This window comes from Prionailurus bengalensis, chromosome D3 (assembly GCF_016509475.1).
Source record: "Prionailurus bengalensis isolate Pbe53 chromosome D3, Fcat_Pben_1.1_paternal_pri, whole genome shotgun sequence".
Taxonomy (NCBI): Eukaryota; Metazoa; Chordata; class Mammalia; order Carnivora; family Felidae; genus Prionailurus; species Prionailurus bengalensis.
Genome location: NC_057356.1, coordinates 16,447,220 through 16,701,335, shown reverse-complemented (window position 1 = coordinate 16,701,335; position 254,116 = coordinate 16,447,220). Strand labels below are relative to the sequence as shown.

The following is a 254,116-nucleotide window of genomic DNA, read 5'->3' as shown; positions in this document are numbered from 1 at the left end:
TCCAGAACCATTCTCCATCCTTTCCCAGCCTGCTCTGTGCCCACGGAGACTGACCTGTTCAGAGTCAACAGACTCCTATATCTTTTGGCCAGTGGGGAGCCCCGAGGAAGAGATGGAAGGGAGAGGGAAGAGAGAGGTCAGGCTATTTCTTCCTCTGCTCCCTCCCTGCAGGGCACCTCAGGCTGGCCCTGTCCCTCAACAGAAGGTCACAGCTTCTCCCTCAAGGTGGTTCACTCCATACGAGTCCTTCTGAGCCCTGGAAGGCTCCCTTGACTGAGTCCTTCTGAGCCCTGGAAGGCTCCCTTGACCGCCAGGCCTAGGGAGGTAAGAGCTCTCACACTGCAACTGGTCCAGGAACGAACTACCCCTTTGCGATTCCCTGACACCCCGCTGACATCTAAATAGTCCCTTTATTCAGCCTTCCTCAAATTATCCAATTTGAGTATGCCATCTGTTTCCTTCTAGGACTGACTGGCCACCCTAATTAAAATCCCCCTACTTTACACAGGAAGTAGAAATCCAAAGAGGACCAAGGAGATAACTCAGAAACAAATGGAAAGGCAACAGAGGCCACCCAAGAGGGGCACTCTGAAGGCAAAGGGCACTGATACATACTTGCTGACTGACTGACGGACTGACTGACTGAATGAATGAATGAGTGAATGAATGACTCGGTAGGCACCAGGAAGGACTCATTTGCCCTACTTCCTGGAAGGCTATGGATACTAAAACAGGATGTCAGCAACTGAACTACTTCAGCCAGACAACTGATAACCAGCTCCCCAGCCCAGCCCAGAGCTGGCTTCAGGAAGTCCTGCGTTGGAAGGATTAACACACAGCCTGGGACACCAAGGAAGCAGCCCCCCACCTCAGTGAGACTCAAGAGTTATTTTTGAAAAGCAAGCAAGGCCTGCGGGCGGCCCTGGCAGAGCGCAGAGCTGGAAGAGAGAGCCAGAAGCAGAGAGAACAGATACAGCAGAGCCCACGCCCCGTCCCTGTGACGTCAGCCCCACGCACTGTGACATAACACCTTGGGGGGGGGGAGGGGGTCTTGCATCCCCCCCCTTGGGAATTTTTTATTAATTGCGGCAAGATATGCATCCTATAAAATTTACCCTCGGGAATTTCTGAGCCCCTCCCACCCAGGCTGACTGACATCGGGGAATGAATTCCAGCAGGAACAGGGAGTCAGATCACCAGCCAAAAAAATTTGTGTCCAAATGGTGTGTGAGATTTTGCTCAAGTCTGGAAAAATCCTCAAACCGAAGAGAGGGTCACTGCTATACGGCAAAGTCAGGGGCCAAGGATTAGGAAGGGGTTGGCATCCTTCACCTGGAAAAAAGAGTGGGAAGGCAGGAATGGCTGTGGGGCAGGGGAGGAGAGGAGCAGAGAGCAGGTGTTGAGGCTGGAGTCTGAGCTGAGAGCTGCAGGGGGCAGAGAGGGAGCAGCCGGAACAGTAGCTAATGAACCCTGTAGATGACAGGAGAGGTGTTTGCAACTGGGGGTGGGGGGTCAGAGGCAGCCAGAGGGAGCCATCAAGGCCCCAAAATAACTCTCGCTTCTGCCAGGAGGCTTTGGAACTAATCAAGGTAGGGATAATCCAAAAATCCATCAGAGAGAGGTTGCTGAGAGGGCTTGCGTCTCTAAGCAGGGATTGGAGAGGAGGGAAATTAACAAAAGATGTGGTTTGCAGTGAAGAGCTGTCATCCTAGAAGATGGTGCCAACAAGAAGGCAAGGTCTTTCTAGGGTTCCCCTCTCACTCAACAGTAGTTGAGTGCCTACTGTGTGCCCCGGGCTATAGCATACAGCTAAAAATGTGAGCTCTGCAGTCAGCCTGCCTGGGTTTGAATCGATCCCTGCTCTGTTTCTTGCTGGCTGTGTGATCTTGAGCAAGTCACTTTTTCTCTGCTCTGAGCCTGTTTCCTTACCTGGAAAATAGGGATAAAATTCATCCTTGCCCCATAGGATAGGTGAGAATAAGAGGTCAATGCATGAGAACTTTTTTTTCTAAATGTTTATTTTTGAGAGAGAGAGAGCATGCATAAGAGTGGGGGAGGGGTGGGGGAGGGGCAGAAAGAGAGGGAGACAGAAGACCCAAAGAGGGCTCTGAGCTGTCAGCACAGAGCCCGAGGCAGGGCTCAAACTCACGAGCCATGAGATCATGACCTGAGCCAAAGTCGGACGCTTAACAGACATAGGGACCCAGGCGCCCTTCAGTGCATGAGATCTTTTAATAGGAATCCTCCCAGCAACCTTGGGGAGCGGGGTGGTAGCCTTCCATCTCCTCACCTTACAAAGGGGTAAACTGAGGCTCAGAGAGCCCAAAGCTACACGGTTAATAAGTGTCAGGAGCCTGATTTAGGTCAGTCTACACCAGAAACCTGTGCATTCACTAGGCCCAGCTGCCCTGGCCCCGCCTAGTTGGCAGCTTGGAGGACAGTAGTCTACAGGCAGGGCCCAGCCCCTCACCCACCACCTCTCTTCCAGGCCCCGTGTAGGGAAGCAGATCCAGCGTGGACATTGGAAACAGCCTCTGGGTAAGACATGTGGGGTCCAGTAGGGAGAATGTTGCCTTCAACTCACTGTATGACCTTGGCTGAGTCCTTTCCCCTCTCTGGACCTCTGATTCCCCAGTTGCAAGACAAAGGGGTGGTAATAGGTGATTGTAGTCCTGGAGGGTCTAGGTTCTGTCTCGCTGTTCTCTCCCAGAGCCTGGTGCAAGAGGCAGTGAGGAAGGGGCTGAGAAAGAGACCTGGGCAGCTACAAGGCAGTCTTCCCTGCATGTTCCCTTTGCTTCCTCTGGGGAGTGGGTCTAGGCAGAGGGAACAGCAAATGCAAAAGTCGGAAAATGAGAGCAGGCATGGCATGTCTGGGGAGCTGCAAGCAGGATAATCTAGGAGCCTGGTTTATTCGTCCATACGATTATTCAACCATTGTTTATTACTTTGAGCCAGACATTGTTTTAGGCACTGGGGACACAGCAGAGATCAACATAGATGAAACCACATCTTTTGGGAGCTCACATTGGGGGAAATGGAAAAACCAAGTAAACACCACTAACCAGGATAGTTTCAGGATGGGACCAGTGCTCTATGAATAATAGCAAATATCTATAAAGCATCTACTAGGGGCCAAGCATGGTTAGCAGATGCTAAATAATGTTATTTTTACTACGATCCTACGAGGTACACACTATTATCATCATCCCGATTTTACAGCTGAGGAAACTGGCACCTAACTTGCCCAATGCCACACAGCCAGGAAGCAACAGAACTAAGATTCAAACCCAGGCCATCTGGCTCCCTTGTGCTGGCTGGTGGGGAGAGCATTAAGTAGGGCAATTCATTCAGAGAAAAGCACTCTACAGAGGTAAAATTTGAGCCAAGACACATAATAAGACACCGGCCATGGGAAGCCCAGGAGACAGAAGGTTCCAGATGGAGCACTGAGTGCACTGAGTACAAAGAGTACTTTGTACTCAGTGCAAAGGCCCTGAGGCAGCTAGGAGCTTAACAGGTTGGAGGAAGAGCAAGGAGGCCAGTTTCAGCTGGAGCAGAGGACAGAAGAGGTCAGAGGGGTACAGTGCAGACACATGGAGGGAGAGGGGAGGCACAGGGGTTGCTCCCAGGATCTTCTCAGCTGGGATGCTGAGAAGCATGGTCTAAAGTGGCACCGACAGGCATGACACCCTCCTCTCCCTGCTTCAGACCAATTTGGTCCAGGCAGAGCTGAGCTTCCCCCAGGGTCTATTGCTGGGAAAGAGCCCCAGCTGGGCTGCCTGCCTGCCTGCTGTTTATCTGCTGTCGCACCTCCCCTAGGCAGCCACCTCCATGACTGATGGAGACCGGAAGGACTCCCCCCACCATTCCTCACTCTCATTCCTAAATCCACATCCTCCCTGGCCTTGGCCTTCCCGCAGACACACGAATGAGGGCCTCTTGTTCCCCAGCAGAGGCCAGACTGCCTCGCTCCTGCCCTCAGGGATCACCTAGGCCTGAGTCTAGTCCAAGCCAAGCAAGAGGGTGGAGTGTTCCTCAGCCTGGCCTAGTCCTATAGGCCGGAGTTAGAATCCAAATTCTACCTCATGTGCTCTTGGTCAAGTAGCTTCACCTCTGGAAGCCTCAGTGTCTACATCCAAAAACTGGGAATAATGCCCCATAAGTTCACTTTGAGAATTAAATATAATGGGCCTGAGAGGGAGCTTCTGAGGGCTGGAAATGTTCTGTATAGCTCTACCTAGGAGGTAGTGTGTATAACAGTTAATGAAGTGTGCACTGTAGGTTTGTCCATTTTATACTATGACCATTATAGCTCAGTTTTTTAAAAAGGGCTAAGTGCCTGGCCCACGATTAGCACCACGTAAATGTCACCTAGTATTAGTGTCAGGTGTTCTGTAACTATTCCTTGAATGAAAACTTTAGTATCCTTCCCTATTTCATTTATCACGTATGTGATTCCCAGTGCTCTCAGTGACTGGATGCTAGGGGAGCCCAAACTTAACACATCCAGGACTGAGCTCTTCCCTTCACTTGAGTCTTGCTCTTCCCCAAGGCTTCCCCATCCGCCCAGATCGGAAATGTGGATGTCACTCGGCCCGCCTGTTCTTCTGCCCTCCTTCCCCAAGCCCTCACAGCCAACCCACCACCAAAACTCTCTCCAAAGAGAGACCCCAACAATTCCTTCCCTTCACTGAAAGGGCATGCTGACCGGCAGTCACGAGATAGAGCTTAACCACATGCAAAAGAATGAAGCTGGACCCCTGTCTCACTCCATGGACAAAAATGAACTCATTGGATCAATGTCCTAAATGTTAGGAGCTAAAACTACAAAACAATTAGAAGGAAAGATAAGGGTAAATATTCATGACCTCAGACTTGGCAGTGGATTCTTAGATTTGACACCAAAAGCACAAGCAATAAAAGAAAAATAGATAAATGGGATTTTATGAAAAGTAAAAATCTGTGTGCAAAGGACATTATCAAGAAAGTTAAAGGGGGCACCTGGCTGGCTGTATCAGTACAGCATGTGACTCTCCATCTAGGGGTGTGAGTCCAAGCCCCACATTGGACATGGAGCTTACTTAAAATAAAAAAATGTTTAAGTGAAAAGATGGAGGCGCCTGGGTGGCTCAATCAGTTAAGCGTCTGACTTCGGCTCAGGTCACGATCTCCCAGTTCATGAGTTCAAGCCCTGTGTCGGGCTCTATGCTCACAGCTCAGAGCCTGGAGCCTGCTTCAGATTCTGTGTCTCCCTCTCTCTCTGCCCCTCCCCCACTCATGCTCACTCGCTCTCTCTCTCTCAAAAATAAACATTTTTTAAAAATAAAAAATAAAATTAAATAAAAAGTGAAAAGACAGCCTACAGAATGGGAAGAAATGTTCACAAAACATTTCTGATACTAAACCCCTGATAAGGGTTTAGGTTCCCGAATATATAAAAAACTCTTAGCAACTCAACAACAAAAAGACAAACGACCCAACTAAACAATAGACAAAGAAGAGATACAACAAGCCAAAAAGCACATGAAAAGATGTTCAACACCCCTGGTAATTAAGCAAAGGCAAATCAAAACCATAATGAGATACTGCCTCACATCTATTAGGATGGCTTCATTTTTTAAAAATTTAATGTTTATTTATTTTTTGAGAGAGAGAGAGAGAGAGGAGAAGAGGCAGTGAGAGAGAAGGAGACACAGAATCCAAGGCAGGCTCCAGGCTCTGAGCTGTCAGCACAGAGCCCGATGCAGGGCTCGAACTTGTGAACCGTGAGATCATGACCTAAGCCGAAGTCGGACACTTAACCAACTAAGCCACCCAGGTGCCCCATATTAGGTTGGCTTCAATAAAAATAAAAATAAACAGTAAACAGTAGGTGTCAGCAAGGATGTAGAGAAATAGGAACCCTCGTACATACTGGTGGGAATGTAAAATGTTCAGCCACTGCAGAAAACAGCTTGGTGGTTCCTCAAAAAGTTAAACATAGAGTCACCATATGACCCAACAGTTCCATTGCTAGGTATATACCCAAAAGAATGAAAAACAGGCAGTTGGGGTACCTGGTGGCTCAGTCAGTTAAGCATCTGACTCTTGATTTGGGCTCAGGTCATGATCTCACGGTTCATGAGATCGAGCACCTTGTCGGGCTCTGCACTGATAGCGTGGAGCCTACTGGGGCTTCTCTATTTCTCTTCCCCTCTCTCTCCCCCTCCCCCATGCTCTCTCTGTGTCTCAAAATAAATAAATAAACTTAAAAAAGCAAACAAACAAACAAGGGGCGCCTGGGTGGCTCAGTCGGTTGAGCATCCAACCTTGGCTCAGGTCAGTCTCACGGTTTGTGAGTTCGAGCCCCACATCAGGTTCGCTGCTGTCAGTTCAGACCCTGCTTCAGATCCTCTGTCCCCCCCCCACCTCTGCCCCTTCCCCGCTCATGCTCTCTCTCTCAAAAATAAATAAACATTAAAAAAGAACCTTAAAATATTTTTTAAAAATAAAAAATAAATTAAAAAAAACCCCAGAGACTCAAACAGATAATTATTTACTGATGTTCATAGCAACATTATTCACAATATGGTAGAAACAACCCAAATGCCTTTCAACAGATGAATGAACAAGTTATGGTCTATCCATACAATGGAATATTATTCAGCCATAAAAAGGAATGAAGCACCCATGCATGCAATTTGGATGAACCTTGAAGACATTACGCTAAGTGAAAGAAGCTAGACACAAAAAGTCACATTTATAGGATTCCTTTTATATGAAATACCCAGAACAGGCAAATCCACAGGGACAGAAAGCAGGTTCCCAGAGACTGGGGAGGGAGGCAGGGAGTAATGGCATAATGAGTATGGAGTGTTCTTATGAGGTGATTAAAAAGTTGAAATTAAGGAGGAGAGCCTGGGTGGTTCAGTCAGTTAAGCGTCAGACTCTTAACTTCGGCTTATTGGTTAATGAGTTTGAGCCCCACATCAGGCTTTGCACTGACAATGCGGATCCTCTGTCTCCCTCTCTCTCTGCCCTGCCCCCACTTGTTTTCTCTCTCTCTCTCAGAAATAAATAAGCTTTTTTTTAGAAGTTGAAATTAAGGAGAGATGTTGGTTGCAAAACATCGTGAATGCATCAAATGCCACTAAATTGTGCAGGAGGAGAAGGAGGAGGAAAGGAAGAAGTGTTGTTTCCCCTCTCCTTGAATCAGGCTAGTCTTGGGACTGGTTTTCACCATTAGGATGCAGCAAAAGTAATGTTCTGAGACTTTGAGCCCAGGCCTTAAAAATCATGGCAGCGTCTTCTTGGAAGCCACCTGCTACTCTGTGAGAAGCCCGAGCCCCATGGAGAGGCCCACATGGAGGTGAACTGAGGCCCCGCAGCCAACAGTATGCCCAGCCAGCAGCCAACGCCAACCGCCAGCCATGTGGATGAGGCCATTTTGGAGTCCTTGGGGCACCCCTGTGCCCCCAGCCAACACCACATGAGACAGAACTGCCCTGTCACCCCCACAGAATCATTTAAAAAGTTGTTTTAAGCCACAGAGTTTTGGGGTGATTTAGTACACAACAACACATAACCGATTCCACTTCTGCAAACACCACGAGGCCACCCATTGCTCTCCACCCCCACCCCCAGCACCCCTAGGCCAAGTCTCTCTTCTCCCTCCAGGCAGCCACCTCCTCACTGTCTCCCCACCTTCAGTTCAGCCTCTTGGGGTTCCCCCTCCTCCAAAGCCAGAGGGACTTCTAGCCCCCAAGCACATTCTCTCAGCCTTCCAGATAGCAGCCAAGCCCCTTAGTGTGGGCAGCAAAGCCCTGAATGACCTGACCCCATCCATCTCTGTAGCTCTGGCCCCCCTCACCCACACCTCCAGCCCCTGCTACTCACACTTCCTATGACTCAGCACCACCACAAGCTGTCGCTCTGTCTACAACCCTCTTCCCTGCCACCCTTCTCTCCTGGTTCTTTTTGTCCTTGGGCCTCAGCTCGGACATCACCACTTCCAGGAAGCCCTCCCTGACCTCCCAGACTGAGTTAGGTACCTCCTCATGATACCTTGTCTCCTTTCTTGGCCTCATCACAGCAGCTGCCTCTGAATTGCTCTTGACATTTTAGCAACCTGTCTCTCACCACACCGTGAGCAATTTCAGGGTAGGAACAAAGTCTTCTTTGTGTTCTCAGAGCCTAGCACAGGTCCGGCACATAGTAGGTCCCCAGAGAAACCCAAAGGAATTAGGTAGTGTGGGCTGGGGGCCACGTCACATCTCATATGGGACTGTGTTGGGGGGTGATCAATATCAAGGCTGGGAGAGTGGAGCCCTCCCCCATGTGCCCAGCTCCTTACTGCACCAAATGAACAACTTGCCTGTCTCCCCAGTAAAGAGACAATGACATGCAGTGGTTACTTGTAATGAGTTACACAGGTGGGCAGCTCGGGTTTCACATCCTGGCTCTGCTACCTCCCAGCTGTGTGACCCTGAAGAAGTGACTTCACCTCTCTGAGCACACTCCCGTCATCTGTAAGACAGCATGATAATGGCTCCTCATAGGGAGAGATCAATGAGATGATATAGGTTAAAATGCTTAGCACAGTGACTGGCACATGGCAGGCTCCCTGAAATGTCAATTGGTCTGTTCTTGCCACGCTGTGAAGCTAGAGGATCGAGGCCCAGCACTGTGCCTGGCACATGGCAGGCGTTCAGCCAGAGCCTGAAATGAGTAAGGAATCTGGTGAGAAAACATGACAATCATAACAGCACACAAGTTCTAACTCATCCAATCTTCGCTACCACTAAAGGAGGTAGGACTATTATTCTGCACATTATACAGGTAAGGAGATTGAGGCCCAAGAACATGCAGTGTTGGTAAGTAGTGGAGGTTGGATCGAACCTAGACGGTCTGAGTCCTTTCCCCCTTCAACCGCCACCCTAGACTACCTCTCAACACCCAAGGTCTGCTTCTCCTGTCAGCTTGGGCTTCTACCCAGCTTTGTGATTTCAAACACATGAATCTCTCTCTGGGCCTCAGTTTCCCCGCCTGCCAAGAGAGAATCGTAGGAGACAATGTTGAAGGGCACTTTCTATCGGTCTAAGAATCCAGACCCTGGCCAGCGTCTGGCCGGTGCTGGTGACCTGCTGTCCAGCCAGCCCCAGCTAGGGCAACATTTTCCATGGGCTAGACTGTCACAGGTGGTCACTGCGTACTGGTGGCTACACTATATCCCCACATTGGGAGGAGCCTGGCCTCTGCTTATTCCTGCCACCCCCCCCCCAGGGCCCCTGAGGGAAGCTGAGGCGGCCACCCCCAGATGTCTATTCCTGTCCCTGGCCTAGCGCCGTGCTGGGGAAGCAACAGCTATTTTGAGGCCCTTCTCCCTCCAAGTATAAGCGGTGGGAAGGCGCTGGGAACATCCCGAACTAGGAGGCCGCCCGGCGCAGCCTCACCCTGGATCTGGGCCACACCAGCCCTGTGGCTCTGCCCCTTTTTCCAGCTCTGGCGATGTGATCGCTTCTGATCACAGCCACCAGAGTGGGATAACCCAGGAGAGCCGATCCCAAAGGACTTCTGCTAGAGACTGGAGCACAGGGTGGCTGGGCCTTGCCCTTCGAGGAGAGGACTGGAGCAGCCACAGCTGGACACACCAGCTGGGAGAAGGGACTGCTCTGAGCTTGAAGTTGAGGAAGACAGTGTTCGGGGCAATAATATAAAACTACCCAGCATTACTTGAGCGCTTGTGATGAGACAGGCCCTGTTCTAAGCACTCGTCATGGAAGGAAGTCACTTAATCCTCATAAAGAGGAAAACATCTCTGAGGTTCAAAGTGATTTGCCCAAGGTTGTACAGATGGTGAGTGGCTGAGTCAGGACTCGAACACAGGCAAGCTGGCCCCAGAGTTCATGCTTTTAACCACTTTTCTTCCCTCTGAACCTTGCAAGCCCAGGGGGCCAAATATAAATTAGGGGAAAGAGCACTGGTTTGAGAGCCAACCCCCCTGCCCCCGCCATGTCATTCCCAGTCATGTAGCCTGGCCAGACCATGCGGTGAGTTCAACATCCTCACCTGCAAAATGAGGGTGATATCGTCCACTTCCAGGGTTGAGGTAAGGATTAGTAATAACATGCTTTAAGGCTTGCGGCTCAGAAACTCCTCTGAATTATGAAACTAACATATGCACATGGTAACATAGTCTGGTACAAAAGGGGTCCCAGTAAAAAGGGAGTTCCCCTCCTACTCCACATGGTCAATTCCTCCCCCCCCAGAGGCCACCATCATCAATTGCTTTTGTATCACTTTTTGGAAATTCTCCATGCACAGAAAGACAGAAGTTCTATCGGATAGTGATTTAGAACATGGACTGTGGTACTGCCGCTTACTAAGCACATGAAGCATGGGCAAGCTATGTGTTCTCTCTGGGCCTCAGTTTCCTCACCTGGAAATTAGTTAATAAAATTAAGTTCCTAGTTTAAAGGGCAGTTGTGGGGGTTAAATGAGTCAATCTATGTAAAGTGTTTAGAACACTCTCTGGCACATGTCCAATACATATACACGTACAGCGGATCCTTTCTGATAGACACTGAGATAGGCTTTTGCTACCACAAACAACGCCGCAAGATGCATCCTCATTCACCTGTCATTTGGCACAAGTGCGAGGATCTCTGTGAGATAAATTCCTGGCGGAGAAACTGCTGGGTCAAACAGTAGTGCCCTTGTAGTTTCAATTAATTGTTGGATGAGTGAGCCCCCGCAGCAGGCAGGGGAGAGGGGGAAAGGGTCCACAAGGCAGGGAGGACGAGCGAGGAGTGAGATGCAGTGCTCTGTCTCTGAGGTCCAGAGAGGGCCATGTCTGAGGGATGCAGCCTCAAGGATGCAGTAGTTCCCTAGGCCCCTGGTCAGGCAGATGGAGGGTTTAATTTCATCCAGATTGTTCCCATAAAGGTTTTACAGGGAATTGGTTGATTGGATTAGAGGAGCAGGAGCCCCTAATGAGCAGCAGCTGCTTAACAAAATGTCAAAGCAGATACAATTTTCCTTTGCCACTATCCACCATGGCAGCATCCAGGCTCTTGATAGGGACCCCTGGATGCCAAAGTCCCTTCAGAACGACGCCCTGATTGAGTTCACCTTCTCTGAACATCCTTCTAGGTCACAGACATCCCAGAAGAGGTAGAGAACAGGGGGTTAAGAGCACAGGTGTGGGGGGTAAGACAAAAGGTCTTTAGTCTGCTGAAATTACGGCATGACCTTGGGCAAGTCATTTGCTCCCTGAACGCAGAGAAGAACGTGACCCACCCTCGCAGGGTTGTCTGGAGGACTAAATGAAGTCAAACACGACGTGCTTACACGGTGCCTGGCACACAGTGAGAGCCTAAGACATGCAAGGGCAGAAGATCCCCAGGAAGACTGAAAGCAGCTACTCTGGATCCCACCCCATAAGCCCCTGGGACACCGTGCACAGTGGTAGCTTCCCATCCCCTATGTAAAGAGAGCGTTTTAGCAGTTGCCTCACCCACGTCCTAGGGAACTTCCAGATGCTCTAGTCTGTGAAATGGGACTTGTGACTTATGTTTCCAAGTAAGTTTTAAAGTTCTTGCCAAAGCTAATATTCCATCTTGTGTCTGATCCAAAAGGGCAAAATGAGGGTGGGAACTCTCAAATGAGAAGGAAAAAAAAAGACACTTGGAGAAAGTTTCCCAAGCACCCCCATCTTCCCCTCATTTGTCTGGTCCGGGACCTACTCTTCAGAGAAGTCCCCGGGGAAACAACAGCACGTACCCCCACTGCTCCAGGAAGAACCTGAATCAGGTAAGCGCACAGGTTCGGGGTCCAATCACGATTAGCCTACTTGGGCCTGAGCTTTGTGCCCAGGAGTTCGAGCCTCAGCGCCCTTCCTCACCTGTAAAGTGTGGAGAATACTGGCTCTGTGGGAGAGATTTGAGGCGAGACCGCGGGTGAGCGCCCCGCCCCTGCCGGGCTGGCCTTCCGCACCCCGCACCCCCGGGGCACATATGCGTCGCGCCCCGCGCATCCGCCGCCCGGGAGGAGGCAGCCGCCCTCCACGCCTCCGGGGGCGGATTCCCTAGCGGCCTCCCGCGCCTCGCGGCGGGGACCCGGGTGATTGCAAACAGCCGCCGGCCTCATTAGGAGACGTGTAATTAGCGGCTGGCGGAGCCGGAGCCGGCACGGGCTAATTACCGCGGGGAGCAGGCTGCACCGCCCCCGCCGCCCGCCCCCGCCGCCGGGCCACCGTCGGTGTCTGGACCCTCGTGGGGCGGACAGAGGAAACGGACCTGGTCCGGAGGAGGGGAGGCCCAGGACGGCCCCAGTGTGCCGGCTCCGGGGGTTACGCCTGGGCGGAAGGCTAGATCATTTTCACTCAAAATTGCGTGTACTGTGTGCACCCCCCGTGCCAGGCGTTTTACCCACGTTATCTCGTTTATCTCATATCCACCCTACAGCGAGGAACCATCGTCATCCTGTGGCATAGATGAGGAAACTGAGGTCTAGGGACATGAATTAAACTCCCGGGCAGCACGTGGCTGGAAAATGGAGAGGGAACAGACAAAACCGTGCACCGGACAGCGGACAGCAGCCGGATGGACGAGGGCAAGGACTCGAGTCGGATGGCCTTGGGTTCTAATTCTAATCTAGCTCCTTCCTGGATGTAACTTTGGTCTGAGCCCCACCTGCATCAATAAAATGGGCGTGATGTTGGGATTAAGTGAATTGAAAGCTAGGAAGTATTGGGGGAATTATTTTAGGGACGCTAAAGGAGTGGGCGGGAGGGGGGCGGTGCTCTGAGGCTCTTTTTCTATTCAGCGCACAACAGGCCTCTGACGCCCCCTGCTGGCCAAACGGGGACGCTGGCGAGACCGTTTGGGGATAAACAGGTTGTTCTTGGAGGAGGAAAGGTAGCAGTAGACACAGGTCCCCCAGCAGAGCCACTGCCCTCTCGCCTCCCCTCCACCCCTTCCTTCCTCAACATGCCTCCTTTAAGGTGGCAAGGAGTTGAGAGATGGGGAAAACTGAGGATTCCTTCCAGATTTTGCAAATAAATGGCCTCCATCCACAGACCTCACAGGGCCAGCCAGTTCCACAATTCTACAAACAGGAATGAGTATTAAGACCAAGGTACAAAGCTGTGCACCAGAGTACTGGGTCTGACAAAAAAAGTCTGGAACTAATTTGAATGTCTGTCATTGGAATAGTGACCATTTTAGCACTGTTACATCCAAACAATGCAATACTGTGCAGCTGAAAAATAACATTGCATAATGGCTGACATGAAAATATAGTCAAACAGACTGAAACTTAAAGACATTAGGTTTAGCAAAAGAAGACACACACACGTGCTGTTGGATATCCATATAAAGTTCAAGTATGGGCAAAGCTTATCTTATGAGAGAAGTCAGAACAGAGGTTACTTCTGGGAAGGTTTTAGAAAGCAAGGAAATTTCTTAGGTATGGAAATGCTCCCTCTTAATCGGGGTGGTAGTTACAAAAGTCAGTCTAGACATATGTAAAAATTCATTGAGCTTTACACTTAATATGTACATTATACATGGTATACCTCAATAATACAGTTGTAAAAAAAAGTCATAAAAAGTGCTAAACACTTCGACCCCTTTTTTTTTTTTTGCATAGATTTTTAAATGTTTGTTTATATATTTTGAGGGAGAGAGGGAGTACAAGCAGGGGAAGGGTGGGGAGAGAGGGAGAGAGAGAGAATCCTAAGCAGGTTTTGTGCTGTCAGAGAAGAGCCCACCTCGGGACTCAATCTCACAACTGTGAGATCGTGACTTGAGTCAAAATCAAGAGTCAGATGCTTAACTGAGCCACGCAGGCTGCCCCTTGATCCTATTCTTAGTAAGAAAATAAAAGGAAAAATATAATTTAACATAGGGCAGCAGTTCTGTTTTTTGTGTCAGGACCCCTTTACATTCTTAAATTTATTGAGGATCCCAAAGAGTTTTTGCTTTTGTAGGATATATTGATACTTACCATTGATACTAAAACTGAGAAATGTGAAGATTTCAAGTACATATTAACAAAATAAAACTGAGAAATGTTTAAAACAATACAAAATCCCATTAGCCATCAGAATGATGTCAGCACATGTCACATAGTCTCTGGAAAACCTTACTGTCCACTCTGAGACAGTGAAAAAGGCAAATAACATCTTAGTATTATTATTAAAGTAATTTGACCTTGGGGACTCCTGAAAGGGTCTCAGAAAATCCAGTGGTCCCTGGACCTCACTTTGAGAATTGCTGGCACAGGGGGAAAGAGCAGGAAGAAAATACACTACATGATAAATTATTCGCTCTCAGTCCTGGGATTATAATTTATTTTTATTTGCTTCTTGTACTTTCCTGTTTAAAAAAAGTAAAATGTGGGGCGCGTGGGTGGCTCAGTCCCTTAAGTGTTCCATTTTGGCTCAGGTCATGGTCTCGCAGTTCCAGGGTTCAAGCCCCACGTAGGGCTTGGTGCTGACAGCTCAGAGCTTGGAGCCCGAAAGCCTGCTTTGAATTCTCATTCTCTCTCTCTCTCTCTCTCTCTCTCTCTCTCTCTGCCCCTCCCCCACTCGCGCTCTCTAAAAAAAGTAAACATTAAAAAAAAAAGTAAAATTTAACGACCAAGGGTTGTTTTTGCAAACAAACACCAAGACAGTACACCCGTCTCCATAACATTGTTGAAAGACCCAAACAGTAATAACATATTTGGCTGTAATAAAAAATTAAACTGAGCTCTAACCTGAAACTAAGGGTCCGATTTCCCGTGTCAATCCCAGGCGTGTAAATGCAGGGTCTTGCCCTCTTAAATTCCACCGTCTAGTCTAGGGAGTGAATATAAATGCATACACAACTGTATTGCAAGGTAACAGAAAGCAGACATCCCGAGAGTCCCAAATGCAGCAGCTGCCTCCTACACAGATTTGCAAACTCCGGCGTGGAGCAGAACCACCCAACACAAGCATACACCGCGGAACCGCGGACCTCAACCACCGAATACCTAAACCTCAACGAGGCAGTCCAGCAGGGCGCATGCGCCCTCCAAACAGTTGCGGGAGGTGGGGCTTAAGGGAGACTGACATTGGGCTCGGCCTCCCAACACTCTAGCCCCGCCTTCTTACCCTGCTTCCCTTTCTGAGTGGCTGCAAGATTACGGAAACTAATTTCCCATTTGCCGCCAGCGAAACCGACATCCGCTTTGGGCGTAGGGCAGCCGGAGCAGAGACCGCCATGGTGCGATTCAAGCACAGGTAAGCGGCGGCGGCTCGACAAATCCTGTCCTGTTAGGTCCTCGCGGCCCCGGCTCCACGCTCACTTCCCTGCTGCCTTCCGCAGGTACCTGCTCTGCGAAGTCGTGTCTGATGACCCCCGCTGCCGTCTGAGTCTGGAGGACCGAGTGCTGGGCGGCCTCGTACGAGACACAATCGCTCGCGTGCACGGGACTTTCGGCGCCGCCTCCTGCTCCATCGGCTTCGCGGGTGCGAGGGTGCTGGGGAACTAGGTGGACGGCGGGTTTGGGAGGGAACGGGGGCGGAAAGGGAGAAGGAAGGGATAGGAGTGACCGCAGGAGCTTCCAAGCTCGATAAACAATCCTCACTGTACGATATCGTCCTCTTGAGGCCACTTGAAGCCTGAGCCGGAAGTCTGAACGAGTCCGAAGTTAGGCAGAAAGCTAAAAGCGGGGGCGCCTGGGTGGCTCAGTTGGTTAAGTGTCGTCGGACTTCAGCTCAGGTCATGATCTGACAGTGAGTTCCAGCCCCAGGTAGAGCTCTTGTGCTGACAGCTCAGAGTCTGGAGCCCCTGCTTCGGATTCTGTGTCTCCCTCTCTCTGCCCCTACCCCGCTCACGCTCTCCCAAAAATAAGCAGTAAAAAAAATTTTTCAAGGAAAAAAAAGCTAAAAGCAGAAGGCGATGGGACTTGGGGCAAGAATCTCCTTTGCCTATTTGACATAGTATATCGGGGGATTGCGATTGAATTAAGCAGGATAATGAGTTAAATGGGGGAAGACGTGTATAGTTCCGAGAAAGCTATTTGTTACATTGACATCCTATGGTGCGAAAAATTGTCAAAATTACCTCTAAAAAGCCCTTAATAGTACAGGCAGGTAGAGTACAGAACTCATAATTGTGTGTATGTAAATGAGGAAGAGGATTCTTCCCACAGCACCAGGTTTTTTAAATTTGTTCCCTCCTTTACCCTGTGCTCAAAATTGAATACTGGAGAATCACATGCATGCACACAGGCACAATTCTCCTACATTAGGTCATTTGCAGTTGGCTGCTTCAAGACCTACAGAGCCCAGTTGCAATAGAACCACCTTTCAGCCAAGAGTTTTCTCTGAGGGAGGTGGATCTCTGCTAGCCCCAACTTCACTTATCAGTGATTTAGAAGAGCATTTATAATTCTGAATTCATTCACCAGTTCCGAGCAAAGCACTGGATGTGGTTTGTCCCCTTTCCATAAATGAAGGTCTGTTCTAAAGCTCTTTTCCTTTAGGAATTTTTTACCCACTTGATAATACATCCCAAGTGCCACTGCCTGTCACCTAGTAGACTCTGAATTAGTCTTAAGATTTTTAAGTGAATCCAAAGTCTCCCAAAATGATTTTTTTCCCTGTAGTGCGATACCTCAATGCCTATACTGGAATAGTGCTACTTCGATGCCGGAAAGAATTCTACCAACTCGTGTGCTCAGCTCTTCCTTTCATCACATACTTGGAGAACAAAGGACACCGTTACCCGTGTTTTCTTAACACTTTGCACGTGGGAGGTAGGGGTGCATATGGTATGGTTGCTGATTTCTAATACTAACGGGTTCAGGGTTCAGTCTTGACAGCGGGTGGGTCTTCCTGCTATCCTGCCAAGAACAAGACGTTTTCACCTAGCTTGGAAAGACTTGAAGCAGACACCTTTCACAAGCTGTTGACCACAAAGCTCTTTCATGTGCCAGGTACAATCCGAACATGTCAGAAGTTCCTGATTCGTTACAACAGGAGACAGCTATTGATGTTATTGCAGAACTGCACTGATGAAGGTAAGCGACATTAGCCCAGTGCCCACTGAACAGTAACTAACCTGAGTAAGAGGTCACTCCCAAAGACCTCTTTCATCCCTGCTGTCTGCCTTTCCAGGAGAGCGGGAAGCTATCCAGAAGTCTGTCACAAGAAGCTGTTTACTAGAGGAGAGGTCAGATGAGGAGCAGCTTTCAGATAGTGGCAGTGAGGAGCCTTCTGAAGCAATGGAGTGAATTTCTGCAGGCTATGCTGTGCCCAAGATTCAGGGCCCACTTGTTGGAACAGGACATTTTGGGAGGCAGCAGCATCTACTACGGTTTCCCAAACTGGATGACTGCTGACCAGAGGCCAGGTTATCAGCTTAAAATGGAGGACGTGTTCACTTAAACTGAAGTCACTTTTACCTACCAGTGCCTGGTTAAGTGGTTCTGCAGGTGAAGCCCCTGTGGTTACAGACATCTCTGTATCTAATTGCCTGGCCAGAGTAGGTTTAATAAATGTCCTTGGCTTCTGTAGCATTTAGCTTAAGTTCAAGTTTGGCCAGGTCTCCTTCCCCCTCAACCCCTGGCCTCACTGGGAAGACTGGCTCCCCTATAGGATAGCAGATGCATAGCCTCCCACTTGAGCCCTGTGCCCCAATCCCTAGGATGAACCCTAAGTATTCCAAGTCACTCAGAGTAAGTGTATTGGTGAGACAATTGGTGAGACAATTGGTGAGAACTGGTACAAATTTATAGCTGGTCTCATTCCTGACCCACAGGGCCTTAAAAATGCCAGATTCCTTACCAATAATAATCAGGTAACAGGATGACACAGTTTTTGCACTTTTCTTGAGGGGGAAGAAAACCTAGCCTTGCCTGACATCACTACAAAGCCAAGCAGTAGTTGCCAACTTCCAGTAGTTTTCTGCAATTCCTCCCTTCCCTACTGTCTTTCACCTGACAGGTACCTGAAAACCCGTGACCCTGCCACACTGCCACAGGAAGGTTTTGATCTACTACCTACTGACATTTCTAGGATGTTTTTTTGAATAAAACATGTTATTCGGAGTCCCTTACACATTTAACAGAAGGATTTGTAATTTTTGTTTCAACATGTCCCCTCATTTTCAGGGCTGAAACACCCTCATCCACCCAGGAGAGTTCCTATTCCAGAATTTCTGAACCTCTTCCTTTTAAGAATGACGGGTTAAAGCCAAGCCCAACTCAAGAACCCTTTGGGCCTGACACCAGGAGAGACATTGCTCCATGATAAGAGTGCTCAAACTTCTAGTGTTGTTACTTTAACCTATTTAAGGGGGAGCCTGGGTGGCTCAGTCAGTTAAACGTCCATCTGACTCTTGATTTTTTTCAAGTCATGTTCTCAGGGTTCGTGAGTTCGGGCCCCCACTGTCAGGGACTGTGCTGACAGTGCAGGGCCTGCTTGGGGGATATTCTCTCTCTCTCTCTCTCTCTCTCTCTCCCCCTTCTCCCACACTCTCTCAGAATAAACTTTAAAAAAAAAAAAAGTCTTAACCTATTTAAGAGGTATGTCTATCTAACCTATAATGAACTTTAAAAAACCAGAAAGTTCGCATTGCTTGTGCAAGTGATTTATTGCAACTATTTGCCTTCACATTCTACTATACCTAGAGGTCACTTTATTAAGCAGCAAAATAATTCACATCACTCAAATTCAGCTGAAACCAAGGCATAGACCGCTTCAGACAAAAGGAGGCAGTGGGTACCCCCACCGCTTTCAAACTTGCCCTACTCTGCCGCTCCTACAACTGAGGCCACTGTCACTTTTAACAGGCTTGACCTAAAAGTTGGCAGGTTCCAGGCCTTCTTTAGTGACAACTACACCTTTCCTTGCCAAACAGAAGCCACATTCAAGAGGTGTAAAACCCTCCATCACATATGTAAGCAACCCAGGTCTGGCACCACAGCTGACCATTTCTCAGAAGAAAAACTGCAATTCAGGCTGGGTATCCTAAGTCTGTTTTATTCCCATCCTTCTGTTTAACAAGAGGAGAACTAAACAGGAAAGATTCAACTGTTTTTAAAAGACACACTGATAGGTGTGTTGAAGCCATGATGCCCTGACATGTCAGTAGAACAGTGCTAGAACACTCTGGTTTGGGCTGCTCTGCGGGATGTTGAAGGAACTCAAACTTATTTGGGTTGAGAAAAACTAATTACATGGGGCAAAAAGACTAACCTGGTAACAAACTAAAAACCTTGGCAGGAAGAGAGATCTCTTGTGTGTCAATACTTTATTTTGGTGTAAAGATGGGAAGCTGGAAAATACACTGTATTTAAAATTTTCTTGGTTCCCCCTCACGCTGTGGAAACCCCCTCCCCCCAGAGCTAATCTGTTCAAACTCAAATACTTAAAAATTACAGCAGCAAAACAAAAGCACAGGAAAAAGAAAACCAGATGGAGAAGGTAGCCAGGGCCAGTAGTGTCACTTGGTGTGGACGACTGAGGTGCTGAACAGGAGCTTTTGTTTCTGTTTTTTTCTTTTCTTTCCTCCTTTCTCTTCTAAATGGAAACACAGAAAGAACTTAGCTTAGAATGCCATCCCCTTACCCCAGCCAGTTTCGTCCCCGAGAGTCTCAGAGTGGCAGTTAAGGTTCTAGGATGAAGACCCCCTGGATCCAGATACCAGTCCTTGCACACTCCAGGTATCTGGGCAAGTCACTTTACATCCCTAGACCCGTTTCCTCATCCGTAACATAGTCCTACCCATTTAATATGGTTGTTGGGGGAATAAAATGAGCACAAGGCTAGGTAGGCACAGCAAAGGCACACCACGAATGCTAGCGATCTTGTCTAACTGAATACTACAGAGTGGCGTGGGCTTCAAGCCTGACTTCTCCACCTATTGGCCACCTTCTACCAAACTCAGGATTCTAAAATCTACTCTCCATTACGTCTTAGAGGGAAAAAATATAGAGTTCTTCAGAATTTCACAGCTGGGCCTCAATAATTAATTTGGGGTGGCAAAAACGTCCTAGCTGACATGAGCATGTGAGCCTAGGGGCTCAAGAGAAAAGTGCCTGACTAATTAGTGATGCCCACCACTGGATCCAGGTGGGAATGACAACTCTGTACTGAGCACTCCGTTTCTTTGCCTTTACCAGAGAGGGGATCTGAAGTAGCTGGTGTGTCCAGTTTCATGAAGGCTGCTTCAATAGCTTGGCTGAAGGAATTTTGGAAACTGGGCACAGGAACACGGTCTGAGTTATCACTCTCCCCATCGCTGTCCACAGGAGCAGGAGGAACTAAGCTGTTTTCATCTATAAAATATCAGTGTTAATTTACTTTCTGAAAGGAGCCAAACTCCCCCTCCACCAGAGGGCCATTCTCACCTTTCTTTGGAGCAGTTTTGGGCCACACATCTGCTTTTGCTTTTCCAACTCTCAGCATCTGCCAAGGTGGGAAAGAAGGGAGAGAAGAATTTAAGCAACTGATCCAATTTCTTTCCCAGACTGTGTCTTGACACTAACTGGCTAAGGGCACAAAGAACTATCACCTCTGGAAAAAAGGATTTTCCAAGTACTTCTCTCCTTAACATACTGTTTCAGTCATATCCTCTATACCATGGTCTCTAGACCAAGAGAACTAGCAGTAAACCCCCAAGGTGGGAAACCAAAGCCTGTGTTGTTCCTTAGGAAACAGATAAAGAACAGTGCATGGACTGACTACACAAGAGGTTCTTACTCAGACTCTCAAGCTGGGAATCCTGACTTTGTCATTCCCTTCTTCTGCTAAGTTTTTCCTGCTCTTCTTGGGACCCCTAAAATATAAACCTCTTGGAATAAGCAAAACGAACCACCTGGTTATTGAACTCCAGTTACTTAAGGCCAAGAAAATCAATTTAACTTTATCCTAAAACTGCTCCAACAGCTGCCATTACCCTTCAGTCTCTGCTTTTCTAATAGCTCCTTAATTATTAACTTTTAGATCCAATCATAGACCAGATTCCTCCACGTACAATAAAATCAGAACCATCCCTCCTGCCCCTGAATGAGGAATTCTTTCATCTCAGGTGGCTAAGGCCAGCTTCTTAATTATTGAGGGCCACACGTGTCATGCAACTCAAAGCAGGCTGAATTTTATCCCTGGAAAACTACCAAGAGACAAGCCCCATGAGATTCAAATAAGAATGTGTCATCCTAGGGGCGCCTGGGTGGCTCAGTCGGTTAAACGTCCGACTTCAGCTCAGGTCACGATCTCGCGGTCCAGGAGTTCGAGCCCCGTGTCGGGCTCTGGGCTGATGGCTCAGAGCCTGGTGCCTGCTTCTGATTCTGTGTCTGTCTCTCTCTCTGCCCCTCCCCCGTACATGCTCTGTTTCTGTCTCAAAAAAAAAAAAAAAAAAAAAGTTAAAAAAAAAAAAAGAATGCGTCATCCTAAAGTATGTGTCCCGAAGTGAGGTACAATATTATTCAAATGGAGTTGGGTTGGCAGAGGTTTATTTCACTGAATAACCTTTCTTCATCATGTACCACTTGGATGATCTTTTCCCTTGGTCCTTGGGAGTTAGGGGTCCAAAGAGTATGGAATCTGAATCATCTTACTCTTAAAAGGCCATTAAAATATCTTATCACCTATGTGTTATTCTTGCCATAAATGTTTAAATGTTTAACCTGAATCCACTCATGAAAAAATAAACAGACAAATCCAAACTGCAGGACACTATACACAACAACTGGCCTGGATGCTTCAAAAATATCCATGCCACAGGAAGAAAACAAAGAGAGGCTAGAGAAACTGTTACAGATCACAGAAGACTAAAGAGACTTGACAAACACATGCAATGAGCAGTCTTTTTTTTCGACTGGACTGAAAACAATACAGGACCATTGAGACATGGAGAAATAAGAAATAAGTACTGTATTAGATACTCAATTAGCTGAATTTCTTTTATGTGATCATGACAAATGTGGTCATATAGAAGAATATCATTTGGGGGCACTTATCTCGTAAACAGTTGGTGGTAAACTCATTCAGGAGGTCTAACGTTTTCAATACAGTGTAACAATAAAAAGAGAAAGCACATATAGCAAAATGCTAACAACGGGTGAACCTAGGTGAAAGGTATGAGCGTTCATTATGCTATTCCTTCAACACTTTTAAGTTTGAAGTTGTTCAACATATAAAGCTGAAAAAAGCAATAGCAATAAAACCTAGTTTAAAAAAACAACTTCAGGGGTCCATGGGTAGGCTCAAGTCAGTTAAGCGTCCAACTCCTGATTTCGGCTCAGGTCATAATCTCACAGTTTGTGAGATCAAGCCCCGCATCAGACTCAACACTGACAGCATAGAGCCTGCTTGGGATTTTCTCTCCCCTCTCTCTCTGCCCCTCCCCCTGCTCGATCACTCTCTCTCTATAAATAAACACTAAAAAACAAAAACAAATTTAAGCATTTGACATAATTCCTGGGAACCACTTGCTTATAACTTCTGAAACCTATCAGTTAATACTCAAGATTGCTCTCAATTATTTCTTCCTCCTTGACTTCAGGACTCGACTTACCAAAGTCCAATTCCTGCTTCTATCTCAGCACACACTGAGAAACGTGAGAAACCTCCACTATCACCGGCTCTAAAGAACTGTTAAGCTAATGATCCCAAACTAGCCCCAAAAGGTTAATACTAACTTCTAAAAGGGGTGTTCAGCAAGCTGTCCATCCATCCTCCTCAGTTATCTTAATGCAGAAATACTGAGTGTTTGTTATTTTAAAGGTTAATAAAATGATCTGACATCTCTGCCTGGCTGCATCCAAGAGAACAAGATGGGTCACCAGCTTTATGGGAGCCGGCTGAGGAAATCTGGCCAGGGTTTGCTGTGTCTGCCAAACCGGCATGGTCTGATTCAGAAATACAGCCTATGTGCCGCCAGTGTTTCTGTCGGTTTGCAAAGGATACAGCCTTCAGTAAATTGGATTAAGTGAACTTCCTTGAATGGGTCATCCAAGAAACCTACCTTAATGCCATCTTGTTTTACATAAAATAAAAACACTTAAAGAATAAAACAGAACACAAAAAGATCTGACATCAAGTTTCACTAGCCTAGTGTTCCTCTAACTCAGCTGCCCAAGGAAGACAGTTTGGCTAGTTATAGGACAACCAAGACCACCTTTCCCTTCCCAAAGCAAAGAGAAATGGTTTATTATATGTAACAGGTACATACCACCTGAATCAGAAGTCCTAGAACCAGGGACCAGCTGAAATTGGTATCTCCCCAGCCCCTAAAACAACACTTAGTACCCAAGTATTTAATGATCTGTTAAAAAACTAAAGCTCTGATTCTCCCTCAGCTACTCTTGGCCTCTTTCTTTGGGAAGTCTACAATAACATCTGAAACTAAATCTAGAAGATTTCCTCTTAAAAAAAGCTTTCCATGATTATTACCATCAATACAACATTAGCCTGGAAGTCTCTCCTGCAGCGCAAAGATTTCCAGAAAGTACAAGCAGCAGAGCTCACGTTAAATACCCGCGAACTGCTTCACAAAGATTTACCTGGGCAAAGGAAGGGAAGGGAGAGTCTTCTTCCAGACTCCCAACGCAGAATGAAGGACTGCCCTGACTGGCAGTCGGTGACAGAGGGGTCAGCAGAAAGTCTGAAAAGAAACCAGAGACCTGATTATATAAGTCGAGTTCCAAGAGAGAAGAGATGAACCCTAAATCAGGTCTAGATAATTACCAGCCCCACCACAAAAAGCAAACCTTGATCCAATTTCAATTCTGCCATGTTCTTATAAAGTCAAGAACATGGCCTATTATTCATACTAGTGATCTAGGGAAACGGAAGTTTAGTGGTCACAGTAATACTAGAAAACATGGCAGAATCTATTTCCATGCCAAAAAAAACCCCTTTCCACACCAGCTGACTCTCAAGGCCTAGGTACCAGTATGTCATGGACTGGTTTTATGTGAATGAAAATGTTCTAACAAAAAGATAAAATTTAATCAGGTCAGCCTTTATGTTCCAGCCAGATGTGTATGACCTGCTCTATTCAGTTAGTATCCAAAACACACATCCAAATGGACAATATCCAACAGGAAGATGCAAGCTTTCCCCCGATACTCCCCAGGTAACAGTCTTCTCCATCCTTTCTGACCTAGAGTTGGGCATTTCCCACAGGTCTACCCACTGCCCTGATCACTGCTGGAAGGGAGAGGCCTCTATTCACTCTCCCAGTAGCAGACCCTTCCACAGTCAGCCAGGGCTATTTAGTACTTTCAGTCCTAGGACTATCCAGCTGCTCTTGCTTCAATACATTAAAGCCCATTCCTTCAAAAAAGCTAGTATGTGAAAGCACATACACAACCAATTTTTTATCACAGATAATGTAGTTGATGTTCTGCCATATTCCTCTGTATTTCAGCTCTCTTCTTAGACTAAAAAGCATAATAGTTGTGCATACAGCCCTCAAGATGCAGGTTACAGTCACAGTCCCTGTCACTAAGCCCCTGCCTCAGCCTCAGGTTCCTAATCTGCAAAGTGACAAGCATATGATCATAGTAGTCACCAAGAGCTTTAAATATTCTGCTCTTGGACATTTTATTTAAAATGGCTGGCAGAGGGGCACCTGCGTGGCTCAGCTGGTTATGCATCCAACTTCGGCTCAGGTCATGATCTCACAGTTCATGAGTTTGAGCCCCACATCAGGCTCTCAGCTGTCAACACGGAGCCTGCTTCAGATCCTCTATCCTCCTCAATCTCTCCCCTGCTTACGTGCTCTCTCCCTCTCCAAAATAATAATAATAATAATAATAGTAATAATAAATTGATTAAATAAAACACTTAAAAAATCTTTAGAAATAAAACAGCTGGGTCACAGGGAAGAATCTAAGTTTAACTTTCCTGCCATATGAGCTGCCTTGAGGTTTTGAGGTTTTTAGAAAACAGCAGGGTATAAAGTAGTCAGTACAGCCAATCAGAAAGGTGAATCAAATGGCAAAAATCTGAGGTACCCCAAAAATATATTAACTACCCAAAGTAAGGTTAATCACCTAAAAATCCCACCATACTGAGTAGGTTAGAGTTATAAATTCAGACACTAGGGCCTTGCTTAAGGTCTGTGGTTGGTGGGCAACTTCATTCTTTAAATCCCAACTCATTTACCTGCTTGGGAACCTGGACTTCTGCTAAGAGGAGACAGGGAGAGGGCACCATGGCCCTCGGTGCTGGTGGGACCCAAAGCAGAATCAGAGGTGCAGGTATAGGAATTGAAGGCAGGAAACTGCTGTAGATTCTCTAAGGGAATGTGGACTTCTGGATCTACAAAGAAAAAAGAAGAGTACAGTAGGGCCATTTAGAATATTCCTCAAATCTTTTCCAACAGTTGTGGATAGTCAATACGAATCCCCCAAGGCTCTAAGGTATGTAAACACGCTTTAAAACCCAAATTTATAGTAATTGTCACTTTATATTTTTGTTGATTTTTTTAAATGTTTACTTTGAGAAAGAGAACGTGCACACACGCGCGTAAGCACGGGAGGGGCAGAGAGAAAGCCTGATGTGGGGCTTAAACTCACAAACTGTGAGATCATGACCTGAGCTGAAGTCTGACACTTAACCAAATGAGCCACCCAGGAGCCCCTATATATTTGTTTTAAAATAAAACCCTTTTTGGGGGCACCTGGCTGGCTCAGTTGGTAGAGCATGTAACTCTTAATCTCAGGGTTAAGTTCAAGCCCCACACTGGGTGTAGAGATCACTTAAAAATAAAATCTTAGGCACGCCTGGGTGGCTCAGTCAGTTAAGCATCTGACTTCAGCTCAGGTCATGATCTCACGGTTCGTGGGTTCGAGTCCCACGTCAAGCTCTGCACTGTCAGCCTGCTTCGGAATCTTTGTCTCCCTCTCTTTCTGCCCCTCCCCCACTCATGCACGTGTTCTCTCCATCCCTCTCTCTCTCAAAAAAAAAAAAAAAAAAAAACATTTAAAATAAAATCTTAAAAAATAAGTAAAAATAAAAAAATCTTTGCTCTGTTCTTAACTGAAGCCAAATATTATACATGATGGTTAATTATATTATTCTATGTACTTGTCTTTGGGTGTTTCTATAATAAAGAAGGTAAAATTAAAAAAGCCCCTGTACCTGAAACATCAGTTTTTTTCAATTCTTTAGGAAATGTGCCAAATAGCTACACAGCATTGGGACCCCAGCTATACACTTATCCCAGTTGGAGAAGTAAAATTTATGTTTACCACCATAAACATGTAGTCAAAACAGTGAAGTCCTTTCCCTGGCTGAGGACTCGATTCTTTGTTTTCTGGAGGATAAGTAAGTACACTCTCATGTCACACTAATCTGGATTCAATGAAGCTTATGTTGAAGAAGCAGATCAAAAGACTCTGTACTTACATGAAAGAGCTCTTAAATCTAACCTCCTGCATAGATTTCCTAGTTTGTCAAGGTTTCTACTATATCTTACTCTCTTGGCAGACTTGCAGTATACAGAGGTCTCCTTTAATAGAGTCAACGGTGGGATCAATGTTCCATTCAGAACACACAGGAGACAATCATCCCCTAAATTCAGCAGATCTCCAATTGCCTTCCCCAGAACAGGTTTTCTCGCCTACTATACCAAGGATAAATTTAATCTCATTCCTTATTAAAAGCTATGAACTTTGACCCCCATTAATTCACTTAATTCTCAAGTCTATGAACGAAGTACTCTCATGATTCACATTTGAGAGCTAAAAAAAAAAAAAACAACAACAACAAAAAACAAGTGGCAGAACTGAGATGTGGACCAAATAGTCTGGTTCCTGGGCCCAAGCACTGAGTATCTCCATGAGGATGCACAGCTGTACTAGTCTAATAGAGTTCCTGAACTTACACTTGCCCTGTTTCTTGTTTTCCTCCATCTCAATCCTGCGCTCCCGGCGGCGTTCCTCCCGAGCCTTCTTCTGGCGCTGACGCTTCCTCTTCTCAATGTCATCTGTGGGATGGTCAGACAGTGAGCAGGCAGACCAAGGACAGCCTGGCCATTAACTCCTCCCAGGTGACTAGTCACTAAGGCCAACAAAAGGAGGCAGCTGGACTGGATGAATGGAGTATGGTATGGAGACTCATGACAGAGCTCCTATATTCCTCCCATACTGGGTTTCCAATCAGAAGAAACCCTGAGCTTCACTATGAAGAGAAGCAGAGTGGGTGCATTCTTACCTGAGAATATCTCCAGAGTTTCCTTAGAGACCACAGGAGGCTGCAGAGCCAGTTCACAAATGCTGAACTCACAGGTGAGCGGCAGGTGAGAGAGGTATCTATGACGCTGCCGAACATCCTACCGTGGAAAAGGGACCAAAACTCAACTAACACCAGGCTGAACTGTGAGGACAGAGGTTCCCATCCCAGACAGCTAACTCTTTGGGGCTCAAAGAGTTGTGCTCAAGGTATCATCATTTTGCAAAGCCAAACAGAAACCGTCAATTGACATTCAATAAGGTAAATGATCAACCAAAAGCAGTTTTTAGGTTTGTGCTGCACATGAATAAATCAAGCCTGGTAATGAATGATTTAAAGCTGATCAGCTGTTTCTGATTTTCTGGAGCCCACAACTGAGGAGAGAGAACAGGGGAAGATAAAGAGTATTTGTTGGCAAAAAACCTGAGATCCACTGACAATTAATAACTGGGAAGGTGGAAAAAGCAGATTTCCCTACTGAATAAAGCTTGGCCTGAAACAGTAAGAAAAAAAAAAAGCCCATCAATTTCGGTTTAATTTTCTTTTCCATTCTCTTTCTGCATGTTTGATGGAAAGTTTACAGCGTAACAAATTTGTGATCAATATAGGGATAACTCTCAAAGGGCAAAACCTCGCATATATAAATTATCAGATAATAATTGATGGTATCTGCTAAGCCGAAAATGTGTTTCAATCTTGTATAACCTAGTATAGAGCCTCCAATAACTCTTCGATTCCTTGGACATTTCTCCCAAGCCATAAGGAAAAAGAGAAAAACAAACTCATCTTGAATGAAAGTGGGAGACATCTATGTTCCCAAACCATAATAAATGAACCTAAAAACAGAGAGCAAGGGTGACTAACAGGACCCCGACATGGTAAGAGAGACCCATTTAACCTCTAAAATCTTTGCAGGCACAAAATCAGTGACAAAAATAGACTTAAATACAAAAGCTAAGCTCTTTGAAGAACTGTGAGCATGGGCTGCTCAGGCCCATATCAAAGAGATCAGGTTGATGACACTCCAGAACCGTGCCACAGGGACAGGCAGGACCTTACCTCAGACATGGAGTAGCCGGCGATCTCCACCACTACTGCCGAGATCTTCTCCGGGCTCTGCTCCAGGCTGCCGTACTCCCTCACAAGGCAGCGCACATTCACAGGGTGCAGGAACATGTGCTGCCCGTCCTCCGCTGAAGACAAGCGGCTCTCTCACACAACAGTCGTGGCCAGTCCTCAAGACAGGGTCCCCCCATACAGCTAGGCCTGCCTCTCCCTCCCCGAGGCCAAAGGCAAAACAGACCCAAGCACCCACATCTAGCAGCAATACCTCCTCCTGCTAAGAGGCCAGGCCACCTTGCTGAAACATCTCTATGGCAACCCAGCCCTCCTCTCAGGAACCCTCACCTTGGTAAAAGTAGTAACAAGGAGAGCCACTCAGGTGTGTGAAGCCTGGCTTGGTGATGGGTTCCTGCTGTCTGGACTCAGTACAAATGGTCCCCTCTCCAAGACTGTCATCTACTAACTCTGAGTCATCACAGGCTTCAGGCTCCGGTTCAGACACTGCTTCCTCTTCCTCTACCAGAGGGAGAGCAAGAGGACGAGGAGAACCCAGAGAACAAACTTCGGTGGTCTCTTCATCAAAAGCAGACAGATAGTCTAACACACCCTGTTGGGACAAATTCTAGGTCAACAGAAAGTACATGTGGCAAGGGTAGACACATGAACCAAGTTCTCTGGAAGGTTTTCTTAGCTGTCACATTCATGGATTTAACATCCCTAGGTAAAGAACTAATAAGCACATGGGAAATACTCCTAGCCCCCCTCCTCTCCCATGAAGAGGCGATTTCACAACATCACCTACCAACTCAACAGCAGCCTTGAGGAATGGCAGCCATTTAGTCTGTAACGGGGTCACACTCACCTTCCTGGGTTGAAAAACGGACTCCTTCGCCAAGGGAGCCATCAGCACCAGTTGTTCCAGAGCAGGCACAACACTAAGGACCTCCCCTCTGCTTTCAGCCAATCCTGACAGAGCCTCTTCCCGAGTCTAAACCACCAGAGAGAAGACCAGAGAAAGCTAAGTTTCTAGAAACACACTTAGTTTGTAGGGCAAGGGCTTACAATGGCCTTTCTCAACAGGAGCAAAAGTTAAAAGGCAACAAGACCCAATAGGAAAAGTACTTAAAATCCTCAATCCTTCAAGGAAACAGGGAGCAAAAAGCACCTGACACCCAAATGGGATGGTATTCTACTTACAATCTGACAGTGACAATACTACACAAAAGTTTCCTGAACAAAAAATCGAAGAACACAGAACTAGTCCTCTAGTTTTTACAAGCTACTCTTAAAGAAAGAGCCCCAGTGCGGGAAGCAGGGGTTTGGCCAACTGCCATCTCAACCTGGACAGCTCTACTTCTATACAGCTCGTCTTCTCTGAAATGCACTTGAACGAATGCTCTGCATTTAATTAAAAACAAAATACACAGGACCTACTAAAGGAAGACTCAGAAGTCAGAAAGACAGGAATTCAAATACTAGCTTCATCTCATATTAGTTATATGTCCTCAAGCAAATTACCTAACCCATGACTCCATTTCCTCATCCGTGAAAGGGGATAGTTCACACCGGGATATGCAGCTCATGTGACATAAATGTAAGTACAGTACCTTAACACAGGACCTGTCACATGCCAATTACTCAAGATACAAGGGCTTTCACTGTTCTAACACAGATCAGTGATTCTCAAAATATGGTCTGAGGATGAACATTAGAATCAGTCTGGAACTCATTATAACACAAATTATTAAGCCTATGGAGCCCATATTTGACTGAATTCACATCTCAGGGTGGAGGCCAACGCCCTGATTCTGATGTCTGGTAAGGATACACAGCACAGGAAGTTCTCTATTTGGGTAATTTTTCCTGCTTCAAAATCCTCAGCAGGTATTACTAGGGCCTGCTGGATAGGCCATAACACTCTCGTCAAAATGTGCCTCAAATAAAACATCTCTAAAAATAAATCCAAGTGTTTCCTTAGGAAAAAAACCTACTTTGCTTAACTAAGAACATAGCTAACCTAAGACTAAGAGACTCCCGTGACTCAACTAGTTATAAGACGATTTTAATTTGTTCCTTTCAGCTGCAGAGAGTGCTTTAAAAACCACTAGGTCAACCATTCCCTCGCATCACCAACGGCCAGAGCAAACTGGCTATTTTAGCCATTAACTATGCGTTATCTTAAATTCAGGACCAAGATAACTTATCCCCACCATCCTGTCCTGTCACCCTACCTTGAGCTCCTGGATAGCTGCCTCAATAAAGCAGGACTCGGGAGTGTGCTTCTCCTCTGCCAGCTGCTGCTCCAAAGCTATTTTCTCTTCCTGAACTACCCGGTGCAGCACCTGCTCCTTAGAGGCCAGCAGCAACTTGGAGTACTGGCTGTGCTGTTCATCTACAAGAAAGCCAGCAAGATCACAAAAATGCAACAGTCAAAGCTTTGCGACCTTGTGGCTACACAGGAATTTACACAGCTTTTATCCCCCAAAGTGAAGATGGAGTAATCGGGCTAATTTTCTAAAAATAATTTAACAATGACCTTAAGTAAAAGGTTTATAACTCTGACCCCATAACACAAGGAATCCAAGAAAACCAAAGACGCAGTAAAAATGTTTTAGCCAAACTATTGATTACCTATAGTCTGTAATACCAAAAAATGCTACATCAACCAGTTAAGTCCAATAATAAAGAAACGGTTAATGACATGATGGCATATTCATTAAAGAGAATTTTGCAGACATTAAAAATGGTTTTCTGGGGCACATGGCTGACTCAGTTGGAAGAGCATGCGACTCTTGATCTCGGGGTTGTGAGTTCGAGCCCCATGATGGGTGTAGAGATATTTGAAATAAAACAAAACAAAAAAACAAAACAAAACAGGGGTGCCTGGCTGGCTCAGTCTGTTAGGCATCTGACTTCAGCTCAGGTCATGATCTCGTGGTTTGTGGGTTTAAGCCCCACATCAGGCTCTGTTCTGACGGCTCTGAGCCTGAAGCCTGCTTCGGATTCTGTGTCTCCCTCTCTCTGTCCCTCCCCAACTCACACTCTGTCTCTCTCAAAAATGAATGTTAAAAAGAAAAAAAAAAAAAAGTTTATTTAATGGGGCACCTGGCTGGCTCAGTTGGTTAAGCATCCAACTTTGGCTCACATCACGATCTCACAATTCTTGGGTTCGAGCCCCATGTCGGGCTCTGTGCTGACAGCTCAGAGCCTGGAGCCTGCTTCAGATTCTGTGTTTCCTTCTCTCTCTCTGCCCCTCCCCAACTTGTGCTCTCTCTCAAAAATAAATAAACTAAAAAAAACTTTTTAATAAAAAAAATTTAAAGATAAAAAAATAAGCTTTAAAATTTTTTAAATAAAAATGGTTTTGTGAGATGACATTTAGTGACATGTAGAAATACCTACATTACATGAATATAAAGCAGACACGAAAAACTAGAAAATTTAATCCCAATCTTGCAAAAATATACATGAGTAGAAAAATAATCTACAACTTTGGGATATCTCTGAGTAAAAGGACCATGGATGATTTGTTTCCTTTACTTCCCTCCCCCATATTTTCTGTACTTTTTAAAAACTTTAGGACAATGTTAACTTTTGGGAAACGCTTGAAATGCCCTGTTTTCCCATCCTCCGATCCTAGTATCTGCCCAGAGATAACCATTTACAAATTGTGAGACGTATTTGCCAAATCTTTTTCTATACATTTATAAATCCATAATCACTTAACAAAGGTTTTTCCATAAATGATAAACTTTAAGTTGTTCTGTGTTTTTCATCCAACCTGTATTAAATTCTTTCAAAACATTAATACAGAGGGGTGCCTGGGTGGCTCAGTTGGTTGAGTGTCCGATTTCGGCTCAGGTCATGATCTCACGGTTCCTTGGGTTCAAGCCCCGTGTCAGACCCTGTGCTGACATCTCAGAGCCTGGAGCCTGCTTCAGATTCTGTGTTTCCCTCTCTCTCTCTCTGCCCACCCCCCCATTCGTGCTCTTTCAAAAATAAATAAATGTTAAAAAAAATTTTTTATACGTTAATACAGAGATCCTATTTTTACCTTCTGTATTGTGTTCCACAGCATAACAAACACTGAGTGAGTTCCTTATGGAACGTTTATTTAGCTTATTGACAGCTTCTATTACACTGTAACAAAAATTCCTTATACGTATTCCTTGGTGCATATAATTTCTTTATATTAAGTACAAAAGCTGGACCAAAGGTTGTGCGTATTTTAAATACTACCAAATTGCGCCCCCCCCAAAAGCTGTATTGACTTACATTGCCACCCTGTATACAGTATTCGTTTTCCTACCCCTGCCAAAAACCTGGTGCTTCTAATGTCTTTTTTTTTTTTTTTTTTTTGCGTCAATCTGATAGGGATTTTGATTTGCATAACTCTTAGCAAAGTTAAACCTAATTCTTGGGAAGTTATTCTAGTATCCTTTTCTGGGAAATACTTTCATATGCTTAGCCCATTCTTCTACTGGACTGTTAATCTAACTTATAGAACACGTGTATATTCCAGACATTAATCTTTAGTTTTAAATGTGTAAATCTTCCCCTAGTTAATCACCTACTGACTTTAAGGAATCTTGACAGATTTCATTCTTATAAAATCAAGTGTATCTGTCTTTTCTTTTCTAGGATCTACAGTTTCAGCCTGGTTCAAAAACCCATCCCTATCTGAGGATTTACAGAGATACTATCCTATATGTTCTCTTAAGAGTTTTAGATTTTTTAAAGTTTAGGGGCGCCTAGATGGCTCAGCCAGTTAAGTGTCTGACTCTTGACTTCGGCTCAGGTCATGATCTCATGGTTTGAGATTGAGCCCAGCATCGCACTCTGTGCTGACAGCACACAGCAGGCTTGGGAGTCTCTCCCTCCCTCTCTGTGTGTCTTCTACTAGACTACTGAGTTCCTTGACAACAAGTGGCCAGTCTGGCTGACTGTGGAATCCTCAAGGCTGGGCACAATGCCAGGCGCTATTTCAACAAAATTAAAAATTAAAAAATACATAACTAAATCACACCTGAAACCAAGAGTTAAACCACTCTCTGTAAACTCCCCTCTAACCTACTAGAATCCTAAAACTGACCTGCAAATGATAGAAATGGCTTGCCCAAAGGCTCAAATTTTGATAGTAGATAGATGTATTTGATAGCCTTAAAAGATGTACCCAAGATTATTACCCCCTAAATTAACAGAACTCACCTCCTAGATGAATAGGATGGTCTACATTCATCCATTTGGATTTGGGCAAGGCCAACAACACCCCTTTTTCCCTCTTCATCAGCTGCATTGTAATAGTGTCACCAACAACATACTGACGTGACTCGGTGGCAACAACACTGTAACATGGACATTTAGATGTAAAAGAGCAAGAAGTTAGCAGACTGGGGTCTAACCTAGTAAATGTCTCCTTCTCACCTCTTGAGATCCTTCTTATGCACAGAACTGTAACAGATGGGACATTTACTCCAGGTCTTCTCGCTCAGTGAAAGGTAGTGCAGAATGCATGCCCAGCAGAAGATGTGTCCACAACGGGTTATCTTGGCTGCAGTAGGTGGATATAGGCATATTGGGCAAGATGGCACTTCATGGCTACAAATGCGCTGCAACAAAAGGGCACCACGAGTTACACTGCTTTCAAAGTGACATGGGATTGTCAAAGTTAAAGCCTCTCCTCTCCCACCCCCATCCCTGAACATCTCTACTCAACACATCTTCACAGAATTGTTCAAAATGCAAGTATATAATAACACTTTAAGTGAATCGTTAAGGAAATCACAATAATGGTTTAATAACTACATAACAAGTACTTTAGAGGTTCCACAAAGGAAAAAGGAACAGAAATCAATATATAATCTCATTTATAAAAAGAAACTTTATACGTACACGTACACAAAGGCTTATAAAAGGTCGAAAAGTAATGTACCAATAATCTCCAATAGAGAAGTCTATCAGACCTACACTTTATATGCATCTCTATTTTTTTTTTAACCAATAAATATAGAACTTAGGTTTCATAGGCCTTGTCATTCTCTGATGTTTTTATCAATTTTCATAGTTAATGAGTAGCCAGGCTTGGAGACCTAGCACTTTGAAAAGTATTGTATGGGGTGCCTGGGTGGCTCAGTCAAACATCCAACTCTTGATTTATGCTCAGGTCACGGTCTCACAGTCGTGGGATCGAGCTGCATGTCAGGCCCACTGACATGATCAAGCTCCCTTCAGGCTTCATGCCAGGCATGGAGCCTGCTTAGGATTCTCTCTCTCCCTCTGCCCCACCCCCACTCAGGCTCACTTGTGTTCTCAAAAAAAAAAAAAAAAAAAAAATTTACATCCCTATAACCTAAGAGCAGCAAAGGAATACCCAGAACTCATTACTTCAACAGAAAACAAAATGCAGCAGTGGCTTAGACAGTAGTGTACCTGGTGGCTCACTCACCTGCCACAAGACTGAGGCCTAATTTGATATTGATTACTACAAATGGCTACCGATGAAGCCATGTTCATGCAATGAGCCCACCCTAGGTCAGGAAGGTAACCAGAGTGCCTCATGTATTTCTCTGGTTATTCCCAGGAGAAAGGAGGTCGTAGATAGAACTGCTTTGATGAGACAGAACCTTTGATGAGAGCCCTCCAACTCCCCAATCCTGCAGGCTAGTGCCAATTAGCACAAAATGAACTCCAGGAGAAACCAGGACTCATCTCTGGGGGACTTATCTCTACAGTGAGGTCATGCAGAAAAAAGGTATCAACAGTGATACCAGCCAACAGCTGCTGTGTCACCATGGTTCCTTTCCTTAGTTCTCTCTCCCACTAACAGTTTATAAGCTTAGCCGAGCTACTCACCACTTGTTCCACAAAGTCCCAGTTGACTAAGGTATCAGGATCAGCAAAATGAACTGTGTAGTCTTGGTCTTCAGACACCACAAATTGGCAGCTGGAAACAGGGAAGAGGACACGGAAAAGGCAGACTCTCAGAAGCCACCAACAAGCCCTCAGCAGAAACTCATTACTCCTTCACTTAGAAATCAAATACAGGCCATTAGCAGCCATGGTTTGTGAAGCACTGAACTAGGACTTCAGGCTCAGTTCTGAGCCCCAGCTCTGGAGGGAATCCAAAGACTTGCCAAGTAGGAGTCTAAATCCATGAACTCTGTTTCTTCTGCTTCCAAGCCTAGCCAAGGCCCTGCAGGCCTCCCCTGAGCTAAAATTAACCCAGACTGTGGCTCTATCAATCAGCAGGAAGCCAGATTTCCTCCCTCCCTCTGAGAAACCATGGCACACAGCTAGTCTTCAAGGAAGCAGAAAGACTGTTCTCGCTCAGTCATTTGATTACCAATTTATATAAAGTACTAACCAATTACTTCAGTCTAGATCCAAGGTCAAATCTTACATTGTAACTAATGACACACAAAAGGAAATAAAAGGGAATCAGTATTTGAGCAAACGTATGCCATGCCAAACACTCCAACCCATCATCCAATTCTCCTTTAAGTAATCCTCCTCCTTTATAGGGAGAAGATGAATCTCACCTTGGCTAAATAAATTACCCAAGATTGAAGGTCAAAATAAATTCAAATGTGGGTCCAATTCCAAAACAAATACTTTTACTACCTCATTATGACACTAAAGCATTATTTAATTTTAGCATTAATCAATGTATTTATTTAAGCATTATATTCTTTTAAGCACCAAGAACATCCACTTGAAAAGCTGGTTTTCGACACCTGCACTGCCCCCCAAAAAGAGAGAGGAGGAAAAGAACCAGATCAACTCCCTTTCTGCCTCTCTCCCATAGCAGTTTAAAAGAAGCTTCTTCTCAGCACCAAGAACCACCCAGAGGCTCAACTGCACTTTCCTCCCAAGAGTAGACATACTCACTTGGCCTGTAAAAAGAGTTCCTTGTTAAAAGGCTTATGCCCCCATTTGTTCCTCTTTCCCCAGCTGCCATGTCCACTGCCTTCAAAGTGACCCGCCTGGCCACGGGGTTCAAAAGTGAAATTCAACAAGTGGTTCAGATTGATCTTCTTCGGACCAGAGAACTGGGCAGGGCTAAACTCTGCCCGTTGAGCCTCTGCTACCTAGAGAGAATAAGAATGAATCAGAGTATTTCAGAATAGAATGACACTGATTGATAGCAGAAACCAGCACAACCCTCCTTCTACATGGTTTAAAATATTAACTAAACGAAACACAGCTTAAAGTAAACAATCTTCCTAGGAAAGGGGAACACAAAAGTCTACCTAAGATCTGGATGGGAACAGAAAGGGGGACAAGAGCCTTTACCATATAATTACTTAAACTGTTTAGCCTGCCCCGCTAAATGGCAATTAACTATTTATTAAATGACTAAACCCAACATGAAGTCGTCTAGCTACTGGGAAGCACAATGATTTACTTACTGGATTAATTTTTTGACAATCCCATAGGACTCCTAGACCTTCACTCTTGTTAGCTACTTGTTCTCTGGTTTGTTTCTGGCAAAAACAAGTCTGTGGAACTATACTCTGGAGGCGGCTTGCAAGCAGCTGCTAACTGCCACGGGCTTCAGAATCCTGCCAGAGACCTCCCGTCTAAGACACACACTGCTATTCATTGTTAATTAAAACTGACAGAATTAGAACATGTAGGCAGACTACCTCTGTGTCCAGAAATAAACCCAATCAGCAGAGGAGAAATACCACTGCACATAAAGATGGAAAAAATCACGTTGGGGCTTTTTAACATTTCCAAATTGAAGTGGAAAGTACTTATAAGTCAGCCAGTGCATTTTCTAATCCCAATTTATAATTTAATGTCATAAGCACTTTGCCATGTGAGTCATATTAACACATAGTCACTTTAAATGGCTATATACCATTACGTCATATAGGTATACTATAATGCCCTTGTGTCAGACACAGACTGTTAGTAGCTTGTCCACTGTAATAAAATAATGTTATGATAAACACATTTTGGGATAGATCTTTGTGCACAAATATTTGGTCACCTATCATTGTTTCTTTTGAACGTATAGTAGGAATTACTGGGTCAAAGGAAATACAAATTTAAGGCTTTTGCTGCTTAGTCATATTTAGAAATTAGTAAGCAGCACCCGCACAGACATCATAAAGAAGCTAAAGAGTACAAAAAGGGATATGGTGAAAGATACATTCCATCCCAGAGACAACAAATATGACTTGCGATACCCTATGCATATAGACCACAGCATATGACCCTTATGATTAAATACAGTGGCAAAACATACAATTAAACAATTTCCTTTCATTTCAACAACAGATCCTGGGAGACAACCCCCCCACACACTGTTCATGTAACTCACCACAGGAAGCTCACCACTTCCAGGTCATCCCTTGCCTCTTATCCCCTGGAAAATCATCTCCATGGGACTGCTGTCCTCTCATCAGTCTTCCACTCCCAATGCCCCCAAATTAGATAAGAGCTTGTGCTCACTCAACAAAATCCTCCACATCCTCAACCTTCTATTGTCCCACTCTTCCTAGCTGCCACTACCACTCTCTCTGATACTGCCCATCACAACTCCTGATTATCCTTCCAACACTGACTTCTCATTTCCTTGACCCCCCCTCTCTCCTCCAATTAGCTTGTCCTCTACTTCAGGAATCCAATCCCCATAAACATACCATCTGGAGCTGTGCCATCCTTTACAGCAACCACTACTAGCCAAATGTGGCCAATGCCACATCATGAAATACCATTTTAGTTATATTGGGTAAAAACATTAAAATTAATTTCACCATTTTCCTTTTTGAATGTGGCAACTAGAAATTTTTTTTTTTTTTTTTTTTTTTTAACATTTATTCACTCCTGAAAGAGAGAGACAGAATGCGAATGGGGAAGGGGCAGAGAGAGGGAGACACAGAATCCGACGCAGGCTCCAGGCTCCAGGCTCCAAGCTGCGAGCACGGAGCCCAATGCGGGCCTCGAACTCACGCACCACAAGATCATGACCTGAGCCGAAGTCAGCTGCTTAACCAACTGAGCCATCCAGGCGCCCCTAGAAAATTTTAAATTATATATGTGGCCTGCATTTCTACTGGACAGCACTGCTCTATAATCTAGACCATAAGGGTAACAACCACACATCTCCCACCATCATAATTTTGAGCACCCAACATTCAAGCAGCAACTCCCTCCTTTCCCAGCTTGTTCCCTTCAGTCCTGATTCCAACAATTCTTTACCCCTACTGGGATCTCCAAACCAGTGATCCAACCCATCTCTTCCATTTTCTTTCCTTACTTGACCTAAAGCCTATGGTCCACAACCCCTTTCTTTCTCTCTGTCATCTGTACTCACCTAGCAGAACCTTCCCCTAATTAATCTCTCTATTTCCACACCAGCACCAGACAGTTACACACAAGAACACAACCACACCACACTGACCAGTCTCACTGAAGCAGCCCTACCACAACCCTGTTACCTTTCTGTACCCACTTAACTCCCAGTCACCCAGACAATGCCATTCTGCAAGGCTTCCAAGGCTCCCCTCTCAGCTCACCTTCCATATTTCAGAGACAATAAGAACAATCAGAAGAGAATTCCTATGTCCTCCTACCAGTACTCTGCCTTCTTCTGGTTACTGAGGATGAACTGGCAAAGCTCCTATTTAAGCCAACTCCTCCACTTGTACAGTAGGATCACAACTCCTCAAGGACTCAAGGACACTGTTACAGTAATTCTCGCCCTTTCCTCTGCATGTCTGCCCCCTAACAAGACAATCCCATTAGCAGAGATATGCTGTATTCTTCTTTTGACTCTCTTTAACTTTAAAATCTCTCGACTTCAGGGGCGCCTGGGTGGCTCACTTGGTTGGGCTTCCGACTTCGGCTCAGGTCATGATCGAGCCCCATGTCGGGCTCTGTACTGACAGCTCAGAGCCTGTGGCCTGCCTCAGATTCTGTGTCTCCCTATCACTCTGTCCTAACCCACTCCCATTCTGTCTAAAAAAAAAAAAAAAAAAAAAAAATCCTCGACTTCACATTCCCTCAAGCTACTGCCTCACCTCTCCACTCCCCTTTAGAGCAAAGCTCCTAAAAAGTACTGTCTGAACTTGATGTTTCTTCCTCCCATCCTTCCATTCTCTGAAGCTATCCTATCCGGTTTTTGTCCTCACCACTCCACCAAAGCAGCTCAAAGCCAACAGCCTATATTCACATGATCAAATCTACTAGTCCACTTTCAGTCTTAATCTTCTGCAGCCTATCAGTAGAGGGCAAAACGGACCACTTTCTCCAAATGGTTTTCAGTTCTCTTCCTCCCTTTTTGCTGGTGCCTCATGATCCTGACTCGGACCTCAGTCCTTGAATCTATTCCCTTTCTGCAGCACTTACTTAGTTCCATAGCTGCAAACACCAAATGTATGCAGATGGCTCTCTAGCCTGGGTCTCCTTCTTGAACTCCAGATTCCATTAACTGTCTATCTCTACTTAGAGATCTAGTAGGCATCTCCACACAAATAGCATATTTCCAAAATGAAGTTCTCTATCTCAACTCTCCTTCCCTCCCCACCACCCCCAACTTTCTACTTCTCTTGAAATCTTCCCCACTTCAGCATATAGTACCTGAACTGAGCTCCCACTGAAAACATTTTTTTTCAAAGTCATTCATTTCTCTGCTCAGACCCCACAACTAACATATTAAACAATCCTGTTGGCTCTATCTTCAAACATCACCCCAATGTGTATGCCACTCACCACTATCACTGTTTCAAAGCTTCCATCACTCTCACCAGAAATATCTTAACAGCCTCCTAACTAGCCTCCTGGTTCCACTCTCTCCTTTAAAACTCCCAACTCAGATTACAGAATTTCCCTTCTTAAACCCCCAATAGCTTCCCATCTTTCTCAACCAAATCCAAAATCCCGCAAGGCCCAACATGATCTGACCCTTCTTGTCTGTTCTTTGGCTTCATTCTCTACTCCTCCACTCATGGTAGCCTACATGTTTGACCTCAAACAAACCAAAAGTATTACCACCTCTGGTTCCTTGCACTTGTGCACTTGTTATTCCTTCTCGCCAAGACATCCTCCTCAAAACTGTATGGTGTGCTCCCTTGCTTCGTTCAGAACTCTACTCAGAATTCACTTCCTCAGAATAAGTAGCCTTCCTTCGTCACCCTCCAAAACTGTACTCTTTGTTACTCTCTATCCCTTTAATTCTCTCAATCTACTTTTTGTTAATTCAATAAGCACTTACCTTTGGATTTATTATACAATCGACACCTGAACAATACAGGCATTAGCAGCATTGATCCCCTGGCGCAACTGAAAATACACGTATAACTTTTGACTCCCCAAAACACTTAACTGCTAATAACCTGTTGACTGGAAGCCTCACCAATAACAGTTAACACATATTTTATGTTATATATATTACAAAGTATATTTTTACAATAAAGCTAGAGAAAATAAAATGTTATTTAAGAAAATTAAAAAAAAACACATTTATGACACTGTATTTATATTAAGAAAAAAAAGTCCACATAAGTGGCCCAATGCAGTTCAAACCTGTATTGTTCAAGAGTCAACTGTGTAATGGTCTATTTTCTCTGTAAACTAAAATATAAGTTACAATGTTCTACTCAGTATTGTATGCCAAACTCCCATGTGGTATTTGATGCACAGTAGGAGAGGACAAAATTTTTGGTGAATGAATTCTTCCATGAGTACATTAAATCTGCTTTATTTTGTAATAGTTACATAGTACGGAACACTCAAACAGGAGGATAATTCATCTAACCAATGCCTTGTTAATTTAGGTTGTTTCCTAGATTCTGCAACTACAAACAATGCAACAGTGAACTCCTTTGCACAGAAGTCTTTATGTACTTCCAAAAGGATATCTAAGAAACTCCTAAAATCAGAGTACCTAGGACTAAGGATATAGCATCTTACAGTTTGCTATAGATACTACAGAGCAAATGTCATTAATTAAAGTCATTGTATTACTTAAATATTCAAGAGGCACCTCTAATTCAAAAGTGATAATAAAAGGTACCATCTATAGTATCTAGGGTACATTTATAGTATCTTGCTATAATTTCTCACAACCCATGATGATGATGTCTTCTTCCTCCAAAGAAATTTTCACAGCTTTCAAGAGAAGAAAGGAGGCAAAGTTCCAAACCTAGTTAATCCTCAACTACTCAAGACTGCTTTGGTTATTTACTCTTTCACCTCTTTCTCCCCTCCTCCCCAACTACTGATAAACTGGGAGGCAGGGGAATCAGAGTTCATGCTTCTTGTGTTCTAGAAAGGACATTCCTAAATTCCATACCTCATCGCGTCTTCCACCATTAAAAGAAGAGCTAAAGACTTTGCTGCTGCCGCCGCCCCTCTGTGGAGGCATCTTGTTAAAAGTTTTGCTTTTCTGTGAATTGGAGCGACGGGACTGGTTGCTAAAATTTTCATTTTTGGGATAGGAAGGTTCACGTTTGCGATTAAAACGCTTGGATCCACTTGAGTTCTTTCCATCTGAAAGCAAGAAATGTAAAGAATTAGTTAAGAAATGACCCATAGGAGTGCCTGGGTGGCTCAGTCAGTTGAGCATCTGACTCAGCTCAGGTCATGATTTCACAATTTGTGAAATCAAGCTCCACATCGGGCTCTGTGCTAACAGGGTGGAGCCTGCTTGGGATTCCCTCTCCCCCGAAGGAAGGAAGGAAGGAAGGAAGGAAGGAAGGAAGGAAGGAAGGAAGGAAGGAAGGAAGGAAAGAAGTGAAGGAAGGAAAGAAAGAAGTGAAAGAAAGAAGTGAAGGAAGGAAGGAAGGAAGGAAGGAAGGAAGGAAGGAAGGAAGGAAGGAAGAAGGAAACATAGGGGATCCTGGGTGGCTCAGTCAGAAGAGCATGTGACTCTTGATCTCGGGATCCTAAGTTCAAGCTACACATCGAGCCCAACGTGGGGCTCGAACCCACAAACCGCGAGATCATGACCTGAGCGGAAACTGGCCGCTTAACTTACTGAGGCAACCAGGTGCCCCTTACTTTTGTTTTTAAATGATGAAGCCTAAACAGTCCCTCCTTCAGGAGGGATACAAATGCAGGTCAAACCACCCAAATAGTTCACAGTATCTCTCTTTTTTGCGCAACTTAACCACTGCTCTTATAAAAGTCCATTGAGATGAAATGATAGAAAAGGGAACAGCCTGGAGCACCTGGCTAGCTCTGTCTGTACAGCATGCAACTCTTGATCTGGGGGTCATGATTTCGAGCCCTACTTGGGTGTTGAGCCTACTTAAAAAAAATTTTTTTTATTTTTTTTAACGTTTATTTATTTTTGAGACAGAGAGAGACAGAGCATGAACGGGGGAGGAGCAGAGAGAGAGGGAGACACAGAATCTGAAACGGGCTCCAGGCTCTGAGCTGTCAGCACAGAGCCCGACGCAGGGCTCGAACTCACGGACCATGATATCATGACCTGAGCCGAAGTTGGACGCTTAACCAACCAAGCCACCCAAGCTCCCCTTAAAATTTTTTAAAAAGAACAGCCTATCTGTACTAGGGGAAAATATTTCATCTGAAAGTAGGATAGAAGATATTACTCTCCGGGCGCATGGGTGGCTCAGTTAAGTGCCGACTCTCGGGTTCAGCTCAGGTAATGATCTCATGATTTCATGAATTCAAGCCCCACACTGGGCTCTGTGCTGACAGTATGGAGCCTGCTTGGGATTCTCTCTCTCCCCCTCCCCTGCTGACGTTGTCTCTGACTCTCTCAAAAAACTAAATAAACTTAAAGAAATTTAAAAAAAAATTCTCCTTATTCTCCTTAAATTACTATAACACAGCTAGATTCTATAGTGCAACGCCTAGGCCTCAGCAGATATATTCAAGAGGCATAACAGCAAAGCAGTATTTAGATATGTTCTAGAGGTCAAACTGAGAAGCCATTAAATTGACAAAAGAAGCTGAGCTCTGAGAGCATATTAGATCAGCATAAATTATGTCCTTTTAAAAAATATTTCTTGCTTTTTTTCCTCCAGTTCTAAGAACATACATTCGATTTTGAAATTTGGAAGAATAGGGGCACCCGGGTGGCTCAGTTGGTTAAGCAGCCGACTTCGGCTCAGGTCATGATCTCTCAGTCTGTGAGTTCGAACTCCGCATCGGGCTCTGTGCTGACAGCTCAGAGCCTGGAACCTGTTTCAGATTCTGTGTCTCCCTCTCTCTGACCCTCCCCCGTTCATGCTCTGTCTCTGTCTCAAAAATAAATAAACGTTGGGGCGCCTGGGTGGCGCAGTCGGTTAAGCGTCCGACTTCAGCCAGGTCACGATCTCGCGGTCCGGGAGTTCGAGCCCCGCGTCGGGCTCTGGGCTGATGGCTCAGAGCCTGGAGCCTGTTTCTGATTCTGTGTCTCCCTCTCTCTCTGCCCCTCCCCCGTTCGTGCTCTGTCTCTCTCTGTCCCAAAAAAAAATAAATAAATGTTGAAAAAAAAAAATTTTTTTTTTAAAATAAAAATAAATAAAAAAATAAAAAAATAAACGTTAAAAAAAAAATTTTTTTAATGAAATTTGGAAGAATAAATTTGCCACTAGGCATAGAATACCAACTTATAAACAGTGCATAATTTCCTTTTACTCTCTATTTTTGTATACTTGCCACGTCTCGCACAAAATGACAGACACACAGGATATACTGTCTTCTATTACTCCATGAGCATTTTCACACATTTCTACCTCTAGTCTTCAAAAGCATGATTAATGGCTGCACTGTCTATCATATACTTACAGTATAACATAACCAATCTCCATTGCTGTACATTTAGGTGGTTTCTAGTTTTTTGCTAGTTAGCCTCTTTATACAGACACCTGTATGATTATGTCAAATTCTCATTGTGAAATCAGCAGGTTAAGTATGATCAGCATTACCTTTTACACATCCTCAAGTTGCTTTCTAGAACCATTATACCTATTCATTTATATTCTAACAACACTGTAACAGAGAACATCTAGGTCACTGCAATGTTGGCAAAATAGAGTTGAATACACTTTATTAAACTGAAGGGTCAAAATTATTTGTTTTAAATTTGACTTTCTCTGATGAGTACCAACAAATACTTTCCCAGTCTGCTAACCATTTGTATTTTGTGTAAAGAGCACTTGTTTGTATTCTTTGCCCATTTTTTCTATTCAGGTGCTGAACTACATAGATTATTTTGTCCCAAGTTGAACAAAGATTCCTGACCAGACACATCTAACATGTGCCAAAGTTTACTGGCTTTAAAAAAAAAAAAAAAAATGGTAAAATGAAACCTATCTGAGAACCATATATACCTAAATAACTAAAGATCCCCAAATGAGTCTTTGGACAAAAAAAACTACTTTATCTTTCTTGTCCCTTTGCCCATTCCATGTTGTCTTTGTTTTTTTTTTTTCCCTCAGAATAAAATTTATTTAAAAAAGATTTCCATCCTGTTTTAGATTTGTCTATTCACTCCATGTTGTTTTATTTCAATACGGAAATTTGACCAAATCAAATCTGCATACTAATTTAATGGCTTTAAGCAGAAACTTAGAATGAAAGTTGGGGGACTTTTAATGAAGAAACTGATTAGGCTTACTTTAAGAGGGTGATAGTTTACAAAGCCAAGAGGATTCTACCATGAGCCTCAGAAACTACAAAGTTTCCCCACCCAAATATAGCTTAATCCTGCATGTTAAAAATATATAACTCAGGGCGCCTGGGTGGCTCAGTCGGTTGGGCGTCCGACTTCGGCTCAGGTCATGATCTCACATTCTGTGAGTTCAAGCCCCACATGGGGCTCTGTGCTGACAGCTCAGAGCCTGAAGCCTTCTTCGGATTCTGTGTCTCCCTCTCTCTCTGCCCCTCTCCTGCTTGTGCTGTCTCTCTGTCTCTCTCTCAAAAATAAACACTAAAAACAATTTAAAAAATAAAAAAATACACACATAAATAAATAATAAAAATATATAATTCACAGAAAAATAAAGAGAGAGACAAACCAAGAAACAGACTCTTAACTATAAAGAACAAACTCACAGCTACCAGAGGGGAGGTGGGTGAGGAGATGGGTGAAAGAACTGAAGGATTAAAGAGTACATTTATCATGATGAGCACTAAGTAACGTACAGAATTGTTGAATCACTATATTGTACACCTGAAACTACTATAACACTGTATGTTAACTATACGGAATTAAAATTAAAAACGTAATTAAAAAAAATTTTTTAGGGGCACCTGGCTGGCTCAGTCAGTACAGCATGTGAGTCCTGTTCTCAGGGTCATGAGTTTCAGTCCCACGTTGGGTGTGGAGCCTACTAAAAAAAAAAACAAAAAAAACTTCTATGTGAGGATTGTTTTTAAAACTTTTTAACATTTCCATTATTAGGTTTCATAACCTAATGAAAATATTTTTAAATTTTTTTTAATACTTGTTTTTGAGAGAGAGCAGGCAAGCCGGAGAGCAGAGAGAGGGGAGGACAGAGAATCCCAAGCAGGTTCCACGTTGACAGCAGAGAGCCTGATGCAGGGCTCAAACTCATGAACCTGAGATCATGACCTGAGCTGAAGTCTTGACACTCAACCGACTGAGCCACCCAGGTGACCTGGAAATAAATTTTCATTATGAAACACTGGATATCACATCTGTTACTACGTCACAAAAAGGTCCATAATGTCCCCCCAGATATGTAAAAAAGGTCATTTATTAAGCTTTCTTTACATCAGATATCTTTCAATGAGCACTGACCATCACAAAGCGTATTAGTACAACTGTTATTCTCAATAAAATTTATAAAACACACATATATAAACAAAACTCATAGAAACATGTCTGGAAAGGCAACACAGCAGTCTGTTAATGACCATTAATTAACTTTGGGAAATGGAGCTTCATTTTTACCTAATCGAGTGGTTCTCAATCCTGCCAGCTTGAATACCTCAAATGAGCTTTTAAGGGATTCCTATGCTCGGGCCTCACCCTCTAAGATTCTGACTTTTAAGTATACAAAAAGTTCTGTACACTTATTGTCTGGGTAATTTTTAAAAGTATTAAATGCCAGGGCGCCTGGGTGGCTCAGTAAGTTGAGCGTCCAAATTCGGCTCAGGTCATGATCTCACAGTTCGTGGGTTAGAGCCCCGCATCAAGCTCTGGGCTGACCAGCTTGCTCAGAGCCTGGAGCCTGCTTCGGATTCTGTCTCTCTCTGCCCCTCCTTCTCTCTCTGCCCCTCTCCTGCTCACATTTTGTCTCACTCTGTTTCTCAAAAATAAATAAATGTAAAAAAAAATTTTTTTTAAACTATTAAGTGCCTAGAAAAAATTATTTGTAGGTAAGATGACTAGCTTATTTTATAGGAAGCTAAATAAATCCAAGGTGGTGTGTATCCTCAAAGAAAAAAAGAAAACATGAGCTAACAAATCAAAGTCCAAATTTTGAAAGCAACCACTTCACCATGATTTGTCACCACCATGGGATAAATGAGAGGTATGCCATCCTCTCCAAACCTGACCAAACCACAATCCAGGAGGCAAGCTAATAAGTCACGTGAGATGGCAGTAATGCCAACAGAGAACAGATGGTCAGAGAAACACTGCAAAGCTAGGTTTATTCCTCCCAGTTACCTTTAAATCCCAGTTAGGGAAAGTGACCAGAGTTTAATCTGAAACTAGAATTTAAGAACTATACTTTTACCTACTAATCCAGTTAGCAACAGCTATTGTCAAACACAGCATCTCTGGTAACAGAAAGTGAAGCTTCAGATCTCTTAGAAATTTTTTCCTACCTATGGAGTTAGTTGATAATAAGATTTCAAATAAACAGAAAATTCAGACGGATAGAGTCCAAGCTAACTTTACCATGAGAACAAATGAGGAGGCTTTATGAAAACAGGCATAAATGGAGAACACATTTTCCCCAAACCTCATTACCTAAGACTGTTTCAGATGATACTGCATTTGACTCTAATACTTTCAAGACAAGCACCTAATAGATTCCACAGATTTAGGTAGAGCCAGATTCTACACTTCAACGGCTCAAGAAAGTAAGCTGGCCCTCAGCAGGTGCAGTTTTCATTTCTTCATTTATTACCACACACACAAGGAAACAGTTTCATCATGCTTACAGAAATGCTCTCTGATGGACAGTGAACTGCCCATTTCTAAAACAGATTACAACAACCGACCACATATGGATCTACAATTTTAGTTATTAAAATCAACCCCCTCGGGGCACCTGGGTGGCTCAGTCGGTTGGGCGTCTAACTTCGGCTCAGGTCATGATCTCACATTCTGTGGGTTCGAGCCCCATGTCAGGCTCTGTGCTGACAGCTCAGAGCCTGGAGCCTGCTTCGGATTCCGTGTCTCCTTCTCTTTCTGCCTCTCCCCTGCTCATGCTCTGTCTCTGTCTCTCAAAAATATATAAACATTAAAAAAAATTTTTTTTGTTTTAAATACAAAAAAAAAATTTTTTAAAAAATTTTTAACGTTTATTTATTTTTGAAGGAGAACAGAGCATGAGCGGGGGAGGGGCAGAGAGAGAGGGAGGCACAGAATCCGAAGGAAGCTCCAGGCTCTGAGCTGTCAGCACAGAGCCCGAAACGGGGCTCGAACCCACACACCGTGAGATCATGACCTGAGCCGAAGTCGGACGCTCAACCGACTGAGCCACCCAGGTGCCCCCCCCCCCAAATTTTTTTTTAAATCAACTCCCTCATCTTGTCTTCCACTTGCCTAATGGTATGAAGTTACAGAATTTAAAGTGAGAGGCTGGCTCTTATCTCTAGACCCAGGCAACAGGCAACTAAAGATTGAAAGTACAGACAGGCCTGTGACCGAGAGATAAAATTCAGAGTACTGTTTTGGGGATGGCTTGTAGATAACTTGCCAGCATACACATGTGAATAACATGGGGGTGGAATCTGTCCTCCTTTCTCTAAAAGGAGATAGCAATAAGATGATCTGCTTCAGATTTTAAAAAGCATACAAAAAAGTCAAGTTCCTAGGAGAAACATTCTCGGTTTCAAGTTTTAGTTTCCAAGTGGTGGTTCTTAATCCTGGCTGCACAAAAAAAATCACTGGCAGAGACTTTTAAAACTATGGATGCCAGGGCCCAAGAACCCAACCCAGATCGAAAGAATCAGAAAGATTCCTTAAGGAAGAGCTCCATACATCTCCATTTTTAAAAAAGATCCTCAGGAGGGGCACTTAGGTGGCTCAGTCAGTTAAGCATCTGACTCCATCTCAGCTCAGGTCTTGATCTCAGGGTCATGAGTTCAAGCCTGGCATTGGGCTCCACACTGGGAGTGGAGCCTACTTAAAAAAAAAAAAAAAAAAAAAAAGTTCCTCAGGAGATTCTAATGCACAGCCAGAGCTGAGAACAACTGCCCGAGAACTACTGTCAAGATACATTCCAAAATGGACAAGACCACTAGTTAAATGGCTCAAATCCAGAACTCAGGATCCCAGAGTCAACGAGAGACTTGAAAACTTACTCCAGTGTCTCAGTTCTTCCACATTTCCCTAACAGAAAGGTCTCTACAAAATAACAGTAAATATATCTCAATGTCTTCCCTCCATTACCAAATTACAGACCATAAATTTTCCACTTCAATAATTTGGCATCATCAACATTTCTAGCTCTAGTTCTAACAGGTGGCACAACCTAGGTCAGAATACCAACCAGGAAGTTTCTGCTGCTGATTCATGCTGTAATCACAAGCAAGTTGCTTACCCATCATTCAGAGTGGTTGACAAGCACCTCTGGAGGGGCAATATACGGCCTTACTATAGAAACAACTGACAACAAATTGAATTCAGCTGAAATTAGTAATTCTGAGTGAAAGGAAGAAGGAAGTGGTATCAAGAATGACACGTGCCAAGTTACCTGTCTGCTAAGTTAATTTATACAAAGGGTAACTTTTAAATATTGCCTAGGACTTCTTAGAATTCACTTGAACCAATCACTCTAACCCCTTTAAAGCCTGGGTTTCTTGTCTGTGAAATCGGGCTTATCTCTAGGGTGCCTCATTGGGTCATGAAGATTAAGAAAAAACTGTAAAATGCCTACCACAGTGGTTGGCACAAAGCTGCCATTATTATTTGGAAGCCTATTATTAATAAATCTAAATCATTCCTGTCAAAGAGCACCCACCAGACTCCCAACAAAGCCATATAAACCAAGGACTCCAGCCAACAGGCCCGGAAATTCTTGCAACTAAGTGGTTTTTATTAAAGGCTCCAAGTCACCTCAATTTTCAAAGCCATCAAAACCTCCAGGTCCATTTACAGCCCAGAAGCATTCTTCAAGGCAGATTACCACTAGTAACCTGGCTCCTGGTACCGGAATAAGAGGAAGTGTGTCAGGACAGCGCTTCATATCACCAACCTCAAAATAACTGCTTCATAATACCTGACCTTCCCTTAACCTCCATGGTAGTACCATCCCCCACCCAGAGGAATGGGGCAAGAGCTTGGTTCTGGGCCAGGGTCCATTGTTTGTCCATAAACAGCCTACTCTCTTGCCTCTTATTACTTTCTTTGCTCTTTCTAAATGACTTTCCCTAAACCTAAACACACCTTTCTCCTCTGGATTATATTCTGGGCTATTCACTGTAAATGTTCTTAGAACTGCATCTTAGCTCTACTGGAACAAAGCTAGAGGAAAATATCCAAGGAAAGGAATGTTATGTGAATGTCTGAAGCAATTAGCCAAGGCAAAGGAACTGCGGTATGCCACTCTGGCCAAAAAGATCAATTAAATCCCAGGAGCCAAATTCACCTATTTCCTGTGTGCATGAAGAGGAAACTTAAGCCAACTGCAGGAACAAAGACTCAAGTATATTAAACATGTAGATAGGAAGCAAATGACCATTTATGACATGCAGTTTAGAAAATAGAACAGATTTTTTTTTCATATGTGAGGTAGGGTAAGAGAAAAGGGAAATTAAATATTTAAAATCTGAGCAACCCTTGTTCTTATTACTTTCACAAAAGAAAGTTGTCTTTTCACCTTACCCTCCATTTCCTTTCTTCAACTCAGTCCTTTCAACAACTTCCAGCAAAATCAAGTATGAAGTATTGAGTCAGCTTTCGAAATACTACAGAAACCTTTTATGGAATTATGCTGAATTTGAGTCCACTGTTTTGCTAGAACAACGATCTAGAATCACTATATAAGAGGTCCTGAATGATATCTGTCATGGCAGCATTGATCTTTGCTGTAATGTTAAGGTAGCATATGCTAACCCTCAGTTCAACCTCAAAAGCCAATATCCAGAGTTTCCTAAACTATTTTCAATCTCTACCCACTCTGCCTTTGATTTGTTCTTAAATGCATGCCGTGGATTATGGCTAATGAACTTTTTATTTAGCTACAAACCTATCCTTCCTTTTCGCTAAGGAAACATACATAGCAGTAGCCAGAATGGCAGACACTGGCAATGGCAAGCTTTCTAACAAACATATTAAAAACTACTGTTACCAGAGGCACCCTGTGTATTTTACAAAACCTAGCAAAAATCCTTTATAAGAGCTTTTATTTCCTTCCTCAGAAGCTTTCAATTAAGAAGGTAAACAAATGCTTTTAAGAGTATTTTATAGTATTTAACTGTTTAAAAAAATCACTTTAGTCAGAATGAACCCAACAATAAGTATTCTATACAAGTCTATCTGAAACCTTAACACTGACAAATATTTTCTTGGTCAAATTACAACAGAATTCTATATCATCCTGTTGGATAATCAGAGTTAGGTCTACTAATCAACATTCAAAGGACAAAATGAGTAAATGCCTTAAATACCTCAGTTTCCTTGTTTGGATTGTCACCAACTTTCACTACTGCCTCATTACAGAATAAACTGAAGGCATTTATTGCAACAGACTCATGATTGCATGTTAGTGGCTTAAACAGGAGCCCCAGAAAAACTATTTGAGAATTCAGATAGCTAGAAAATCACAATCTTTAACTTTACAACTGGGAATTGAGTGCAAAAGTAAAGTTCTTTATCAACTACACTGAGAACTATTCAGACTACACTAAACCAGTAGTTCCAACACTAGCCAAGAGGCCTGGCTACCCTCTCTCTCTAGAGGGATCTGTGATAAAGCTACACGTGTACAAAACCCCAAAATTAATCTACATAATACTGCCTGAAAGACCACACTAATCCCTGCTTAGGTATTTAAAGCATTCGTTTATTATCGAGACACCTGGCCTCCACCCGGAATTCTATAAGCAATTTCTAGAAGTCCTCAGCATACCAGGTAAACAAGTTTGCTCTATCCAGTAGATCAGCTCTGAACTCAAGTCAGCCTTACAGTTTTTTAATCTTAAAAAGTTTTAAACTGGAACTCTACATCTGGGACTCCAAATGTTCCCCTGTCTACCACATATCCCCACTCCCACCGAAAACATCTTCCTATTACTGCTGATAACATTATAGCATGAAATAGCAGAGACTAGTACACGGACTTTGAAGTAACATGGAGAACATTCCACTCGACTCTGCCAACTCCTAAACTCTTGGCTTCTCAGCTTTTTCCTTCTTTAGAGATGAACAATTCCACTTTGCTGGACAGGTTAATAACTGGAGTATGGATAAGAGATGTACAAACCTAAGCCAGTACCTGGCACATGGTGAGCCCTCAATAAATGGTAACTATTATCATGACGGTCATAATTTAATAATGAGAGGCAGGACTACAAAAATGACAAAATCTTCCCTGTAAAAGGACACACTCTAGTGTGTTAGCACTCCACTAACACAAGGAAATAGGCATGATGTGTGTTTGGTGCATAATAGCTGTCAGATACTCTTCCAAGCTCTTAGCTCATTTGTTTTCTGAGATAATTTACTTAATTCTGATTATCTCCACCTTTACAAAAAAGGAAATTCAGACACTCAAGGTCTGGCAAATCTAAAAAAACTGAATCACAGCTACTGCTCGTAACCACAACTCCACACTGAACAAAACCATTCAAGGATGACTCCTCTTCAACAGAGGGATAGATCTTGGGCCAGGTTATTAAACATGAAATTTGAGTTTCAAAAGTCCTTGGGCCCCACCCTCCCCTGTTTAAACTTGAACACTATCCAAGGCTAATTCAACATTAAAGGGTAAAACAACTTAGTGGTTTAGGAGTGTGGACTGGTGAGTCAGACAAAGCAGGTTTTAAGTAAGGCCTGCTGTGAGGCACATACTAGCTGGGTGACCTTACCTTTTGTGAACCTCAGTTTCCTCATCCGCAAAATGGGGATAAAAGTAGCACTTAGTTCACCAATCTCTTCCGAGTAGTAAAGCAAGGATAATGCAAGGATTCACATAAACCACGCTGTACAGTATTCTTAGTGTTAATTTTTAAATAATGAGAGCTATAGGAAACGGGAGTAAGGGAAGAACGACAGTGGAAAGCGGAGCTGTACCTGGGTGACCCAGACACCAGAGCGAGGATTCTCCCCAGCCTTCGGGACAGTCACCCCCACCCCCCGCCCACCGCCCTGGGAGCCCGCCCTTACCACTCTTGGGTTTAGACTCGCCCGCCGGCCCCGCCGAGGCGGAGCGGGGCGGCTGTTGCCCTTTGCTGCTGCCCGAAGAGGCGGAGGAGCTGCTGGAGCCGCTGTTCTTGTCCATGTCGGAAGCGGTGGCGGCGGCGTTGGGGGAGCTCTGCGGCATCAACGGGGGCCTCGGCGGCGGCGGCGGTCGGAGCGGAGCGGGCGCGGCGGGGACCCAGGCTCATGGCGTTCGGGGCCGGCGGGGGTCGGCGGCGGCAGCGGTTCTCGGCCTTCATGGCGACATTTTTCCCTGTTTCCTTCCTCGGCTTCTCAAACTGGAAAGAGAAGCAGCGGGCGGGGCTGTCGAGCCCGGCGGCAGCGGCGGCAGTGACAGAGAAGGAGGAGGCCGGGGCTCGGAGGTCCGGGCCGGGCCTGGCGGGGCGGAGGCTACAGGGGAAGGGGAGTCGAGGGAAGGTGTGCGAGCCCCGCCGGCCGGCCGGACGCGCTCTCCCGCCGCGGGGCAGGGGAGAGGGCTGGCTGTCTTGGTGTCGGGGACCGGTGTCTCCGACACAGCGACCGACACTCGCCTCTGGGCCGAGGCCGAGGTGCTCCGGGAATGGCGACGAGTCGCCAAACAGCATCTCGAAGAACCCGGATGGACTATATATATAATGGCGATGTGGGAGTGAAGCCCTCTGGGAAATGTAGTTTTCTGTCTACATCCGGGCCCAGTGATTCCACCCCCTCCCCCCTTCCCCCCCCCCGAAAAGATGATGGGACTTGTAGTTCAGGTTTTAGCTTTAGAACGCTAAGAATGTGTATAATAATATGCACTACTAATAACGAATCCAAACATTGGAATACCTGTGAAATCCTTTTATTTACTCATTATTTAATTTGTAGTTCTTATTCTAGTATTAATATCAATTTATTCATAGTCCTTATTTTACCTAATAATAATAATAATGACAAAACCTTACATGTAATATCATTTTACAACACTTCATACAAAATTTCATTTCATTGTTAACAAGTCATTTATTAATATAAGTCATTGTTAATATTACATTTCATTGTTAATAACATTATGAGTGCTTGTCATTAACAGGCATTGCACTGTGGGTTGTATGAATCATCACACTTAATCCTCACATTAACGCAAATATAAAGACAAGGAAACTGGCTTAAAAAGCTTCCATCGATTACCCACGATCACACGGCTAATAAATGATGTTCTCAACTACCTATGAGATAAGCGGTTCTCTATTTTACAGATATGGACACTGCGACTTAGAAAATCTTGTCACATCCATCTGTACTTTGGAAAATTATAAATGATTCCTTCCAACCATAGCAGTGAGATTCGAAGGATCACATACAAACATCATTAAAGAGATGAACAAATAATTTTTCAGACTAACCTCAACTAGTTAGAAACCTATTATACGCCCGGCACTGTGCTGAGCACAAGGAATGCCAAAATATATTCATATTGAGGTCTTTAATATATTCACAGTTTCCTAAGTGAATTAAGCAAATAAGAAACTACAGTGGCTAGGCCAGTGCTCATCAAGGGCAAGGCCATGTTCAGTTCGCACCCAAATATCATGAAGCCGGATGGCTATGGATGAGTCCAGCACCTTCGAGGCTCTATTTGAGCTGCAGATGAACACGTGTTCAAAGCCCAGCTAAGGGAGCCAAATGTAACAACAGCCAAGAAAACTTAAGTTAGTGGTGGTCAGAAAGCTATTATAATCTTTGTTTGCATTCCTCAACTTAAATCTTTCCAGAAAATCCAAGTCCAGCTAGTAAGTAAACTGGAGAAAAAGTTCAGTGGGAAGTATGATATCTTTATTGCCCAGAGTTGCCTGAGCCAACTCAAAAAACGCTGTACAAAAAATAAGCAAGCGTTCCACACTCTGGCAGCTGTGCACGATGCAATCCTGGAGAGCTTAGTCTTCCCAAGTAAAATTGTGCACAAGAGAGTCCACGTGAAACTGGATGGCAGCCAGCTCATAAAGGTTCATTTGGATAAAGCATAGCAGAACAATGTGGAACACAAAGGTAAAACTTTTCCTGTTTATAACAAGCTCACTGGCAAGGATGTTAATTTTGAATTCCCCGAGTTTCACTTGTAAACAAAACTAACTGAAAAACATATCATTCACAGAAAGCAAGCAAGCAAGCCAGCCAGCAAACTACAATGGAAAATGGTAGTAAGAGCTATAATAGGGGCACCTGGGTGGCTCAGTGGGTTAAGCGTCTGACTTTGGCTTAGGTCATGATCTCATGGTTTGTGAGCCCCGCATCATCAGGCTAACAGTGCCTGCCTGGGATTCTCTCTCTCCCTCTCTCTGCCCCTCCCCAAATTGCACATGCACGCATGCGCATGCTCTCTCTCTAAATAAATAAATAAACTAAAGAAAAAAACCCTCTAATTCCTTTTAAAAAGAAAAGAGCTATAGTAAAGTTAATACAAAATGCTGACTGTAGCAAAGGCTCCAAGGAGAGAAGTACAAAGAGGTGAGGGCAGGTAGAAGAAGGCTTCCCAGAGAGGTGTCACTTGAGCTGAGCATGGAAGGATGAGTGGAATTTCAGCAGTCATATATGAACAAATAAATAGACAAAATTCTGGAATTCCCCTAATTGGATCCTTTTTGGCTCCTTATTTATCATCACATGTGATACAAAACATTAGTAAGTACTGTATGTATAAATCAATCAATTTCTTGAAATTAATTTTTAACTGAAATTAAGAAAATTAGGTACTGATCTCATATTTTTAAATTTCCTTAAAATGCTTGTCTTGCTTCACTCTTTGCAGTTTTTTCCCCACAAATCATATTGAAATGAGAGAACAGGTACATAATGTTGGTCTGAAAACTTTGATGTCTAGAAGGAACAGTCCCAAATCCTGAGCTCCATCCTTATATATGACTAGATAAGGAAGATATACTACGGTTCCTTGATGAATTTTTATTTCCTTTAACAACAATGTGAGAACTCTGATTACATGGATGAATCATTCCTTCTATCACTCTTAAAAATAAAAGAGAGGGAAAGAGGAAAAGCCTGTGCAGTTCTTCCAAAAGAAAGCAGTGGGTGTCCATCTGTCAGGCTACACATTAAACCAGGAAGGGATTTTTCATTTTCAAAATAGTTTCTTAGGGTCCTTGGCGCTTTCTCCTTGTGAAATATTTACAGGAAACATACATTTAAAAAGAGAATCAAAGCAGAAACATATAGAAATCCAAGCAAAACTCACCACCTCCATCCTCTTTTGAGCAAGATGGTCTACATTACCCTTTCCATAAAAAAAGAACAGGAAAATCTGGGGTTGAAGTAAACATCCATGCTCTGCCAGTTGGTGCTAAAAGTGTAGCTTTGTGACAGCAGAAGAGGGAGGGTGAGTGGTGATTGTGTCTGACTCGCTAAACAGTCAGCAGAGCTTTCCTTCCCATTCATGAACTTCTTAAGTTCAAAAAATGGAATGACCAAAGAACAGCCTTTCATATGTTTATTTTTCAGAGTAGTCTAGCATATGTTTCTCAAGAAAGGTCTGCGAATTCTTTGCATCAGAATCATCAGAGAAGCTTGTTCAATAAAGATTCCCAATACCCATCCCAGATTTACAGATTCAAAATCTCTGGTATTGGGGGCCCAGGAATCTGCATTTTAAACATCAAACTAGGTGATTCTTAGGCACATCAAAGTTTTAGAGAATTGACCTTGTAATCTACTTGGAAACCACACCGTATCTCAATTTCCTCCTTCTGCATCAGAAAACCAGAGTTACTGTATATCTTGTGAGTTAGCATTCACACTACTGGTTGACAAGATTCAGAGACATGGCCGCTGAGACGCGACTGGGGGCTCTTCCTAAGGTCCCTTCATTTCTGGTAAATTCTATATTCAACGTGGGAAGAAAGAAAAAGGATTTCGGGTGCTCAAAGACTAGCCTCTGGATCCCAGAGATCATGCATAGCTCTCTAGTAAAGGGTTTCAGGGCGCGTTCGATCACTACTGTCTCCTACCGGCCGCCGTCGACCCTCTAGTGATGCAACATGACGTACGTTCTGGCTGCTGTCACCCTACTGCCAAGATGGCGGCCCCCATGAGCTGCGCTCTCTGGACCTATTGCGGTCGTAGGTGGTCGCGGCTGATGCGGTGCTGCGAGCTCCCCGGGCTTCGTAGCTCCTGGCCTGGGGGTCCGCTGGGTGCGCGGCAATTATCCCAAGAGAAGCGGGCAACGGAAACACACTTCGGATTTGAGACTGTGTCGGAGGAAGAGAAGGGGGGCAAAGGTGAAAGGGGCGAGAGGGCGGATGGAGGGATCTATTTGCGATCTAGTTTCTTCTGCTCAGCTAGGAGTTGGTTTTACGTCCTGTTGACCCGTATGCCGTGGCCTGTGCAGTCCTGACCTTCAAGGAGTCACCTCAGCCTGACTCCTCAGAGCTTAGATGCCTCTTATTGAACACAATAATTCTCACTAAATCCCATCAGTTGGATGTTTATGATGTGCCAGGCACCATGCAGATATTATTTCCACTTCTCATTTCAACCTCCCGACAGTGGGTATTGTTATGCCCAAGTTACACATGAGGAAACTGAGACTTAAAGCTCAAACAACAATTTGCCCAATTTAACATGGTGGAACCAGCATTCCAACTCAGTTTGGTGTGACCACACAGCTCATGTTTTTCACCTCTTGCTAAAGGGATGGACCATTTTTTCTAGAAAGGAAGAAGGAAACTAACTTCTCTGGACCTCAGCTTCCAAGTTTTATATGTAGGAATAATAGTAACCTTTCTCTTAGAGTTATAATAAGGATTAGATTACTTCATAAGTTAAAGTATTTTGAACAACGCCTGGCACTTCATAACTGCTAGATAAAGGTTAGGTATTGTTGAGCACTTTCTTTGTGTCCATTGTGCTATAGGCATGGGAAAGGAAAAGAACTATTTTAAAACTCCCATCTGTACCACTTATAATGGGGAAGGTATTATGCCCATTTTACAGATGGGTATGGTGAGGCTCTGAGAGTTTCCTTCACTTGGCCTATGGTCACCCAGGAAATAAAGAGAAAGAATTCACAATGGAATGTCCCATCCTTCTAAAGACCACTTCGTTGTCTTACCTCTCACCTCTGCCTTACTAAATACATAGCTTTACTGTAGTAACTCTTTGAATATTTATTTTAAATTAACATTTATTTCACAGAACTGTGAATCCCCAGAAAGCTAGTACAGTGGCTCATTCATGTCTATATCTTAGTTCTTGATGCACATTAAAAGCTTGATAACTGCTTGTGAAATAAGAGGAGCCAAGTAAAATGACAGTAAACTTTTATTAAGGACTTGAAACATTTTTACCTACTTCACATTAATTCTTACAAATACAACCTTATGAGGTAGGGACTAGTAGCCGGATATTATAGATGGAGAAACTGTTGAAACAGAGATGTTACGTCACTTGCCCAAAGTTCTGCTCATAAGTGGCAAAATTGGGGATTTGAATTCAGGTGGGTTGCTTCCAAAATGATAATGCCTAACCTCTGTATTGTACTTTACAACATATAAACAACATCTCACACAATGACAAGCAAGGAAGAAATTACCCACTGAGCTAAATCTAGATCTCCCACTTTGGGAGCCAACATTGAAGTGCAGGCAGTCTTCCTCTTGCACACTATTGCAGGACTATAAAAATGACCATGCACGCTGAAATCATGTACAATGATCTTAATTATCAATGAGAAAAATTGCAACTGTTCCATGACCTCTAAAAATTATTGAACATCAGGGTCACCTGGCTGGCTCAGTAGGTGGAGCATGTGACTCTTGACCTCAGGGTCATGAGGGCGTAGAGCTTACTTAAAAAAAAAATTGTTGGGGCGCCTGGGTGGCTCAGTCGGTTGAGCGCCGACTTCGGCTCAGGTGATGATCTCACAGTCTGTGAGTTCGAGCCCCGCGTCGAGCCCCGCGCCGAGCCCCGCGTCGGGTTCCGTGCCGTCAGCTCAGAGCCTGGAGTCTGCTTCCGATTCTGTGTCTCCCTCTCTCTCTGCCCCTCCCCCGCTCATGCTCTCTCTCTCGCTCTCTCTCTCTCTCTCTCTGTCAAAAATAAATACACATTAAAAAGAAAATTGTTGGGGCGCCTGGGTGGCTCAGTCTGTTGAGCGTCTGACTTTAGCTCAGGTCATGATCTCACAGTTCGTGGGTTCGTGCCCCGCATCGGGCTCTGTGCTGACCGCTTGCTCAGAGCCTGGAGCCTGCTTCAGATTCTGTGTCTGCTTCTCTCTCTCTGCCCCTCTCCCGCTCACGCTTTGTCTCACTCTGTTTCTCAAAAATAAATATATGTAAAAAAATTTTTTTTTAGGGGCGCCTGGGTGGCGCAGTCGGTTAAGCGTCCGACTTCAGCCAGGTCACGATCTCGCGGTCCGGGAGTTCGAGCCCCGCGTTGGGCTCTGGGCTGATGGCTCAGAGCCTGAAGCCTGTTTCCGATTCTGTGTCTCCCTCTCTCTCTGCCCCTCCCCCGTTCATGCTCTGTCTCTCTCTGTCCCAAAAATAAATAAACGTTGAAAAAAAAAAAATTAAAAAAAAAAATTTTTTTTTTAATTATTGAACATCAAAAACTTCCTCACTGTTAATTATAAATGTATAGGGCCAATGAAACAAATAGTAGTCAATATTTACTTAGCACACTATAATTTAAAATTAGGTTTAATTTGTTTTTATTTTTATTTATTTTTTTTTTTTAAGTGGGCTACACACCCAACCTGGGGCTTGAACACACAACCCTGAGATAAAGAGTCAGATGCTCTACTGACTGAGCCAGCCAAATGCCCCCAGATTAGGTTTAATTTTAACTTATTTAATGTAGGGGCGCCTGGGTGGCTCAGTGGGTTGGGCATCCGACTTTGGCTCAGGTCATAATCTCACGGTTTGTGAACTTGAGCGCCATGTCGGGCTCTGTGCGGACAGCTCAGAACCTGGAGCCTGCTTTGGATTCTGTGTCTCCCTTGCTCTCTGCCCCTCCCCTGCTCACACTCTGTTTCTCTCTCAAAAATAAATAAACATTTAAAAATATTATAAAGATGTAACACATAAAAAAATCTTATTTTAATATAGTTAGGATTTTCAAATTTAAAATTTTTCAATTGAGTTAAAATTCTAATAAAATTAGAAACACTAAGCTGTTTTATTCCTTCATAAAAAAATGAACGAAGAGTAGTTTGAACAGTGTTTGCTACCTTCTGGTCATATATTTACAATAGGGAGCAAGCATCGTCTCTATGCCTTGGCAAATTGCCATACTCCTTTCTCAGTTTCAATCAGCTTGTAACATTTTATCTTTTCACTTTCAAGGGCCATGAAATATCTCCAGGAATTCCTTTAGTGTGAGATTTTTTCACTGGCATCATTTCCTCTGGGACATCTTCAACCTTTTGTCACAACCACATCCTCATTTATGTCCATAAGTTCATCTTCACAAAGTTTTTCCAGCTGCGTAGCTAGAGTCTCTCGAGTATCAACGTTGTCAGCTGTTTCTCCTATAATCCCATGGAGGTTTCACTTCCAGTATTACCACTTTTCACTTCTTTGCGGTGCTTTCATTTTCGTTGGCCAATTTCCTCTTTTTTTTTAATATTTTTTTTTAACATTTATTCATTTTTGAGAGACAGAGACAGACAGGGCATGAGCGGGGGTGGAGCAGAGAGAGAGGGAGACGCAGAACCTGAAGCAGGCTCCAGGCTCCCAGCTGTCTAGCACAGAGCCCAACATGGGGCTCAGACTCAACAACAGTGAGATTAGACCTGAGTTGAAGTCAGACGCTTAACTGACTGAGCCATGCAGGCGCCCCGGCCAATTTCCTCTTTGAATTACCTAGTTTTGTAAAATGCTGCATGTGTTTACAACTGAGAGATAAGGAGGTAACACAACTACATGCTTTGCTGTCTGTGTGTGAACTGAATGACTGATGTGCAGTGACCTAGCAACCACAAACTTAAAGAAGTGACATGATTGGTTACTGATCATGATATGTCTGTTATTTACAGATTGATTTATGAACTGAAGAACTACCAGCGGAGTTTGCACTGTATGCAATTACTCACAGTTTATATACCATTGGAACTGAATGATGTTGCTGGGGGACTGATGTTATTTAACTAAGCCACCATAACTGAAATTCATGTATATCAGAACCATGCAAAGCAAAAATTGCTTATACTCAGGGGGTTGAGCCTTAGTGTCCCTCAATACCCCAAAAGATGTTCAAAAGAAAAAAGCAAGCTTGGAGATCCTGGGGTTGAGAAAGGCGCTCAAGATGGAGTTAAAGGAGGAGCTCTGTAGTGTGCTGATTCAGCAGAGGACAGTGATGGTTTGGATCTACGCAGCACATTTCATCTGAAACTCAACGCGTCTCTCCTTCATTACCTAATTTAGCCTTATGGCAGGGTGATAGGGAGCTGACACTGAGTTTTTCATCTTATGGGCAGAGAAACAGGTGTAAAGCAGTTAAATGTAGCCTGTGCTTTAAAGTGTTTTGGATAGTAAATTCCTTTTCCAGTTAGCTCAGATTCCACATTCACCCTTGATCCTATTAGATTAATGAGGAGAAAATTTGGTTGGGCCCTCTGCAGTGTGGCTTGGCCCTAAATTGTACCTGTTGTTTTTCTGTGATCCCAGCAGAGATGAACTGAGACCTTCCCGTCTATTAGCCATGTCTTTCCAATGGTTTTGTTGTTTTTCTACTATAATAACCATTAGAAAAATTCCATACACCACCCCCCCACCCCGCCATCCTCTAAGAACTGGAAACCTATTTAGTACCAAGTAGGTGTGTGGCATTATTGAGGCATTGGTCCTAGATAAAGGTAACTAAAACAGCAGAAAAGAGGTTGGTTTCCTACCTAGAATAATTTAAGCCTTTTTAAAAAGAGGTTAAGGGGTAGATTGAGGGGGGCACCTGGGTGGCTCAGTTTGTTGAACGTCTGAATTCGGCTCAGGTCATGATCTTGCGGTTTGTGAGTTCGAGCCCCACATTGGGCTTGCTGCTGTCAGCACAGAGCCCACTTCGGATTTTCTGTCTCCCTCTTTCTGCACCCGCTGCACTCTCTCAAAAATAAATAAACATTAAAAAAAAGGGGGGGGTAGATTTGGGCATCAAGCATTATAGCTTAACTTCAACAAAGACAGGCAACTTCAGGGGAGAAAAGCTTCATCCTCTTTCATTTAGGACTTCCCCAAGTTAATCTTGTTAATAGCACAATTAATTGTGTTGTATTTCTCCTATGTCAGTCTATCATGTGTTTGAAAGTGTGGCCAAGAAGTATGATGTGATGAATGATATGATGAGCCTTGGTATCCACCGTATTTGGAAGGATTTGCTGCTCTGGAAGATGCGCCCGTTTCCTGGGACCCAGCTGCTCGATGTTGCTGGAGGCACAGGTAATGTCCAGTTGAGAATCCTTGAGTATCCTGAGCATTATTTTACGGAAGTTAGTGTTTCTTGTTGGAATGAGCTAGCTTAACTACCATTAGGCTGAAGATGGTAATTGAAAATCAATATACTTCTTTCTTTAAAATTTTTTAATGCTTATTTATTTTGAGAGAGAGAGAGAGACAGTGTGCATGGGGGAGGGGCAGAGAGAGGAGAGAGAGTGGGGGAGGGGCACAGAGAGAGGAGAGAGAGAATCCACACCACTGTCAGCACAGAGCCTGATGTGGGGCTCAAATTCATGAAACTGTGAGATCATAAATTGAGTCTAGATCAAGAGTTGGATGGTTAGCCCACTGAGCCACTTAGGCACCCCCAAAATCAATATACTTCTAAGAAACATTTAACTAAATATCACTCAAAAGCACAAAATATCAACTTTATGCCTATCATTTTTCTAAAATGCACAGGTTACAAAGTAAATAGATTACTTTTTACTCCAGCAACATCTCACCCTCTACTTGACCATTTTCTTTTATTTTTTTATTTATTTTTGAGAGAGAGAGAGAGCACGAGCAGGGCAAGTGGCATAGAGACAGGGAGACACAGAATCTGAAGCAGACTGCAGGCTCCAAGCTGTGAGCTGTCAGCACAGAGCCCGATGTGCGGCTCGAACTCACAAGCTGTGAGATCACGACCTCAGCCCAGGTCGGATGCTTAACCGACTGAGCCACCCAGGCACTCGACCATTTTATTTTCTGTTTAACCTTTAATCCACTTTCCCTTTTTCTTTGGGGGGGATGCCCTTTACAATATTCCATAAGCTCTCTAGACAACCTTTTCTGCTCAATCCACTATCACATCAGAAATCAAAAGCTCAATTGTGTTTTGTTTTTTTTTGAGCAGCAGGCAAAAGTTTATTAGAATATAAGATTAGAAAAAATTGTAGGAAAACTCTCTTTACAGACAGGGGATGTTTGAAAGTGAATGCCCCAAAAGCTCAATTGTTTATATGTGGTTCTTTGTTACTTGGTGCACACTAGGCATTTGGGGAGAAAATGTCACGGGTTTCTAAAATGCATCTTGGGATGTTATCAAATGGTTCATTTACATGTTAAATTACATTAGAATAATGTGTCATACAATGTAATAATGTCATAATCTATACCAATTGAATAATATGGAATAACAAATTATAGAACAGTCTCCATGTGTGAAACACGTTTATGTCTGGTCCTCTCCTCAATGGAAGCTCAGAAAGCAGTAAGACACCTTGTTCAGTGGAAGACAATTTAACAGAATCTATTAAAATTTAGAATCTTTAGGGGCTCCTGGGTGGCTCAGTTGGTTAAGCATCTGACTTGTGGTTTCAGCTCAGGTCATGATCTCAAGGCTTATGAGATCCAGCTCTTCATCAGGCTCCACGCTGATAGTGCGGAGCCTACTTGGGATTCTTTCTCTCCCTCTCCCCCTGTTCCCTGCTCCTGTGTGCTCTCTTTCTCAAAAATAAATAAAACTTTTTTAAAAATCTAGAATCTTTATAGTCTAGGATCCTATAATTCCAATTCTCCATGTGTAGTCTAAAAAAAAGAAAAAAATAACTTGCACAAAGATACAGATATAGAAAGGGTTCAGTCAGAGCTGCTTACATCTGTGCCTTAACCCATAACATTACTGCATACTGGCAACTGCCCATTTAGAAAATGTAATTAGAAGGTAATCCCATACATTAAAAAAGACATTTTAAAAATATATAGCTACAGATATGCTCACTGCATCATTTTTAGTAGTAGTGAAAAATTGGAAGTAACCTATTTCTGCCTCAGTAAAGATATTGTTTTAAATTAAGATACATCCCTTCTACGAAATATTATGTAGCTATTTAAATGAATGCTATAAATACTGGTGGAAAGTTCTCAAGGACATATTCAGTGGGAAGAGAAAGAAAACAAGTTGTGTAACTATGTGTAGAATATCCCTGTGTAGGTTTTAAGTTGTTTTATAGGAGTACGTATAAAGTACTTAAATATATAGAAAAGTGACCAGAGAATGACTAATTTGTTGCAGAGACTGGAAAAACTTAAGAAGATATATTTCTTGCAAATAGTGTAAGGATAACAAAGACAACTTTATAACAAAGGAAATGCGATCCTAGAAAGCACTGTTTTGGCCCAAACAGTATTTACCTGGTCACGATAACATAAACACTTTTGATTTTCAGCCTTTAGTCTCTAACCAACAAAGCAGAGGAAACATAATTATAGCGGTAGAACAAACAATGTATGTTATCAGTCATGATGGCACTAAACTTCACACAATAGAAGGCTGAAGGGGTTCAAGAGGTACCATCTGTAGCTGATGAAATAGAAATAAAATATTAATTAGTCTGTTACTCTAGTTTACAAAGGGATCTGTAAGGAACTATGAAATGTGATACAAATATATTGGGAAGATGGAGGCAACCAGAGAAGAGGGGCGGGGCATCATTATAAGCACGGTAAGTAAAGAGCTGGAACCAACAGAAGGAACAGCTGAAAGAGTTGAGAAAGATGGTCTCTGGGGAGCTGAACTGGGCATGGGAAGTGGTAGGGCAGGGAACCATTGCTGGTAACTATACCCTTATGTTGCTTTCCTAACAATTATTAGAGACTAGAAGGGCTTCACACTAAGCACTTGACACTGGTTGTGTCTGGAGAGGGTATGGAGAAAGAATGGAACTTTTATGTTTTCTTCTAAATATTTAGATGAGTTTTTTGTAGTGAGAACGTATCCATGCATTATTTATGCTATTTTTTTTTTAAGTTTTGTTTTTTGTTTTTTGTTTTTCTTTAAGTAGGCTCGATGCCCAGCGTGGAACCCAGTGGGGGGCTTGAACTCACGATGCTGAGATCAAGACCTGAGCTAAAATTAAGAGTTGGATGCTTAACCAACTGAGCCACCCAGGCGCCCTAAAAGGTTTTTAAGAATATTAGAAGTTAACAGGGAACCTGACTGGTTCAGTTGATAGAACATGCAACTCTTTATTTCTCAATTTTTTATTTTAGAGAGAGAGAGAGTGAGAGAGCACAAGCAGGGGAGGGGCAGAGGGGGAGAGAGAGAGAGAGAGAGAGAGAGAGAGAGAGAGAGAGAGAGAGAAAGAGAGAGAGAGAGAGAGAGAGAGGGAGAGAAAGAGAAAGAGAGAGAGAATCCTAAGCAGCCTCCACACTCAGCGCAGAACCCGACTCGGGACTCAATCCCACGACCCTGGGATCATGACCTAAGCCAAAATCAAGAGTTGGATGTTCAACAACTGAGCCACCCAGGTGTCCCAAGTGTCTGACTCTTGATTTCAGCCCAGGTCATGATCTGATCTCATGGTTCATGGGATGGACATGTCGAGCTTTGCGCTGACAGCATGGAACCTGCTTGGGTTTCTCTCTCTCTCTCTCTCTCTCTCTCTCTCTCTGCCTCTCCGCCACTCCTGTGTGTGTGCTCTCTCTCTCAAAATAAATAAAATAAACATTAAAAAATAAAATGAAATCTTAAAAAATATATTAGAAGGGACACCTGGGTGGCTCAGTTGGTTAAGCATCCAGCTAACTCTTGGTTCCAGTTCAGGTCAAGTTCTCACAGTTTGTGGGTTCGAGCCCCATGTCAGGCTCTGCACTGGCAGCACAGAGCCTGCTTGGGATCCTCTCTCTCCCCCCTCCCCTGTTTGTGCTTGCTTTCTCTCTCTCTCAAAATTAAATAAGTAAGCTTTAAATGTATATATATATATATATATATATATATATACACACATATATATATATGAAGTTTTTAAAAATTGATGTTAGTAGTTACTATATAAATGAAGAGAAACTTCAATTTTTGTACACTCCTCAAATCTTGTCCCTTTGTATCTCTGTTTGGGTTTTGGAAATGCTGGGGTTTTGTTTCTATTTGTGTTTGCATCTTTCCTCTTGTTGGCTTTCCACAGGTGACATTGCATTCCGGTTCCTTAATTATGTTCGGGCACAGCATAAGGGAAAGCAGAAGAGGCAGTTACGGGCCCAGCAAAATTTATCCTGGGAAGAAATTGCCAAAAAGTACCAAAACGAAGAGGACCCCTTGGGCGGTTCCCGGGTTGTGGTCTGTGACATCAACAAGGAGATGCTAAAGATTGGAAAGCAGAAAGCCCATGCTCGGGGATACAAAGCTGGTAAGTCAGTCCTACAGAAAGTAGACACTGCAGAAATGTTTGTGTCCTTTTTGTTTTTTGGGGTTTTTTTTAACATTTATTTTTGAGAGACAGAAAGAGACAGAGCACGAGCAGAGGAGGGGCAGACAGAGAGGGAGACACAGAAACCAAAGTAAGCTCCAGGCTCTGAGCTGTCAGCACAGAGCCCAACGCAGGGCTGGAACCCACAAACCAGGAGATTATGACCTGAGCCGAAGCCAGACACTTAACCGAGTCAACCAGGCGCCCCATTTTTGTATGTTTATGAAATGAGATATATAAAATGTTGAAGAGCTTTATTTTTCAGCTTCCAAAAACGTACAGATAGGCAGGAATCAACGATAATTTGCATGAATCCAGTTTGTATGCTGTTATGTACATTATTTCAGCAACCCAGGGAGTTAGATTATCAGCCCCATGTGACTGAGCGGATAACCAAAGCCCAAAAAGTTGAAGTGTCCTACTCAATTCACACAACTTTTAAATAGGCAGACCCCAATTTGGAGCTGAATCTTCTGATCTTAGCCCTTAGGCCCTGAGATAGTTTTGCTTTCAATTCCCGGCAACTCCCTGCTGACCCCAGTGTCCTGTTTTTGAGCCATATCATATCCCATCAGTACTCAAAGGGGTTGACAGATGTGGTAGCTGAGAAGGTGCTTTGCCCTAAAGCAGAAACTTGTCCTTCAGACACAAGGAGTGCAAGCAGCTGACAGCCTCCAGCTCTTACAACTTTTAGGCTCTGCCTCAGCTTCCAAGTTGGGCTCTTTTCTGGCAGGGCTCCAGAGCTCCCTATTGGCTTGGCTAAGGCTTTATCAGATCTGCACTGATCTGTAGGCTTTCTCTGCTCAGTCTTGCTTCCTCTTCCTTTTATCTTCCCTGGGTGTTCTCCCCTGCACTCCCCCTCCAAAACAAACAAACAAACAAACAAACAAACAAAACATTTGCACTCCTCCATCATCTCAGCATGTTTCTTTCTTTCTTTCTTTTTTTTTTTTTTTTTAATTATTTTATCAGCATCTGTTTTTCAGGGGCCCCAGCTGATAAAGAAACACCCATAAACAGTACTCTCAGCAGCAGACAGGAGAGTGACTGCACATCTCTGGGAACCCACTGCAACCTGAAAATGGACAGTTTGTGCCCTGGCTTAAAGACCTAGATTTCACATTTCGCTTTCTGTTTGTTTTCATATTTTAAAATACTTTCCCCCAGTTTTTTCCAAGTAGAAGTGAGGATCCGGCAGCCACACCACCGTTTAGCTCACTTTTCACAGCTGCTGCACTGCCCTCTTCCCAGCTCGCCAAGCACTGCAGGCAGCCACTGTGTGAGACAGTGGGATAGGACAAAGAAAATAAAGTCCCTCAGGTCAACATCAGCGTTCCTGGCCTCCCCTTCCCCCACCAGGAGTATCTATGGTTATTTTAGTTCAATTCTTCCTCCTCCTCCTCCTCCCACCCCCAGAACAAGCTGCCTAGACGAACAACCCACTTGGCCTACAAGATGAAGGGCTCTTTTGTTAACCATCAACGCTGATCAGAAAGCAGACAGTCCCTAGTGTTTTTAGACAAAGGCACTATGTTTCCTTACTCCTACTGAAAAACGTGTTTCCCTTCCCTCTGGTGCTTAGCCGTAAAGAATGGAGAACAACGAAAGAAATGATAGGCAGTGTTCCATTTCTGGATTCACCTCTTGCATACCATAGCTTGCCCTTCAGCCTCTCCCAACTGCCAAGACAAATCCACTGGCATAGGAATTACCAAGTGCTGCATAGGACAGTTTTTTATCTTTCCTCCTGGCTTTGTCAGTCTCCGATAATGATGTCTTTGTAAAAACTCTCATGCAAAAAGAGTTGAAACTAAGGAGGATCCTAGAAATTATTTTGTAATAGTAAAAGTTAATGTGAAAGGCATATTTATGTGTAGCGCTGTTTATTTGTATTTTATGTGGAGCACTTCTTCCCCAAATGTAAGCTTGGTGGGCTGGAGCTTTAAACAAATTATTTCATAGGTTATAAAAGTGGTATATTTGGGAGAACTTTTGGATTTTGGAAAAGTATTAAGAAAGTAAATGTTACCTATAATTGCAAATCATTTTCATTTCCTTTTTATGAAATTAAAGCCTTCCTGTATATACAAATTTAGTATCCTGCCCTAATACAGCATTGTATCATGAGATTTTTCTATGTCATTAAAAATTCCTTAAAATCATTATTTATTATATTCTCCTGTATGGATGTGAATCATGAAGATTTCACATAACCAATTTACATAACCAATAACCAACTGATCTTTCATTTTTTTTCTAGTGTTTTTGCACATTGCACAGCATTGTAACATCCATATTTGTAAATTTTTGCATGCATTTGTTAATGTTTTTACCTTCTATGTAACCTTGGACAATTGTTTAAACTCTTTACATTTCAATTACTTTATCTATAAAATGGAGAGAATAGGGACGCCTGCCTGGGTGGCTCAGTCAGTTAAGCGGCGTCATGATCTCGTGGTTCGTAAGTTCAAGCCCTGCATCGAGCACTGTGCTAACAGGTTAGAGCCTGGAGCCTGCTTTGGATTCTGTGTCTCCCTCTCTCTCACCCTCTCATTCACTCACACTGTGTCTCTGTCTCTCTCAAAAATAAATAAACTTAAAAAAAAATTTTAAATAAAGAGAATAAAAACCACCTTATAGTAGGAGGTAATATACCATAGCTGTTGAAAAACATAGGCTCTGGGATAAAACAACCTGAGTTCCAGTCCCTCCATATGACCTTGGGTAAGCTGCTTTAACCTTTCTGATATCAGCTTTGCTCATCTAAAACGTGAGGATGGTAATAAGAGCTATCCCATGGAGTTGGTATGAGAATGTGATAAGATAATGTATTTAAAGTGATAATACAGACCCTGCCACCAAGGGGTCGGAGCAGTTGCAATGATGATGATGATGATGATGTCATCAATGTCCTCCTCCTAAAAATCAAATAGCTGGGTCAAAGGGTATGCTTATTTTTATTTTATTTTATTTATGCTTGTTAACTACTGCTAGTTTGCTTTCCAGGAAGGTTATTTTCATTTACCGTCCTCTACAGAGCTTTCCTTCTATATCGCATTTTATGTCTAATTCACTGCAAGTTGGGTAATACTAAAGCCGAATCAGTATCCTTAGAGGACATAGCCACCATTATAGGGTTCCCTTGGGTGTTTTCTGAATTTGTGACCAGACTTGGGTCTTGACCCTTTAATTCTCCAATAGAACCAATATAACTAGGCTAAATTGTGTACTTAGAATACTTCCAATGACACTCTGATACTCTTATTTTTTTATTTTTTAAAATTATTTTTAACATTTTATTTCTTTTCAAGAGAGAGACAGAATATGAGTGGGGGAGGGGCAGAGAGAGAGGGAGACAGAATCCACGAAGCAGGCTCCAGGCTCTGAGCTGTCAGCACGGAGCCCAACCTGGGGCCCGAACCCATGAACTATGAGATCATGGCTTGAGCCAAAGTCAGACACTTAACCGACTAAGCCACCCAGGTGCCCTTTAAAAACATTTTTTTTAATGTTTCATTTCCTCTGATACTCTTATTAACTCCACTTTACAGATGAGGAAACCAAGTCAAAGTAGTTTATTCAAGATTATATAGCTAATAAATGGTGAAGCTGGAGTTAGAACCCGGGCAGTCTAACCCCAGGACCCGGGATCTTAACCACAGTGCTTTACACAAAACACTTAGTTGGGTAAAGGTTGCTTGAGGGTGGGCATAACTAAGTATTCATCAGGTTTTACTCTGAGACCCTTGGGGAAAGAACTTCCTGCTGACTTCAAGAAATCAAATCCTCAGGGGGACAGGACACCTTGAAGACAGTGGCCAGGAACCCAGTGATGAAGGCAGACGTGTGATGGTTGCTGATACCACATGTATGGTATTTGCCCAGCACCAAACTGTTCTCCATTTCTCCCACACCAACTAGGTAGGTGTCCAATGATTCAGTTCAATTCTGAGACTAATCCAGAGTTAGTCTCAGATTCCACAGATTTAGAGGCTCCGTACTATAAGACTCCCCCAACTTGAGAAGTCAGCCATCTAGGGGGTGTCCAGGCTGCCCATGAATCTGCCTGGCTGACTACACAAATTGGGGGGTTCCCATGATGCCCTCCTCAGGTTTGACAATTCACTGGGTGCAGAAGAGACGGCTACCCAGACTGAGACCAGAAATGATTTTCTCTTTCAGGACTTGCTTGGGTATTGGGAGATGCTGAAGAATTGCCCTTTGATGATGACAAGTTTGATGTTTACACTATTGCCTTTGGGATCCGGAATGTCACACACATTGATCAGGTATGAATGGCTGCATCGTCAGCTTGAGTGACTCTCACGATATTAGATCTCCTGGAATGGCCCCACGGAAAAGGAGGAAGGAGGGAGAGCTTCTTCACTTGAACCAGCTCTTGAGTGGAATGACCATGTCAGGCTTAGGGGCTTCAATCCTTGAAGTTGCCAATTTTCCTACTCACAAAATTGAAAAAGACCAAGACCACAGAGCAGATCCTCATAGAAGCCTTTGTTGCTTGGGTTGGTATTCACATCTTTGAGCTGTCTGTCTTGCTCTCTGGCATTCCATCTGTTTCCTCTCATTTGAGAAGTTGTCTGACTCTGTGAGTTTGCAGATTCCAAGGCCAACACAGAAAAAGGCAAACACTATTTTGGCAGAAGGTAGCTAGAGTAATGGGTTCCTCTTTAGGGAGAAGGGAACATTCAGCTTGTAATCTGACACAGCTTTTTGTTCTTTTTTTTAAGATTTTAAAGTAATTTGTTTATTTATTTTGAGAGAGGGAGAGACAGCATGAGTTGGGGAGGGGCAGAGAAGAAGAAGAGAATCCCAAGTAGCCTCCATTCTGCCAGCACAGAGCCTGATGCTGGGCTCAAACCCACAAACCATGAGATCATCACCTGAGCTGAAGTCAGATGCTTAACTGACTGAGCCACCCAGGTGCCCCTATTTTTAAGTAATTTCTGCACCCAACTTGGGGCTCAAACTCAAAACCCTGAGATCAAGAGTCCCATGCTCCACTGACTGAGCCAGCCAGGCACCACCTGATGCAGTTCTTCTTTATTTCTACTTCAACATTCTATCCCAAAGCATTTGAAGGTAATAGGCAAGGTGCCACATTTTGGTTCTATAATGGGGGCTCTAGTTATCTGGTTTCTCTGCTTTCGGTGGGACTTTTTTTTTTTTTTAATGTTTATTTATTTTTGAGAGAGAGAGAGACAGTGTGGGCGGGGGAAGGGCAGAGAGAGAGGAAGACACAGGCTCTCACCTGTCAGCACAGAGCCTGACATGGGGCTTGAACTCACGAACCGTAAGATCATGACCTGAGCTGAAGTTGGACTCTTAACCGACTGAGCCACTCAGCCACCTTGGTGGGACATCCTTATGATGCACTTCAGCTTGGTTTTTATGACCTGCTTGTGTATGTAGCCAGTTTATTATTTTAATTAAAAAAAAATGTTTTTGAATAGGTTCAAAGTACAAAAAGGTGTATCAGTGAAAGTATGCCTCCTATCCATGTGTCCCAACCATTCAGTGCATCCTCTCCCTCCAGACAATCACCAATTTCTTGTGTCAATGTCTTTATTGTTTTTTTCTTTTTTTATACAAATATTAGGATATGAAACATTTTGCTCATTGCTTTTTTTCCATTAAATATGTATCTTGGAGGGGCACCTGGGTGGTTCAGTCAGTTGAGTGTCCTACTTCAACTCATGGTCATGATCTTGTGGTTCAGGAGTTTAAGCCCCGCATTGGGCTAGCTGATATCAGCACAGAGCCCACTTCGGATCCTCTGACCCCCTCTCTCACCCTCTCCTCCTCTCTTGCTCACATACACACATTCTCTCTCTTTCTCTCTCTCTTAAAAATAAACATTTATTTTATGCATATCCCAATGGATGCATTTCTATAAGATAGGTTCCTTGAAGTAAAATTGCTAGATCAAAAAGGATATCCACTGTGATTTAAATAAGTAATTGTAGGGATGCCTGGCTGGCTCTGTTGGTAAAGCATGTAACCCTTGATCTTGGGGTTGTAAGTTTGAACCCCACGTTGGGCAGAGTTTACTTTTTTTTTTTTTTTTAATGTTTATTTTTGAGACAGAGAGCGCAGCAGAGGAGAGGTGGGGAGATACAGAGGATCCAAAGCAGGCTCTGTGCTGACAGCACCAAGCCCGATTCAAGACTTAAACCCATGAACCATGAGATCATGACCTGAGCTGAAGTAGGACACTGAACCAACTGAACCACCCGAACCACCCAGGTGCCCAAGAGTTTACTTTTAAAAATAAAGAAAAAAGGGGCGCCTGGGTGAGCATCTGACTTTGGCTCAGGTCATAATCTCAAGGTCCGTGAGTTCAAGCCCCATGTCGGGCTGTGTGCTGACAGCTCAGAGGCTGGAGCCTGCTTCGGATTCTGTGTCTCCCTCTCTTTCTGCCCCTCCCCTGCTCATACTCTGTCTCTCTCAAAAATAAACAAACATTAAAAAATAAAGAAAAAAAAATCCTGAAATAAGCTTTTAATAAATAATAATTGTGAAATTGGCCACCATGTGGTTATACCAGTCTGAATGCTCCAAGTAACCTTCTCTTCGTGCCTATAAAATTTAGAATAGTGTAGGGTTATCTCTGCTACTACAGCTTTCCAGCTAAGAATGCACAAGGGAGCTATGGGAAATGCTAACTTTTATAATGCCCACCGAAGCTCGAGCTGTCTTGGCCTCATGGAATTGAGTGAGTTCTGCTGAGGAGTATGTTCTCTTGTTCCTTGTCTTGCTCAGGCACTCCAGGAAGCCCATCGAGTCCTGAAGCCAGGAGGACGGTTTCTCTGTCTGGAGTTTAGCCAAGTGAACAATCCCCTCATTTCCAGGTTGGCACTGTTAACAGGGCTTTATTCTCCTTGTCTAGCCAAGGGCTTCCCATCCCCAAATGGACAGAAAATAGCCAGTAAGCTAGAAGCATGAACCTCATAGTTCAGAGTCTCTAGGGGACACAGTGCCACCTCAGGTCAGCCAGTTCTAACGACAACACCTAAGCCAGAAGAATTTCAAAGGCTCAAGTTGGCCCACAGATGTATTTTGACTCATCAATTTTTAAGAAATTGACCTAGATGTTCATATTTAAAAATCAGGAAGTTTTACATGAAAATTTCCAGCTTCAATTGAGAAATCAGATGTATGGCAACACTGAGAAAGCACTTATTCCCACATGGCAGTAGTCAGAGCTGAGTAGTGCTTGTCCCTTCTCCACTTATTTTTAGATTTACTTATTTTGAGAGAGACAGAGCACAAGTGGGGAAAGGGCAGAGAGAGATGGGGACAGAGGATCCAAAGTGGGCTCCACGCTGATAGCAGAGAGCCCAATGCAGGGGCTCGAACCCATGAACCTGCGAGATCATGACCTGAGTCGAAGTCAGACACTCGACCCACTGAGCCACCCAGGCGCCCCACGCCTTCTCCACTTTTATGCTACTTCCTAATTGTACCTTGTTACTCCCTATTGGTCTTGCACCTGGCCCGCATCGCTTATTTCAGGTACTGACCCTGCAAGGCATTTGGATTTATGACTCCAGGCCTAAAACTTCTTGCTTATCAGGGGTCATGTTCTAACCTTAATCTTTCATCCTTTTCTTTAGGCTTTATGATCTGTATAGCTTCCAGGTCATTCCTGTCCTGGGAGAAGTCATCGCAGGAGATTGGAAGTCCTACCAATACCTTGTAGAGAGTATCCGACAGTTCCCACCTCAGGTACAAAACCATAATTTTACAACAAAGGGCCTAGAGTTTAAATCCAGGTGATCCTTGCTGTATCTTTCTTTGTGTCTTAGGAGGAGTTCAAAGAGATGATAGAGGATGCGGGTTTTGAGAAAGTGACTTACGAAAGTCTCACGTCAGGCATTGTGGCCATTCATTCTGGCTTCAAACTGTAACTCCTTTGCTGTTCTGGAGTGTGTACCAGTCACGTCCTGTTGAAAGCCTGGAAGTAAAGGAAGTGAGACCAGTAGCAGAACATCTCCTCTTAAGGAGGTGGGCCTTGGACTCATGTTCTGATGTGACCAATCTCCAAGTGGAAGAACCAGATTCCTGTCACTTTGTTGCACCTTTCATTGGGAGCTGCTTCAGGCCTTCTCCCAGAGGTATTTGGTCTATATTTTGTGCTCAACTCCTGCTAATTTTTCTTGGCTGTGCAGTGTGTAGTTGAGGTAAAACTTCTCATTTTTTAAGTGTATTTGTAGCTTCTCTGCTGGTGCTGCCTTCCAGAGGGATAATGAATCATTTGAACCCAATGATTATGTGAACTAGAAAATGTCCTAGCTGTACCTGAGTCAGCCTTTCAGCCTAGGACTAAGTCTGGGGCCAAAAACCAGGGCCCAAGTCAGAGGGTTAACAATCACAACTAGAATTATGAACTGAACCACTAAAGGAGTTTACAATTTGTGCACTATTTGTTATTTCTTCTTGGGGAGGGATCAGTGAGGGAAATACATTTTTGTCAACACTCACTCATTCCTCTTCCACCAAAAACGACTACTGTATCCTCAGTGCCTGTCATGAAGAAAACAATAAATCCTTGTTGAAAGAATAAATGTACCAGCCAACTCCTGCTTTTGTGTTTTATATGGAGAGCTTTTTTTTTTTTTTTTTTTGAGAGAGAGGGCGCGCACACAAGCAGGAGAGCAGGAAGGGGAGGAGCAGGGAGAAAATCCCAAGCAGGTTCCACTCCCGGCATCAAGCCCAACATGGGGCTCAATCTCACAACCTTAAGATCTTGACCAGAGCCAAAATCAAGAGTTGGACACTTAACTGAGCCACCCAGGCACCCCTCGAGAGCTTCTTTATCAGAATACATTTGAAGGGTTCTATAGCCAATAAAATTATAAAAGTTCGAAAACTATCTAGCCTCTCCGCCCCAGTACTAAGGGGCAGAGCTGGGCAGAGCACTCATCTCCTCAGTACAGTCTACTGTTTGATGTTAAAGTGAGGCCATAAATATTGTGAAGTGAATGAAGCTTATGGTTTTTAAGGGATTTTAGTAAGAAACTGCAGAAAGCAACCTGTGACTTGGCTGGCCATGTATTAATTGTGGTGAACTTAGTTCAAGGGCATTTCAGAAGCCTTCAGGTATATGCTGCATCTTGGTCCAGCACAGTGGGGGTCAGTTATGTACCTTCACTCACAAGATCTTGCCCTGTCATTGAAAAGCTTTCAGGGGCACCTGGGTGGCTCAATCAGTTCAGCATTTCGGCTCAGGTCATGATCTCACGGTTCGTGAGATCAAGCCCCATGTTGGATTCCAAGCTGACAGCGTGGAGCCTGCTTGCGATTCTCTCTCTCTTCCCCTTCCCGGCTCACAAGTATACATTCTCTAATATTAAAAATAAATAAAGTTTTCAGACACACAGCTATCTATATACAACTATCTCAAAGAATAGCAAAAGAACATTTGACAAGCCTTAACCCTTAGAAAAACTTTTAGCTTACATTTTCTCAGCCAGCTGGCCTTTGAAATTACAATTAACAAGCAGCAGACACTGGAAGGAATTTCATAAACCATCAGCCCAGTTCTATCTCCCTGGCAAAGTGGTTTTCTCACATCTGAATCAAAAACATAGGGGTACCTGGGTGGCTCAGTCAGTTAAGCATGACTCTTGATTTTTGGCTTGGGTCATGATCTTTCCATTGATGGGATCAAACCCTGCATTGGGCAGCTCTGTGCTGACAGCCCAGAGCCTGCTTAAGATTCTCTCTCTGCCCCTCCCCTGAACCTGCATACTCTCTCAAACATTTAAAAATAAAATAATTAAAAACTGCCACTTTCAGACAGTAGATATGGGCCTGATCAAATTAGAACTCCCCAATGTCCAGCCATTTGTGGACTTCTACCAGCTCTAGGATCTATTGCCGGCAGACTATTTGGAAGCAGAGATAACTGAACAGGACTGATACAGCTTTAAAAGCTTCAAATCGAAATATAGAAAGAGGAGAAAAAAGAGGAAATATAGAAATATAGAAAGAGGAGAAAAAGAAAAATGAACTATGGGAACATCTTCAGTCTGTTTATATAAATACAAACCTAAATCAACTCAGTTGTATTGTTCCACAGAACCTCATCCTTCTTCCCTGCAGCAAGCAGGGGGAAAATCCTCCCATTTTAACTACTGTAATAAACAGGAAAAATAATGGTTTGCCTCTTTACCCTGAAACTTTCCCAATCCTAACATAGCTCAATTTCACTACAATTCCTAAAACCCCAAGTTCTGGTAATAATAATCTCCCAAAGATATTACAACCTAATGCTATTCTTAAGCTGGAGTCCTCTCAACTCTATCCTCCCCTTCTGTGCTAGCAACAGCTCAGCTGCTCAGAAATCCTAATTGCATCTCACAGATCCAAAGTAAAATAAAAAGCCTGACTTCACGTGAACACTGAAAAGTAATATAGGGAAACCAAAAAGCCAGGACTTTCCTTGCAGCTTCCCAAGATGAGTGTGGGTTGTTTCAGCCTCCAGCATATTTCCTTTATACCTACAAAAGTCTGCTATATTTGTTTTTCTTCATAGAAACGACTTAAGTCTTCTTAAAATTGATAGCAGGAAACCTTTAATGAAAGTTACTTATCTACAGCTTTAATTGGGTCTTTTAATGAAAGCCTCAATTCACATTTAATTGTTAATGGGGTTTCTAAGTACAGCTAGTTAAAGCACAGCACAGCAGGCTTACACGTTTAAATTCCTGCAAAGACTTTATTAGAATCACATGGACGGCTGCTGCTCAGAAACTTTCATTTTCCTTTTTAAGACCACTTTTAATCTTGAGTGTCCTTTTGGGACAAGGCAGGAAAAGGCCCGGGGGGGGGGGGGGGGGGGGGGGGGGGGGGGGGGGGGGGGGGGGGGGGGCGCAGATAGCCCACACCCCAGAGAATTTCTCATTAGCTCAACTTTGTAATTGGCTTATTTTACAGCCATAGAAAGCTTTGGTGAAGTTCTACACATTCATTCATCACCTCCCAAGGCCCAAGGTCCAGAACATTCTACATCTTTTAACAAAATGAGCACTTAAGGATAATATTTATCAGATTAGCCATAATATTTAATCCGAAAGTTTCTCTGCCATGTATTTCTCAACATGCACTTCTGAGTAGTAGGTCTTCCATGCAGAACAGCTGCAGGATGGGAGAGATGAAAGACTCAAGAGCACGAGGAACAGGCCAGTCTATTAAATCCCACAGAAACCAACTTCGAAGACTGACTCCCACTAACCTAGTCAAGATCAAGTGATGGGCCATCTTCAAACCTAGATTTGAACAAATCGTAACTAACACACACTTCTCCAACAGATTTATTTTTGAAAGGAATGGATTTTGAGGAGGAAAAACATGGGGTAGAGATATGGAATAGAAAATAAATACAAATGTAAGCTGTTTTGCTAATTGTTTTATAACCACAACAAATTCGTACAGAGAATGCCCTGTACAAAACAACACAATAAAGGTTCAAAGATCGAGGTGTTCCCCTAGGCAAGGCTGAAGATTTCAGTCTCTGGTATTTGGAATTTAGGCTGCAGTCCTTGTTTTTGGATGGATCACTGGGTGTGTGACACAGTCCATGCGATTAACCAGATTTGAACAGAAGAATGGCCACTTGGCCCAGGTAGAAGTAGATGAAGTGTTTGGTTTCATGTGTCACATAACTACCGAAGTTCCTCCCCACGATGCAGTGCCAGGTGGGGTTGTACTTCTTGTCAAACTCCTGGTGGGGGGAGAGGGAGGAAGAAAAAGAGAACACTAGAATTTCAGTGCTAAACCAGAGGTCAGAGTTTGCCTCCTAGATAAGTAGAGCCTGTAGGGGCAGAAAGGAGGAACGTTAGCATCTGCAAATTCTTAGCATGAAAGAATGTTCCCCAGCTCCAAGTCGCCTACATAGTGCATTAATGCAAACATACTTGCAGTCTGAGCTAAGCTGAGAATGGGGGTTGGGGAGGTAAAAGGCAGAAAGGGCAGCCTCAAAGGGCGCTTTGTTATCATGGTAATTTCACCTCCGTATCTTTTATGATATTGTTAATTAACAGCAGGTGATAACAGTTTCAGTCTATCAAGTCATGTGTAAACACAACAAGTCAAAATTATCCTACTGTAGATCATGCACCACAAAATCCAAAATGGTCACTATTTAGCCGAAAATACCCCATTCCTTAGCGCACTCCAGTATCAATGAAAACAAAAAGATGTCCAAAAGGGCAAAGCCTCAATTAACATCTAAACCACTGTGTGAAAATTTGAAAGGGGCACAGCAATCCACTGTTCCTACAGAAAGAATGCTAGCAGCAGAATCCGACAGCCACCTGGTCAGATTTTATCCTTAATTGTCATTTCAGTAGCCCTCTCTTCCACATCTATCCTGATGATGCCCATCTACCACCTGGTACACAAGGACAGCAAATTGCAGAAACAACTTTCCCTGTTTTCCTCACCCAAAGGGGCTCTGAGGACCAAAACGCCGGTGATGATTTCTTCACTTAGGCGACTGTAGGGCAGGGATCAAAGCTAACCTTTCTCTATAAAATTCTTACAAGTCTCTGTGATGAGTTACACAAAAGTCGGCTCTTATACAGTGTATGCAGCATGAACATCTTTCAGACCTATTGGTATAACATTCTTACAAGCTAGATGAACGCACTGCTGCGTTGGTCAAAAAAGGTATTTCTGTTCCATCTGAAGTCTTTCATCTCCCTGTTCTCAACTGGGAACCCTCCCACGGCTTAGGCTGCCAGCTTCCTTCCCTTCCAGAAAACACAGCTCGGAGAAATTGGCAGTCCTGCCAGCTTTCTACAGAATGCTATTTACCAAGCCCTCACCCCAGCCCCCTAACCACCACCACCACCCACTTTCCCTCAACTGCCGACTAAACTCCCCACCGAAAGGCTGGCAACATCTCTCTCCGGCCCGGCTGGAAACACCCACGCAGCACCCCCCCGCCCCTCCGGAACACCCAGATGGATCCTCCGCGCAGGAATCCTGCAGAAGGGGGAATCGCTGCTCCATGATCCTAGAAACCGTTGCTAGGTGGCGCTTTCCCCCCGCGGAGCTGGGTAATAAAAAAACTTCAGGAGCCGAGGGTCTGGTCTTCTCATCAGGAGCGCAAAATTCATCTGCGTCCTTTCTGGAATCCTCTACACCCGAGCTGCCCTGCGTGCCTCCAAGGACCTCTGCCAAGCGCCCTGGGGACGCAGCATCGGGGAGAAGGACTAAGTTGTGATTCGCCCCAGCTGTGCGCAAACGGCTCGAGCCCCCCACCCGCACCCCGTCCTCACCTTCTTAATATGGGCCGCAATGTCCTTCTCTATGTTGTATTTCTCCAACGCCTGAGTCGCACACTCCACCGAGTCCTGTTGCATCTCCTCCGACATGTCGGCGTTTTTGATCACGGCCTTTCGGTCACACATGGTTACCTGGGGGGGGCGAGGCCCCGGCAAGGGGTAAGAAGTTGGGGTGCAGGTTGTGCCTGAGGCGCCAGCTCCCCCAGCCCGCTCCTCCCGCCCCCCACCCCACTTCTCAGAAAGCGCGGGCCGCGCGGACCGAACGGCGGGAGAAGTCTGTCGGGGGATGTAACCAGGCGAAGAAGCCGACCGCAGCCCCCGAGTCCCTCACCGAGGAGCAGGGGGTGGCCAACTGCAACGGTCTCCTGGGGGAGGGGCTGGCGACGCTCACAGCCGGCTGAAGCTACCGTCGCTACCGAAGCCGTGGCGCATCTAAGGAGCCCCACGCCAGCCGCCGCCGCCTAGTGCCTAGGCCCCGCCCTGCTCCCGCCGGCCCCGCCCCCCATCGAACGTCCCCATTGGCTTGACGCAGCCCCCAGGACTCTCCCATTGGCCCATGACCTCAATGGTTCCCTCAGGATCTTTCTCCTGCATTTTGTTGCGGACCACAATGCATCTCTCGCGGCGTCGGTTGCCCCGGCAATGGGCTGCACGCGGTGAGGCCCACACACCCCGAAGGTGGAGCTGGGGCGGGGTCGTAAGGACCACCCAGAGACCAGAGGGGTGCGAGGAGACTTTGTGTCCAAGCCGGGAGAAGTGCCTTCAAATTTTCGAAGTTTGTCCCAAATTTGCGAAGGTGTTCTCGAATATCTTGGGAAGTTGGGTGTCCTACGTACGTCTCACCTCCACCCCAGGTCCCAAGGATTTGGGGATTCTGACTGAGGTAGCCAGTCCCTTCACTGGAAGTGTATCTCTGAAGCAGGGCCGGCTTTATGAGCAAGTGACCAGTGCAGTCGCAGAAGAGGGGCCCCAGGGTTTGGTTTAATGCTCTACTCTCGAATTCTTGAAATTATTGATTTTTTTTTTTTTAACAAGGGATCCCACATTTTCATTTTGCAGTAGGTCCTGCAAATTCTATAGCCGTTCCTCTTCTGAAATTTGGGGTAGTGGGCCAAGGGAAGTGGGGAGGTCTTCAGGAATGGGAGAGGGTTTCTTTATCCTGCTGGGCAATGGAGACTTCCTTTAAGGGGCTAGGGGGCCATCTGGGTGGATTTGGGAGTGCTGATCCCAGGTGTGTGTGTCTAGGGTGGGGCTTCTTGCTTTGATGAGGCAGTCTTTCCTGTGTGGGAGTTTCTTGGTTGAGGATTTTCTCCAGGGCGGAGGTTCCCAAATGGATAGAAAGGCATCCCTCGGAGGTATTTTCCTCTGGCTTTGGGAGACCAACCACTATGTGGTTAAAAAAGCTAGATCTTGGGGGGTTGGGGAGCAGGGTCAGATCTGGATTTAAATCCCAGCGTTGTTATTTACTAGCTGTTTGAATGTCAGTTTTCTTATCTATGAAGGGGGACTAAATATAAAAGGAAACCACTTCATAGGCATGTTGGGAATATTGAAGGAACTAATAATGCCTTTGAAGTTCTTCAACACAATGTGTGACATGTACTAGGTGCTCAATGAATCTTATCAAAGACTATCAGCTGATGGAACTGTCCCAAGAGTCAAGCAAGATTTTGACCAACCCTTAAATGCCTATGATGTGTTTTTGAACTTCCATAAGCAAGTTACCAGACTCATCATGCAACCAGAAGTTTTCTGTTTACATTTCTGCGTTTTTCTTCTTGACCACTCACTCTCATTAACCCAGAACCCCTTAAAACAATTGGACCTGACAGGCACATAACTCCAAAGAGAAACAGATGGGAATAATGAGCGCCTCAGGTATCACATGTGCGTATCAATTAAGTAAAATTAAGAGGCTTTTCCAAGTTCCAGGTTTCCAATGGAGGGATTATGAGTCTCAGGAGTTAAAATAATTCTGTATGGTGTTGCTCCTGAGGAAGAAGTTGGGCTGGAAATAGGGGTGAGGCTGGGTTGCTGCTTCTACCTGACTTGGGTGCATGATTCAGAGCTGTGGAATCTCATGATGCCAGAGCCTGTATCTGTCTTGGGGGCCTATATATATATATATATATATATATATATATATATATATATACACACACACACACTTCTTATATATTTTTTCAAATATATGTATTTATCTCTCTGATCTATGGCTTGGCCAGCTTCTGTTTGAACAGAAGGAGCTGAGAGTAAAGTATATGCCATAATAAGAATAGCAACTGTTTATTGAGTGGTTGTTTATCACCAAGTGCTTTCATTCATTCAGTTATTCCTCACAACAGCTGGACCTAGGACCCCTTTCCTCCTGTTTTCCTTTTTGCTTTTTTTTTTTTTTTTTAATATTTATTTTTGAGAGCGAGAGAGAGTACAAGCTGGGGAGGGGCAGAGAGATAGGGAGACACAGAATCTGAAACAGGCTCTGGGCTCTGAGCTGTCAGCACAGGAGCCCCATGCGGGGCTCAAACCCACGGACCGTGAGATCATGACCTGAGCCGAAGTCGGACGCTTCTCTGACTGAGCCACCCAGGCACCCCCCTCTTTGCTCATTTAGATTACAGCCCAAATGCCACCTTCCCTGACATCCCATCTCTACCTGCCCTCTACCACCACGCTTCAGTGACTTTCTACAACGCTTATTTTTACTCCATTGTACTTGTTGCATTTATTCCTTCAGAAGAATTATCTCATGTATTTATTTGCTTGGTTATTGTCTCTCCATCCCTGTCTTGTTCACTGCTGTATCTTCAGCATCTCATTCAATGTCTGCATTGAATATATAGTATGCATTGAATTAAATATGTGTGGAATTAAAATTACCAGGTCTTATATCCCCATTTAATAGATTAGGAAGTTGATTTTCTCAAGGTCACATTGTTAATAAGTTCTAGGTCTGGATGACCTAAAATCCATTCTCTTAACTTCAGTGTTATTATAGTTAGCTGAGTAGACAATCTGCCTTTTTCTTATTTATAACTTTAAAGATAAGGAGTTTGAAATGGGATAATGTTAAAATTTTATTTTTTAAGTTTATTTTTTTATTTTGAGAAAGAGAGAGGAAGAGAGAGAATCCCAAATAGGCTCCACACTGTCAGCAAGGAGTCTGACTAGGGGCTCAATCCCACAAACCATAAGATCATGACCTGAGCCTAAATCAAGAGCTGGACACTTAACCGACTGAGTCACACAGGTGTTCCTAAAGTTTTCTAACAGAGAGTAGGATTTTCTTTAATAAATGCCTATAACTTTCCCTCCATTTGTGGCACCTGCCTTCCCTAGCATCTCCTGTGTTTGTACCACTCATCTCAACCAGCTCTTGACTCTAATTATTTTAAATTGGAAAGTAGGGTACTACCAGAGACCCTTGCCTTCCTGGGCTATGCTTAACCCCTAGAAACTCCTAGGTTTCTAGGAACCAAAAACCTTGCTGCCTTTTTCATTCCTTTAGCACTTACTTTTGCAGAGTTATTTCTTATTTCCTATCTATTCATCCCACAGTGAGGTATCCCCTAATTATCAGAGAAATGTACTGTGCAGTAAGGATGCTTCAAATATGTACCTAGAATCAGTTACACTCCCATCCTCAAGGAGCTTCTAGTCAATAGTAACCTAAACTTTCTAGTATCATAGGTTTGGGGTTTGAAGGGACTTCAGAATGCAGGGGCCCAGCCACTCTTAGTGAGGTGAGGTAGGTGGGAGTGGTAGGAACTATGACAAATAGAAAAACCCTTTCAAAGGTGTGAGGCAGATACTGCCATTTGGGAATGCTGCCCCAGTGATGCTAAATCTTCTGATTTTCAAGAGAGATCAGAGATCTGGATTATTTTTGTGATAAATATTGTTTTTAGTGTACCTGGGTGGCTCAGTCAGTTGAGCGTCCCACTCTTGATTTTGGCTCAGGTCATAATCCCAGGGTCATGGGATCGAGCTCCACTTTGGGCTCCAGGCTCAGCATGAGCCTGCTTAGGAGTCAGTCTCTCTCTCTCTCTCTCTCTCTCCCCCCCTCCCCCTTTCCCTCACTTGTGCTCTCTCTCCCTAAAATAAAATTTTAAAAAATATTTTAAAAAAATTTTTTTAATATTTTTTGGGCTCTATACTGACAGCATGGAGCCTGCTTGGGATTCATTCTCTCTCTCACTCTGCCCATTCCCTGCTCACTCTCTCTCAAAATATACATTAAAAAATAAAATAAAATACAGTGCAGTCTAGATATGGCCTATGGTCCTCTCATCTAGTTGAATACTCTCTTTTTGTATTCAGGAGACTCAGAGAAGGTATAATATATAAACATATAGTCTTTGTCTAGAATTCCTGACACAGAGCTCTAAATACCCTTAGAATTTTCTGAGTGATAAGAGCATCTTTTGTTATTCATAACGAGCCCCTATTAACTACTGATACCTGAGTTGATGCCAATGAGGTGACTCTTTGTGAGGAGGGTGCTGGATAGCTTCAAATATCTAGATAGCTAGCCACAAGAGGAACCAACCCTGTTATTAGAGGTTTGAAACTTTCTGTTCCCACCCCAATCATGTCCCCTTCCCCGACCCTCCCCATCTCCTCACCTGGGAAGGGAGAGGGGCTGGAGATTACACTGAATCTCCAGTGTCCATGTTATATAATGAGATCTCCATAAAAGCTCCAAAACCTTGAAGTGCTGTGAGGGTGGTGCCCCTGGAGAGGGCGTGGAAATCTGCAATACCCCCACCCCCAATATGCTTCTCCTCCATTTGGCTGTTCCTGTAAGCAGAGTGCTTTCTTGAATTTTGTGAGTTGTTCTAGAGAATTATCATACCTGAGGAAGCTGTCATGGGAATCCCCAAATTTTTAGTCTCCTGGGTGAAGTGAAGGTAGCCTGGGAAGCCCATGCGCAGGGACATCTGAAGTGGGGGCAGTCTTATGGGACTGAGCCCTTAGCCTGTGGGGTCTGTGCTAACTCTGGGAGTCAGTGTCAGAATTGAATTGTTGGACACCCAGTTGATGTTGGAGAATTGAAGAATTGGTATGGAAAAATAAGTACTTAGTGTTGGGGGTGAGGGGAAAAACAGGGTCAGGAAAAAAGATACTACAGAAGTAAAGGGACCTGCTCATGATTACATAGCGAGCTACTTATGGAACCTGGTCTGATTCCTAATCTGGTATTCTGTCACATCATACAGACTGGCTTGTCCTTGGGTGCTGGGGATTTTATATTTTCTGGGAGTGAGTGGAGTGTGGTGTATGCTTGCTAATTGGCACATAATGTTTGCTAAATGAATGCTGAATAAATGAATGGATATAGCACCAAAATGCCTACACTTAGAGCCCCACAAAGATGATATCTGGTGTAGTTTTGATTGGCAGCAGGAAGGGGACAACTCATTATAGCAGAGACTCAACAAACCACATTCTTGTTTGATCCGAACCATCTGATCAGATTTAGAAAGCCTGAGAATAGGTCATTTCCAGGGTCCTCTGGAAGTTCAGACGACACCAGAGTAAAACCACTATGACACCACCAACTAGAAACCTCAGAGAAGTTTCCGAAATCATCCTTCATGATTTTTGCCAAACCTGCACCCTACCTCTACTACTATTTATTCCATATTTTTCTTTAATTAAACTTTTATTTTCTTAAATAAGTATGTTTTAAAAGGCAAATGTATGTTATGACCATAAATGGAAAACCAGTCTCATTTGTTATAAATGGAAGGTAAGTAACTATAAAATAAATATTTGAATATCAAACATTTTGTCCTCATATTGCTTAACTGATCTTGGAGACCACTAGTGATATGGTCCCACACTTGGGATGTGCTGCCCTAGTGGAGGAGGGTTCTTAGAAGGGGTCCATGGTTGGGTTTTACAATCCCCCTAGAATTATGCACAAAATGTGTGTTGTGCTCATAGGCATTTTCCAGCGAGAGGATGTATAGTTTCCATCAGATGCATGAAGGGATTTAGAACCCAAGGAAGATAAAGAACAACTGCCCTAGAATAACCCAAACTCCTGGAATGAATGTCACAATTCCCTCACCAGATCCCACTGAATTGGCCCACCTGGCGTTCCAGAGCTTCACCAGCCTGGGCAACTCACTCTACTCCACTTCTAGGTGCTAAATTTGCTTGAAAAACCTTCTAAACCTGAAAACATGCATTTTCTATTCCTACCATGGGAAATCACAATTAGCAGGAGGCAAAATTTCTAAAAATATAGGCTTTGGGATCAGACAGATCTGCCTAGGAAAAACCTAAGTTGTGCATCCTCCTACAAGTTAGTTAACCTCTAGAGGGGCACATTCCCGATTTTTAAATGGAGTTAATACCTTCATGATAAGGTGGTGGTAAGGATTGTATTAAATAATTCATACAGAGGTAGCTCAGTCAGTTAAGTGTTCAACTCTTGACTCTTGATTTCAGGTCATGATCTCATGGTTGGTGAGATCAAGCCCCTAGTCAGGCTCTGCAGACAGCGTGGAGCCTGCTTGTGATTCTCTCCCTCTCTCCCTTCCCCTTCCCTGGTCATGCTTGCTTGCTCTCTCTCCCTCTCTAAATAAACATTTAAATAAATAAATAAATAAATAAATAAAGTGTCTAAAGACCTAACCAAGGTCCAAAAAAAAAAAACAACAAAAAACAAAACAAAACAAAAACAAAAACAAAAAAAGGTAGCTATTGCTGTTGTGTATTGAGACCCTACTATATGCCAGGCATTTGGGACACATTGTCTCACTGAGTTTTCAAAACTCTATGACAAGGATATCAAGAGCTGCTGGTCTCTCCATTACACATAGGAGGAAAGAGGGTCAGAGAGGTGAGGTCCCTTGCCAGAAGTCACCCTGCTCAGAAATGAAAGAGCTGGGTCTGACTCCACAGTCACATATGGTAGATGGAACCTCTGAGCTGTCCTACCTCCCCAGACAAAATGAGCTGATGGGTGTTCCTGGAGACTTTTAAGCATCCCTGGCTCCTGGCAGAAGCCCCCTACATATATGTTGGATGGATGGATGGATGGATGGATGAAAGGGATGGATATTTCAAACTGATTCAGCATTGCTTCCTCTCACACTTGACCCTAGATTGATCCTTGACTGTCTTGATCTTCTCTGGAAAAACTACCTTTGTATTTTAGCCACCACTTTCCCAGGCCTTCAGAAAGCCCTTTGAGATTGTTCATAAGCAGGTTGGGGGATTCCTTGCAGGGCTTGGAGCTCTACCCTCACACAAACAGGCTAGAAAGGGTGACTCCCTGCTCCACCTCCACTCGCCACTGGTCCAGGATTACGCCATCCCCAGTCCTGTGCAGGAATTACTTTCCGAGGTTTTCTGGGACCTCAAGCCCTTTCTTGGATCAGTTCTATCACCAACCTAGCAGGCCTAGCCCTCCCTACCTGAAAGGATATGTGAGATATGGCCTTGCAGCCCCCAGAGTTGATTCAAGGACTCCTGCCCAGAAAGGATGGGCTTCATGGGAGAGTGCATAAGGCCTAGGTTTGAACCCAGAAGCTTCTTCCCCATGGAGAAGGGCTGGCACTAGCTTGGGGCTGGCAGGGGAACTGAGCTTTAGAGCCAAGTACAGACTGCAGTGCAGGGAGAGTGAGGCCATGCAGGCTAGGACAACTCAGGGAAGAAAAATCTCCTCTCTGGCCAATAGCCAAGCCTTGACTGAGTGGACAGACCCCTCTGAAGGCTTACTGCTCAGTCTCCTGTCCATGGTGGCAGCAGATAAATTCGGGAACATCCAGCCAGAGAAGCCTAGTAGCCCACCTCAACTTCCTCTACCCTTTCTAAGGTGTGTAATCTTAGGTAAGTCCACCTCTCTGAGCTTCGGTTTTCTCATTTGTAAAATGGGGATTGCAATAGTCCTTGTTTCTTAGGAACAATTTGGAGATTGAGATGGTGTGTGTAAAGTATACAGTGCAAGACTTGGCACACGGCAGAAGTCAACAATGCCAGCTACCAATTATCATTGTTACCCTAAACCAGGATTTTTCCACTAACATTTTGGACCAGAAAGTTTTTTGTTAGGGGGCCATCCTGTGCATTGGAGGATGTTATCAGCATCCATAGCCTCTACCTACTGGATGCCAAGTGCACTGCATACCCACTGTCAACCAAAAATGTCTGTAAACAGCACCAAATGTCCCCTGGTGGGTGACACGGCCCCAGTTGAGAACTATTGTTCTAAACAATCTAGACTGAGTCCAAATGTCACAAATCCCAAACTCACAGCCCCATGTAAAGACAAGGCAGGTAGGCCTACTACGGATGAAAGGATGAGACATCTAACAATTACAGAACAGGTTCCCTCCAGAGAACACTAAGAAGCTGGACCTAGGTTTGCTCTAGGAGCTAACAGCCCCCTCTGACTCACTAGTGACCTCAGTGTTACTCTTTAATTCTATGCAAAGTGGCCTGAGTTAAATCTCAATTATTCTAGGGCCCAGACAAAGGGACAGGTAGCTGGTATCTGATTTCTGGCATCTGCATTCTTTTTCACTGACTGGGAGAAAAGTTGATTCTCCAGAACTCAAGAGTTCATTCAGACCTTCATTCCTGACTGCTGAGAGATTTTTGAAAGAACTAGATGTCAGTCATTGTTCAGGGTGCTGAGGATTATGATATTGTGATTTATAATGAGAAATATATATATATAATATATAAATTATATATATATGTATATTTTTACATATATAAATAAATAATATATAAATATATATTTCAACCAGGTTCCTGGCTCACAGCTCCCAAAATCTTGGAATTTCCTGAGCAGTTACAGAAATGGCAGTAGCTTTTTTTTTCTTTTTAAACAAATCTCAGCTATTCTGTCATTTTATTTGTAAATAATCAGTTTGCATCTCTATGGCAGCATTTTTGTCATGACATTTGGTCTCTAGTCTCAGTTCCTGAAATGGGTGAAATGGGTGTCTTGTTATCATAATAACTCCTTCTCTACTGTTTATGTTAATAAAGTGACTTTTGGAAAGTACTTAAGGAGAATTGATTGCCAGTGGAGCCAACCACGTGATCAGAAGGTTGGAACTTTCAGCTCCACTCTGACCTCCAGGGGAGCAGTGAGGGGCTGGAAGTTGAGTTCAATCACTAATGGGCAGTGATTTAGTCAATCATGCCTATGTTATGAAGCCTCCATAAAACCCTAGAAGGACAGGGTTTGGAGAGTTTCTGGGTTGGTGAACACGTGGAGATGCGGAGAGAATGGCATGCCGGGAGAGGGCATGGAAGCTCTGAGCCCTCTCCCCATACCTTGCCCTATGTGTCTCATCCATCTGGCTGTTCCCGAGTTATATCCTTTCATAATAAACTGGTGATCTAGTAAATAAAATATTTCTCTGGTTTTTGCGAGTTGCTTGAGCAAATTAATCAAACCCAAGGAGAGGGGCGTGGAAATCTCTGATTTATAGCCAGTTAGTCAGAAGTACAGGTAACAACCTGGGCTTGAGACTGGCTTCTGAAGTGGGGTGGGTGCGGCAGTCTTAGAGGACTGAGCCCTTAACCTGTTGGTTCTAATGCTATCTCCAAGTAGATAGTGTCAGAATTGAGTTGAACTACAGAACATCCAGCTGGTGTCCAGAGAATTGCTTGTTGGTGTGAGGGAAAACATCCTCCCCATATATAGTGATTGGTGACCAGAACCCTATTAGGAATGTACAAGAGAACAAAATGGACAAAGTCCCTTCTTCATGGAACTTATATTCTAACAGGAGAATAAAGATAATAAATAAGCAAAAATACGTCATACCCTGATAAGTGCAATGGATGATAATATAGTAGAACAAGAGAACCAAGGGTGACAGGATGAGGAGTCTTATTTTATTTATTTATTTATTTATTTATTTATTTAAATGTTTTTTTTTTTCTGAGACAGAGAGAGACAGAGCATGAGTGGGGGAGGGGCAGAGAGAAAGGGAGACACAGAATCCAAAGCAGGCTCCAGGCTCTGAGCTGTCAGCACAGAGCCTGACGCGGGGCTCGAACTTGGGAACAGTGAGATCATAACCTCAGCCAAAGTCGGATGCTCAACCGACTGAGCCACCCAGGCGCCCCAGGAGTCTTATTTTAAATAGAGGTTTCTGGGAAGGACTCTCTGATAAGGTGCAATTTGAGCCAAGATTTGATGACCTGACTACTGGGTGGAGGATAGAGTGTACAGAAGCCAGTGGAGGCAGAGAGGCCAGGCATCAGATGGCTTTAAACAGGCAGAAGTTAGGATGAGAGGTGGTTGACTTCTGGATGTATTCTGAGGGTGGAGCTGACAGATTTGCTGATTAATTGAATGCAAGGTGTGAGGGAAGAGAGGAGTCAAGCATGACTCTAAGACTTGTGGCTTAAGCAACCAGAAGAATAGATTGGGTTGGGGAAGGCTGGCCAAATCAGGAACAAAAAGCTGTTTTGGCCATGTTAAGTTTGAGATGCCTATTAGACATTCCAAGTGGAGAGTTGGATAAGTAAGTAGTTGGATATATAAGTGGAGAGTTGGATAAATAAGTAGTTGGATATATAAGTTCTGGGAAGAGATCCAGGCTGGTGCTATAATTTGGGGAGTCGTCAGCTTATAGATGACATTTAAAGCCATGGGACTGGATGAGATCACCACTGAGGGAGAAGTACTTAAAGATGGAAGAGGTTATGCTTATTCAGCTAGCCACATTATCTGAGCTTTTAACATGGGCCAGGCCCTAAGGTAGGTGCTAGGTATAAAGATGTATATCCCTAGGCACCTGCCCAAGAGACGCTCTATTAATTTTTCCTAAGTGCTTTGGCCATTTAAAGGATAAACATTGAGAGTTCCTGTCATGCCCTTAGTCATTTATTCTCTTTTTTCAACAGATACTTATTGAATACCTATTTGTACAAGTTTCCCATCTAGGCACTAGGGACATGAAAGGAAGTAAGTCAGATATCACTCCATCCTAATGGTGTTCACATTTTATATGTGGAGGAGGTGGGCGTTGAACAAGATGCATGTGATAATGTGAGTGTAGTTGTGACAAATGCAAAGACGGAGAAGGTAGGCTAGTATGAGTGCTGTTAATGAGGGCTGTGACCAAGCCTGGGAGGCAAGGAAGGCTTTCCTGGGAAGTCACAGTTGAGGAGCAATCTAAAGGAACAGGAACGTGCAGAAAGGGATGTACAGAAGCTTCTCAGGTGGAAGGAATAGCACAGTCAAAGGCCTGAAGGCTCGAAGGAGACTGGCAACTGAAGGAAGGCCAACATGGCTACAGAGCAGTGATCTGGGGAGTGGGAGACATGAAGCTGGAAGAGGGGCAGCAGCCAGACCTTTGGCATCTTGTGAGCCTGGTGAAGACACATGGACTGTCCTGAGGCCACCATTCACTCTGAAAGGCTATTTATGCCCTTGGAAGACTTCTACAACATAATTTTTCATAGATCCTCAATAATCCATCCATAACTATTTTCCATCCATAACTTTTTGAAACAAGCTCTTATCATTGAACACTCGGGTTGTTTCAATTCCTCAGCATTGTAACAATGCTTTGTTCTGATGAACATCCTTCAAAGTTAAAAATAATCTTTGTTTTATTCTACTTTCAGAAGCAATAGGTACTCATTGTATGAGAGTCAAACACCCCAGCAATTTAGAATCTGGAAAAGAACATTCCTGGTAATCTTGCAATTCAAAGATAACAGCTGTTAAAGTTAGATTTTTAAAAACGTATTTAATAGCCTTTTTTCTTCTTTTTACCAAAATGGGGTGCTTCTGAGTTTTCCATGTCATGACATATAAATCTGCTTCATTCTTTTAATTAACTTCCCTACGTTCCCACCATTTCCACCTGCCCACGCTCAGGTGTATGCACGTACTGCCTCCCCTCCAGGTACCAGGCATGAACCGTGAGTGCTCCTATCTAAAGTCATCTCCCTGGCACTGAGCCCATCTTCTCTCACTCCTGTGATTGCTAGTTGGTCAAATTCTGCATCATTTAATTTCTCCCATCTACTAGATTATTCCTATTAGTGTACACACATCCTGTAGCATTCTCCATCTTTCATAAATGCCTTTCTCTTAACTATACATTCCCTCTAGCTACCACCCCATTCAGCTCCAAAGAGTTACCTATATAATTAGTCCCCCCTTATCTGTGGGGGATGCATTCCAAGACCCCAGTGGATGCCTGAAACTGCAGATGGTACAGAATCCTAGATATACACTATGTTTTTACTATACGGACATGCCTATGATAAAGTTTAATTTCTTAATCAGGCAGAGTAAGAGATTAACAACGATGACTCTGCTAACAATGAACAACAATAATAAAATAGAACGATTATAACAATATACTGTAGTAAAAGTTGTGTCAATATGATCTCTCTCGAAATACCTTATTGTACTGGACTCCCCTTCTTGTGACGATGTGAGAGGATAATATGATAAAGTGCCTACGTGATGGGATGAATTGAGGTGATGGCATAGGCATTGTGACACAGTGTTAGGCTACTAGTGACCTTCTGAGTATAGTTAGAAGGAGGATCATCTGCTTCCAGACCTCAGTTAACCGTGGGTAACTGAGACCGCGGGTAACAGAGATGGTGGAAAGTGAAACCACGGATAAGGCTGGAGGATTATTCTCTCAATATCTCCTATTCGGAACTATGAGAAATGAATTTTGGTTGTTTACATGCCACCCAGTGAGTGGTATTTTGTTATAGCAACCTGAAAGGACTGAGCCATCTGCCATTGTCCATTGTCTCCTCCATTCATTACACCAAAACGGCTCATCAAGGTGCCCAGTGACCGCCATGTGCCAAATCCGGTGACTCGTTCTTAGCATTTTCATTGATGTATTCGTCACAGTTGCTTTCTTCCTTTCTTTTTTTTTTTTAATTTTAATTTTTTTTTTGACAGAGACAGAGCATGAGCGGGGGAGGGGCAGAGAGAGAGGGAGACACAGAATCTGAAGCAGGCTCCAGGCTCTGAGCTGTCAGCACAGAGCCCGACGCGGGGCTCAAACCCACAGACCACGAGATCATGACCTGAGCCGAAGTCAGAGGCTCAACCGACTGAGCCACCCAGGCGCTCCTGCTTTCTTTCTTTCTGAAGTTCATTCTTTGCTTAGGTTCCAGGACCCCCTGGACTCTGACAGTTCTCTTATCTCCCTGGGTGCTCCTCCTCAGCTTCACCTATTTGTTCCACCCCTTGTCCCTGACCTCTGAAGGAAGGAGTGTCCCCGGTCTCACTCTTTGGGCCACTTCTCATAGTCTCTATTTTCCTGGCTCTAAAAACCATCTCCATGTCTGGGACTCCTGTTTCAGTCCGCTTGGGCTGCCATAACAGAACACCAGAACCTGGATGGCTTCTAAACAACCAAAATTCATTTCTCACAGTTCTGGAGGCTGGAAGTCTAAGATCAGGATGCTGACACAGTTGGGTTCTGGTGAGAGCCCACTTCCTGGTTTATAGCCAGCTGTCCCTGTGTCCTCACATGGTGGAAGGGGTAGGGGGATCTTCCTGAGGTCTCTCTTATAAGGGCCTATTCATGAGAATATTCCTATTCATGAGAGTTCTACCCTTATGACCTAATATTTCTCCAAAGCCCCACCTCCTAATCCTATCACACTGGGGGACAGGTTTCAACATATGAATTTGGGGGGTACATAAACATTCAGTCTGCTGGAGCCTTCAAATTTGTAGTCAGCCAGAAAAAAAATTGTGGGTAAACTGAGAACCCCATTTGCAGCCCTCTCCTAAAGTAAAGATAAGTCTTACAGGGCTGAGCCCTTAACCTGTGGGGTTCTGCACTAACTCTGGGTAGTGTCAGAATTGAATTGAATTGTTGGACACAGAGTTCGTGTGGGAGAATTGGAGAATTGATATGGAAAAATGACACATTACGTATTAAAAAAAAAAAAAGACACCAGAGGAAATCACTGAGTATTAGCACAGTGTTAGATACACGGACTTCAACTGATACAAAAATTGTAAGCCACAAATAGGAGAGAATTAAAAAAAAAAAAAAGATGTGAATAAATGGAAAGTAACATCAAGGTTCTAGATGGGAAGGCCAAATATAGCATGAATGAAAAAAGTTTCCACGTGTAAATTTGTAGATTTAACACCATTCCAATTAAAATACCAATAAGATGTACAGAACTTGATAGAAAGATGCTAGATTGGCAACAGAACTAAGCCTTCCAGAGGTACAAATTAGGAGGAAAGTTCTGGACTGCGGTCACACTGTTCTTGCCACCACTGAATACCAAGTCACCAAATCAGGGACCTGGAGGCCGCGGAGGGTTTGGCCAGGCAAAAGACTGGAAAGGCAGAGGCGGAGAAATCAGTGTTTCAAGAGGTAGCCCCTACAAAGAACAAGTGTATGCTTTCAGACACAGCAGATCCTAGAGAAGCTGGCTGAGGAGCAGTGGGAGGTGAAGAGAAGCTGGGGGAGGCACATCATGAAGAGCCAAGATAAGGATGTGGAAATAGGGTATCTCTCCAGGGGGCAGTCACTTTGTCTCCTCCACTGCTGAGTCCCTAGCAACTAACCCAGTGCACACAGTAGGTGTTCTATAAATATCTTGGAGATCTCTTCATACCTGTATAAACGGACTTGTTTTTTGTAACTTCTGCATAGTGTTCAGGCTTCCACATTTCCCATGTGACAGGTCCCCTCTGGATAGACCTTGAGATTGCTTCCAGTTATTATTAGGGAATCATATTATTATTATTATTATTATTTATTTTTGAGAGAGAGAGAGAGAAACAGAGTGTGAGTGGGGGAGGGGCACGGAGAGAGAGGGAGACACAGAATCTGAAGCAGGATCCAGGCTCCAAGCTCTCGGCCCAGAGCCCAGAGCTTGAACTCACAAACCATGAGATCATGACCTGAGCCGAAGTTGGACACTTAACCGACTGAGCCACCCAGGCGCCCTGGGAATCATAGTTATTATTAAGAAATATCCTAGCATTTTGAATACAGCTCTCCTGTATTCAGGATCCCTGTATTCAGTGATTCCTCCTGTGGCCTTTCCTCCCCAGGGCCAAGAGGGATCATTGGATTTTTTTTGCTTGGTCCTGTTCTGCTCTCCTTCTGGTTCCCAAACAAGCACCCTTTTGCTATTCATGGTCCCCTCTGAGACCGTGAGACTATATTCCCCTCAGGCCTTCTCCTCCCCCCAGCCCGCACATCAACTCCCCTTTACAATCATGCTATTCAGGGATATACAATAAACATTTGTATGGTAAAGGCAACTCACACTGATTTCCATTGAGCACTGAAATACTTAGGACTTAATGTATACTCTAACCCAGCTTGGCTCTGATTTACATTAGGGCTTCTCACCCTAAGTCACCTGTGGTTTTAGAACGAGAAAGAACACCCCTCACCCTCAACCCTTGGCCTTATTGTGCTGAACTATTTAGTTTCCCCCAGAGCACCCAGCTCTCTTCCGACCCTCCCAGCTTTCTTTGCACATGCTTTTCCTTTTCCTCTCCTCTTGTGTCTGGCTAACACCAGCTTCTTCTTCAGGTCCCAGAAGCCATTCCCAAGCCCCTTGCCCCCACCGGAAGCCTTCCCTGAACACCCCACTCCAGTCTGGGTTAAGAGCTACAGAAGCACCCTGTACTTCTTGCAGCACATATCCCACTTCACTGTAATTTCCTTTTCAGGAGTTTGTGAACAGTGTGAGGGCAGAGTTTGGCAGTTTTTGGTTGGTTTTGTTTTATTTTGTTTTTTAAGATTTTATTTTATTTTTTACTATTTTTAATGTTTGTTTATTTATTTATTTATTTATTTATTTAAAGTTTATTTTTGACAGACAGAGAGAGACAGAGCATGAGCGGGGAGGGGCAGAGAGAGAGAGAGAGAGAGAGAGAGAATCCGAAGCAAGCTCCAGGCTAAGCTATCAGCTAAGCTGTCAGCACAGAGCCCGACGCAGGGCTCAAACTCACGGACCTCGATATCATGACCTGAGCCGAAGTCAGACGCTCAACCGACTGAGCCACCCAGGCACCCCATCGTTTGTTTATTTTTGAGAGAGAAAGACAGAGAGACGGCAGAGAGACAGAGAGAGCGGGGGAAGGACAGGGAGTGAAGGAGACACAGAATCTGAAGCAGGCTCCAGGCTCCAAGCTGTTAGCACAGAGCCTGACATGGGGCTCGAAGTCACGAACCGCAGGATTATGACCTGAGCCGAAGTCAGATGCTTAACCGACCGAACCACCCAGGTACCCCAAGATTTTATTTGTAAGTAATCTCTATATCCAACGCAGGGCTTGAATTTACAACCCCCGGATCAAGAGTCGCACGCTCTACTGACTGAGCCAGCCAAGCGCCCCAAGTTTGGGTCTTGTTCACTGTTTTGTCCCTGGCACCCATGACAGCACCAGGCGGTTCTGTGGCTCAATAAATATCAGTTGAATGAATGAACAAATGTCAAGTGGGCAAGCAGTGGGGAAGCCACCAATGTCCCAGATGCTACATGCACCACTGTAGGCTCTTAGAGCTGGGGAAGAAGCAAAAGTCTGGACAAAATGGGACAAAAATCTGGTTTCCTGCAGGTACCTTCAAGGAGTGTGTCTGGCAACCCAAGAGAAAGGATGGAATAACAAAAGAAACTGGTCCCCAGCTGCCTAGCTTCAGGGAATGTTTGTCAGTGTGACATTGACAGAAGCCCTGCACATGTGCTGACTGAGGGGGAGAGCCAGCCTCAGCCAGACAGAAGCAGGTTCAGCTACTGTGCATGTGTTAGCACAGAGGGATGTGTGGCTTCTCGGCTCTTCCTTCTTCTTCTTCTTCTTCTTTTTTTTTTTTTTTACTTAAATAAAATCTCCAGCATAAGAGACTCTTAAAAACTGAGAACTGAGGGTTGATGGGGGGTGGGAGGGAGGGGAGGGTGGGTGATGGGTATTGAGGAGGGCACCTTTTGGGATGAGCACTGGGTGTTGTCTGGAAACCAATTTGACAATAAATTTCATATATTGAAAATAAATAAATAAAAATTAAATAAAATCTCCAGATATTTCCCATATTTGTTTGTTTGTTTGTTTGTTTAGCTTTAAGGAGTGTTTATTTTTGAGGTGCCATTACCAAATTATATTGACACAGCTCATTAGAAATCTGCTTAGTAAAAAATTGATTTGAGTCCAAAAACATTAAGATTCTATTAAATAAATGTATCTTCTTGCTGCATCAAAAAAAAATCATTAGCACTCTCATTAATCATTTCACACCCTTTCAATCCTTTGCTTGTGTTTCTGGTTTAATTCGGCTGTGAAATAAGTTTCAAAGGTATGTGATAGGGTGGAGAATGTTTAGGGAAAATTTCTGGGTTGAGGGTAAGGAATTTGGGGCTGAGAAAACAAAACTTGGTGAACTTGAAGAGTCTGTCTGTCATTTTGTACCTTAGTACCCCTTTTCTGGAGCTAGAATAAATCTTTTTTAAGTACTAGTTAATAAAGTCAACAGGTGTTTATTAAGCACTGTTAAAAAGAAAACCACAGGCCCAAAATAGTGTCACTGAGGTTAAGGCTCCAAGTCAGTAAACCGAGACTTAACACCTAACGTAACTGCAGTTTCAACCCCCCCAGAAATGGAACCTTTAACCAGTCAACATGTGAATTTTCTGGTTAACACAAGGAAATTTACTGATAGGCCCCCTTCAGTTCCCCTCAGGAGGATGACTTTGCTTAAAACAATGGATTCTTTGCTAATAATTTGCTTTTTTCCACTCCCTCTCTACCTTTAAAAATGTTTCCTCTTCTATAGCCCTTTGGAATTCTTGTTTACTAGCTAGACTGGATGCTGCCTGATTCATGAATTGATTAATAAAGCCAATTAGAGAGGTGCCTGGCTGCCTCAGAGTGGCATGTGACTCTTGATCTTGGGGTCTTGAGTTTGACCCACGTTGGGTGCAGAGATTACTAAAAAATAAATAAAGTTAAAAAACTAAAGTCAGGGGCACTGGGTGGCTCAGCTGGTTAAGCATCCAACTTCAGCTCTGGTCATGATCTCACAGTTCATGGATTCAAGCCCTGTGTCAGGCTCTGTGTGGACAGCTCAGAGCCTGGAGTCTGCTTCGGATTCTGTGTCTCCCTCTCTCTCTGCCCCTTCCCCACTCATTCCCTCTCCCTCTCTCTCCCTGTCTCTCTCTCTCTCCCCCCGCCAAAAAATAAAATTAAAAAAACCAAAAATTAAAAAAAATAAAGTCATTTAGATCTTTAACATTTGTTTTTGTTGTTGTTATTTAACAGCACCTACTATGTGCCAACATAACATGGCTGTAAAGGGAAGTGATTGGTCTCAGTGGTTCTTAACCTTTTATGGGGGCTGTGACCTTTGAGAATGATGAACTGCACCATCCTATATGGTAGCTGCTGGCCACATTTGGCTATTTAAAGTCATATTAACTAATTACAATTAAACACAATGAAAAGTTCAGTATCTTACTTGGAGTTCTTACATTTCAAGTGCTCAATAGCCAAATGTGGCTAATGGTTACCACACAGAACTTAGATATAAAATGTTCCCATCATCATACAAAGTTCGATTGGACAGCATCACATGGCTATTCTCCCCAGAAAAAAAGACTCTTCTTTCAATGTGCAATCCTTTACATCTGACTTTACAACTTTTACAATGTTGAAAGATTGGGGTGGGAGTTGAGTGTATGTGTGGGGGGGGGCAGTCGTCATTGACTGGTCCCTGATGCCCCTGAATCCAAGACAAAGAAGCCCTGATATGACAAGCTATTTGAACACTCCATCTCAGAATAGAGCAAGCTGACAAAAATAAAGCAACAAAGCTGTTACAAATTCAGTATGCTCACTGCTTTAAATGTACCTCCTCATGTAAAACCAGGGTTCCTACCTGGATGGTCACATTCAAAGAAACATCAGCTTATCCAAAAATAATTGAAAAACAAATACTAAGGATTTTCTGCAGTCTCTTAAGGAGACAACAAAGGGGAATAATATTCACAACACACTGCAAATCTTCTTGAATTATCTTTCCTATCTTTTTCCTCTTCTCATCCTCCCACACGTGGCACTTGCTTTCTGAAAGCTCTCTGCACCCCCATCCAAACCCTCTCCAAACCTAGTCTGCTGCTGCTTCTCCCCTTCCTCCCCTGCACAGCAAATTTCTCTATTAGGGACCTCTGCAGAATATGTTTTATTTTACTCCATCACACAAATACAGTGACAAAGAATAACAAAGAGAAGGCTCCCTGGGTGATGTGACTAGGCACATGTTCCACAGTGACACAACCCACAGCTCTCCCTGGCAGCCTGGACCAGTTTTTCTCAGATGACTCATTTTCCCACCAATGGTCTACTCCCCCATCACTTCTTCAGTCCACTGCTCCCAAGGACCAGAGTCTGGGAGAAACTCATGACTGAGCCTGACACAGAAGAAAACATTTTGTTGGCATGCCAGAGGGAACTGATGTCATAGGGAAAGGGAGAAAACCAGATGGGCTGGTTCGCAGAATGTTTTATCCCTACTGATAATTGTTTTATTATTTTTGGGGGTGCACTGCCCTACTCGCTAGTAGGGAGTAAACGGCTTGCTGTGGGAAATACATTAACTCTTCATAGTCTGCCAAGATGAAAGTCTTCAAGATGAAGATAGTTCCATTGGTGCCATTCTTATCTTCATGGTACGAATGATTGACATTATTGAGCTCCTATGTATTTTAGGTGAAAGCTTATCCCTGTGGGAACAGCAGTCCTATCCCATGTATCTGAGGACTCTGATGCCCACCCACCATCATTAGGTCATGCACCTGGAATTCTGTTTTCAGTGGACACACAGAGCCTAGAACCATCACATTTCTTATCCTTCTTTATGTTTTCCATACACATCTGAACTCATCATCATCGTCCATCCCCTATAGATCACCTCCTGCTTTATTCCCATTTTAGAATGCTACTATTGCATAACCAGTTCTCTAAGCCAGAGACTTGGAAATCAACCTGGACTCCTCTTCTCTCGGGCCCCACACCCAACCTATCTCATCTCCCATGTCCTTATGATAACTTTTCCTTGAGATAACCCATCTCCTTAGTATCTATCACCTTACATCAGGCCACTGACATCTCTTGCTTGGAGGACTGCCACAGTCTCCCAACTGGTGTCTCCCTGTGCCAGCTCCCATGTTACTTCTCTGTGTAACCTGCTAGTCAATGGGCCATTTGGGGCTATCCCTGTTCTTGCCTATACTCACCTTTAGGCTAATCTGACTACATTGTCATATCTTCCCAGAACAATAAAAATCCAACTCCAAAATCATTAGTGGACAATGTAGCTTTAAATGAAGGAATCTATGAAGTCACAGGAGGGGGTTTACACTGCAATTACATAGCAATACTTCCTACAGAGACTTCTGGTCTCTCATCTCTGCCCAAGATTCTCCTCCTCCCCCCACCCCCCATTATGGCAGCTATTGCCACACCTCTCCTTCACTCCCTTTCCTTTCCCTACTATCCTGCAGCTGCCCTCTAGTCAAATTAGCTCTTGGTCTCCTCCCAGAGACTCTGTAACTCCCACTCCATATCTCTAATCTGCTCAACTGCCACTTCCTTCTGAAAAGATCTCATCCCAGCATAACTCCTTAAAACCCTTCATGGCTACTCACTGCTTTCAGTAGAGTCCACACTCTATAACATGGTCTACTAGGCTTTGCAAGCCCCAGCCAGCTCCTTGTCCCCATCTTCCCCACTTGAACCCTCTGCTCAGCTATACCGTAGGGCAGTGGGGATTGCCCCTGGTCTGATGTGCTCTGTTCTTAATGTTTACTTATTTTTGAGAGAGAGAGAGTGAGCAGAGGAGGGGCAGAGAAAGAGGGAGATTGAGGATCTGAAACAGGCTCTGTGCTGTCAGTGCAGAGGCTGATGCAGGGCTTGAACCGAAGAAATGTGAGATCATGACCTGAGCCTAGGTTGCATGCTTAACCAACTGAGCCACACAGGCACTCCTGTGGTGTTCTCTCTTCTATGGAGGTGATCTGTCATGCTGTCCTTTTTTCCTGAAAAATCCACCCCTTTTTCCCTATGATTAACTCCTACTGTCTTTCAGGGCTCAACCTAAACATCTCCTGCAAGCCTTTCTTATAATCTTGAAGACTGTGTTAGGTGGTCTCACAGCAGTTTACCTTTATTGCAACTGGGCTCTCAATGGCTGTTTGAATAACAACTTGAAATATACTTTGAGGACAGAATTGTATTACCACATGCCATGGGCCTCCTACAGGGCCTAAACTATAGCAATGGACTCAATGGTGCTGAATAACTAAATAAGCAAAAGCTCAAAAGCACATCCCTGCCTAGGGTCTGTGGCCTTAGTAGAGAATGGAACCCATGAGCCCTTTAAGCATTAAGCTATAATTCTGACCTCGTTTGTGTTCTAAACTGCAAAGGTTAGTACCTGAATTCACAGAAAAAAAAACTCTACCCTTTGGGGTTCCATGGATAATCATAAACGACCCCTAGAAATTTAGCTGTGTTCCTTCTAATCTAGGAAGGCTGTAGTTGCTGTATCTCCACATAAGGGCACATTTTCTAGGCTAGGTATGAATCCCTCTGGGGATTGCATGCCTTAGGACTTTGTACAATATATGCTGAATCATTATTATTTATAAGCAATCTTCCACCTAGAGTACTAGTAGGCTACTTAGCTGACTCCAATACCTTTTTTGTTTTTTTTGTTTTGGTTTGGTCTTTCCAGGCAACAACCATGTAGGAGTGGCAGGACTCAGAAAGAGGTATTAACACACCTAAACATACCCCCAAAATGGGAAGGCATCTGGACTTGTGGATGCCTTTAGGATATGTAAGCTCCTATAAGTAAGGCTTTGTACTTAGACTCAAGGTCATATTTGGCCAGGGCCCTTTCCTGCTTGACTTCTGAAGGCTAGCAAAGAACAACTAGAAGCTTTACATAATCCAGAATACAACAGATGGTTCTGTTTTATTTTAGAAATAATTTATTGTGCTTTGTTCCAATTATAAAAGTAGTACATGCCAAATACAAATTTGATAAATATGGAAAAGCATAAATAAAAATATAGAAATCATTTCCAACAAGAAGGTATCTCCACAAACATTTGGAGTTATTTTCTTCCATGCTTTTTTGTTACAAGTAATGTATATATATATATGTGTGTGTGTGTGTGTGTATGTATATATATGTATACACACACACACACACACACACACATATTTTTTTTTCCCCTCTCCAGTGTGTGTGTGTGTGTGTGTGTGTGTGTGTATTCCCTTGAACAGAACTGGGCAACACTGCTTAAATTTTTGTTTACTTTTTTTTCCCAGAATATAAAAATGAAACAGAGTTGCAGTAACTATATTCAGCTTTACAGAAATGTGTAAGGTCTAAAGTGAAAATGCCCACAATTGCATTCTTTAGAAACAACTGGTGTCAACCAGTTTAATAGATTCCTTGAGAATATATATTTACGTGTGTATAACGTACATATTAAACACCATTTTATTTATTTTTTTTTTTAATTTTTTTTTTCAGCGTTTATTTATTTTTGGGACAGAGAGAGACAGAGCATGAACGGGGGAGGGGCAGAGAGAGAGGGAGACACAGAATCGGAAACAGGCTCCAGGCTCTGAGCCATCAGCCCAGAGACTGACGCGGGGCTCGAACTCCCGGACCGCGAGATCGTGACCTGGCTGAAGTCGGATGCTCAACCGACTGGGCCACCCAGGCGCCCCCATTTTATTTATTTTTTAAAATAAAATTTATTTATTTATTTTGAGAGAGAGAGTGCAAGCAGGGGAGGGGCAGAGAGAGAAAGAGAGAGAGAATCCCAAGCAGGCTCTGCACCGTCAGTGCAGAGCCTGATGTGGGGCTCAAACTCCCGAACTATGAGATCATGACCTGAGCCAAAATCAAGAGTTGGGTGCTTAACTGACTGAGCCACCCAGACGCCCCTAAACACCATTTAAAATTCATTTTAATTATAACTAAATTAGCATGACCTTAGCATCCTTCAAAATATCATTTAAAAATTGTGTAACATTCAATATTATTATGTTGGACCACTCCCTATTATCAAGCATTCCATTTTTTTAACTGCACAAAATGCAATGAACATAATTTACTGTAACATTTTCATATTTCCTGATGATAAAATCCTACAAGTGACATTACTGGACCAAAAGGTATATGTATATTATCAGGGACTGATGTATACCATCACAGTCTGCCTTTCAAAAAGGATATACACTCAGTAGTTATGCGTGAGTGCCTAATTTCTGTTTTGATTTTAAAAGGCTCAGAGGTGGTATAACTACAAATCAACTACTCTACCTTCATATTAAATTTTTTTAAATGTTTATTTTTGAGAGAGAGTGGGGTAAGGGCAGAGAGAAAGTCGGAGGATAGAGGATCTTAAGCAGGCTCTGTGCTGAAAGCAAATAGCCTGATGCTTGCAGGAAATCACCAACTGTGAGATCATGACCTGAGCCAAAGACGGACACTTAACCAACTAAGCCACCCAGGCGCCCCTAAATGTTTGGTTTTATTCCGTTGCTATTCATTGCTAACGTTAACAGAGTTGGGTTTTTTTTGGTTTTGGTTTTTTTGGCGACCGGGGCAGAACACGAACACCAGAGTTTGTTTTTAACAAGTTTCATACCTGCCCCATTTGTTATGCAAATTTCCAGACGTACAAAAAGGTTTAAAGAATGGTGCGCTGAACAGACTGAACGCACCCACCGTCTAGATTCCACAGTTAACATTCCGCTGTTTGCTTTCGCCTATCTGCCCATTATGCATCAATCCACAGAGGTTTCGTTTTTAATATGAAAGCTCTTTTTCGATCAAGACTCTTGTGATGCAAGGCCTCTATTTCTGGAGCGTCCCCACGTTCAGTGCCCTGAACTATGGGAAGTAAATGTGAAAAAGTGCCGACGTGAGTGTCTACCCGAGCTCCTGAAAGGCTCGGCCCACAGGTGGGGGGCACGGGCTTCGGCTTCTAATCCTGATCCCCTCAGTTTTCTCACCTGTAACACTGGAATCCCTCCATCCCCGGTGAGGATTAAAGCACTCTATAACGACAGCTGAGATACTTAAGACTCTTTCACTCCCTCCGTGTCTCCCTTGAATGTCACAGCCCAAGCTTCGGAGGCCATCTCAGCTCTCACACCCACTTTAGTTCCCCGTCAGTTCTTAGACCTCAGTTCTAAGCAAGTGTTAAATGGGGCCAGGGTCACCCAGAGGGCTACTGACCTGAGTCTGAGGGCCGCGACAGCCCCACCCAGCCCACCGTCCGGGACTCCTTCAGACCGCAGCGTGGTCGGCCTGCGGCCCGGACCTGGCTCCCTCCCTCCGGCGCCCCGCAAGCAGAGTGACAGTCCGCGGGGTCCCTTCCGACCGCTGCCCGCGTCGCCACAGGGAATGCTCTCAAAAGCCTGTGAGGCAGGCGGCGCTACAGAGGCAGAAAACTGAGGCCTAGGAAGCCTGAGTCACTTGCCCAAGTGCACTAATTAGGCGAGTGACTTGCTTTCAAGGAATTCTGGGAATCGAACCCAATTCACGGGACTCCAATCTCTCTCTCTCTAGTCGCCCTCGAGCCCGCACGCGCCTACAGGGGGCGCCGGCCTGCGCGCACGCGCGGTCATCGCAGCGCGTCCCCTTTAAGACGATTCTTTTTGCCTCCGTCGACCCCTTCGCTTCCGCTCCGCCGTTCCCACAATGCAGTGCGGCTGAGCGCCTCCGAGCCCGCGGGGACGCTGCGGGGGGACCCCGGCTGAGGCGGCGGCGGCGACGTGGGCTGCGGCGGGCCCGCGGCGTCGGGCGGTGCGGATGTCGGGCTGGGCGGACGAGCGCGGCGGCGAGGGAGACGGGCGCATCTACGTGGGGAACCTTCCGACCGACGTGCGCGAGAAGGACCTGGAGGACCTGTTCTACAAGTACGGCCGCATCCGCGAGATCGAGCTCAAGAACCGGCACGGCCTCGTGCCCTTCGCCTTCGTGCGCTTCGAGGACCCCCGGTGAGGCCCCGCTCCGCCCGCCCGAGACCCCGGGCCCTCGGGCCCCCGCCTTCCCTCCTCCCCCTTGGGGCCTCCCCTCCCCCCTCAGCGCAGACCCCTCACGGCGCCCCCGGGTGGAGGATGAGGCCTCTCACCGCCCGCTCTGGCCGTCCTTTGCTCCGTCGTCACTTCCTCTAGGATTATTTTTTTACTTTATTTAAAAAACAAAAGCTGGGCCTGTGGAGGGCCCAGGCCCGCCCAGACAGGCCTCGGGGACGGTACACGCGACCGTTCTCTCCCTCATGGCTGGAGGGGCAGCCTCAGGGGAAGCGGCCCAGGGCACCTTGGGCCCGGAACCCCCCGGGAGAGGACTCGGACTCGGCGAAGAGCAGAAGTGGCCAGGCGCCCTCCCTGCCCACCCCTCCCCCCAGCCAGAACTCGCCGTTAGCGGGGAACAGACTGCGGGGATGTGGTTGCCCTTGGAGGGTGAAAGGGGGTCTCTGTGATGGTCCAGATCTCCATCTGCGCGCGCCCCTCCTCACAAGGTCCCGGCCTTGTGCTTCTAAAGCACCAGGGCTTTGGAAGAACTTCCAAAGTGGTCGGGGGTGGGGGGTGTCTGATTTCACTCCACTCCTCTGAGGGAGACACCGCTAGATGCTTAGGGCCCCAAGCATTTGGTCCCTAAACTGGCTCAAAGGGGTCTTTCTGATTTTGCAAACTTTGTAGGCCTGATGGCCAGAAAAGGTCTGGGAACTTTCAGAACTGCGGTTGGTGGTTCCCAGAAGCCGCCGCATTGGACTGGTCACTCCACCCGGGGTAAACGAGAGCCCAGTGTTTCCCAGCATTGACCCAGGGAATGCTTTACCTAGTGTGCGCCGGGCGGGCTTTGCTGCAAGGACTGGCTTTAGGGTGTCTGGCCTACCTGGTGTAGTGGTATGGGGCCAGGAGGGCATCTGTGGAGGAGGTAGGAAGCGCTCTGAGGCTTTGATGATCCCCACAGAGCTGCCATTTGCCTCAAAAACGGAACTGGGCATTTTCACACTGAAACTGGAGCTTGCACCTCTGTAACTGTTCCGGTGTGTTTTTTGAAGTCACTATGTGTCAAGTACCACTTTAGCGTTTTCAACAACTTATAAAAGAGGTAGTGTTAGCCACATCTTATGAATGAAGAAACTGGGGATTTAGAGTTGCTGATAAAAGAGAATGCTAGTAAGGGATCAAGGTAGGATTTGAACCCCCCCCCCCCCCCCCCCCCCCCCCCCCCCCCCCCCCCCCCCCCCCCCCCCGTGCTGCCCTTTAGAACACCAACTTCCTGTGTGATGTGCTGCATTGTCATCTCTTCCCTCCTTTCTTTCATAATAGAAAAGCTATCTTTTGATATCATGAGAGCACTGCACACATAGTACCTTCTTTAATCCTTATGACAACTCTGTGAGGGAGGCATGTTGTTCACATTTAAGAGACGTGAAAACTTGATAAAAGCACTTACCCAAAGATGGCTATTAGTAAGTGGGGTAATGATTGGAACTGGTCAGTCTGCTTTGAAATCCGCTCTTCAACCCTAGCAGTTCTGCCTCTCCTTCACTTCATTATAAATATAGCCAGGTTTGCACTGGTTGTGGTCCTTGCTTTTAAAGCGGTGACTAGAATTGTGGTAAGCAATTATGTGCTGTGACAACTGAATGATGCCTTCATTAGTACATCTTCGGCTCTGCTTGTCCTTCCAAGCACTGAGGCCATTCTTTCTCCAATCCAGTGCTGGAGAACCAGCTTGGTTCTACTAGAGCCCTAGGGAAGACTGGAAGTGACTTCATTGAATATTTACCTCTCTGGCAAAACTGTACCCAGAGAGTGGTCTCCACAACTTAGTCTTCCAGACCATGCTGAAAAAGTACACATGAGAGAGTTCCATATTCCTCACAAAATACTAATTTCAGTCTGATTTTTTAAGTTTATGAATTTATTTTTGAGAGAGGGAGAGAGTCCGAGTGGGATAGAGGGGCAGAGAGAGAATCTCAAGCAGGCTCCACGCTCATGACAGAGCTGCATATAGGGCTCAATCCCACAACTGTGAGATCATGACCTGAGCCGAAATCAAGAATCAGACACTTAACTGAGCCACCCAGGCTCCTCCCCAGAGCCTGATTTCTTTTTAAATTATTTTTCTTTTTCTTTTTTTTTTTTTTACATTTATTTATTTTTGAGAGACAGAGTAAGACAAAGTGAGAGCGGGGGAGGGGCAGAGAGAGGGGGAGACACAGGATCCGAAGCAGGCTCCAAGGCTCTGAACTGTCAGCACAGAGCCCGACGCGGGGCTCAAACCCACAGACTGTGAGATCATGACCTGAGCCGAAGTTGGATGCTCGACCGACTGAGCCACCCAGGCGCCCCTAAATGATTTTTCTTTCTATAGATTTGATGGTACCAATCCTTGTTAATTATTAAAGGACTAGTGTGTGGAGGGCATTTTAAGAAACTGCTAACAGGGTTAGAGAAATATACTGATGAAATCACTTACCTGCCAATTCTTTTTTTCTGAATGAATCCTCTTATAAGTAATCTGTTTACTGTTTCATTATCATTTCATATCTAGAAAACCCTGTGTGGGACAGCTGTAAAGTTTAAATCTAATACCATGAAGTATCTTCAAAGCAGTAGTGCATCAAGATTGTTTTTCTCAATTCTAGGTTTCCCTTTTATACTTGTTACTCATGCCCCTCACTGAGAAGTCAGTCAGCCTCCTGAGCAGCACTAACTCCACAAACTTTTCTTTGCAGAGATGCTGAGGATGCAATTTATGGAAGGAATGGTTATGATTATGGCCAGTGTCGGCTTCGTGTGGAGTTCCCCAGGACTTATGGCAGTCGGGGTGGGTGGCCCCGCGGTGGGAGGAGTGGGCCTCCTACAAGAAGATCTGATTTCCGAGTTCTTGTGTCAGGTATGTTCTTTTCAAACCGAACAAGGTGATGCATGTAAAATACTTAGCACACAGTCTGGCCTCCAAGAAATGTTAGCTGTTACTTTGCATGGAACACAGGCTTTCTTTTCAGTAGACTGTGCACAGTCTGAAGCCCCGCAGTCTTGCCAGTGAGGCAGGCAGGTATCTTGCAAATGAAACTGCATTGGTAGTACAGCCTTGGTAGAACATAAATTTGCCTTTTTTTTTTTTTTAATGTTCATTTTTATTTTTAAGAGAGAGACAGAGCATGAAGGGGAGGGGCAGAGAGAGAGGGAGACACAGAACTCAAAGCAGGCTCCAGGCTCTGTGCTCTCAGTACAAAGCCTGATGTGGGGCCTGAAGTCATGAACTGTGAGATCGTGGCCTGAGCTGAAGTCAGACACTCAACTAACTGAGGCACCCAGGCGTCCCCATAAATTTGCTTTTTATAAAGGAGTTTCCTACTGTTGAGAGGGAAGATGATGACAAAACCCCGGAGCTAGAATTCTATAGATGTTTTCTTTTGGAATGTACTAGGTTTCAGATTTGCTAGACATTCCAGGAGCCAGATTTGAGTAACTGTTCAGCCTTGGATCATGAAAAACACCAGATTTTGGTGGTGGCTTTGGAATTATACAAAAGAGAAAACAAAACAACTTTAAGTTTTAGGGACTGTTTTGCAGAATATAGAATGATATAGAATGAAATGTCTAAATGAAATGTTCACAAGTGATGAAGCTCAGAGGTGTATGCATCTTTTCAAAATATTAATACAGTGGTGAAGACCTGGGGCCCTCTGCACATTACAGGGGCATTTTAAGACCATGGTGGAGTGAAATGTATTGAAGAACTTGGCACTTTCTTAGATAGGAATTTCACACTGTCACAACAGACTCCCATGGTGCTTAACAGTGATCCTCTCAGTATCTGCCTATCTTGTGTCCCTTTGTAATTTAACCCCAGAACTCTATTCCCTCCTTCAGGATGTCATACATATCTTTTTTTCTCTCCATGCTGCTCTGAAATCCTGCTTAGAAAACTATTAGGAAATGGCTGCAGTCCTGAGCTGTGAGCGGTAAACACAGCCTTTGAGAGCAGGAGCACATTTCCCTTTCATGACATCAGGTAGGGTTGTATAATTCCCGACTAGTTTCAGCGTCTGAGTCTTACCTTTTCCCCCACTGTATTGAAGAATGTTGGTGATCTTTTAAAAGGTACTTTGTTTAATTTGTCAGTCATTCACTACTACAAGAAAAACTTTAGATTTTTTGGTGTGTTGTTACCTTCAGCTACACCTTGGTTATTACTTCATTGGATACTTTCAAAATTCCTATGTTCTGAGAACCCAGTAAGCAAGAAACAGTTGGTACTGATAAATTTCATAATGGAAAAAAATTAGAACTCAAAGTCTTGGGAGTTTGATATTAAATATGAAGGATAAAGAAAGGCAGGCTGTGACTCTCAGAGATATCAAACCTATAATAGGGTAGACTTCTTGCTCCATTGGAAAGGCTTGGTCTCTGGAAAATTAGCCTAGGACCAGCTTCTTACAGTGGTTTACTACACATACTTTAGTACTCTTTTCTGGATTTATGTCCCTACGGTTTATGATTTGGGGATCCTCAGGATTTAAAAGTAGTGAGTGATTGATGGGAAAGGGACCCTAGGTATTGCTGGCTCTTAACAGGTCAGTTAACATGGCTGAAGGATATGGCCTCTTATGTTGTCCATGCCTAGGACTTCCTCCATCAGGCAGCTGGCAGGATCTGAAGGATCACATGAGAGAAGCTGGGGACGTCTGTTATGCAGATGTGCAGAAGGATGGAATGGGGATGGTGGAATATCTCCGAAAAGAAGACATGGAATATGCCCTCCGTAAACTGGATGACACCAAATTCCGCTCTCATGAGGTGGGTTCCCACCTTCTGTGGAGCTTGCACCCAGGCCACTCCACCTGAAGCTGATCTAGAGAAGTAGCAACAGGCCATGCATTTGCCATTTGAGGACCTCACAGTACATTAAAGATCTGTCTTAAGTGGAAAAGCCAAGGAATTCATCATGCCTGAGTCCTGCAGGGTCATAACAGAGAAATCTGCAGTCATAGTATTTTTAACCTGGAGAGAATACTGGTGCAGTCTGTCATAATGTGGTGAGCTATTCTGTGATACCATTCCCTTCACAGCTGGTTTAATCTGCAGTGTACCTCTGTGAACCTGATCATTATGGTTGTCCCTCCTCTGGGTCTAGTCTGGGTTCTGCAAGCCAGCCTCAGCATCTCAGCTTTTCTAGGTACTGCTGTTGGGCCAAGTTGTACACTTACTTTTTCCTTTCCCAAAGTAGTGCAGGATCCTCTTTGAAACCTTAGCCATCTTGGCATTTTCTTATAATGGCCTTACCCTCAAGACTTAGTTCTTGATGTCTTTCAAGAAGGCAGCTGCTACTTTGGATCTTTCTATCTGATTCACATGTTGACTGTCCTTTTGATACCATTGAGACCAGAGAGCAGAACAACTGGACATTCTTTTTTTACTGGTTATATTGTCCTGACTTATGGGATTTAGATGTCTGGAGATACGAATTTCTGGGTCCATTTCCTTTTCCTTCCTTCTTTCTTTCCTTTCTTTCTTCCTTCCTTTTTTTAGAGAGAGCGAGTGAGTACGAGTGAGGGAGAGGGGCAGAGGGAGAGAATCTTAAGCAGGCTCCAAACTGAGCATGGACTTGGGGCTTGAGCCCACAACCCTGGCATCATGACCTAAGTTGAAATCAAGAGTTGGCCGCTCAACTGAGTCACCCAGGAGCCCCAAGGATCTATTTCTTTTTCTAAGGATTCATATAATTCCCTAATTTTATGGCTTGGAAAGTACACAGCTTAACATTGCTTTTACTCAGACTGAATTTGGAGCAGAAACAAAACATCTGATCCTTAGTTACACTGCAAAGCAGGGTCTCAGTAAGGATAAATCCAATTACTGACTTTACCTAGGGAATTCCACATCTGACTTCTTTCATCTTAGCATCTTTAGATCCTTTGAGAGTGTTGGCTGAGGGCAAAGGGCCTAAACACAGGCCAGCCTAGACATGACTCCTCTGCCACTCACTCATTTATTTCTTAGCAGAGTTATTCTCTGAACTTTGGTCCCTCGATATGCAAAACGGGAACAATAATAGCACTGTCTCATAAGACTTGCCAGGAAGCTAACTTACGAGTATCTAACCCTGGTCCTGACACCTGAGAGGTGTTGAATACTGGTTAGCTTCTTCCATAGGAACCCATCCTCAAACGCATATATGAGGTGGCAGGGAATTGAACTGAGTGGCCTCTGAGATCCTTTCCAGTTCTTAGATTCAGGAGTCAGTGGTAGTAATTCAGATATGTTAATCGTAGTAGCTAGTATTTCAGCTCATTTAGTAGCTAGTATTTCAGCTCATTTACAACATGTGAAGTTGTCATTTATTGTATGTGTCACCCTGGAATAGATTATAACATTGTTTTCCTCATTGTTGAAATGTGCTGGTAAACCTACCTAGGGCATAGCATTGTTGTGAAGGTTTAATGAGATGACATCATGCCAGACAAACAGTAAGTGCTTGGTACTTAACTATTATTGTTAGGCAGCCATGTTAAGTTTTAGTGTGCTGTATTTCTCTGAGTCTTATTTTTTCCTTCACTCTTTTTGTTTGAATTTCAGGGTGAAACTTCCTACATCCGAGTTTATCCAGAGAGAAGCACCAGCTATGGCTACTCACGGTCTCGTTCTGGGTCAAGGGGCCGTGACTCTCCATACCAAAGCAGGGGTTCCCCACACTACTTCTCTCCTTTCAGGCCCTACTGAGACAGGTGATGGGAAATTTTTCTTTATTTTTTAGGTGAACTGAGCTCTTTGTGCTCAGAATCTACATTCCAGATTGATGATTTAGTGTCTTAGGAAATTTTTTTAATTTTTTTTTTAAGGAAATAAAATACATAATTTCTACCAGGGCCATATTGGCAGTGAAACATTATAAACTGCAGAAATTGTGGTTTTGGTTCAGAAATAAGTTGTATATTTTTCACCCCTGATTATGGGAAAAAAAATCAGTGCTGTGTCTTTGTGGGTTGCTCTACTATGGAGATCAGCAGTTACTGTGACTGAGTCGGCCCATTCTGTTTAGAAATATATTTTAAACGTTTAGTAATTGACATGTGTGGTTGTCCTTGATTAAGTTAATAGATTTCACCAAATAGGCACACTGATTTAAAAAAAAAAAAAAAAAGTCATTGAGTTGTAGTGGCAGCTGCACCCAGTTGGTAAGGAACAGGAGTGGATAACTTTATTTGGGGACAAAGATAGTTGCTATGATGATGGTTTTGAAAATTTCAATCCCAAGAGTTGGTTCAGGCTTATAATTGAAGGCCAAGTTTATAAATGAAGGTGCTTTATTATTTAAAAAAATTTTTTTTTAAGTTTATTTATTTTGAGAGAGAGCCACACAGCGTGAATGGAAGAGGGAGAGAGAATCCCAAGCAGGCTCTGTGCTGCCAGTGCAGAGCCCGATGCGGGGCTTGAACCACAAAGCTGTGAGATCACGACCTGAGCCGAAACCAAGAATCGGATGCTTAACCAATTGAGCCACTTAGGTGCCCCTAAATGAAGCCACTTTAAAGAAAAAAGGAGCATTTAAGATAGGGCAAAGGAATGAGAAGAATAAAACAGACCTTTTAAAGTTGGAAGCAGCATAAAGATCACTGGAAAATTCTTAAAACCAACTCTGGCGGTTTGGAGGGGGGAAAAATCTCTTTAATTTTTGCTTCTATCACTTTTATCCCTCAATCTGTTTTACTTAACTTTGGTATCTGAGCCTTCTTAAAACACAAAATCAAAAAACTCCAGTATCTTGGATTCTACTCAATTCAGTAATCGTGGTGGGGACAGGGAGGCTACTTTGTTCCAGACCTGAGTCTTTTTGTTAAAAAGCCACTTTATTGAAGTATGATTGATATGTAAAAGGCTGTACTTATTTAATATATACGAATCAGTGAGTTTGGGGTTAAGCGTATACCGGATCACCGTCAAAGCTATAACCATATCCATCACCTCCCCAAGTCTCCTCCCTACTTCTTTAAGATTTATTTGTGGTAAGAACATTTAATATAGTATCTACCCTCTTAGCAAATTTTTAGTGTTCGATATAGTACTGTTAGCTATTCCAGGGCTATTTTTATTGTAAGTTCTTTTCAGAAAAACTATAGCTATGGCTAGTATCCATTTTGAGTGTAATGACTTTGTGGGATGGTGGATGATTGTAGGTTAGGAGTTCCCAAGCTGTAGAGTCTACTTTGAACACTCTTCAGACATTAGGAGAAAGTTAGCCTTCTGCTCTGAATAAAGTGGGTACCCAGGAACAAATGTGAGTTTGTTTGGTAAAGATACAAGGTTTCTTAGATGACAGAAACAGTAACTGAAAAGTACAACACAGGTTGTCATATGGCGATCAGATACACTGTCTAATAGTTACGTAAATAGAAAAACCGATTTACGTACAGTTTGGTAGACCACCGTTTTGGGAGGAGATAAAGGAGAATAACCTATACTGAACAGTGTGTGAATAAATATTTGATTCATTTCCTCAGAAAGTGACAGTACCTTTTACTTCCAGTAGAAGCAGGAACTCATTGCCTTGTTTTGGCTAGATATTTCCCAATGTTGTCTTCAGAGAGTTAGTTACTAAAAATCACTTAAACATCAGTTTTTTTCCAGGTAACCGAAGAAAGTGGAAATATTTGTGTTCGTGGTAACAAAATACTATCTTTGGGCCTCCATGAATAGCTAGTCAGTTGTGTGAAAAGGGCTGTTGTTCATCCTGCTTTGGCAAAGAGATATTACCTGTTTGAAAACAATAACAAAAAAGGATGTTATAGCTGAGCCTGTTTCCCAACTGACTCAACTGAGCTAACTTATCACTTGGTTTGTCATGAAAAATAAGCAATGCAAATAAGTGTAGCTACTACCCTGTTGTTTCTGAGTGTCTGAAAGAATAACAGTTACAAGTGAATCCTAATAAATGCACGCTTTTCAATAAGGAGCAGAGACAGGTTAGCCAGTTAATATGCACATAGGAGTGGAAGGAAGGACATTAATAATTGTAAATTCACTTTCCCAAAAAGCAAAGTCTGACACAGAGTTCTATTTGAGAAATAACATATGTGATCAATGGCTATGTCTGTTAAAATAGTGACAACTATCAGGCTCTGAGATAAATTATAAAATCTTTTTTCTCTTCAGTTAATCTGAGGTAGTTTAGTGAACCAGGGGCCTGATTAAGAGTTGAGCCCACACCTTTTTTTTTTTTTAATTTTTATTATTTTTAAGTAGGCTCCGTGCTGGATGAGAGGTTTGAACTCAAGACCCTGAGATCAAGAGTCACATGTGCTCAGGGTGCCTGAGTGGCTCAGTCAGTTGAGTGTCCAACTCTTAATTTTGGCTCAGGTCATGATCTCATGGTCATGAGATCAGGCCCTATGTTGGGCTCCACACTGGGTGTGGAGCCTGCTTAAGATTCTCTCCCTCTCAAAAAAAAAAAACAACCAAAAAGAAACAAAAAAACCCCACATGCTCTACTAACTGAGCCAGCCAGGCACTCCAAGCCCAAGCCCACAAGTTTTTAAGCGTTCTTTCCCATACTGGCTTCAAGCAGCGCTTTCCTTTAACTGACTGGTCTTGACTGACTAGTCTTGATCAAAGAGGTAATCCTTGCACTGGGGGACTGATGTTTGTCTCTGAGACTACTTAGAATGGTTCTCCTCTGAGGTGATCTCCTGACTGTGAAGCTGGCATTTGGAAAACCATCTACCTGAGTGCTCAAGCTCACATTCCCACATGTCCAGACGGGTGCAGCAGTTCTGCATTCTGAAGACCCACCCATCTGTAGAGGAGCTAAAAAGTTCAACCCACCCAGGATTCTGGATTTTATTATTGGCCCAGAGTTATTTTTAAGTTTTCATTTATAATAGTCACAGCAAATTTTAAAGATGCAAATCTCAACACCAGGGTTGCAAACTGATGGCTCCCAGGATGCATCTGGCTTGCAGGTATGTTTTATGTGGGGCTTTTTTGTTTGTTTGTTTGTTTTTTAAATCTTTGAATTAGCTCCCATACTTAAAATTTGGGAAATACCCCCCGGTGACCCAACGAAAATGCCAGATGTCTGGGTTCTCTGGGAATATGGGCTCACATTACTGCCTGGCACTGAATGAGGAGCAGTGAATGCCCTTTTAGGCAGAGCTTGAGCTCCAGATGTGCCACTGTATACACCTCTCCCCGCCACAGGGCTGTTTTGTTCATTCCTATTACAGACTGGTCCCTAGAAGGAAACATGACCCCTGGACTCTACTGCCACCTTAATGCCACCACCTATATTTGATTTATGCTTTTTTTTTTTCACTATTAATAAATACGGGTTTTTTTCATTAGTTCCGGTTTTATTGAGAAATAATTGACATAACACTGTAAGTTTAAGGTGTACAACACAATGATTTAATATATGTATATACTGCAGAATGATTACCACAAGATTAGTTAATATCTCACATAGTTCTGATTTTTTTCTTGTGGTGAGAACTTTTTTAAGATCTACTCTCTAGCAACTTTCAAATACAGAGTACAGTACTGTAAACTATAGTCATTCTGTTCTACAGTGAAGTTTGTACCTTTTGACCACCTTCACCTAGTTCCTACTTTATATTTTTCAAAATACTTTCATGTAGCAAAATTTGGGCCTCAAAGCTACCACTGTGTTCTTAGTTCACTGAGGGACAGTTAAACCACTTTGGGCAAAACATACCTGGGGGAGCCACAAAATACTCCTCCACAACTCGATGGGCATTTTGTAGTAGTTCTTCAACACAGTTGCCTTCTACCACATTGTCAGATCTCAAGTACAGACATCTACAAAACCAGAAGCTCAAGGTTACCTTCTCAGAGAATAGGCTTCTAGAGCATGGGTGGAGAGGGTCAAGAATGGAAAAAATGGAGCAGCATATTCTTGAGTTGTGGTTACTGTTCAAAGATAGAGGACTTGTCAACAGTAGACCAAATAACAATCTGCAGTTGATAGATTCTCTCAACCACTCAGTGAGGTAAGTGATAATTATTCCTCAGGACTGATATGTTCAACCATGGGTAAGTTGCTTTTGGTGAAGACAGGTAAGGCAATTACAATAAAATGTGTTAAATCTAACAGGTAAGCAAAGCTTGCCAAGGGAATAGAAAGGGGCACCTAATCTAGCCTGGGTGAGGAACAGACATTCAGAATAGGTGATGTCACTGCTAAAGGATGGGCAAGAAACCACTGGATTGTTGGGATGGGAAATGGGCTTCCAGGCAGGTGAAGAAACTTGCTCAAGAGTGGTTTAAGGATATTAGCTCCTAAGTGACAGGATGGGGTCTGAACACAGTTCTGTACCCCTTGTACCCATAAGATGAGTTGTTTTTTCACTGTAGCCACCTTTATGAATATGAAAGTATCTGCCCTTACATAGCTCAAGAATCTCCCACTGTTCTCTGGGCCTCATGGCTTCATTAAAGTATCCAAATGGCAGGCTAATGAAACCAAACTGGAATTGAACATATCTATGGGGCTTCGCTGCCGTTTGAAGGTTTACAAGTGCATGGCAAAATGTCTGAGTCTGCTTCTAGATACTTGAGCTGAAAAATAAGCAGTCTCTCTGCTCAATCACTGATAGGGGAGCAGGCAAACTCGTTCCACTTTGAGCCAGACATTGACCGAGGGCTAAGCCTAACAGGACAAAAGGGCAAGGACATTACATGAACATCCAGGCAAAGGCTGCAGAGGGCTAAGTTGTCATGATAAGGTTCTTCTGGGAAAGGCCTAGTTCTGTTTCTTTTGTGGCACTTACCCTAGGGCTAGACACAATAAACATGGTATGGACCGGACAGAGCTGGAGTCTGTTCCAGGATCTGGCACTATCTTAACTGTGTGGCCTTGAGTAAGAATGATCTTTCCAGACCTTCACTTTCTTGCCAGAAAAATGAAGGTTGCACTTGATTTTTTTTTTTTTAAACCATACAGGGGCTTAAGAAAACTTGGAGAACAAAATAAAAATTATCTGTAAAGGTAACCACTGGACCTTCTGGAGTTTATATTTCTGTTGGGTGGTATAACAAAATGACTCAGGGCTCCTGAGTCAGCTGAATTCAAATCTTAGTGCCACACATGGCACATGGGCAAGTTACCCTCTCCATGTACCTGTTTCCTTATTTGTGGAATGCTTCATAGAATTGCTGGGAAGATTAAATATTAAAGAAGATCTGATAATGCTGGGCCTGCATTTTCACCACGGTAAGAGGTGGGTGCCGAATAGCACCTGCTCCTTTCAGAAAGAGTTAGTGCACACAGGCACACCTCAGTCCCCACCGCTCAGTACACCTATGCACTTAACCTGCTGTAATCATGCATTGCCTGCCTAGTCCCTACAGACTGAAGACTGCATTGTCCCGGGGCACTTGAAGAGTCTGATAAAGTAAGCCTCTGGTACCACCAACAGGTGGTGAAAAGCTACTACTGCTTCCCCACAGATGTAATAGCAATGGATTTATTCACTCATTTAGTAATCCAGTTTTCTATGTAAGTGATGTTTCCAGAAAAAATTCACTCCTTTAAATACCACACATTTTTACCTAAATACTGATTATGATGGAGTTGTTTCCAGAAGAAATCCACACCTTCCTATTTCCATAATCCTAGACTACTGAACCCAGGGTCTCTGTGAGGGTGGCACCTCAGTAGTTCACTTGACAAGTCACCTAACTTTTCTTGATCTCAGAATCACACACAAAATCCAAATGGGACCCAATGAAATTTTTAGGTGCCTCTAAATTACTGATTGACTAAATGTCTACCTGACCTCATTTCTCAGGGTTTGACAAGAGGATTAAGCCCAAATGCTATAGGGCACCCAATGTGATAATAAATCAACTATCTCTCTGGGCTAGTATGAATTATGTACGCCTTGGAAGCACTGAAAAAAGCCACTTGAATCTTTATGCGTTCTGGTTCAGATGAAAAATCCTGGTTGAGAAAGGCTTCTGTGAACTAGAAATCCTTGCCCTCTAAAGTTCATAGACATGGCACATTAACCAGTAACTGGAAGATCCTAATAAAAAGCAGTTTAATGGAAAGCACTATGGCAGCACTGAGGAAGAAGTACCTCTATCGGCCCTTGGACTGACCAGATAAGAGTTCTGCTGCTGGTGCTGGGCTGCCACAAGTCCTTTTTCTGGGCATCACTCTATTTCCATCTATAATAAGCCTTTTCCCTCCTGCCTAATCAATTTCTAATTTGATGCAGACTGGAATGAGAGTTAATCAATTTGGCTAAGAATTTTCAGTTCGAATAAGACTCTGAGGGACAGCCTAAGTACGGAAGTATTTGGCTGCAGTCAGAGCTGTCATCATCTGAGTCCCTCTTGAGATAAGAGAGAATTAAGGTTCTAGAGGCTGACCTTAGATGGCATATCTATTTTTTTTTAATTTTTTTTTAATGTTTATTTTTGAGACAGAGAGCATGAACGGGGGAGGGTCAGAGAGAGGGAGACACAGAATCTGAAACAGGCTCCAGGCTCTGAGCTGTCAGCACAGAGCCTGACGCGGGGTTCGAACTCACGGACTGAGAGATCATGACCTGAGCCGAAGTTGGCGGCTTAACCGACTGAGCCACCCAGGCGCCCCTAGACGGCATATCTAGAACAGTATTTGAGAGCTGAGGCTCTGAGTTCCAAGTCCTGGATTCTCTTACTAAACCTGTGAGACTCTGGGGCATATTACATAAGCTTTCTGAGCCTTGGTTTCTTCATCTATAAAGCATATACTAGTATTTACCTTCCAGGTTTGTATGTGACAACTGAGATAACACAAAAAATCTTAGCACCTGGCATGTAAGCGTGCTAATGCTTTTTAGCTCAATCGAATGATAGGGTAAGGTATTAATGTGCCAAGAGATTTCTAATAGCCTCTGTGCTTTTACACCTAGTGTAAAATGGTTTAATACTTGCCTTAACTGGGTTCCATTTCAAACATCAGTGAGGCAGTATGTTCAAAAACATGAAAGTCTTACAAGTGCTACATCTCTAAAATGGAATCACAAACCCAAACTGATTTCCAAGTTTATGGCAAGACTGCAGACCACTGAATACCAAGTCACTATTCCACCTACCAGATCCAAATCCCCTTTTCATTAATTCTTCCCTGAGTAATAGTTGCACTTCTCTATAGTTCCCCTTTAGATGATTGGGGAAATTCTGACTCCTCTTTGTTCTTCTATTTGCTCCTTTCCTAAAGATACTAATAAAGAACATTCAACAAATATTTACTGAGTGCTTGGTGCTAGACACTGAGAATATGATGAGCAATAATAGATAAGCTCCCTGGAACATGGATAAGCAATAGAGAGGGGCAGAGAATCAAATATTACAAATACGGGTGCCTGACTGGACCAACTAGTTGGTAGAGCACGTGACTCTTGATCTCAGTGTCATGAGTTCAAATCCTATGTTGGGTGTAGAGATTAAAGTAAGTAAATAAATATTACTCAAACGGATGTATAAACACATATAAAATTATAGCTCTACTGAATACCATGAGAGACAGGTGCTGAAAGGGAACCTGACTTGATAGAGAAAAATGAAAAATCTCCCTGAGGGAAGAGGCAGTTGAAATCTGAAGAAGAAAGGAAATGAAGTTAAGCAAAAGAAAGTCGTAGGAGGGATGAGGTAAGGATAAAGGCAAGGGCCCAGAATTCCAAGAAGGAAAAAGAATGGAGAGCTCAAGGAACTGAAGGTGACAGCCCTGTCTGGAGGTAGGCAGGGGCTAGGTTAAATGATGCATTGTAGGCTCTGGTGAAGCTTTGTCTTTATCCTAAAGAACACTGGAGAGCCTGAAATCTTGGGTAAGAGAATGACATCAGATTTCTATTTTGAAGTGTTATGTAATTGTGGGCAAATTGTTTGACTTCTGTAGACCTGATCATCAGATGACAAGAGAAAGGATGTGAAAGAAACAAAGGTGGGAGGAGAAAACAGGAGCCTAGCAAGCACTTTACACAGAGGTTATGGTTACAAAAAGGTCTGTCTCTCTCTATTGGCACTAATGGCAGCTAATCATTTTTTGCTCTCACCTATACTAGGAATGTATTTTTTTAATCCCATCAAGAAAAGGGTAAGACAGGGGCACCTGGGTGGCTCAGTCAGTTAAGGGTCCGACTCGTGGTTTTGGCTCAGGTCATGATCTCATGGCTCATGAGTTCAAGCCCTGTGTTGGGCTCTGTGTTGACAGTGCGGAGCCTCCTTGGGATTCTCTCTCTCTCCCTCAAAATAAATAAAAAAGGGGGGGGGGAGGGCAGAACTGTAGACTTCCCTGCTTTTTATGAGCTACATACCGACCCTTCCCAAGAAACTGTAGTCCCAAACAGCAAAACAAGTCTGCTTTTCAAAAAAGAGCAGTTTCTTTTAAATATATTTTTAAATATTTAAAATATATTAAGATTTGGTAACAACTGGTAGAAGTGGAGAGAGGCTGCACCCTTTTATATAATAAAAACTACTTTGTCAAAGACCTGCCCCCGTATTGCATTACACTATACTACCTCACTATTTGTGTTAGTATCCCATTTCTTTATGCATTTGTAAACGTCCTGGCCCTCAGTATAAAATGAAAAGTTAGAACTTCCCTCTGCATTTCCACCTTCTTTAAAACTAATCATTGTTAAGTTTCTTGCATGCTCTTTGAGGGAACAAAACATGACTTAATGCATATACCAGAACATACCAAATAGATTACACACTAAAGTATTGATAATCCCATACACAATGTTCTGAATTTTGCCTTTTTTATTAAATATATCTTGGGACCTTTCCATGTCAGTATATATAGCTGTTTCACTATTTGTCAAATATCCCATTGTATGATGATGTATTTAGCCATGAAGTACACTTAGAGACTGTCTTTTTGTTTCTTGAACTTAAAAAAAAACTTATACTTTTTAAAAAAAATGTTTATTTTTGAGAGGGGGGGAGGGGCAGAGAGAGAGGGAGACAAAGGATCTGAAGTGGGCTCTGTGCTGACAGCAGAGAACCCAATGTAGGGCTTGAACTCATGAACTACAAGATCATGACCTGAGATGAAGTCGGATGCCCAAACAACTGAGCTACCCAAGAACTCCTCACATTTTTTAAAAATTCATTTATCTATTTTAAGTAACCTCTACCCCCAGCATAGGGCTGGAACTGACGACCCCAGAGATCAAGAGTCATATACTCTACCGATTGAGCCAGCCAGGGGCCTCTTCTTGGCTTTTGTTGTTGTTGTTGTTGTTTTGTATTATAAACAGATCTGGACACCCTGAACACTGGATGCACTTTTACAGATATGTCCATAGGGATCACTAGGCCAGAAAATATGTACAGGACATATTTTGAGACAGGGATCCAATAAGTAAGCAAGTCAAATACGGGCTCACATTCTACTAACAAGGGACAGATCAACAAAAATACAAAAATAAGATAATCAAGAAAGAGAAGAAAATCCAACAAGGAAGTCAGTGATTGGAAAGGGAGAGGGCATTTGGAGAAGGAGAGGACTTACAGAGGAGAGATGCCAAGGAGACAGGCTATCCAAGAAAAAGATAACAGCAAACGCAAAGATCCTACACAAGGAACGAATTTGGAATGTTGGAGGAACAGTAAGAAAGGTAATATAGCTGGAGTAGAGTAGTATGTCCAAGGGGTAGGCAGAGACTCTGAACTAGGGCCTTGAAGGTGGTTATCAATTCGAACACTGTTCTTGTTACACTGGGAGGCCTGGAGGATTTTAAACGAGAGTGATGGGATCCATAACGAACAAGGGAAGGAATGAAACCACTTACCCCGCGGGGTGACCGTGGGCAAGTTCTCGCACCTCGCTTAAGGCCTTTTTCCCTTCCGTGAAAGCACACACTAATCGCCACCTCAAATGGCTGCGAAGGCGCAACAGACAAGGCTTCGGGGTACGCGGCCTCGAGTGTTTTACCTGTCCTCCAATACTGATTCCATGGGCTCCACCCCGTCCGTGTCCACGGCGCGGAGCCGGTCGGCAAAGGCGATGGCTTTCTCCAGTCGTGCCACGGCCTCTTGGCTGCCGAAGTCCACAAGCGCTAGACGCTCCAGGTGCTCGATCACCTCAGCGGTGACACGGCCACTACTACCCTGGGCGGATGAGGCGGAGAATGGGGGTCATGGGTGGTACCTGCTCCGTGTCCCGACCTGCTTCACCACCCGCCTAGACACCCCCGGCCTTTACCTGAGGATCCGTCTTGGAGGTGAAGCCCCGGTGCCAGCCCATCCAGGACCGATGGCCCAGCAACACCGCACGCGCCCACATTTCTCTCCTCGGCCGCCGTAATGCGTCCACACGTAAAGTCGAGCGACGCGCTTAAGAGTGACGACATCAGAGCGCGCCGCCACTGCTGCCGCCGCCGCCATGAACAGCGTAGGGGAGGCCTGCACTGACATGAAGCGCGAGTACGACCAGTGCTTTAATCGCTGGTTTGCCGAGAAGTTCCTCAAGGGGGACGGCTCCGGGGACCCGTGCACCGACCTCTTCAAGCGCTACCAGCAGTGTGTTCAGGTGAGCGCTCAGTTGGCCAGGGCCCTCTCGTCCTCTCTGCGGTGTCCCGGGCCACACGCGTAGTATCTTGCGGGAGTTGGAATTGGGAGGGTGAAGAAAAGCCGCAGTGAGGGCAGTGGCAGGAGCTGTCTCCCCATCATCACTACCAGGCTGCCTGGTATCTCTCTGAATGACAAAGTTAAATATTTTTGCAGTGCTTTACGTCTTACGGAGCACAGTAGCATCCTTTGGTCCTCATCCTAAACTTGCAAAGTGGGCATAGTTCTTATTTTATACATGGAACACTTACGCCCCCAAACAGGAAGTGATTAGTGCAAGTTCACCAGAATCGTTTCCCTGATTTTTGCGGTAGTGCACTATTCCACTATTACGTTGGAGGGGGAAGCGCGGTGTTAAGTATCTCTGGCCTGTTAGACGTCAGTCTCTGGACTGATTTTGTTGTTTTAATTCCTTCATTGGCCTCTTTGATTTCTGAACTGCCAGCCAGCTAGGAAATGTTCATTCCAGTTCAATGAATTAGATTGTAAGCACAGCACTGGGCACAGCACTCCCAGTTAATTTAAAACGTCCACAGGGTAATTCCAAGTTGCTATCTTTGTCCTATTTACAGATGGGAAAGTGAGGCTTCCTTAAGGTCACATAGCCAATAAGTACTGGAACGCAGATTTGAGTTTGTGTCCATCACAGTAGAGTGGAGATACTGTTTAAATTCCATGTTTGAATTTTGACGATTCCTCACACCACCTTTCCAATCTGTCTCTGGTCTTACATTTAATTTATTCGTAATGGTACTCAGGTTTTAAAAAGTACAGGTCTTGAATCATGGTTGGTTTTTTTTTGTTTTGTTTTGTTTTGGTCCAATCTGATTTATTAGTTTTGTGCCATCGTATTTACAAAGTTTGGTGCTCAAGCTTCATATAGATCTGTTTCATGTGTTTTTCCTTCCATCAGAAAGCAATAAAGGAGAAGGAGATCCCCATTGAAGGACTGGAATTCATGGGCCATGGCAAAGAAAAGCCTGAAAGCTCTTCTTGACCTTGACAGTCTCCTTGAAAATGGACTCCTCGAATCAGGAAATAGAGGACACTGGATTTCGTCAGTTAAGGCTGTTAAAATAGCCATCGATTTGATGAGTTTAGGAGGGAGTTTTCTTTCCTCCTTAATTTCCTCTCAATTGTGTAAGAGGATGAACCATCACTCTTTGCTTTGAGAGGATTTCTTACTCTGGCATCTTGCAGGAACTCCATGTGCTAAAACTGAATGATTTCTTAGGATTATGATCTGGGATAAGCTTTAAGTATCCTTTGTATGTGAACACTGATAGACTTGTCGGGATGATCAGGGTTGCCTAACCTCTTAAGTTTTGCTCTGAAGGACATGAGGTACATTGTACTGGGATTATTCATGGAAACGATTGGTTAGGATCTCTTCTCTCAGGGAGCTAATGCTCTGAAAAAGGGATCCCAGCACAAGTTTTAATCAATGCTTGGGAGCATGGCTTTATTTCTATAGAACTGTTAAGATTGCTGGTGGACTGGGTTAGCCAACAGGAAAACAGCTTTAACAGAGTTCCCTGCCTTAAAAAGAGGTGTCAGATTTCAGATTAAGATGTGAAAGCTTGAAGAATATTGCAGTAAAAAACATTTCAGAGCTCACAGTGTAGTTTAGGAATTAAGATTTCATGGAGTAACTATGGAGGAACATCCTAAATTGCAAAGAACTGCTGTTGCCAGTTTTCAAACCCAAGTCAATTAAGCCAACCAGTATTATCTTAAAACTGCCAAAATGCTGCATCTGGTTAAAAGGTTAAAGAGTTTGCTTTATTTGCCTCATGTATCCACCCTGCCCTGGAATGTCTGTAATCATGAAGATGGAATAAATTGTAACATCTAGTTTCATTATTTGCCCCTGGAGAACTCAGTGCACTTTATGGAACAGCTATTACACTGTAACCCCACATATTCCATATGCACACTAAGGGAGAGTTTTGTTTTATAACTTAAAGGTGAAAAGTGAAGATTTATCTAAGTGAAATAGTGTGCTATAACAATTAGAAACCTCACTGATTTCTGAAGTTTATTCCCACAGTAAGCTACACAAACAATATGCTTATATAACTGCACAAAAAAAATGCCAGGATCAGGTGAGCACTTACACACTTTGGAATGTCAGGTAATCACCAAAACTGCATATATTGAGTAATTTGGTTCACACATATATACCCAATATAGTATGAAACAGTTTACAGAAGGCAAAAATTCTATTATCCTCTCCAATTTACCAATGACTACTTCATATTTAACATGGCCAGTCCTTAATGTCATTTCAAGACATTCTACATTTATATTTTTGACTGGTTACAGTCCATTATACAAGGATTAGAAGAGATCATTGGAACCCGGTTGAGGGATGCCAGGCAGCAAGCCAAAGTTAAGTACATCTGTTCTGACCTCAGACTGGCCACAAGTACAACAGTTCCATAGTGACTTGGAAGCACAAGCACAGGCTGCGGTTAGATCACAAAATGGTAAAGACAGCAGGGATCCTTTTTTTCCTTACTGTAAATGGCTTTCATACCTTGTGTTTCCATTTGCCTCACCTCTGCAGTACTAGTTTACTGTGTGTACTGTGCAATACCAAAACCTGGTAGCCTCTTGCTCTTTACTACCCAACTGTCTGATTGAGCCTTAAGAATAAAACCAGCTCCAAGCCAACCATGTTCTTCCACTGTAATTGCTACTGAGGGAGTATTTTTTTCTGATTGTTCTTCATTCTTTTTGACTTCATCCTCCCCATAAAGTGACTCCAACTATCTCAGCTACTTCAGAGATTTTAAATTTTGAGGAAGAATGAATGGCTCTTTAAGGGTGACTTTGTTACTATTACTATTGTTTCTCCTTAATTCTTAGTGCTATAAGGTTTTAATTCCAGAAACAAATAAAGCCAATGGTATATGCAGAAATGTGTCATACTGCCTTCATTTCTCCAAAAGTTTGACCATTTCAGCCTTCAGGGTGCTGAGAGATGACCCCAAGATGAGAACTTGACACCTTTGGAGAAAATGATCCATTGGGAGTATTCTTCAACAAATGCTGGTGGAATGGGACAAGAGAAGGCTAGGACACAGGAAGCACTTTCTCTAGAGAATCAAAGATACTGCTTTCAGATATTAATTGCAGGTATTCCACTGGCCACTCAGTATCTTTGCCACCCAAAATCTGTCAAGACCCAATCTCAATTCTTAAATCAGCTCCATTCATGGTCCCTTTGCTTTACCCACCCCAGGCATAAGAAACCAAGGACAAGTCTGATATAAACACTTTCTACAGGCCTATAAATGGTGGCCATAAACCTTCACGGCAGAAACAAATAACATTAATGCTGATTTCCGAGGGAAAAACACCACCAAAGAATGCAACTCCAGCTCATGGACCAATCTAAGTTATTTATTTAAGCCATCTCCTGCCATAGCAAAGGGATGGAAGATCAGTATACTGGTCATCATTTGATACAAGTAAGGAAGGTGAGCTTAAGGTCCCATATACTTTTCTGGTCCGTGTGCAGAGTCATGGTCCAAACCAGTGCTGTGGTCCCCAATGGGTTATGGTCCAGGTTCTCTTTATTCATCTTCATAGCCGGTCGGAAGTGGATTCACGTGAGAGTTATGGAATAGAGTATGATTACCATCTCCCCAGGGAAAGGGCTGTGGAGTGAAGATGTCAATTAGGCAATTCCAGAGAAGAGTTGAGACTGCCATGAACTGCTTAAGATACAGGGTATGTGACAGACAATACCTGGCAACTAGTCTATCAGTGCTGTCTTTACGAATCACATCAGCTGTATCAGAATGGAAGAGGAGTATGGGGGAGGAGATGCTTATTTAAATGCAGACTTCTGGGCTTCATTCCAGATATAAAACAAATCCCTGGACTGGAAACTGCAACCTACCTTCCTCAATTATTTTGCATGCTCCCTTTGAAAAGCATGGTTTCCAACCCTGGATGATTTTGCCCCTCCAGGGACATTGGGCAATATCTGAAGACATCTGGGGTAGGGCATCTAGGGGGTAGAGGTCAAGGATGCTGTTAAACATCCTAAGTCTCATAGGATAGCCCCTTGCCCCAACAAGAACTATCCAGCCCCAAATGTCAACAGTACTGAGGTTGAGAAATCCTGCTATATGGCTTCTACTGTACACGGGTGGGAGTGGGGCTCAGACTCAAAAATTCTGAATGTAAGACTCTAGCTTAAGTTTCTATAAAGCCAGCCCTACCTGGGCTAAGTGATGTAACAGTTATTAAAGTGCCAGAAGGGTCTTTTGTTAAGAATATTTACAACAAACAATGGAAAACAAATGATTACATCTATATCAATAGCAAAGGACAAAGCAGTTGAGAAGATAACTAGCAGAAATAAGAATAAGAGAAGTTGTTAGTCTCTTCATTATGCAGCTAGTACCCTGCCAAATGCCCAGGTCCTAGAAAGGTGAATCACCTTCTGACTTTGCCTCCGTAAGGGAGATTCCCAAGCCTCCAAGTCTTATACAACCCACAGTTTCAGAACAGTATAGAACACAGAGGTGGGATGAATCAGGAAAAAAAAAAAAAGGAAAACTTAAGGGCACTTTTATATGACCTTGAAGAAAAACAGATGTGCCCCCCCCGAGTCTCAGTTACCCTTACATAAAACCAGAGAAAATACAAATTTATTTGTGAGCATTAAATGAGAAATTGTTGTACACGCCAGGCACACAGAATTTTAGAGAATGAAGAACCTGCACTAGGCATTTATAATAAAAGGAGAACGGACACTCGAAGAGCCTACAAGAGCGTACCTTGGACCTGATGCGGAGATGGGGGTAGGCGACGAACTCGGGTCTCTCGTGCTCTCCGTGATGCGACTTCAGGAAGACGTTCAGCATGCTCACTCCCACGCCAGGAAGAGCTACGAAGTAGGTGAGGGCCTTCCACATGCGAGCTGCAGAAGGGGGTACGACCGCTCAGGCCTGGTGTGGCGCCCGCCCCGTTTCTCACCCCCCACCCCCAAGGCCCCAGGCCAAGGTCACAGTCCGGCCCCGCCTCGCTCGAGTGGGGCTGAGGCCCCCCACGCCGACCGCAACTCCAGTACCTGAGCCCTCCTCGCCGTGGGCGCCACTCGACATGGACCGCCCCAGCTGTGCCCCGGACCGACCTAGCAGCCCCGAAAACCGGGACGCAGCCGCCACCGCCATTTTCGACCTGCACAGCCTCAGAGCCGGAAGCGGAAGTAGAAAGTGGGCCGGAGGGCGGGACCACAACCTCAAAAGCAAACACCTATTGGGCGGAGCCTTCTCGCCTTAACTGGAGGAGCCTGCGTACTATCAAAATCCTCAGAGCCACCGATCTTGAGAGAGCATGCGCTCTGACCCTTCCGTGTGCACGCCCCTCTCCCGACAGTCCCCACCCTGGTGAGGCTAAGCGAGGCGAAGTGGGAGAGGTTTATGAAGCGCGCTCTGGCATCCGGGAGCGCTGTCTTCGTTGGAGTCCGTAGACAGCAACTGGAAGTTCTGAGCTCAGAACATCCCATCTCAAATGCCGTTCCCATTCCTCCCCGTCCTGTGACGTCATTTTTAATCGCACTTGACATAATAGTCGTCATCATTATTACTTTATCTGTCTTCCCTACTAGAATATGAACTCTGTGATGCCAGAGTTTGCCACAGCAGCATTCCCAGAGCCTGGCATGGTACCTGGAACGTAGCAGGTGCTCAATACAAATTTGTTGAATGAACGAGTGGATGAATGAATGAATGAGTAGTATCGGGAACCAGAAGGAGCCCTGGAATTGGTGCCAGAAGATTGGATTCTGATCCTGCCTCAACATCCTTAATTTGTGGCTTCTTTAGTCATGTTAGCCTTCTCTCCCTTGAAACTCTGGAAACAAAAATTGGCATCTGTTTTGTCTCTACAACCCCCTTCCCCCACTTCTTCCTTCCTTTTTCTTCCTTCTCATCTAAAAGCAGTTTTAAAAATAAAAGTTAAAACAACAATAATAGAGGAGAAGGCAGTGTGAAGACTGAGGCAGAGATTGGAGTGATGTGGCCACAAAAAAAGAGAAGCTGGCAACCACCAGAAGCTAGAAGAGACATGGAATGGATTTTTCCCTATAGAGGCCGTTCAAAGGGATCATGGCCCTGCTAACACCTTGATTTTGGACTTCTAGCCTCCAGAACTGTGAGAGAATAAATTTGGGGTTTAAAAACAACAACAACAACAACAAAACAAACAAAACAAAAAACAGAAAAAGATACTAAGATAAAGTGAAAGTAAACCTTTGGATCATAGGCCCCTTGGAGAATGTAATGAAAGCTATGAACCCTTTCTCCCCAAAAATGCACCTGCTCGTAAGCACACGGTGTTGGGGGAAGAAGATAGCATAAAGTACATCTGGAGACCCCCCTAACAGAACTTGTGCCCCAGGTTAAAAACCCCTGGATAGGGGGAACAAACAGGGGCTCTGGTGTGGGAAGACTGAATTCACATTTGGTTTCCATCCCTTACAGCCATGTGACCTTGGGCAAATGAGATAAAATGAGGGGCACCTGGGTGGCTCAGTTAAGTGTCCGACTTCGGCTCAGGTCATGATCTCACGGTTCATGGGTTCGAGCCCCACATCAGGCTCTGTGCTGACAGCTCAGAGCCTGGAGCCTGCTTCGAATTCTGTGTTTCCTTCTCTCTCTGTTCCTCCCCTGCTCTCTCTCTCTCTCTCTCTCTCTCAAAAATAAAGATTCTTAAAAAAATGAATGCTGTAAGTCTATGCAGTTTCATGAAGACAAAAATTTAGAATTGTGTTACTACAGCATCACAGTCTGACCTACCATTAGATCTTTGAGCAATCCAGGGTTTTTACAAATTATGGTACACCATATGATAATGTCAGGATCATCAAATTCCTAGGTATCCTCAAACACAGCCAAAGAGTATATGAGGCCCCAAAGTGTGGCCATGGAAAACATCCATGCTCAAGGGTCAGGAAATCTTTGGTCTGCCACTAGCTGTTTCCTCTTTTCTAAAATGGTAATGTAATACCCATGTATTCAACCCTTTATCCAATAAATATTTATCAGAACCCAGCTCCACCTCGGGAAGTTACTCAACTTCCAACTATAACAATGAGATTTCATCTAATAAATATTAACTAAGGAACTACTATGTGCCAGGCATGTGTAGCAGTACAAACCAGGTATAAGATCTCTCATGTAACTTCCATTCTAGTGATGGAGAAAGGATTAAATGAAAAATGTCTGAGATACATTAAAAATTCAACAAGTATTCATTTTCTCATAGGGCTTTCATACACTTTGCACGGTGGTACTGCTACGTAAAGATTCTATCATGGGCGTGGCTCACAGCACATAGTTAGGCATGATGCTTATGATCTTATTGCCAGGTAAGCTCAACATTTCCAAAGCCTGTGACAGTTTAGACAGTCCAGGAAATGCAAATCATCAATACAAAGAATAGCTAATATTTTTGGGACATTTATTTTGTGCCCATATCATGATTCATAAACACTTTATACAAGTTGTCTTCCTCGCCTCACTTAGTGAACACTTTGGAGTCACTTTTTTTTAATGTTTATTTTTGGAGGGAGAGAGAGAGTGCACACACACAAGCATGAATGGGGGAGGGGCAGCCAGAGGGGGGCACAGAGGATCCAAAGCAGGCTCTGCACTGACAGCAGAGAGCCAGATGCAAGGTTCAAACTCATGAACCGTGAGATTGTGACCTGAGCCAAAGTCGGATACTCAACTGACTAAGCCACCCAGGTGCCCCTCATCTTTAACTCTCCTCTCTCTCTCTCTCTCTCTCTCTCTCTCTCTCTCTCACACACACACACACACACACACACACACACACACACACACACACACTTTATATCCAATTCATCAGCAAATCCTACCAGCTCTTCCTTCAGGTGTATCCAGAATCTGACCAATTCCTACCACCCGCCACTACCAGTGTGATGAAAGATGTTGTCATCCCTCACCTGGACAACTGCAACAGCCTCCTAGCTGGTCTCCCTGCTACCTAGTCCTCATACAGTCTATTTGCTACATGGCAGTCAGAGGATCCTTTAAAACAGTTCATCTTCCCCCTTGGCTCAGAATCCTCCCATGACTCCCATCTCACTCAGAGTAAATACCAAAATCCTTAGAGTAAGATACCAGGTCCTATACACCCTGCCCCTGGCCACATCTCTCACATCATCCTTTCTATTTGCCCCTTTGCCCATTTCACTCCAGTTACATTGGCCTTCTTGCCTTTCCCCTTGGACATGCCATGCATGCTCCTTCTTCAGGACTTTTGCACATGCTCATTTCTTCTCCCTGGAAGAGGTTTCTCCTAGGTGGCCCCATGAATTGCTTCCTTATTTCACTCAAGGATGTGCTCAGAAGTCAGCTTATCAGAAAGGCCTTTCCAGACCACCCTGAAGTGAAAGAACTCCTTCCCACCCTGACACTTTATCCTCCTGACTGTACCTTACCTATCTGCATGGCACTTACCACCATCTGATATATTAAATATTTATTAATTTATTGTCTGCTTTCCTGCACCAAACACCACGGGGCAGGGACTATGTTTTGTTCACCAGTATGACCCCAGCACTTGGTACATGATAGGCACTCACTGAGTATACATTAATCCCAACCAAGATCCTGTGAATTAGATACTATTTTACCCACTTCTCATATAAGTAAACCATGACCCCAGGAAATTGTCCAAAGTCAGAAATCTTTAGGCAAGTGGTGGAACCAGGCAGTCTGGGACTCAAGCCAGCGCTTTTAACCTCAAAGCCATACAGGCTTTGCTTTAGGTATAATGATATCAAGTCCAAGAGGTCACCCTGCCAAGTTCATGCTGATCTGACGCTCCTAAAAAGGGATCAGCAAGAAAAGGAATAGCTATTTGATTTCTGACATCAGTGGGTTGGGAAAGAAAAATATTTCAAGTCATGGGGTCCTTGAGAATGGACAGAACCATCAGATGTGTCCTCGGGGTACTGAACTGGCAGTTCCCAGCCTGTGCTGCCTCTCACAGTGATCCCCAGGGCACCAGGCCTCTCCACGCAGGGAGCCTCTCCAAGGCCATGGCCAGCCAGGCCTGGATTTGACGTCATCCTCTCTGGCAGCTGGTAATGTTTATGCTCATGTTGAAGCCACTAAGGTCTTTGATGCTCTATTTCCTTGAAACAGGGAGCTGGCAGGTGGGTACCTCAATACCAGGGGCAGCTGATGATGAGGGGAGGCATTCTGTAAGACTAGAAGAGGTTGCCTAGCCAAGGACAGGGCTTACTTAGGGGAATGCTTATCTGGGGGTATCCTGCCTGCTATTCCTAATGTGATTTTTCCCATTTAAGAGCACCTCCGGTTTCTGGACCAATAAATATTTGTCTGCTAAGAGACTAATCCTGAGACGTTTTCCCACCGCACACCGCAGGGGAAGCTAGGGTGTTATGACCAGCACCTCCATCTTCTGAATAGCTTGTCTGAGCTGTTCAGCATCATTAATTCATGTAACTAGGGTCTCAACTGTGTCTCTGGACTGGTGTGATGGCAGTGACCCTCGTGGAACATCCAGTCTAGAGGGAGAGGTTGACAAGTAAGCAGTTATTACTATTTACCATACTATTACAGTGTGATGGGTTCTACAATGGGAGGCAGTGTAGCATGGACCTTGGTATCAAGTTCAAGTCCCAGGTATGCTACTTACCTATCTAATCAAGGCGAAGTCAAGTTACCTTTTAGATTCTCACTTATGAATTAGAGTCATTACAAGGACATAACATTATAATAGTTATCAACTAACATTTATTAAGCACTCACCATGTACTGGGCCCTTCACATGTACAACACTCCCATTTTACAGACGAGGAAACTGAGATGCCAAGAGAGGTTGAGTGATTTGCCTAAGTTTCACAGCCCTTTAAGTGATCGGGCCAGGAATCAAATCCAGATAGTCTTGGTCCTAAAGCCTGCACCTTTAATTACTGTGTGATATTGCTTCAATAACTCAAGTGACTTTAGCACAGCACCTGGCACAGAATGAATGCTCAAAAATTGTTAACTATTATTATTGCTGTGATCAGGAGAAGGGGTACAGGGTCTGGGGAAGCAGGACAGAAAGGCATTTAGCCTGGGTTATAAAGGGGCAATCAGGGTAGTCTTTTTATAGGAGGTGACATCTAAGTCATGGCTCCTTCCCAAATAAATAAGAGTGAGTCAGGGACAAATTTGGGTTGGGAGGGAGATAAGAGTTTTCCAGGCAGACATCACCACAGAGAAAAGATGTGGGTACTATATCCGGGATTCCAAACAATGCCTTAAGGCTGGAAGTGTGGAAGGAGGGAGCAAGAACTTAAAGGGTTCTCAGGCCGTGCTGAGTTAAGATTTTATCTGAAGGGTACTGAGAAGACTTGGCTTTAAGCAAGGAGAGAGATAATCGGCTTTGCAATTTAGAAAGATGCCTAACTGTAGTGTGCCCGAGAGGTTTGCACAGGGGACTGGCTGTGAAAGTCTGTTTCTTTGGGGCAATTAAGGCAGGCAGAATAGTGTAGCTTGCAGGTTAGGGCACTGGATTCTGAGGGGGGGGGGGTGCGGTGCTGAGCCTTGCCTCCTGGGTTGACTCTCTTGGCCTCAGTTCTCCCTACGTGGAGCACCAACAGCAAGGCATCTCTCAGAGCCTTCTTTTTTTCATTTATAAATGGAGCTAGTAACTGCCAAACTTCCAGGGCTACAGAGAACCTGGAATGTGGGGTGCGCCCAGTGAAGGGTAACTATTACTTATTTCTACAGCTCCCCCAACCCTCTGCCTAGTTAGGTTTTGGAGCAGGGACCACAGGCGTCATCCACCTCTTTAACCCCATAGGATTTGGTGCTTAATTATTTTCCCTTACTGGTTTGTGTTCATACACATATCTGTACCTGTAGCTTTGCTTAGGCTGGCCCCTCCTGGCTGGAAATGCTCTCCCCACCCTAATGCCCATCTTTGTCTGCACACGCCCCACCCAGTCCTCACTCCTACAGGCAGCCTTTCCTGATTGCATCGTGCTCTCTTGCTCTGGTCCCCCAGTGATGTTTAAGCTATGCGCGAAGACTATTCCATGTCCTTGTTTCCACCCTAAGCTCCAGGAGAGCTCTCCCCATTCCTTTCTGATTCCTCTGTACTCCCATACAGCCTGTAACAGAACAGGCAGAACAAAATGGTTAAGAAGTTGTGTTTTCAGGGTGCTTAGATGCCTCAGTTGGAAGAGCATGAGACTCTTGAAATCAGGGGGTGTGTAGCAATTACTAAAACACACCAAAAACTTAAAAAACAAAACAAAACAAAAACTTTAGGTTCTCAGATAAGGCTGGATTAAAATCCTGGTTCTGCTGCTTTTACCAGACAAATCACTCCCCGCTCCTTTTTTTTTTTTTTTCCTCTCATGTAGACTCTATGCCCAACATGGGGCTCAAACTCACAATCCAAACCCCAAGATCAAGAGTATATCACTCCATTGATTGAGCCAGCCAGGCAGCTCTCACTTGCCTTTTCTGTATCTTGGTTTCTTCACTTCAGAATGAAGAAGATATTAGTATTTACCTACTATAGTTTTGGGGAGGACTGAATGTGACGATGTGTGTAAAAAAAAATCTCAGGGGGTGCCTGGGTGGCTCAGTTGGTTAAGCGACCAACTCTTGGTTTTAGCTCAGGTCATGATCTCAGGGTTTGTGGGTTTGAGCCCCGAATCAGGCTCCATGTTTATGGCACAGAGCCTGCTAAGGATTCTCTCTCTCTCTCTCTCTCTCTCTCTCTCTCTCTCTCTCTCTCTCCCCCTCCCCTGCTCACATTCTTTCTCTCAAAATAAATAAGCTTAAAAAAATCTCAGCACCTTGCTCAACAAATGGTAATTTATATTATTGTTAACCGTCCACTGTTAAGTTAAAAGCAAAGCTGGTGTATATTATGTGAAACATACCTCAAAAAAGCTGTTGAACACAACAAAGCAGGCTACAAAATATTATGAAATGTGTATTTCCCGGGCTCCTGGGTGGCTCAGTCGGTTAAGCATCCGACTGCAGCTCAGGTCATGATCTCAATGCTCATGGGTTTGAGCCCTGAGTCAGGCTCTGAGTTGTCAGCACAGAGCCTGGAGTCTACTTCAGGTTCTGTGTCTCTCTCTCTCTGCCCCTCCCCCACTTGTGCTGTCTCTTCTCAAAAATAAACATTAAAAAAATTTTTTTTTAAAGAAATGTGTGTTGGGGCGCCTGGGTGGCGCAGTCGGTTAAGCGTCCGACTTCAGCCAGGTCACGATATCGCGGTCCGTGAGTTCGAGCCCCGCATCGGGCTCTGGGCTGATGGCTCAGAGCCTGGAGCCTGTTTCTGATTCTGTGTCTCCCTCTCTCTGTGCCCCTCCCCCGTTCATGCTCTGTCTCTCTCTGTCCCAAAAATAAAATAAAACGTTGAAAAAAAAAATTAAAAAAAAAAAAAAGAAATGTGTGTTTCCCTTTTTTTTTTTTTTTTTAAATGCACAAAAATACTGTAAGGATTTTGTTGTTGTTGTTGTTTTTTCAACGTTTATTTATTTTTGGGACAGAGAGAGACAGAGCATGAATGGGGGAGGGGCAGAGAGAGGGAGACACAGAATCAGAAACAGGCTCCAGGCTCTGAGCCATCAGCCCAGAGCCTGACGTGGGGCTCAAACTCACGGACTGCAAGATCGTGACCTGGCTGAAGTCGGACGCTTAACCGATTGCGCCACCCAGGCGCCCCTACTGTAAGGATTTTTAACTCATATGTTAACAGAAGTAATGTCTGGGTATTCGTTTTCTTTTAAAATTTACTACAATATATGTTACTTGTGTTATAAAAACAAAGGCTTTCACCAAAAAGCAGATGATGAAGTTGCTATCACCACTTCTGTTGCTGGTATTTGTCTTATCAGACTGTAAACCCCATGAGGACAGGGACCCCTTCGCCTGGTGCGGAAAAGGCGCTCAACAAACATTGACACAAACGGGACTGGATGGGGGCTTCTCTGGCACCCGCGCCTGCAGTACCGCTCTCTCCCTGTGGGTGGCAGGCTCCGCATGTGCGGGCACCGCCCATGAGTCTGGCTGGAGATGTGCCTGCGACCTTCAACGTGGCTGTTGGTCTCAGGATCCTTGAAGGAGAGAGAGAGGGGGAACCTGGGAGAAGGATAGAGGGCGCCGGCCTTAGGCTCAGGCCTCCTCCTTAGGGCCTTGCCTTTGAAACTTTCTCTGTTTCTTCCCTGGATTTGAACAAAAAGAGAAAAACTTCACTTCCTAGAGAATGGCCGTACCTCTCCCAACTCACCTTTTAGTGGAGGGCAGAGCAGAGAGACTGAAAGGCCCCCTGGGTCCGGGGGTGGGGGATGAGGGGAGAGAAAGAGAGATCATTCTGAAAATCTTCATCTTCAGAACTCATAACTCACATGGCGCTGCACTTGGCGTTGACTGTCCCCACCCAGTAGCTCTTTGATCTTAGGAGGGAGTTGTGTTAGCATCCCCATTTTGCAGTGGAGGGTCATTGTGGCTTAGAGAGGTAGTGCTTACTTAAAGAGACAGACCTCAGCTGTGTTTGATTCCGATCACTTCCCTTGACCCACCTCTGTATGTCAAACTGAGATTACCCTTGGAGCAGGTGTGTGCTCATTTAACTTACCATTAAATGATTAATACTAACAGCATCTATTTAACCTATCCTTACTGCAGTGTTGGCACTCGACATATATTATCTCCTTTAATTCTTCCAACGACCCATAAAGTAAGAAGTACTATTATCCCCATTTTACAGATGAGGAAACTGGGCCTCAAAAAAGCAAAAATTGACACAACTAAAGACAAACTTGACAGAGCCAAGATTCAAATGGATGGCTGTCTGACTCCAGTCTTTGCATTCCACCAGTTCATTTTTTTTTTTTTTTTTTAAGTAAGCTCTGGGCCTAACATGGGGCTTGAACTCACAACCCTGAGATCAAGAGTTGCATGCCCCAATGACTGAGCCAGCCAGGCATCCCCCAGTACATGCTTTTTTCTTAGTAAACTAAGTATTGAAGTATTGAATAGATAATACATCTACATGGCTCACATTACAGTAAGAAAATAAATAAATAAATAAATAAATAAATAAATAAATAAATAAATAAATAAATAAATAAATAGAAAAGCCACCTCCCATCCCTGTCCTCCAGCCACCCAGTTTCGTTGCAAAGAAGGTTAGCATACTAAAGATTTCTGATGAATCCTCTAGAGATATTCTGTGCATAGACAATCACCTATTTTTACTGCTTCTTACATACCACTGATTTTCTAAAATGCAGGAAGGACCAAGTCCTCTTCTTCTACAACAAAGTGGGAGTCCTCTGATAGGCACGTAGGGCCTCCTGGAGGCATCTCTGCCCACTTTCGGTCTCAACCGCCTAGGTCTTCTCCAAGCTCCATATCATATGCCATCTTCCCAGCCTCTTGTCTCCAGCTTCTCCCCAACTGCTCCCTCTATTGTGATCTCTTCGCCCTTTGAGGCTCCCCAGCCAGAATCCATCCGCCCTCCTTCTTTTGCCCCCAGAGGCCCTGCCGGCCTCTCTCTTCTTGCACAGTTCATTATACTGCGTGTGATGGATGGTTGTCTCCCTGCCTGGCTCTCCTGTTAGGTTATTAATTTCAGGCATCTCTTGCCATTGGTCAGGAAGCCTGATAACAGCGCCACCATCCATGTAGTCCCCGTGCTAACAAAGTAGGGATCAGTCTTTCTCGTTGTCTCCTTCTCCTTCATCCTTGCATCCAGTCAACCACTAACTAACTGGGTTTTACCTTAGAAATGTCTCATCTTCTCCATCCCTGCTTTGGTCATGGCCACTGCCCTTTCTCCCCTGGACTATTGCAGTAGCCTCCGGGCTGATCTCTTTCTTTACAGCTTCACTGCCTCCAGTCTCTTCTCCACATAGCAGCCAGGGTGACCCTTCTGAAGTGCAACTCTGACTATACCACCACTCCACTTTGCCACCCTTCAATGGCTTCCTGTTCCCTTAGGTTAAAACACTTATTCTCACTCCACCATCCTGAAGGATACAATCACTGCCCATCTCCACTATTTTCACAAAGGTACCTCAGTTCAGCCTCTGAGCTAGCTTTCTTTCTGTTTCTATCTGTTTCTATTTCCAAACTCGGGGCCTTTGCCCATGCTGTTCCCTCTGCCAGGAGTGCGCTTTCCACTCCCCATCTCCCTAACTTCTAAATAGCCCGGGGGCTCCATGCCAGCAGAGACCTTATATATCTTGCTTACTCCTGTATCAACACCAAACACAGTGCTTAATCAATATTTCTTAAACAAAGTGATTTTTGTTCTTTAAATTTCAACACAACTTTTACTCTCTACCATGCAATATAATGTCATATTTCTGTTTTCATCTGACAGCTTCCTGCACTCCATAGCTATAGCTTAAACTGTAGCCAGGCAATTGCCACACCCCTATGTCTGCATTTCTCATGACAGGCAGCACAGTAACAAATACTAATTGTTCTAAAAAAATTTTTTTTTACCTTGAAGATTTTTATTCTTATTTTGCTGTTGTTCTTCTTCTAATGACAAAAAAATATATGCCTGTTGTAAAAACTTCAGACAGAAATAAGTTAGAAGTCCCCCATGGGCCCACCCTATAGAGCTATTGTTTGATTTAAATGGCACCTATAACCTTGTTTCTATTTGTAGCCTTTGCAGAGGAGGAAGAGGAGGGAGCCTGGCCTGCCCATGGTCAGTTCCTCTCCTTAATTTCTAGCCCCCATCTGCTCCCCCCGTTATGCACATGGCATTGTTCCTGCCATTACCCGTGTTGAAGTTGGCAGACATTGGTACTAATGACTATGGTGGAGAGGTCTATTTAAACCTCACCCGTGAGGGGCGCCTGAGTGGCTCAGTTGGTTAAGTGTCCGACTTCGGCTCAGGTGGTGATCTCATGGTCCGTGAGTTCAAGCCCCACGTCTGGCTCTGTGCTGACAGCTCAGAGCCTGGAGCCTGTTTCCGATTCTATGTCTCCCTCTCTCTCTGACCCTCCCCCATTCATGCTCTGTCTCTCTCTGTCTCAAAAATAAATAAATAAACATTTAAAACATTAAAAAAAAAAAAAAAACCTCACCTGTGAGGGTGCCTGAGTGGCTCAGTTGGTTGAGCTACCGACTTCAGCTCAGGTCATGATCTTGCAGTTTGTGGGTTCGACCCCCACCCCAGGCTCTGACCGTGCGTGGATCCTACTTTGGATTCTCTGTCTCCCTCTCTCTCTCCCCTCCCCCTGCAAAGTAAATAAACATAAAAAAAATTAAAATAAGTAAAATAAACCTCACCTGTGATCGAGGCCATTCTCCCACTTCAGTCAGACTCTAGGTCTCTATTCACGTTTGTGAACATTGAATGAACTTGAACCTTGTTGCAAAGTGGTGAAATTAAAGCACTTGATAAAATTCCTGGTCTTACTGAACCCAGGTTCATATCTTGCCTTCATCACTTCCTGTGTCACACTCCAGCTGCCTGGCTTTCTGTTCCTTGAACAAGCCAACTTCATCCAACCTCAGGGCCTTTGCAATTGCTGTACCCTCTGCCAGGAACCCTCTTCCCTAGCTGTCACAGGGTATGCCTCCTCTTAAATATCAGCCTTCCAGGAGAGGCCTTGCCTGGTCACTTTCTTTTTTTATTTTTATTTTTTTAATTTTTTTTTTAACATTTATTTATTTTTGAGACAGAGAGAGACAGAGCATGAACGGGGGAGGGGCAGAGAAAGACGGAGACACAGAATCAGAAGCAGGCTCCAGGCTCTGAGCCATCAGCCCAGAGCCCGACGCGGGGCTCGAACTCACGGACCGCGAGATCGTGACCTGAGCCGAAGTCGGACGCTCAACCGACTGAGCCACCCAGGTGCCCCCGGTCACTTTCTTTAAAGGAATCCCTTTGTCTTTATCACAAGTATCTTTCTTTTTTTTTTTTTTTTAAGAAAGATTTTAAGCTTTTTTTTCCTTAAGGTTTATTTATTTTTGAGATGGTGGGGAGGGGCAGAAAGAGGGGGAGACACAGAATCCAAAGCAGGCTCCAGGTTCTGAGCTGTCAGCACAGAACCCGATGGAGGGCTCGAACTCAGGAACCGTGAGATCATGATGTGAGCTGAAGTCAGACACTTAACTGACTGAGCCACCCAGGCGCCCCTTAAGCTTTCTTTTTAAGTTTATTTATTTATTTTGAGAGAGACAGAGAGAGCGCAAGTGAGGGAGGGGCAGAGAGAGAGGGAGAATCCCTAGTGGACTCCACAGGGTCAGTGCAGAATCCAATGACAGGCTCTGAAGCTGTGAGATCATGACCTCAGTCAAAATCAAGAGTCACACGTTTAACAGACTGAGCCACCCAGGCGCTCAAAAATTTTTTTAAGTTTATTTATTTAGGTAATGTCTAACCCAACATGGGGCTTGAACTCATAACCCGGGATTAAGAGTCTCACACTCTTCTGGCTGAGTCAGCAGGTGCCCTTCAAGTATCATTTTTCTAATAGCACAAATCATAATCTGTTTATTTAGTTTGGTTTGTTCTTCATCTCTTCCATTAGAGTGTAAGTTCTATGAAGGCATTTAATTTGTCTCTTGTTGTTGTATACCCAACACTTTGCACTGTTCTTTGGGGCCTGAATGCTAAACCCAACATTTGCTTGGTCCTTCTGTGTGCTAAGCACTCTTCTAAGCATTTCACAGGAAAATTCATTCTATTCTAAAAAAACAAATCTTGGGGCACCCGTGGTTCATTTGGTTGAGCGTCCAGCTTCAGCTCAGGTCATGATCTTGGGGTTCGTGAGTTCGAGCCCTGCATCGGGCTCTGCACTGACAGTGTGGAGCCTGCTTGGAATTCTCTTTCTCTCTCTCTCTCTCTCTCTCTCTCTCTCTCTCCCCCGTTCTCTCTCTCTCTCTCAAAATAAATACATTTAAAAAAATTTTTTTAAATCTCTTTGGTTTTCATAGGTACCATTATTAGCCTCCTTTACCAGAGGAGGAATTGAGGCATTAGAAGGTCCAGTAACATGTGTCCAAGGACAGGTAACTAGAAAGTGGCTGAGGGTGGACTGCAGGCTAAGCAGGGCCAGAATCCTACTACTATTTTAATATGAGTTATCAAGGGGGACCACAAGGAGAGTAATAGGGTGGATCTAAGGAGCAGGTGTTCTTTGGGGCCTTTTACAAAGGAATTCTCCTCCACTTATTCAAATGTCACCATTTGCTGCTGGGCACTAAGGACTCTAGATAGAAGGCCTTAGTTCAAACAAACAAAGGCTCAGCATTGACAATGGAGGTGAAAACAGCATCCAGATTAGAGGATGATCAGCTTCCTCCCACCATTAGTCGGCTGATAAGAAGGGCCTCTAACGTCCTGGGAGACTACACCTCCCAGTCAGCTGGGATTCTCTTCCACGCCCATTTTCTTCACCCAAGAAGGGATGAAACAGATGCTTCCATCTGAGAAAGCATTGGAAAACAGTCACTTCCTCTGCAAAGTCTTCTGATTCCTCAGGCTAAGCCAGGTGCCTCTTTCACGTTCCCACAGGCCCCTGGGCTCATCATTCTGCTAGATGGTACCCTTCTCTCTGGTTTCCCTGACTGTGAACTCCCTAAGGGCAAAGACTGGCTTCTTCTTTGCTGTGTCTCTTACCCCTACCTCTTGCCCAATTCACTCCTGCTCATTTCTCAGATTTCATCTTAAAGGTCACCTCCTCCAAGAAGCCTTCCCTGGCAACCCCCACAATCCCTGTAGATAACTTTTCTCTGTGCAGTGATTGCTTGTTTGCTTATCTAGGTCACCCCGCCCACTACCCAGGGGTTCCCACACCTCTGCATCTAAGAGTCACCTGGGGAGCTTGTAAGATGCAGATTCCCAGGCTCCAACCACAGAGAGTGATTCCAGAGACTGGAGTAGGGCCTGAGAATCTGCACTGTTACTGCTCACACGGTGATTCTGGTATGAGGGGCATCAGAGGAAGGGTGCAATAAACAATTATATGCTTGCGGGCAGGGACCATCACCTCTGTGAACCCCCAAAAGCAAGTCTGTGCCTGGCACATAGGAAGTGTTCATACATGATTGTTGAATGAATGCTTGAATGAATGAATGGCTGCCTACCTTATAATAGGTTCTCCGAACACAGCAACTTGAGTTTGGCCTTGAAATAGCCACATGGAGGTCATAGGTTTATTCTCTCCTGGAATGGAGGTAGGAGAGTGCTGAGGTTCTGTGCCCTGAGTGCTAAATTGGAAACTAAAGATTCTACTTCCTGCCTTACAACGTGAGCAGCTTATTTAGTCCCTTTAAGCCTCAATGTCTTCATCTGTAGAACAGAGATGATAATAATAATGCCAGCATCATCGGGCTTTGGAGAAATGAAATGAGGCAAAGCTTTTAGCACAGTGCCTGACCCTGGGTCAGTGTCCCAAAACTTCTGGATCCTATTATCATCGTTGTTGTTGTTATCATTACAACTATTAACATCAGAGCTAGAAGGGACCTCAGATCCTCAAATTCAGGAGCTTCCTACTCAGGGCTTCATGGATCTATCCTCTCCTAGGGAATCTATAATGGGGGTTTAGGAGGGTGTTCTATGAACATCCAGAAATAGAGTACAAAATTGTGTGTGTCTGTTCATTTTCCTAAGGAAAAGAACTCTAGCTTTCAAGTTGAAGATGGGGAAACTGAGACCAGAGAGAGAAGGGGACTTGCTCCAAATTTCTTTATCCATTCATTCATTCATCCATCCATCCATCCCTCCATTCGTTCATTCATTCCTCATCTCTTCAAACAAGCCTTGAATATTTCCCAAGGGCCTACTATGTGCCAGGATCCAGAAGCAAACCAAACACAGTCTCTATTCCTTAACCCCTACCTCCCACCCCAAGGCATCTTCTTCTCAACTGTTAAAGGCTTAGGGCTCATATTCTGATTCCTTTGCTAACACAATGCCCTAGGAGTAAGTTAGGCTCTTCGATTAAGTCTAAGTTCTTGCCCCAGTTTGAATGCCCTACTTTACTCAAAGCCTTTGTTTCCCTTTTCTGAACCTCATTATCCCAACCTGTAGAAAGAGGCTAAAAACTCCTGCTGTCCAGAGTAGTTGTGAGAAATAAATAGACTTGGAAGTGTTTTATAAACTGCAAAGTGCTGTGCCAATATTAGATATTTTTGGCTGGAGAGAGAGGAAATAGAAATCAATAAATAATTAAGAACTGCACAATCTCCTCCCTCTTTTTTCTAATAAAAAATATTCAGTAGTAGGAGCTCTTACCCAATCTGATCACATGAGAAGTTGCTACATTTATTGAGAAAGTCCACTGAAACAGGAAATGATCAAAATAATACAACTCTTAAATATTCTATCTTAATGTAAAAACCTATTGTTATATATTCATTCACCAATCTTTTGATGTAGGGCCAAAGCCTTGTCTTTTTTAAACATTTTTTTAAATATTTATTTATTTTTGAGAGAGTGTGAGCAGGGGAGGAACAAAGAGAGAGGGAGACACAGAATCTGAAGCAGGCTCCAGGCCCTGAGCTGTCAGCACAGAGCCCGACGCGGGGCTCGAACTCACGGACTGTGAGATCATGACCCGAGCTGAAGTCGGACGCTCAACCAACTGAGCCACCCAGGCACCCCCAAAGCCTGGTCTTTGAGCCCGATAGGATATGAGCCAGCTGGTTAGAGTTTCCCCACATCCTTCTTACATGAACCACTCCCCTGAGTTCTAGTTTGGGCTTTTTGTTGTTGTTGTTGTCGTCGTCAGAGTTTTAATTATTTATTTTGAGAGAGAGACAGAGGAAGAGAGAGAATCCCCAGCAGGCTCCATGCTGTCAGCACAGAGCCCAACTCGGGACTCGGGGCTTGATCTCTCTTATGAACCATGAGATCATGACCTGAGCGGAAATCAAGTCGGGCGCTTGACCAACTGAGCCACCCAGGTGCCCCCTAGTTTGGGCTTCTTAAAAGTTGATGTAGCTCTGAAGGCCCCAGCTGTCCAGAATTTTAGAACTCCACGCCTATTCCCATTCCCCTCCCCATCCAATAATCTTTCATTGTCTAGGCCACACCTGACCCAACTAACTGTCCCCACAACCAGTGGCCCATGACAAAAGTTTATTTTTTGCTTATACGATAAGATCATAGCTGGGGTCACGCTGGGGCTTTGCTTCTTTCTTTTCTTTCTTATTGATTTTGTTTTTTAGAGAGGTTTTAGATTCACAGCAATTATTAGCAAAAGATACAGGGATTGCTCATATTCTTCCTGCCCCCCTTTCCATGCATAGCCTCCTCCACTATCAGCATCCCCCACCAGCGTAGTACATTTCTTCCAACTGATGAAACTACACTGACACATCATCATCACACAAGGTCCATAGTTTACATTAGGCTTCATTCTTAGTATAGTGCATTCTATGCGTTCGGACAATTGTATAAAGACATGTACCAACTAACTTGTAAAGAATCTTTCCAGAGCATTCTATTGTGTTTATAGAAACATCAGTTTTCTTCTCCCACTTCTCTGTTATCAATTTGTCACATACAACTACGTGATTTAATAACAGGAGTAAATTGAAGCACCAACCCAGCTGACTCTTGGTAAGCACACAGTCACATCATTAAGTCGGGAGGAGGAGTTAGTGGCTGGTCACACCAGAAATGGGTCCTCCAGCTGCTGTGGGCATTGCGTCGTTCTGGGTTTTGCAGTAGGCAAGATGAGTGTTGTTTAATCAGGTGAACTAGTCTCAGGGAGTTCTTAATCCAGTGAGTTAGTTAATCCAGAAAGCTTCTACTATACTACCTCGTAGAACAAAAAGTCATTCTCTGAGTAATCTGCAAGACCAAACTAGATTCTGTCCTTCCTTCTGCTTCTTTAGATCCTTTTTTTTTTTTTGCACCTTTAAAATGGGTGAAAGTTTTTTAAGAGTTAATTAAGAATATACAGTCACATATGCCAAGTGCTAGATGAACTGTATTAGACTTCAAATTCTTTGAATCGAGCCTATTGTAATAGGACAGGCTGGACGTGACACAACATGCCTAAGTGGGATAATGACAGTGGAGAAATCCTGGGATTAGGCAGCGGTTCTCAAAGTGCGCTGCAGAACCAGCAGCCGCAGTATCAACCTGGGAACTTGCTAGAAATGCAAATTCTCAAGCTCCACCCCAGACCTGCTGCGTCACGAATTTAGGGGTGGGGCCCAGCAATCTGTGTTTGAACAAGCCCTCTAGGGGATTATGGTGCACCCTCAAATGAACAGATGTTTCACATCCCAGGTTTATCATTTAGAGGCTGTGTGATCTCAGACAAGTCACTGCACCTCTCTGAACCTGTTTCCTCTCTGGAAAATAAGAATAATAACAAACCTACCTTACAAGGATTATGAAGATGAAGGGAGATAATATATGTAAAATGCACAGTACAGTGTCTGTCACACCGCAGGGACCCAATAAGTGTTAGGGATAGTTGATATTATTATTAGAAACTCACAACTGGCAGCTCTAATTAGGGCTAGAAGCAAATGAGAGAAAAGGGAAAAGATGTGCGACGTTTTAAAATATTTCTGAGCAGGGGCGCCTGGGTGGATCATTCGGTTATGCGTCTGACTCGTGATTCCGGCTCAGGTCATGATCTCCGGGTTCGTGGGATCAACTATGGCATTAGGCTCTGTGCCGATAGTTCAGAGCCTGCTTGGAATTCTCTCTCCCTCTCTCTCTGCCCCTCCCCTGCTTGCTCTCTCTCTCTCTCAAAATAAATAAATAAACTTTTAAAAAGTAAAATATTTCTGAGCAGCTACACAATAGCAAGCACTTTGACCTCATTACGTTCTTTCACCTTCTGAATAAACATGAAGTAGGTTTAATTATACTTTCCCCACTACACAGATGTGGAGACTGAGGCTTGGTGAGGCTGAATGACAGCTAAGAAGAAGAGCTGGAAGCTGACCATATCCATGTGCCCCATGTGTCCCAACACACCCTGAGTCCCAAACAGACGCAGGCAGATTGGCGGCTCCCAGTGCCAGCCCGCCCTCCAACCCACCTGCCTTTCAGAGTCTGGCTGTTCTCCTCCCTCCGCCCCCCCCCCCCAACCCCCGCCACCTAGTGCAGAAGAAGACGTGAATTTCCTGCAGGAGTCATGGCAGGATTGCTTTCTAGGTGCTCTAGAAGTCAGGCCTTTCAACTAATCTCTGAGGCATCAGAATTCCTGGTTCTATACCCTGGCCCATTTCTGCTGCTCCGGACACTCCCTTAGCTTCCGCCAACACCAGCATGATCCAATTTTGGACCTCTGACCAGAACTTAAAAATGCATTAAATCATTAGTCCATCAGATACTCTACCTGCTATGTGCCAGGCACTGAGAACACAGAGATGAGCAAAACAGACTGGACCCTACTGCAGAGAACCTGAGTATGCACATGAATGACACACAGAAGCAGACAAATCCTATACAGTAGGGGCAGCACGGGCCTGAGAATACAACCTGACTCTGTGAGAGCTCAGAAGAGGCACCTGATCCAGTTGAGGAGTGGGGGGAAATCCTGGAAGTCTTCCCGAGGAGGTGACCTCTGAGTTGATAGATGTTTGCCTTAGTGTTTCATCAGTTTCTCATTTTATAGATGGAGAAATGAGTGTAGAGAAAATTATTTAGCGCATTCATTCGTTAAAGCAGGAAAATATTTCCCCAGTATCTACATTTCCCCAGTATCAGGCCCTGAGCCTGAAGATAAAGAGGCGAATGAGGAAAGAGCCACCCTAGAAGCAAGGGCACAGAGAGGTCCCAAACACTCAGGGGACGTCACCCACTCAAAGCACATTAGCGTCTTTGGAGGATTTTATACTCGTTTTATTTTATTTCTATTTTATCATTCAAAAGTCAGGTTATTACAGTATGCTTTACATGAGTAAAATTCTCCCTTTTCAGTATGGAGTCCCATGAGTTTGGACACATACATACAGTGCTGGGACCACTATCATGATGGAGAAAGACAACGCCGTTTGCACCTCCTGCTCACTCAACTTCCTGAGTCGAAGCTCACCTCCAGATTCACTGCAGAATCTGGGGCCGGTCCTCCCCTCCCTGAACCCTCAGTCTTACCGTCTGTAAAATAGGGACCATCATGTCTCTCTCACCGGGATGATGTGAGGATGCCCCGCACACAGTAAGCACTCAATAAACACCAGCTGTTACTGAGATGTCCCGCTCCTTCCCGGTTCTAGCTCTTTCAAGCCCTCCCTCACCCTCTGAGTCTCTCTGTCTCTCTCTCTAACACACACACACACACACACACACACACACACAAAGACATTTTTTGAAGCCTCTTGTTTCTCAGAGAGGTTTTATTTATAGGCCGCGCCTCATTGTGAATGTGAAAAGGAGAAAGCCCAGGCCCTCCGTAGACCTTTCATGTGTAAATCAGCCCGGGCCAGGAGCACCGGGGTCACCAGGAGGAGGATTTCACTCTTAATTACTCCTGGAGAAAGCGGGCGGGAGCGAGGCCCGGCGCAGACTCCACCCACGTCGGAGGGAGGCCTCGCCGGGAGCCCCGCGCCTGCCCGGCCTGGGCCCCTAGCTCCGCGGGCTGGGGAGCTGCGGCTCGTCCGGGCCCTGGTCGGGCCGCGGCCGGGGCGGGCGCTTCGTGGGCTCGGCCTTGATTTCCGCTGAACCCGGGCCACCGCAGAGGCGCAGGTGCCTCCGGGGAGCAGGGCCCCAAGTGCGTTTCTTTGACGCCAAAGCGTTTGGACGTGGAAAGAGGGCAAACGGCTTGGCGGAGTGGGAGGTAGGGAGCGATGGTCTGCGAAAGGGCCAGGGGAGGCCTTAAATTTAAAAAAAAAAAATTTTTTTTTTAAAGGTCTTTTATTCATTCTTTTCCCGTGTAGAAATAACATGCTCTAGAAAAAAAGTATGGACGTATTCTCACTGGGCCCTGAACGTTGTTTACCTTAGAGAACGAATTTGGGGATGAGGACAGGGACATTAGTAACCTTTTTTATAACACCCTTCTTTATTTTTGACTTGTTACAACGACTGTGTGTTGCCTTTGGTAATTAAAAAAGATACTTTCCATAATGCCTGTGATACCGTTTTCTGACGAGAAAAGAAATTCATATTCAGTGTAAAACACTGAGAAAACGAAGTATAAAAACCAACCCATGATTGCACCCAAAGAAAGTCACTTTTCATATTGAGGCATAAGACCTTTGATGATTTATTTCTTTCGTCATATTTTTGTGTGTTTGTTTTGCACGCTTCTACTGTGCAAACACTTTTGGGCACAACTTTTTTGCTGTTTGTTCCATTTGGGCACAACTTAACATGTTGACTTTTTTTCCATTTGTCTTTTCATGTATCTTATATATTTATGTTACTGGATGGCAATATCTTGACATTTAAAAATACACAAACCCTTGGGCCCCAGCAATTCCACATCTAAAATATTCTACAGCGGTGGGAACAGGTAAATAGTATAAACAAATACATTCATTGTAGCAGTGTTTATAGATGCATAAGGTAGCAACAATCTTGACGTTCATCATCAACCTTGATGGTTGATTAATTAAATAATCATGTAACATTACAGTAGAATGTTTTATAGTCATTATAAGAATATCATACATGTAAAGATATCCCCAAATGTATATTGCATTGAATAACAAAGCAAGTTTCAGAATAATTTATACTGTGAATCTCGCTCTCTGGTATATTTATATATACATATATGTATGATCTATATATATAAGTGGATAATCATATCTAAGTGTATATGCACAGAAAATTTCTGGAAGAACACATATGAATCTGGTAACAGTTACTTTGGGGGAAGGAATAAAGGGTAAAGAGGGGTCAAGAACTTTTACTTTTCACCTTATACCTTTGTGTACTGATTGAATTTTTCTCTTAATGTGAGCATACGATTGTAATTTTAAAAAAATAATAAAAATGGGGGCTAGTTATATATAATTCTAGTAGGTGTTTATTAAGGAAAATACAGTGTTCACTAAATAAACACAAAGTTCATTAAAGAAATACAGCATTGATTAAAGAAAACACAATCCCCTATACCATCCAAAGAGAAACACTGTTAACATTTTGGTTTATTTCCTTCTAGTTTAATTTCTAAATATATTTTGTTAACTTTAAAAAAATATACTAATGGAAAATATACACAAACGATGCATTTGTAGAAAAGTTAGAAAATGAATACCACTCAAACCCTGCTATTCAGAAATAACCACTGTTTACATTTTTTAGTGTATCAACTTTGCTCCCCTGCAGCATTTTCTTTGGGGAGTTGATTTTGTTTTTGCTTTTTTTTACGCCATTCCTTCTGTATATGTAAATTTGTGTTTTTCTTTAATTCATTCTCACATTTTTATATGCTTTTCCATGTTATTATTATTCACAGATATGATTTTAATAGTTACAAAATATCCCAGCAATAAACAAAAAATCCTTCACTCAGACATTCCCCTCTTAGTGATTGCTGAGTTGTTTCCAAGTTTTTGTGATTATAAACAACTCAGATGAACACTTTATACTTACACTTTTTCCTCTATGTCAAATAATGTCCTCCCATCTGAGCACTGGAGTTACTAGGCTAAAGGGTAGGTCTATTTTTCAGACTTTCTTTTTTAGGATTTTATTTTATGTAGTCTTTATACCCGACATGGGGCTCGAACTCACAACTCTGAGATCAAGCAATGCATGCTCTACTGACTGAGTCAGTCAAGCTCTCCTATTTCTCAGGCTCTTAACCAGCATTGTTCAGTTGTTTCTCCAGTGTATGGTGGACAGAGGCATTCTGGAGGAGAAGAAAAGATGGGAAGGGGAGAGTTCACCTTGGTATCGCCTTGATACCAAGGGTATCACCTTGGTAATATTGGGTGGGAACCCCTGGAATTTATATCTCTGTCTGCTGCAGCTTTCCCCTTTCTTCTCTTTTCTTAAAAAAATTTTGTTTAATGTTTAGTTATTTTTGAGAGAGAGAGCGTGAGCAGGGAAGGAGCAGAGAGAGAAGGAGACACAGAATCTGAAGCAGGCTCCAGTCTCTGAGCTGTCAGCACAGAGCCCGACATGGAGCTAGAACCCATGAACTGTGAGATCATGACCTGAGCCAAAGTTGGACGTTTACTGACTGAGCCACCCAGGCACCCCTCCCCCTTCTTTCTCTCCTAACATGGCACCAACTAGGACCAATTGCCAAGTACACATTTTGTGCTTCGCACTTTACATGCATTATCTCATTTACTTCTCACAAGAACCCTAAAGGTGGGTGGTCTCATCATCCCCACTTTACAGATGAAGAAACTGAGGCTTAAAGAGGTAACTGTATTTCCCAATGTCACATAGCTGGTAAGTGGCATGGCTGAAATTTGAACCAAGCCATCTGATTCCCTTTGCATAAATTTATAGACTGATCAAACTCTCATTTTATAGATAGAAAAACTGAAGCAAAAAAGGGGATGTGAGTTGCCCAGAGGAGTAGCCTAGCTCAAATTGCTGGACTTTTTCCCACTATGCTCCATTGTCTGCTCACAGGGCGCTAATCCAGGGAGTGGGGACTGAAGGCGCTCCAAAATTCTTTGTATTAGAAAATCTTCCTGTGGGGATTCTGGGTTCCAACAAGATTCGGAGTCTCTCAGAACCACAGCTCCAGCTGTGTGTCTCCCCTCCAGGGCTGGGTGCTGCCTGTCCATCATTTAAAAAAAAAAAAAAAACGGAAACAGCAGTTAAGCACCCACATGCCCAGGCAGGGAGGAAATCGGGCAGCCCCAGTGCATGTTCAGCCATGGCCATTCCATGGTTTGGAGTATGAAGTATTAAGATGAATAGAAAAGAGATGAGTGAAGAGACAGAAAGTGCTCAAAGAAGGAGTGCATTCTGAGAGAAGACTGCAAAAAGAGACAGGGGAGAAGGAGATGATGTCTGGAAGAAATGAATTGGAATCAGCTGATCCCCTCAGGTAAGAGAAAAATAAATACCCTAGTCTCTGAGTTCCCAGTTCAAAGAATTGTAGGGAATCTGGCCTGGAAGTTGTAGCCACTGCATTTTACAGATGAGCCTCTGTGGCAGAGAGAGAGAGAGAGAGAGAGAGAGAGAGAGAGAGAGAGAGAGAGAGAGAGACTCCACAGGCCACAGAGCTGGCAAGCCTGGAATTCTGCCATTCCTCTGACCTCTCCTTCTGTCACATTGTCCCATCATCCCTTGGCTGAAGGTCAGAGCCCCAGGAGGTGAAGATCTAGATCTGTCTTCCTTGCTCAGGGCTGGGCTGTGCTCCCTGCTTGTGTGGATCCAGATGCTCTGATGCCAAGGATGGAGGGGCAACTAATGGAATGGAAAATTCCAGGAAGACCAGGACAGTAGGTATCCATCCATCCATCCATCCAACTGTCCATCCATTCATTCATGCATTCATATATCCATTAATTTAGCTATTCATTTGCCAGTCCTTCTCTTCATCCATCCATCGGTCCATCCTTCTGTCCATCCATGGGATATCCATGGATATCCATCATCCATGTTAACAGTAACCAATAATCACAGGAGCATTCTGGTTAAGACTGAATTCTGGAATCAAACTCTCTGAATCTTGGCTCCACCACATATAAATTGTGTGACCTTAGGCAAATCACCTAGCCTCTGTGTGTCTTAGTTTCCTCATCTGTAAAGTGCAGATAACAATATTATATCCGCCTCATAGGGTTGTAGTAAGCGTTACATGAATTAATCCATTTAAAGTATTTAGAACTGGTTCATAGCACCACTTATTATTATTCAAGGATGTGCTAAATGAGATCCTGAGTTTGAATAAGGTGCTGTGGAATACAGGGGCGAAAGCCAACAGTGTGGTTTGGTGGCCAACTCAGGGAAAGTTGAGGCTCCTGTTCCTCGATTCACTGTTTTCAGGGTCCTTGTTTGGAGTCCAGTGAAGAGAGGAGGGAAAGTAGACTCCCTTGGCTGTTGTTTGGGGAGCTGTGTAACAGATGCTGTGTGCACTGCCCTGGTCCCCATGCATTTCCCTAGCTGCTGGAGATGTGGGTAGCTGAGAGCTCACCGCTGAGTCCCCGTATGTGGCTTGCCCATAGTTGAAGGAGGGAGCTATCACACTGAGGTCATTTTGCCTTCTCGGGGCAGCTCTTATCTTTGACACAGGTATAAATACTCAGCTCCCTTAGGTCGGCTCGAGCCAACTCTGATGGACCATCTTCGCTTCAGAGCCTCCATTGGGGTGACTGAAACCTCCACTGAGACCACATTACGGCCTCTACCTATTCCTGTTTCCTTCCCTTCCGTTCCACAGGTGTTGACCCAAGAGCACCTCCTAATACAGTTCTGCATGCTAATCTCCATCTCTGAGTCTGTTTCCTGGGAACCTGGCCTATTAGATAAAGGATACAACATCACTTAAAGGCTGTTCACCCTGCGCTGATAACACTCTCAGGGAGTAGGTACTATTTATTACTCCCATTTGCAGATGGGGAAATTGAGGCACACAGAAGTGAGAGGATGTGCCCAAAGTCACACAGCTGGTAGATGGCAGAACCAGGGTTCAAATCCAGCAGCCAGGAGCTAGAGTGTATACACTTGGCTACTATACCACACTGCCTAATGAGGTTCTGACCAAGCACAGGAATTCAGCGCGGGGTAGGGTGGGTGGGGGTGTGAGGGTGTGAAGGGGGGATGCATGTACCTGTGGGGTCACTGGGAGTGTGACTGCATGGGCGCATGGTTAGCACGTGCTCTGCCACCACGAGGGTGACCGAGCAAGGCATGTGGGGTGTATGTACACATGGAGTCCCCCATTGAGGTTCCCACAGGACACTTCTGCTGGGTTTCTCCTCTTTCTTGCTGGTACACAGGAGGAATGAGCGTGTGCATGTGGCAGCAGTGGGGGTGGTGGTGCAGGATTTGGAATCAAAAGCCAAATTGCCATTTCCTTATTCCCACCATGGCTCTCAAGAGGAGGTAAGGTCTAGACTATTGGGACATCAGGCTCTCTGTGGAGTAGAGTTGATAAGTGGGACAGGGAAGTCAGAGAATAGTGTGTTTTGCATCAAAGGAAGCAACCCCAGCCTTTGGTCCTGCCTGGCCTCCAGTGAGGGTGGTATCTTTTACCTCCGTGGGGGCCATTTAGTAATGAGTGGGGAAAGGCTGTGGAGTAAAACTGTTGGGTTTGAATCTCAGCTTTGTCTTTTAACTGTGTGACATCAGCAGCTTACCTACCCTCTCTGATCCTCTACATCCTCTCCTGTAAAATGAGAGTTTGATAACAGTAACTACTTCATAGGGTTTATCGTAAGGCTGACCGATGCTTGAAATAAAGCTGAGCCCATAGTAAACCTTCAATAAATGCTTGTTTCATATTATTTTGAACCCACACTAGGACAGGAAAGGGCAGAGGAAAGTGCTTTTCCAGAGGAAAGTGCTTATGTCAAGTAGCTATGTTAACCTTGTGAAGCCAGTACTGTCACGCCCATTTTATAGATAAGGAAACCGAGGCTCAGCAAATGAAGTGACTTGCCCCAGAGCACACAGCAAATGAGCGACAAAACCAGATTTCAAATGTTGATCTCACTCAACTCCAGTGTTCTTCCTACCACACCACAGCTGCCTTCTTGTACGGCCTAGAAGCTTCTGGGCTGCGACAGCTTGTCCTGTAAACTCTGCTCAACACAGAAATGTTGCTGCTTACATGCTTTTCTCTCATGTTGCCTGCTCACAAGAGAATATGTAGGGATTTGCAGGTGGTCAGATTTTATGAAAAAAATAGACATTTCTCTTTGTGCAGAAAGAAATACAGGTGAGACGGTTGAGACAGTCGAGGGGGGAGCTCTTAGAGGAAAATGGGAGGTTCAAAAGGCAATTAATGCTTCTGTCTGAAACTGTAAACAGATAGTTACCGGCTCTGACACCACCAGCATGCAGACAAAAGGCAGACAGAAACAGCGCACCACAAGGAAGCTGGGACAGACTACGCCCAGAGTGGAAATTAAATGTTTTCCTGAAAGCAGAAAGGAAAACCATGGTTAAAGCCAAGCCATGACTCTAAGTCTGTGACTCCATGACAGTATAAGTTTAGTGAGTTAAAGGCCCATAATTTGTACCTAGGTGTTGTGAATCTTAAAGTCTTACTCGACATTCTCTCTTGACCTAAGTTTGTAAAACAAAAGTAATAATTAGAAGTGAGTCTTCAACACACACTGTCATTTTAATTATATATATATATATATATATATAGAGAGAGAGAGAGAGAGAGAGAGAGAATCATTGGCATATTTAGTCCAAACTTTGGTTGTAAGCAATAGAGAATTCGAACAAATGCAAATGAACAAAAATTATTATTAGTGGCTCACAACTGGATCTAGGCATTCCAAGAGTTCAGTTGGCATCCTTGCCATGTCTTGGCTCTGCCTTCTTCTGTGGCTTTGTTCTCAGGCACACATGCTCCTCCCCAGGGTGACAAGATGGCCCTCAGAAGCTCCAGGCTTGCTTTCTTCTCCTGGTGGAAAAGAGATTGCCTGTCTCCAGCTAAAAATCTCAGGGTTCCCTCTGATTGGCTGTCATTGGGTCACATGCCCCATTTTTCATCCAATCCTTTAGTCAGACTGGATCACAGAGGTGAAATAAGTCCCACCCAAGGTACAGAGACTGATACTGGTGGAAAGAGATTTCCCCAGGGAAGCTGGGGTGCTTTTTCCAGAAGACAACACATGTTCACCATCTGGTAGTTCCTGCCTCTCTGTTAACCATGCTTAAGAAGAAGCTGTCATCAGGAATAATAATAATAATGAATAATAATAATAGCTAGCTCTTATTGAGCACTCACAATGTGCCAGGTATTAACGCTAAATGCTTTATAGGCATTATTGTATTCATTCCTCACATTATCATACTTAATATTCATATTTATTTCTTATCATCATCTAACTTCCCCAATGGGCAAACTGATGCTTAGAGTATCTAAGAAACTGGCCCAAGTTCATAGAGATCGTAAGGAGTGCAACAGGCCTTCCTTTTCCCAATCCTGCGCTCTTAGCCTCTCTGGGAACTGCATTTAGAGCTGGTCTATCTCTCAGAATTGCCAGCTTCCTCCAAAGAGGAAGCTCTGAGCCTTCTAAAGGGCTACCTTGAAGAGGCTACCTGGTGTGGGATGGCAGACAGCATCCTGACGCTCCCTGAGAGTCATTCATGGTTCTCAGAGGGCTTGTCCTGGAGCAGCGCAGTGGACCTAGTGCCATGGATACTGAGAGGCTTGACAACAAGAGAAGTCTGATCCAAAGATCATTGTGAGTTTAAGAGCTTGGATTCCTTGGTCCACTTGCCCTCCCACCCACCAGGAGTAGTGGAGAAAGAATGTGCCGTGGAGGGATTGTGTTAGGTTTGAGCTTCTGTTTGGCCACTAACCGGTTGCATCCATCCTCGAATAAACTCCATTAATCTCTCTAAGCCTTGGTTTCTGAATCCGTAGAATGATCATAATAACATCTTCCTCAGAGGGTTGTGAGGATTACATTACGTGAGAAGTAATGCCTGCCTGTCATCCCACTGGTGTCCCATGAAGTTTGTTCCCTCTGCATTATTTCCCTTCTCATCCCAGAGATGTAGCAAGGGGCACAGCAAGGAGAGAAAGGAAGGCACCTTCCACCTCTCCTGGCCAGCCTGCTGGGCTCCTCCTCCTCTCTTCCTCCTGGGTTTGAATCCCAGCTCAGCTGTCCTCTTCCTAGCTTTGTGACCTTGGGTAAGTCCCCCTCGCTCCCCTCCGCTGGAGAACAAACCTCCCTCATGAAAACCACCTCTGCCAATTTGCCTGGCACACCGGTTGTTTATTCTCTGAGTCTGAAATGGTGAGAGGGACAGCACTGGGTGGTTTAGGCTGCGTTGGGCAGGGCCTGAGATGTCTGGTCAGCAGAGGGGCCCTCTCAACTCCACTTCCCATCTCCTGAATAATTCATGACAAACAAAATGGCTGGCCCAGACTCTGGCCCTCCCTCTTCCCGGCTGGGGAAGGGAGAAAAGTTTCTAATTACAGGTCAGCTGCCTGGCTCCCTCGGGCCCCTGGGCACTGCACACAGGGGGTATTTATGGGAAGAGAGGGAGGGAAGGGGCTTGGTCCCAGGCCCTTTCCAGAAGGAACTCAACTCCTTTTGAAATTGCAGCCTGGGCCTGCTAAGGCGCAGGGTTAGACTGAGGGGGGAAGAAAAAAAAGTTAGAATCAGCAGGAAGAGACAACCCTGCTGAGGGGTCAGAGTGATGTGTCCAGAAAAATGGCAGGTCAAGGAGGGGCTCTGGGGAAGAGCTGACAAGGGGAACACATTTGCCCAAGTCCCATGGAGAGTACAGCCAAGCTGGGCTTCATAAGGAGGACATCTTAGGGGTGCCTGGGTGGCTCAGTCAGTTAAGCATCTGACTCTTGATTTCAGTTCAGGTCATGATCTTATGGTTCCTGAGATTGAGCCTCATGTCAGGCTCCACGCTGACAGCGAGGAACCTGCTTGTAATTCTCTCTCTCTCTCTCTCTCTCTCCCTCTCTCTCTCTCTTTGCCCCTCGCCCTACTCTCTCTCTCTCTCTCTCTCTGTTTCTTCTCTCTCTCAAAATAAATAAATAAACATAAAAAAAAAAATAAAGAAGGAGGACATCCTGACTCCAAAACCATAGAGCTACCTTCCAGTTTCCTGACCTGTAAAATGGGGAGAAACACAGAACCTACTTTACAGAGTGGTTGGTGAATTACATGAGTAGATGTGAGGTGCTTAGAATACTGCCTGGCACATAAACCCCCCAAATCTATAACAGTAGTATGGTTGTTCTTTTCTTTTTTTTTTTTTTTTAATTTTTTTTAACGTTTATTTATTTTTGAGACAGAGAGAGACAGAGCATGAATGGGGGAGGGTCAGAGAGAGGGAGACACAGAATCCGAAACAGGCTCCAGGCTCTGAGCTGTCAGCACAGAGCCCGACGCGGGGCTCGAACTCACAGACCACGAGATCATGACCTGAGCCGAAGTCGGCCGCTTAACCGACTGAGCCACCCAGGCGCCCCTGTTCTTTTCTACATCATGCTGCCTCCAAGGAAAGTCAGTAAAGGATGAGAGTGACAGAAAGAGAAAGTTCAGGGACATTGTGAGAGAAATAAAAAATTACTCGTTAGGGAGTTTAACACAGTGATTTAGGGTAAGGACCCCACACATTTTCAATTAACTAAAAAAGAGTAAGGACCCCAGGACTAGGCTGCCCTTGTTCAGTCCCAACTCTGGCTCTTTATGGCTGTGTGATATTGGGCAAGTTGCTGTACCTCTCTGAGCCTCTGGATTCACCATCTGTAATAAATGGTAGCCATGGCCATTGGTGGAGAGCAGCGAACAAAATGGATAAAGTCCCAGTCCTCATGGAGCTTACATCTAGGAAGTTGTGCTAATCAAAAGCATTTATTGAATGCCTACTGTGTGCAGATCTTGTGCCTACCACATCACAGAACTCGCAGTATACTAGAAAAGCCAGACTAATCTAGAACATATTCCTGTGTGTCTGCTGTGTACAGGTCCTGTGCACTCTGCAGACATTCTCTCCACTCAACTTCACAGCATTCACCCTCATTTTATATACGAAGAAGCTGAAGCTCAAAGGGGTCAGGAACAGAGAAGGGATTTGAAACCTCAAGGGGGGAATCATTCAACAGCATGGATAAATCTCCAAACTGCATGTTAAAGGAAAAAAGCCAGACACGAAAGAATACACATTGTATGATTTCATTTACATGAAATTCTAGAAAAATGCAAACTAACCTATAGTGACAGAAAGCAGATCAGTGGTTGCCTGGGAACGGGGCTGGGGGGTGGGAGGGGTGGGGTGGGAAGGCAGGCATTGACTGCAAAGGGCACACAGGAACTTTTTGGGGAGATAGAAATGTTTTACATTTGACAGTAGTAGTAGTTACAAGGGTGTAATCATTTGTCAGTGCTCACTGAACTGGACGCATAAAATGGGTGCATTTTATGCATGTAAATTCTATCTCAAGGAGTCTGATTGTTTAAAAAGAAGAGGGGAAAACTGCACCAGACTTCAGAGCCCCGCAACCCTTCTTATACTATTTGAGTGTCTGATTTCAAGTTCATTTGTGGGCAGAAACTGTATCAGTTTCAAGGACTAGCAAAATGCTTCTCAAACCCACTAGTTCAGATCAACAATTATACCTTGGGCACCTTCCTTGTGCTGGGTGCTAAGGTCACAGAGCAATCAGCCTAGCGGAGACAACAGAAGAAAATGGGCAAATAGGCCCAATACAGCACAGTATATGTTCTGATGGGGCAAGTTAGACATCAACGGTGCACCCGCTGGGCCGTAGTAATGGACACTGCACCAAGCCTAGGACTTGGGGTGGTGAAGATCCCAAGCTCTGGAATCTAATGCCTGGGTTCAAATCCCCACTCTGCTTTTTGCTAGCTGTGTGACCTTGGGTGACCGCCTTCACATACCCCACTTCAGTTACCGCCTCTGGAAACTAGGGTGCACCCTGAAACTCCACCCTGAAGGGCTGTGAGAGAATAAAGGAAGGCAGGAGACATCTCCTACCTGACACTGTGTGCAGCAAATGTCCAAGAATTGATAGCTGTTCCTATCCTGAAGAGTAGGGAACTGGAAGGCACAGAGAGAGATGGGGGGGGGGGGGGAGAGGGGGGAAGACTCCCTACCCAATCTGGGGGTGGGAGAGGGGTCAGGGATGCTTTCCCAGAGAGGTGATGCTTGAGAAGGAATTGGCCACTCTAAGTGGCCATAGGAGCAGGAGAGAGTGGGAACCTCTTGGAGCAAATGCTCAATAAATATTTGCTCAATAAACAAAAAATAAAATAAAGACTGTGCAAGTCTTGCCTGTAACCAGGGGGATAGAAAAGCCTGCCAGGGCAGACTGGGGGGTCCTCAGGAAGCCAGAGCTGGATGGCTGGCCCCACTGGCAGGCTGCAGACTTTTCTGGAATACAGGACCCTCCTTGGCCTGGCCCCACACCACCCTGCGCCCTGCCCTGTGCTCCAGAAGGGATGTGGACACCCCCGGACCTCAGACCTGGAGCCCGCAGGAGGGTGAACCGGTGGGGTGGGCTGGCGGGGCGGGGGTCCTCCTGGGCTTTCTCCCCCTAACGAGAACGGCCAAGTCCCTGCGAGGCGCCTCCCGCGCCCCCGTTGTCCGAGCCACAAAGGGCCCGGATCAATGGAAGGCGGGAGCGGCCGAGGGGCCTCCTCTTTGTGCGGCTGTCTCAGGCCTGTTTGCACCGCCGTCTCCGCGCCCCCATTGATCAGGCATGTGGAAAGATTCCGCCTCCCGGGCTCCCTTTGTGGCCGCGTTGCCAGGCTGCGCCCGGCGTGACTGCACCGCGCTGGGCGCTCCCGCCTGCGGTGGGCACCGGGCTGCGAGACGGGGCGGGGTCCCCGAGAGGGCAGGCTTGGCAGATTTGGCAAATAAAAACACAGGACGCCCGATTAAATTCGCATTTCTGATAAACAACGAGTCAAAGCTAAACAAACAAACAAACAAACAAATAAACGTCCTAGCGTAAGTACGTCCCAAATATCGCATGGGTCATACTTATACTAGAAAAAAGTATTTGTTTATTCGTCTGAAATTCAGGTTTCACTAGGCGTCCGTCTTGTATGTTATCTGGCGCCTATGAGAGGGGGAAACCGAGTAAAACCGCACTGCCCAGCACTTAACGCGGATACGTCTCCCACCTTCAGTCGCTGGGGTTTGTCTTGTTTGCTTTTGCTTTTTGGCCATATCATCGGAACCCCTAAACTGCTAGTTAGTAATTTCCCTTAAATGGATTAATTTTTTTTTAACTTCCATGGTTTAACGGATGCATAGGTGACATACATTAATTTGAACAAATATTAAGGGTACCTCCGGGTGCATTTTTCCCTATACAGACACCCATGCGACTGCACCCAGATCAGGATATAATGAATTCCCATCACCCGAGGAGGTTCCCTCTATTTGCTTCCTGTCAAGACCGTCCCCTGTTGGCAGCCACTATTCTGACTTCCCTCACCATAGATTAGTTTTAGTTATTCTTGAACTTCATATACATGGAGGCATAAGTATGTACTCCCTGGAGTCTGGCTTCTTTTACTCCACATCGAGGTTGTGACATTGGTCCATGTTGTGGTGTGGCTTGGATGAGTAGCTTGTTTCCTTTCATTGCTGGCTGAGGAGTTTTCCATTCTTTGGTTGCACCCCGGTTTGATGGCCCCGTGCTCTCTCATTGATGGATGTCTCAGCCGTTTCCAGTTTGGGGCTACTATGAATTAAAGGTGCAGTGATCAGACTTGTACTAGTCATTGTCCGGATTTAAATATATTTAACCTAAGCAATACTATTTGTGAATTCATAGGCTTGGCATGCTGGTTTTATTTTTTCCCTCTGTACATTCAATATATTACTATGCCACATATTTATGTGAGCATTTTTATACCACCCCAGCTCACCTCCTGCACTGTCAATGGCCACATGCCAAAAAGCAGAATAAAGGTTAAGAGAACAGGTCGGCTCAGGGTGGATCCTGGGCAAGTGAGTTAGCTCCTTTGAGCCTTGGTTTCTTCATCTGTGAAATGGGGGTGATAATGCTAATTACCCCACAGGACAGTTGCAAAGCAAACTGGGATAATGCCGTAGAAAAGGTCTGAACACAGGGCTGGCGTATAGTGGATGCTCTACATTAGAGCCTCTATCAAGCTCTGGACTGATGCCTGCCCTCATTCCATCCTATTTCATTCCATTGAGGCAGGTACTATTATTATCAGCCTATTTTACAGTTGAAGAAACCAAGGCTCTGGGAGACAAAGTCCCTTGCTCCTGTTGGCATAGTTAGCAAGCGACAAAGCCACCACCCAGTGTGATTTCCATAGCTGGGGAGGCAAGAAAGATCCCGGAAGGATGAGGCTCAGTGCCTAGAAAAGAGAGCGGGCTATGAGGAGAGGCTGGGTACCATCTCCTTCCTGCCTCCGTGTCCTCCATTAGCACCCAAACTGAAGACAAGCAGGTGGCTGTGGGACCCCATTTCTCTTTGAAAAATGGAGAGAGCTGGGTTGGACATTTCTAGGAGAGGCCAAGCCTCCCAGCCACTGGGCAGGTGGGAGGACAGGCAGGGCGAGTCTGACGGGGTAGGGGGGCGGGCAGAGGAAGCAGGAAGCAGGAGGAGAAGCCCAGCCCTCTCGCAGAACTGCAGCCACAGCCGCTGGGCAGAGCCCGGCATCAGCTACCTGCCATCTGAAGGGCACGGGAACTGCTGATCTCAGGCGATTAGCATAACAATCCCCAATCCAGCGTCCTCGGGGCCCAAAGCTGGGTCTGCACAATCCCATTTCAAGCCAGCTCTTTCTTTAGCTGGCTAATTACGGGGGGCGGGGGGTGGGACAAGAGCTTCTTAAAGGGGCCCCTACACCCAGGATCAAGGCTGGGGCTAGGAGCAGGGAAAGGTCCCAACAATACTTCAGCTCTGGCAAAGTATGGGTGCCACCACCGTGCGCCATAGGGGAAATGACTGTCCTCACTGGAGATTTCAAAGGGCTTCCTGTTTCAACCATTCTTGACCCCATTAGTGCACAACTGTAGGATATATTCTGTACACAGCTGTATCCTGGTGCTTGGCACAAAGTAGGTGCTCTAATAAGTCACGAGCACAGAGCCTGTGGGTACAGAACTCAAGATTCTACCTACTGGGCTAAGGAGGCCCCATGCTGTGTACTAATGGAGGCCACTGAGACAGCCTCATCTTTGCAGGTCCCTGAGGGTGTTCCTTCTGCCCACTCCCCCCCTCAGGGCCTTGAACCCCTCCTTGCCCCTCCAGCCTCCAGGCAACAGAAGTTAAAGAAGGCACAGAAGTTAGAATGGGCAGAGCACAGAGACAGCTGGATTTGATCCTAACTCTGCTGCTTATCCCCTGTGTAATCTTAGGCAAGTCTCTTAACCTATGAGGCTCAGTTTTCTCATCCATAAAATGGGGACATTCAAAATGTGCTTTAAAAATTGCTATAAACATTCACTAAAATACCATATGGGAGTGTCTGTCACATGGTTGGGGCTCAGAAAATGGGAGTCCATTCTCCTCCTTTCATAGAAACACCTACTGTGGGGGCGCCTGGGTGGCTCAGTCCGTTAAGTGTCTGATTCTTGATTTCAGCTCAGGTCATGATCTCGCGGTTCATGGGATGGAGCCCCACATCTGGTTCTTCACTGACAGTGAGGAGCCTGCTTGAGATTCTCTCTCTGTCCCTCTCTCCCTCTGCCCCTCTGCTCTCTCTCTCTCTCAATAAATAAATTAACATTTAAAAAAAGAAACGCCTATTGTCAATGTAGCTATTCTTTATCAGGTACCCATCATACACCAGTCTGCGTTCAGTGCTTAAATTCTCTCTTCACCCTTGAAACACCTCTGTGGGATGGATGTGTTCTACACTGTTTGAAGAAGAGGAAAATGAAGTCAGAGAGGCAAAGGGATTTGCCCAAGGCCACCCAGCTAGAAAGTTTCAAAAGGAGGCAGGAGCCCAGCTCACCCTAAAAACAATGGCTCTGGAGGCCGGGAAGTGATGGTAGTTATTGTGGCCACTACCCCCTTCCCACTGGGCCCGGCCAGCCAGTCTCAGGTCTCCTGATCATGTGCTGCTGTGCGTTGGGCTTTGTGCTTCCAGCTGAGGATAGAGCTGAGTGCAAGACAGACAAATGTGGTCATTCTGCTCTCCTGGAGTTAGAATCTGACAACAATCCAGTAATTTCTGTGAGTGATAAGGGCCTTGAAGATAGTAAAATGAGGTGATGGGTAGAGTCATGGGGGTTCAAGAAGTCTTCTCTTGAGGGAGCGTTACTAGAACTTTAGGATAGCCCTGGGAAGATGGGAGGGGGACAGGAGAGCATAACAGAAGGGCAAGTGCAAAGAGCCTGGGGCAGGGTGGGGCTTGAAGTATCTGAGGAACTAAAAGGCAGCCCTGTGGTTGGAGCACTGCAAAGGAGGGTAAGAGTGGGGTGGAAGGAAATTGGGGAGGGAGGGTAAGAAATGTGAATTCCCTTCTTTCCTCCCTCTCTCCATCCCTTCCTTCCCTTTCTTCCCTTCCTTCCTTCCTTCCTTCTCTTCCCTTCCCTCCACTGCCTACTATTTTCCAGGCACAGGGCCAGGAGCTGAGGGCCTGTCAGTTTCTCCACGCTTCTCCCTCTCTCCCCATCTCCCCTCCTCTCCCTTCCCCCTCCTCTTCTGAACAGCTGCCCCACCCCCACCACCGGTCCAGCTCTCTCCCCCTCCACTCCGTCCCATCCCCTCCCCCTGACAATGAGAACGAACCCTTAGCCCAGCTCTCCATAGTATCGTCCCTTTAAGGAATCCCTAAATCCAGACACCCCTCTCCTCCCCCACCTGAGAACCAATTAGGGTTCCCGAATTCAAGTAGAGGCTTTTGTGTGTCACGTGTTTAGGGAACAAAGCCCTCTCCGGCAGGAATAAAAGCTTCTATTCAGGAGCCAGTTTGTTCTCATTCTAATCGTTTCCACTTGAGCCTAGCCTCCTTCGCGGGTTCCCAGGGCCGCCCAGCTCGGCCTCACCTTCCCGCCTCAGCACCCCGCATTAGAGCCCTACCCAGAAGCAGGTGGCCACAGACCCAGGGCTCGGCCCATGTTTTCTTCCTGAAAGATCATATGATGCCAGCCAGCTCTGAGTTGGGCCTAGTGCTCGGTGCTTCATATGTTTCATTCTGTAGGACTGACACTCTCTCCGATGCAGCAGAAGAAACTGAGGCGCAGAGCGGGTAGGGAACTTGCCTGAGGTCACACAGCTAGTCAGGGGGGAAGTCTAGGCTCTCTAGCATTATGCTTCAGGACCCTCAGCTCGTCCTAGAGTAGCAGAGTGAGGGAGAAGAGAGCTGTCATTTTTACAAAGCCTCTGGGGCCAGGCACCTGCTGAATATTAGCGACTCCTCACAATGCCCTGTGAAGAAGCAACAATGGAGGTCAAAGTCACAGAGGAGTCTGTGGCAAGAGGGGAGTAGGAATTCAGGACTCCGAGGATGAAGAGGCGGGGAGGGTATGGGACTTTCATACAACGGAACCATTAAGAAAAATGTATTGAGGGGCGCCTGGGTGGCTCAGTCGGTTAAGCATAAGCGTCTGACTTCAGCTCAGGTCATGATCTCGTGGTTGGTGGGTTCGAGCCCCACGTCAGGCTCTGTGCTGACAGCTCAGAGCCCGGAGCCTGTTTCAGATTCTGTGTCTCCCTCTCCCTCTGCCCCTCCCCCACTCAGTCTGACTCTCTGTTTCTCAAAAACAAATAAGCATTAAAAAAATTTTAAAAAAGGAAAATGTATTGATATGGAACGGTCATTGATATATTGCCAAGAGGAAAAAGGCAATATGCTGAGCATAACATAATCCCATTTGGGTAAAAGAGAAAGGAAATATCTGCACATAAATACACATATACACATATTGCACATTTCCATATGTATATAGAAAACATTTGAAGAAGAATACATACTAAATTGTAGTATCTGTGTTCATTGCCTTTGGGGAGTAGAAATGGGAAGTGGGACAGAAGTCACACTTAGTACACCATTCTGTGCTGTTTGAAAAAAAAATATTTTTAAATCATGATTGTGTATTTCTTTCATGATCGTTTTTGTCTTAGCACTTTAAAGTGTATGCAGTTCAGGGGCGCCTGGGTGTCTCAGTCGGTTGGGCGTCCGACTTTGGCTCAGGTCATGATCTCGTGGTCAGTGGGTTCCAGACCCAAGTCGGGCTCTTGCTGACGGCTTGGAGCCTGGAGGCTGCTTCAGATTCTCTCCTTCTCTCTCTCTCTCTCTCTCTCTCTCTCTCTGCGCTCCTCCCCCGCTCATGCTCTGTCTCTCTCTCTCAAAAATGAATAAACGTTAAAAAAAATTTAAAGTGTATGATTCAGTTGCATTTAATACATTTATAATGTGCAGCCATCATGTTCATCTGGTCCCCAAACATTTTCATCACCCCAAAGTCAAAACTCATATCCCAGTAAGTAGTCACCTCCCCACCCCCCCCATTCCTCCCTCTCTCAGCCTTTGACAACCACTGCTTTCTGTCTCTATGGATTTACCTATTCTGGATATTTCATATAAATGCAATCATAAAATATGTGACCTTTTGTGTCTGGCTTTTTTCACTTAAAATAATGTTTTTGAGGTTCATGCATGCTGTAGCAGGTGTCAGCACTCCATTCCTTTTTCTGGCTGAATTATATTCCATCGTATAGATATGCCACGTTTCATTTATCTATTCATATATCAGTTGATGGACACTGGGCTGTTTCGGTCTTGTGGCGATCGTGAACAGTGCAGCTATGGTCACTCATGTACAAGTTTTTGTTTGAGTACCTGTTTTCAATTCTTTTAGGTATATGGCTGGGAGATGGGTCACAGATAATTCCATGTGTAACTTTTTGAGGAACCCCCAAAGTGTTTTCCACGGTGCCACACCATTTTACATACCCACCAGTGATGTACAGAAGGTTTCAATTTCTCCACATTCTTGCCAACTTTTGTAATTTTCCTTAATTAAAAAAATTATTATAGCCCAGGGTGCCTAGGTGGCTCGGTCAGTGAAGCGACTGACTCTTGATTTTGGCTCAGGTCATCATCTCACGGTTCTTGAGTTCGAGCCCCACATTGGGCTCTGAACTCACAGCTCAGAGTCTGCTTCAGATCCTCTGTCTCCCTCTCTCTGCCCCTCCCTTCCCCCCTCAAATATAAATAAATGTTAAAAAAATGCTCAGCACGGAGCCTGACACGGGGCTTGACGCCATGATCCTCGGATCATGACCTGAGCCAAAACCAAGAGTCAGACGCTCAACCAAGGGTGCCCCTCTTTTTTTAAAAAAATTTATTTTAAGATTTTATGTATTTATTTAAAATATTTTGTTATTATTTTTTAAAGTTTATTTATTTATTTTTAAGTAATCTCTATCCCTAACGCGAGGCTCAACCTCATGACACAGACATGCTTTTCTGACTGAGCCAGTCAGGCGCCCCAAGATTTTTAAATTTTTTAATGTAATCTCTATGTCCCATTATTTCCTTTTTTTAAATTTAAGAATAATTGACAGAATATTGTATTCGTTTCAGGTGCACAGCTCAGTGATTCAATATGTATATGCATATAAAATGGCCATCACAATAAGTCTTGTTACCCTCTGTCACCACACAAAATTATTACAGGGGCGCCTGGCTGGCTCAGCTGGTGGAGCGTGTGACTCGATCTCATGGTTGTGAGTTTAAGCCCCATGTTGGGTGTAGGGATTACTTAAAAATAAAACATTAAAAGAAAAACGAAGTTGTTACAATATCTGTTATATTCCCTATGCTGTGCATTATACCCCATGTCTTATTTATTTTATAATTGGAAGATTGTACCTCTTAATCCCCTTCATTCATTTTCTCCATTCCCCTCTTCCTCAGGCAACCATCAGTTTATTTTGGGCATCTTTTCATTTGCTTATTGGCCACTTGTGTATCGTCTATGGAGAAATATCTAACAACTCTTTTGCTCATTTTATTTATTTTTTAAGTTCATTTATTTATTTAAGTAATCACTACATCCAATGTGGGGCTCGAACTCAGGACCCCGAGATCAAGAGTCACATGCTCTTCTGACTGAGCCAGCCAGGCGCCCCTCTTTTGCTTATTGTAAAGTGGGTTGTTTGTTGGGGCGCCCGTGTCTGGCTCAGTGAGCAGAGCATACGACTCCATCTCAGTGGTTGAGTTCAAGCCCCACGTTGGGTGTGGAGCCTACTTTAAATAAGTAAGTAAATAAATAAATAAATACATAAGGCACCTGGGTGGCACAGTTGGTTAGACATCTGACTCTTGATCTCGGCTTGGGTCATGATCTCATGGTTCGTGAGTTCGAGCCCTATATCGGGCTCTGCGCTGACAGTATGGAGCCTGCTTGGGATTCTGTCTCTCCTTCTCTCTGAACCTCCCTCGCTTGTGTTCTCTCTTTCCCTCCAAGTAAATAAATAAACTTAAAATTAAAATAATAAATAAATAAATAAAATGGGTTGTTTGACTTTTTTAAAGTTGAGTTGTAAGAGTTCTTTGTATATATGCTGGATACTAGCCCTTTATCAGATATACAATTTGCAAATATTTCTTCCCACCCTGTAGGTTGTCTTTTCACTTTCTTCATTGTGTCCTTTGATGCACAAAAGTGTTTAGCTTTTTAAAAATGTTTATTTATTATCTTGAGAGAGAGAAAGTGGGGGAGGGGCAGAGAGAGAGACGGGGGGAGAGAGAGAATCCCAAGCAGGCTCTGTGCTGTCAGCGCAGAGCCTGGAGCCTGTTTCCGATTCTGTGTCTCCCTCTCTCTCTCTGCCCCTCCCCTGTTCATGCTCTGTCTCTCTCTGTCCCAAAAATAAATAAACATTGGAAAAAAAAAATTTAAAGAGGCAGATGTTTAACTGAGCCACCCAGACACCCCAAAAGGGTTTAAGTTTGATGAGGTTAGATTTTGCTTCTGTTGCTTCTGCTTTGGGGACATAACTAAGAATCCACTGCTAAACCTAAGGTCATGAAGATTTACCCCTATGTTTTCTGCTAACAGTTTTATAGTTTTAGGCCTTTAGTCCATTCTGTGTTAATTTTTTTTCTGCGTTAAGTTTTGAATATGGTGTGAAATAGGGCCTAAGTCATTCATTTATATGCAGATATTATTCTATAATTATTTTAACCCTAGTCTTTACTGTCTTAACCAATGACTTCCAAATTTTTGTGATCTGGCATTCCTAACAGGAAACAATCTTTGAGCCCATATATTGCTAATATATGTAGATTTACCTATTCATATATATAGGTGTACAATTATGCTGTTATAATAGCTATATTTTAAAATCTACACAAAACAATTTAAAACTTTTTTAAATGTTTATTTATTAGAGAGAGAGAGAGAGAGAGAGAGAGAGAGTGCAAGCAGGGGAGTGTCAGAGAGAGAGGAAGACACAGAATCCGAAACAGGCTCCAGGCTCTGGGCTGTCAACACACAGCTCGATGCGGAGCTCAAACTCAGGGATCATGAGATCATGACCTGAGCTGAAGTCAGACACTTAACTGACTGAACCACCCCAAGGTCCCTCACAAAAGAAATTTTTAGAAGGATGAAATAGAAAAAAATACATCTAGAAGGCCTGGTCTTTTCTTGGTGGATCATTTAGAATGCTCCCAAGGCTCTCAACCTTCTCTGGCACCTGCTGGTCCTGATGACAGAGAGAGGTCAGCTGTCCTTCTAAAAGGGACACCCGGAACCACTGTGTTGTGGTATGGGAATGAACCTTCCAGAACGGATCTGTCTTCCCTCTTCTGGGTCCCGAATCTGGTAACAGAAGGACAAGTGTGGGAACCCTGGCTCTATTTCCTAGTTGTGTAACCTCAAGAGAGCAGCTCTGTCTTCCTGAGCCTCGGGTAATAGTCCTTACCTCATAGCATCGCTGTGAGGGCTTTGTGAGCACATATGAAGAATGCAGGGTTGGGGCGGGGCGGTGGCTCGGTCGGTTAAGCATCTGACTCTTGGTTTCAGCTCAGGTCATGATCTCATGGTTGGTGGGTTCGAGTCCCACATCGGGCTCTGAACTGATAGGGTGGAGCCTGCTCGGGGTTCTCTCTTTCTCTCCCTCTCTTTATCTGCCCCTCCCTCGCTCACATGCTCTCTCTCTCAAAATAAATAAATAAGCTTAAAAAAAAAAAAGAATGCAGGGTCTGGCACCTGGTTACCTCTCAGTTAATAATCACAGTGATTATTATTGACTATATCAAGGAGCCAGATCCTGACAGACCTTCTGATTCTCTTCTGCTAGCTAAAGAGTTCAAGGCAGGAGCCTCTCACAGGAGGAAGTGAAGGAAGACACAGAAGAGGGAAGCAGGGATAATGACTTGGCCCTGCTCTCTGGGAGGCAGTGTGGCCTGGTGGGTGAGTCATACCTGGAAAGGAGAGGCCTGGGTTGAAGCCCTGTTCTTCCTCTTACCAGTCATGTGACCTTGGCCAAGGTGGTGACCTTTCTCTGAACCTCAGTGTCCTCATCTGTAAAAATAAAGGTGATAATAATTATACATCCATCATAGAGTTATCTGAGTATATGAAATAGCATGTGAAGTGGCTCAGTCAATTCAGTGTCTAACTCTGGCTCTAGTCATGATCTCGAGATTTGTGAGTTCGAGCCCTGCATCAGGCTCCACGCTGATGGTGCAGAGCCTTCCTGGGATTCTCTCTCTCTACCTCTCTCTCTGCCCCTCCCCTGCTTGTGCTCTCTGTCTCTCAAAATAAATAAATAAACTTAAAAAGAATAGCATGTGAAAGTGCTTGTTCTGCAGTAAGAGTTCGATAAACAACAGTGGTTGTTATTATTACAGTAGTCTCCCCCACCATTATCCCCAGGGGATGTGTTCCAAGAACCCCAGTGGATGCTGGCAACTGCTGATAGTACCAAACCCTAAACATACTGTGTTTTTCCTATATGTACATACCTGTGACAAAGTTTAATTTATAAATTAGGCACAGTGAGAGATTAACAACAATAACTAATAATAAAATGGAACAATTATAACAATACACTGAAATAAAAGTTATGTGAACATGGTCTCTCTGTCTCTCAAAATGTTGTACTGTATTTTTTTTTTTTGAAGTTTATTTATTTCGAGAGAGAGGGGGAGAGAGAGAATACCAAGCAGGCTCCACAGTGTCAGCACAGAGCCCAGTGCAGGGCTTGAACCCACAAACTGTGAGATCATAACATAGAAAAAAAAAGTACCTAACTCAGTTTGGTGTGTGTGTTGGGGGGGACTAAATGAGTCAATTAATGTAAATTGTTCAGCAAAATACATGGCACATCATAAGCATGTGATAAATGGTAATTATCGCTCCTACTCTTACTGTAATTGTTGTTGTTCTATTATGTCAGATAGAGAGACGTGGACCTGCGGATGGTATATTAGACTCAAGTCCCAGGTAAAGCACTTAGCTATATGCATTGAACACAACAGACATTTAGTAAATATTGAATGAATGAATGAATGATTGTACCTTTCTCTCTCTTTCATCCTTCCTTCCTTCCTTCCTTTCTCTCTCTCTTCTTTCTTTCTTTCTTTTCTTTCTTTCTTTCTTTCTTTCTTTCTCTTTCTTTCAAGTATGCTTCACACCCAGTGCAAAACCCAGTGTGGGGTTTGAACGCATGACCCCCAGATCAAGACCTGAGCTGAGATCAAGAGTCGGCTGCTAAACCAACTCAGCTACCCAGGCGCCCCTCTGTCTCCATTTCTGATGAATGAATTCCACCCTTCCTCAGTCAACCAACACTGACTGAGCCTTAATGTAGACCCAGCACCATGCTGGACAGTAGAGTAAGGGCAATAGTTGGGCAGATGGGAAATACACAATTCTCCCACCACAGGTGCCCACTGGCTCTCTTTTGGGGAATATCAACTCCTCTATTTCTGCCTTCCTGATCCAGCTCACATGCCAGGCTTCCCATTCCTCTCCACCCTGCTGTACACCCTCCCTCCCTTGTGCCTCCAAAGCTCTCTTAAGTTCCTCGTATTTTGCTTGGTATAATTTGTCCCTTTAGACTGGCAGCAAGTCTCATTCAGGAATGTTTGTTTTTATCTATCTATCTATCTATCTATCTAAACTCTACACCCAACATGGGGCCCACACTCATGACCCAGAGATCAAGTCTCATGTCCAACCAACTGAGCCAGCCAGGTGCCCCAGGGATGTTTAGATACCTCTAAAATAATGGGGCATGTGGCTAGCTCAGTTGGAGGAGCATGTGAATCTTGATCTTGGGATCATGAGATCGAGCCCCATGTGGGGTATAGAGATTACGTAAATAAATAAAACTTTAAAAAATACCTCTAAAGTGGGGCGCCTGGGTGGCGTAGTCGGTTAAACGTCCGACTTCAGCCAGGTCACGATCTCGCGGTCCGGGAGTTCGAGCCCCGCGTCGGGCTCTGGGCTGATGGCTCAGAGCCTGGAGCCTGTTTCCGATTCTGTGTCTCCCTCTCTCTCTGCCCCTCCCCCGTTCATGCTCTGTCTCTCTCTGTCCCAAAAATAAATAAACGTTGAAAAAATACCTCTAAAGTAAGTGACATGGTAGAAAAGGCATATATATATATGTATGTATATGTATTTATAATATGATATATTATATTACAAATATAAATATTATATATATTTAAGAGAGAGAGCACACAAATAGGGGATGGGGGCAAAAGGAGAGAGAGAGAGAATTCCAAGCAGGCTACATGCTCAGTGCAGATCCCGACTTGGGGCTCGATCTCACAGTCGTGAGATCATGACCTGAGCTGAAGTCGGATGCTTAACTGACTGAACCACCCAGGCACCCCGGACGAGACATATTTAATTCATTCAGTGGAAGTGAAGATGCAAAGATGGACCAAGTACTAGCGGTGTGACCTTGGGCAAGATACCTCTATCTGATCTCTATCTGTAGAGTAAGAAAGGGACATCAGAGGCTCTCCATAGCAGCTGTTCTCAACCTTTTGAAAATGGGACACTCCTGATGAATGGCATTCTCATGTGACGCACGCTTCCATGGGCATTCAGATAAGAATGCCTGAAGCTCTATGTAACCCACCTCTTCCTCTCTCCCTCAAGAGAACATGTCCGAAGGCCAGGGAGCAAGGGTGACATTATTTATACACATAATCTTGAGTCCACTCTTCTTCATCTGTTTATTTCTTTTCCTTCTTCATTTACTTATTTATCTGTCATAAAGCAAGTAAAGCATTTTCAGCCTTCAGTAGAGGAAGTGGTTAAAAATACCAGACCAGAAGCCAGGGAGACCTATGTTGAAATCCCCTCTTTGCCACTTCTGAGTGGAGTGGGCAAGTTACTGAGCCTCAGTTTCCTGGTCTGCAAAATGGGAGGATTTTAACGAGAACCAGCCTCAGGGCGTTGTGGAGAGGATTAAATGAGATCATGCAGGAAAGTTCTTAGCACCATCCTGAGTATTTGGCACTGGCTCAGTAAAGTTGTCAGTATCTACTTCTGTTATTAGTTACAAGTTACATGTAACACACTAGAAAATAAGAATATGATACTGAACACTGAACACTAAGCTCTTAAAAATTTTTTTTTAATGTTTACTTATTTTTGAAGGAGAGAGAGACAGAGTGTGAGCAGAGAGGGGCAGAGAGAGAGACACACACAGAATCCAAAGCAGGCTCCAGGCTCTGAGCTGTCAGCACAGACCCCAACATGGGGCTTGAACCCAAGAGCCAAGACAGATCATGACCTGAGCCGAAATCAGACACCCCAGGCACCCCACTAAGCTCTTGATTAGATTCAACAAACTGATCTTTTGTGGTTTTCTAACCCACTGGTGGTGGAGATCCTGAGTGCTGGTGGAGTTCCCTGCTAAGATGAGAATCAGATTTATGTATGTAGCACTTTCTTTCTTTGCCGGTTCACTCTATCTCCACTCTCTCATTTTAGCACCGCTTTTATTATTATTATTATTATTATTAATTATTATTTTAAGTAAGCTCTATGCTCAACGTGGGCCTTGAACTCACGACCTGGAGGTCAAGAGCTGCATGTTCTACTGATTGGGCCAGCCAGGAGTCTCGATGTTAGCCCCCTTTAAAGTTTTTTAAAATTTAAATAAATAAAGTTAAAAATGTTGTCTTTTTAGTAAAGTATCATTCTCTCTCTTATTGACCTATTATTTACACAAAGTAAAACACACAAATTTTAAGTGTATAATTTGATACATTTTTTAAAATTTAATACAATTTTAAAAATATTTTTTTAAGTTTATTTATTTATTTTGAGAGAGACAGAGACAGTGTGAGTGGAGGAGGGGCAGAGAGAGAGGCAGAAAGAGAGAAGCCCTATTAGGCCCCGCGCTGTCGGCACAGAGCCCCATGTGGAGCTCGAACCCATGAGACTGTGAGATCATGACCTGAGCTGAAACCAAGAGGCAGACGCTTAAGCGACTGAGCCACCCAGGCGCCCCTTGATACATTTTTATGTATAACCACAACCCAGATTAGGATACATTTAGCACATGTGGCTACTCAGCACTTAAAATGCAGCTGGTTTTACCCAAGAAGTACCATAAGTACAAAATATACACTGGATATAGAAGAATATAAAAAATGAATGTAAAATATATAATTAATAATTTTATATTAATTGCATGCAGAAATGTAATGCTTTGAATATATTATAAAGTTATAATTTATATATGTTATGTAATTATAGATATAATAGAGTTTATAATTTATATATAATGTTTCCTTTTACTTTTTTAAGATTTGTTTTCTTTCTTTCTTTCTTTTTTTCTTTTTTCTTTTTGATGTTTATTTTTGAGAGAGCAAGAGAGGACAAGAGCAAGCGGGGAGGGGCAGAGAGAGGGAAACAGAGGATCGCTCGCGCAGAGCCCAAGACTGGGCTCAAACCCACGAACCATGGGATCATGACCTGAGCCAAAATCAAGAGAGGGACGCTTAACTGACTGAGCTATCCAGGCACCCTTCCTTCTACTTTTCTAAATGCGGCTACTCGAAAATGTAAAATTATGTATGTGGTTCACAGCTGTGAATTGCATCTTATTTCTATTGGATAACACTAGTATAGAACATCTTCATCCTTTAGAAAATTCTTACTTCCCAGTCTGTATCTGTTCCCTTTCCCCCAATGATAAACAGTATTCTGACTTCTCTCCCCATAGATTAGTTTTGCTTGTTCTAGAACTTTATGGGGATGGAATCATACAGTATGTATTTTGTGTGTGTGTAGCTTTTGGTTAACACAATGTTTTTAAAATTCACCCATGTCCCATTTGTTTGTTCCTTCTAATTTTTGCATAGTATTCCATTGTATGAATATTTTATGTTTTATTCTTTTCCAATTGACGGACATTTGGATTGTTTCCAATTTCTGACTATCATGACTAATGTTGCTATGACTGTTCTTGAAAAAAATCTTTAAATAGTCTCTTTCAACTTATTTTTACTATGTCTTTTTATTGTTTAAATAAATCCACACTCAAAGAAAAAAAAATCCATACACATAGCAATATACATTACACGCCACCCCCTTGTTAATGATTTGATGTTAATGGTTTATGGTTTGATGTAAATCCTTTCAGACCTTCTCCTCCACATTTAGAATCATGTATTATCACCATTAATAAAATCGTCATTTTGGTGGTTCCTCTCTTGGCTATGGCTGCATAGCTCTTGATCTTTGCCATTCTTGGTCTAAAGTTCATAGAAGACCCAAACTGGAAAAGAGGTAGGAGCAGTTTAGGGAAGGCAATATGTGGTGCTCCTTCCAGGATTCCCTGATTACCTGTATCCATGGCAGACATCGCTAATCAATCACAGCTCTCTATCTTTGCTCAGCCCCAGCCACTACTAATCAATAGAAAAACTGAAACCAATTTCCCATCTCTGAAATAATCTGGCCACCTTCCATTTTGCTGATGAATAAAGTAGGTAGGGCTTAGAAAGGGAAGAATCTGCCTCAAGGTCGGAAATGGAGCCCCAGCCTCCTACTCCTTGTCTAATATTTTTTTCTACTACACTCATGGATTCCCAAAACGATTTCCCTGGGATCCTGAAAACCCAGTCTCTAGAGAGAGGACATTTTGTTCCCCAGACAGGGCTCATAAGTGGAACCTTCCTTTAGCTTGCCCCTCACCTTTTTGCCCTGAATGTAATCAGAAACCCCTGCCAACAGACTGGCATCCCCTCCCCCACAGTCACCACTGACAGACCTGTGGTTTCTGTTCTCCAGGTCTGCAGTTTAGTTTCCCAAAATAAATATTTAAAAAAATAAAAAATAAAGGAGGCATGCTCTTAGCATCTTTGTCTTCAGATGTGGAATTATTACCTGACCAGACTAAATCAAATAGTTAATTACAGCAGAGAGGCGACTTCAGATGCTGAAACCATAAAACTCCAAAAGCATCCCTCTTTCACCAACACATCAAACCGACTCTGGCTGTCATTGGAAGCGACAGTGAGAAAGTGGGAGAGTCAGCAGGTCTGGACAGACTGTGGGTGTTCTCAGCTGGGCGAGCAGAATAGTTTATTTAATTCTCTCCCTGCCTGGGCAAGGGGGGAAGAGTCAGAGGGAAAAGTGAGACAGAATGTAACATAATGTTTGAGTTAGGTAGAGCTGAGTTCTTAAGACTGGCCCCTCACATTTGCTAGCTACATGACCTTGGGCATGTCACTTCATGACTCTGAGTCTCAATTTTTTCACCTATAAAACAAGCATATTAATAGAACTTACTATATTGGATTATGGCACTGATTAAAATGACATGGTTAAGGGGCGCCTGAGTGGCTTAGTCGGTTAGGTGTCTGACTTCCGCTCAGGTCATGATCTCACAGTTTGTGGGTTCGAGCCCCGTGTCAGGCTCTGAAGCCTGCTTCAGATTCTGTGTCTCCCTCTTTCTCTGCACTTTCTCTGCACTCCCTCTCCTGCTTGCACTCTGTCTCTCAAAAATGAATAAATATTTAAAAAAAATTTTTTTAATGATGTGGTTAAAAAGATGTATGTAAAATCCTTGTGACTGTATGTCTCTAGATTGTAAGCTCTGTGAGAGTGGGGGTAGCTGTCTGTCTCCTTCACCATCTCACCCTCCATCCCCAGCACAGCGACTAGTTCTAGGCAAGCACTTAACAAGCAACTATTAAGCCCTGGTTGTAAGGTGTGGTCTTGAGAAGGGGATGGTGGTAGAAGGGATTGCAAAAAGGCATAGTACTGAAGCCCTGCCCCCAAGTAGCTTCCATTCCAGCATAACAGACTGTCCAGAAGCATTTATAATAGTAAGTGGATTGTTATGCACTGAATAGGTAGATAATACAATGTAATGGTGCATCGTGGAGATTCTGACATCAGACTTGAGTTCAAGTCTTAGCTCTCCCGCTTGCCACCATTCTGATCCTTATTGGCATGTTTACCTCTCAATGCTTCTGTTTCTGGATTTGTAAAATAGGGGCCCACTTTATAGGGTTGTTGTAAAGATGAAGGAGTTTCCTGAAGTGCTCAGTACAATGCCCAGAACACAATAACTGCTCAACAAATCTTAACTATTACTTTTCCCATTTACTATGTGACTTTGGAAAAATCACTTAACTTCTTTAAGACTTTTTTTCCTGGTCAGTAAAATAAAAATATAGTAGTTCTTACCTTGAAGAATTGATGGGAATATGAAATGGGAAAATCCCTGAAATGTGCTTAGCATGGTGTCTGGTATATAGAAAGTACTTAAGGATTTCTAGACGATGATGCTGAAGAGGATGATGATGATGATGATAAAAACAAGGTGCTAGGGGAGAAAAGAGTAAGTTCATTTTTTTTTTTAATTTTTGAGAGAGAGAGAGAGAGAGCACGAGGGGGGGAGGGCAGAAAGAGAGGGAGACACAGAATCCAAAACAGGCTCCAGGTTCTGACCTGTCAGCACAGAGCCCAACATGGGGCTCGAACTCATGAACTGTGAGATCATGACCTGAGCCATAGTCGGACGCTTAACCAACTGAGCCACCCAGGTGCCCCAAGAGTAAATTCATTTTGATGGATAGGCACTGGGATAAGAGAAAGGTTTATAATAAATGACTTTGGAGGTAAAAATTTTATCGAGATATAATTAATTAAAATACAACTTACCTATTTAAAGAATACATTTCTTTAAAAAAAGTTTTTAACACTTATTTATTTTTGAGAGGCAGAGAGAGACAGAGCCCGATGCGGGGCTCGAACCCATGAACTGTAAGATCATGACCTGAGCCGAAGTCGGATGCTTAACCGACTGAGCCACCCAGGCATCCTAAAGTATATATTTCAATGTTTTTGGCATATTCACAGAATTGTGCAACTACCACCATAATCAATTTTAGAATATTTTCATCACTTCAAATGGGAAACTATATCCATTAATAGTAACTCACTATTTTCCCCTACATCTCCCCAGAGCCCCCACCCCCAAGCTCTGGGCAATCACCAGTTTACTTCCCATTTCTGTGGATTTGCCTATTGTAGACATCTCATGTAAAAGGAACCACACGATTTGTGAACTTTTGTTTCTGGCTTCCTTCACTTGGCAGAATGTGTTCAAGTTTCCTCTATGTTGTAGCATGGATCAGTACCGCATTCTTTCCCATGGCTGAGTAATATTCCATTGTGTAGAGTTGATAGACATTTGGGTTGTTTCCACTTTTTTGCCTATTATAAATCACTCTGCTGTGAACTTTCATGTACAAGATATGCATGGATACTGTTTCCATTTCTCTGGGGGTACATACCTAGGAGTGGAATTGCTGGATTATATGGCAAGTCTATGTTTAACTGTTTGAGGATCTTTTCCAGACTGTTTTCATAGTCCTGTACCATTTTACATTCCCACCAGCAATTTACAAAGGTTCCAATTTCTCCACATCCTTGCCAACACTTGTTATTATCTGTCATTTTGATTATAGCCATCCCAGTGGTTGTGTGGTGGTATCTCATTGTAGCTTTGATTTGCACTTCCCTGATGGCTAATGACGTTGAGCATCTTTTCAAATGCTTATCAGCAATTCATATATCTTCTTTGGAGCTATGTCCTTTCAGATCCTTTGCCCATTTTTAATTTACTTATTTATTTATTTTTAATCATTTTTGGGTTGTATGGCTTCTTTGTATATTCTAGATAATAAGTCCTTATCGAATATCTGATTTACAAAATTTCTTTTATTCTGTGTATTGTTTTTCCACTTTTTAAATTTATTTTTTAAGTGTGTTTGTTTGTTTGTTTGTTTATAGCACATGGGAGGGGCTGAGAAATCAGGAGAGAGAATCCCAAGCAGTCTCCCCACTGTCAGCATGGAGCTGGAGCCCGATGAGGGGCTGGAACTTATAAACCCGTGAGATCACGACCTGTGCCAAAACCAAGAGTCGGATGGTTTACTGACTGAGCCACCCAGGCACCCCTGTTTTTCCACTTTTTTGGTAATGTTCTTTGAAGCACAAAAGTTTTTTTTTCTTTTAATGTTATTTATTTTTGAGAGAGAGAGAGCACAAGTGAGGGAGAGGCAGGGAGAGGGGGACAAAGGATCCGAAGTGGGCTCTTCACTGACAGCAGCCCCAATTTGGGGCTCAAACTCATAAACCCCAAGATCATGACCTGAGCTGAAGTCAAGTGCTCAACTGACTGAGCCACCCATGTGCCCTTGAGGCACAAATGTTTTTAAATTTAATGATGTCTGATTGATTTTTTAAATATAATTTCAGATCTTACATTGAGGTCTTTGGTTAACTTTGAGTTGATTCTTGTATACGGTGTGAGGTAGAGGTACAATTTAATTCTTTTGCATGTGGACATCAGGTTGTCCAGCATCATTTCTTAAAGTGGCTGTTTTTTCCTATTGAATTATGTTGGTATCCTGATTAAAAAAAATCAGTTGATTGTAAATGTGAGGGTTTATTTCTGGACTCTCAATTCTATTCTATTCTATTCTATTCTATATGTGTATCATTATGCTAGTACCACACTATCTTGAAGGTAACTGAATTTGAGCTGGGCCAAATTAACTGGACCTGAAATGTACAGTCACAGAGCTTCCTTATCTTTTCCTAGTGCTATAGAATTTTTAAGGTGCTTTCATACACATGATCTCACCCAAATCTTGCAGCAACTCAGAGAGTGTGGAAGCTCAGAAGGCTGAGTGGCATATCACTACCAGAAACAGTGGCAGTTCCAGGACCAAGTGACCAAGTGTTCTCATTACCCTGCCCCATCACCTCCTGGGTAAGTCCAGAAATTTGGGAGATGGAAAAAAGCATAGAGAAAAATTAGAGCAAAAATGATAGGAAGGGTGCAAAACAAACTGATTATAAATCTTGGGCTCATGATCAGCTTATGATAAAATTTCCCTTCTCCTGTATGGACAAGAAATGGAATGTTCTGGGTAACCCAGGGTTTTGCTTTGGTCTTTGCTTTTTCAAAGAATGAAAACACAGTGAAATACTCTCAACATTAAAACCTCATGCACTGTAATTTGATCTTTAATTTTGTTGTTGTTGTCATGTTAAAAGAGTCTTCAATCTGTTTTAGAGCAATGTTTCTTCAAGAGCGGTCTGAAGAAAAACCTCAGCTATCGGCATCATCTGATCTCTACCAGATGCATTTAAAAAATGCATTTTTCAGAACTCCTATCCACCCTCTGTCTACTGAAAATCACTGGGTGATCTTTTACGCACATTAGGGTTTGGGACCTGCTGTTTTAAAGCAATGAAAGTCAAATTGTGAATATCAATTACTGTCGCACTCAAGAGATGCAGACATTTTGCTTAAATGAGAGTTCTGGATCATACAGGAGATTAATGTACCTTATTTCTTTCATGTCTTTGCTAAAACATCACCCCTCCCTATTTACTGATTTAAAATTGTTTACCACCCTCTTCTTCACACCTCCTGCTCTTCTTATCCCCTTTCCTTCTCCACAGCACTTACCAACATCTGACATATTATCTATCTATCATCTATCTATCATCTATCTATCATCTATCTATCTATTATCTGACTCTTGTCTCTAGAAAGAATGTTTCACAAAGGTAGTGGTAGGAATATAGCACTCAAGACAATGTCAGGCAGGTAGGAGGTGTTCAATAAATATTTGTAGAATAAGTGAATGTGCCAAGTTGCATCTTAATGCTTGGGCATAATGTCATGTGTCCCTTGGCTTTCTGGAAAGGTTATTTTTTTTTTTTAACTAGAAAGCAAATTATTCTTTCATTCTTTGAGTGATGCGTAGTAGTGGAGAGAAAAAGCTGGAACAGCACCCTCTAATCTTCTAATTCTGGAGTCTGGGCCAGTTGCTCTAAAGATCATTTTTCCTTAATACCACTGAGATCCTCAATTTACTACAAGGATCATGCATTTACAGCTGCATTGTCCTGTGAGGGCTACCCCTACTGTGAACAAAGTGGACGGAAGCAGCGAGGTTGAGATGAACCTACGGTAGGCGGAGACTTCTATAAGTCCACCCCACACGTTCCAGTGCCTCAAACCAGGTAGTGACAAGTACGTACTGCCTCCTTTGAGGACCTGAAGGAGGGCACTAATAAGTGGATCCTATCTCAATGTACTACTTACGGAGGCTTGGCTGGCTCTAAATAAATGACCCTTACCTACTTCCTACCCCGCTCCCCAAGCCACCTGTCCAACAGCATCAGCACACAAACAAATCAATTCTCACTTGGGCTCCTTCCCTCGCCCTGCACCTCCCCATTGGCCCCATTTTACACACAAGGAACCGAAGTTTAGACTAGGAATAGCCAGTTCCCTGACACCGGACTTTCCACCTGCTGACCTTCATCTGTGTCACTCTCAGAACACACCAGATAGTCCAATTTGGATTGAGATGGTGAGAAAAACCTGTGTAAACTGCTCCCTACCCCCCCAGTCCAGGGGATGCTGAGAAACTGTGGGGTGAGTAGGACAATAAAAACAGGAAAAAGCAAGTTTGTTTCTAGTGTTATGCGCCCAGGGTGGCAGGATATACCTGCTGAGTGTTCCCAGAAGGTCCCCAAGGAAACCATTAACTTCAGTCTCTCACGTTCTTATACGCGCGGTGGTTGGGGTGGGCGGGAGGGAAGGTGTACTGAGAGGAGGGGGATGGGCACCTTTTCAGAGGTCAAGGTTATGCCGCCCAGAACTGCTGCACACATTAATAAAATGTGGCGGACTGAAGGATGGATGTCAAGGTGAGCAGCACGGGGCTTGCCATCGAGTGTTGTCACTGGGTTATACGGGGTGGATTTAAGGTGGGGAAGGGGGCAGGACTGGGAGGTGAGTTGGAAGGGAGGGGCTAGTGTGGCACTGAGATCCCCAGCAGGGGTGGGGATGTGGGGGGAGTGGCTGTCTTAGCCTCCAGCTTTGACCCTTTCTTGGCTGGTCTCAGCCTGGGAATTGAGAGGAGATGGATGTGGTGAGGTGGGGTTAGGGAGGGTGGTCCCTGGCTCCCCGGGTGATCTGGAATGGATGTTAGAGTTCCCTGGCTGGAGGGAGGTAGTTTTCGGGGAGGGTGAGGTGGCTCCCAGGAGCGTTAGGTGAAAGTGCGGGAGGGGATCTCAGAGACCCGGAGATGGAGGCGTAGGGAGGAGAAAGGAGAAGTGAAGGCGGTTGCCTGCATGGGGAGTAAATCTCAAACTGAGGCGGACTGAGAGAAGTAACTCCAAACTCAGTGGGTAGGCGGCTTAGGTTCTTCCAATCCGATGGGGTTGGGCTTAGAACTCTGCAAAAGAAGGGGGTCATTGGGAGGGGACGGTGCACAGCTGCGCCGGCGGCCTCCTAAACTGGAAACGGGAGGTTCTAAGCGGCACTGACCCTCTCCCCCAGCCTCGGTGGGGAGGGCCGGTGAGCGTCCGGACCCGGCTTTCCCGAATCCAGACGGAAGTCTGAGTAGGGCTGACAAGTGAGCCAGGAGTGAGAGAAACGGTGAAGACTCCTCACACTGGGGGTGCGGGTGGCAGGAAACAGAGAACCCGGGCTTGGGTCAGGGGGGTTCCTCAATAGACCACACAGAAAGGATGTGGGGGAGTCGAAGGGGACAGCAAGGGCTGAGAAGGGATTCGGGGAACTGATACGGTTGCCACTGGGGTGCTGATGGAGGATCCCCACGCAGGACGCGAGGCATTGAAAGGGGTCCCCAATTTGGATACAGAGGGTATGGGACACTGAGGGTGGACTGAGGGCCGCTAAGGGGGAGCCCTGAATCAGCCTCGGAGGAAACTGGGGGCCTTGGGGGCAGCTTCTCGTTCCCACTGGGGGGATGGAGGGCTTCTCACTAGCTGGAACACGAGGGGTGGGGGCACTGGGGCGATCTCCCTCCCAACCCAGGGATATTGGGGAGCTCTTAAATTCTGGATAGCGGGGACCTGAGAGGGAGGACTAGAGAGGGTCCCCGATCCGGAACCGAGCTACCTTGAAGGCACCGGGAAGCGCTTCATTCCGGGAGGGCGTTCCCACGGCCCGGCCCCGCGCTGGGCTGGGTGGGGGGTGCGGCCGCGCCCTGGTCCCGGCCCGCCTCGGGATTCGGGGTCTCTCGCGCCCTCAGGGACCCGGGAGCCCGGCGGGAGCGGGGTCCGGACGCCGCCGCCTCCGCGGGCGCGCGGGCGAGCGCGGGGCTTTATGCGCGCAGGGCGGCGGGGGGAGGAGCCGGCAGGTCGGCCCCCGGCGGGCCCTCCCCTCGGCCGTCCCCGCCCGCCCGCCCGAGCGGGGTCGGGGGAGGGGGCAGCATGGCCTGTCCGTCCGGCCCCCTTCGCCGCGCTCCTCATCTGCCCCGCGCCGAGCGCTGCCGCCGCCGCCGCCGCCGCCGCTCCGCTGCCCGCGCCGCCCGCGGCTCCCGATGGAGACTGACGCGCCCCAGCCCGGCCTCGCCTCCCCGGACTCGCCGCACGACCCCTGGTACGGCCCGGCCCGGCCCGGCCCGGCCTGCCCGGCCCGCGCCCGCCCCGGCCCCGCCAACATGGCCGATCCGGGTCGGGCCGGGCCTCCCCGGGGCCCGGGCCCGCGCCCCCTGCGCCCTGGCGCCCGGCGCTCACGCGGGCCCTTTGTGTCTCTCCTCCTCCCGCAGCAAGATGTTCATCGGGGGACTCAGTTGGCAGACTACGCAGGGTGAGCGAGCCCGGGAGCGCCAGCCGGCCAGGCAGGGCACCCTGGACCCCCCGGCGCCCCGGAACCGGACACCCCAGCCCGGCCCTGCGCCCTGCTGACCCCGGGCGCCCCCGCGCCCTCTTTCGCGCCCCGCCCGGGGACCCCAAGAGCGCAGGGCGATCGGCGTGCGCGCACGGCCCAGCGGGTGGAGGGGAGGAGATGAGGGGTTCAGGGGGCATCGGGGGGTGGGCTGGGCCCCCGGGACCCGCCGGCGGCAGCGCCAACTCCGCTCGCACCTGCGGCTCAAACTTTTGTGAGGCGGCTCCCGGAGCGGCGGGAACCCGGCCGGAGCCGTCCCCCCTCCAGCCCAGCTCGGCCCTCGTCTTCCTGGAGCCCCCGTGGGCGCCAGGAGGCTCCACGGGAGCCGGGTGAGGGCTTGGAGGTGGGGGGGGCAGTGGAGAGCGCGCAGGCTGCTCGGCGCGGGGGCGGCCGGGCCGTGGCGGGGTCACCGGGGGCAAAGGACGGGGGAGGGGGGGAAGGGCGCGGGGCCCGAGCTGGTCCGAAGGCGGGTGTGTGGTTACAGAAGGGCTGCGCGAATACTTCGGCCAGTTCGGGGAGGTGAAGGAGTGTCTGGTGATGCGGGACCCTCTGACCAAGAGATCCAGGTGAGCCCCTCACCCCCTCCTCCTGCTCCCGGCTCGCCCCCCTCCACCGCCACTCACTGCCTTGTAACCATCTGCCTCTCCCTCACTACGGCGCGCAGGGGTTTCGGCTTCGTCACTTTCATGGACCAGGCGGGGGTGGATAAAGTGCTGGCGCAATCGCGGCACGAGCTCGACTCCAAAACAGTGAGTGGCCCTCAGGGCTTCGGGGGTCCTTTGGGAGAGGGAGGCCGCCGGAGGAGAGGGTCAGGTCTCTCCCCAGGGGACAGTTGGACGGGGTCCTTAAGGAAAGAGGGAGTTTTCTGAGTAGAAGGGCTGCCAAGCTCTGAAACTTTGTCACTAGAGTCGGGGGGGAGAGGGAGGAGAAAAACCCCAGGCCTCCGGTGAGATGCTATATCCCCCAGCCTCTCCCTGTACCTACTAATCTTGATGCCTCACAGAGCAGCTTGGGGTGGGGCTAGGTCCCTCCCCTAGCCCAAATTGGGTGAGTCAGGGTTGCAGTGACCCACCCCGTGGCTTCTCTGGACTCTAACTAGTATTTGGCTCCCCACCACCACCGATCCGAACCAATGGCAAAGCATCACTGAATCCCCCCTCCCTCTCCCCCCCACTCCTTTGGTCTATGAGCTCCCCGCTTTGTGTGGAAGACGTGAACCTGCTTTGCCCAGGAAGGGATTTATGAGGAGGGAACTGGCTTGCCTGGAAACAGCCCTTCTGAGGGCTGGATTTGAGGAGAAGCTGCTTTTTTGGCATTCAAACTCCTAAAACATTTTACTGCTGTCCCACCGCTCCCCAATGTCTTGGGCCCTCCAGGGGGCGCTGGCCCAGGCCCCTGCTCTAGGGGAGAAGGAAAAGGAGGAAGTCCGAGGAGGGGTTACTCTGTGATGGGGTGACCCGAGGCCAGGGGACCGGGACAGTGTGATCTCTCTCCACACTCCCCCACTGTCCTCCAGCCCTGGGCCTCCCTGTGCTTGGGTCAGTCACTGGCTCCTGTTTACCTGCAACAATAGCTGGTTGTGCCCAAGAATTTGCTAAATTACCGCCTGTCCCCAGCTCCTGTTATCTCTGCCCAGTGGCTCCCACTCCTGCTTGCAGTAATGAGCAAATGAGGCCAGGCCTCAACTTTGCCGGCTCTGAAAGGATCTTCTTGGCGCAGACTGAGTGACCCAAGCTGGGAATGGAGAGACAGTGGCCTATTGTTTTTGGTGATTATCTGCCATCAAGCTGCCAGTTCTCCTACCATCCCCTGTCCTCAGAATGCACTGATGGCTTCTGCAGCGCTCAGGAAGCTGAGATTCAGGGACTGGGTCTGGGGGCAGGGTGGGGTCATGGAAGATTGATAAGAGAGAAGGGGGAAGGAGGGTGTGATGGGCATCCTTCTGAGGTTTGGGACTCAAAAAGGCAAGGGCTTTGTGTTTGGCATTCTCTGGCCTGGGAGAGAGGGGTGGGGAGGGAGGTTTATTGTGGGGAGTCTATTTTGGGTTCTGACTTTCACCTTTTATTTACTTGTTGGGTTTTATTTATGTTGCCAGCTGTGAGTCAGAGTGGAGGTGGGGTGTGTCAGGGATCGGGTGTGCGTAGGTCTGTGAGACGTGGCTTGGGTACCATCTCCCCATCAGGGTCTGTACAGGGGGACTGTTTGAGGTGCTCTGGTGGCTGGGGAGGCTGCTTCCAGGAGAAAAAGAAGGATGAAAATGTCCGTAGAGGTATGAAATCACACCTGCAGACAGGGGAAATGGGCAGTTGTGATTTTTCCTGGAGCCCAGTGGAACTTTGGGAGAGAGACGGCATTGCCCCAGCATGGATTTTAGAGGCTCCTTCTCTGTGGGCAGATCCACTGGAGAGCCCAGAGGAGGCTGGTCCCTGGTTCATGCCATTCAGGCAGAGAGGAACCAGAGCCGGTTGCTTAGAACGAGGCTGAGTTTTGAACAGAAGGAACTTTGGGAAAAGATGGATCTTCCCTGCGATTGGCTGGTGAACTTCTGAGTGGTATCCACCCATGTGGGTGGCAAGAAGCTCTGGAATGACCAGGCCCCATAGGTCCTGCCTTGATCACAATGTCTTGTGGCCTGGCTTCTGCTGTTTATCAGTGTGAGTATATACCCAGGAGCACCCAGGTGCATCTTGCTTTTCTCCTTTGGTTGTTCACAGCCAAGGGCAAAGGTGGCCCGCTGGTAATAGCACCTTTGTTTGCGCAATGAAGGGCAGTTCACAAAGGGCCGCTTTCACCCATGTTATCTCATTTGATTCCCTATGGCTGCCCCTGGGAAAAGTGGGTGTGATTATCCCCACTTTGCAGATGAGGGAACTGAGGCTCAGAGGGGTGAGCAAGTTACCAAGATCACAGGCTTGGCCGGGGCTCAAAGTTTCTGACTGAGTCCAAGTCCCGTGCCCTTGTGCGTCACCAAAGCCTGTGTTCTGATTCACCCCAAGCCTGGCTGCATTATCAAGGAGCTGTTTGCTTGCAGCCTCGAAGAAGGCTGTTAGATGTCAGTAGTATTGGGGAAACAGAACTGAGTCCATTCCTGGTGATTTATGAACTCTTCTCTTGAACCAAAGAGTATTTCCACCCACTAGGCTTCCAAAGTCTGGATTACATGCCTCACCTAGACTGGTATCATCTGTGTGAAGTCGGTTAGGTGAGGAAGGCCCTTGAATACCTGGTGCTTGAAGAAGTAAGACTTTGCTTACTTTGTTGGGGTTCCTGCTGTGAGCTAGACACCTTGCCAGGTGCTTTGTAAGCATGATCTCAAGTAGTCTGCAGACGACCCCTTTGAGGTGGGTGTTACTATTTGTCCATTTTGCAGGTGAGCTTGGCCCTGAGGCTCAGAGAGGTTAAGTAACTTGCCCAACGTCTCACAGCTGGGACAGCTGTGGGATTTGAACCCAGGAGCCTGGCACTGGGGCCTAACTGCTTAACGACTACACTTTTCTGCCAGAGGCTGTGGCGATTTCTGTCCTGTGTCATCCTGTGTCCTGGGATGAGAGAAGTCCACAGGGCTGAAGGCTGTGTGGTCACCCATCTAAACTGTGATAACCAAGCCCCTTTACCTCTCCCTTCTCTTTCAGATTGATCCCAAGGTGGCCTTTCCTCGGCGAGCACAGCCTAAGGTAGGTATGTCCATGTCTGGGAGGAGCTGTGTTACTACGGGCAGTGATTTTCCCAGCATTCTCTCCTATGGGAGATGCTTCTGGAACCTTCATTTGGAGTGTTATGGGAATAGACTGGGATGGGAGGAGGGAGGATTCTTAATGTCCTTCACTCTGTGGATTGAAGACATCCTGCATCTTTCCATCTGTGCTCAGGGGTGGACTGAGAGGGGGCTGCATGTGTTGGGAGAAGGAGGAACCCCTCAGGGGATTCATTGTCCTGTATTTGAAGCCAGTACTCTGTGGACCCTGAGTCGAATTCTGACCTCATAGATCACAGCCTCTAAACCCAATGCCCCTGGGGAGGTCAAACCCAGGACAAACACCCCCTGAGGCTTAGCTAGAGTCAGGCCAGGGAGCTATCTCTGACCCCCCCTCCCCATCACCTTTCTGTCTCTGGGGGTTCGGTGTGTTCAGCTTGCAGAGGGGGAAGGGACCATGAGGTTGGTTACCTGTTGTCTTTCAACTTGGGTGAGTGGCTGCCCTCCCTGTGCTTTCTTTACCTAGTGCTGTGGCGAGTTCTTTTGGGTGTATGGAAAACAGCATTCTGAGCAGTTGAGCAATATAGCATTCAAAACTTTTGGTGCAGGGTAAGGGCCCAAGATTTTATTCCAGGTCCCAAGGCAACTAGCCAGATCTTAATTTTTAAATGGCTAAATATAGGGGACAGGAAGGAAGGCTGATTACAGTACAGGGAGCCAAGGACCCCTGAGTCTGCTGACTTAACTTGTGTCCTAGGACTAGGTTCCTCTCCAGAAGATCTCAGTTTCCCCATTTACAAGGGGGTTGGCAGGAGCCAGGATGCTGCCCAGCTCCTGTCACAGCAAAGGAAGAGGGACAGGTTTTAGGAGACAGGAAGGGGACATCTCTGGAAGGGTCCAGCAGAGGGCCTGAAAGCAATTATGGAGCAGGTATTCGAAGGAAGCCGCACCAGGGAGCACATGGTCGGAATTGGGTTAATTCCATTAAGCAGTTTGGTGACAGAAGGTGCTTTAGTGTTAGGATGGGGCTGGGAATTGCTGTGGATTAGCCATGCGCTCCTGGGGTAATTAGGACCATGTGTTCTTCCTAAAACAGGGCTGGGGCCACAGGGCTGCCGGAGGTTGGGTTGGGAGGAGGTTGATGAGGAAAATGTCGGCATTGAGTTCAGGGGAACCCTGTGATGGGCCTCAGTCTCTCCCAGGGGTGCTGGTGGGGTCTCTGAGTTACACTGTGGGTCTGGGTCACTAACCCATCCCCTTGGTTCTTACAGAAGGCATTTTCCCCTACACAGACTCCAGGGAGGGAGGCACACTCAAGTCAGCCAGGGTGTGGGGTGCACAGCTGCCCATGACAGGCCTAGAGGCGGGGGTCCAAGGGGGAGCTCGTTGGGCGGGGGCTTCCGAGTCGCTAGGGCCACAGAGAGCTTGTCAGCTGGCGCCCTGGCAGGAGGGCTCGAGCCCCTGCTGGTGGCAGTAGGCCACAGGACTCAGATGCCCACTTTCTCATTCCCTCCCCCTAACAGATGGTGACTCGAACGAAGAAGATCTTTGTGGGGGGGCTATCAGTGAACACCACGGTGGAAGATGTGAAGCAGTATTTTGAGCAGTTCGGGAAGGTGGGTCAAAACTGGGGGTGCCTGCTGGGGGTGTTTTCGGGGGCTGTGGAAGCCCTGTAGAATTGGTCAGTATCAAGCAGAGTCCAGCCAGGTCATTCCAGTCCCTGCAAAAGGTGAAAAGGCGGCCGGGTCCTTTTTGTGGGTGAGCCCAGGCCAACCCACAGTCCAGGCATCTGTCCTATCTGTGGGCCTCAGCCTCTGGATGCATCCCCAGGGAGAGAAGCCACATAGTAGCTGTCTCTGTGGTTGCCCTTCCCCTGTGTTTTTCTCTTGCTTATCTTCATTCTCCCAAGGGAGGCTGCTCTCCCCTAGCCAGTTCAATCCAGTCACCCCTTGGCCTCCTGGGAGTTTGCACCTGTCCAGGCCACGGGCGGTTGCACCTTCCCCCACTCCTTCCTGGTAAGGATGATAAGGAGGCAATAAATACGACTCCCAATTGCACTCAGCACCCTGCTTGCACAGGTGGGAGCTGGGGGAGGTGCTGATCCCCTAGCTATTTGGAGGGAGACTGAGGAGAGCACCCTAAATTTCTGATCAGGCCCAGCAGATTGGCTCTCAGCTCTGAGGTGCATTGAGCTTAAATTTCTGGATCGTTTAGTTTACGAAGGAGATGTGGCATCATCAGACAATAGGGTGTCCCCAGAAAGGTGAGTAATGTGAACATCAAGGTCCCATGGGGATATGACCAAGAGGGGGCCAAGTTTTAAGTCTAGGGGTGAAGGGGGGCTGCTGTGCTTAGTGTCAGGGTCCCTGGTCTTCTCTTACATGAGATGGGCTACGGGCTGTGTCTCTACCTTGCTATCAAGGCATTTTTCAGTTGCCTGTTAGGCAAAGGGCAGAGGAGAACCGCCCCTTGGAAATGGGATGTGAGCTAGGAACTGGGTGGGTTTCCAGGGCCCGGTCTCCAGGGGAGAAGGGGAGAGGGTGGGAAGCCCCCTGGCCAGCGGATGCTGCAGGCGTGGGGGCCACAGGCCTAGGCTCAGGCGCCTCCGTGGGGACCGGGGTACAGGACTGAGGGCAGGTCGGCGGCCTGGGCCCCAGAGGGAAGGGCGCTCCTGGGAAGCAGCAGGCCCGCTCGGCTCCGGCGGGGTGTCTTTGTGTCTGAGCGCCGAGCATTAGAGCTCGCACTAATCTGATCCAGCAGCTGTGATTGGAGGCCGCCTGCCCCCGGGGCCGGCGTTGCCATGGCAACCGGGCCCCAGGAGAAGCCGTCAGCGGCCGCGTCTTTTGTTCGGGCCTAAATCGGCGTTGGCATGTGAAACCGGCCCGGGGAGGCCAGGGGGAGCCGGAGAATAGGCTGCCAGGGAGCGAGGGGGACAGCCGGGAATGCCAAGGGCCCCGCGGCGGGGGGCCCCCCGCCCGGATCGAGGGGCCGCCGCCGAGGGGGGAACAATGGTCAGCCGCCATGGCTGCCACTCAGGCTTAGCGGCCGCCGAACTTGGCGGCTCCCACTGGTCAGCAGGCCTCGGCCGCCTCCCCTCCCCCTGCCGGAGCCCCCCTGCCCCCGGGTTCCCATGGAGACCAAAGCCTATTAAGGACACTGGGCTGGGAGCCTCCCTCCCCTCAGCTGGCCCCAGGAGGGGACACCAGTGGGGGTCCCTGGACCCCCAGCCACTTTCCTTGCTCCTTGCCCTGGCCTCAACCCCACTGCCCCACTAGGGGTCTGTCCAGCCAAGGCCCGAGTTGAAGGTTCTAGGGGGCCAGGAGTGGTGGAGTTGGAAGTTGGGTGGAGGAAGGCGAGAAGGGCAGTGGATTTGGGCTGAATCAGTTTGTGGGTCAGGCAGGAACTCAAAGCTGTGGGATTAGGGAAGAGGGTGTGGCTTTTACTCATTCATTAATTCAAAAAATAATTACTGAGCACAAGTCAGGGTGCTCCATAGGATGGTCATCACCATAACTGACACATACTGTCCTCATGGTGCCTTCAAAGCAAGGGGTGTTGGGCTGCTTGCTCTCTTGCTTTGCTTCTCCCCTATGTGACTGTAGGCAAGCCCCTCCATAAAAAGGTAATAATAGCTGTTATTTATTAAGCATTTACTGCAACCAGGTACTGTGAGTTAGTGTGACAGTGCTGTCATTTAACTCCTCCATACAATTGATAAACACCGTTATGCCCACTTTACAGATGAGGTAACCTGAATATGGAGACATAAAGCCACCAGCCCAAGGTTCCCCAACCAGCAAATGTAGGATCTTGGGTTCCATTCCAGCCTGTCCTACTTAAAGCCTGTATTTTTATCACAACTCTCTCTCCTTTTTGGATTTCTCTCTTCTATTGTTTAAGCAAGGGGGTGGGGAAGATGTGCTGAGCCCAAAGTGTCTGCGCAGCTTGGACAGTGAGGCTGGTTTGGGATTGGGACTCAGCGTGCATCCATAAGGGTGGGAGTGAGAATGGCACTCCGCTGCAGGCCCCTGGAGCAGAAAGCTTTTTGGGAGGGAGGTGTCATTTCCCTTTGAGATTCTCCAGGGGCCCAGGAGCCTCCTGGCTTAGTGGGGTCCTGGTTCTCCCAGAGGGACTTCGGAGGCCTGGTGTGGCTTGGTGCCTAAGGAGAGCTAGAGGACCACCCTGTTCAGGGGCTGCCCTTGCCACTTAAGCAAGGAAGATGACAGGCTGGAAAGAGAGCCACGGAGGGAGAGTCGGGGAGAGACTGTACCCCATGGCTTCAGGAAGTTTTCCTTCATCCCTCGGGTGGGTGATCATTTGGGGGAAGGTCAGCAGCTGAAGTGGGCTGTGTGTGTGGGTGGGGGGAGGGTATCAGAAGCAGCCCTTGATTTCCACCAAGGACAAATCAGACCTTAGCTTAACCCCATGAGGTGGCTGACATTGGCTGAAGAATTAAGAGGACAGGGGGGAAGCACCAGATGTAGGCAAAGGGAGGGAGATGGGACTGTGGGAGGGAAGCTCAGGCCTTTGGCTATCCACGTATCCAAGGGATTGCCTTGAGGGAGCAACAAGAAGAGGAGACTGAGGTGCAAGGGACTGGGAATCATGTAGACCATCCCCTTTCCTCAGCCCCCTGCCCCTCCCCCAGTCAGTGGGAGGCAAGCAGCCCAGGCACTGAACTCTACTTGCTTTAATTACACCCTCTAGCAAAAGGAAACCTCAATTAAAGGAAAAGATCTGTACCAGGAGAGGGGAGTCAAGTCTGGCTGTAGTGGCTGCTGTCCTCCTGGCCTTTTGCAGAAAGGGAAGAGGCTTTCATTTCCCTGTTTTTATCTTGCTCCCATGTTTCCTTCTTTAGCACCCACTCCGTGCCTCCTTCTTCCAGGCTTGGTCTAGGATTTGCTGTGTGACCTTGGGCAGGTGACTTCACCTCTCTGAGCCCATTTCCTTATCTACAAAATGAGAATCTTACATTGCAGGGACTGTAGAGAGTCTGATGGGGCAAAGTGTCAGGCAGGTATTTGGTGTTTCGTATTTGCAGGCTGATCCTTTGAGAATCTGGTGGTTGAATGGGAGGTGCCTTGGCATTCAGTTGGGGTGTGTGGATGGAAAGCGGTCCCCTGCGCAGGGAACAGGTTTAAGATAAAGCCTAGCCTGGGCAAGAGGGGAGTGGGTGTGGGAACCCCTCCTGCTGGGTTGTGGCAGGTCCCCTGGTATCTGGTGGGTCCACCATGGCAGGCTCTGTTTCAGGTGGACGATGCCATGTTGATGTTTGACAAAACCACCAACCGGCACCGAGGTGAGTATGGCCCCCTCCCCCTTTCCAGGCCAGGCTGGGGGCCTGTGGTCAGCCAGGGGGCTGCAGGTCACAGCTGCCCTTTCATCTTGCCTCCTGACATCCTATCCCCAAGGATCTGCATCCTCTCCCGGGCCTGGCCTTACAGAAGGCTTTTGTCCCGCCGTTTCCTGTGCTAGAAACTTGCCCAATTGCAGACACCCGAGAGGAGCAGAGGAGCAACCTCCCCCCTTCCAAACTGAGTCCTCCACCCCCGCCCCAGCCAGTGTCTGCCCAGCCAGTGTCTGCTGGGCTTACCTTGTCCCTGGTAACCAGAGCTTAGGCTGGGCAGCTCCAGGGTCAGGCCGACTCCACAGCCCTGGGCGGTCTGCTCCTGCTCCTGTCTCCCACCCCCACCCACGAGCTGAGCCCAGCTCCCGACCCTCCCCCTTCCCCCCCCCCCCCACTCCCCCCCCAACCTGTGAGCATCTGGGCCACAGTGTGCATTGCCTGGTTGTTTTTCTCCCAAGGGCCTTGCCTTCTGAGAAATCCCATTACAACCCCTGGGGCCTCCCCAGGAGGAGGTGGGGTTGTTTCTCTGGTTGCTCTGGGGCTTTGGGTGTATTAGCCTGTTTGGGGATTGAGGTATGTGCTGGTGTGTGTGTGTATGTTGTACGTTTGTACCTGTGCGTGTGAGGGTGTCTACGTCTGAATATTTATATGTGCCTGGTTTGTCATGATAACTATCCACATGTAGGGGGGCCTTCGTGAGCACTGCCGAGTATTTGTGGGGCAGATGGGTACCGAGGTTTACGTGTGTGTGTGCGCCTCTATGTCATGTATATGTGTGACTGTACAAACATATGTTTGGGTGTGCACACTTTTATGGAAACGTAAATAAGTGTTTGTGTGTGTTCTTTCTTCCTTCTTCGGAAAGCACCTGAGAAAGAAAAGGCATGCTGAGTGTATTTTCATCACTGCTATAATGTTTTCTAATTTGCTGTGTGACCTCGGGCAAGTCACTTCACTTTGCTGAGCCTTGGCTTTCGAGTGTGTAATTGGGGAGCTAGGAATCCTGTCTCAGCGGGTGGGTAGTTGAGAGGTTCCCAGGCTTTTGTTAACTCTCAGGAATTTGGCCTGTGAGAGCAGTGGTAGTGTTGATATGACTCAGGCTGGGTTTTGACCACAAACCCTGTTTTTGTCCCTGCCTTTGCCCTCTAGGGTTCGGGTTTGTCACATTTGAGAGTGAGGACATCGTGGAGAAAGTGTGTGAGATCCACTTCCATGAAATCAACAACAAAATGGTGAGGGGGGATTGGATGGGTGGAGGTGCAGAGAGGAGACAGGATGCTCGGAGGTTCTGGAGGCAGGCAGAGGGGCCTCACGGTCAGTGGGGCACAGCCAGCTCTCCCACCCTCTGAAAATCTGGACAGGAAGCCAGTGTCTCATGGTGGTTAAAAAGCACGGCTGGTGGAGTCAGAGAGACCTGGATTAACATCCTCACTCTGCCACTTGTTAGTCTAATCATTAGGCAGATGACTTCCCCGCTCTGAACCTCAGTTTCCACAACCGTCAAATGAGAGTGGCAATACTACCTCCATTCTGGGGTTGGTGTAAGCTACTACTGCGTGCAAAGCCATTTACATAACCTCTAGCAGCTAGCGAGCACTCCATAAGTGGGAACTATGAAGTTAATGATAAGGAGGCCTGCCAGGGAACAAGGACCATCAGGAGGAACTGACCATCAGGTCTCATTGCAGGTGGAATGTAAGAAAGCTCAGCCAAAAGAGGTGATGTCGCCGACGGGCTCAGCCCGGGGGAGGTCCCGAGTCATGCCCTATGGAATGGACGCCTTCATGCTGGGCATCGGCATGCTGGGTATGTGCTAGGCCTGCACCTGTGGTTGCTTCCTGCCCGGAACTGCTCCCAGGGCTACCGGTGGTGGGGGCGGGAGGGGGGGGGGTTGGTGACGCGTAGGTGTCGCATCTCCTCTGTGGTCGGCCCTCCTGTATGAGTCATTGGGCGGGAGTGAGGACCAAGGAGCTCAAGTCTTGGAGCCAACCCAGGGTGGGGTGATTTGGTTATGGGGTGCTGCCCTCTAGTGGTAGCCAGAAAGTGGTCCTTATTAATTGATCCTTCTGTCCATCTGTCCATTTGTTCATCCATCCATCTTTCCAGTAGTTATTGAGTGACTATAAATGCTGGGAACTATGCCAGAAAATACAACAGTGACTTTCCTTGGAGTTTTGTGGTCTGGTAGGGAAAATAAACTAAGAATATAAATAAATAGGGTTAGGATGGAGAAGTATAGGGTGCCAAGAGAGCATGGTCATAGAGAACTTGACCAAGATTTGGAGAAGCCAGAAAGGAAGTTACATTGAAGCTGAGTCTGTGGGTTGGGTAGGTGCTAGTTATAGGAGGTCAGGGAAGAAGGGAAGGGTAAAGTGTTCCAGGCAGAGGGAACAGTATTTACAAAGACCCAAAGACTTTTGGGAAGGCAAAAAAAGAAGGTGGCTGCTCCTTGTTCATTCAACTAATATTTATTGAGCAGATTGTGAGAGGCAGGACCTGCCCTCCTGGGCTTCCCTGTCAAGTGGGAGACAGGAGTCAATAGGCAATGATACCACACAGTGCTTGGAGGCTGTGGGAGGCCCAAGGAGGCACACTAACCCACCTGGTGGTCAGGCAGGCAGGCTCCCTGGAGTAAGTGCAGGTTGCCAGGAGCCTGGGAAGTTGAGCGGGGGTCAGCAGTGCTTGGGGCCTACAACTGAGGGTGGAAAATCTGAGCTGGGCCTCCCAGGAAGCTCACAGTCTCCCTGGAGAGACAAGATGTGGACACACAGAAAGAGAACAGTACAAAGGAGTCTTTTTGCCAGGTATGGGGGGAGGGGTGCTCTGGGGATGCAGCGGAGGGGGCATGGTATGGGCTAGAGGGTCAACAGGTAGAGTAGGTGAGGAGAGTACCCTCCAAATGGGGCACTGTCTTCTCTTGAAGTTTTCTTTTAACTTTTTATTTGGAAGTAATTTCATACTTTCAGAAGAGTTGCAAAAATAAAATAGTACAAAGAGTATCCATATGCCTTTGACTGGATTCACCTGTTAATTTTATACCCCATTTGCTTTATCATTTACTGTCTATGTGTGTGTGTGTATGTGCATGTGTGTATATATATACATGCATATATACATACACACATACAACACACTTGTGATTTTCCACTGAATCATTTGAGATTAAGTTACATGCATTATGGCTATAGCCCTTTACCCTTAAATACTTCAGTGTGTATTTTCTTTTTTTTTTAATGTTTATTTATTTTTGAGAGAGAGTGAGACAGAATGTGAACAGGGGAGGGGCAGAGAGAGAGGGAGACACAGAATCCAAAGCAGGCTCCAGGCTCTGAGCTGTCAGCACAGAGCCGGATGCGGGGCTTGAACTCACGAACCGTGAGATCATGACCTGAGCCGAAGTCGGATGCCTAACCAACTGAGCCACCCAGGTGCCCCTTTCAGTGTGTATTTTCTAAAACTAGGGGTATTTTTTTTTTTCATGAAGCCACATTATATCCAGCTCATACATTTACGTTGATACAGTATTTTAATCTATTTTCCAGTTTTATCTGTTGACCTAATAATGTTCTTTATAACATAGTTTTGCTCTCTCAAATAAGATCCAGGCTAGAATCAGCTATTGCACTTAGTTGTCCCATCTCTTTAACCTCCTTTGGTCTGGAACACTGAAACTGTTTTCTTTTCAAGGTAATTCATTAGCTGGTTTCACCTCCTTTAAAAAATAACAACAAAAAAAAGTGACACTGGTGGTTAAGAGACTTGGAACCAGTTAGCTCTGAATGTGAATCCCAGTTACACTATTGTTATTCACTCTTATCACTCGCTGTTACTCGCTATATGATTTTTCTTGTAAAGCTGCACATATTTATTAGATGCATACAAGTAGCAGGCACCAGGAACTTGTCCTGGAGATACTACAGAAATAAAAAAGATGGGGGAAGACAGAAAATCAGCTCTTAGAAAACCCTGGGGATGAGTTCAGATAATGATCATTGGTGCTATCGGAAAATAGATAAATATTGCAACTGATGGGAGGGAGGACTCTTGTGGAATGACCTCTCCAAGGAGGTGACATATGAGCTGAGACTTGCACAATGACAAGGACACAGTCATGGGAAGACCTGGGAGAAGCGTGTGTGCTCCAGGCAGAGGAAAGAGTATGTGCAAAGGCCCTGAGGTGGGAAGGAGCTTGGTAGATTTGAGAAAGAGTAGAGAGGCAAATGTGACTGGAGAAGATTGTAGATGAGGAGAGGAAGAAGGCAGGAGCCAGAGCACAAAGCATCTTGGTACGGATTTGGATTATTCTTAGCCAATGTGTCACCTCTCTGAGCCTCAGTTTCCCTGTTTGTAAAATGGGTCTCCTAATAATACCAGCCTCTTAGGATTCCTGTGAGGCTTAAGGAGAGGATATGGTATGCAATGGTAAGCACACTTGTGTTTGGTAAATGTGACTGACTGTTACTTGTGATACAAGGTGGGGAAGGAAGAGGATGGCTCAGATCCTTCTCCTCTGAGCAGGGTCTGAGCAGTACGTGAGGCATCTGACACTAGCCCACTTGCCCTATCAGGTTACCCTGGTTTCCAAGCCACAACCTACGCCAGCCGGAGTTATACAGGCCTCGCCCCTGGCTACACCTACCAGTTCCCCGGTAAGTCCTTCTTGGTGTCTCTCTGCCACCAGCATGTCCCCGGTTCCCGGGCAGTCTGACTCCTCAGGGCGGTGTCTGGGGGTGCATGGCTGGGGGTGGGGGTGGTCTGCCTGCTGGAGGCTTGGAAGGAAGGGCATGTCTGAGGAAGGAGCACCTCTCCCCACCCATCCCCTCCTCACCCCTTCCCCAGAAGCTGGGGGCTCCCCCACCCCCACCCCACCTGGTCTTGCATGGCACGATTCTCTCCCAGGCTCATCTCTGCCTGCCTCTTGCCTTTCTCTCCTCCTCACCCCGTCCTGAGTTGCCACTTCCACCAGAGAAGGCATCAGACTCATGGTGGAGGCCTCCCTGAGGGCCGATGCCGGCTGTGTCTTCATGGACATGCCTATAATGACCACGTGCTACGCTGAGCTCCTTCAAGGCCAGCAAGACCTTTTGCGACCCTGAATGCTGAAAAACAATTTAAAAGCCTGACGATCACCACCCTCATTTGTAATTCAAAATAAAAATAACACTAGACCTTAGAATAAGTGGCAGGAAGCCCAACAAAGTTCTGAATTTTGCCATGATAACTATTCAACGTTGTTTTCTTTGAAATATCAGATATCAAATTTTTGCAAGCTTCTTTTTTTTTTTTTCCTGGCCTTATTTTTTTTAGAGGGTCCCTCAGCATTTGCATTCTTTGCCTTTCAGGCTGTCTAGCTTAGAGTCCTTTCTGTACATTATGTTGTCTAAGCCTGACAACACTCTCGTTGGGGAAGGGTGATCATCCTCCTTTAACAGTTGAGGAAATGGTCTCAGAGAGCAAAAGTGACTTGCTAAGAAGGCCCACCTAGAAAGTGGTGGAGCTGGGAACCCAACCTGAGCCTGACCTGCTCTAGGGTCATTGTTTTTTATCAGTGCTGCCTCCCCAGCTCCTCCCCCTAAAAACAAAAACAGAAACAAACAACAACAACAACAACAACAACAACAACAATAGTAAAAGAGGAGGATTCTGGAAGGTGTTTTGGTGCAATGTCAAATCTTTTAAGAAACACCAGAACGGAAGCTCCGGCATTGCCCCGTGGCCAGGGTGTAGGGGGCAACTCTGCCTACTCTCTCTCTCTCTGTCTCTCCTCTGTGTCTTCTCTACCTTTGCCTGCTGGGGACCGTGCTCTCCCCATCCCAGCTCTCGGGTCCTGTGCATGGCCTGTCCCCTACCCAGTGTCCCTGTGGGTGCATTTGTCCTCCCTGGGCCATGACCCAGGGGCCTCCCCTGTATCTTCCTAAGCTGTTTTACGTTTCATTTTAGAATTCCGTGTAGAGCGGACCCCTCTCCCGAGCGCCCCAGTCCTCCCCGAGCTTACAGGTCAGTCGCTCGGATTTCGTACACCTCACAGGCCTCATGGGGAGAAAGAGAAGGACCCAGGGATTTTCCCCGGGGAAAGCTAGTGGGACCCTCTTCTCCTGCCCACCAGCCCTCTGACTGTGGGGATACAGCAGACTCTGCCCAGGCCCTGGCCAGTCTGTGTAGCTACTTGGCCCTTAAGGGTGGGGCATAGGGCCAAGCCCAGCAGATGGAGGCAAAATCACTCATTCATCCATTTGGCAAATATTTATCTAGCGCCTCCCGTGTGCCAGGCACCAAGTAGACTCTGGGATCCAGCCGTGAAGAAGCCAGGGTCTCAAGCTCAGAGCAGAGTGGGCCGGGTGGGGACTTTGACAGACTTGTGCACATGCCTCCACTCCTTGCCAGCCGACCCTTGCCAGGACGGGATGCACACCTAGTACTTTCAGATCTCAGTTTCCAAGAGAAGCCAGAAACCCAGCTTTTGCTTTGGAATGGATTTTCCCATCATTTTCAAATGTTGGCAACAAATTCCAAATTGTTAAACCACTGCAGGCCAAATGAAACCTATTCGAGGGCCAAATACAGCCCCCGGGGCTGCCCATTTGCAACTTCTGAGCAAGTGGATGAAGGTGCTTGGCCATCAAGAACCGTTTCTCCAGCTGCAGCTTGCGCTTGGGCCAGTCAGCTCTGCTCTGGAGCAGGGGGGCCGAGTCCAAAGGGAGGGGAGGGGTATGTGCAAATGAGGTGGGCTGCAAGGGGTTTCTCTGTTCAACCTGCTTCTTTCCCCACCCCACCCTAGACTCTCCCCCCAAACCTGGCCGTGTGTGGAGGACGTGAGCATGGATGCTGCTTTAGATGAGACCTTCCTTCCAAGGGGTGCTCAGGGGTCCCTCAAAGTGGGGGGAGGGGAAAAAACAGAGGGTGAGGAAAGGGGAGGGAGTAAAGCGTCCTATAGGTGGGGGTGGTAGTGGCCCTTCCCTGAGCAGAGTTGGATTCGACCCGCGATGGGGGGTTGGAAGCGGGGGTTCCTTTCTACTCATCTAAGAGCTTTGTGTTGAAGACCTACAGTGTGGGACACTCCGCCAGGCCCTGGGGGCACAGCAGGGGCAGGACAGAGCCAGGCCCTGCTCTCACAGGACTTGCAGCCTAGAGAGGAAAACAAATACTTATATAAATGAGTAATCCTTTACAGTCGTGAAGCTCTTGCTCCCGTTGGCCACGCTGACTTTGCTTTGTGGAAATGCCTCAACAGACCAGGAACCAGACCTCAGAGCCCAGCCCCTGCCCTTAAAGAAGTGAGAAAGAAATGTCCCCTCAGCAGATAGCTTGGTGCAGGGGAAGGGGTTTCCCCTGGAGGTGTGGGGTCTGAACTTTTCTCTTGCCTTCAGGAGACATGGGTATTTTCCTTCACGCATTCAGTAGACATTTATCATGTCAGATGCTGTTCCAGGCAGTGGGGATACCACAGTGAATGAGACAGACAAGGCCCCTGCCCTCCTGGAGCTGGAGAAAGACAGCAATAAACAAGTAGACAACCAAACGAATAAAATACTTGTGGAGGGTGAGACGTTCCATGAGGAAAATAAAACAGGGAGATGTTCTAAGGCCTTGGGGCTAGGGGCAGGGCGCTGCCTTTGCTAGGATGGTCAAGGAAGGTGATGTCTGGACAAGGAGCCAACTGTATGGCTCTTAGGCAAGGTGCCTTCACAGTGTGGGAACACTGCGGTCCCAGACTTTAAGCCCCCAGACCAAAGGCCTTGCCAGGAATTTTCAGGAGCCATTTCCAGGTCCCTAGCCCCAGGTCCAGTTCCAGTTCAGGGTCAAGGTCACCAAAACAGCCCCCAGAAGGTGCGTCTTGGGATGGGAGACAAGTATTCCTGAGGGCAAACCAGCTCAGAAGATCCTGGCTCTGGGTGGGGTTGTAGCCTGAGGGGCTGCAGTGGCAGAGCCAAGCAGTAGGGGGCGCCCACCACCCCAAGCCAAGGGAGCACCAGGTTCAAGCCAATGGCTTATTTAAAAAGAGGTTCCGAAAAAAAAATAAATAAATAAAAATAAAATAAAATAAAAAGAGGTTGCACCCTCCCCCCCCCCCCGGCCAAAAAAGAAGAGGGAGGTCCCTTTTAGGGGCGCATGGCTGGCTCAGTCCATAGAGCATGCGACTCTTGACCTTGGGGTTGTGAGTTTGATCCCCTGGATGTAGAGATTTTTTTTTTTTTTATCTTAAAAAAAATAATTTAAAAAAAAGGTTCCTTTTACTCCTTTGGCAGACATTTATTAAACACTACTGTGTATAAGGCACTGTGGAGGCGGACTGGAGGTAGACAGCAAACAAGGGAATAGCAATTATCTCTGTGTCTGAAGAGGGGATCCGAGAAAAGGGGGCTAGAGGAATTGGGGGGAGGTAGTGGTCACTTCTGGCTGGGTGGTGGTCAGGGGAACCCTGAGGCAGGGAATTGGGGTGCACACAAGCTACTGAGGGCATGCTCTCAGGAGAGGGACAGTGAGGGAAACAGGACAGGCAGCAGAAGGGTTGAAGCCAAATTGTGGCCTTGACTGGAATCTGGCTTCAGCCTGATTCCACAGGCAGCTCTGGGGCACTCACCGCACCTCAGATAAGGTCCCACCTTGAGGCAGCAGGCCTGGCTTCTTGCACCCCATGTCAGTCAGTCACTGGCTGCAGTCGGCTGAGGTTGGGATGAGGGCTGTAACCTCCCGGGGACCTCTGAGCTAGGTGGCCCCATTCGGCGGCTAAGGGCACTCTCTGGAGAAGGGGGCATCGCTCAGAGCAGCTGGGGGGGGGGGTGCCCCGCCCCCACCCTCTAGTTGTTTTATGTGGTTCATATGTGTCCCTTGAGTCCAGGGGGGAAACCGAGGTTCCATCCATTACTAGGAGGCCATCCGCTCTCCTACCTTTCTCCATCCATTCCGTGGGTCAGGGCATAATTGGTGGCCCAAAGGAGTTCTTTCTGCCGCGGCACTGGCGCTGCACCGACCCTCTGAGGTGGGGTAAGGCTGGAGAGACGGCCCAGAGGGGGCCTCCGTTATCCACCTCCGTGCCTTCAGCCACCACACTGAAGTGCCCATACCTTCCCTTTTAGCCATTCCTCTCACTGCTTACGGACCAATGGCAGCAGCGGCGGCGGCAGCAGCTGTGGTTCGAGGGACAGGTAAGGCCTTCTGGGATGCAGGAAGCTGACGAGGGGTGGGCAGAGAAGTCTAGAGGGAAGGGGAGGTAGCCACTGCCACCCTTTTGCAGAGGGACTTATTCATTTGCTCCACAAACATTCGCTGAGCACATTCCTGGTGAGCCAGCCAGGAAGGGGACCCCTTGTCCTCAGCTTACAGGCTGGTGGGGGCATCAGGTTTTATTACAAAGGCAGTAAATTCTGAAGGATGATTCTGCTCTGCTGGGGGAAGTCAGGGCCTAGGAGACCTCCCAGCTGGAGCCTCTCAGGAAGGCTTCCAGGAGGAAGGGGCTCTTAACTTCTAATTTGAAGGCAAGAGGAAGAAAAGTGTCCCCCAGGGAGGTCAGTTAGCATTAGGGGGAGCACAGGAATGGGGAGTGGAGAGAAGAAGGTAGGAGAAACCAGGTCCTGGGGAGACACGGATCATTTAAGTAGTGGAGTGATGTCGCTTTTAGAAAATGCACTCAGCTGCAGCATGGGGAGAAGTCTGATGGGGCCCAAGAGGGGAGGACTGGAGGTCAGTAAGGAGGCTGCTAAATGGTCAGACAAGATGGTGGGAGTGGATGGACTTGGAGAGACCTCCAGGAAGTGGACCCACAGGCCCTGCTGGGATGTAGGGTTGAGGGAGAGGGAAGGGTGAAGTCAGGGTGGGTGGAACAGGTTTGAGGGGGTGTTGTGGGGCAACAGTGGGCGCCGCGGCTATCACCGTCTTCTTTCTGGGTTGCCAGGCTCTCACCCCTGGACGATGGCTCCCCCTCCAGGTTCAACTCCCAGCCGCACGGGGGGCTTCCTGGGGACCACAAGCCCTGGCCCCATGGCCGAGCTCTATGGGGCAGCCAACCAGGACTCGGGGGTCAGCAGTTACATCAGCGCTGCCAGCCCCGCCCCCAGCACCGGCTTCGGCCACAGTCTTGGGGTGAGTGGCTGGTCCTGGAAGACTCAGAAGTTGGAGGAGGGAGAGGCTTTGTCTTTCTGCACGGGCAGAAGGGAGCCAAGGGATGATGGATGGAAAAAGAGTGTCACCTAGGGGGAACAGTTGTGGGGGGGGGGGTCATCATTCAGTGTGCCGGGCATGAGGCTCTGGGGACATCACGCAGACTCACCATCTCTGCCCACCCAGATTCTAGCTCAGGAATGTCCTAATTTTAACCAGGGTACTGGTAATATACAGATTCCAGGCCCTACCTGCGGTGGAGATGATATGGGCAGGGCTACAGAAGGGTCCATGCTTCACCCTTGGTCGGAAGAGAGGAGCCCCGGGACCTTCTCTTCTTCCCTAAGAATCCAGGAATCAAATTTTTTTTCTTCCCAGGGCCCTTTGATTGCCACAGCTTTCACCAATGGGTACCACTGAAGCAGGAGACAGGTGGCAGGAGGTGAGGAGGTGGGTAGGGGTCGGGTGGGGGTGGCCCTGGGCAGGCTGATATGGGCAGCCCAATCTGGGCCACAGACCTTGTCCCTGCCTTAATGGAGCCCACAGTCCGGGGAGGAGACGGAACTTCCAGCAGCGGTCAATGAACCTGAAAAGCTGCTCCACCCGCTACCTAAAAAATGTAAATGAAAAACACAAGGCAACACATACTACCTATCAGGCAAAGAGTTTTTAAGATTGCTAATGCCCAACATTGATGAGGGTGTAGGGGAAGCAACGTGTAAATTGACTCAGGGTTTCCAAAGGGCGGACTGGCACTATTTATCTAGATTTTAAACATTCATGTCCTTGACCCAACAATTCCACTTCTAGGCATTTATTTGAAAAACTGCAAGGGACTGGGGCACCTGGCTATCTCAGTCAGAAGAGCATGCGACTCTTGATCTCGGATCATGAGTTCAAGCCCCACGTGGGTGTAGAGATTAAACAAAAAATTTTTTAACTGCAAAGAACTGATATGCCCATCAAAAGGAGAGTGTTTAAATAAATTAGAGCATTTGCATACAATGGAATATTACACAGCCATTAAAACAGGATACTGTCAGCAGACATGCACATCCAGAGAGTGTGAGAGAGATAACTCTGTACACACAGTCATATGAGGATACTGTGTGAACCTGGGACCTTTCCTTCCTTCCTTCCTTCCTTCCTTCCTTCCTTCCTTCCTTCCTTTGTGCATTCATTCAAACAACTAGTTATTGAGCCCTGTTTCAGGAAAGAAGGGTGTATGAGACAGATGAGTTCCCACTCTCATTCTACAGACAAAAATCAAGCGAACAAATGAGATACTTCCAAATGATGTGAGAAGGGGTTACTTCAAATTAGAGATTCAGAGAAGGTGCCTCTGAGAAGTTGGCAATAGAATAAATCCAGTCATTGAAAATCTAGGGAAAGAGCATTACGAACTGGGAACAGAGCCTGCGAAGTGTGTGAGCAAAGCTCTTCTAGGAGAGCCTACCTGTGTTCTGGGGACCCCCAAAGAGAAGCTGGGGTGGGGAGGTGGCAGGTTGCCACAGGGTCCCCGTAACCGTAACCTCCTGCTGTGTTCCAGCGCCCCAGCCTGCAGCTGACTGAGGACCACAGTGAGCCAGCGAGGGGGCGGGGACACCTCAGCCGCAGCCGCCGCCCCCTCCCCCGCAGCGACTCGGACCCGCTACTGCCTGCCCCCAACTCCCTGGGCCCGGCCCCTGCCCTGCTGCCCCGGACAGCGTCTGGCTCCCCTACTAACCTCCCTCTCTTCCGCCCTTGGCATCCCTCCCCACCTGCTCCTCTCCTGCCCGCTTTTATTTATTTTGGATTAGCCGGTTGCCCCACCCCCACCCCTCTGGTTCTCCCCTCTCAGGTCTGCGCCCCTTCCTCCCTGCCCCTCCCTATAGGACCCTCCCCCCCAGAAGGCTTTTGTATTTGTGCATAGCTAGAGTGAGGGCGGAGGGGGTCTGCTACAGGCCGCAAGCCCTACGCTTGTTTTTTATTCTGATTTCCCCTCCTTTTCTCTTTCCTTTTTTTTTTTTTTTTTAAAGAAACCGTTTTTTAAACTATTTCTAGGTTTGTGAATGTGAAGCCCCAGGCCGTAGGGGGCCAGGGGCCAGGTGCCCCCCACCAGCTGAGAACAAAATGTCTATGTGGGTGTGGGCTCCTGGCCACCTCCCTCCAGCCCTGGAAAGGAGGACAGGGTTGTGCAGGCCAGGCCAAGCCCCTGGAACCATCCCGTCCTGTATCATATGTAAATACTGTGAGGTGAAGCCCCTTCCCCTCTCTAAGACCCCTTGGGGGTGAAGGCATCGCCTCACCCCACCCGGCAAAGGTCTCCCCCTGTGTTTCTGTCTCCTCCTCAGACACCGTTACTGTAAGCTTGCAGGCCTCAACTGTGGCCAAGGCAAGCCCACTCACTCAGGCCCTAGGGGTCAAGGCCTTGGGCCTGCTCACCCCAAAAACCCAGCATGGGGGCAAGGGGTGAGGAAAGAGAAGGGCTCGCCCGGAACCACTGCTGGAAAGGAATTAACTCTCCAAAGGTCTCCCCTGCTCCCTGCCTAGGTCAGGCCTTCATGGTTTCTGCTCTGAGCCCCCCATGAGCGGGCATCAAGGGGGTACTTTGGGAAGGGGCGGACCCCAGGGGAAAGCAAAGGGCTTCTCAGGGAACCCCCACATTCTCTCACTGAAGTTTCCCACCAGGATGGTCCCATGGCCAGAGCCCCTTGGCATCCCCGAGCCCCCAAGCCCCCTTCAAAGGAAAAAGAGGCTCAGGGTCTGACTTCATGAACAGTGAGTGACCTGGCTGGCATGGCAGGGCTGAGGCCCACTTACCTGTTGTTGGCCCCCCCTCTATGTCCCTCACCCCAGGTCTGAGGCTGGGGACCTAAGCTCTCTTCCCCATCACAGTTCCCATCCCTAAAAACCCCTTTGGAGAGTTAATTGTCTGTGTGAGGTGCTTAACCTATTAGCCCTGAGAACACAAAGCAATAATCTTTGTTACTGAGATGCGCGGCTGTTCGTGGTTGTTTTTTTTTTTTTTTTTTAATGTTTCCTAATAAAAGAGAAGCTGCATTTTATTGGTTTTTATTTTTAATTTTCTACACGTTTGAGCTGAGTCATGAGAGACTCAGCTTCCTTCTCCTCCCCTTCTTGTGACCCCATCCCACCCCACTGGGCCCACCTATGGGCTCAGGGCCCTGGAATTCCGTTTTCTGATTTGTTTGGGGAATTTTTAAAAAAGATGTTACATGGTGTTTTGAAGCCAGCAAGTTACCACCCTCCGGTGTCTCTTCTCTCCACATCTGTAACTTCTTTTTCCAGGTTTTATTTTCAGTTTTAAATTCCTAATAAATTATTTGAAAACGGTGCTGGGTTTGTGAATGTCTTGCATCTCTGTGTACATTCAGGTCCAGGTACCCCAATGATACCCTGTTTTCTCTTCTGCATTTCTTCTGAAAGTCTACACTGTCCACTTGGCCCGGCTTCCATGTACAACTTCTTGACCAGCTCAAAGCTTCGTGTTGACCATGAGATACCACTTCACACCCATTAGGGTGGCCATTAAAAGGGCGGGGGCAGGAAGGGCACCTGGGTGGCTCAGTAGGTTAAGCGTCTGACTTTGGCTCAGGTCATGATCTCAAGGTTCGTGGGTTTGAGCCCCACCTCAGGCTCTGCACTACCCATGAAGAGCCTGCTTGGGATTCTCTCCCGCTCTCTCTGTCCCTCCCCTGCATGCTCTCTCTCTCTCCGTCTCTCTCAAAATAAATAAAACTTAAGAAAAAAAACAACAAAGGAGGAAATTCTCTCTTTGACAAAAAAAAAAAAAAAAAAAAAAAAAAAACCATGCTAAATGAGGGACACCTGGCTGGCTCAATGAAGCATGTGACTCTTGATCTTGGGGCTGTAGGTTCGGGCCCCACATTGGGTATAGAGATTACTTAAAACTAAAATCTTTTTTAAAAAGACATTATGGGGGCAACTGGGTGGCTCAGTTGGTTAAGAATCCGACTTTGGCTCGGGTCATGATCTCACGAAAGCATGAGTTGGAGCCCCGAGTTGGGGTCTGTGCTGACAGCTCAGAGCCTGGAGCCTGCTTCGGATGTGTCTCCCTCTCTCTCTGCCCCTCCCCTGCTCACGCTCTGTCTCCCTCTTAAAAATAAACATTAAAATTTTTTTTAAATAAAAAAAGACATTATGCTAAATTAAAGAAGCCAGACACAAAGGACAAATACTGTGTGGTTCCACTTATATGAGATACGTAGAATATAATAGGGACAGAATGCCATATAGAGGGTACCGGGAGCTGGAGTTATTCCTTAGTGGGTACAGAGCTTCTGTTGGGGGTATTGAAAAAATTTTGGAAATAGTAGTGGTAACGGTTGTGTGACATTGTGAATATACTAATGCCACTGAATTGTACATGTAAAATGGCAAAAAAAAAAAAAAAGTAAATTTTGTGTATATTCTACCACAATTTAAAAAAAATTAAGGGGCACCTGGGTGGCTCAGTTGGTTACGCGGCCGACTTCGGCTCAGGTCATGATCTCGGGGTCCGTGAGTTCAAGCCCTGCGCGGGCTCTGTGCTGACAGCTCAGAGCCTGGAGCCTGTTTCAGATTCTGTGTCTCCCTCTCTCTGACCCTCCCCTGTTCATGCTCTCTCTCTGTCTCAAAAATAAAAACGTTAAAAAAAAATTTTTTAATAAAATAAAAAATTTTTATTTTTTCTCTCTGTCTCAAAAATAAATAAAAACGTTAAAAAAATTTTTTAAATAAAATAAAAAAAATTTTTTAAAAACAATACAATCTTAAAAAAAATTCATATTGTGGGTGGTTCAGTCGGTTTAAGTGTCCGACTCATGATTTTAGCTCAGGTTATAATCTCATGGTTGTGAGATCGAGCCCCACGTCAGGCTCTCTGTACTGACAGTGTGGAGGCTGCTTAGGATTCTCTCTCTCCTCTCTCTGTCTCTCCTCATTCTGGCTCTCTCTCTCAAAATAAATAAGTAAACATTTATTTTATTTTATTTTATTTCAAAGTAATTTATTTCCCATTTTGTGCACTGTTAGCGCCTCCTCCCACCCCCCATAATAAGTAAACATTTAAAAACAATAAATTTTCAAAATTCATACTGAAAGCTTTTCCTCTCAGATTAGGAGCAAGACAAGGATGTCCACTCTGGTCACTTCTATTCAACATAGTATTGTAAGTCCTAGCCAGAACAATGAGGCAAGAAAATGAACTAAAAGCCATCCAAATTGGAAAGGAAGAAGTAAAATTATCTCTGTCCATAGACGACATGATCTTATATGTAGAAAACCCTAAGGATTCCACACACACACACACAAAAAAACCGTTGGAGTTAATAAACTAATTCAGTAAAGTTGCATGATACAAAATCAACCCTCAAAACTCAAGTGTATTTCAGGGTGCCTGGGTGGCTCAGTGGGTTGAGTGTCTGACTTCAGCTCAGGTCATGATCTCACGGTTCGTGAGTTTGAGCCCTGCATTAGGCTCTGTACTGACAGCTCAGAGCCCGGAGCCTGCTTCAGATTCTGTGTCTCCCTCTCTCTCTCTGCCCCTTTCCTGCTCATGCTTTGTCTCTCTCTGTCTCAACAATAAATAAACATTTAAAAACATTAAAAAAAAAAGAAAACTTCATATGGAATCTCAAGGAACCCTGAATAGTATAGTCTGAACAATTTTGAAAACGTTGGAGGATTCACACTTCCTTTTTTTGTTGTTGTTTCAAGTTTTCATTTAAATTCTAGTTAGTTAACTCATACTTCCTGATTTCAAAGCATGTTACAAAGCCACAGTAATCAAAACAATGAGGTGTTGGCATACAGACAGATATAGATCGATGGAATAGAATAGAGAACCCAGAAATAAAAACCCTTACATGGGCAAATGATCTCTGACAAAGGTGCCAAAGCTACTCAATGTGGAAAGGACAATGTCTTCAACAAATGGTCTTGGAAAAATTAGATATCCACATGCAAAAGAATGAAGTTGGATGGGTAAGGGGCATTAAGGAATCTACTCCTGAAATCATTGTTGCACTATATGATAACTAACTTGGATGTAAATTAAAAAATAAATATTTTTTTATAAAAAGAATGAAGTTGGGACCCTTATCCTATGCCATCTACAAAAATTAGCTCGGGGCGTGTGTGTGTGGGAGGGTGGTGCCTGGGTGGCTCAATCGGTTGAGCGGCTGACTTCAGATCTGATCATGATCTCACAGTTCGTGGATTCGAGCCCACATTGGGCTCTGCGCTGACAGTGTGGAGCCTGCTTCAGATTTTCTGTTTCCCTCTCTCTCAAAAATAAATAAATAAACATTAAAAAAAAAATTAGCTCAGGAGAACCTGGCTGGCTCAGTTGGTAGAGCATGTGACTTTTTTTTTTTTAACTAATCTCTACACCCAACAATGGGGCTCAAACTCACAACCCCCCCACCCAAGATCAAAAGTCCATACTCTACTGTCCGTACCCTACAGCATATGACTCTGGATCTTGGGGTCATAAGTTCAAGCCCCATGTTGGGGGTAGAGTTTGCTCAAAAAAAAAAAAAAATTAGCTTAAAATGGATTAAAGACTGAAATGTAAGACCTGAAACTCCTAGAACTCCTAGAAGAAAGCAGAGAGGAAAAGCTTCATGGCATTGGAGTTGGTAATGGTTTCTTAGACATGATACCAAAAGCACAGGCAACAAAAGCAAAAATAGACAAATAGGACTACATCAAACTGAAGCATTTGTGTACTTAAAAGGGGCACCTGGGTAGCTCAGTCGGTTAAGGGTTCGACTTCGGCTCAGGTCATGATTTCATGGCTCATGGTTTGGAGCCTCACATCCAGCTCTGTGCTGACAGCTCAGAGCCTGGAGCCTGCTTGGGATTCTGTGTTTCCCTCTCTCTCTGCCCCTCCTCCACTCACACTCTGTCTCTCTCTCTCTCAAAAATAAATAAACATTTAAAAAAAATTTTAGGGGCGCCTGGTTGGCTCAGTCGGTTGAGCGTCCGACTTCGGCTCAGGTCACGATCTCGTGGTCCGTGAGTTCGAGCCCCGCGTCGGGCTCTGGGCTGATGGCTCAGAGCCTGGAGCCTGCTTCCGATTCTGTGTCTCGCTCTCTCTCTGCCCCTCCCCCGTTCACGCTCTGTCTCTCTCTGTCTCAAAAATAAATAAACGTTAAAAAAAATTTATAAAAAAAAAATTTTTTTTAAAGATACAACAGGGGTGCCTGGATGGCTCAGTTGGTTGAGCATCTGACTCTTGATTTCAGCTCAGGTCATGATCTCACAGTTGTGAGATCGAGCCCTGTGTGAGGCTCCTCGCTAGGTGTGGAGCCTGCTTAAGATTCTCTTTCTCTCCCTCTCTCTGTGTCCCTCCCCCGACCCAAAACAGGACACAACAAAGTGAAAGGTGACCGACTGAATGAGAGAAGGTATTTGCAAATCATCTATCTGATAACAGGTTACTATCCAGAATCATAAAGATATTCTCTGGATGGACTGCGTGTGGAAAAAAGGTTTAGATACTTTGGTATACCGCCTCAATTTGCTCACCTGTAAGGGCACTTGGTCGTAGGTTAACCTGTGTATAGCTCTTCATATCTTTCCTGGCCCAGCACTCGATGCTGCTGCTGCTGTTCCTGTTTTGTTGCTGTTGACGAGAGCTCTGGACTAAGAGGCAGGTGCACACGGGCTCAAATCCTATCCCTACCCCTTTCTAGCTGTGTGGTTTTGAGCCAGTTACTTAAGGTCTCTGAACCCGTTTCATCATCTGTAAAATCGGGAAGGTGAGGACCACGATAATAACTATGTCAGAAGGTTGTCGTTAGGCCGGAAAACAACGTATGTGAAGCTCTCAGCTCAGCGCCAAGCAAATAGAAGCACTCAGCACATGGCAGCCGGTAGCTGCTTTTAAGCATTTCCTGGAAGCAAGAGCTTTGTCCTTCAGGGGCCGGGCAGGTGTGACCTTGCTGGAGTGTGGGTATGCTGTCACCTGAAGAAGCCGTGAAGCTATCCTTAGCTGTTCTTTCCACTGGAGAGTGTGTTTTTCCCAGGCTGGGAGAGGCTGGGTGGTACACACCTGTGCATGAATCTGGTGCAGCATAAGGTCATCGTACAAAGAACGTATGTAGAGCTTGGCGGGGTACTCAGTGCCTGCCGGGAGCATTCCTCCACCAACCCTGTGTCCCCTGCAGAGGTCTGGGTTGTTACATTTAGCACGTCTCTTTCCAGGGGGAGAGGGTTCTAGCAGCACGACCCCTCCCCCACCGGGGCTTTGCCCAGCATGAAATACACTTGAGAATTTGTCCAGCTCACCTCTGTGGAAGGCCTCCAGCTGGTTGAGGAAGGAGGAGAAAAGGAGGGAAGCAGGCAGGACTAAACCTCTTTTGGGTCTCAGGGCCCTCAAGCACTCCCCCAACCCACTACCACCGTGCCTGGTCCTGAGGCGATACTGTGGTATCGTAAGCACCAGATCCAACTCACATCTCAGTTGTGCTGAGTGACACTGGGGCTGTCCCTTAACCTCTCTGAGTCTCGATTATCTTCTCTGAAAAAATGGGGTTTGAAACTGGACCCATCTCAGAGGTTTATGCCATAGAATTTTGCTGGCCAAGCCTTCCCTTTCCTGAAGCAGTTGTCACTCATTCTGGAGGCTAACAGACCTACCCTTCAGTCAGGCTGATGTGGGGCCCTGAGCTAACTTTACTCTCCCAGCCCCCGCCCACCCCTTGGTGGGCACTGGGACAGTCTGTGTATCATCCTGAACAGCACTGTCCAATAGAGCCCTCTGTGATGTTGGAAATAGTCTATATCTGTGCTGTCCAATACCGCAGCCACTAGACACATGTGGATTGAGAAACTATTTTTTTAAATGTTTATTTATTTATTTATTTTGAGAGAGAGAGAGAGAGAAAGAGAGAGAGAGAGAGCAGGGCAGGGGAAGAGAAAGGGAGAGAGAGAGAATCTCAAGCAGGCTCCTTGCTGTCGGCACAGAGCCCGATGCAGGGCTCGAACCCACTAGCCGTGAGATCATGAACTGGGCTGAAATCAAGAGTCGGACACTTAACCGACTGAGCCACCCAGGGGCCCCAAGAAACTAATTTTTGATATTATTTAATTGTAATGAATTTAAGTAGCTACCGTACTGGACAGATGTAGAAACCTTAGGCACATATGGGGCGCCTGGGTGGCTCAGTCGGTTGAGCGACCGACTTCGGCTCAGGTCATGATCTCATGGTTTGTGAGTTCGAGCCCCGCATTGGGCTCTGTGCTGACAGCTCAGAGCCAGGAGCCTGCTTCAGATTCTGTGTCTCCCTCTCTGTCTGCCCCTCCCGCATTCATGCTCTGTCTCTGTCTCAGAAATAAATAAACATAAAACAACAACAACAACAACAACCTTTAGGCACATATGAAGCAAAGGATGACTTAAAATCCTGGGTCCGGTGGGGGAAGAGTCAGTCCCAAACAAACAAATCACTTGCCCTTGCTGGGCCTCAGTTTCCCCATCCGTTTACTAAAAGCTGTTTCAGTGTTATCTCATTAGCTGAAGGAATTTTCCTGGGGTTACTGGTTTGGGATAAAATAGGGGAACCCTTCCAGACGGATTTCTTCTTTTTTTGGCCCCGGTACATGCTCAAGGGAAAAGTATAGAGAGCTGGAATCCTGGAGGGCTTGAGCAGAGGCCACAGGGTTAGAATTAGGCAGTTGATTCTGTACTGACTCGGACATGGCATCACCTTACCCAGCGTAGAAGGAAATGGTTCAGCGGGAAGAAGCAGGTATGGGTTCACGTCCGGGCATGGCCATTTCCAGCCCTACCTCAGGCTGAGCCTCAGTGTCCTCATCTGGAATGTGGCCAAGATGCATCCCAGGACAAGAGGTGATTAAACATAACATGGCAGTGCGATGAAAGTGGCACTTAACCTCTGATCTTCCTCCCGCAAACCTATAACCAATCCGTATTCTGATTAGAAGAGAAACATCAGACAAATTGTAACAGAGGGGCATCCTATGATATACCTGACTGCAATTCCTCACAACTACCAAGGTCATCAACAATAAGGGAGTCTGAGAAACTATCACAGCCAAGAGGAGACTACAAAGACATGACAACTTAATATAATGTGCTATCTTGGATTGAATCCTGGAACAGGAAAAGGACATTTGGTGAGAACTAAAGAAATCTGAATAAACTATGGGCTTGAGTTTTACTAATATCCTTTCTGATACTAATCATGTATCGATGTTGGTTTATGAATTGTAACAAATATACCATTTACTAATGTTAGATATGTTACTAATGCAAGATATTAATAACAGGTGAAGCCTATGGGAGAGGGCAAGGTGGGGCAGGAGGGTATGTGGGGACTCTCTACTCAGGAAAAGTAAGTAAATGGATAAACACATAAAGTAAAAATAATAGGGTCTGCCTCCCCACCTCACAGGGCTGTTGCAGAAATCATGTGAGTACTAAGTAGGAGAGCACCAAGTAAACTGATTATAAAATAGAACATATTATGTGAGGAGTGCCTGGGTGGCTCAGTCTGTTAAGTGTCTGATTTCAGCTCAGATCATGATCTCATGGTTGGTGGGTTTGAGCCCCACATCAGGCTCTGTGCTGACAGCTCAGAGCCTAGAGCTTGCTTCAGACTCTGTGTCTCCCTCTCTATCTGCTCCTCCCCCACTCATGCTCTGTTCTCTCTCATGTCTCTCAAAAATAAATAAACGTTAAAAAAAATTTTTTTAAAGAACATATTAGGGGCGCCTGGGTGGCTCAGTCGGCTGACCGTCTGACTTCAGCTCAGGTCATGATCTCACAGTTCATGAATTCGAGCCCCGCGTCAGGCTCTGTGCTGGCAGCTCAGAGCCTGGAGCCTGCTTCGGATTCTGTGTCTCCCTCTCTCTCTGCTTCTTCTCTGCATACACTCTGTCTCTCTCTCTCTCAAAAATAAATAAAGATTAAAAAAATTTTTTTAAAAAGAACATATTATGTGAAATATCTAGAATAGGTAAATCTATAGAGACAGAAAGCAGATCAGTGGTTGCCAGGGGCTGGGAGAGAATGACTGCTAAGGGGTATGGGGTTTCCTTTGCAGGGGTGGGGAGAATGAAAATGTTCTGGAACCAGAGAGGGTGGGTGCACAACACTGAATGTAATAAATGCCTCTGAGTTGTTCACTTAACTTTTTTTTTTAATTTTTCTTTTAACGTTTTATTTATTTTTGAGACAGAGAGAGACAGAGCATGAACGGGGGAGGGGCAGAGAGAGAGAGAGACACAGAATCGGAAGCAGGCTCCAGGCTCTGAGCCATCAGCCCAGAGCCCGGCGCGGGGCTCAAACTCACGGACTGCGAGATCGTGACCTGAGCTGAAGTCGGACGCTTAACCGACTGAGCCACCCAGGCGCCCCAACTTTTTTTTTTTTTAAGTGTTTGGTTTGGCAATCTCTACACCCAACATGGGGCTTGAACTCATAACAACCCTGAGATCAATAGTCGTATATTCTTTAAACTGAGTCAGCCAGGCACCCCTGGATTGTTCACTTTAAAAATAAAATGGTGGAGGGGCACCTGGGTGGCTCAGTCGGTTGAGTGTCTGACTTCAGCTCAGGTCATGATCTCGTGGTTGGTGGGTTTGAGCCCCGCATCAGGCTCTGTGCTGACAGCTCAAAGCCTGGAGCCTGCTTGGGATTCTGTGTCTCCCTCTCCCTCTGCCCCTCCCCCACTCACACTCTGTCTCTCTCTCTCAAAAATAAACAAACATTAAAAAAAAAAAAAACTTAAAAAAAATGGCTGGGGCAACTGGGTGGCTCAGTTGATTTGAGTGTCTGACCTTGGCTCAGGTCATGATCTCACAGTTTGTGAGCATTGGGCTCTCTGCTCTCAGTGCAGAGCCCCCTTCAGATCCTCTCTCCCCTCCTTTTCTGCACCTCCCCCACTCACTCTCAAAAATAAATAAAACATTTTTTAATGCTTCTTGTTTATGTTTGAGAGAGAAAGAGAGAGAGAGAGAATGAGCAAGGTGGGGGGAGGAGCAGAGAGAGAGGGGGACAGAAGATCTGAAGCAGGCTATGAGCTGACAGCGGAGAGCCCGATGCGGGGCTTGAACTCACGAACCATGAGATCATGACCGGAGCCGAAATCGGATGCTCAACTGACTGAGCCACCCAGGTTCCCCACAAAATAAATAAAACATTTAAAAAGCAATAAAATAAAATGGTTAATTTTATGCTATGTGAATTTCTCCTAAAAAATGTTATACAAACATTTGATATGTGCGCTTTCATTCTACAAGTCAGATCCAAGTCTTTGGAACTCCAAAGTCCAGGGTGTCCTTGCAAACCCACACTGGAGAATGAAGGAGGGGTGGTATTAATGTAGTGCAGAAAAATAAAACATGTGCCTTAGAATCAGACATGCCTAGGGTCGCCTGGGTGGCTCAGCCGGTTAAGCCTCCAACTCTTGGTTTCAGCTCAGTGCATGATCTCACAGTTGTGGGATGGAGCCCTGCATCGGGCTCTGCACTGGCAGCATAGAGCCTGCTTGGGATCCTTTCTCTCCTTCTCTTTCTGCCTTTCTCTCTCTCCCTCCTTCCTTCCCTCCCTCAAAAGTAAATAAATAAACTTAAAAAAAGAAAGAATCAGACATACCTAAGCGTGGGCCCCTGCTCCCCGCCATTAGATGGCTGTGTGACCTCAGGCAAGTTACTTCACCTCTCTGAACCCATTTGCTCATCCATTAAATGCATGATTGATGGGACTATTCACTGAGACCCACAGCTCAGACCCATAAGACATGGAGGCAATGACAGAATTGGGCTGAGTGCAAAGGGGTGGGGGGAGGGTCAAGATTCCAAGCCATACAAATTCCAGAAATAATCCCTTCCATTAAAAGATGCAGATGACCAACACATATCCCCCTTTTTCCAATGATCCCTTGCTGGCAGGGCTTGCTCGTCGGTAAAGGTTATTCCTGCAACAGACAGGTTCAAGGCCAATTCAGAGCAGGTTGGGAGCAAAGCAAACACTACAGCCTTATCTTGGAGACATGGTATGGGTATAAAGAGAGAGGCAGTAGGTGGCTTTAGTCCTTTCTCTTGCTCGGCAACTTAACAGGATGAAATTCCTTGTGCTGGCTGCTCTGCTTACAGGTAGGTGAGTCTCCTCAGCTCAGCGCTAAGATCTCACTTCTCTGGAATGGGGGTCACTGGTCACAAGGCTGGCCAGCCTTGGAGGCTTTTTTTGGGGCTCTCTATGGGGCTTAACAGCTCCCATAACAAATTCCCACACAGTTGGCACCTTTCCAACCTCCAGGTCCAAATTCAGATGACCCTCCTCAGAAGGGCCTACCTGCCCTCTACCATATTGCCTTGGCCTGGGGTCTTCCCAGCACCTACATTTGCCTGCAATTTGTATCTTGTTTCTTGTTGATGCATTCCCTTTTCTTAAAGCTTTAATTTTTTTTTTTTTTTCAGTAAACTCTACCAACACGGGGCTTGAACTCACAACCCTGAGATCAAGACCTGAGCTGAGGGGCTCCTAGGGGGCTCAGTCGGTTAAGCATCTGACTTTGGCTCAGGTCATGATCTCACAGTGCGTGGGTTCAAGCCCCGCATTGGGCTCTGTGCTGACAGCTCAGAGCCTGGAGCCTGCTTTGTTTTGGATTCTGTGCCTCCTTCTCTCTCTGCCCCTCCCCCACTGGCACTCTGTCTCTCTCTCTTTCTCTCACACAAAAATAAAATAAATATTAAAAAAAAAAAAAGACCTGAGCTGACATCAAGAGCCGGACACTTAACCGACTGAGCTACCCAGGTGCCCTTCCTTTTTTATCCTCCCCCATATTGAAGTATGGGCTCCATGAGAGCAATGATAGAGCTGTTTGCACCATTTATTGAATGAATCCATGGAATCAGATATATTGGAATTCAAATCCCACCTCATTCATCCATTCAACACTGATATATCAGAGCCTCCAAGGTATCAGGCTCTGGGTTGAGACTGAGGACTTCTAGATGGACAAGTTCCCCTCCCCTCCCGCCACACACACACACACACAGGCACACACATGAAAATTAGCTTTGTGTAGGTCTGGCCTGTGCAAAGAGCAGAGCTGGCTGGATCAGAGACTGAGAAAACAGGAAAGCAGGCGGGGGTGGGGGTGGGGGGTCCTGGAGATGGGCCAAAGTAGGCAGGCCACTCCTGTCTGTCTGCTGCCAGTGTGGAGGCTGCTCACAGGGGAGAGTGACCAGCTGCCACCCTCCCTTTGCCCTGGGGTATAAACATATGGAGTGGCTCCAGTGTGCACAGCAGATCAAGGGAAGAAAGGGCAAGGCATGGGGCAAAAAGATGATACTGGTGGCCACTTGAATGGGACCCCAAAATCATGTAGCGCCCTCTTCAGGGCCCCAAATCTCACAGGGGCTGGCCCTGAAAATGAGGTGAAGGGGTCCTGCCTCCTGAGTCTGCTGTGCCAAGCCTTGTGCCTGCTTTGGGCAAGCACTCAGCTATAAGAAGACTTTTTAAAAACTTATTTAATAGATACTTATTGAGTACCTACTATGTGTCAGACCCTGGGGAACAAAAGCCCTGAGGCCTGTCCTTGACTTTATGGTCCAGTGAGAGGGAGGCATAAATAAATGACAGATACAGACTGCTATAGGTACTATGAAGCAAATAACATAAAGAAAAATGATAGCAGAGGAGCCACTTGGCTTAGGTGGTCAAGAAAGAAGAGGTGGCATTTAAAACAAGATCCTCCAGCCTTTTGAAAAGATGACAGGTCAAGGTGACTGGGTAGCTAGGTTAAGCATCCGACTTCGGCTGGGATCATAATCTCCCAGTTCGTGGGTTCCAGCCCCACATCGGGCTCTGTGCTGACAGCTCAGAGCCTGGAGCCTGCTTCAGATTCTGTGTCTCCCTCCTTCTCTCTTTCTCCCTACCGCACTGTCTCTGTCTCTCTCTCAAAAATAAATAAAGATTTGAAAAAAAAAAAAAAAGATGACAAAGTGTGCCAGTCAGAGGGAATGGCAGGTGTGTGGGCCTTGAGGCAGAAGAGAGCTTGTCCTGTTGAGGATGGAAGGCCACACAGGCCTCTTTATGCTCCTGCCCCATCTCAACCCCGCCACATCCCCACCTAACCCATCCTTTTTTTTAAGTTTATTTATTTTGAGAGAGAAAGAGAGAGCAAGCATGCACACGCACATGAGTGGGGGAGGGACAGAGAGAGAATCCCAAGCAGGCTCAGTGCTGTCAGCACAGAGCCCGGCATGGGGCTCAAATTCAGGAACCGTGAGATCATGACCTAAGCTGAAGTCAAGAGTCGGATGCTTAATGGACTGAGCCACCCAGGCGCTCCCACCTAACCCATTTTATTTTTTTTTAATTAAAAAAATTTTTTTAAATGTTTATTTATTATTGAGAGACAGAGCATGGGAGGGGCAGAGAGAGGAGAAGGCACAGAATCTGAAGCAGGCTCCAGGATCTGAGCTGTCAGCACAGAGTCCGACACGGGGCTTGAACCCACAAACTGCAAGATCACTACCTGAGCTGAAGTGGGACACTTAACCCACTGAGCCACCCGGGCGCCCCTCCCACCTAACCCATTTTAGATTCCCCTTACCATGCTCAGAGCCTGGAGCTCTAACAAAGGATCCGATTTCCTTATTTATTTCATTTATTGCTTACTGTTTTTCTACCCTACTAGGGAGCTTTATAAACTCAAAAGCATTGAGCTTTATAAACTGAATGAGGTTACAGATTTTCTATTTGCTCACTGATGTATTTCAGTTCCTACAGCAGTGACTGGCCCATAATTGGTGCTCAATAAATATTTGCTGGATAAATAATGGGGACCTCATAGAAAACATATGTTTACACAAAAACTAGTGCACAACTGTTAATAGCAGCACTATTCACGAGAACCAAAAAGTATAAACAACCCAAATGTCTATCAAGTGATAAATGGATAAACGAAATGCGGTCTCTCCACACAGTGGAATACTATTCAACTATAAAAGGAATGAAGTATTGATATATGTTATAATGTGGATGAACATCAAAAACATTGTGCTAGGGGTGCCTGGGTGGCTCCGTAGGTTAAGCATCGGACTCTTTTTTTTTTTTTTTTCCAACGTTTATTTATTTTTGGGACAGAGAGAGACAGAGCATGAACGGGGGAGGGGCAGAGAGAGAGGGAGACACAGAATCGGCGGAAACAGGCTCCAGGCTCTGAGCCATCAGCCCAGAGCCTGACGTGGGGCTCGAACTCCCGGACCGCGAGATCGTGACCTGGCTGAAGTCGGACGCTTAACCGACTGCGCCACCTAGGCGCCCCAGCATCGGACTCTTGATTTCGGCTCAGATTATGATCTCACAGTTTGTGAGTTCAAGCTCGGCTTCCGGGCTATGTGCTGATAGTGCAGAACCTGCTTGGGATTCTCTTTCTCCCTCTGTCTCTCCTCTGCTCTCATGCTCTATCTCTCTCAAAATAAATAATTTTTTTTTTAAAAAGGACTGGTAAACTTAAAAAAAAAAATTATGCTGTATGATTCCATTTACATGAAGTGTTCATAATAGGAAAATCCATAGAGTTTACTGGTTGCCAGAGGGGAGAGGAGAAAAGGGGAAGGAATGCTAATGGGAACAGGATGTTCTTTTGGGGGTGATGATCTAGATGATCTAGAACACTAAATGTTCTAGATTTAGTGGTGATGGTTCCACAACTCTGTGAATATACTAAAAACCACAGAAATGTACATTTTTAAAACTATTTTTTATTTATTTTTGAGAGTGCGCAAGCGCGCTTGAGAGGGGAGAAGGGCGGGGGGTGGGGGGCGACAGAGGATCAGAAGCCGGCGCTGCACTGACAGCAGCTATTCCGGTGCAGGGCTCGAACCCACGAACCCTGAGATCATGACCTAAGTCCAAGTCTGACGCTCAACTGACTGAGCCACCCAGGTGCCCATGAAATGTCCATTTTAAGTGTTTAAATGGTGAATTTTGTTATGTGAATTTTATCTCGATAAAAAAAATTTTTTTTTAACGTTTATTTTTGAGACAGAGACAGAGCATGAATGGGGGAGGGGCAGACAGAGAGGGAGACACAGAATCAGAAGCAGGCTCCAGACTCTGAGCCATCAGCCCAGAGCCCGACGCGGGGCTCGAACTCAGGGTCTGTGAGATCGTGACCTGAGCTGAAGTCGGACGCTTAACCGACTGAGCCACCCAGGCGCCCCTCGATAAAAAATATTTTTAAAAAGCTTTATAAAAAGAAAAAATCCTCATTTACATTACCAGGTTTCTGTGTCCAGCTCTCTTCCGAGGAGGCAGCTGGAGGGGTGGAAGGCAGCGTGGGGCCAGAGAGCAGGCAGGAGGCAGTGGGGCCCCTGGGCGCTGGCAGAGCCAATCAGGATGGATTTAAACTCTGGCTGTGTTTTCTTGCAGTGGGTGCTGCTGAGGGGGGCGTCAGCCCGCGGGCAGTGTGGCAGCTCCGCAACATGATCAAGTGTACGATCCCCGAGAGTGACCCCGTGAAGGATTACACCGACTACGGCTGCTACTGTGGCCTGGGTGGATCCGGCACACCTGTGGATGAACTGGACAAGTGAGTGATTGATCGGCAGGGAGAGGGGAGTGCCCGTGCGGTGGGGGGAGGGCACAAGCCAAGGATCTCACAAGGAGGCACAGAAAATGGATTTGCATATTTGCTAAGGGTAACATATTTTCAACTCTTGTATAAACAAAAATGCTCCAAGAGGCCCCTGAATCCAGTGCTCTCGGTTAGGAGCAAAGGCGGAAGGTTGATGTCAAGCAATAGTGGATGCTGCTGCCCTCTAGTGGCAGAATATTGCATCACAAAACACCACAGCGTCGATTGGATTGTCCTCTTCCAGCAGTGGTTAAGACTCTCACTGCATCTTCAGAACACATACGTGATTGTACGATATTCCTGCAACCCATTTTTAAATCGCCTTCAATAAACACGATAAAATAACTTACATTTTTCAAGCCACAGGATAAATATCTTCCGGAGCATGTCAGCTAAATCATTCCCCTTAATGAGCCTGCCCCGCTGCCCTGCCCCTGCCTGAGCTCTGTCCTTCCCCCACTCTTTAGGTGTTGCCAGACACACGACCACTGCTACTCACGAGCCAAGAAACTGGACAGCTGTAAATTCCTCCTGGACAACCCCTACACCAAAACCTACTCATACTCATGCTCTGGCTCTGAGATCACCTGCAGCGGTAGGTTAACTCCTTTGTGGAAGAAATAATAGTAATGATATCCACCATTTATTGATCGCCTTGGTGCCAAGCTGTATCTCCTTTAATCCTGGCAAAAATCCTATGAGATAGGTATTATTATTATACTTTTTTGACAGATGAGGAAACTGGGGCACCCACTGTTTGGGGCTTTTTTTTTTTTTTTAGCAGTTTCAGAACTTTTGAAATTTTTTTATTAATGTTTATTTCATTTTTGAGAGAGACAGAGTGCGAGCAGAGGAGGGGCAGAGAGGGAGGTAGACATAGAATCCTAAGCAGGCTCCAGACTCTGAGCTGTCAGCACAGAGCCTGTTGCAGGCTCGGACTCATGAACCATGAGATCATGACCTGAGCAGAAGTCGAAGTCAGACACTTAACCGACTGAGCCACCCAGGCGCCCCATTTGGGTTTTTCTGGGGGTTTTTGTTTTTGTTTTTGAGAGACAGAGGGAGAGATAGAATGCGGGAGAGGGGCAGAGAGAGAGGGAGAGAGAGAATCCTAAGTAGGTTCTGCACTGCCGGCACAGAGTCCTACAAGGAGCCTATAGGGGCTCCATGTCACAGATTGTAAATTCATGACCTGAGCCAAAATGAAGAGTCAGATGCTTAACCAACTGAGCCACCCAGACACCCTGAGGTGTCTGGTTTTGAACAGGTTTATATGGCTCCAAGGTCTCTGTTCTTAACTGCCATGCTATATAGCTTCGTTATTTCATGAAAGGAGCTTAGAACTACCATTTATTAGTTTCTTAATACATACCAGGGAGTACGCTGAGCATATATATGTTTTATTAATCCCATTTTACAGGTGAGGAAGCTGAGGCTCAAAAATAGCTACTTGCCCAAAATCACAGAGCTTGTAAGTGGTAGGGTCAGCATTTGAACTCAGTTGTTTCTGATTTCAAAGGTTCTGGTCTTAACCACTAAGTTATGCACAGCTCATGGTGAAATGTGTCCCTTTATGAAGGTGGTTCTGAAGGGCAGACAGTTCAGAGGTGAATAGTATTGTCATGCTAGGCTAGCATTCTGGATTTTCACTATTCTTTTCTATGCACTCACAGACGGGTCCCACTTTCCAAAACTGTACATACATCATTGGAATAACTGTAACTCAAATCCAGAGGGCCAAGAAAAAAGTTACCAGGAATCCCACCATCTTTTTTAAAGCACTGTTGAAGTTTATTTATTTATTTGTTTATTTATTTATTTGGGGGGGGGTGGATCCCAAGCATGCTGTCAGTACAGAGCCTGATCTGATGCAGCAACTTGAGATCATGACCTGAGCCGAAATCAAGCATCAGATGCTTAACCGATGGAGTCACTCAAGCGCCCCAGGAATCCCACCATCTTAAGGAATAAACGATTTCATAGCTCTGTGTTCATTTGTGCTTATCCTTGGAAAAACATTTTTATCGTTTTAATCATAGCTAGGCACGTGCCCACCTCAAGTCCTTTGTTCCTTCTGCATGAAACACTTCCCATGTGAAGTCTCATTCCAGGACTTCAAATGTCGCTTTCTCTGTGCAGCCTTCCCTTTTATTTTTTTAATTTACTTATTATTTTTTTTTTAGAGAGAGAATGCAAATAGGAGAGAGGGGCAGAGGGAGAGAGAAAGAATCTTAAGCAGGCTCCATGCTCAGTGCAGAGCCCAAAGCGGGGCTCAGTCCCATGACCCTGGGATCATGACCTCTGCCCCTCTCCTCCACTCACTCTCTCTCTCTCTCTTAAAAAAAAATAAGGATCAGAGAGAAACAAAACTTTAATAAGATTATTGAACGTAAGCAGAAGTACATAATTAAATTATAGATAACAAATTTGAAATGCATTTTAAAAGTTATCATTGTTGTTTCTTTTGGCTATAAAAATAAACAAGGCCAAAGTAGTGTAATTTCAAACTCTACAGAAATATATCATGGAAAGTGGAAGGTGCCTATAATCCTGCTACCCAAGATAACTAGTTAGATGCACTGCCCTTCATTTTCCTTTAATAAAATATCTTGGAAACATTTCCACATATAGGTGTACTTAATTGTTTTAAATATCTGTATAATATTCTACTGTAAGAATGTTCTGCAATTTTTATTTTTATTTAAAAAAAATTTTTAGGGGCTCCTGGTGGCGCAGTCGGTTAAGCGTCCGACTTCGGCCAGGTCACGATCTCGCGGTCCGTGAGTTCGAGCCCCGCGTCAGGCTCTGGGCTGATGGCTCAGAGCCTGGAGCCTGTTTCCGATTCTGTGTCTCCCTCTCTCTCTGCCCCTCCCCTGTTCATGCTCTGTCTCTCTCTGTCCCAAAAATAAATAAACGTTGAAAAAAAATTTAAAAAAAAATTTTTTTTACATTCATTTATTTTTGACAGGCAGAGTATAAGTGGGGAGGGGTAGAGAGAGAAGGAGACAAAACCCAAAGCAGGCTCCAGGCTCCGAGCTGTCAGCACAGAGCCTGACTCGGGGCTCAAACTCACAAACCATGAGATCATGACCTGAGCTGAAGTCGGACGCTTAACCAACTGAGCCACCCAGGTGCCCCTGTTCTGTAATTTTTAAAATGTGTTTTAAAGTAGAGAAATTTGCTTGCTAAACTTCACTAAGTTTATATGCACAATACTTTGCTGCTTCGAGTATATGTTTTAGTGTTTTCCATATTGTTTATAAATTGCTTGCCTATGTTATCAAAGATCTATAGCTCTGTGGGTTATAAGAGCTCATTTAGGGATGTGAAACAGATAGGACTTTCCTAACAGCATCGATCACACCTAGGATTGCCAGAGTAAACACATGTTGTCCAATTAAATTTGACTTCCAGATAGACAATGAACATTTTTTATTCTACATTCCAAACATTGCAATTTTTTTTTTGTTTTTCTGAAATTCTGGTGTTTTTATTTGCTTAATCTATCAAACCCAAATTTGTATGAATGTAATGGCCATTATTTATTGCAGTTAATTCTTCCTTCCCTCCAGACTGGACAAAGCAGGATCTACCTTGGCTCAGTCCTCTCCTCTTGCTCTTTTCCAGATGAAAACAAACCCTGTGAGGCCTTCATCTGCAACTGTGACCGCAATGCTGCCATCTGCTTTTCAAAGGCCCCATATAACAAGGAGCACAAGAACCTGGACACCAAGAAGTACTGTAAGAATTGAGTGTCACCTCTGGAGAGCATCATCTCCACCCACCTCATGCCCTTCGCTTTACCCTGTGTCCTCCAATAAAGCACTTTGTTGAAAAGCCTCACGTTTGCATATTGTTTTATCCTCTGTCTATGCAACATGACTAAGTGTCTTCCTAGTTCTTTGTAAGCATCATTAGTTTTAGCCTTGGATGTTGAATGACAGGGATATTTCTAGGAAGTGAACACCGTTAAGACCTGAATAATGATTAGCCACTGATTACTGCCAGATCAAAATATATAATCTATCCACGTAGGTAAAAACCTACCTCTTTTTCATTACCCCAAGGGCTGAGGGAGAGAGAAAACAAATTCCTTTAGCAATCTTTTCATGAGCATCTGATGGGTACTCATTAAAGGAAATGTAATACGGGAAACACTAGTACAGTGGCTGAGACTGAAATGAATACATAAGGGGCACCTGGGTGGCCCAGGTGGTTAAGCGTTAAATTATTGATTTGTTTCCGCTCAGGTCATGATCTCGCCGTTCATGGGTTGGAGCCCCACATCGGGCTCCTCGATGACAGTGCAGAGTCTGCTGGGGCTCTCGCGCTCTCTCTCTCTGCCTCTCCTGCAATCCTGCGCGAGCTCTTTCTCTCTCAAAATAAATTAAAAAAAAAAATAAATGAATACATAATTAAACAAACTTAATTGCGAGCGTTCTGAAGTAGCGATTATATCTCAGCAGCCGCAGTATCATCAGTGCTTACCACGTCACACACGTTCATTAAGTAATTGTTCAACGAGGGTACACCTTGGCGCCAAGGAAAAAACCACGTGGCTCTATTTACCTTTTCAGATCACGTGATCCAGCACCACAAGGATCCCGCCCCCCCCCCCCCAGGGATTTCAGAGTAGGAAATATGATTGGTTTCTTGTGGACACGTGGTTCCTCTTTTTATATTGGTGAAAAGCGGCCCAACCCCCGGCCTACCTCCGCACCTCCCAGGCTCTGGCCTGGCTTCCTCACGCGTCAGCCGGGGCCAGCGCAGGCGCAGTCGCAGTGGTTAGTAACGGTTGCTCCAGCCGGCGTGCGGGTGAGGTGGCGGGCGACGGCCCCGTGCGCCGCTTCCTGGGTCTTAGGTGCGTTGCTCTCCAGGGTCACCATAGGGCCGGAAGGACAGCGGGCGGGCCGAGGGTGAAAAAAGAGCGAACTCACGTGGGTATGACGTTGGGTCCCACCTCCCTGCCTTGCGTGTCCAGGTCTGTGTCTCTCGGCCCCACACAAGCCCCTCCTCCCCCCAGCCTCCCTGCCAGTTTCCGGTCGGTAGCTCCTCCGGGCTTTTATCCCGGAAAGGGACGAGGGGGCCGGGAAGATGGGGTGCAGGGAGCCAAACTGGGGCGAGGAGAGAGGCGAGTGGATAGTGGGCGAACCAAGGGTTTTTGCACCCCAAGTCCGCACTTGAATCCCCAACCCCCACTCTCAAGAGGGGGGAAAAAAAGGTGACCTCCCTGCTTTTGCCTTTGTTGTTACCTCCATTTGAAATGCTCCCCCTTTTCCCGCCTGGTGCTTGCCTGTTCATTTTTCCAGGACCTTGTTGGGGTCACCTCAAGAAGTTTCTTGAGCCTTGCCCTCCTTCCCTCCCAAAGGACAGTTGCGCAGTTACCCCATTGGGTTTCTAGAGCATTAAAGAAAGAGGGTTCAGAGGCACCTGGGTGGCTCAGTCGGTTGAGCGTCCGACTTCAACTCAGGTCATGATCTCGCAGTCCGTGAGTTTGAGCCCCGGGTCAGGCTCTGGGCTGATGGCTCAGAGCCTGGAGCCTGTTTCCGATTCTGTGTCTCCCTCTCTCTCTGCCCCTCCCCCGTTCATGCTCTGTCTCTGTCCCAAAAATAAATAAACGTCAAAAAAAAAAATTAAAAAAAAAAAAAAAAAGAAAGAGGGTTCAGAACTGGATGGACGGGATTTGATTACTGGCCTGGTCATGCCAGGTGACCTTGGGCTAGTTACATGAAATCTCCGAGCTTCAGGAGCCTCCTCTTTCAAAAGAAATAATAGTGTGCAGATCAGAGGGTTGTGGGAATTGGGTGAGTCAATGCCTTGTAAAATGCTTCCTACAGAAATGCTTATTGTATAGTTACTGTTCATAAATACTATTTTCCCAAGGGGAAGCAAATGGAAGAATACTCTTTATTTTCTTTAGAAAGACGTTATTGTATCAAGCCAGACTTGCCTTCTGTAAATTCTTTTTGAAAGACAGATACACACAAAGGAAATGTGGCTCTGGAGAAGATCCATGGGAGTCTAGTTAAAGCAGTACTCAAATAGGAGACCAAGGTTTAGCCTATTGATAGCTGCTGATAACTGCTTACCATACGTGCCTCTGGTACTGGGCTATGAGCTTCAGATGCATCACTACCTTTTTAAGTTTTCATTAACAACCTAATGAGGTAGCTACTAGCATCCTGATTTATAAAGATATTGAAGATTAACCACTTGCCCAAATTCACATAACTAGTAAACAGCAAAACAGGGATGGAAATCCAAGTCTGTCTATATACTAAGAGTTTCGATTCCATGCTATAATTCCTTTTCTAATAAAAAACCCACTGTCCTTTCTTGGACGAGTTTCTTTTTTTTCTTCATGAAGTAGAATTTATGTTTTGTGACATCAAAAATTTAAAAATCTGGATCTCAGAGCACCCATCTTGAATTTCAACAAGGATAATGTATCCGGAATCAACTTTTATATTTGGTGGCAACCTCTGCTATTCCTAGGAGTGGAGTAACTGACTCATCCTGGTTTTAGCACTGAAAGTCCTGCATCCCAGGAAACCCCCTCAATACTGGGCGATATGGGACAGTTGGTCACCCTGCTTAGAGGAGTGTTGAATTTCCTAACGGTCCTTAAAGCGATCCTCTCAGGAAAAGTCTGACATTCACTGAAGACTGATTCTTATGCGTGGCCAAGCATTTCTTGTGGGGTTAACTCTTACTAAGTGAGCAAACATGTTGTAAGATATTTCGCATAGCGCTTGGGATATAGTGTGCTTAATAAATTCTATTATTTAAGAGAGAGGTGAGTGAAAGAGCGGACCTAGGCCGGCCGACTCCATTTTGTTCTGTGTCCTCCATCTTGAGTGACTGTCCCCGACATGGCCCCCTTTCCAGGAAAACTGCAGAAAGAAATTCCCGCTCAAACTTCAGACCACGCCTCCTTGAGTAACTTCCCGCTCACCTGTTCAAACTTCCGGTTCAAACCATGCCCGGCAACCTGCGCATCGGGACTCTGAACCTTCCCCAGCCAATCGGCTAAGGGAACGACCATTACCCCCACCAACTGTCCCTAGATCCCTATAAAACCTTTGTGCTTTTTGAAACTCGTGCTCTCTCTCCAGCATCTCATCGCTGCGTCGGTGCAGGTAGGGGATTGAGCTCAAGCTAGCTCAAATAAAGGCTCTTAGCTTTTGCATCGGACTCGGCTCCCTGGTGGTCTTTGGGGATCACGAATTCTGGGCATAACATTTGGGGGCTCATCCAGGGTCCCCAAGACCCCCGAGGGGCCCCCGACCCAGAGAGCCTGACTGGCCACCGTTAGTGACTGTTTGTTCCCTGTCTCTTCTGTGTGAGCTCATTTCTGAAATTCTGGTAGTGCCTGGCGCGGTCTAAGTGGACACATGGGAGGACCACGGGCCGGGAGTTTCGGAAGACGTTCCGATACTCCCTTCTGGAGGGACGTGGATTCCCCTCAAAGATCTGAGACGAGGCGGGTCACTCCCGCCAGTCGGTGTGAGGCCGTCGTCTAGCTTTCAGTTTTGCTTCCACGGAGTTGGAAGACTGTTTCTAGGGGCCCTCTGTTTGTCTGTTTCTGTGTTTCTCTGTTTTGTTCTGTGGACTTACTGGACGGACGTTATGGGACAGACTCAGACTACTCCTCTATTGATCACTTTAAGGATGTCAGGGGAAGAGCTAACAACCTCAGTGTGGAAGTCCGAAAGCATCGGTGGCAGGTTTTTTGTTCTAGCGAGTGGCCAGCTTTCAATGTTGGATGGCCGCCAGAGGGAACCTTCCACCTCCCTACCATCCACCGAGTCAGCGGTATCATCTCTTGGCCTAAGACGGGCCATCCTGATCAGCTCCCTTACATTATCACTTGGCAGGACCTTGTAGAAGACCCACCCTCTTGGCTTAAGCCCTTCCTAGCTCCACGCCCTCCGGAGCTGAAACCCATTCTTGCTTTGCAGGGGACAGAGAAGAAGGAGAACAAGAAAAGTCTTACCCAGCCTTCAGTACCCCTCTACCGTGTCCTACAAGGGGGGACTGAAGACGAATTAATTTTTCCTCCCCCGTATAACCCCCCTAGGATGCTGGAAGAACACCATCCTCCCCCTCCGGGGGAGGCAGACGCTGTTCCAAGAGCGGGAGGTGGAAATGCTCCAGTGGGAAGCCCGCCCTTTACCAGACAAAGGGCTCAGAGGGAGCAATTCGCCTCCGCCTCTGACTCCACTACTCTGCCCCTGCAAGCCACCGGACCCCCAGACGTGGAGGGGAATCAGCCCCATCACTATTGGCCTTTCACTACTAGTGACCTCTACAATTGGAAAGCTCAGAATCCTAAGTTTTCTGAGAAACCGGCAGGGCTTATTGATTTATTAGACTCTGTTCTTTTTACTCATCAGCCCACGTGGGACGATTGCCAGCAGCTTTTGCAGGTCCTGTTTACGACTGAGGAGAGAGAAAGAATCCTCAATGAGGCCCGAAAACTAGTTCCGGGCACAGACGGGAATCCCACCACCAACCAGGCTCAGATAGATGCCTCCTTCCCCTTAACTCGGCCCAAGTGGGATTTCAACACGGCAGAAGGTAAGGAGAGGCTCCGGGTCTACCTCCAGACTCTAATGGGGGGTCTCCGAATGGCTGCTAGGAAGCCAACCAATTTGGCCAAGGTAGGAAATGTGCAACAGGAAAAAGATGAATCTCCGGCTGCCTTTTTAGAATGGATCATGGAGGCATTCCATACCTATACCCCCATGGATCCAGAGGCTCCGGAAAGCAAGGCAGCTGTTATCATGGCCTTCGTAAACCAATCGGCCATAGACATTAGAAGAGAATTACAGAAAATAGATAGACTAGGAGAAAAAAAGTCTGCAGGACTTACTGGTGGTAGCCAAAAAGGTATATAATAACCGGGAGCCTCCTGAGGATAAGCAGGCTCGTGCCATGGCGGCTGCCAGCAGTAAGCAGACTCGAGACCTGGCCAGAATACTACTAGCTACCACTGCTGACTCCCCCGAGGAATGAGACCGCTGTCTCCGGCAGCTGGCAGATGACTCAAGAGGAGGTAAAGGAACCGCCAAGGTGGGGAAGCAGGGGCTGCAGAAAGATCAGTGCGCATGCTGCAAGGAGATCGGGCATTGGGCCCAAGATTGTCCAAAAAAGGCCGGCGGGAAGGGAAGCAAGACTGATCGAGTAAAAGTCTTAGAGCTAGATGAACTGAGTGATTAGGGCAGTTGGGGTTCGGACCCTCTCCCTGAGCCCAGGGTAACTCTTAAAGTGGAGGGGACCCCTGTTGACTTCCTTGTCAACACTGGAGCACAACATTCGGTCCTCCGCACCCCACAAGGAAAACTAGCCAGCAAGAAGTCCTGGGTACAAGGGGCAACTGGTATGAGCCAGTATTCATGGACTACCCGAAGAACGGTAGATTTGGGGACGAGACAGGTATCCCACTCCTTTATGGTAATACCAGAATGCCCCCACCCGCTGTTAGGATGGGACTTACTGACCCGATTGGAGCTCAGATAACTTTCAGACAAGGGGGGGCCTCGGGTCACCGATGGCAAGGGCCACCCCATTCAGGTCCTGACCATGAAACTAGAGGATGAATACCGCCTCCAGGAGGCGCTCCTGAGAGAGGATAATATAGACAGATGGCTACAAGAATTCCCCTCGGTTTGGGCAGAGATGGGGGGGATAGGACTAGCCACTCACAGGACCCTGGTCCTGGTAGAGCTCAAGCCAGGAGAAGGTCCGGTAAGGATCAAACAATACCCCATGTCTCAGGAGGCCCGGAAGGGGATCCAGCCACACATCTGGAGACTACAAAGCCTAGGGGTACTAGTTCCTTGCCAGTCTGCCTGGAACACCCCCCTACTGCTGGTCAAAAAGCGTCACACAAATGACTATCCACGTACAAGGTACAAGACCAGGTACAAGACCTCCAGGTACAAGACCTCCAGGAAGTAAATAAGAGGGTCACAGACATACACCCAACTGTTCCCAACCCATACAGTCTCTTGAGCTCCTTGGCGCCCTCCAGGGTCTGGTATACTGTACTAGATTTAAAGGACGCCTTCTTCAGTCTGCCGCTGGCACCCCAAAGCCAACCCTTGTTCACCTTCGAGTGGCATGATCCGGAGGAGGGCTACAGCGGGCAACTCACCTGGATATGGCTGCCTCAGGGGTTCAAAAATTCGCCCACCATCTTTGACGAGGCACTACACGAGGACCTGGACACGAGTACAGAAAGGAGCACCCTGGCCTCACCCTCCTACAGTACGTAGATGACATCCTGATTGCTGCTGACACGGCCGAGGACTGTGAGCAAGGGACCCAGGACCTGCTGGCTACCCTGGGGGCCTTGGGGTACCAGGCATCCGTGAAGGAGGCTCAGATATGCAGGGAGAGGGTAAGTTACCTGGGATACATCCTGGAGGGCGGACAGCGGCGGTTATCAGATGCCAGAAAAGAAACTGTCCTGAAGATCCCTACTCCCACCTCCCGAAGGGAAGTAAGGGAATTCCTAGGATTGGCCAGCCACTGTTGCCTCTGGGTTCCGGGTTTTGCTGAGATCGCCAGGCCCCTATATGAAGCTACCAAAGAGGGGAAAACATTTGAATGGACTGAAAAAGAAGAAACTGCCTTTAATTAGTTAAAAAAGGCCCTCCTAAGTGCCCCAGCCCTGGGCCTGCCAGACATTATGAAGCCCATCCACCTCTTTGTAGACGAACACAAGGAAATAGCAAAAGGGGTTCTAACTCAAGCCTTAGGCCCCTGGAACTGCCCGGTGGCTTACCTGTCCAAGAAGCTAGACCCAGTGGCTGCTGGCTGGCCGCCATGCCTAAGAATTATTGTGGCAACAGCACTCCTAGTCAAGGACGCAGACAAACTGACCCTACGACAGGAGATCTGGATCACGACCCCACACACCACTGAAGGGGTCCTGAAACAGCCTCCTGATAGATGGATGAGCAACACACGTATGACTCATTACCAGAGCCTCCTACTCAACCCTCCACAGGTGCGGTTCCACCCCAGTGTGGCCCTCAATCCTGCAACCCTACTGCCCGACCCTGACCTAGATGCTCCACTACATGACTGTGCGGGGATCCTAGAGCAAGTACATGGATTCCGGACGGATCTGACCGACCGGCCCCTCCCCGATGCCGAGGCTACTTGGTTCACTGATGGCAGCAGCTTTGTGCAGGACGGACACAGGTATGTGGGTGCAGCGGTCGTCACCGAAACGGACACCGTATGGGCGGAGGCTCTACCCTCCGGAACACCAGACCAGCAAGCAGAGCTCATCGCCCTCACCAAGGCGCTGATGCTGGGAGCTGAAAAATGGCTTAACATCTACACAGATAGCCGTTATGTGTTTGCCACAGCTCAGATTCATGGGGCAATTTATCAGGAGAGGGGGTTACTGACGGCAGAAGGATGGACTATAAAAAATAAGCAGGAGATACTTGACCTGCTTACGGCCTTATGGCTTCCTGCCAAGCTGGCCATTATCCACAGCCAAGGGCACCAGAAAACTGATAACCCGGTAGCTAGAGGTAATCGAAAGGCTGACCAGGCAGCCAAGGCAGTAGCCCTTACTTCAGTCCCCACCATGACCATACAACTCCCGGACCCGGGAGACCCAGTTTTACCAGCCCAGCCCAAATACTCCCAGGAGGAGTTACAGTGGATCAAGAAACTCCCATGGCCCAGGAGATAAAGGGATGGTGGTATACACCTAACAAGGAGTTCGTGCTGCCAGGCCGGCTCGGAGTCTCACTATTAGAGCACATGCATCGGTCTACTCACATGGGGGCCTGAAAATTAAAAGACTTAATCCGACATGCTGGAATCAAGATTCACCAACAGGACACCAAAATAGAGCAAGTTGTACCTGCCCACAAGACCTGCCAACTCACCAACGCGAGAGCCACATCAAATAAAAAAGGAACCAGGCTCAGAGGCACCAGACTGGGATCCCAATGGGAGGTCGACTTCACTGAAGTTAAACCAGGAAAGTATGGTTATAAATATCTTTTAGTATTTACAGACACCTTCTCTGGCTGGGTGGAGGCATACCCAACCAAGCATGAAACAGCTCAGATGGTAGCTAAGAAGCTACTAGAAGACATCTTACCCAGGTATGGTTTTCCTGCCATGGTAGGATCAGACAGTGGACCAGCTTTTATCTCACAGGTAACGCAGGCTGTAGCCAAGGCTGTGGGGGCAAACTGGAAATTACGTTGTGCTTATAGGCCCCAGAGCTCAGGACAGGTAGAAAAATGAATAGAACCCTAAAACAGACCCTTACCAAATTAACAATGGAGACTGGCGGGGACTGGGTGACTCTCCTACCGAATGCCCTTTACCGGGTTAGGAACACTCCTTACACCCTGGGTTTTACTCCCTACGAGATCATGTTTGGCAGGCCACCCCCTATTATTCCCAACCTTCGAGCTGAACTTCTTGCTGAGTTTAAAGATCAAGAACTTTTTCTTTCCTTGAGCGGGCTCCAGAGGGCGCACGAGGACATTTGGCTGCGCCTCCATGCCATCTACAAGGCTGGCCCAACCCCGACACCTCATCAGTACAGGCCGGGAGACTGGGTCTACGTCAAGAGGCACCGCCAAGAGACCCTCGAGCCGTGCTGGGAGGGACCCTACATCGTGGTGCTGACAACCCCCACTGCTCTCAAAGTAGACGGCATCGCAACCTGGGTCCATCACACCCACGTTCGGCCAGCGGACCCCTGCTCAATCCGGAAGGACTTTGTCACGCAATGGGCTGTCAATCGGGACCAACACAACCCGCTCAAGCTCAAGCTACAGCGCATTCGACCCACCTAATACTGGTAACTCTGTTAGCTCTGCTTGTCACTGCTCATGCTGTTGAGAGTCCCCAAGTCCCCCAAAACATCACCTGGCAGATCATAGACACCAGCTCGGGGACAATACTTAATCAGACTTCCCAGAGCCACCCCAGGGACACTTGGTTCCCAGAACTTTGCGTAGACCTCCAAACTCTGCTCCCCTTGTCACCATATGCCCCCGGATTCCATGCGCAGAACCTTTATTTCTATGTCTGCCCCAGCCACTCTCACTCGAAGACATGTGGGGACGCGGCTGACTACTTTTGCGCCTCCTGGTCATGTGTCTCAACGGGGCATATCTGGTGGACCCCACCACGCACCGGAGATCTCATCGTGGTAAAGCGGCCCAGTGGCCCCGGACCGCCATATGCCTGGGGGCGCGGTAATCCCATAGTTATATCCTTTACAAGCCAAGGTAAAAAAACAACAGGATGGGAGAGTGGAAAAACCTGGGGACTCAGGATATACGACTGGGTTAGGCTGGGAGCCAAGGACAAGGGAACATTATTTACCCTCCGAATGCAAGCAACTCCCCTTGCCCAGCAGTCCCCCACGGGGGTAGGACCCAACTAGTTACCTGACCTGCCCCCGCCCGGACGGCCACGCCCAGAAACACCCAGGCCCCGGCCACACGGCCCTCCACATCCCCTGTCCCTACTGGAGTGTCATCCGCATCTCCTGCCCTGGGTCACAACTTACTATCTGATACAGACCCCCTGTGGAGCACGTTTGTCAGAGCATACCAGGTACTAAAAACTTCTAGGCCCGACCTGACCAAGTCCTGTTGGCTCTGTCTAGATGTCCGGCTCCCATATTACGAAGGTATTGCCATTAAAGGCAATTATACAACAGCCTCCAACTCTAGCTCCTGCAGATGGCAGCAGGCTACTGCAAGACTAACCCTCCAGAGAGTAACAGGGCAGGGCACTTGCACAGGCCACGTGCCCCCTGGGCAGTCACATCTCTGTAGTGAAACCCTAACAGTCCCCAGGGAGACAGTGTATCTACTTCCCCCCAAAAATGCATGATGGGCCTGTTCCAGCGGCCTCGCTCCCTGTGTCCACTCCCAAGTCCTTAACTCCTCGAAGGAAGGCTTCTGCGTACTCGTGCAGTTGATCCCCAAGCTGGTGTACCATTCAGGGGAAGAAATACTTAACAGGTTAGGCTCTACTAAGTCCCGAAGTAAAAGGGAGCCCATTACAACCCTAACTCTGGCTGCATTCTTGGGACTGGGATTAGCGGAGGTAGGGACCGGAATATCCTCACTCGTCATCCAGGACAAAAACTACAGAACCCTAAGGGCAGCCATTGACTTAGACATAGGAAGAATTGAGAAATCAATTTCTCATTTACAGAAATCCCTTACTTCCTTATCAGAAGTAGTACTCCAAAACAGAAGGGGATTAGACTTATTATTCATGCAGCAAGGAGGACTATGTGCAGCCCTAGGGGAAGAATGTTACTTCTATGTTGATCACTTGGGGGTCGTAAAAGAATCTATGGCCCTCACAAGGGAAGGGCTGCAAAAACGAAAGTTAGAGAACAATCTCAGTCCTGGTACGAGTCTTTGTTCAACTGGTCTCCCTAGTTAACTACCCTCATCTCAGCCCTTGCCGGACCCCTCGCCATCCTGCTCCTACTAGTAACCCTCAGACGCCGTATCATCAATAGGCTGGTCCAGTTTGTCAGGGACCACGTGGGGGCTGTCCAACTAATGGTCCTCGTGCTCAGTACAAGCCCTAATAACAGAAGAGGACAAAATAGAAATGCAGCCGGGTCCCATGATTGGGTCCGTAAGCTACATGACAAGGGGGGAATGAAAGAGCGGACCTAGGCTGGCCGGCTCCATTTTGTTCTATGTCCTCCATCTTGAGTGACTATGTCCCTGACATGGCCCCCTTTCCGGGGAAAACCGCAGAAATTCCCACTCAAACCTTAGACCATACCTCCTCCCCTTGAGTAACTTCCCGCTCACCTGTTCAAACTTCCTATTCAAACCACACCTGGCAACCTGCACATCAGGACTCTGAACCTTCCCCAGCCAATCGGCTAAGGACACGACCATCGCCCCACCAACTGCCCTTAGATCCCTATAAAACCTTTGTGCTTTTGAAACTCACGCTCTCTCTCCGGCATCTCACCGCTGCGTCGGTGCAGGTAGGGGATTGAGCTCGAGCTAGCTCGAATAAAGGCTCTTTGCTTTTGCATCGGACTTGGCTCCCTGGTGGTCTTTGGGGATCACGAATTCTGGGCATAACAGTGAGAGATACTCAATTTACGACAGTATAAAAGAAATATGAGTTTGTGGGAAGGAGGTTTCAAGTGTTATGTACTTGTTTGCCTTTGTGACTTCTATTTCCTAAAACTGATAGCAGAGCCATGGAAGCATTTGAGGAAAGTCATGCCCAAAGCTGGGCTTATGTGGTCAGAAGCCTATAACCAGGGCGGTGACAAACCGATAGCACCCACCAGTTGGTTTGTTATTCCAACAGAGGACACTTATGGTGGATTAGGACTGCCATGCTGGTAAAAAGCAAAAGATGGAAAGTGAAGAGACATGAGAAGCATCAGCTTCAGGAAATGCCAAGTTCCTCTTGGGACAAATTTTTGGGGAAGAATTCCAGCTCAGGAAGAACTATGAACAAAATGAACATTCCTAAGGTCCTGAAGACTTGGTTTCATGAATTGTGTCAGCATTAGGTGATGGAAAGAGCCTGCCTTCCTCCCTAGCAACCTTACTACTGGATTTTAACCATTCCTGGTCTCCTTGGCCGGTTGTACTGCTGGCTTCTACTTCAGGCTGACTTCCAGCCATAATCTTCAGATAGATAAGAAGCTGTTGTTTAAGAAGAAAAGAACTGGGAGGAAAGTCTTGGATTCTAGTCCTGGCTCTGAAAATATGCTGTGTGGCCTTAGGTTCCTCCAAAATAAAAATGAGGAGGGATGGACTTAATTTGCTCTCATTCTGCCATTCCGTGCATGAATCTGGCCACTTTCTGGTAGAAAATAAGAATGGGGGAACAGCACATTCTCTGTGAGCCACTTGAAGCCAAGAGGTTGTATCTTTGTAGCCTTAGTACCTTACTACTGTTATTAACCATTGACAAAATTGTGGTGAGAATGGCTTGAGATTCAAAAGACCCAGATTTGAATACAATTATTGGTGCTGACTTGGTAACTGAGCAAATCTGATCCCGAGCACCTTAGGATCTTCATCTGCAAAAAAGCTGGAATGAGATTTACAACAACCTTACACCTCTTCAGAATTAATGACTATGGGAAAACAGAGTTGTGCACATGAAAAGAACTCTGTTGGTTTCAAGCTCTTGGATTATCCCAGGTAACTATAATTTACTTCCTAGGTAGGTGCAGGATGACCATGTATTGCTTGCCCTAATTTTAGACAAAAGACTATCCAGAATAGGCTGTGATTCTTTCATCCGCTTCACTTTTGATGAGATTGTGCTGAAAGCTTTAGCCTGGTACAATGATTCTTTCGGGCTAACACAATAATCAAACAAGGCTTACTGCCTTGCTCAGCAGAAACAAAGCAGCTTAAGAGCCCACTTGGGAATTCAGTTTCCTCTCTACACATCAGGTTTGAGGCAAGTGTCTCATCTGGCAGCTGAAATCCAGCAGAAATCTTTAAAGAACCATGTCATAAAGCCTCATTCTCTTTTAGCTGATTAAAAAAAAGAATATAGGGGCGCCTGAGTGGCTCAGCTGGTTGTGTGTCAGACTTTGGCTCAGGTCATGATCTCACAGTTCATGGATTCAAGCCCCACATCGGGCTCTGTGCTGACAGCTCAGAGCTTGGAACCTGCTTTGGATTCTGTGTCTCCCTCTCTCTCTCTGCCCCTCCCCTGCTCGTGCTCATTCTTACTCGTCTCTCAAAAATAAATAAAAATGTTAAAAAATAATTTAAAAAATAAAAATAAAAAAAGAATATAAACATACAGCCCACATACCTGGTGTGCAAATGATTTCTTTATTCCTTAGTTAATAAAAAATTCATTCATACCATTGCTCATCTTTTATAAAAATATACCAGAATGTTTCAGTTAAAGACATTTAACCATTTGGAATTCTAAATTAAGTCCTTTTCTTCTCCCCTCAAGCCCCACATTAGTGAGATTCCTGCTTAGTGCTCCAGAGACCATTCTGGCCTAAGTATTTCCCCAGGCCGTTTCTTCTGCCTGGTGAGATAAAAAGGAATCGAAAACAGTTTACCTATCAATAGAAGCTGCTGCTTTGAAAAAGTCTTTCTTCAGGGGCAAATTTCATCAGCCTGACTGAAACTTGCCCAGTTCATAGGCAGGCTGGGAGAAAGATGCTGGTTTGCTGCCCTCTACAGGCTACACTCAGACAGCTTTGGTTAGTTGGAGGAAGGAGGGAGGAATCCTCAAGAATCTGGAAAGAAATGAAACAAGTTAATGCCGAATAAGCCGAGAGTTGGTGGGGGAAAATGATTTGTGAACATCAGCCTACCATTCAAGAAACCACAGCATTTAGGACATGTAAAGAGGGCCACTATATCTTGTTAAGTGAAAACATGCACAGCTTGATTTGATTTTCATAGAAACAGACTTAGTTATACCAGAATGTTAAACTTTGGTTATCTAGGTGGTGGAATAATAGGTAATTTGCATTATATTCTTTTTACTTATCTGTATCACCTAAACATTCTATAATATATATTATTCTAGTAATAAGCTAGCTAAAAAGTATATTAAAAAGTGTCTAGGCAGATACCATATGACTTCGCTCATATGAGGACTTTAAGACAAAGAGCAGATGAACACAAGGGAAGGGAAGCAAAAAATAATATAAAAACAGGGAGGGGACAAAACACAAGAAACTTTTTTTTTTTTTAATTTTTTTTTTCAACGTTTATTTATTTTTGGGACAGAGAGAGACAGAGCATGAACGGGGGAGGGGCAGAGAGAGAGGGAGACACAGAATCGGAAACAGGCTCCAGGCTCTGAGCCATCAGCCCAGAGCCTGACGCGGGGCTCGAACTCACGGACCGCGAGATCGTGACCTGGCTGAAGTCGGATGCCTAACCGACTGCGCCACCCAGGCGCCCCAAGAAACTCTTAAATACGGAGAACAAACAGAGGGTTACTGGAGGGGTTGTGGGAGGGGGGATGGGCTAAACAGCTAAGGGGTATTAAGGAATCTACTCCTGAAATCATTGTTCCACTATATGCTAACTAACTTGGGTGTAAATTTTAAAAATTTAAAAAAAATTTTTTAAAAAGTGTCTAGGGGCTCCTGGGTGGCTCAGTTGGTTGAGCATCCAACTTTGGCTCAGATCATGATCTCATGGCTCGTGGGTTCGAGCCCTGTGTTGGGCTTTGTGCTGACAGTTCGGAGCCTGGAGCCTATTTTGGATACCTTGTCTCCCTATCTCTCTCTGCCCCTCTCCCACTTACACACTCTCAAAAATAAACATTAAAGAAAAAAAAAATTAAGTGTCTGTACTAAGGGGACTTCCTTGGTGCTAGTAATATTCTGTTCCTTGATCTAGATGCTTTATGTCTTCATCAAACTGTCCACTTATAACACATGCACTTCTCTGTATAGTATACTTCAATGAAAATGGGTTTTTTTTTTAAGTTTATTTATTTACTTTGAGAGAGAGAGGCAGAGAGAGAGGGAGACAGTAAATCCCAAGCAGGGTCCATGGTGTCAGCAAAGAGCCTGACGTGGGGTTCAAACTCACGAACTGTGAGATCATGACCTGAGCTGAAACCAAGAGTCAGATGCTCAACCGACTGAGCCACCCAAGCGCCCCCAAAATGATTTTTAATAGGTGGTTGTACAGGAACTCTCATTCGTTGGCGGGAATGCAAAATGGGACAGCCACTTTGGAAGGCAGTTTGGCAATTGCATACAAAACTACACAAACTTTTATCATACGATCCAGCAGTCTTGCTCCTTAGTATTTACAGCGACTTTATTCATAATTGCCCAAAACTTGGAAACAACCAAGTTGTCCTTCAGTAGGTGAATCAAATGTTAATACTGTGTGAGTGTATAGGGACAAGGGGCATATTGGAACCCTTTGTATTTACTGCTCAGTTTTGCTGTGAACCTAAAACTAAAAATTAAGGTCGCTTTTTTAAAAAGTGGTTGTACTTCCCTTAGAATATGCTAAAAACTACTGAATTGTACATATTACATGAATAAACTGTGGTTTGTGAACTATCTCAATAAAGCTTTTTATTTTACTTATTTATTTTTTTTAGAGAGAGAGTGTGAGCGAGGGAGAGGGGCAGAGAGAGAAAGAATCCCAAGCAAGCTCCACGCTCAGCGCAGAGCCCGACCTGGGGCTCGATGCTATGACCCTGGGATATGAACTGAGCCAAAGTCAAGAGTCAGCTGTTCAACCGACTGTGCCATCCAGGTGCCCCAAAGCTTTTTATTTTTTTTAAGTGGTTGTATCCATAGATTAAAATAGATATAAAAGTACCAATACATGCTACAATATGGATGAACCTTGAAACTATTACGCCAAGTGGAGAAGCCAGACACAAGAGGCCACATCTTCTGTGAAATGTCTAGCATAAGCAGAAACAGACTAGCTATTGCCAGGGTAGGAAGAAGCGGAGGGGTTGGGGAGGGTGGAGTGACTGCTGATGGGTACAAGGTTTCTTCCTGGGATGATGAAAATATTCTGGAATTAAGACAGCTGTGAGTCATGTATAACTTTGTGAGTGTACTAAAAGCTTAACTGTATACTTTGAAAGGGTGAAAAGCTGTTATTTAAAAACAGGAAAAAAAGCAGTGGTGAATTTTGAGACCTTCTAAATAGCTGTGTGCATAGAGCTGGAAAATAAATATCTTTCAAACACTGTAGCTTAATGCACATTAAAGAATTAGTTTTAATTACGAGTGGCCATACATTAAGATGCCTATTTGTTTTTATTTTTATTTTTTTACATTTATTTATTTTTGAGAGACAGAGGGAGACAGAGCACAAGTGGGAGAGGGGCAGAGAGAGAAGGAGACACAGAATCCGAAGCAGGCTCCAGGCTCTGAGCTGTCAGCCCAGAGCCCGATGCGGGGCTTGAACCCACAAATCGCGAGATCATGAACTGAGCCAAAGTCGGACGCTCAACTGACTGAGCCACCCAGGTGCCCCAAGCTGCCTATTTTGTCAGTGCTCTTGGTTGAATGAGAACTGGAATCAGTATCTAGGAAAGCATTTACCTTTAAGAGCAGGATTCAAGTGAAAGTCCCAGTTTCTGACTCAGGAGCATCAGACTGTGGTCAGCAGGGGTCTATTAGAGGCAGCAGTTCTCCGCAGCGAGAATCCAGTTTCAGGCACGCCAAGTCATCTGACCGTGTGGGCCCAATGTTAAGTATTGCAATTGGGAGCTTCTTCTCTCGGGCAGTGAGGATGAACCTGTAACCAGAGTAAACCTTACAAGGAAAAGACACAGGTAAGAACTCTCAATGCAGTTAGAGGTAAACCTAACAGGGAGCCTCTCCAGGGCTCTCCAGCCCGCAAAAGGGGCCATTCCCACCCTGACCAAGTCAGATACCTGTAAGGATGATCCCACTACCAAGAGGGAGTCAGCTTCTTTTACACGCCTGTGCACAAAGTCAACCTTGTCAGGGTTCACTGTGTCCCCGAAGAAAACGACATCTGGTTTCAGGGGGCCTCCACATCGGCAGGACGGGACCCGAAAGCTCCGTACCTGCTCCTCTGTGAGAAAGACGTCGCCGTCAGGAGCCAGGCCATGGGCCTCGGCACTCCAGGTGGGGTTCAGAGCTTCAAAACGCTCTTGTAACACCTCCCGGGGAATCTGTTCACCACAGTTCAAGCAAAGGACCCTGAAACCAAAGAAGGGGCTGACTGAACAACTGGTCCCGAGAAGGCATGAAGCTGCCAAAAACGTCTCATCCCCAACCAGTTGTAGCTCCAACACTGTTCACTGTTCCTAGCACCCAGTCTTTCCCCCAAGTTAGGAATACCTTCTCATGTTAACTACCACCATTCCTTACTCCTACTGCCAACTCTAGAACAAGCAGTGTACCTCTGCTTTCCTTACTTACACGGCCTGCTTAACCTGTTGGCTCATTTTTGTCCTTAGTGCAGCTGCAAATGCTTTACCAAATGACTTCCTTAGTGCCCAAACCGGTGCTTTTCCTCCCTTCCTCTCCTCCTCCACGGTGATTGTTGCTGTCCATCACCACTGTCCCTCTAAAACACTCTTCCCCTTGGTGTCCTAACCCAGTGACTTGTTTCTCTCCTCACTTCCATAATCATGAGTTCGTGTGAGGGCAAGAACTTTGAGTCCTTTGACCACTATGCTATGGCCACCACCTAGACTCCACCTAGGAGTCTATAGGCTCCTGCCTATAGACAGGAGCCACTCAATAAATAGAAGTTATTTTAAGAGACCAGCCCGGGGAGGGGGGAGGTAAAGTAGACATGATATAATTTTTGTATCTGAGTGATGGTACATGGGAGTTCATTATACTACGTTCTTATTGGGAAGATTTGGAACTTTCATCAGGAAAAGAAAAGTTTAATGGGGCCAGGGCCATCATTAGCTCTCAAATTCCCCTGATACCACCTTGATCTGGGTCCTTCAGGCTGACCTCCCTGAGCCACACTCTCTAATCCTGTGTGGCTTTCCTCAAATGCTATTTTTATCACATTGCTTTCTTGCTCAGAAACCACTAATAGTCCCTTTTGGTCTCTCACAAAAGACCCAAATTGCACTGTACTATTTTCAGATGCACCCATGATTTGGGTCTAGCCTTTCCAGACAATCTGATTTCACAGTAGTCTCCACAGAGGCCAGGCCAGACTCCTCTGGGCTCTACAAATCCTCTTCATTTAGAAAGCCCTCTCCCCTCTTTTGTTCAGTCAGACCTGAGCCAGACTCAAGCCCCACCTTTCCCATAAAAGCTTGACCGATTACTCGAAGCTTTACTAAATCTGTTTCTCTGAACCTCTAAAGCAGGTCTATCACGGACCACATAATTTAACAATCACATATGGAGTTGTCTGTTGTTAAACATGTTATTTTTGGATCCCCCCCACCCCCAGGAGATTACAAAGTTCTCACATATAAAGTAGAGCATGTTTTATGCTCTTTGGTTTTGACCCCTCCACACCACCAATAGCACACCACACGTTGTGGCACCCAATAAATATTTTATGATTGGCAGGAGGATCTCTGGGGCTTAATAATAAGGAAATGGTCTCCAGTTAGCTTCAGGTTATTTCCAGGGCTACATGTGTTCATTCCATCAATATTTACTGGGTTCTATTTGCCAGGCTGTACTGTGTTCTATGTGTCCAGGCATCAGAGATCCACCAGCTTATAGACTATGCTGTTGGTGCTTTGCTCATAGTCCCCTCAAGACACCCTACAGCCACTTGTACACAGTTCTCTTATAAGCAACTTCTTGCATCTCTCTTGCTTAGGGGGTTTACTGGCCAAGGAGTTGCAGAGTCAGTGTTAGGGAGTTAATTCCCCTAGAAAGACCCTCAACCGTTAAAGGACGGGACATGGCAGATAAATGCCCAAGCTTCCTCAACTTTCAGTGAGACAATTCTGAAGTATGCTCCAGACAGAGGGCCCCTCAAAGGATTGAGTTCCAGCTCCCCAAAGCAGCAACCCATTCATTAACATGCCCTTTTCTTGACTTTTCTTGCCTACCCGTTTCATTTCCCCACTCCCTCAATGAGTTTGCTGGGATCAACTCCAAAATAAACAACTTGCTCCCAAATCCTTTTCTCAAGATCTAATGAGGACAAAGTGGTCAAGACAGCCAAGGTCCTTGCTCTCATGGAGCTCACATTTCTGCATTCACACTATTTACACCTTCCTGCACCTGTGCATGCATCCATGGAGTTCTGTCAGGCGCTGACTCCCTGCTTTAGTGTGCAAGGCATCCACATTTTGGGTCACCAACCAGTACAGCTTTCCGAGTCTCTCCCAGTTGCTCAAGGCCCAATGTGCAGGGTTAGGCTGGAGGGAGGAGAACCGAGGCCAGCCGACAAAGTTTCTCGCCCAGTACCGCTGGCGGACTGGAGCACTCCGTAGAAAATCCCCATGCTGGATGGGTTTCCGGTCAGTGCGGGCATAGAGTCCCACCTTTTCTGACCTGTAGTCTGGGATCCCCGACTCAGTGGAGATTCCTGCCCCAGTCATCACTAGGAGTCTCTTGGACAGGGTGATGAAGCGCTGTAACTCTCTGATCTTCTCAGGGTCTAAAGGTGGACTTGGTGGCACAAATAACCCAATGGATCCATGTGAGCACTGCTGGCTGATGTTCACCATCCAGCGGCCTTTCGCTGCCCTGAGAGTCCACCTACAATTCATCTTTGTTCTAGAGAGAAAGAAACCTGATGGGAGAAAACAAATTTTAAAAACTAAGGCCGCCAAAGGGCACCTGGGTGGCTCAGTCTGTTGAGCATCTGACTTCAGCTCAGGTCACAATCTCGCAGTTAATGAGTTCGAGCCCCACATGGACTCACTGCTGTCAGTGCAGAGCCCACTTCAGATCCTCTGTCCCCCACCCCACCCCTCCCCTGCTTGCATTCTCTCTCAAAAATAAACATTAAAAAATATATATATATATATAATATATATATATATATCATATATATAGGGGCACCTGGGGGGCTCAGTCAATTAAGTGTCCTACTTTGGCTCAGGTCATGATCTCATAGTGTGTGGGTTCGAGCCCCGCGTCAGGCTGTGTGCCGACAGCATGGAGCCTGGAGTCTGCTTTGGATTCTGTGTCTCCCTCTCTCTCTGCCCCTCCCCTGCTTGCACTCTCTCTCTCTCTCTTGCTCTCAAAAATAAATATTAAAAAAATGTTTTATATATAATATAATATATAAAATACATATAAATATATAGATATAATATTTATAGTATATAATATCTATTTAAATAAAACTAAGGTAGCTGAAACTAAAAACAGAACTACCCTATGATCCAGCAATTGCACTATTAGGTATTCACCCAGAGGATACAAAAAGACAGATTTTAAGGGGTACGTGCACCCCAGTGTTTATAGCAGCATTATCAACAGTAGCCAAACTATGGAGACAGCCCAAATGTCCATCAACTGATGAATGGATAAAGATGTGGTATGTATATATAATGGAATATTACTCAGTCATCAAAAAGAATGAAATCTTGGGGCACCTGGGTGGCTCAGTAGTTAGGTGTCTGACTCTTGATTTCAGCTCAGGTCATGATCTCACAGTTTGTGAGATTGAGCTCTGCTGGCGCAGAGCCTGCTTGGGATTCTCTGTCTCCTTCTCTCTCTCCCTCCCTCCCATGCTTGTGCATGTCCCCCCCTCTCTCAAATAAATAAATAAACTTTAAAAAAGAATGAAATCCTGCCATCTGCAATGACGTGGATGAAGCTAGAATGTAATATGCTAGGCACAATAAGTCAATCAGAAAAAAATACCATATGATTTCACTTATTTGTGGAATTTAAGAAATAAAACATATGAACCTAAAGGAAGGGGGAGGAAAAAAAGAAGAGAGGGAAACAAACCACAAGAGACTCTTTAAAAAAAATTTTTTTTTTAGGGGTGCCTGGGTGGCTCAGTCAGTTGGATCTCTGACTTCAGCTCAGGTCATGATACCAAGTCTTGTGAGTTCAAGCCCTGCATTGGGCTCTGTGCTGACAGCTCAGAGCCTGGAGCCTGTTTTGGATTCTGTTGTCTCTCTTTCTCTCTCTCTGATCCTCCCCCACTCCCACACTGTCTCTCTCTCTCTTTCTCTCTCTCTCTCTTTCTCAAAAATAAATAAACATTAAAATTAAAAAAAAAATTTTTTTTAAGTTTATTTATTTTTGAGACAGAGAGAGACAGAGCATGAATGGGGGAGGGTCAGAGAGAGAGGGAGACACAGAATCTGAAACAGGCTCCAGGCTCTGAGCTGTCAGCACAGAGCCCGACGAGGGGCTTGAACTCACAGACCACAAGATCATGACCTGAGTCGAAACTGGATGCTTAACCGACTGAGCCACCCAGGTGCCCCTAAAAAAATTTTTTTTTAATATTTATTTTTGCAGGAGAGAGAGACAGCATGAGTGGGAGAGAGGCAGAGAGAGAGAGAGGGAGACACAGAATCTGAAATGGGCTTAAGGCTCTGAACTGTCAGCACAAAGCCTGACTCGGGGCTTGAACTCAAGAACTACCAGATCATGACCTGAGCTGAAGTCAGACACTTAACCGACTGAGCTACCCAGGCACCCCAACAAACCACAAGAGACACTTAATGACAGAAAACAAACTATGGATTGATGGAGGGAGGTGGGTGGGAGATGGGCTAGATGGGTAATGGGTATTAAGGAGGACACTTGTGATGAGCACTGGGTGTTGTATGTAACTGATGAATCACTGAATTCTCCTGAAACCAATATTGCACTTCATGTTAACTAAAATTTAAATTAAAAAAAAAAAGACCCCCAAAACAAAAACAAAACTAAGGAAGCCATCAACTGATGAATGGATAAACAAAATGGGGTCTATCCATATAAGGAAATTTACCTATAAGCATAAAGTTCTGATATATGCTATAATATGGATAAACATCAAAAACATTATGCTAAGTGTAAGAAGTCAGTCACAAAAGGACAAATACTATATGATTCCACTTATATAAAATTTCTAAAATACACAAATATATAGAGACAGAAAGTAAATTAGTAGTTGCCAGGGACTAGAAGATACATCAGAACTTTATTTATTATTTTTTTTAGTCTTTCCCTTAGGCTTTTTTAAAATTCAAGGATAATTAACATGTAGTATTATATTAGTTGCAGGTGTACAATATAATGATTCAACAATTCTATAAAGTAGTCATTGCTCATTACTAGAAGTACATGCTTAATCCCCTTCACCTATTTCACCCATCCCCTCACCCACTTCGCCTATGGCAACCACCAGTTTGTTCTCTATATTTAAGAGTCTGTTTTTGGGGTGCCCGGGTGGCTTCAGTCAGTTAAGTGTCTGCCTTCAGCTCAGGTCATGATATTGCAGTTCATGAGTTCTAGCCCTGCATTGGACTCTCCATGCAGAATCTGCTTGGGATCCTCTGTCGCTCTCTCTCTGTCCCTCCCCGACACATGTTCGCATTCTCTCTCTGTCAAAAATAAATAGACATTTTTTTTTAAAAAAACGGCTTTCAGGGCACCTGGGTGGCTCAGTGGGTTAAGTGTCCAACTCTTGATTTCAATCAGGTCATGGTCTCACGGTTTGTGGGTTCAAGCCCCTTGCTGGGCTCTGCACTAGCAGTGAGGAGCCTGCTTGGGATTCTCTCTCTCTCCCTTTCACTCTCTCTGCTCCTTCCCCAACTCACCCATGTACTCACATGTGCTCTCTCTCAAAATAAACTAAAAATGTTTTTAATAGAGTCTGTTTTTTTGCTTATCTCTGTTTTCTTTGTTCATTTGTCTGTTTTTTTCCTTAATTCCACGAGTGAAATCATGTGGTATTTGTCCGACTTATTTCACTTAGCATTATATCCTCTAGATCCATCCATGTTGTTGCAAATAGCAAGATATCCTTCTTTTTTTTTAATATTTTTTTAATGTTTATTTACTTTTGATAGAGACAGAGCATGAGCAGGAGAAAAGCAGAGAGAAAGGGAGACAGAATCTGAAGCAGGCTCCAGGCTCTGAGCTGTCAGCACAGAGTCCGACGCAGGGCTCGAACTCACCAACTGTGAGATCATGACCTGAGCCGAAGTCAGATGCTTAGCCAACTGAGCCACCCAGGTGCCCCAAGATATCCTTCTTAAGGCTGAGTAATACTCCTGTGTGGAGTGAGTGTGTGTGTGCATGAGTGTGTGTGTGTGCTGACATCTTTATCCATTAATCTATGGATGGACACTTGGGTTGCTTCCATATCTTGGCTATTATAAATAATGCTTTAATAAACACAGAGGTGCATATATCTTTCCAAATTAGTGTTTTTGTTTTCCTTGGGTAAATATCCAGTAGTAGAATTACTGGATCATAGAGTAATTATATTTTTAATTTTGTGAGGAAACTCTGTACTGTTTTCCACAGTGGCTGCACTAGCTTGCATCCCCACAAATAGTGCACAAGGGTTCCTTTTTCTCCACATCCTCACCCACACTACTTATTTCTTGTCTTTGATTTTAGCCATTCTGTCAGGTGTGAGGTGATTATCTCATTTATAGCCGAAAAGCAAAGGCAGCATATAGGCATCAAACATCAACAACTTCCTCCAATTTCAACATTAGGAAAAGAGAGAATACCAGACTAGACTCTTCATGGAAGAGCACACCACTCCTCAAGATGTGGTCTTGGGAGAAAAAAAAAATTGAACTCGACAGTGATCAAGTCTCTAGAGTTTAACAATTTATAGGAAATACAGAGGCCAAAGCAATGTTAGATGATATCATCGGTCCATCCATGAAGTTCAGGCCATGGGAAACTCTACAGGACAGAAAAATCAGCTTCTTCAACAAATAAACTGCAAGAGATAGAAGTAGATCTGAAGGGGGAATGATAGATTAAAGAGATTTAAAGACATACCAACCAAATGTAATCTGTGGGCCTTATCTGGAACTTTACAACACTAATAATTGGAAAATTGAACATTAACTGTATGTTTGATATTAAGAAATTATTGTTTTGGGGCCGCCTGGGTGGCTCAGTCGGTTGAGTGACCGACTTCAGCTCAGGTCATGATCTCATGGTTTGTGAGTTCAAGCCCCGCGTCAGGTTCTGTGCTGACAGCTCAGAGCCTGGAGCCTGCTTCGGATTCTGTGTCTCCCTCTCTCTCTCTGCCCCTCCCCCACTCGTGCTCTGTCTCTGTCTCAGAAATAAACATTAAAAAAAAATTTTTTGGGGCGCCTGGGTGGCGCAGTCGGTTAAGCGTCCGACTTCAGCCAGGTCACGATCTCGCGGTCCGTGAGTTTGAGCCCCACGTCGGGCTCTGGGCTGATGGCTCAGAGCCTGGAGCCTGTTTCCGATTCTGTGTCTCCCTCTCTCTCTGCCCCTCCCCTGTTCATGCTCTGTCTCTCTCTATCCCAAAAATAAATAAACGTTGAAAAAAAAATTTTTTTAATTTAATTTAATTTAATTTAATAAAAAAAAGAAATTATTGTTTTTTACGTATGGGGGCTTCTGGTTGGCTCAGTCAGTAGGGCATGCAACTCAAGGTTGTGAGTTCAAGCACCACGGTGGTCTTAGAGATTGCTTTAGAAAATTTAAAAAATACATATTTAAAGAAGTGTTTTATGTATGACAAATGGTATTGTGATTTTTTGAAAAGTCTTCATCCTATAGAAGTTACAGACTGAAATATTTGGGTGAGATGATATGTCTGGGAGGATTTATTTCAAAATAATATAGAGGGGGCAGAGTAGATAGAAATATACTGTATAAATGAAACAAGATTAGCCAAGAGTTGTTCATTTTTGAAGCTGGGTGACAGGTCTGTGAATGGGGTTCGTTATATTATTCTATCTCCACAATAAAAAAAATTTTATATAGGGCACCTGAGTGGCTCAGTCGGTTAAGTGTCCAACTTTGGCTCAGGTCACAATCTCACGGTTCGTGAGTTCAAGCCCTGACTCAGGATCTGAATTGGTGGTGCTGAGCCTGCTTGTGATTCTCTCTCTCCCCGTCTCTCTCTGCCCCTTCCCCACTTGCTCTCTCTCCCTCTCTCTCTCTCCGAATAAATAAATAAACTTTAAAAAAGAAACAACAGAAGTGCCTGGGTGGCTCAGTTGGTTAAGCGTCTGACTTGGGCTCAGGTCATGCTCTCACGGATCATGAGTTCAAGCCCCATGTCGGGCTCTGTGCTAACAGCTCGGAGCTTGGAGCCTGCTTCGGATTCTGTGTCTCCCTCTCTCTTTCTGCCCCTCCCCTGCTTGTGCTCTCTCTCTCTCTCTCAAAAATAAATGTCCTAGTGTGCCTAGGATAGTGGTAATGCAGAAATGCCAAAAGCTATGAGATAAAGTAACAATGCTTATATCTTTTGAATACTTTAAAGGCTTAAGAGATATGATCTGAAAAGTGAGGGGAAAAAAAGAATGGAGTACTTTGAAGAGAAGCTAAAATGTGGAATGTTTCACCTTAAAGGTAGATAAAACTCTAATATCTGGACCCTATCAGCAGTCATATAGTATTTGAAGAAAACATGTTTGAAATTAAATGTACAAAGTGAACTAGGATAGGTAACTTAAAAGTATGCCTCCCTCATGTTGCCCTGGATCTAAACAAAAATAAAAGCAAGGGTACATGATTATCAACAATACAGAGATAAACAAGAACTAAACTTAGCCTAAAAATATATGGACTAACTGTAAGGAAGGAATTGCAAATAAAGAAAAGCTTGGGTAGCACTGTCATTTCCCACAAATAGTCCACCCTAAATGGGATTTGGGAGGTTACTGATGAGATTTCAAAACTCATCCAATTTATATCTATAAGCTGACAACCCAAAAGGTATCTGATAATCAGCAAAGTTGTACACTGAAATATTTATGGGATGGGTGATGAGAGCCAACAGCATGATATTGAGAAATGACTGGGGAGTAGGAATTTGTTGGCATTGCACATAATACTGTCCTCTTGAAGACAAAATCTAGGTTTAAGAAAATGTATCAGAGAGGAGTACAGGCTTTTGCATAATCTAAGAAGACTCTCCATCCAGACCATACTACTTCCAGTGGCAGATTGCATGCTTATCTGAACAACCTACAAATAATGAATTAATCAGTGACTTCAGTATCTTAAAGGATGGGCCCCCCAAATAAACAAGAATATCTTTCCCTGGAAAGGTGCAGCCTCCTCCCTGCCCCCTCCCCCCCACCACACACACACCTAGAGTGTATTTATAACCTTACTTTGTAATCCAAATCAATCTTTTGCAGAATTTGGGAGGGTGTGAGCTAGCTCAGGATGTAAGAACTCAAGAATGTACTGAACATTGGGGCTCCAGGCTTATAGAGTAAACTGGCCCTTGCCAGGGGTGTACTACCTTCTCCCCCACTATCCCCAACAAAAAGATATGAGAAAATAATCCCATCGTGGCCAGTTTCAGGCTACCAATGGTTTAACAACTGGCTAGCAAGTTCCTAAATGTCTAACAATTGGCCTCCACCAGGAAAAACTGATTCTGGCCCACCTTTCCTGAGTCGCATGAAGTCTGACCTGAAACAACAAGGCTCCATTTTTATATCTTTTAAAAAATTTGTTTTGGTCAAGAATTTCTAATACCTTCCACAAAATAAAATCTTCTCGCCACACTGGACTATTGCATAACAACCCAAGCCAATCTTGTCTTCTTGACCTCTTAAGAACCTACAACCAGAGGTCTACTATGCTTGGCCATCAGATGGAAATTAACTTAAAATGGTTGGTGAATCTTCCAAGACTTTTTGCATTCAAGAAAAACTGTACATTTTGGTTTATTTAAAAAATGGTGGAAGGGACTCTAAAAAAAATGTAGATTTTAAAAAGGGAGTGTAAAATAAAAATTGGTAAAGCAGGACTCTAGCATAACATAAGACCTATTCTGTCTGTCCCAATAAAACCTGGCTGGTCAGAAATAAACTTCTTATAAACTTCAAAAGAAGAATAGCTTACTCCCGATATCTTTTAAATCTTTTAATAGGGAATTGTTATTCCATCTATGTCTACATCTAAAGACGTCTCCCTCAGAGGAATACACTTATAATTTTAGTTACTACCATCCCTTGGGAAACCGTGTGTTCCATAAACCTACTTCCTATTTTATAAATCAGAAATATTTCTTCATAAGCTAAGAAGCATATTTGAATTCCAGTATGCCAAGTGTTGATGCAGTTGCTGCTCAGACTTTTCTGACTTTTGATTTTTATGGCTTTTGGTTTTATTACTGTAACTAAGCACATGCACATCTTTTATTCTACTTTCCCCGTATTCTTTTAGTTTACCCTCAATTGCAAACACGACATTCTAACAAAGCTTTGACGTATTATTTAACATAATGCAGAAATTCTCTAGTGACACGCACCCCATATGTAAACATTATTTTATGCCTGGCTTTCCAGATCTAGTTCCAGGACCCCGATTTCTCTAGAAATCCACAGCAACACTTGAACCGCTGAACAAATACAGTCTGGATTCCTGAGACCAAAGGGCTCGGGAAAATCGCTGAAAACCCGCGATACTGGAACAGCTGCTCTCTGCCAGGTACTACTAAACGGCAAAAAGTTTATATAGAATCCCTCACAACAAATTCACAACGTCTGGAAACCTGCAACCCCCACAGAACACTTACCTTCCACACCTTAAAGAACACTTTACGTCTGACGACGCGACGGGCTGGCTCCTTTTGCATTTTGGGAAATGCAGTCCAGGAGGCAGAAATGATGCCAGGAAAACTACAAGTCCCACAATCCTCTGGGTGTCACAGATGAGGGATCCAGATTGTGTAGTAGCGCCCCCATCTGCCTTTCCTGGTCAGAGGTGTTGAACATACACGGGAGCGAAATGTGCCCGCTGTCTCCTAAGCCAACATGTTAGTGTCCCTTTGAGAGAAGTTGTTAGAGTTTGAAGACGAGTGTGCTCAGTGCAAAATAGTATATCTAAACAGTACTAAGTTACGAATTCATTGTTAAGATAGAAGCTTTAATAATGTATCTAGATTAGACTCATACTGAACTTCAGTGATTATGATCCTTTGCACTCACTGTGAGGAAATCAATTTCCCACCTTGGAGTGGGGTGTGAAGAAATACATTAATAAATATCTGAAAAATTCATGTTTTTGCAGTTTATATGAAAAACTAAAGCCACAGATAATATACAAGGAATAATGTGTTTACTCACTTGGCTTCTCCAATTTTCTTTATTCTCTTTTGTGGTTTTATTACATTAACCAACACAGTGCCCAGGTCTCACTCCCAGAGATTCTGATTTAATTGGTCTGGGGAGATGCCTGGGCATCAAGACGGTTTACAAACTTCCCAGTTGTTTCTAATGTTTTTAATAATGAGAACCGCTGTTCTGTAGCATCACCTAAATAAGACATCAATCAATTTGTGTTTTAGAACATCAATCAAAGGGCAGCTTACTGGAACCTTGAAGACCACCTAAGGAGCTACTTCCCCTGTTTTAAGATAAACTGAAGCCCAGAAGTGTATTGTGGAAGCTGGAGTCAGAGTTTGACTCCTGATCCTCTCACTGAATGTGTGGAGGTAAATATCTGTAAAGTCACCCAGTTTAGGAGTTTGGGAGCAATACCTACACAACAACTCAGATAGGTCACACTGCTGGGACGATCACCTGACATGACAGGTTTTTTGTGCCTTAGTTAACCTGACCACATTGGCTGAAAGGAAGGACCAAAATGTAGACTGGAAATTTTTACTAAGTCAAAAAAATTGCAATCAGGAATATTTCCTGCACATATGGGTATTGGATCAAAACCTATTAAAATGCCAAAACACTGACATTTTCTCCCCCCACCCCAAGTTTATTAAGAAAAATTTCAAACTCATGTTGTTTTTTTCAGTTTGCCAAGTAGAATGAACATCGTTAATTGAGAGACTAATACAGAACTATTGTGCTTTTAGGCCCCCCAAAATCTCATGTTCCTGGGAGAAGTTAGCTGACTTTTCAATTTTTCTTAGTGCTGGAAAGTCATCCGTGGAGGATGAAGTCATCCAAGACAGCTGGTAAAACACACAGTGTCACCGTACTAGGAATTCATGACTACGTCCTTGATTGGATCAAAGTAAAATAATATAAAATTAATCAAGTTACTAGTCTTTTTTTTCTTGATAATTTTTCCTACCCTGGTGGTTATGGCTGTGGGGGGGGAAAAAAAGCTACACATCAGCATCAAATAGGTCTTTTAAAGATGTCATTTTCTCACCTAGATGATGATTATATGAATGATCACTGAGGAATACTTTGAATGTTTCATGTTTGAATTTTTTTTTTTTAAGATTTTAAATAATCTCTAGATTTTAAGTCACCCTAGGGCCACCTGGGTGGTTCAGTCAGTTAAGCTTCTGACTCTTGATTTCGGTTCAGGTCATGATCTCATGGAACCAAACTGTGAGATCAAGTTGGCTTCAGCACAGAGCCTGCTTGGGATTCTCTCTCCTCTCTCTCTGTCCCTCCCCCGGCTTGTGCAAGTGCGCACACACACTTTCTCTCTTTCCCCAAAATAAGTAATCTCTACACCCAACCTGGGTCTGGAATTTACAACCCCCAGATTAAGAGTCATACGTTCCACAGACCGAACCAGCTAAGTGCCCCTCATGTTTGAAATATTTTATAATAAAATGTTGGGGGAAATGTAATTTTCTTAGAGACTATTTACTTTTTTTTTTTTTTTTTTTTTTCCAACGTTTATTTTTTTTTGGGACAGAGAGAGACAGAGCATGAACGGGGGAGGGGCAGAGAGAGAGGGAGACACAGAATCGGAAACAGGCTCCAGGCTCTGAGCCATCAGCCCAGAGCCCGACGCGGGGCTCGAACTCACGGACCATGAGATCGTGACCTGGCTGAAGTCGGACGCTCAACCGACTGCGCCACCCAGGCGCCCCGAGACTATTTACATCTTAATGAGTAGCAAAAACCAAAAGTATTTTGGAGAATATAGTTCAGGGATGAAAGAAGTCTGAATATAGGTTTCTGACAGCTTTCCACTTGTCAAGGGAAAAACAGGCAGTGGGAGCGAAAGTTACTTCAAACTTCGTGAACTGTGAACATTTCTATGAAAATAGCCTTTTCCAGCCTATCTCCTCTGAATTAAGGTGTCCAACAGAAAACCCTTTGGGATTAAAAAAGAATTCTTAAAAAAAGAAAGAATTACCATATGACCCAGAAATTCCCCTTCCAACTATATACAGAAACGAATTGAAAACAAGGATTCAGATGGATATTTGTATGCCACTGTTTGTAGAAGGATTGCTCACGAAAGCCAAAGATGGAAACGAAGCAGATTCATAGAATAATGGATGGATAATAAAATTCCATACAAAAGAATATCAGCCATAAAGAGGAATGAAATTCTGATATATATACTACAACATGGATAGACCTTAAAACATTATGAAATAAGCCAGACAGGCGCCTGGCTGGCTCAGTCGGAAGAGCATACAACTTTTGATCTCGGGTCCTGAGACCCGCGCCATGGGTGGGGTATTAAGTATTATTACTTAAATAAATAAACTTAAAAAAAAAAAAAGTCAGACGCCAAAAGTCAAATAGTGTGATTTCGCTTATATGAGGTACCTACTGGAGTCAAATTCAGCAACAGAAAGTAGAATAGAAGTTTCTAGGGGTTGGGAGAGGGAGAAATAGGAAAGGGAGTTAGTGTTTAATGGGTACAGAATTTCGGTTTGGGATGATGAAAAAGTTCTGGAGAGGTATGGTGATAATGGTTGCAAACAATGTACACAATGCCACTGAACTGTATACTTAAAAATGGTTGGAATGGTACATTTTATATTACGTATAGTTTACCACAATTTTTTTAAAAACACTATTTTGGAGAAGATAGTTACGCTGTGAATCGGGAGCCAAGGGAACAGCATGCTGATACAGCCTATTTTCATCTGCCGCAATTCATTCTATGAATTAAGTTATTAGCATATTTCTCTCCCATAATGCTTTGCTTCAGGCTCCATCAAAGCTTAGTTAAGGGAAATCGAGAAACGAAATCCTTAGAAACAGCTCAGGCATTTTCAAGAGATCTTCATATGGTTGTATAATTTTTAACCAAAGAACAATGGATCGTTTTCCAGTACGACTCAAAACTCACTTTTCTGTAATGGGAAGCTTGCCTATTGGGGATGATGAGTAGGGGGCGTTTCTCGCCAGCTTTGCGCAGTGGCAGTATCGTAGCCAATGAGGTTTATCCGAGGCGCGATTATTGCTAATTGAAAACTTTTCCCAATACCCCGCCGTGACGACTTGAAATATAGTCGGCATTGGCAATTTTTGACAGTCTCTACGGAGACTGAATATTCCAGTTCAAAAAAAGAATAGTTTTTTTTTTTCTTCTTGGTTTTGGACTGCTTTAGGGGTGAAGTGGCAAGTGATATTTAAGTTTCTGTTTCTTAAAGGTCGTTTTTCCTCGTACTTGGTTCGGGGGCAGGAGTTGTAGTTCGCAGTTAGTTACCTTCTTTTGGTTGTATCTTAGTTTTCTCAGCTGTTGGTGTTGTATTCTCTATTGTTTTTTGCCAGGCTGACGTCCGACATCGCACGAATGCATGCTGTGACCCTTGCCCACGTAGTCAGTACATAGCTACTTGTCCTTTTTCAGTTCACTCTGGCTTTTCCTGTCTCCA

At 45.3% G+C, this 254,116-nt stretch overlaps 11 protein-coding genes, 1 non-coding gene and 2 pseudogenes across 19 annotated transcripts; 9 read left to right on the top strand and 5 right to left on the bottom strand.

Moving 5' to 3' along the window:
* Positions 1-15,148: 15,148 nt before the first annotated feature.
* On the top strand, positions 15,149-18,406 carry POP5 (POP5 homolog, ribonuclease P/MRP subunit). Of its 2 annotated transcripts, none has more exons than XM_043557780.1 (5): positions 15,149-15,247; positions 15,333-15,475; positions 16,618-16,767; positions 16,948-17,031; positions 18,124-18,406. In XM_043557780.1, the coding sequence occupies exons 1-5, from the start codon at positions 15,228-15,230 to the stop codon at positions 18,201-18,203; spliced, it is 477 nt and encodes a 158-aa protein (XP_043413715.1). In that variant the 5' UTR covers positions 15,149-15,227; the 3' UTR covers positions 18,204-18,406. The 2 variants fall into 2 exon arrangements, with proteins under 2 accessions (XP_043413715.1, XP_043413714.1); XM_043557779.1 differs by lacking the exon at positions 18,124-18,406 and adding an exon at positions 17,129-18,068 and having other exon boundaries at positions 15,150-15,247.
* Positions 18,407-18,586: 180 nt separating this feature from the next.
* On the bottom strand, positions 18,587-53,409 carry RNF10 (ring finger protein 10). Of its 2 annotated transcripts, none has more exons than XM_043557778.1 (17): positions 52,755-53,409; positions 41,565-41,761; positions 36,149-36,348; positions 35,114-35,204; positions 33,686-33,870; positions 33,470-33,606; positions 30,493-30,653; positions 29,124-29,249; positions 28,607-28,868; positions 28,259-28,392; positions 27,182-27,299; positions 26,853-26,954; positions 25,130-25,285; positions 23,521-23,621; positions 20,365-20,422; positions 20,134-20,292; positions 18,587-19,534 (listed from the first exon to the last, which is right to left on the bottom strand). In XM_043557778.1, exons 1-17 carry the CDS (start codon positions 52,909-52,911, stop codon positions 19,458-19,460), a joined length of 2,421 nt encoding a protein of 806 aa, XP_043413713.1. In that variant the 5' UTR covers positions 52,912-53,409; the 3' UTR covers positions 18,587-19,457. The 2 variants fall into 2 exon arrangements, with proteins under 2 accessions (XP_043413713.1, XP_043413712.1); XM_043557777.1 differs by having other exon boundaries at positions 20,075-20,292; positions 52,755-53,385.
* LOC122470314 lies at positions 22,708-22,988 on the top strand (annotated as a pseudogene).
* A 904-nt stretch (positions 53,410-54,313) lies between the features above and the next one.
* Positions 54,314-55,245, top strand: LOC122470311 (annotated as a pseudogene).
* A 1,549-nt stretch (positions 55,246-56,794) lies between these two features.
* On the top strand, positions 56,795-75,005 carry COQ5 (coenzyme Q5, methyltransferase). The gene is made up of 7 exons (XM_043557775.1): positions 56,795-57,034; positions 62,030-62,179; positions 66,127-66,348; positions 70,591-70,697; positions 73,189-73,277; positions 74,043-74,154; positions 74,235-75,005. Exons 1-7 carry the CDS (start codon positions 56,833-56,835, stop codon positions 74,334-74,336), a joined length of 984 nt encoding a protein of 327 aa, XP_043413710.1. The 5' UTR covers positions 56,795-56,832; the 3' UTR covers positions 74,337-75,005.
* Positions 75,006-77,728: 2,723 nt separating this feature from the next.
* DYNLL1 (dynein light chain LC8-type 1) lies at positions 77,729-104,095 on the bottom strand. 2 transcript variants are annotated; one of them, XM_043557773.1, is made up of 3 exons: positions 103,991-104,095; positions 79,716-79,853; positions 77,729-78,154 (listed from the first exon to the last, which is right to left on the bottom strand). In XM_043557773.1, exons 2-3 carry the CDS (start codon positions 79,845-79,847, stop codon positions 78,017-78,019), a joined length of 270 nt encoding a protein of 89 aa, XP_043413708.1. In that variant the 5' UTR covers positions 79,848-79,853; positions 103,991-104,095; the 3' UTR covers positions 77,729-78,016. The 2 variants fall into 2 exon arrangements, with proteins under 2 accessions (XP_043413708.1, XP_043413707.1); XM_043557772.1 differs by lacking the exon at positions 103,991-104,095 and adding an exon at positions 80,053-80,189.
* A 346-nt stretch (positions 104,096-104,441) lies between these two features.
* SRSF9 (serine and arginine rich splicing factor 9) lies at positions 104,442-111,851 on the top strand. The gene is made up of 4 exons (XM_043557769.1): positions 104,442-104,754; positions 107,511-107,671; positions 109,409-109,581; positions 111,361-111,851. Exons 1-4 carry the CDS (start codon positions 104,567-104,569, stop codon positions 111,502-111,504), a joined length of 666 nt encoding a protein of 221 aa, XP_043413704.1. The 5' UTR covers positions 104,442-104,566; the 3' UTR covers positions 111,505-111,851.
* Positions 111,852-113,249: 1,398 nt separating this feature from the next.
* On the bottom strand, positions 113,250-122,102 carry GATC (glutamyl-tRNA amidotransferase subunit C). The gene is made up of 4 exons (XM_043557770.1): positions 122,002-122,102; positions 121,733-121,904; positions 115,493-115,596; positions 113,250-113,535 (listed from the first exon to the last, which is right to left on the bottom strand). The coding sequence occupies exons 1-4, from the start codon at positions 122,081-122,083 to the stop codon at positions 113,483-113,485; spliced, it is 411 nt and encodes a 136-aa protein (XP_043413705.1). The 5' UTR covers positions 122,084-122,102; the 3' UTR covers positions 113,250-113,482.
* Positions 122,103-122,182: 80 nt separating this feature from the next.
* Positions 122,183-125,287, top strand: TRIAP1 (TP53 regulated inhibitor of apoptosis 1). Its single transcript, XM_043557774.1, has 2 exons — positions 122,183-122,329; positions 123,281-125,287. The coding sequence occupies exons 1-2, from the start codon at positions 122,183-122,185 to the stop codon at positions 123,362-123,364; spliced, it is 231 nt and encodes a 76-aa protein (XP_043413709.1). The 3' UTR covers positions 123,365-125,287.
* A 467-nt stretch (positions 125,288-125,754) lies between these two features.
* Positions 125,755-127,709, bottom strand: LOC122470305 (cytochrome c oxidase subunit 6A1, mitochondrial). The gene is made up of 3 exons (XM_043557771.1): positions 127,457-127,709; positions 127,164-127,306; positions 125,755-126,032 (listed from the first exon to the last, which is right to left on the bottom strand). The coding sequence occupies exons 1-3, from the start codon at positions 127,557-127,559 to the stop codon at positions 125,949-125,951; spliced, it is 330 nt and encodes a 109-aa protein (XP_043413706.1). The 5' UTR covers positions 127,560-127,709; the 3' UTR covers positions 125,755-125,948.
* Positions 127,710-181,746: 54,037 nt separating this feature from the next.
* On the top strand, positions 181,747-204,634 carry MSI1 (musashi RNA binding protein 1). Of its 4 annotated transcripts, none has more exons than XM_043557766.1 (15): positions 181,748-181,870; positions 182,040-182,080; positions 182,643-182,724; positions 182,823-182,907; positions 185,791-185,832; positions 187,376-187,468; positions 191,103-191,151; positions 192,349-192,431; positions 192,888-193,005; positions 195,768-195,848; positions 197,140-197,196; positions 200,277-200,345; positions 201,125-201,279; positions 201,676-201,739; positions 202,847-204,634. In XM_043557766.1, the coding sequence occupies exons 1-14, from the start codon at positions 181,812-181,814 to the stop codon at positions 201,715-201,717; spliced, it is 1,056 nt and encodes a 351-aa protein (XP_043413701.1). In that variant the 5' UTR covers positions 181,748-181,811; the 3' UTR covers positions 201,718-201,739; positions 202,847-204,634. The 4 variants fall into 4 exon arrangements, with proteins under 4 accessions (XP_043413703.1, XP_043413702.1, XP_043413701.1 ...); XM_043557765.1 differs by having other exon boundaries at positions 201,092-201,279; XM_043557768.1 differs by lacking the exon at positions 197,140-197,196 and having other exon boundaries at positions 181,747-181,870.
* A 9,672-nt stretch (positions 204,635-214,306) lies between these two features.
* On the top strand, positions 214,307-222,764 carry PLA2G1B (phospholipase A2 group IB). The gene is made up of 4 exons (XM_043557764.1): positions 214,307-214,428; positions 218,720-218,879; positions 219,392-219,519; positions 222,552-222,764. Exons 1-4 carry the CDS (start codon positions 214,395-214,397, stop codon positions 222,674-222,676), a joined length of 447 nt encoding a protein of 148 aa, XP_043413699.1. The 5' UTR covers positions 214,307-214,394; the 3' UTR covers positions 222,677-222,764.
* A 12,995-nt stretch (positions 222,765-235,759) lies between these two features.
* SIRT4 (sirtuin 4) lies at positions 235,760-250,196 on the bottom strand. 2 transcript variants are annotated; one of them, XM_043557762.1, is made up of 5 exons: positions 250,091-250,196; positions 241,651-242,164; positions 239,343-239,634; positions 239,008-239,220; positions 235,760-236,202 (listed from the first exon to the last, which is right to left on the bottom strand). In XM_043557762.1, exons 2-4 carry the CDS (start codon positions 242,139-242,141, stop codon positions 239,068-239,070), a joined length of 936 nt encoding a protein of 311 aa, XP_043413697.1. In that variant the 5' UTR covers positions 242,142-242,164; positions 250,091-250,196; the 3' UTR covers positions 235,760-236,202; positions 239,008-239,067. The 2 variants fall into 2 exon arrangements, with proteins under 2 accessions (XP_043413697.1, XP_043413698.1); XM_043557763.1 differs by having other exon boundaries at positions 239,499-239,634.
* A 3,448-nt stretch (positions 250,197-253,644) lies between these two features.
* On the top strand, positions 253,645-253,785 carry LOC122471106. Its single transcript, XR_006294116.1, has one exon. It is a non-coding gene; the product is annotated as a U4 spliceosomal RNA (small nuclear RNA).
* Positions 253,786-254,116: the final 331 nt, after the last annotated feature.

Bases quoted from the DNA above. Each gene is read 5' to 3' on its own strand.
- POP5 (XM_043557779.1), top strand. From the start codon at position 15,228: ATGGTGCGATTCAAGCACAG. The intron at 15,248-15,332 runs GTAAGCGGCGGC...TGCCTTCCGCAG, and splicing joins ATGGTGCGATTCAAGCACAG to GTACCTGCTCTGCGAAGTCG. The intron at 17,032-17,128 runs GTAAGCGACATT...CTGCCTTTCCAG, and splicing joins GCAGAACTGCACTGATGAAG to GAGAGCGGGAAGCTATCCAG.
- RNF10 (XM_043557777.1), bottom strand. From the start codon at position 52,911: ATGCCGCAGAGCTCCCCCAACGCCGCCGCCACCGCTTCCGACATGGAC. The intron at 20,423-23,520 runs GTAAATCTTTGT...CCACCTTGGCAG, and splicing joins CCTTCCCTTCCTTTGCCCAG to ATGCTGAGAGTTGGAAAAGC. The intron at 20,293-20,364 runs GTGAGAATGGCC...GATATTTTATAG, and splicing joins CAAAACTGCTCCAAAGAAAG to ATGAAAACAGCTTAGTTCCT.
- COQ5 (XM_043557775.1), top strand. From the start codon at position 56,833: ATGGCGGCCCCCATGAGCTGCGCTCTCTGGACCTATTGCGGTCGTAGG. The intron at 66,349-70,590 runs GTAAGTCAGTCC...TTTCTCTTTCAG, and splicing joins TGCTCGGGGATACAAAGCTG to GACTTGCTTGGGTATTGGGA. The intron at 74,155-74,234 runs GTACAAAACCAT...TTTGTGTCTTAG, and splicing joins TCCGACAGTTCCCACCTCAG to GAGGAGTTCAAAGAGATGAT.
- DYNLL1 (XM_043557773.1), bottom strand. From the start codon at position 79,847: ATGTGTGACCGAAAGGCCGTGATCAAAAACGCCGACATGTCGGAGGAG. The intron at 78,155-79,715 runs GTGAGGACGGGG...TCCCCCCACCAG, and splicing joins TTGCGGCCCATATTAAGAAG to GAGTTTGACAAGAAGTACAA.
- SRSF9 (XM_043557769.1), top strand. From the start codon at position 104,567: ATGTCGGGCTGGGCGGACGAGCGCGGCGGCGAGGGAGACGGGCGCATC. The intron at 104,755-107,510 runs GTGAGGCCCCGC...TTTTCTTTGCAG, and splicing joins GTGCGCTTCGAGGACCCCCG to AGATGCTGAGGATGCAATTT. The intron at 107,672-109,408 runs GTATGTTCTTTT...GTCCATGCCTAG, and splicing joins TTTCCGAGTTCTTGTGTCAG to GACTTCCTCCATCAGGCAGC.
- GATC (XM_043557770.1), bottom strand. From the start codon at position 122,083: ATGTGGGCGCGTGCGGTGTTGCTGGGCCATCGGTCCTGGATGGGCTGG. The intron at 115,597-121,732 runs GTAAAACACTCG...CTGGTTTTGTAG, and splicing joins GAATCAGTATTGGAGGACAG to ATGTCTGTACTTGAGATCTG. The intron at 113,536-115,492 runs GTATGTTTTGCC...GTTTTCAAACAG, and splicing joins GTATTTTGTGGCTCCCCCAG to GTAATATCTCTTTGCCAAAG.
- TRIAP1 (XM_043557774.1), top strand. From the start codon at position 122,183: ATGAACAGCGTAGGGGAGGCCTGCACTGACATGAAGCGCGAGTACGAC. The intron at 122,330-123,280 runs GTGAGCGCTCAG...TCCTTCCATCAG, and splicing joins GCTACCAGCAGTGTGTTCAG to AAAGCAATAAAGGAGAAGGA.
- LOC122470305 (XM_043557771.1), bottom strand. From the start codon at position 127,559: ATGGCGGTGGCGGCTGCGTCCCGGTTTTCGGGGCTGCTAGGTCGGTCC. The intron at 127,307-127,456 runs GTACTGGAGTTG...CCCCTTCTGCAG, and splicing joins CCACGGCGAGGAGGGCTCAG to CTCGCATGTGGAAGGCCCTC. The intron at 126,033-127,163 runs GTACGCTCTTGT...TTCACTCCACAG, and splicing joins ATCTCCGCATCAGGTCCAAG to CCCTTTCCCTGGGGAGATGG.
- MSI1 (XM_043557765.1), top strand. From the start codon at position 181,812: ATGGAGACTGACGCGCCCCAGCCCGGCCTCGCCTCCCCGGACTCGCCG. The intron at 181,871-182,039 runs GTACGGCCCGGC...CTCCTCCCGCAG, and splicing joins GACTCGCCGCACGACCCCTG to CAAGATGTTCATCGGGGGAC. The intron at 195,849-197,139 runs GTAAGTCCTTCT...GTTTCATTTTAG, and splicing joins CTACACCTACCAGTTCCCCG to AATTCCGTGTAGAGCGGACC.
- PLA2G1B (XM_043557764.1), top strand. From the start codon at position 214,395: ATGAAATTCCTTGTGCTGGCTGCTCTGCTTACAG. The intron at 218,880-219,391 runs GTGAGTGATTGA...CCCACTCTTTAG, and splicing joins CCTGTGGATGAACTGGACAA to GTGTTGCCAGACACACGACC. The intron at 219,520-222,551 runs GTAGGTTAACTC...GCTCTTTTCCAG, and splicing joins CTCTGAGATCACCTGCAGCG to ATGAAAACAAACCCTGTGAG.
- SIRT4 (XM_043557762.1), bottom strand. From the start codon at position 242,141: ATGAATTGTAGGTGGACTCTCAGGGCAGCGAAAGGCCGCTGGATGGTG. The intron at 239,635-241,650 runs GTGCAGGAAGGT...CTTTGGTTTCAG, and splicing joins CTCCATGGATGCATGCACAG to GGTCCTTTGCTTGAACTGTG. The intron at 239,221-239,342 runs GTATCTGACTTG...TTTCCTTGTAAG, and splicing joins TAGTGGGATCATCCTTACAG to GTTTACTCTGGTTACAGGTT.